Source organism: Panicum virgatum, chromosome 5K (genome assembly GCF_016808335.1).
Source record: "Panicum virgatum strain AP13 chromosome 5K, P.virgatum_v5, whole genome shotgun sequence".
Lineage (NCBI taxonomy): Eukaryota > Viridiplantae > Streptophyta > Magnoliopsida > Poales > Poaceae > Panicum > Panicum virgatum.
This window is the reverse complement of record NC_053140.1, coordinates 41718801-41999121: the sequence shown is the minus strand read 5'-3', so window position 1 is coordinate 41999121 and position 280321 is coordinate 41718801. Positions and strand designations below refer to the sequence as shown.

The 280321-nt window shown below is 47.9% G+C and overlaps 23 protein-coding genes, 4 long non-coding RNA genes and 5 pseudogenes across 36 annotated transcripts; 9 read left to right on the top strand and 23 right to left on the bottom strand.

The window, feature by feature from the left end:
* Positions 1-5327: 5327 nt before the first annotated feature.
* Positions 5328-6819, bottom strand: LOC120710019 (annotated as a pseudogene).
* Positions 6820-35002: 28183 nt separating this feature from the next.
* Positions 35003-36562, top strand: LOC120710017 (protein trichome birefringence-like 19). Its single transcript, XM_039995651.1, has 2 exons — positions 35003-35635; positions 35761-36562. The coding sequence occupies exons 1-2, from the start codon at positions 35195-35197 to the stop codon at positions 36514-36516; spliced, it is 1197 nt and encodes a 398-aa protein (XP_039851585.1). The 5' UTR covers positions 35003-35194; the 3' UTR covers positions 36517-36562.
* A 10689-nt stretch (positions 36563-47251) lies between these two features.
* LOC120710016 (protein trichome birefringence-like 19) lies at positions 47252-49039 on the top strand. Its single transcript, XM_039995650.1, has 2 exons — positions 47252-48006; positions 48116-49039. The coding sequence occupies exons 1-2, from the start codon at positions 47557-47559 to the stop codon at positions 48881-48883; spliced, it is 1218 nt and encodes a 405-aa protein (XP_039851584.1). The 5' UTR covers positions 47252-47556; the 3' UTR covers positions 48884-49039.
* A 3019-nt stretch (positions 49040-52058) lies between these two features.
* Positions 52059-52983, bottom strand: LOC120710015. The gene has a single exon (XM_039995649.1). The coding sequence runs from the start codon at positions 52693-52695 to the stop codon at positions 52285-52287; it is 411 nt and encodes a 136-aa protein (XP_039851583.1). The 5' UTR covers positions 52696-52983; the 3' UTR covers positions 52059-52284.
* Positions 52984-53373: 390 nt separating this feature from the next.
* Positions 53374-57169, bottom strand: LOC120710014 (ketol-acid reductoisomerase, chloroplastic-like). The gene is made up of 10 exons (XM_039995648.1): positions 56831-57169; positions 56623-56715; positions 56086-56151; positions 55711-55851; positions 55006-55233; positions 54752-54869; positions 54539-54678; positions 54289-54456; positions 54030-54185; positions 53374-53936 (listed from the first exon to the last, which is right to left on the bottom strand). The coding sequence occupies exons 1-10, from the start codon at positions 57101-57103 to the stop codon at positions 53571-53573; spliced, it is 1749 nt and encodes a 582-aa protein (XP_039851582.1). The 5' UTR covers positions 57104-57169; the 3' UTR covers positions 53374-53570.
* A 9115-nt stretch (positions 57170-66284) lies between these two features.
* LOC120710013 (protein trichome birefringence-like 38) lies at positions 66285-71735 on the top strand. The gene is made up of 5 exons (XM_039995647.1): positions 66285-66740; positions 66874-67045; positions 70618-70793; positions 70874-71032; positions 71149-71735. Exons 1-5 carry the CDS (start codon positions 66346-66348, stop codon positions 71438-71440), a joined length of 1194 nt encoding a protein of 397 aa, XP_039851581.1. The 5' UTR covers positions 66285-66345; the 3' UTR covers positions 71441-71735.
* Positions 71736-71816: 81 nt separating this feature from the next.
* LOC120710012 (protein CHUP1, chloroplastic-like) lies at positions 71817-76957 on the bottom strand. Its single transcript, XM_039995646.1, has 6 exons — positions 75470-76957; positions 74535-74666; positions 74252-74433; positions 73988-74102; positions 72403-72537; positions 71817-72275 (listed from the first exon to the last, which is right to left on the bottom strand). Exons 1-6 carry the CDS (start codon positions 76667-76669, stop codon positions 72144-72146), a joined length of 1896 nt encoding a protein of 631 aa, XP_039851580.1. The 5' UTR covers positions 76670-76957; the 3' UTR covers positions 71817-72143.
* A 14997-nt stretch (positions 76958-91954) lies between these two features.
* Positions 91955-95595, bottom strand: LOC120710011 (phospholipase A1-II 3-like). The gene is made up of 2 exons (XM_039995645.1): positions 94693-95595; positions 91955-92674 (listed from the first exon to the last, which is right to left on the bottom strand). The coding sequence occupies exons 1-2, from the start codon at positions 95359-95361 to the stop codon at positions 92057-92059; spliced, it is 1287 nt and encodes a 428-aa protein (XP_039851579.1). The 5' UTR covers positions 95362-95595; the 3' UTR covers positions 91955-92056.
* Positions 95596-107991: 12396 nt separating this feature from the next.
* On the bottom strand, positions 107992-109193 carry LOC120710010 (probable long-chain-alcohol O-fatty-acyltransferase 5). The gene has a single exon (XM_039995643.1). It carries the CDS (start codon positions 109172-109174, stop codon positions 108086-108088), a length of 1089 nt encoding a protein of 362 aa, XP_039851577.1. The 5' UTR covers positions 109175-109193; the 3' UTR covers positions 107992-108085.
* A 4120-nt stretch (positions 109194-113313) lies between these two features.
* LOC120710009 (GDSL esterase/lipase At1g28600-like) lies at positions 113314-118392 on the bottom strand. Of its 2 annotated transcripts, XM_039995642.1 has the most exons (4): positions 118079-118392; positions 117666-117994; positions 115337-116023; positions 113314-113859 (listed from the first exon to the last, which is right to left on the bottom strand). In XM_039995642.1, the coding sequence occupies exons 2-4, from the start codon at positions 117946-117948 to the stop codon at positions 113660-113662; spliced, it is 1170 nt and encodes a 389-aa protein (XP_039851576.1). In that variant the 5' UTR covers positions 117949-117994; positions 118079-118392; the 3' UTR covers positions 113314-113659. The 2 variants fall into 2 exon arrangements, with proteins under 2 accessions (XP_039851576.1, XP_039851575.1); XM_039995641.1 differs by having other exon boundaries at positions 117666-118392.
* Positions 118393-120797: 2405 nt separating this feature from the next.
* LOC120710007 (phospholipase A1-II 2-like) lies at positions 120798-134263 on the bottom strand. The gene is made up of 4 exons (XM_039995640.1): positions 133845-134263; positions 133113-133773; positions 128176-128449; positions 120798-121566 (listed from the first exon to the last, which is right to left on the bottom strand). Exons 1-4 carry the CDS (start codon positions 134000-134002, stop codon positions 121199-121201), a joined length of 1461 nt encoding a protein of 486 aa, XP_039851574.1. The 5' UTR covers positions 134003-134263; the 3' UTR covers positions 120798-121198.
* Positions 134264-135480: 1217 nt separating this feature from the next.
* On the bottom strand, positions 135481-138130 carry LOC120710006 (phospholipase A1-II 1). Its single transcript, XM_039995638.1, has 2 exons — positions 136939-138130; positions 135481-136062 (listed from the first exon to the last, which is right to left on the bottom strand). The coding sequence occupies exons 1-2, from the start codon at positions 137545-137547 to the stop codon at positions 135481-135483; spliced, it is 1191 nt and encodes a 396-aa protein (XP_039851572.1). The 5' UTR covers positions 137548-138130.
* On the bottom strand, positions 137617-141814 carry LOC120710005 (putative pentatricopeptide repeat-containing protein At5g52630). 7 transcript variants are annotated; one of them, XM_039995632.1, is made up of 3 exons: positions 139952-141814; positions 139672-139816; positions 138275-139395 (listed from the first exon to the last, which is right to left on the bottom strand). In XM_039995632.1, exon 1 carries the CDS (start codon positions 141793-141795, stop codon positions 140008-140010), a length of 1788 nt encoding a protein of 595 aa, XP_039851566.1. In that variant the 5' UTR covers positions 141796-141814; the 3' UTR covers positions 138275-139395; positions 139672-139816; positions 139952-140007. The 7 variants fall into 7 exon arrangements, with proteins under 7 accessions (XP_039851570.1, XP_039851569.1, XP_039851568.1 ...); XM_039995633.1 differs by having other exon boundaries at positions 139672-139809; XM_039995637.1 differs by having other exon boundaries at positions 140012-141814.
* A 728-nt stretch (positions 141815-142542) lies between these two features.
* On the bottom strand, positions 142543-144183 carry LOC120709946 (annotated as a pseudogene).
* Positions 144184-145300: 1117 nt separating this feature from the next.
* Positions 145301-146707, bottom strand: LOC120709945 (GDSL esterase/lipase At1g28600-like). The gene is made up of 3 exons (XM_039995562.1): positions 146458-146707; positions 146129-146347; positions 145301-145950 (listed from the first exon to the last, which is right to left on the bottom strand). Exons 1-3 carry the CDS (start codon positions 146705-146707, stop codon positions 145301-145303), a joined length of 1119 nt encoding a protein of 372 aa, XP_039851496.1.
* Positions 146708-162693: 15986 nt separating this feature from the next.
* Positions 162694-164440, bottom strand: LOC120709944 (annotated as a pseudogene).
* A 116-nt stretch (positions 164441-164556) lies between these two features.
* On the bottom strand, positions 164557-168524 carry LOC120710003 (GDSL esterase/lipase At1g28600-like). Its single transcript, XM_039995629.1, has 6 exons — positions 168162-168524; positions 167833-168054; positions 166868-167016; positions 166512-166788; positions 165520-165782; positions 164557-165385 (listed from the first exon to the last, which is right to left on the bottom strand). Exons 1-6 carry the CDS (start codon positions 168433-168435, stop codon positions 165251-165253), a joined length of 1320 nt encoding a protein of 439 aa, XP_039851563.1. The 5' UTR covers positions 168436-168524; the 3' UTR covers positions 164557-165250.
* On the top strand, positions 167645-168973 carry LOC120710004. The gene is made up of 2 exons (XR_005689804.1): positions 167645-168019; positions 168118-168973. It is a non-coding gene; the product is annotated as an uncharacterized LOC120710004 (long non-coding RNA).
* A 10346-nt stretch (positions 168974-179319) lies between these two features.
* LOC120710001 (zinc finger BED domain-containing protein RICESLEEPER 2-like) lies at positions 179320-182256 on the top strand. Its single transcript, XM_039995628.1, has 3 exons — positions 179320-179376; positions 180082-180154; positions 180259-182256. Exon 3 carries the CDS (start codon positions 181093-181095, stop codon positions 182239-182241), a length of 1149 nt encoding a protein of 382 aa, XP_039851562.1. The 5' UTR covers positions 179320-179376; positions 180082-180154; positions 180259-181092; the 3' UTR covers positions 182242-182256.
* A 298-nt stretch (positions 182257-182554) lies between these two features.
* Positions 182555-183616, top strand: LOC120710002. Its single transcript, XR_005689803.1, has 2 exons — positions 182555-182642; positions 182762-183616. It is a non-coding gene; the product is annotated as an uncharacterized LOC120710002 (long non-coding RNA).
* Positions 183617-187649: 4033 nt separating this feature from the next.
* LOC120709999 lies at positions 187650-188288 on the bottom strand. Its single transcript, XR_005689802.1, has 2 exons — positions 187990-188288; positions 187650-187911 (listed from the first exon to the last, which is right to left on the bottom strand). It is a non-coding gene; the product is annotated as an uncharacterized LOC120709999 (long non-coding RNA).
* A 523-nt stretch (positions 188289-188811) lies between these two features.
* Positions 188812-194180, top strand: LOC120709997 (annotated as a pseudogene).
* Positions 194181-194395: 215 nt separating this feature from the next.
* On the bottom strand, positions 194396-197676 carry LOC120709998 (annotated as a pseudogene).
* A 2880-nt stretch (positions 197677-200556) lies between these two features.
* Positions 200557-203130, bottom strand: LOC120709996 (GDSL esterase/lipase At1g28600-like). Its single transcript, XM_039995627.1, has 5 exons — positions 202634-203130; positions 202308-202526; positions 201831-201982; positions 201456-201732; positions 200557-200966 (listed from the first exon to the last, which is right to left on the bottom strand). Exons 1-5 carry the CDS (start codon positions 202905-202907, stop codon positions 200695-200697), a joined length of 1194 nt encoding a protein of 397 aa, XP_039851561.1. The 5' UTR covers positions 202908-203130; the 3' UTR covers positions 200557-200694.
* A 7090-nt stretch (positions 203131-210220) lies between these two features.
* LOC120709995 (transcription factor GTE4-like) lies at positions 210221-214216 on the top strand. The gene is made up of 2 exons (XM_039995626.1): positions 210221-211157; positions 213845-214216. Exons 1-2 carry the CDS (start codon positions 210265-210267, stop codon positions 213888-213890), a joined length of 939 nt encoding a protein of 312 aa, XP_039851560.1. The 5' UTR covers positions 210221-210264; the 3' UTR covers positions 213891-214216.
* Positions 214217-214638: 422 nt separating this feature from the next.
* Positions 214639-216168, bottom strand: LOC120709943 (probable receptor-like protein kinase At5g20050). Its single transcript, XM_039995560.1, has one exon. The coding sequence runs from the start codon at positions 216166-216168 to the stop codon at positions 214639-214641; it is 1530 nt and encodes a 509-aa protein (XP_039851494.1).
* Positions 216169-219317: 3149 nt separating this feature from the next.
* LOC120709994 (transcription initiation factor TFIID subunit 7-like) lies at positions 219318-222455 on the bottom strand. The gene is made up of 6 exons (XM_039995625.1): positions 222178-222455; positions 220784-220917; positions 220578-220697; positions 220417-220477; positions 219769-219960; positions 219318-219634 (listed from the first exon to the last, which is right to left on the bottom strand). The coding sequence occupies exons 1-5, from the start codon at positions 222308-222310 to the stop codon at positions 219812-219814; spliced, it is 597 nt and encodes a 198-aa protein (XP_039851559.1). The 5' UTR covers positions 222311-222455; the 3' UTR covers positions 219318-219634; positions 219769-219811.
* Positions 222456-223753: 1298 nt separating this feature from the next.
* Positions 223754-226786, bottom strand: LOC120709993 (GTP-binding nuclear protein Ran-2-like). The gene is made up of 8 exons (XM_039995624.1): positions 226634-226786; positions 226410-226479; positions 225546-225602; positions 225348-225465; positions 224727-224816; positions 224464-224643; positions 224278-224355; positions 223754-224049 (listed from the first exon to the last, which is right to left on the bottom strand). The coding sequence occupies exons 1-8, from the start codon at positions 226634-226636 to the stop codon at positions 223980-223982; spliced, it is 666 nt and encodes a 221-aa protein (XP_039851558.1). The 5' UTR covers positions 226637-226786; the 3' UTR covers positions 223754-223979.
* Positions 226787-235637: 8851 nt separating this feature from the next.
* LOC120709942 (U-box domain-containing protein 8-like) lies at positions 235638-237977 on the bottom strand. The gene is made up of 3 exons (XM_039995559.1): positions 237744-237977; positions 236400-236982; positions 235638-235693 (listed from the first exon to the last, which is right to left on the bottom strand). Exons 1-3 carry the CDS (start codon positions 237975-237977, stop codon positions 235638-235640), a joined length of 873 nt encoding a protein of 290 aa, XP_039851493.1.
* A 2912-nt stretch (positions 237978-240889) lies between these two features.
* Positions 240890-246666, top strand: LOC120709992 (potassium channel AKT1-like). 3 transcript variants are annotated; one of them, XM_039995620.1, is made up of 11 exons: positions 240890-241357; positions 242458-242823; positions 242952-243009; positions 243102-243419; positions 243521-243766; positions 243868-243966; positions 244116-244148; positions 244235-244420; positions 244800-244997; positions 245084-245159; positions 245389-246666. In XM_039995620.1, the coding sequence occupies exons 1-11, from the start codon at positions 241161-241163 to the stop codon at positions 246276-246278; spliced, it is 2667 nt and encodes an 888-aa protein (XP_039851554.1). In that variant the 5' UTR covers positions 240890-241160; the 3' UTR covers positions 246279-246666. The 3 variants fall into 3 exon arrangements, with proteins under 3 accessions (XP_039851554.1, XP_039851555.1, XP_039851556.1); XM_039995621.1 differs by lacking the exon at positions 240890-241357 and adding an exon at positions 241444-242249; XM_039995622.1 differs by lacking the exon at positions 240890-241357 and adding an exon at positions 242364-242385.
* Positions 246667-250099: 3433 nt separating this feature from the next.
* Positions 250100-253936, bottom strand: LOC120709991. Its single transcript, XM_039995619.1, has 7 exons — positions 253669-253936; positions 252825-253132; positions 251970-252692; positions 251398-251526; positions 251077-251280; positions 250573-250773; positions 250100-250468 (listed from the first exon to the last, which is right to left on the bottom strand). Exons 1-7 carry the CDS (start codon positions 253934-253936, stop codon positions 250343-250345), a joined length of 1959 nt encoding a protein of 652 aa, XP_039851553.1. The 3' UTR covers positions 250100-250342.
* A 5320-nt stretch (positions 253937-259256) lies between these two features.
* LOC120709989 lies at positions 259257-259952 on the bottom strand. Its single transcript, XR_005689801.1, has 2 exons — positions 259730-259952; positions 259257-259413 (listed from the first exon to the last, which is right to left on the bottom strand). It is a non-coding gene; the product is annotated as an uncharacterized LOC120709989 (long non-coding RNA).
* Between the last annotated feature and the right edge of the window lie 20369 nt (positions 259953-280321).

Genomic DNA, 280321 nt, shown 5'->3' with positions numbered 1-280321 from the left:
CTATACAGAGGGAGTATATCCTTATCCTTTTTTAATTAACGTCAGAATTTCTAAACCTTCTCCACAAACATAGTGACTTCTTTTAACACTCTCTTATTAATATAATAGATAGATGTCAATTGTTTTTCTAGTGGCGCCACTGATCACAGCAACACACCATCAATGCCCTCAGCTTCATAAGACTCTTATCCTATTGTGTAAACGGTGGGTCTTCAATCTATCAAATTATAGTTAATTTTGTTCCGCCATATTTGCCTCAAACTAAACTACATATCTAGATATTCCTATAGCTAGATAGCTAGGATAGAGTACAGTCGTATTCAGATTGTTTTGTTGAGCGTTGTTTTGTTGAGCGAGAGCGTGCCATGTAATCCTCTGCTATGGTCAGATTTAGGGCTGCAAAGCTTACTAATTAAATTTGAGATTGATAGACTGCAAAGGTCGGAGACAGTGCACGTGCGCGAATGCTACAACACATGTTCCCATCTAGAATAGCACGCTGCCTAACGAATTCTACGCCACAAAAATAATGGATACTGTTTTTTAGATTGGAAACAATAGAGTCCGAGTGTAATAAAACAATGGAGCCCGAGCCTAATAGGAAATAGGAAATACAACATTTTAATCCAATATAGTTTTTTATGTGATATAGATCTTCATAAAATTCAATGGTGCAAATTCTTCTCTTTTTCAAATTAACGTGAGAATTTCTAGACCCTCTCAGCAAACGTGGTGGCTTCTTTTAACATTATACTTGTTATTCAGTTGAGGAATTCCTGGGCCAGTTGTTTGAGAGATCTGGTTGAGAAACAATGGAGAAATTCTTTCGGCTAGGAAGAACTATGACAGACAAAATTAATTGTACCAATTGTTTTAGCGTTCTATTTTTATCCTGAGCGTGAGAATATGCGTGGTCTTGGACCTGAGGAACCAACCTTTGATGCATTTAGAAACGAACATGTTTTATGATGTGATCTTTCCTTATTTTATTAATCCTGCCTAGAAACGAAGCAAGCTATCTTTGTTTTTGATAGAGTCCTAGTACGATTCTGCCTTGATCGAGTCCTAGTATGACCCTGCCTAGAATTGAACCATGCTACCTTTCTTGGTTAATCGAGTCCTAGTTCAGGTGTCCGACTACAATAGCAAATACACAAATTTTATCGTGTGTGGATATTTTTAATATAATAAGCAAACGTGGGATAATATAGACCCTTAGATCTTCATAAAATCCAACGGTCTAGGTTCTTCTCTTTTTTTAGATTGATGTGGGAATTTCTAGACTCTTTCGGCAAACGTGGTGGCTTCTTTTAACACTATTGTATTAAGATAACTAGCAAGGTGGCTCGCGTAAATAGCGCGGGTATCTAGCTTTTCTACTAACCTTTGGTATCTTTTTAAAATTGAAAAAATAAATTTTGTTTTGTTGTTTCGAGACCAAGTAAATTCTTAGACAATTGAAGTTATATCAAGGTAAATCAAGGCTAGGGTAACCTCATATAATAATTAAGGTCATTAAATCATCATAAAATTCAGTGATATTTATTATTTTGTTTTTTCAACTAATGTGATAATTTCTCTAAATTATCTTATTATTTAAAACTTATTTGTATTTATTTGTTGTACTCAACGAAGGTCTCGTCGGCACGTCTATTTTTATCAACTATTTAAAGTCTTTCTAATTTCAAAATCTAATCAACCTAAACATTTTTCCATAGATCAATTGATTAGTTCACATAGATCGAAGTATTTATAAGCATTTTCAAAAAAAATATTAGGATTCCAATTTTTTCTCATTACTAAACCACCATTCATTTAATGTAATGTCTTTTGCAATGCCAATCTAAATAGCATAATACAGACTCGCAACCCTTGTGCTCAAAGCTTTTCCCATCCATATTCTCTTCCTACCCTTTCTACTATAGCTCATCTAGATCCCATCGCTTCAGGCCCCTTCCTCTTCTCTTCCGACGTCTCGGCGGTGGAGAAGAGGGAGGTGGGCTGGTTCCTTTCTCCTAGTGTATATGTTGGTATATTATCTATGGTCTGTTGTATTCGAACAGGTTTTCTTTGACCGTGTGCCACCGCTCCCCTACATATGTGGCCATTTCCGATGCGAATGGTGTCATCATCGTCTTCTCCATTGTGGTGGCTGCAGGATGAAACCAAATAAAATTTCCTTCTCTCCTTCTTGTTTCTTTTGCTCCGCCCGGCCACATCTCCTCACCGTTCTCTGTTTTCTCGGTCCCGCATGGTTCTGTTCCGCCAGTTCCTCCTCCTTCCTCTTCTCTCTCCTTTCTCTTGCTTCCAGGTTTCTACCTGAATATGCTTGTTTTAGTTTTTATTTTAGTTAGTCGTCACTGTAGATCTGCTTGCTCGTGTTGCGGATTTGCCCATGTTCTTCACATGAATGAATTTATGCGGTCTTTGCTTACTAATTTTTGTTGTGATTCCGGTTTGCTTAACCTCTTTCCTTGCAACTTTTTTTATTGTAGCAGCTTTGAGCCTTTTTCTCTCCAGGTTCTCATGGATCTCAACCGTTTGTTGTGTTGGAAGCCTTCCCATAGATTTAAGGACTTTGCTTTTCTTCTCGCTGGCGCTGTTTTCATCTGCATCCTTGGGTCGGAGGTATTGGTCTTCGTCAATGGGATCTGCTTCCTCTTCAAGCCTCCTGGCAAGCTTCAACGACACTGGCCCAAGCATCATTATGGGCCAGTTTGGATGTCGGTTCCTCTAGTAGCCTTCAAGGCGAGCTTCATGGTAGTGATGACAATGTTTTGCAGCTTATTTATGGATTCATCTAGGTTTGCGCTTCTGTGATGTGTGGAGGTGTTCATGTGTGTCTGGCCATTTGACCGGGTTTGTAATTGGCTCCTCTTTGAGGTGCCTTTATATAAGACCACAACTTCTATAATATATGTTATAGGTTTATTTTCTTAAAAAAGTAGCATAATACAATCAATCCTCATCTTCATCAATTTCTTTTCATTATCAGACGAGGTTGCGACTTGACACATCTGGTGTCTACAGGTTATGCTTCCCCTATCATCTAATTATACTTTGCAACAATGAAGTGTTGTCTAATGTTTAATTTTTATGGAGTTTTATTAAATGTAGATCAATAGCTCATTGCAAATTTATCTATTTACTAATCATACTTGGCGTAGACTCCTTGGTCATATCCTAATTTTCTTAATCCTTTTAGTTCTGAAATTATCTATTTATTAGTTGTATTTGATGTTCACCCTTAAGTTTTCTTCTTTTTCTAATTCCAAATTTATCTATTTATTAATCATACTCAGTATGGACTCTTTGGTCACATATCCTAATTTTTCTTAATTTAATTCCAAAATGAGCTATTTATTAATTGTATTTGATATGGACTCTTAAGTTACTCTATACCGTTAGCTAATCATATTCAATATGTACTATTTTATCACGGGCTAATTTTTCTATTCTTTTATTATGAATTTAGGTATTCCAATCATATTCATCATGTACTCTTTGATCAAGTCCTAATTGTTATTTTTTAAATACCAAATTTAGCTAGTTATCAAGGACTCTTAATTATTAATCAGATTTGATATGGACTCTATAAGTTAGTTTAGATCGTTAGATCTTCATAAAATCCAATAACATATATTTTTCTCCTTTTTAGATAATATTGAGTAATTTTAGACCCTCTCGGCAGACATGGTGACTTCTAACACTGAATCCGTTGTCGCCTTTTGCCTTGTTATTGGTCTTGAAGTTACATTAGGATTTTCATCATCTTTAATCTACAAATTTGCTAGCTACTTCCAGTAATGTCATGTCATGTCATTCCCCTTGTGCTTGCAAATGGAAAGCGTTGAAGATGGCCAGTGATATAAGGATAATAAATAGGAAGATACATGATGCTAAGTTTTTTTATGAACTTTGCCAATTTGTTAGGTTGGTTGGGTGAAGTTGTCCACTCGGTGCGAGTTTTTGACTCAGCATGGATGCTTGTATTTTCTTTAGATTTATGCTAGGCATTAGCAATGATATCTTAAGCGTGCACAGCAAGTCTTCTAAAGTAACTTTTCTTAATCTCAAGATCAATCAGATCAGTCTTTCCGAGAGTGCACATAGAGTAGTGTCAAGCCCATATTCGTAGAATTAATTAATCGTGAGCATATGTGTGCATTTGTGCTTTTACTTTGTTTTATAAAATTATTTTTTATAGCTGGAGGATAAAATCAAATAAATTAGTTTGTAAAAGAGAATCATAGGCAGCCGAATTCCATATCCATCTATTTACATAAATGCTATTGACGTGTATTACATAAGGTTTACACTAAAAAGGTAGATTACACGTTGCTAGTAGAATGAAGTTACGTAAATTAGAACCCACCCGAAGTCCGTATCTTTGCAATTTCTAAATTGGTAATTTAGCATCACATATTTCTAAATTGCTAATTTAGTATCTCATACCATAATAAGCTTCTCATACTAAACAATATGAGATACAAATTTACTTCTTTTAAAATTTCTAATTGTCTAGTCGTATTTGATATGGACTCTTTAAGTAAGCCTAGATCCATCGTATTTGGTATGGACTCTATGAGATAGTTTAGACCGTTAGATCTTTATAAAATCCAACGGTTTAAATCCTTCTCTTTTTTAGATTAACATGGGAATTTCTTGGTCCTCTCGGCGAACGTGATGGCTTCTTCTAACACTCAAATATGTATATAATAGATAGAAAGATGGTAATCACTATGCACCAAAAATATATATTATATCTAAATACATAACAAAATGTACGTATTTAAAAAATTAAAATGACTAATAATTTGGAATGCAAGGAGTACATACTTGAGGTTTTCAAAGTACTACCATTTGTGTATACTTGAAGGTCAATAGCAAGACATAGGAAGCGGAATATACTCCTACTAAGTATAGCACGTCAACATCATGTACTTTTTTCTCGCGAGTAACATCAAGTACTACTAGTTCGTATTATTGGATTAAGAATGTGTACCCCCCCAAAAATGTAGATTTCTTCATCTATGTATATTCATAAATAAATCATCTCCAAATAGTATTAATCTATATAGCTGGGATTTCAATGCAAATACAAAAGGAGAGCACCGATTTAAATAACATAAATAATATTTGTATGATTTTTAGAGAAAGTAATACAGTGAAAACACATGCACAGTAGTACTTCCTCCATTCAAATTTTTAGTCATTTTGGTCGTTATAGATACGATGCATTTAGAAAGGCTAAAACTATAAATAATTTGGGACGGAGGGAGTATGCTGCTAGTGATCGAGCAAATAAATAAATGGGGGCTAATTAGTCAATCGAACTCAGCGGGGTAGGCGCAGAAGGTCTCGTTCTTGACGCAGAGGAAGAGCCTCTCGTACGCGAGCGCCATCTTGGTGGCCGCGAACATGGACCTGGCGTACTCCCGGCACGCGCGCCCCCGCTGCGCGGCGCGGCCTGCGCCCTCCGCCACCACCGCCTCCAGGCTCTCCAGCAGCGACTCCACGTTGGGCGCGAACATGTGCCCGAACTCGCCGTCCACCACGATGCTGCCCTTGATGCTCGGGAACCGCGTCGCCACCACCGGCTTCCCGCACTGCATCGCCTCCAGCAGTGTCTGGTCCAGCCCCTGCGGCCGCAGCGTTAGGTGGACGAGCACGTCCAACGCGTTGTAGAACGCCTTGAGCTTCGCCGGCGGCACGGCGCCGAGCACCTTGGCGTTGCGGCCCAGGTCCAGGTACCGGTTTTCCCAGGGCCCCTTGCCGGCGATGAGCAGGTAGACGTTCGGGTGGCGCAGCACCAGCTTGGAGAAGGCCTCGTACAGCAGAGGGTGGCCCTTATCCTTGACCAGCCGCCCTGACACGCCGAGCACCAGGTCGGCGCCCCTGGGCACGCCAACCTCCTCCCGGAACGCGCGCCCCAGCGCGGGGTCCGGCTCGAACCGCGCCTCGTCCACGCCGTTGAGGATGACGTGCACGCGCTGGGACGGGATCTGGTACACGTCGCGCAGCATCTCCCCCGAGGAGTCGCTGGTGGCCACCTGGTGCGCGTAGCTCCGGAAGAAGCGCGCCTCGGAGAGCACGCGGAACACGGACTGGCCCAGGGTCTGGTTCACCGCCGGCGACAAGGACTCATCCTCGCCGCGGGCGAGGTCCTGGAAGATGCCCGAGAGCAGGGCCTCCAGGAAGATGCCGTGCCAGGAGACCACCAGGTTGTTCACCCCTCGCGCCCACCGGTGGAACACGGCCACGCTCTCCGAGTGGATGACGTCGAAGGGGTCGTTCTCGCCCTCGGTCTCGTACAGCTTCCACGCCTCGTCGCAGCGCCACTTCCCCGGCTCGCCGTCCAGAAAGTGGAGGTGGGGCCCGTCGGGGGACGGCTAGGGCGCCGCCTCGGTGTACGGCGGCGGGGAGGTGAACACGTGGACGCGGTGGCCCCGCGCCGCGAGCGCCGTGTGCAACGTGTGCGCGTGCCACTCCATGCCGCCGGGCGCCGAGGCCACGGGCCTCTTCCGGGTGAACACGGCGATCTTGAGCCTGGCGGGCGGCGGCCTGGACGCCGAGAACTGCAGGTGGTTCCACGAGAACTCAATGTCGCGCAGGTCCCCCGAGAAGCCTTCCGCGCTGACCCGGCGCGAGGCGGCCCCCGCCAGGTTCCACGAGCAGGATGAGCAGCCCAGGAAGGAGGAGCGGTGGAGGAGGAGGGGCGAGGAAGGGGATGAGCAGGATGGGGGCGAGGAGGGACAGCATCTGGCGGGGCGGGCACCGCTGCGTCCAGGGCCTCGGCGGCGAGGTGACCAGCGCCATCGACCACGCCGTGAGCGAGCTAGCTGGAGCTAGGCGTGCATGGTCGGCGGCGCATGCAGTCTCCAGAATGGAGCCAAGGGGATATGGGGCGAGGAAGAAAAGGGGCAGGATTTCAGGCGCGATTCGGAATTCAGCGCGGCTTTTGAATGATTTGCAAGCATTTGACCTTCACTTGGGAGCTTGCTAGTTGCATCTTGCGTATCTTCTTTCCATGTCTGAAGTTAGTTAGGGAGGCGGCGATCCATGCGACACGAGGGTTGTGATGGAGCAGCTATCAAGTTTCATGCGATGCAGCGTGCAGAAGTCCGGCACTTCTGCAATGTGCAGCGCTACTCGACCGACGCATAAGCTCATCAGTCACGGTCGTCAGTTCATCACTGCAGTGGCGCTTTGTCGACCGAAACAGAGTTTTCAGTTTTCGAGAGGTCAAAACAGAGTACAACTTGGCTATGGCCCAACCAAAATAACATCAAGGACATCAAATTTGGGCTTGAGCACGAGTGGTTCTCCATCTGGAATAATGGGCCTGCCCAGTTTAGTTTGGCTTACAAACACATCGGCTCTCCTGTTTGGTTCTTTTTTTGAAAAATTCTCCTGTTTGGTTCTACCCTCCAGGCTCTGCTGTTTCATTATATAGATTTTTTTTATCTTGCCCGATTATGATAGAATTTAATTACAAGTTGACCATTTAAAGTTTTCCCACTTGCATAGTGCATCCATGTATATCTTAGTTAAGACCTTAGCTCGAGCAATGTTTTCTCACAGAAAATAAATATATGTGTACATCGCTTCCTCTATATTTGTATACATACGCCTATGTGGATGGTGACACACAAAAACCTATTTAGACTTTGACTTGCCTTTCACTATATTACGATGCTAGAAGTGGACAACTTAGATACATACGTACAAGTACTTTGGAATATTTTTTTTTTTGTAACGATGGATGTGGGCCAAACATATTTAGAAGTTACTTTAGGTTATTTCTAAGGACTGATGTGGGCAATTTAGAGCAAATTTATTGATTATTATTGATTATTTTTTATAATAATATATGATAACTTTTTGAGTTGATCCAATAATCCAAAGTAAAAGTCCACTCTTGGCCATCCAACTCTTGCCTCGGTTTGGTTTTGAACTCCAAAACCGGGTATCTTTGACCACTCAACTACGAAAACCGTTTATTTTTTACCATCGGGCTGTTTTGGTGGCCGGTTTCGCTAACATGAACGCCACGTGGCAGTGAGGCCCACTTGTCGGCACCATCTCCCTCTCCTCTCTCTTTCTTCTGTCTCCACCACCGGCAGGCGTCGGCCCCTGAGCCGGCAGCACCTGTGCAGGCCTCCACCGCGCCCCCGTGCCTCCCCTACGCCGGGCGCCATGTCTCGTGCAGAGCCACAGCCGCCGTCCATCCCCTCGTTGATCCTCTCGCGCCTCACCTCCCCGGGTCGACCGAGCTCTTTGCGCCGCCACCCGCCGCTCATCCTCCCACGCCTCCCCGCCACCGAGCAGACACACACCCTCTCCAGCCGCTGGCGCAATGTTCCCTTCCACCGCCGTGGTCTGCCTCTCTCCCTTCCTACGTACCACCGCCGTGAGCGTCCGGCCTCCACGCTGCCGTGGAGGAGCAGGGGCGTTGTGGTGCCGCGCGACAGCCTGACGCGGGGCAATCGGCGTGAGCGGCGCCGCGAGGAAGCAGCGGTCGCGCACGGCGAGGCGTGAGGGCGAGGGAGCAGCGGGCAGTGGTCGGGCCACGGCGAGCCGTGCAAGGGCAGCACGGAGCTGGGCGGCAGTGAGCCACAGCAGGGGTGGTAGGGAGCTGGGCGGTCGGTGCAGGGGCGGCGGCGGGCTTAAGCAGCGGCCAGTGCAGGAGCGGAGCGAATCGGGCAGCGGAGACCGCGCGGAGCCGGCACGATGGCCTGGGCTGGGTGTCGTGGTGCCCGAGCGGCCGCTGGGCCCCATAGAGCCGGCGCGGCAGCTAGGGTTGGGGTGGCGCAGGCGCAGCGGCTCGGCGGATGAGCGGAGACGCGCGGCCCGCGGCGCAGTGGCTCGGCGGAGGAGCGGGGCGAGGCAGAAGTACGGGGCCTGCGGCGGAGACATGAGAGGGCGGCGGTGGTGGGCGGAGCTGCGCGGCACTGGAAGAAAAAGAAGGGAGCCTGACATGTGGGGCCATCTTAGTCAACATGCTGACATGGCTAGTAGATCCAGCGTGGCAGTGAAAACCAAGGTTAAAACCACTTAAAAGGGGGTAAATGGCCATTTGTAAATGGTTTGCAGAGTTGAGTGGTCAATAATATATGGTTTTGGAGTTGCATGGCCAAAATCAAACTCGGGCAATAGTTGGATGGTCAAAAATGGACTTTTTCCTAATCCAAAATATATATAACTTTGCATCCCTACCCGTTAGCCACTTGCCCACAAAATCTCAACATATATTACAAATCTTGCAGTGTCATAAGAATTAGCTTTAATATAACAACTTTTTTAGAATGTTTGGAGAAAAACCAACGGCTCATGTCACACGATCCGACGGCTGGGAAGGCATAGGCACCAAGAGGCACAAAAAAGAGAGGCACCCGCTATGCACCCGGTGCATACTAAATGGTGGGCCCGTATGCACCGGGTGCATACCGAATTGGTGGGACCCGCACCAGGGGAGATGAGGTGGGATAATTGTCTTCCTGAATTTTTTTTATTTGATCAAGGGTACAATAGTAAATCCATAATTGTGTGAATAACGTTTCGAGTAGTATAGTTTAGAATTGAATGGTGGATCTAATATAGTTTGAGCCGTTTATGAGTTAGATCCTACAGGCGGCGGCGATTTGGATGAACCCTAGGCGGCGGCGATTTGGATGTATCCTAGGCGGCGGCGATCCGTGATCCAGTTGAACCCTCGCAGCCACCGCAAACATTCGCGGCCTCCGACGACAGCTCCGGTGGCCGGTGCGCCGCGTCGAGGGCGCGTCCATCCATCCAAGAGGATGGTGTAGGGATCTGGTGCCAACTCTGGTGAATCGGATAATCCCTCATCGGATTCCTACAACATTACTTCATCTTGCCAATGCTGTGATCTGTATCCTTTGTTTCCCTACTGATCAGTGTCATTTTTGTTTGGTAGGGGGGAATCCAACATTTGTGAGTTCATTTCTTGGGTGGATGACCAGTGGCCACCAGAGTTCCAGCAAGTTGCATGTGGCATTTGGCATCTGTATCGTCTGGAGGCAATCCAGCTGAGGAATGATGCCGTTGAAGAGAAGGAAGCTATGCTTTCAGAATAGGATCAGCCATGAGATGTATGACAATTAGTCAAATTTATGGGTTCATCATGTGCATGTTTGGGGGGATGATGGTTGACATACTATTTGGCACATTCCTGAAGAAGTAGGTTGGTGTAGCACTGTTCATGCTCATTTTGCATGAACAATGACTTGTTCAGAGGAAGGTTGTAGTGGACGCATGGGTGTGTGAACTGAAGTAGATGCAGGTCTGGACTATGCATGGTCTAGTGGTAATGGAGCCATCTTTGTGTGAACTGAAGTAGCTGTGTCTCCCTTAGATGTGTCTCTTTTGATGTTCAATGATTGCTGTAATTGAATATGGCTATGGTAAAATATGTGATATTTTGTTGCTTGATAATCAACTTGCTAAATTTGTGATTGAGCATGAGAAGGACAGGTTACATGTTAAACAGAGGACTACAATCATTGTTCATACAAGGTCTGCAATGATAATACAACATTGCATTAATCCACCTAACTTCACAAAGCAGGCATTGTTGTTCATCAACGGAGCTCAGATCATTGGCATTCACAAGCATAGCTGGACACCACAATCACCGGACAACTTTGGAAGGAGCAACGGTCGGACTGTTGCTGCCATGTACACGCACAGCCCAACTGGCGGCCTACGAAGTGGGGCTCATCCCGAAATATTGACAAGTAATATAACGGTGACCACCGGTGCAACCGGGTGAGTGCAGTGCAATCCATGTTTACAACATTCACCGGTTAGATCTGTTGCAACACCGTGCATCATTCACCGGTTTTTGGAGTGCAATGTAACATTTCAAGTTAAATGCACTCACCGGTTAGACTACAGCCGCACCGTATGATCTTTCTGGTAGAGTAGGAGGGTCAATTTCGAATCGGTAGGCTCATAGATGCCTAAAATATGGTCCACTGCTTTAGAACGGTGAACACGGATCCAAATGGTGTTCGTAAAGATCAGCTTCATCAGCTTTTCTGATGAATCCTTTAGAAAATGTACTATTTGTCCATGAGTCCAACCGGTGAGTGCAGTAAAAGAGGATTACGTCCAAATTCATGTCTTTTGAGTACGTACTCAAAGTCTTTCACAAGTTGGCGCCACACTAAACCTTGGTCATGCAAGGTCTTAGGGGGGGGGGGGGGGTTGAAGCACATTTCACTGGAAACATGGAAGATGTTGCAGCACATTTTATCGAGGTCCTTAATGAGTCTAGGCAATATCAAATCGTAAATCGACTTCCAAGTTTTTCACTTCCATAGTTTTTGTCATCGAGCTTGGATTCGTTGAGGCAAATGATTGTGGGCGCCGGGGAGGGGAGCGGTAGCCGGGAGAACTTTTCCTTGTTGCCAAGGCCGCGTATGTTCTGAGACAGCATGATAAGCATGCTATGGAACAGTGATCACCGGTCCAAGGTGTGAGAGCAAACCATCAGGAAATCTGCCGACTAAATTAAAACATGTCCGGTGATACCAACGGTGTGACTAGTGAGTGCAATAAAAGAGGCACACGTCAAGCAGCCCAAGCAGGCCGCGAAGCAGATGGGCCGTAAGCCCGTAACACGTGAAGCAACAGAAGCAGCCCGCGAAGTAGACGGGCCGGATGGGGGCGGGCGGTTGGTATTCCAGAAGCCCATGGAGGGAGGGGTGGGAGCGTGCGCGGTGCCGATTCAGTTCCCGACGCGTCCTTTGGAGCAATAATAGTCTGTTTGCATTTCTAGTGACATAGGCAAAATTGGTCACGGACTCAACACAGCAGCACCACGAACTTATCTTGAAAATCCAACACCACTCACAAATCTGAAATGGAGGTTCACCCAAATGGAACAAAATTCATTAGTAGAACCATCGCAGTATAGCACAGCTCAACACTGCATTCGCCGGACACCTTTGGTGAGGTCACCGGTCCGAATGGTGCTGCCACGCTAAGAAAGGAGCATGAATGTGCGTAATATGGAACGTGACCACCGGTCGAATTGGTGAGTGCAAACCACCAGGAAATCTGCCGAGGGCATGAACACATGTACGGTGATACCCACGGCCTTACTGGTGAGTGCAGTAAAAGAGCAACACATGATTCATTTCACCGGAGACAATGTTGGACCGGTGCATCTGACTGGTGGACACCAGTCCCACATTTGAGTGGAAACAACAAATCCATCGGCGAAAACCACACCGCATGTTTGGATTCATACAACTGCTCGCCACGCCGCAAGTTAGGCAAAGCTCGCCACCAAAAGTTGTCGTTTGATGGATCCTTAAGCTCAACACGTCTGGCTAGGGACCATCGATTTTCTAAAAAGCAATCAGGTGATTTATTCCAGTGTCGTACCGGTTTCATCCTCAAACGAAGTCACATGCACTCCATGCTATGAATTTATATTATTGCTACGAACCCAAGGTCATGTTGTGCTGTGAGTTGTGAACTGACATTGCTAACTGCCATCCATTTGCACTCAAATTGGCAAATCAGATCAATTAGCATTGAAATAGGTTGCAAATGAGCCAACATTTACATTTGGTCAATTAGGTATGGGCCATACACACACAAACTCCACTGGCGCCCACGAAGTGGGGCTCAACCTGAAATATTGACCGGTACATGCAGTGTTGATCACCGATCCAATTTGTGAATCCGGTGATAGCAACGGTCTGACTGGTCAATGGGATTAGATTGTTGTTGCAAGGGGAAACAGGAAGTAGTCAGAACAAATTAGGAACATGCGATAAATGTCCGGTGATATCAACGGTCTTCCCGGTGACAACACGCGAACATGTGAAGCAACCAAAACAGGCAGCGAAGCAGATGTGCCGGAACACGTGAATCAACCAAAGCAGCCCACGAGATTGTTGGGCCGGATGGGGGCGGGCGCCGGACCCAGCCCGCGATCCCTGCGCTTTTTTGCTACGTGGTCGTCAAAGACCGCGAGGATCGGAAGGGTCGCGTGTCGCGGGAGTCAAGGTGCCGCGAGCGGTGGCCGGTGAGGTTCTGAGATGTGGCTATAAATGCTTAGTCGGGTTGCCCGAGAACTCCTTGCTCTGGCACAATCTGCCTACCTGTACCGCAGTACCGGAGAGGAAGAGGAGAGGGTTTTTTTCCAGCGTGTCGTCCCTTGCTCCCATGGCCGGCCGGAAGCGCTCCGCTGATGACGCGGCGGCAAGCGCGGCACCATGGGGGACGTCGTGCCTTCGTGGGATTCTTCATCGCCACGGGTGAGTTTCGCTGTTGGCCTGTTGGCTGTTGCCTAGTTCTTCCCCGCCGCGATTGCGATTGAGGTTGCGTTGTCTTCTTCTGGCAGGGCGGTCGGTATGGGCTCTTCTCTGCTCCACTCTGCAGAGGATGTTGTCAGGGTGCCTCCTGGTGTGTCCGTCACATCGGAGGACTCGTCGGAGTCCCCGCCGTGGACGGCGTCAGATCGCGCCCGACGCCAGGAGATGCGGGAGTTGATTCGGGAGGCGTCCGACGTCGGAGGCCAGTATTCCGCTGCGACGCAGGAGGAGGAGCATCAGATGTCTAGCCTCGCTGCTGTCCAAGCGACCGCCCTCCATGCCTCAGATGGGGAAATGTCGATGGTCCGTGCAGAGGCCGGGGCCGCCCACGTCCACGCAGTAGGTTGGCCGCTATACCGGATCTCCTGAGACCCTGTCTTTGTTTTGCTTCTTGCCCGACTTCGCCGAATGTGACTCTGCTCAGTTTCAGGCCTAGAGGAGGATTTGGCTGCTTCTCGCGAGGAGACGTAGGGACTACACCGTGTAACGTCCTGAAAAATTCACCAAATAAATCACACGCTAAAATTTTTCAAAACTCTTTTCTGTCGTTGAGCTCGATAACCTCCTAAAAAAAACCTGAACCCTAAATCCCGAAAATCTTTTCTCTATCCCGGACACCCGATTTCCAACATCTGATTCCATTTGTCGTGTCCGTTTTTTTTTTCACCGACCGCTCTCTTTCTCTTTTTCCTCACCGCCTGTCGCGACCGTCGCCGCGAATCTCTCTTTCCTTTTTTCTCTCTCTTTCCTTCCTCTCATCCCTGCCGCATGCACCCGAGCGCCGCCTGGCCGCTAACGCCGCGTGTGCCCACCTCCCCTGGCCTGCGCACGCGCTACCGGCACCGCGCGTGGCCGGCCGCGGCCGCAGTCGCCGCCGGGCGCACTCACTCTCCCTCTTCCCTTTTCTTTTCCTCCATTTTTACTTTTCTTTTTCCCTTCTCTATTTTTCCGCTTCTTTTCTTTTTCTCCATTTTCTTTTCCTCTTTTCCCTTTTTCTTTTCTCCCTCTCTCTCCTTCCTTTCTTCTCTGCCGCGCGCTTGACCCGGCCCGTTCTGCCCCTGTTCCACCCGGCCACGCCCTCCACCCGGACATGCCACCCTTGGACCCCGCTCCGGCCGCGCAGCACGCCTGACCCGGCCCGGTCCTCCTCCCCGCACACGCCCGCCCTACAGCTGCTCGGCGCGCACCGGCCCGCGCCCCGCGCAGCTCGCCATCGCCCTGCTCCCGGCTCCCGCGCGCGCCAGCTCAGCGCCGCTGCTGTCCCCGCTCGCGCCGCGCCGCCTCTGCGCGTCCACGCGTGCGCCCGCCTGGCCGAGCCGAGCCAAGACGACCCGAGCAGCGCACCCGCGCGCGTGCGCACACGCTCATCGCACTGCGGAGCCCCGAACCGCCGCACGCCGGCCGCCTGCACGCGAAGCCGTGACAAGCCGTGCGCGCACAGCGCCGGCGACTGCGGCACAGCGCCGCCTGTGCGCGGTCGCCGCTTGCCCAAGGCGTCACCACGCAGTCCGCCCATCGTTGACACCCGCACAGCGCCACCGGCGACCCGCCCGTCGAGTCCCATCCCGCCTCGCCGCCCACGCCGCCATTACTGCCCGTGCGTGGAGCACCGGCCGGCCATCGGCGCCCCCCCCTCTCCACCGCCTCTCCTTGCCTATAAAAGGCACCCCAAGCTGCTGTCCACGCCACCACCAAGCTCGCCAAGCCGCGCCGCTCCACCAGCTCTCAGTCTCTCCCAATTTCTCCCTCTGCTCCACGAACAGAGCTACCAACACCATCGTCGATCTCCTCCGCGAGGCCATCACAGCTCGATTGCTTCGACGGTGAGCACCCCCATACCCTCCTCTTCCTCACCCAAGCCGCGCCTAACCCTCTCGTTGCCCGAGCAGAGCTCCCCACGAGCTCGCAGGCCGCCATCCATGGCCGCCCGTGGCACCCTCCTTGTTCAGCAGCAACCCCCGTTCGGAAGCCCCAAGATCGAACCCCATCTCCCTCCTCTCTCTAACCGTGCTCTCAGTTTTGAGAATGGTGGCCGGAGCTGCCGCCGGCTCGAGCTCCAGTGCCCTGGCCATGGCGTCGTGGGCTCGTGGCCGGGAAGAAGAAGCACGACCTGCTCCGCTCTGTTATCTTGTGGGCACGAGTGGGTTTGATCCTTTGTGGATTCAAGTCATGAATGGTGGGCCGTCCAGCCCAAATGTCCACGCTCACGCACACAAACCATCCAAATACTCACGCACTCTGCTGCTGGTCATTCCAATTTTCGGAATTATTTAGACAGCCAGCCATATGTCCCACGTATCTTTTCCAATTCAACTCCGATTCCATTGATTCTTTTTCCTAAATTCCACCCAACTATTATACCATCATTTTCAGTGACCCTAGTCTCTGTCGGGCTTATTTTTAGAGTAGCACTAGCATCTTTAACAATCCCAACTAAGCCCTTCTCATTTATAAAGTAATCACCGCTTAATCCTAAAGCTCCGGATTTAATCCTTTAACTCGATGGGCTTATCATTTCATGTGCCAAAATAACTCCGATCGACCCGAAACTTTACCACGCCTCTCTTAACTTGGTTCCGGCCATGCCATTCAGAAACCACTCGAAAATATTACTATGTGCTCCACATTTTATGTGTCTCCGATTCGAGCTCAACAACAAATCTTTATTTTCTGTGTTTTGATTGTGTGCTTGTTTGTGTACGCTGTAGACCACGGAGTGAACGAAGGCGAACCCGTCAACGAGCCGTACTGTGAGCAGGAGAACGAGGACCAGTTCCGCGACCCCGAGCCCGAAGGACAGGACCTCCCCGAAGGCTACGAAGACGGCAAGTTCAATCCCATCCTTTGATGCATGTTTCTGTCCTAGTTTTTATAAACACAACCCAATGGCCTGTTTTGTAAAATTGCATATATTTTGCTTGCATGAAAACACGGTTGGATAGCCACCCCTTGATTTGTAATGACCATTCCTTGACCACCTAGATTAATGTTTGATTTTGCTTGGACATTAATCGATATTAGAACCCTTAGGACTTTACTCATAATACTATTTATTTTATAAAGAAAATGTGTGCGTGTGGGATGGGATAAATGTGGTGTTTTTGTAAAGAAAGTTTAGACGGGATGGATGGCATTTCGGTATGATTTGCCGTTTGGTGCGCTCGTGCCGGTGTGGCAGGGCAAGGAAGGGAGATATCCATCTTGTCACCCCTAAGGACCGAGTTGGTGTTACATCTCACCTAACTCCACTTTCGTGCAAACCACTCGACCGTTGAATGGGCAACGGCTTAGCATAAATCCCACTAGTTAGTCTGATAGCCATCAGGAGAGCTGAGAGCAACGTGTGACTAAGGAAAAAGGGATAAGCCCAGAGTGACTTATGCCCGGTTATACCTAAGTGAACGGTCGATGACCCCTTGGTGCATCCCGTGATGGCTAGTCAGGTTTAGCTAAGGTGGGTAATGGCTATGATGGGATCTACACCGACACGACGGTGTTCGAGTTGTGGTATCCTACTTGTGGGTAAAGTTGCACACCTCTGCAGAGTTGAAACCTATTCGAATAGTCCGTGCCCACGGAACTGGGCGAGTTACGGTGTGGTCTCACCACTAGTGTTTACTTTGGGATGGGTTAGCGTGAGTTGTTTTGGAAATGTGTCCGGCAGTTGTGCCGTGTGCTACGACGGACGGGGAGTCCGGTAGCAGTTTAAAACTTGAACTCCGGGTTACTACAAAATCTGTTTTTCAAAAAGGTTTTCTGTTAAAATAAAACCCTGTATAAAATATCGATTTTTTTGCAAATTAAACCGTAACCTTATCCTTGATTTACCTATGCATATTATTCTGTTATAACCCCCTTCGTGGGTGTGGTTGGACTTGCTGAGTACGTTTGTACTCACCCCACTCTTACTTTTTACAGAAGAAGACCCAGACTTTGTACCAGACGACGCCGAGTAGGGTTATCGTTCTACACCCAACCTTGCCTGTGGAACCGGCCCTGTCGAGATGCCTCCGCTGTCGCAGTACTCTGAGCCCGTGGTAGACCCTATGTGGTTCGCGGTCTGGTGTTATGTCGTAGCCTGGTTAATTATTATTATCATCTGTATCGAGTGTCCTCCAAGGTTTGTACGGTTTTGAACCATCTGATGTAATAAATGTGGCATCAGCCTCCTGGGATTGGTGCTTTGTATCACATTTAAGTCTTCTCTTATGAGGGGACGCTTCAGGTGGTATCAGAGCCGTAGGTTGGCCGTAGGACGTGACCCTAGGAGCGAAACCCGTTTTCAGGACCCTTCACTTTAGGACTTTTCTATCCTTAATCCTTTCCTCACACAAACACTTACCTTTGGTCCTTGCCCTGTTCCAGATGGCTGACGATGGATGGATCAGCGGAATCTGTTTCTCAGAGCCCGGCCTTCCTAAGTTGTTGATACTCAGCCTGGAACGCATTGGAGTTGTGGATCCGCCAGAATTTCTTTACCGGGAGTACGACTCCAAGGGCACTCTTCGGTGTGACCTGATGATCTTCATAGCAAGAAGCACCCGCTATCCTGATGTGGACCCTTGGTTCATCTCCACCACTGGATTCCGTTTCCCGGATACCTATCGGAAAGCCGCCCGCAAAGCCCTACGACGTCTGCGTGTGATCTACAGGCATCACCTCCAGCGGACTCCTATGGGATTTTTCCCGCCGACTGAAGGAAGAGGATGCACATGGATTGCTAGGATGAGAGGACTTGGAAGAGAAGAAGAAGACCTAGAAGACACGGTCTCTCACCTATCCATCTATCTCACCGGCCTGGATGAGCTCTATCGCGAGTAAGCAGCACAACTGAAGCAGCAAGTCCACAGAGCAGAAAAGGCAACCCAGGAGCTGGATGAACAACGGTCGAGGACCGTACATGCCGAGTATTCCCTAGCCGCCCTCCAAGTCCAAATGGATGAAAAAGAAGAAGAACTGGAAGAACAGCGGGCAAGGGCCACACGCACCGAGGACTCGCTAGCCGCTCTCCAAGCTCGGATGAGGAGGTACGAGGCCCGCTGGGGAATAGGTGGATGGATAGAGGAAGACGAAGAAGAAGAACCCGAAGAGGCTCAATGGGATGTAGGCATTCAGACCGAAGAGGAAGAGCCCATGGAAACCCATTGGGATGTTCGAACTCAAACTGAAGAAGAAGAACCCGAAGAAACCCACTGGGACAAAGGAACTCAGACCGAGGATGATATGATGGATCAGTATCTCCCACCGAAGAAGCGCTCCCTTAGGATCGAAGAAAAATCCCCATGATAGGAGTAGCACCCAAGCTAGAACTTCTGCCCTAATAATCGTGTACCCATGAAGTTGTACCCCACCATGTTGTAATAAATGTCATCCACCCCTTTTGTGTACCTCAAATATTTGTGCAAGTTTTCACCCTATCTTTGTTTTCAGATGGCTGAGGAAGGATGGACCCAGGGCGATTGCCAAGCTGCACCTGGTTTCCCCAGCCTCTTGATCAACGCCCTAGAAAGCCTTGGAGTCACGGAACGCCCAAGATACTACAACAGAGAGTACGAGCATCATGGCACTCTCCGCTGCCGGGTGATCCTAGTCGTCGCCAGAAGTGACCGCTACCCCGACATCCAGTCATGGCGAGTGACTGCTACAGGGTTTAGGCACCAGGACACCTATCCCCTAGCCGTCAAGAAAGCACTTCGTTACCTGTGCCGGATTTTCGAAGGACACCTCACCCCCACACCAATGAGGTTCTTCCCACCAGCCATCAGGACTCCAGTTTGGGAAGCTCGAATGAGAAGCCTAGAACGGCGCCGCCATGAAGAAGTCCTCCTGTACCAAGTAGCTACCTACCTAGCCTCCTTGGATCAGCTCTTTGACGAGCAAGCCAACTTGCTGAGGGAACAGACCCATCGAGCCGAGCAAGCAGAGCTCGCACTAAGACTGCAGCAGATCCGAGCAGTCCACGCCGAGGCAAGAGCCGCAGCAGCGGTCAGCAGTGAAGCAGTTGCTCAGGAGAGCCTCAGGCAAGCCCGAGACCGGCGTATGCAAGAATGGGCTAGTAGTGGAACCCCAGTCCCGGCAATAGGAGAAGACCATGTTCTGCTCGGGACGCCCGTCGTAGGATGGGGACCACTCGTTGGAAACCCACTAGCCCCACCCGAGAACCCTGGAAGGTCTACGGCCGCCGCCGCAAGAGAAGCCACGACACAACCCCGGGAAAATGGAGATCTAGAGGACGGCGAGCCAGGACCACTCATTTCCCCGGAGGACGTGAGTTCCCTTCCGAGGGAGGAACCCACTAAAACCGATGAGCCTGCCTAAAGTGCTAGCGACCGTCAAGGGGTGAAGCCGTGTGGTCCGAAGAAGATCTGTGCCCCTTTTCTTTTGAAGTTGTGTACCCGGACGTGTAGTACGCGTTTGGCCTTACCCGTGTTGTACCCTCCCTTGTAGTAATAAAGTTGCTGTGCTTGTTGTTTGGTTTTGTGTGCTTGTTAGTTGTGTGCTTTTCGGCAGTAGTTATATGCTGCCTTTCAAAAATACGATTTAAACAACTTAAACATCACCTAATCCCAATCTCACAAAGACCCTACCCCATATGCAGATGGCCTCCCGAAGCATTGCGAGGGCTTCCCACAATCGGAACCCTGCAGTCGCTGGTACGGGAGCCCCGGTCCTATTTGTCAAGAAGAAGGATGGGAGTATGAGGCTGCGTATAGACTACCGTGCCCTGAATGAGGTTACCATCAAGAATAAGTACAATCTCCCCAGAATTAACGACCTTTTTGACCAGCTAAAAGGAGCCAGGCACTTCTCCAAGATCGATCGAAGGTACGGATTTGCAGAAGTTCAATGGAGCAGACACGAAGTAGAAGAAGCTATGTGGGAACGCGAAGACGCTCTGGAAGAGTTTCCCCATCTGTTTAGGAGCCAGCCGAATCTCGAGGACGAGATTCATTTTAAGGGGGGTAGGTTTGTAACGTCCTGAAAAATTCACCAAATAAATCACACGCTAAAATTTTTCAAAACTCTTTTCTGTCGTTGAGCTCGATAACCTCCTAAAAAAAACCTGAACCCTAAATCCCGAAAATCTTTTCTCTATCCCGGACACCCGATTTCCAACATCTGATTCCATTTGTCGTGTCCGTTTTTTTTTTCACCGACCGCTCTCTTTCTCTTTTTCCTCACCGCCTGTCGCGACCGTCGCCGCGAATCTCTCTTTCCTTTTTTCTCTCTCTTTCCTTCCTCTCATCCCTGCCGCATGCACCCGAGCGCCGCCTGGCCGCTAATGCCGCGTGTGCCCACCTCCCCTGGCCTGCGCACGCGCGACCGGCACCGCGCGTGGCCGACCGCGGCCGCAGTCGCCGCCGGGCGCACTCACTCTCCCTCTTCCCTTTTCTTTTCCTCCATTTTTACTTTTCTTTTTCCCTTCTCTATTTTTCCGCTTCTTTTCTTTTTCTCCATTTTCTTTTCCTCTTTTCCCTTTTTCTTTTCTCCCTCTCTCTCCTTCCTTTCTTCTCTGCCGCGCGCTTGACACGGCCCCTTCTGCCCCTGTTCCACCCGGCCACGCCCTCCACCCGGACATGCCACCCTTGGACCCCGCTCCGGCCGTGCAGCACGCCTGACCCGGCCCGGTCCTCCTCCCCGCACACGCCCGCCCTACAGCTGCTCGGCGCGCACCGGCCCGCGCCCCGCGCAGCTCGCCATCGCCCTGCTCCCGGCTCCCGCGCGCGCCAGCTCAGCGCCGCTGCTGTCCCCGCTCGCGCCGCGCCGCCTCTGCGCGTCCACGCGCGCGCCCGCCTGGCCGAGCCGAGCCAAGACGACCCGAGCAGCGCACCCGCGCGCGTGCGCACACGCTCATCGCACTGCGGAGCCCCGAACCGCCGCACGCCGGCCGCCTGCACGCGAAGCCGTGACAAGCCGTGCGCGCACAGCGCCGGCGACTGCGGCACAGCGCCGCCTGTGCGCGGTCGCCGCTTGCCCAAGGCGTCACCACGCAGTCCACCCATCGTTGACACCCGCACAGCGCCACCGGCGACCCGCCCGTCGAGTCCCATCCCGCCTCGCCGCCCACGCCGCCATTACTGCCCGTGCGTGGAGCACCGGCCGGCCATCGGCGCCCCCCCCTCTCCACCGCCTCTCCTTGCCTATAAAAGGCACCCCAAGCTGCTGTCCACGCCACCACCAAGCTCGCCAAGCCGCGCCGCTCCACCAGCTCTCAGTCTCTCCCAATTTCTCCCTCTGCTCCACGAACAGAGCTACCAACACCATCATCGATCTCCTCCGCGAGGCCATCACAGCTCGATTGCTTCGACGGTGAGCACCCCCATACCCTCCTCTTCCTCACCCAAGCCGCGCCTAACCCTCTCGTTGCCCGAGCAGAGCTCCCCACGAGCTCGCAGGCCGCCATCCATGGCCGCCCGTGGCACCCTCCTTGTTCAGCAGCAACCCCCGTTCGGAAGCCCCAAGATCGAACCCCCTCTCCCTCCTCTCTCTAACCGTGCTCTCAGTTTTGAGAATGGTGGCCGGAGCTGCCGCCGGCTCGAGCTCCAGTGCCCTGGCCATGGCGTCGTGGGCTCGTGGCCGGGAAGAAGAAGCACGACCTGCTCCGCTCTGTTATCTTGTGGGCACGAGTGGGTTTGATCCTTTGTGGATTCAAGTCATGAATGGTGGGCCGTCCAGCCCAAATGTCCACGCTCACGCACACAAACCATCCAAATACTCACGCACTCTGCTGCTGGTCATTCCAATTTTCGGAATTATTTAGACAGCCAGCCATATGTCCCACGTATCTTTTCCAATTCAACTCCGATTCCATTGATTCTTTTTCCTAAATTCCACCCAACTATTATACCATCATTTTCAGTGACCCTAGTCTCTGTTGGGCTTATTTTTAGAGTAGCACTAGCATCTTTAACAATCCCAACTAAGCCCTTCTCATTTATAAAGTAATCACCGCTTAATCCTAAAGCTCCGGATTTAATCCTTTAACTCGATGGGCTTATCATTTCATGTGCCAAAATAACTCCGATCGACCCGAAACTTTACCACGCCTCTCTTAACTTGGTTCCGGCCATGCCATTCAGAAACCACTCGAAAATATTACTCTGTGCTCCACATTTTATGTGTCTCCGATTCGAGCTCAACGACAAATCTTTATTTTCTGTGTTTTGATTGTGTGCTTGTTTGTGTACGCTGTAGACCACGGAGTGAACGAAGGCGAACCCGTCAACGAGCCGTACTGTGAGCAGGAGAACGAGGACCAGTTCCGCGACCCCGAGCCCGAAGGACAGGACCTCCCCGAAGGCTACGAAGACGGCAAGTTCAATCCCATCCTTTGATGCATGTTTCTGTCCTAGTTTTTATAAACACAACCCAATGGCCTGTTTTGTAAAATTGCATATATTTTGCTTGCATGAAAACACGGTTGGATAGCCACCCCTTGATTTGTAATGACCATTCCTTGACCACCTAGATTAATGTCTGATTTTGCTTGGACATTAATCAATATTAGAACCCTTAGGACTTTACTCATAATACTATTTATTTTATAAAGAAAATGTGTGCGTGTGGGATGGGATAAATGTGGTGTTTTTGTAAAGAAAGTTTAGACGGGATGGATGGCATTTCGGTATGATTTGCCGTTTGGTGCGCTCGTGCCGGTGTGGCAGGGCAAGGAAGGGAGATATCCATCTTGTCACCCCTAAGGACCGAGTTGGTGTTACATCTCACCTAACTCCACTTTCGTGCAAACCACTCGACCGTTGAATGGGCAACGGCTTAGCATAAATCCCACTAGTTAGTCTGATAGCCATCAGGAGAGCTGAGAGCAACGGGTGACTAAGGAAAAAGGGATAAGCCCAGAGTGACTTATGCCCGGTTATACCTAAGTGAACGGTCGATGACCCCTTGGTGCATCCCGTGATGGCTAGTCAGGTTTAGCTAAGGTGGGTAATGGCTATGATGGGATCTACACCGACACGACGGTGTTCGAGTTGTGGTATCCTACTTGTGGGTAAAGTTGCACACCTCTGCAGAGTTGAAACCTATTCGAATAGTCTGTGCCCACGGAACTGGGCGAGTTACGGTGTGGTCTCACCACTAGTGTTTACTTTGGGATGGGTTAGCGTGAGTTGTTTTGGAAATGTGTCCGGCAGTTGTGCCGTGTGTTACGACAGACGGGGAGTCCGGTAGCAGTTTAAAACTTGAACTCCGGGTTACTACAAAATCTGTTTTTCAAAAAGGTTTTCTGTTAAAATAAAACCCTGCATAAAATATCGATTTTTTTTGCAAATTAAACCGTAACCTTATCCTTGATTTACCTATGCATATTATTCTGTTATAACCCCCTTCGTGGGTGTGGTTGGACTTGCTGAGTACGTTTGTACTCACCCCACTCTTACTTTTTACAGAAGAAGACCCAGACTTTGTACCAGACGACGCCGAGTAGGGTTATCGTTCTACACCCAACCTTGCCTGTGGAACCGGCCCTGTCGAGATGCCTCCGCTATCGCAGTACTCTGAGCCCGTGGTAGACCCTATGTGGTTCGTGGTCTGGTGTTATGTCGTAGCCTGGTTAATTATTATTATCATCTGTATCGAGTGTCCTCCAAGGTTTGTACGGTTTTGAACCATCTGATGTAATAAATGTGGCATCAGCCTCCTGGGATTGGTGCTTTGTATCACATTTAAGTCTTCTCTTATGAGGGGACGCTTCAGGTGGTATCAGAGCCGTAGGTTGGCCGTAGGACGTGACCCTAGGAGCGAAACCCGTTTTCAGGACCCTTCACTTTAGGACTTTTCTATCCTTAATCCTTTCCTCACACAAACACTTACCTTTGGTCCTTGCCCTGTTCCAGATGGCTGACGATGGATGGATCGGCGGAATCTGTTTCTCAGAGCCCGGCCTTCCTAAGTTGTTGATACTCAGCCTGGAACGCATTGGAGTTGTGGATCCGCCAGAATTTCTTTACCGGGAGTACGACTCCAAGGGCACTCTTCGGTGTGACCTGATGATCTTCATAGCAAGAAGCACCCGCTATCCTGATGTGGACCCTTGGTTCATCTCCACCACTGGATTCCGTTTCCCGGATACCTATCGGAAAGCCGCCCGCAAAGCCCTACGACGTCTGCGTGTGATCTACAGGCATCACCTCCAGCGGACTCCTATGGGATTTTTCCCGCCGACTGAAGGAAGAGGATGCACATGGATTGCTAGGATGAGAGGACTTGGAAGAGAAGAAGAAGACCTAGAAGACACGGTCTCTCACCTATCCATCTATCTCACCGGCCTGGATGAGCTCTATCGCGAGTAAGCAGCACAACTGAAGCAGCAAGTCCACAGAGCAGAAAAGGCAACCCAGGAGCTGGATGAACAACGGTCGAGGACCGTACATGCCGAGTATTCCCTAGCCGCCCTCCAAGTCCAAATGGATGAAAAAGAAGAAGAACTGGAAGAACAGCGGGCAAGGGCCACACGCACCGAGGACTCGCTAGCCGCTCTCCAAGCTCGGATGAGGAGGTACGAGGCCCGCTGGGGAATAGGTGGATGGATAGAGGAAGACGAAGAAGAAGAACCCGAAGAGGCTCAATGGGATGTAGGCATTCAGACCGAAGAGGAAGAGCCCATGGAAACCCATTGGGATGTTCGAACTCAAACTGAAGAAGAAGAACCCGAAGAAACCCACTGGGACAAAGGAACTCAGACCGAGGATGATATGATGGATCAGTATCTCCCACCGAAGAAGCGCTCCCTTAGGATCGAAGAAAAATCCCCATGATAGGAGTAGCACCCAAGCTAGAACTTCTGCCCTAATAATCGTGTACCCATGAAGTTGTACCCCACCATGTTGTAATAAATGTCATCCACCCCTTTTGTGTACCTCAAATATTTGTGCAAGTTTTCACCCTATCTTTGTTTTCAGATGGCTGAGGAAGGATGGACCCAGGGCGATTGCCAAGCTGCACCTGGTTTCCCCAGCCTCTTGATCAACGCCCTAGAAAGCCTTGGAGTCACGGAACGCCCAAGATACTACAACAGAGAGTACGAGCATCATGGCACTCTCCGCTGCCGGGTGATCCTAGTCGTCGCCAGAAGTGACCGCTACCCCGACATCCAGTCATGGCGAGTGACTGCTACAGGGTTTAGGCACCAGGACACCTATCCCCTAGCCGTCAAGAAAGCACTTCGTTACCTGTGCCGGATTTTCGAAGGACACCTCACCCCCACACCAATGAGGTTCTTCCCACCAGCCATCAGGACTCCAGTTTGGGAAGCTTGAATGAGAAGCCTAGAACGGCGCCGCCATGAAGAAGTCCTCCTGTACCAAGTAGCTACCTACCTAGCCTCCTTGGATCAGCTCTTTGACGAGCAAGCCAACTTGCTGAGGGAACAGACCCATCGAGCCGAGCAAGCAGAGCTCGCACTAAGACTGCAGCAGATCCGAGCAGTCCACGCCGAGGCAAGAGCCGCAGCAGCGGTCAGCAGTGAAGCAGTTGCTCAGGAGAGCCTCAGGCAAGCCCGAGACCGGCGTATGCAAGAATGGGCTAGTAGTGGAACCCCAGTCCCGGCAATAGGAGAAGACCATGTTCTGCTCGGGACGCCCGTCGTAGGATGGGGACCACTCGTTGGAAACCCACTAGCCCCACCCGAGAACCCTGGAAGGTCTACGGCCGCCGCCGCAAGAGAAGCCACGACACAACCCCGGGAAAATGGAGATCTAGAGGACGGCGAGCCAGGACCACTCATTTCCCCGGAGGACGTGAGTTCCCTTCCGAGGGAGGAACCCACTAAAACCGATGAGCCTGCCTAAAGTGCTAGCGACCGTCAAGGGGTGAAGCCGTGTGGTCCGAAGAAGATCTGTGCCCCTTTTCTTTTGAAGTTGTGTACCCGGACGTGTAGTACGCGTTTGGCCTTACCCGTGTTGTACCCTCCCTTGTAGTAATAAAGTTGCTGTGCTTGTTGTTTGGTTTTGTGTGCTTGTTAGTTGTGTGCTTTTCGGCAGTAGTTATATGCTGCCTTTCAAAAATACGATTTAAACAACTTAAACATCACCTAATCCCAATCTCACAAAGACCCTACCCCATATGCAGATGGCCTCCCGAAGCATTGCGAGGGCTTCCCACAATCGGAACCCTGCAGTCGCTGGTACGGGAGCCCCGGTCCTATTTGTCAAGAAGAAGGATGGGAGTATGAGGCTGCGTATAGACTACCGTGCCCTGAATGAGGTTACCATCAAGAATAAGTACAATCTCCCCAGAATTAACGACCTTTTTGACCAGCTAAAAGGAGCCAGGCACTTCTCCAAGATCGATCGAAGGTACGGATTTGCAGAAGTTCAATGGAGCAGACACGAAGTAGAAGAAGCTATGTGGGAACGCGAAGACGCTCTGGAAGAGTTTCCCCATCTGTTTAGGAGCCAGCCGAATCTCGAGGACGAGATTCATTTTAAGGGGGGTAGGTTTGTAACGTCCTGAAAAATTCACCAAATAAATCACACGCTAAAATTTTTCAAAACTCTTTTCTGTCGTTGAGCTCGATAACCTCCTAAAAAAAACCTGAACCCTAAATCCCGAAAATCTTTTCTCTATCCCGGACACCCGATTTCCAACATCTGATTCCATTTGTCGTGTCCGTTTTTTTTTTCACCGACCGCTCTCTTTCTCTTTTTCCTCACCGCCTGTCGCGACCGTCGCCGCGAATCTCTCTTTCCTTTTTTCTCTCTCTTTCCTTCCTCTCATCCCTGCCGCATGCACCCGAGCGCCGCCTGGCCGCTAACGCCGCGTGTGCCCACCTCCCCTGGCCTGCGCACGCGCGACCGGCACCGCGCGTGGCCGACCGCGGCCGCAGTCGCCGCCGGGCGCACTCACTCTCCCTCTTCCCTTTTCTTTTCCTCCATTTTTACTTTTCTTTTTCCCTTCTCTATTTTTCCGCTTCTTTTCTTTTTCTCCATTTTCTTTTCCTCTTTTCCCTTTTTCTTTTCTCCCTCTCTCTCCTTCCTTTCTTCTCTGCCGCGCGCTTGACACGGCCCCTTCTGCCCCTGTTCCACCCGGCCACGCCCTCCACCCGGACATGCCACCCTTGGACCCCGCTCCGGCCGTGCAGCACGCCTGACCCGGCCCGGTCCTCTTCCCCGCACACGCCCGCCCTACAGCTGCTCGGCGCGCACCGGCCCGCGCCCCGCGCAGCTCGCCATCGCCCTGCTCCCGGCTCCCGCGCGCGCCAGCTCAGCGCCGCTGCTGTCCCCGCTCGCGCCGCGCCGCCTCTGCGCGTCCACGCGCGCGCCCGCCTGGCCGAGCCGAGCCAAGACGACCCGAGCAGCGCACCCGCGCGCGTGCGCACACGCTCATCGCACTGCGGAGCCCCGAACCGCCGCACGCCGGCCGCCTGCACGCGAAGCCGTGACAAGCCGTGCGCGCACAGCGCCGGCGACTGCGGCACAGCGCCGCCTGTGCGCGGTCGCCGCTTGCCCAAGGCGTCACCACGCAGTCCGCCCATCGTTGACACCCGCACAGCGCCACCGGCGACCCGCCCGTCGAGTCCCATCCCGCCTCGCCGCCCACGCCGCCATTACTGCCCGTGCGTGGAGCACCGGCCGGCCATCGGCGCCCCCCCTCTCCACCGCCTCTCCTTGCCTATAAAAGGCACCCCAAGCTGCTGTCCACGCCACCACCAAGCTCGCCAAGCCGCGCCGCTCCACCAGCTCTCAGTCTCTCCCAATTTCTCCCTCTGCTCCACGAACAGAGCTACCAACACCATCGTCGATCTCCTCCGCGAGGCCATCACAGCTCGATTGCTTCGACGGTGAGCACCCCCATACCCTCCTCTTCCTCACCCAAGCCGCGCCTAACCCTCTCGTTGCCCGAGCAGAGCTCCCCACGAGCTCGCAGGCCGCCATCCATGGCCGCCCGTGGCACCCTCCTTGTTCAGCAGCAACCCCCGTTCGGAAGCCCCAAGATCGAACCCCCTCTCCCTCCTCTCTCTAACCGTGCTCTCAGTTTTGAGAATGGTGGCCGGAGCTGCCGCCGGCTCGAGCTCCAGTGCCCTGGCCATGGCGTCGTGGGCTCGTGGCCGGGAAGAAGAAGCACGACCTGCTCCGCTCTGTTATCTTGTGGGCACGAGTGGGTTTGATCCTTTGTGGATTCAAGTCATGAATGGTGGGCCGTCCAGCCCAAATGTCCACGCTCACGCACACAAACCATCCAAATACTCACGCACTCTGCTGCTGGTCATTCCAATTTTCGGAATTATTTAGACAGCCAGCCATATGTCCCACGTATCTTTTCCAATTCAACTCCGATTCCATTGATTCTTTTTCCTAAATTCCACCCAACTATTATACCATCATTTTCAGTGACCCTAGTCTCTGTCGGGCTTATTTTTAGAGTAGCACTAGCATCTTTAACAATCCCAACTAAGCCCTTCTCATTTATAAAGTAATCACCGCTTAATCCTAAAGCTCCGGATTTAATCCTTTAACTCGATGGGCTTATCATTTCATGTGCCAAAATAACTCCGATCGACCCGAAACTTTACCACGCCTCTCTTAACTTGGTTCCGGCCATGCCATTCAGAAACCACTCGAAAATATTACTCTGTGCTCCACATTTTATGTGTCTCCGATTCGAGCTCAACGACAAATCTTTATTTTCTGTGTTTTGATTGTGTGCTTGTTTGTGTACGCTGTAGACCACGGAGTGAACGAAGGCGAACCCGTCAACGAGCCGTACTGTGAGCAGGAGAACGAGGACCAGTTCCGCGACCCCGAGCCCGAAGGACAGGACCTCCCCGAAGGCTACGAAGACGGCAAGTTCAATCCCATCCTTTGATGCATGTTTCTGTCCTAGTTTTTATAAACACAACCCAATGGCCTGTTTTGTAAAATTGCATATATTTTGCTTGCATGAAAACACGGTTGGATAGCCACCCCTTGATTTGTAATGACCATTCCTTGACCACCTAGATTAATGTCTGATTTTGCTTGGATATTAATCAATATTAGAACCCTTAGGACTTTACTCATAATACTATTTATTTTATAAAGAAAATGTGTGCGTGTGGGATGGGATAAATGTGGTGTTTTTGTAAAGAAAGTTTAGACGGGATGGATGGCATTTCGGTATGATTTGCCGTTTGGTGCGCTCGTGCCGGTGTGGCAGGGCAAGGAAGGGAGATATCCATCTTGTCACCCCTAAGGACCGAGTTGGTGTTACATCTCACCTAACTCCACTTTCGTGCAAACCACTCGACCGTTGAATGGGCAACGGCTTAGCATAAATCCCACTAGTTAGTCTGATAGCCATCAGGAGAGCTGAGAGCAACGGGTGACTAAGGAAAAAGGGATAAGCCCAGAGTGACTTATGCCCGGTTATACCTAAGTGAACGGTCGATGACCCCTTGGTGCATCCCGTGATGGCTAGTCAGGTTTAGCTAAGGTGGGTAATGGCTATGATGGGATCTACACCGACACGACGGTGTTCGAGTTGTGGTATCCTACTTGTGGGTAAAGTTGCACACCTCTGCAGAGTTGAAACCTATTCGAATAGTCTGTGCCCACGGAACTGGGCGAGTTACGGTGTGGTCTCACCACTAGTGTTTACTTTGGGATGGGTTAGCGTGAGTTGTTTTGGAAATGTGTCCGGCAGTTGTGCCGTGTGTTACGACGGACGGGGAGTCCGGTAGCAGTTTAAAACTTGAACTCCGGGTTACTACAAAATCTGTTTTTCAAAAAGGTTTTCTGTTAAAATAAAACCCTGCATAAAATATCGATTTTTTTGCAAATTAAACCGTAACCTTATCCTTGATTTACCTATGCATATTATTCTGTTATAACCCCCTTCGTGGGTGTGGTTGGACTTGCTGAGTACGTTTGTACTCACCCCACTCTTACTTTTTACAGAAGAAGACCCAGACTTTGTACCAGACGACGCCGAGTAGGGTTATCGTTCTACACCCAACCTTGCCTGTGGAACCGGCCCTGTCGAGATGCCTCCGCTGTCGCAGTACTCTGAGCCCGTGGTAGACCCTATGTGGTTCGCGGTCTGGTGTTATGTCGTAGCCTGGTTAATTATTATTATCATCTGTATCGAGTGTCCTCCAAGGTTTGTACGGTTTTGAACCATCTGATGTAATAAATGTGGCATCAGCCTCCTGGGATTGGTGCTTTGTATCACATTTAAGTCTTCTCTTATGAGGGGACGCTTCACACCGGCGGCTGGACGACCTGGAGGAACGCTATGAAGCCCTATCCCGCGCCGCGCTCAACGCGGTGGGGATTCAGGGGACGGGAGGGTTGCTGTTGCTCGACCGTCTCCGGGGTATTCCCGACCAGGTGGAGCACGCGGTGGAGCTCGGCATCCGCCAGGGCGCAATGTTGGCGTTCTCCGCGGCTCAGCTTCGTTCCGGCCACGATCTGTGCCGGCTGGAGCCTAGTTTCCCAGAGGGGACGACGCTTTGGGAGCGGGAAAGGCTTGCCGATGACTTCGCCGGAGCTGCTGGCTTTATCGCCGCCGACGTCAGCATCAACAACCTCCTCGAGAAGGGGGCCAACCTGGACGAGGCCATCCCATGAAGGCTCCGGAGCGATAACGGTGATCCGTTCAAGCCCGCGGCCTTATTTTGTTGTTCCTTTTTTGTGTGGCCTTTTGGATGTCCTGCTAGTGGTTATCTGTTGAACATCAGTTTGTCTAAGGGAAGTCATGGCGGCTTCAATCGTGTGGGATGCGTGGCAAGCCATGCTAATATTACTTTGCTATCTTAATGACTTGTGACAGTTTATTATATGATGACTGTTGTTTATGAGCTTTGTGTACATACCGGATACTGGAAAATCTGTCGGCGCGTATTTGGGCTTTGCCAGGTGACAAGCTCAAGAATAATGCTCCGGTGGTAGTCACCTCTGATCACCGGTCAAACACATGCGGTTAACCATGGTGGGAGCTTCGAGTTTCAGTAAATCAATCCAGTGAACGATTCCGGAGTCGCACCGGTCCCATCATCAAATGAAGGGAGTGATTGGTTTGATTCCAAATTTTGGAACGTAACCAATCAGGGTCGAAGTCACATGCACTAAATGCTTTGAATTGATGCTTCTCGTATGAACTCAGGGTCAAGTTAGTGCTGTGAGCTGTGAACTGATATTGCTATCTGGCATCCATTTTCAATTTGCATTGAATTTTGCAAATTAGTTCAATTTGCATTGAAATAGGATGCAAGATGAGCCAACATTTACATCAAAAGATCAGGAACTAATAGAAAACTTGCACCAAAAGCTTGGGCTCTAACAGAACAAGTCGCATTGTTCAGAACTACAAACAGATCTAACAAAAGAAAAGCCACAATGCACCTGCTAAAAATACTGGAGTTGCTCCATATCCTAACGAACAATCCCGAGCCTGCGGAAGGTGTTATCGCAGAGGCTCCGGATCCTGCATTCGTCGCTGCAGAAGTAGGACCAGCGGAACGATCTATCGTGACCGGCAGGAGCGCCGCACCAGCCCAGGTGGGACGCGCACTGGTGATCGTCGTCGCGAGGCACTGGCCCAGGCACGGGGGCTGGCTGCGGGGAGTTGGGAGGCCACAAGAACATCCACAGCGTCGTGAAAGAGTACAGGCATAGATCCGAAACCCAATGGTCGCTGCAGACGACGATCGCCGGGTCGTCATCCGCCACCTCTGCCAGGAGCTGCTTCGCCCGGAGGTTGGCCTCGGCGCCACTGTTTGCTCGCCACAGGACCATGGCGAGCATGTACGCTGCAGGCTTGTGGCCGCCACGGGCAGCCTGATCGAGGTCATCCACTGGCGCTTGGAGAGCCCCGCCGTGGTGTCTGAAGAAAATAACTGTGCGGTAATGGTGATTCACTCCAACAAAAGGAACAAGGGGCAGGTTGTACCGATTTGTTTTGTAGGTGCTATCAAATACCACAACATCACCAAATACTTCATAATCAAGCAGACATTGAGTATCACACCAGAACATGCCCTGCAGGTGTCCTTCCCCATTAGTCATGTACTTGAAAAAGAAATCAGAATCTCTATTTTGACGTTCCATCAGGTGACTGATTATTGTTTGAGCATCACTAGCAGCAATTATCTCCTGCTTATAGAGATGGCAGAAATTATACAAGTCCCTTGATGTATAGCCAATCTTGTCATACCCACCGTATTGCATCTCCATAATTTCAAATATCTGGTGTTTGCGGATCCCAGCAACCCCCAACTCGACAATTTCAGCCTTCTGCGCATCGCTGATTGATCGATGTGAACGCAGTAGACAACCAAGGTCAGCTGGAGCCAGTGGATGGTTATGTTCATCGATGAAATTCTTCACATACCACTGCCCGCTGTTTCGATCTAGTGCAATCACCAATTTTGCAGGGCATCCAACACGAGTTATATCCCGTGGCCTCCGCTTCTTAATCTCCTTCTTCACATACTTCTCTTCACGGTAACCTTGACGACTGCAAACATACCGCCGAAGGGTGATCTCAGTGTGGTCACTATTCCACTCAACATAGCTTTTCCTCACACTAAACCCTTTGCTAAGAGCATATGCGTTATAAAACTGATATCCTTCATCTTCGTCTGCGAACATCTTGCTAACGATTTCACTGTACTCCATCAAATTCTCAAGATCCGCCATTTTCTACTGCACCTATCAACAACATGAAACAAATTAAATATACACATAGAAAAATCGCAGCATTTCTTTCACCTGAGAATGCATACTACAAACAAACATTTGGCTCCAATCTTCTAATACTATCTTGAGTAATTTATCATCTAATCATGAAATAAGGGACCCATCAAGAGGAGGCGGAGTTAAGTACCTGTGGATGGATGCCAAACATGGGGCAACTGGAAGAGGACGAAGCAGGCGCAGGCGGCAACCTCGCGACTCGAGGGCGTAGGGAACACAACCGGCGGCGTTCGAACCCTACCTAGCGCGCGGAGTAGGGCGACGGCCTATGGCGGCGAGGTCGAGGGCAGGGAGGTCGACACAAAGAGCGAGTGCGGGGCCGAGTGGAGAGTGTCAGCGGTCACGCCGGAGGAGGCAGAGCAGGGCGCCGGCAACGCCGGCGGCGACTGGGGCGGAGCAAGGCGGTGGCGAACTCGCGGCAATCCAGCGAGGGGCGACCGGGCGAACGCAGGCGGTAGCACTGTGCGGGCGGATAGTCCAGGGGCTTGGGGTTTGGGGGGGGAGGGGGAGGGCAAAATTACCACAGTACCCTTCCACACATCAAATTAATTAAATTAATTATTTAGGGGAGGCACCGGGAGTCACCTCCAACCATTGTAAAAGACCTCTTAATGTAAATGCTTCAAAAGTCTGATAACCCAAAACATATTTTTGTAATAACGTATGATAACCTTTTTGGGTCAATCCAATAGCCCAAAATATATATATCTTTGCACCGCAAACTCTCAGCATATATTACAAATCTTGTAGTGTCATAAGAATAGCTTTGATGTAAAGGCTTCAAAAGTAATTATGTTCCTAGGGCATCTACTAATTTGCAACCAAGATGCGCATTGAATTGTAACGAATTGTAACAAGGGCTCTAGCACGCGAAGCAGTTGCATTATATTAACGTTGGTTCCAGAGATGAGTTTAACTAAGCTCCAACTTGTTGGATGCATGGAAAACAAGTACAATAAGGATTTCGGAAACCCGCATGGGCGAGTGATTACATCGAATCTGGTAAAAAAAAGCTGTGTGTTTGGCATCGTTAACAGTACGACTGCTTGGATCCGATCGATGGGAATGCCGCATTGCCGTTCTGGATTGAGAAGAAAAAATGCACGCCCCTGACGAAACTCTGAACTTTGAACATCTAGAAACAAGTCTGGCGATGTCTAATTGTTTACTGGAATCCCTTTTGTTTCGATAACGCTATATAGAACAAGAAAAAAGAAATTGCAACTCGTGTTTGATCGTGCGGTCAGATTCCTCGAGGGGATAAAACATAGGGTTCCGGGGCGTGAGCCTCGATCATCGCCACTCACTCCTCTCCCCGCCGCAAACGCCGCGGGCTCCCCCGTCGCCAAGTTCAACTCCTCGGTAAGATTAAACAAGATCAGAAACCTTATTGGTCTCAAATCAAAGGTTGATCTCCTTGTAATTTTTCTTGCAAACCTCTAGCAAGCGTTTCGTGTGAAGAAGTACGCTTCTTGGATCGATCGACGATTGACGCCGACGATCGACATGCAGGCAAAGGCCTCTTGTAGTGTAGGATTTTTATTCTCTTTCCCGAAAGTTCTGAATTCTGACAGCACGATTATATCTGATCTAGTTTCTTTCACAAAAAGAAAAAACATCCATTGCATGATTCAGAATACTAATGCGAAGTTGCGAGTAACGACATCGTTGAACATTCGTACATAATTCAGAGTTGAGGTTAGAATAGGGACATTGGGACATTAATAGCACTGACACCAAAACGTATTGGTTGGCCTATACTAGAAAACAAAGAGGATTTAGGCGATGAGCAGATGCTGCTGTACCCTGTGGTATCGAACACCGAGAGGGGTTTACTAAAAAGAACAAGTCATGATGTTGAGCAAATATGTATAATTGTTGGCTGCCAGGCAGGCATGTGACTGATCGATCTGAAGAAATTAAGTTCACTTGCACCTCCATTAGGAAGCAGTAAGAACTGTTTGTGACCTCGACAGCTCCGATCCGGTGTTGAACGTTGAAACAGTCAAGTAGAAAGATTGGGCCTCTGATTCAGTACTAAGCAAAGGCCAGATGCATGCCACCGATCCCGACGCTCACACTCTCCAGTGCACACTGCACAGCCGCCGCAGAGTGTCTGAGTGAGCACTGGTCGAGCAGCTAGTAGCCATGGTTCTGTGCTTCAAGCTCCTGTTCGGCCCCACGGCCGCCATCTTCCTCTCGGCCGTCGTCATCCTCTCCTGCTTCACCAACGTGCCGCACCTGCAGCCGAGCTACAGCGACGACGACCTCATCGGCCGCTCGTCCTACCTCGCGGCGCCGGCGCCGCCGCCCAAGTGCGACATCTTCCGCGGCGAGTGGGTGCCGGACCCGGACGCGCCGCACTACACCAACGAGACGTGCGCCTTCATCCAGGAGCACCAGAACTGCATGTTCTACGGCCGCCCAGACCTCGACTTCCTCAAGTGGCGCTGGAAGCCGCACGGCTGCGAACTCCCGCGGTTCGACCCGCACAGGTTCCTCGCCGTCGTCGGGAACAAGACGATCGGCTTCGTCGGCGACTCGCTGGCCAGGAACCACATGCAGTCCCTCCTTTGCCTCCTCTCCAAGGTGAGTTAGTTCTTAGGACTAGCAGCTTACTGCTTACAGGCTACAGCTTTATTAGCTTCTGCTTGAACATGGACGGCGAAGTTGGAACGAAGCTGGCTCATGGCACGGATCGATTTCGCATGCAGGTGGCGTCGCCCAAGGACGTGTCGGTGACGGACAAGACGGACCCGAACAAGATCCTCTACTACGAGGGCTACAACTTCACCATCTACCTCTTCTGGTCGCCGTTCCTGGTGCGGGCGGAGGAGGTCGGCGCCGACCGCCCCGGCGTGTTCCGGCTGTACCTGGACGAGCCCGACGGCAGGTGGCTGTCCGCCTCCTCCCGGTTCGACTACCTGCTCCTCTCGGGGGCCAACTGGTTCACGCGCGAGTCCTACTTCTACGAGCGCGGGCAGCTCGTCGGCGGCATGTACGTCCCGCTCAACTTCACCAGCAGCCTCACCAACCAGTACTCCCACCGGATGGCGTTCCGGACGGCGCTCCGGGCGCTCACCTTCGCCCGGTTCCGCGGCAAGGTAATCCTCCGGACGCTGTCGCCCATGTCGCACTTCGAGGGCGGGCCGTACAACGCCGGCGGGGATTGCCGGCGCACGCGGCCGCTCCGGGCCAACGAGACGGCGCCCATGGGGGGCGTGGAGCTGGAGTTCTACGCGTCGCAGCTGGAGGAGTTCAGGGAGGCGGCGGAGGCGAAGGGCCTGGACCTGGTGCTCATGAACTCCACCGCCGCGATGCTGATGCGGCCCGACGGCCACCCCAGCCGGTACGGGCACTGGCCTGACGAGAAGCGGGCGCTGTACAACGACTGCATCCACTGGTGCCTGCCAGGGCCCGTCGACGCCTGGAACGACATGCTGCTCCACATGCTGTCAGATTCAAATTAACGCACGATTAAGATGGCTCGATTTGGATTAGTTTTGCCTCGACACATACAGTGTGTGCATCGTGCTGGATTGAACACAGGTTTACACCCCCCCCCCCCATTGGGCTACGCTAGTTTACGGTCAACCGTACGGGAGGCTCTCGTACGGTCGATTTTCCGACAGTTTTTTTTTCGTTTTTAGAAATTTTGTTGTTGTTTTCTGAGAAAAATAAATTCAGACATTTTTTTATGAATCAAAAAAAATTTCGAGTGAAATTTTAGTGGGTAGAAAAAATTTTAAGAAACAAATTGGTGCGATAAAAAAAATTACGAGAAAAATTTTGACAGAGAAAAAATTATCAAATGTAAGAAAAAAAAAAGTATCATCCAAAAAAAATTTGTATGCAAAAAAAAACCTGGATCTGGTCAGGTGCCGGCGTGGTCCCGATCTAGCGAGGCGCAGCAGCATGTGCGCCCTCTCCTTAAACATCCAAGGGCAGGTGCCCTCGATCACCAATTCACCACGAGTCACTCCCCCACCGGAACGCCGTACCATTGGTGGCACCGGGGATGCATAAGCGCCGGCCTCCGTGGAAGGGGGGAGGCGGGAGGCGGAGGCCGCAGGGATGGGCGTGGGCCGTCCGCGCACCGGCGCGGGGCGGGGCCGGCCGCCGGACGCGCTCCGTGGCACTGGGCGGTGGTGGCCTAGCCTAGAGTCGACGCGGATGGGAGCGGGGACCAGCAGCCGGGCGGCGGTGAGGGCCGGGGGCGGGGATTGGGGGCGCCGTCGAGGTGGGTGGCCGGGTGGGCGCTCGGTCCTCCGGGGTTATTCGGGGGCGGCGGGTAGGAATCGGGGATGGGGATGGAAGCGGGCGAGTGGCTCCGAGCGGTTTGGATCCGGAGAAGAAAAGAGAAGGGGAAGAGGATAAGGCGGAAAGGAAATGGATGGACAGAGCAGGTCGGGGAGAAGAGGAGATAAAATCACGTGGTGTGGGATCCACCACGTTGGTCGGTCGACCGGGACTTGAGTTGGGTGCGGTCAACCGTAGACTCAGTATTGCGCCCCCCCCCCCCCCCCCCCCCCCCCCCGCGATTTTAGCCCTCCTACGCATGAGCATTATTGGGTCAAGGCTGCTCCACACGTGTAATTGGAGCGCCAAACACCGTAATTATATATCGGATTGTATGTGAAAGGATACATACAGTACATTTTGTTCACTTTCTTCCGTATTTTTCTTGATATACTCGTGGGTTTAAGCTTCAAACAAAATATAAGATTGTGAAGCTTCACGCGAAATTGCAAGGGAACTTTTCAAGTGGAATCTAGAGCAGAGGACTGATATCCTTACAATTTCCAGAAATGAGGCCTGGGTTTAAGCCCACGGAATGAATTGATCCATGTCTCCAGTTGCCCACAAAGTAGTGGGCTAGCTCATATTGGGCCTTACGTCAACGTCATCCTCCTCCCTCCATCCAGCCAGCCATCCAGGTACCTCTCCCAACCACCGCCGTCCGCGCCAAGGGAAGCAGAAGCCCCCGCTCGCTGCCGCCATTGTCCGATCCACCGCAACGTCATCGACGGAGCTCAAACTCGACCAGCTTCCGCGCAAGTATTCCGTCCGGCCCCGCCATCCCAGCAGCTACTGCTGGAGGTGATTTCTTAGCGTGCTGTGCGTGCTACTCGTGATCATCCTAAATTCCTAATCGCATTCATGCATTTCCTGATTTTTGTGGAATAATTTCTGGCTTATTGGTATGGGAACTTCTAAACCAGAGGACACATTTGGTGACGTACAATCGCTTGAGAAATGGCAATGGCCAATCGCAGATGGTTACTCATTTATATGGCAGGGGAAAATCTGACAAGACATTTCACTAGCCGAGAAGCGCGCACAGCTGGATTACTTCCGTCACTGCTTCATCTATGGCTGCCCAACTCTTGAGTTCGTCGGCTGGACAAGTGTCGCGTTCCGCATCTACTACTGTCTCCAAGCCAGTAAGCGGTTCCCACGTCCTCAGGATCCACGGCTACTCACACTTGAAACTTGAAAGAGGCGATATCGATCCGCCATGACTGTGAACCATGCTGAGGCTTCCATAATCCATATTCCATTGCAACATTTCTACCACAACTGTGACTAAATGCAGTGACAATTTGGCGGTGTGTGTTGAGTGGTGTGATATGTTTGTTAAGAGGTTTGGTGTTGGGTTGTTTGCGTTTTTCTTTTTGCTGCTCAATTTAAATTTTTATTTTCTTTTTAATATAATCGACGGCTCTCTTACCTAATTTGTTTCAAAAAAAATGCAGTGACAATTGGGCCTTCATTTCTCAAGATCTTAAATCTGATTATGTGGGCCGTATAGGCACGGCAAGTGGCAGCCCATTCGATTACGTGGGCTGTGCATGTATAGATCCGGCAGGTTGGGCGAGCCGAATTTGACGCTAGAGTCTGTGGGCTGTTTGTGGTGGGCCTTGTCGCTGCCTGTCTGACCTGTGAGTCGTGTGCCTTCTGACTTTCTGAGCCTCTTGCTACTTTCCCTGGTCTTGTGTTCTGCCGTATGCTTGTTGTTCCTTCAATCATGCATGCTATCTTGGACTGAAACTGAAACACGCTAAACCCTGCATGCGTGGTCTGAAACTAGAATGCGTTTTGCCATCCACAATCATTAATTAACGGCTCCAGACAAAGGCCAACAACCGGCTTAGCTGACAGGGATCGTCAATCGTGTGTGCGCTCGTGGAGCTCACATCGCGCACCACGACTTCTCGCTTCTCAGGACAGTAGGCAGCAGGTAGGTGTGAACGAACCTTTATCTGCTTCGATGGCCGTTCGTTCGCAAATGTCTACTCCCACCGTCCTCAAATGTACATCATTATATGATTTGTGAGAGTAAACTCAACCATCTTAATTATGTATTATTTTTAGATTTTTTTCCAATAAAAAGATGTGCATGCAACCATGTAGAAAAAAGTAAAAAGACATGCTAGTTTTTGAAGGAACCGGGCAGGAGCTCTGCCTTTCAATTAAGAGAAAAAGAATTAACAGTACAAGGACAAAAAGGAGAAAAGGGGTCAGACACTCCTGCCGTGTGGCCTTGACAAAAGTTCTAGGTGCAACACACAAGCACAGTCGCAAGATAACAAAATGGCTCAGACTGGAATTACAAAACGTGCCCGCTTGAACTGTTCTAAGCACTCTTTTGTCCTTTCGGCTACCTGTTGTGCCGTCGAGTGGATGTTGTCGAAGATACGGTGGTTTCGCTCTTTCCACAAATTTCACACGATGTAGATAGCCATTTCGTTGAAGTCCCGCCTCCGATCGGAAAGACATGCTAGTTTAATTAGTATATTTTGACTGCTTAATAATTAGGAGTAGGGGAGTCTTTTCTATATAATCATAATCTATTCTAAAAACTCTGGAACGACATTTCAGGAGAGAGGGAGTGCTCCGTTTGATCATCGCCAGTCTCGCCGCACCACGCTCACACGAATGGAATGATTGGGATTGGATGGATCGCGCTCGTCCCAACAATCCGAACAATTAATAAATAGGAAAAGTCTATATCATCTCCTCACCTATGTGGGGTGGACTACATAACCTCCCAACTTATGAAACGGTCTATATCACCCCCACTGATTTTTTTTCAAAACCGGTCAAATTACCCCTTAAAACAATTTTGAAAAATTATAATAAATCATAAAAAATCATAAAATGAAAAATACAATTGTGTTGAACTCTAAATGAGTAGATCTACACAGTGAACATATAATATGATATACTCCCTCCTTCCCCGTTTATAAGGCTTACACGTATATCAAGATTCAAACATTCTCATCTTTGACCAATAATTTGACTATTAAATTTTTGTTTTTATAATGCAAATTTCATATGATTGGATTCATAATCAAATATAGTTTACAATGATTATAAGTTTATAATCAAAAGTGATATAATATATGATAAATAAATTGTCAAAGTGTTGTTTAGAAGACCGTGTCATGTTCCACCATGCCTTATAAATGGGGAAGGAGGGAGTACTTTAGTATATTTTTTACAGTTATGAAGAAAAGTATAGATCTAAAGCTATAATAAAAAATGTACTAAAACATACCATATTATATGTTCACTGTGTAGATCTGCTCATTTGGAGTCTAACACAATTGGATTTTCCATTTTATGATTTTTCTGTGATTTATTATGATTTTTCAAAACTGCTTCAGGGGATAATTTTACCGGTTTTGAAAAGTTCAGAAGATGATATAGACCGTTTCATAAGTTGGGGGTATGTAGTCCAACCCTCATAGGTGAAGGACTGATATAAACTTTTTCCATTAATAAATGAAATCCGGAAAAGCAGCCGGATTCGTGCCTTGACCAACGGGGGCGCGCGGGGCAGCACCCGTCGTCGTCGCCGGCCAGCTGAACCCCATTCCCGCGGCGCGCCCAGTTCAACGCGGCGCGGGCGCGGATCACCAGCTGCACGTAGCAGTACGTCCCGGTTGACTGCTGACCTGCCAGCGACCGCCGTGCTTCGTGCCCTCCACCACGCCGCGGCCGCGGACGCGGACGCCGGCGACCGCCTCGCCAGGCGCCCACGGGCCACGGTCATGGCGGTGGTCTCCCAGTGCGGCTTTGTGCCTTTGCCTCACCGTTCGTTTTTTTTTACCGCCTCCGTTTCCATCGCAGGCCTCTGTTTGCTACCGGTAAGTACTAGTCCTTCCCTGGCTCTCTACCCCCAGTCCACAGGTACTGCGAAGCCAATTACCCCTATCTTTTTTTTTTTGAGAAAACCGGGATGAAATTTTATTGATATAGAAGGTTACAAACATTGCTTACAAGAACACCCAACAGAACATAGAAATTACATCCGAGTCCTTGTAGCACACACCCGGTCGCCTTCACTGCTGGTCGCCAGAGCCGCCGTCCAACGCCGCATCCCAGGAAGGAATCACCGTTGAACTCGCGCCTTGAAGCCGAGCTCCAGCTCGACGAAGACACTTCCGAAGAAGTCACATAGCTTTTCCAACCAACCTTGGCAACATTTGGTGCACCAAGAAAATCGATGCACACTATGAACGTTGAAAGCCCAAACAAGCAATCTCTCGCCGAGAGAAAGGAGATCTGGCACCCCAAGGATTGCAGTCAACTCTGGAACAGCCAGCAGCGAAGAACTCCAACCCGATTACCGTGGTAGGAGTAGACTAACCTCTCAGAGCCATCGTCGACGCCTGCACCGACAGCAGCACCAACGCCGAAGCAGCTCCAGAGGGACAAAATCACCATCCTCCTCACAGAACCGCCGGCACAGATACTGCCAGAGTCGTCGCCGTCGTGGACGTCGACACCCTGGAGGAGGACGAATAGAAGCCGATGAAGCCACAGCATCTTCACCGGTATACTCCTATAACCCTCGCCAGAGACGCCGCCGTCAAACGCCGCCGCCACCACCAAGGAGAGGAGGAACCCTAACCCTAACCGACGATGTAGAAAACATCGGCGGGTACTACAAACCCTAAGGTCTAAAACTACTTCTATACACCTCCCGCCTAGGAGCCGGGCTCCCCTCTCAACTCCGGCGTCGGCATAGACACCGGAGGAGAAGGGGCCGGCGGATCGAGGGAGGAAGACACGAGTCGCCTCGGAAATCGCCTTTCTTCACTGTAGCAAGGGGAAGAAAGCGAGGGGCGCAGCGGAGAATTACCCCTATCTTGGCAGTGGCAGTGGCAGTGGCAGCCACTGGTCCGAATCTACCCAGCAGAGGGTGTCGGTGCACCACACTGGCCTTGTCTGGTGATGCTAGATTTCTAGCACGCACAAATTCCGAAAAAAGAATCTCGCATGCATGAAGCACTAAATGAAGTCAATTTGCAAAACCTTTTTAGGGATGGGTGTAATTTTTCACGACGAATCTAATGACGGTAATTAATTGATAATTAGCTACAGTGATGCTACAGTAACCATCTTCTAATCGCGCGGTCAAATGCCTCGTTAGATTCTTCAGGATCGCTAGTGTGGGGTTCTGAAGTTAGTTTTGTAAACTGACTTTGTTTGACACTATAATTAGTGGTCAAAATTTGTTACTCTTCACTAGCGCTAAAATTCTATACCAAACCAAACAAGGCCACTGTGCTAGGCGACAGCGCGTACGATTTCTTTTGGACGCACGCCTAGCAGGCTGTCTGGAAATATTTTTCTACTACTTTACCAACAGTAAGAGATGATCATCATGGTTAATCGATGCTCGACGCTCCTTGGATCGGAAGCTGGCACGGGGGATCATGCTGCTGGGCCACGGCTGCTCTCGCCTCTCGGAACGGGGGGGTCACCGCACCGCAAGTGGGTAGCGTTCGGGTTAAGGGTGAAAAAGCTCGCCCATGAACAATGGTACGGACGACAGCAACAAAGCTAACAAATTAATCGGTTTGGTGATTTCATTACCTTTTAACCCGTGCTTTAGGACTACTGATAGTAACTTTAGATGTGGGCAGGTCCACGTGCAGGAGCAGTTCACCGCGGCCCCCATGTGGTGGTGACCAATGACAGTACCGGCTCGGAAATTTACGCCGCTGCCCCCTGCCGGGGCGGGGCAGGTAGCTGCGATGCAACCGCGCCAACCATCGAAATTCAAACGCCCCCGCCCGGAGATGGCCCAGAGCATCATCTTTTTCTCTCCCTTTGTTTCGCTTTTCTTTTCCTTTTTTCTTTTTAATAGATGGCCGCCCTGGGATGTGAGATGAGTACGAGTAGGCAGCTGGACTTCACTGGTACTGCACCAGTGACCGATGCCTTTCCACTTTGGTGAAGAAGCATGCAAGTACTGACTGTAACACGCATGTGTTTCATGGCCCCTGAAGCTTCACCTCCCCCTCCCAAATCTAGAAGATTTTTTTACTGCAACGGAATCGGCTCGCAAGTGCGCACAACTTGACTCCACCGTTTGTGAAACTGTGAGCGGTGAGCATAAGTCCACGCCAGCAGCTTCGTACATGCTGTACGATCGCCCGTGCTCTGGGGTTGAGCCACAGATCCCGATCCATACTCTGTCTAGACAGAATTATAACGAGAAGGGGAAAGTGCACCCATCAACTATTATAAAAATTCGATTTTCAATATTCAACTACAAAATCGGGTAACAAAAGCCATTCAACTGTTCAGATCCGGCAAATTTAGTCCTTAAGTGGTTTATCAATTTGTGATAATTAAAAATATTCAATTTTATACTAAAAACATGAGTAATTTATTCTAAATAAAAAAAATACAAATTGGGTAATAAAAGTTTTCTAAAAATTTAACTTATCTATTGGCACGATACTTTTCAGTTATTCAGATCCAATTTTTTGTTTTTATAATATTTGATTGCGTAGTTATGTCTATTATTTTTGAATAACCAAGATTCAAATATAGCAATAAGAAATAGGTTACATTTTTTAAAAAATGGTACTTGTTTTAAATTTTCTAATTTAAAATAAATTAGTTTTGATTTTTTAGATCTAATTAATTTTTTATTTTTTTAAATATAAAACCACCTTGGAAACCACTCCAAGGGTCAAATTTGTTCGATTTTGATAGTTGAATGACCTATGATATCCAGTTTCTTAATTGAAAGTTAAAAATCAGACTTCTGCGATAGTTCGAAGTATAATTCAAACATTTCCCTAACAAGCAAATAAAAAGAAAAGAGCAGCAGGGTTTATCGCATCTTTTGTGGATCTGGGTTGGGTCTGCCTCACGCTGCTGCAGGATAACAAGAACGCACAGTGAGACCTCAGTCCGCGCACGTCGGTTTTTTTTTTTCTAGCTCCTCTGCTGATGCGCCTTGTTTAGTTTAGCTTTGTAGCCATGCAGGCATGTCGTCGCCGTCCGCCGGATCCAGGGCCCATGTGCCGTGTACAAACATCCCCACGAGTCGTTGATGCCGTCCGCGCGCGCAAACTGCGGACTCGCGTTCCTCCAAAAAAAAAAGAAACTTCGGACTCGCGAGGCCACCCTGCAGCAGAGCAGTGGGCGGGGAACGGTGGATTCGAGCTTTCCGCCTCGCTCGCCTTCCTGCTTCGCCGCCGCTGCTAGTTCGCTGGTCGGACCGGCCGAAACGGGAGAGGTCGACGGACGCGGCGCGGGCGCTTCGGATCCCCCTTGCCTGCCCGCCCAACCCCGCGCGCTCCCAGCTTCCCTGCCATGGGCACGCAGCCCTGCCGACGCACATGAACCAACCTGCCGCCTTGTCGCGTTACCGTCACCGCCGTCGCCGTCGCCGTGGAGCCCTGTCGCCTCACCCGCGCGCTTCCGGTGAAAAATTAGGAGGCGCAGGAACACGCGCGCGCGTGGGGCGTGTGGTCGTTGTCCGCCCCGGCCATGTGCCGGCCGGCAGCGGCAGCTCCTGCGCCCGCCGGCCCTACGGCGCGTGCAGGAACGAGCCGGACTCGCCACTGTTTACGTTTACCAAATCTACCTACCGATGCACCCTGCGCCCAGGTTCACCTTACCGACGGTAAAGCGATTTTCGCCAACTAGCGGTATCGGTAAACCGGCGGTAAATCGCCGGAAACCGCTAGAAACCGCTCGAAATGACAATTCAAATTCAAAAAACCGGTAACCGTTGTTTACCGACCGGTAATCGATGTTTACCGACCGATAACCGTCGTTTTTAACCGGTAAACACCGTATGACTTTGGAAAATTAAAAATTTTGGCAGCATTTCACCGTAATTTTGTAAATATCATTACTGATGGTATATATCAAACAATTATATAACATTTACACATACATAGAATAGAAGTTCATATCCATAAAAATAGAAATTCACATCCATAGTCCATATAGATCATCACAACAATAGTTCATGCAAATCATCACAACCATAGTCCTCACAAACAATCATCGTCAATATATATAATATATAGTAGTGGTTTCCGGTCCAAATGAACAAATGAAAATATATGTACATATTTGAAATATGAACACACATATATACATATAGCTAAAATGAACAAATTAACATCCAACTAACATGAACAAATGGATCCATATAGCTAATATGAACACATGTTTTTGAATATAGCTACACAACAAACATCTAAAAATCAATGTAAAATCAAGAAATACTCACAATGCAGTGGTTTCCGGTCCAAACGCGCCGATTTCCGCTCGGAAAACGCCGAATACCGCTCGGGATTAGAGGATACCGCTCGGGATTACCGGTCCGAAAGTTTTTTTTATTTTTTTGAGTGCCCAAACAGTCAAATATTTGAACATGTTCTATATTAGAATGATGTATGTCATCTCTACTTTCTTACCATATTTTTTTCTTTTTTATTTCAAATATTTTTGAAAATTTTAAATTCGGGCGAAATTTTTCGAAATTTACCGTCGGTATGGGTTGCCGCCTAGTAGCGGTATCGGTAAAAATCGGCGGTAACCGGCGGTTATCGATCGGTAAGGAAAACACTGCCCTGCGCATGCTCTTTTTCACGGGGAGATGAAAAAGATTTCGCGGGCGGTTTCGCCTCCTGTCACGAGCCCGGACGCCGCTGGTCTGTGGTCCCGTCCCGCCCGGTGCGACGACAGCTGTTCCGGCTGCCCACGCCACGTAGCCTTGTCTCCTTGCACGGTTCGGTTGTAAGAGCCAATTTCCCTTTCTCCGGCGCCGCTCTTTTCTTGTCTGCGGCGTTTTACTCGTATCTCTAGTAGGGGGCCGGCGCTTGGCGTCGCCTTTTCATTCCGTCTCACGGCAGATCTTTTTCCGGTGGAGTGGTTGCTCCCGTTTCACGCGATTCTCGCCATTGCGCGAGTGCACGTCTGATTCGCGCCGTTGCCCTCAGCAGCTGCTGATCGCTTGCTCCATGGCGCCATATGGTGGCACGGACAGTGCCCGCGTCGCCTCGGGGTTAACGTCCGCCGCCGCCCCGCGCCGGCTCCGATCAGGAGGCGACTCCGGACCGGACAGTGACGCCCGTCCCCGTGATGGCTACTCGGAGCTAAGCTAATCGCGTGTCGGGGTGCCCGGTGATTACTGTGTGCCTTGCCACTTCTCCCACTCTCCTGTGGACTTGGTAGGTATCCCCAGCCGAGCCGAGGCGGCGAGGCCGACCAGAAGCATCTCCCCGCACTCGCAATCTCCCTCAAACTCCACCCGGACAAACATGCTAACCAACATCCTACCTCTGAAACCGCGCGCGCGCGGCGCCCACTCCCGTAAACACAAAAACTAACCGCTGTTTGGTTTTTCTATCTATCTATCGATGGGCGAGCATCGACCGCTGTTCCTCCCTCCCACTCCTTTGTTTATCCTCCTCACAACGTCCGCTTCCCATTCGTCGATTCCTCTGCAGCACCCCAGCATCAGTACAAACAAACAAGGTATAAAAAAACCGCGTAAAAAAGAATAGTACAATAACATGGCAGGCAGGATAACACGATCGTTTTCAGATCTGCAGGCCTGGCCCTGGTGCCGTGTTGGTGCAGGGGCACGACCCGATCACTCGCCGCAGGCCAGCTCGATCTCCAGCTCGGCAAGTGGCGGGCGGGCAAGCAAGCGGCGACTCGAACGCTCAGAGCGGAGGTCACGCGGGGGAGGCTCCTCTTTAATTAATGATGGGGGCGCTTAGCGCCTCGGCCTATTACTAGGCGACGATAAATATTTGACAGGAACGGGCATGTTCCTCCCCCCCGCGAGCGCCGAGCCCCACCTGGCAGTATTATTGAAACCGGCGGCGCACCTACTCGCGTGCCCACCGGCCCGGCTCGGCTCGGCGCGGCCGGCCGCCGCTCTATTCAAGCGGGGGGGGGGGGGGGCGAAAAGGGCTTCGGTGCGGATGGGTAGCGCCCTCAGGCTCAGCTCGTAGCTATCTCTCGCGGGCGAGCGAGGGGGCCGGCCACCACACCGGCGCCGCGGCCGGCGGTCGTCTTGCATGCTCCCCGCAGAGTCGCTTGCGGGCGGACGAGAGATTGGTAGCTAGGTAAAGCCAAGCCCAAGGTAAACTACATAGCAGGAGAGGAGAGAGGGGGGGTCGATTCGGTTGGATTATTGGAGGAGGGCTCCGGCGGCGGCGGATAGCAGCGGGATGAAGCTCCACTGGGTGGTGCGGTTCCTGTTCGGGCCGGTGCCGGTCTACTTCTCGGCGCTGGCCATCCTCATCGTGCTCACCAACGCGCAGTACTTCGGGCTGGTGGGCGTCGGCGTGGCGCCGCGCGCCGCCAAGCTCGCGTCCTCCACGCCGGTGGTCAGCGTGATGAAGTACTGCGACATCTTCCGCGGGGAGTGGGTGCCCGACCCGGAGGCGCCCTACTACACCCACAAGACGTGCCACATGATCCAGGAGCACCAGAACTGCCTCAAGTACGGGCGCCCCGACCTGGGGTTCCTCAAGTGGCGGTGGCGGCCCTCCGGCTGCGAGCTCCCGCGCTTCGACCCGCTCCAGTTCCTGCAGTTCGCGCGCGGCAAGTCGCTGGCCTTCGTCGGGGACTCGCTGGCCAGGAACCACATGCAGTCGCTGCTCTGCCTCCTCTCCCAGGTGCGTATCCTATCTGAAATGAAATTCTGACTGAATTCGCAAAAGAAACCAGCTTGTGATGATTTCTGAATGTGAATTCACCTGCAAAATCAATCTACTACCGCTGCAGGTGGCTTATCCCAAGGACGTGTCGGCGAACCCGACGGACCAGAACAAGGTGTACCACTACCGGGCGTACAACTTCACCATCAGCATGTTCTGGTCGCCGTTCCTGGTGCGCGCGCGGGAGCCCGACCACGACGGCCCCGCGCACACGGGCCACTGGAGCCTCTACCTGGACGAGCCCGACGACAAGTGGGTGTCCCAGATGCCCCGCTTCGACTACGTGCTGGTGTCGGCGGCCAACTGGTTCTCGCGCCCCTCCCTCTTCTACGAGAAGCGGCGCCTGGTCGGGTGCAGCTTCTGCAGCCGCCAGTACGGCGTGCCCGACCTCACGCTCTACTACTCGCAGCGCCGCGCGTGGCGGGTGGCGCTGCGCGCCATCAACGACCTGGAGCGCCTCCGGGCGCGGGTCGTCGTGCGGATGCTCTCCCCCATGTCGCACTTCGAGAACGGGACGTGGGACCACGGCGGCGACTGCCGGCGCACGCAGCCGCTGCGGGCCAACGAGACGACCATGGAGGGGCGGGACCTGCGCTTCTACACCGCGCAGATGGAGGAGTTCCGGGCGGCGGAGAAGGCCGCGCGCGACAAGGGGCGCCGGCTCATGCTCATGGACGCCACGGCGGCCATGCTGATGCGCCCCGACGGCCACCCCAGCCGGTACGGGCACTGGCCAAACGAGAAGGTGCAGCTCTACAATGACTGCATCCACTGGTGCCTCCCGGGGCCCATCGACATCTGGAACGACATGCTCTTCCAGATGCTCCTCGCCTAGCCACCAGACGGATCGACATTTCGGGTCCCAAAACGCAATCGCCGGTAACCGTGCACAGATTCGTTTTGTTTTGCCGTTTTTTGTTCAAAAAAAAAGGGAAGGGGAAAAATTTTGACAAGCAAGGATTCGTTCATCCCGGAGGCCGCCGAGATCTCACACAATCTCTCTCTGTTTGTCGTCGATCGGCGTGACCATTCCTTTTTTTTCTTTCGCCTCTTTGGTCGGTCGGCGCCGTGCGTGAAAAGGAACAATCAAGAAAAGGCCGCTGCCCGCGGCAGCAGCTGTAGTGCTGCGCATTTGATTCTGGAGTAGTACTACTCTGGCTGGATGGCGCACGCAAAGCAGCGAGCTGTCGAAAAGGTCGTCGCCCCGGCCATTTCGAATCCGAGATCAAATTGAAACGAAAGTAGTTATGCCTGCCACGCCACGCCTGCCCCTCCCTTCACCATCGCGTCCCGTGTCGGGTTCCTGCCGCGGTTCGCAGTTCCAGATCTGGGGCGCGTACGAGACCGCGGAGTAAAAGCGCCGCGCGGCGTGACCCCGCGGGGCGGCGAGGTGGGTGGGCCGTGTACGGCGGCGTCCGTCCGGGACCGGGTGGGAGCGAGCTGGCGCGCGCGCCACCTATGGATGGACGGTGGTGGATCGCGCGCGGCACTGATGGCGCCGGGGCCGGACAGAAGAAGCGGGTGGTGCCGCGCGAGGCTGGCTGGCTGGCGTGTGGGAGCGGCGACCACCACCATGCGCGCTGCGCTGCTGAGGATAGTGGTGTGCGTGAGCCGGGCGACTCCTGACCAGTGTTTTCCTTACCGCTCGGTAACCGCCGGTTACCGCCGATTTTTACCGATACCGCTACTAGGCGGCAACCCATACCGACGGTAAATTTCGAAAAATTTCGCCTGAATTTAAAATTTTCAAAAATATTTGAAATAAAAAAGGAAAAAATATGGTATGAAAGTAGAGATGACATACATCATTCTAATATAGAACATGTTCAAATATTTGACTGTTTGGGCACTCAAAAAAATAAAAAAACTTTCAGACCGGTAATCCCAAGTGGTATCCTCTAATCCCGAGCGGTATTCGGCGTTTTCCGGGCAGAAATCGGCGCGTTTGGACCGGAAACCACTGCATTGTGAGTATTTCTTGATTTTACATTGATTTTTAGATGTTTGTTGTGTAGCTATATTCAAAAACATGTGTTCATATTAGCTATATGGATCCATTTGTTCATGGTAGTTGGATGTTAATTTGTTCATTTTAGCTATATGTATATATGTGTGTTCATATTTCAAATATGTACATATATTTGCATTTGTTCATTTGTTCATTTGGACCGGAAACCACTACTATGTATTATATATATTGACGATGATGATTTGTGAGGACTATGGTTGTGATGATTTGCATGGACTATTGTTGTGATGATCTATATGGACTATGGATGTGAATTTCTATTTTTATGGATATGAACTTCTATTCTATGTATGTGTAAATGTTATATAATTGTTTGATATATACCATCAGTAATGATATTTACAAAATTATGGTGAAATGCTGCCAAAATTTTTAATTTTCCAAAGTCATACGGTGTTTACCGGTTAAAAACGACGGTTACCGGTCGGTAAACATCGATTACCGGTCGGTAAACAACGGTTACCGTTTTTTTGAATTTGAATTGTCATTTCGAGCGGTTTCTAGCGGTTTCCGGCGATTTACCGCCGGTTTACCGATACTGCTAGTTGGCGAAAATCGCTTTAACATCGGTAAGGTGAACCCTGCTCCTGACTTCTGAACGAGCGGGTGGGTTGGTTGGCGTGCCGTGCGCGTGTGCCAGTGATGAGTGACGCCCGCACAGCCGCGCAGCACTAGGCCTCTGGTGTACAGGCGGCTTTCTAGAACCAGACCAGGCCTGGCGCTGGCGGGCGGTGATGACGAGCTGAGCGCCTGGACTAGGAGAACCCTGTCTGGCCCGATCGGTTCTCACGGCGGCGCGGGGCGCAGTGGCGTACGACCGGCTCCGATTGCCTGTCTACTCCCCCGCGGCCGACGTGGCTCCTCCGACGTACGCCTGCCGCCGCCGCTGCTGCTCCAGCAGTCCAAGCACTAGCACCAGGCTCCCTGGCTGCATAGAATTTTCTCGATTTCAAACAAACACACTCCGACATGTGGGTGGGCCCATGCTACTTGGAGATCATTGCCCATAATGGGCGGCGGGGGAGCGGGCCCACCGGCTACCGAAGTCAGACGGGCCATTTTCGTCCAATGGCTCGTGGGAGTGCAGACTACAGCAGAAACCGGGAGGGCGCAGCAGAAGATTTTAACCTGAAGCTTTCACTCCCGCGAGAATAACGCGGGCGAGGCGGCCCACCGTAAAAAAAAAAGGCCAGTTACGACCTTAACCGCAACGGGTGACCGTACGTAGTAACTAGCCTGACTGCCCGAGTCGAGATCGAGCTGCACCGAAAAGACTGGAGAAACTACGCGCTCGGCCCGTACGTCCCAGGAGTGACTTGATGGCACCGGCTCGTGGCTTGGATGCCATGGAATGGATGGATCCATCGCTTCGAGAGCAAGCGTGCCGTGTACTCATGGAGGTGGCCAGTGCCCCCCCGGTACTAGTGGCGCCGACGGGAGACGATCACGGGGACCCGTAATTACGGGGCAGCCTGCCGACCGGATGCGGATGGATGGAGCTGGTGGGAGCCGCGGCCGGGACCCATCCGGGTAGTGCTCTCGCGTCCACCCGACGTGCGGTTTTGCTGCGCACCGACGCTTTCGGCTGGCACTTTACCCAGCGCCCGGCCGTCGGCGCCGGGTCTAATGATCGCTAGATGCGGCCCGGTGCCTCGGTTAATCTGACCGGAAACGGCGACGGGCGCAAGGCAAGTCCAAGCGAGGACGAGGCGTCGGTCGTCCGCGGTCATCGCCGGCGGTGGAACACCTCGTTGCATACAGGTGGCCCACATCGGTCCAACTTATCTTAACCTCTCCAAGTCTGCAGCATAAGTTTCCAAGGCCGGGAAGGCGTAGGAGCGACTCTGCCCGGCCCAGATGAATGGGTGGACGGGGGCCTAGGAATAGGATGGTCCAATGGGTCGCTCGTCTCAAAAAAAAAAAAAAACTCCAATGGGTCAGCTGCGACAAACATAAGATGCCAGTGCTCACGTTTTTCTGAATTCTCAAACAACTGTAAGGTTCGTATTGCAAATCCATCCTCGCAAAAGCACTCGTGATTAATAAAACAGTACAAACCCATCTTCTTACTTCATCGCGCTAACAAACCTCGGCCGTCTAGCGCGTTTTTTTTCTTTAATAAAATTATGCGGCAAATCAAGCAGCAGGGGGTACGTGACGTGTGCGACCGAGCAGGGTCACCGGGCGGGGGTGCGCGCGCGGCGGGCTTACTGACCCGCGGCGAACGCCTCGACGGGGAAGGTCTTGGTGACGCCGGCGAGGCTCTTGAAGTGGATCTTGCCCGTGGGCGGGTCGTCGACGGAGATCTCGTTGACGGGCGGCCACAGCATGAGCTCCTTGGCCTTGACGCCCTTGAGCTTCTTGATGCGCTTCGCCTGGACGTACCCCGTGATCTCCACGTCGTAGCTCACCTGCTTGCTCACCAGCTTGAACTGGTGCTCCACCTTCTTGCGCTGCGCGATCCACATGTACCCCGTGGCGCGCACGAACCCGACCTCGATCACGTCCGCCAGCGGCAGCAGGCCCAGCGGGAGCCCGAACTCCTCCAGCAGCGACACCGCCATCTTCAGGCCCTCCTCGTGCCCTTTCTTCACCACGGCGCCCTCCCTCTCGGCCATGGTGGTTGATTGGTTAGCTGATCAGCAAGGTCGCTTCAGTTAGTATTACCTGCTCTCTGATGGAAACCGCTTGATCGATGATGTGATTTGCGTGTGGCTGCTGGGAGCTTATATAAGAGGGCGAATCAGGAGACGCCAAACGAACGAGAGGTGACGGACCTCGAAATAATCGTTGGGGTTTAGGAGTTTAGCGTGCGGATGTTCGGCGACGAGATGACCGAGCGATGCTACATGTCGGTAGTGCTAGTGCCCAAGACGGTGTTGTCTGCTTGTCAGTGTGGCGCAGGGTTTTGCATTGCCTAGTCCGGAGGGCCGGCAATGTCGCCGTGCAATGCTTAGCCAGTTAGCCTCGTCCATCCCAAGAAAAGTTTGCGGAGATCGCTGACAAGTAGTTGGGGCTTCCCTTCCGTCTCAACTGAAAAGCGATGAAAGAATGTGACAAGTTTTAATGATACAGTGATACTCTTGGGCAAAATTATCCTTCATTGAGACACACGACATGATAGTTCAGATCTTGATGCGCCCATATGGACCCTGGCTTCGTTAGAACTCAAATAGTTCCGCTAAGTTTAGCAAAATGAAGTAAAAAATGGTTTACAGAAATATTCAGTGCAGACAGATCACAACGATCTTCATCCATCAGCTCTACAGGATCTACATTGAAACGGGCATAGATACTCGGATCAACCACTTATTTTTATTCATGCCAAATATAAGTTCAGTACCATCGCACAACAGTTGTCCTACACTCAGAGTTTACTTTTCCGGTTCACAAACAGCAGTAATACATGGCCTAATAAGAGTTCAAACACCCACACTCATAGTACCCCTTATATAACCTAACCACTGAGGCGGACTGCAGATCGATACAAACTTTAGGAAGACTGCCGGAGCTCTGGGCGCACAAAATCGGCATCAGCAGGTACTGATATGTCGACGGTGGGCCTCAGCTGAGCACAGACTTCAATGGCACCATGGACGGGATCAGACATGAAGTTGCTAATGAGGTCTTGGTTGATTGGTGCCTTCTTATCAACAGTAACAAAAGCTTGTTGAGTCAGGATGTAGTCGAAACGCGGTGCCCACTTCCTTGATCCCAAGCGAGCAGTCGTGGAGCAGTTATCAACCATGAAGGCCACCCCACGAGCATGCATGAATGGGTTCAGCGAGTCCACAGACTCAATCAAGCTCTCATTGATGATCTCGGAGTAAGAGTGGCCCTTCTTCCTAAGGACCTCAATCTGAAAGGGCACCAAAAAAAAGTAAATTGTAACATTTCACCAACCAATGTATGATAAAATCCTATTTTCAATTTTTGTGAATCAGGATCCAACCTGAGCCATCATTAATGCAACATACACTCCAGCAGTGAAGGGATGCAATGGGCCAAGGTCACCTTGTGGCCTGGTTGAACGCACCCTTTCACCCACCTTCCACATACGTGTTTGATCAATATTGCCCATGGGGAAAGCAGGAAGCCCTTCCTTTTCCTATAAAAAGGAAGAAAATCAGATGAGTCAGATGTTTATTATTTCATTGGATATCCATGAAAGAAATATGATTTAGCATTTTTAACTGGATAAGAAAGCATACATAAAATCTCCTCCCAGCCAACACCACGCTTCTAATCTCACTTCCAGAAGAAACATCTTCATAGCACTCATACAAGATGTCCATGCATGGGTAGTATGCCGCGCTATAAGCCTCAATGAACTGCTTCTTTCCTTCTTCGGTCAAGGAGTTGTACACTTCAAGCATACCCTGGTAACATGGAAAGATACGGAATGTGTAAAGCATAAAGGATGAAAAGAGACATTAGAAAGATAAGAAAAGCTCCAAATACCTTCTTTGAAATAGTTTTAGAGATGATTCCAGTGATGCTCTCTACAGTGTTCTTATATGCTGAATCCTCGTCCATTCCTTGCTCTGTGTATCTCCTGAAAAGAGCCTCCACCATGCCATGAACAGCACCGAGCAAAATACCTGCATAATAAATAAATAATTAGTCACGCGCCCTGCTTACCTTTGTTCAGGCAAACATTAAAGTGGATCCCACCTCGCTCTCCAAAAATATCGCTCCTGTACTCCTGCTCTAGAGTAGTAGCAAATGTGAAAGGGGAACCTAGAGCAACTGACCACCCCAGAGCTACGTCTGTAGCCCTTCCATCAACATCCTAAATTCAATGAACAATACAAGGACATCAACAGAGATTCAAAAATATATATTGTAAATAAAAATGGCATGTGTTCTTTTATGAAAGCAAACTAGCTAAATAGTAAACATTCGGACAATACCCATGTGTAACATACCTGGTGAACAGCAAAGCTAGCATTGATACCAGCACCATTTATCTCTTTTCCCTGAACATAAAGCCTTCTAACTGATGGGCCCATTCCCTTGGGGCAGACAGCTATCACACCAATGTTCTTAGGGAAATCTAGGCCCAGGGATTGCAAATGTCCAAGGAGGAATCCATGTGACAAACCAAGAATACTGTTGGGTTTCATGTGTGAGAAAATTTTCTCATAGTTATCCGCCTGCACATAGTATCGAAATGCTGCAAATCAAATCTCATAGAAAAATTATGTAGGCAAAACGAACACGAGAAGCAAAATTTGCTGGAATAGTGGAATGAGAACCAAAATAATAGCAAGCATAAAATATGTACAAACTAATAAAAACATTCAATTTTTTCGAGAAACAGAAGTGCTGCTAAGATAAAACAATTGCAAACCATAGAATTAGCTAGAGAATGACCACACTGAATATAGCGAGTCATATAGGAATTTATGCCACCCGACAACTCTTTTAAGACACAAACAATATCAAAATTATCAGAGTATGACTAGCATGAATCTGCCTCATATTCAACGTTTTGATAAAATATAGTTTAAATATAGTTTGCAATTACAAACCATAAAATATAGTTTAAATCAATAGAATGACAGCACCATACCAGTGAATGATCACAGAAATGACACTGTATGAGCATACAAATCACCGAAGAAACAAACCTGAGCAGAATCGGATATCAGAAGCAATACAAGATCACTGCCTGATATAGTCTCCCATATATCACCCAGAGTCCCACTCTCTTCAGTGAATCCAGCTGCACGAGCTTCTTCGAAAGATTTAGAACCTTTCCGGAGACCAATCTGAAACCAAAACAGCAGGACCAGAGAGGTAAAAAATGTTTAAGTACTTAAGTACCAGTTAACAAACCCATAATCTCCAGCAGTTATTTTAACTACCTATGGAATGTGGAGCCAAGAAGAAATTAAGAAACATTTATTCAAGTAACAATTTAGAGCAAAGACCTGTGATAAATTTTAACCTTATCTATCAGGGCAGGATATGCTGTACGGGAAGAATGCAAAAGAAGGCCTAACCTTAACAACAATGTCTGACTTTGCCTCAACAAGTGAGTCCCTTAAGTTCTGAGCTTGTGCAGGACCCTGCAAAATTAACACTGGCTATGTTATTGCCTGCATATTGTTTTATCAATGGAAGAGATCATGCCCAAAGGTCAATAGAAAAGTTCTTGATGGGGAACAAGAACAACTATAACTTATAACAAGGAAACATCAAGCAAATATGTATTGTACAATAACATATATGCAAAACAGAGGCATTCGCTGCATCCCACGCCAAACATAGCAACACCAAAATCGCTTCCTACTAAACCAAACAATATCTAATATTAAGTAGCACTAGCACTAATCCTGTAACACTCGAGCGCAAAAAGCAGGGGCCAAATCAGATGATGTGTGCTGTGGTAGTACGCTAGCCTGGCATTAGTAGTTGGAAGCAAGTAATACTAGTCTAGTAGCATATAATTTTTTTTTCCCGCCCAAAGTCAAAATCACCATCAAGCGAAATTGGCAACAAGGACCATTCCGGGAGAACAGAGTTTGCAGAGTTTTAACCTGCGAGCCCCAGCCTATGACGCCAATCTGTTTGATCCCCTTGAACGCCTCCGGCAGCAGCGGGAACAGATCCCTCCCGCCCCTGACAATATACTGCAACATAAACCCACCAAAGTCAGCAACAGGGGGTGCGGGTTCGCACGACGGCTCGAACTAATCACCGACGGACGACGGGAGGCAAACAGCACGGGCAGGGCACAAATCAGACCTCCTCATGGCCCGCCAGGGACACCTTCTCCTTCTTGAAGACGGAGGTCTCGAAGTCGAGCGACGGCATGGCGGTGCCGACGACCGACGGCGACGCGACCCTCGCGGCCACGGCGCGGCGGCGGCCCGCGGAGGCGGCGAGGCGGCATGGGGCCTGCGCGGCGGGGAAGGAGACGGAGACGGAGCCGGCGGCGGCGCCTGGGGCTCCCGAGGGGGCGGGGTTTAGGGTTTTGCGGGCGACGGCGAGGTAGGTGGTGGAGGTGGCCGCCGCCATTTGGGAGGGGACTAGGGTGAAAGCGTGAAGCGTGACGGCGTGGGGGTGGCTGGAACCTGGAAAGAGGGGGGGATTCTTGGTGGGCCTTTTATGTGTGCGATAGTAGGGCTGCGGATGTGTTGTTGCTGAAAGGTTTTCAGTGTAACCCGGTCTGCTCGCTATGTGATCAGCAGCAGGAAACGGCTGCTCACCTCTGCTTGCATTGCCCCAGTGCCCAGGAGGTTTGGTGGCACGTACAGGAGTGGACAGAAGGACTAATTCACATCCCGGATCCAGGTCTCACGATACAGGAGTGGTGGAACTCATCCGTTCTCGCAGTCACCTCAGGACTAGAGTTGCAGCCATCTACATGTACACGGCATGGAACATCTGGAACGAAAGAAATCGCCGCACTTTCAGGGGGGTTTTGCTCCCTTCGTTATCCCTGCTGCCCTTGATCAAGGTAAAAATGGAAGTGAGGCGGCAGGCTTGTGAAGTCCGCGAGGTCGGCTAGTTATCCATGTGTTGTAGGAGTTTGAGTTTCTTTCTTTTTTATGTAATCACAAACTATGTAACAACCCGCTTTCTTCTCCTTATATGATGCGGCAGTGCTCCTGCCTTTAAGTTCAAAAAAAAAAGTAGGGCTGAAAGGTGATGTGGGGTGAGCTGAGTGGCGACAGTAGGAAAATCACATCGCTATTGCTATGGCTGCTGGTACCGGAAGAACAAGTCAGCATGGTATTATTTTTCTGGAGAAAAAAACCATCGACTCCAGTCCAAACAATAACATTCATGGATTATTATCGTAAAAAGAATGTGTGCAAAGGTGTATTGTGCTCGAGATTATTGTTTCTACACACACACATATATACTATATGCTGGCTACAGTCGAGGTAAGATCTTTTCATGGCATACCTTGTAACTTTTGATTCAAGCCGTATGTTGTTTTATGGTTTGTTGGCTCCAGAAATATTACTAGTTAGGTTGGCGCGCAATGCGCGCCCTGCAGAAAATTACAAATAGTTGTACTTTAAGCGGTATGTCGTGGTGTGAATTTGAATCTAAATATTAAGATAAAATAAAGAAATAGGTTGCGTGGAATTCATTTTTGGAAAAAAAAATAGTTATGTCGTTTTGTTCGTTGCGGAGCCGTAGAATAGGTTCTTTTCTTGCAAATTGATTACTTTTTAAGGCTTTTAGTTTATGTATTTTGTTTTATAGGAGAAATTGTTTTGTATATATTACATTGAATTGGTTTATGGATTTGATAATTTGTTGGAGTATATGTTGGAGTTTATCATTGTTTATAGGAATTTAAAATTTAGAGCGTTGTTTATATGAAGTTGGAAAATTGAATATTGTAATGAATAAACGGAGGGGGAAAAACTTGGAGGAGAAGGCTAATATTATAAGGGAAGGGCGTTGGAGAAACGGTGTGGCTTGTTGTCGATAGAGTGTAGAGTTCATTTTTTCTAGAGGAATATTGGAAGGTATAAAAAAAGATGATATTGCAAGAAAAGGAGAAGACACAAATCGGTTGGTCTGATAGGAAAGAATAGATTTATATATGTTATAGAAAAGTGATTTATGGTTTTGATAATTTTTATTTGTAGTATATGTTTGAGTTTATGTTTATTTAGAGAGGTTAAAAAAATTGAAGTGTTGTTGTATATAAAATTTAGAAATCAAATATTGGAAAGAATTAAAAATAGAAAGGGGAGCAGAAAATAACAAAGGAGGGGTCGGCTTCAGTACCGTGAGGCCTACTCTGAACTGTATTAGGATCTACAGTACTGTGGGCCCACCATGAACAGTAATGGTCCACTATAAGACAGTGTTGCGTGGGCCCGACGTGGGCCCCACCATGAACAGTATGCCCTATGAACAGTATTGCGTGGTCCCACATGGGCCAGAACGCACGGCAGGTCGCGAAATCTTGGCTCGTTAGTAGTAGTACTTAATACCTATGCGTCGGCAACATTGCACAACTGTGAAAGATACTCTATGTAGAAATGGTACGGTTGCTAGACTTTTATTTATTTTAACATCATTTTGACTGTATTAATTGTAGGATCGTCAGTGACAGCGTGCAGTACATGTTTTTGTACTCGTAGCTATAAAGCCTTTATTAGGCAAAGCCGAAAAGGACAGAGGAATTTGCATTCTTCTTCCTAGCGATTTATTATTGTTAGTACGTAAAATACGGTCCTGCTGCCGCCCGTACCCCGCTGCAACTTGCATGGTCCGGTCCCCAGAGGCAAAATGGCTCTTCTGAGCGGGTTATTAGAGCCAGCCAAACCCGCCGGGGCGCCGGGCTGATCCTCAAAGCGCGCGGACGGACGGCGGACCGCGCCTCCTATCGCGCTCGTGCTGGGAAGCCCCCACTACGGAGTACGGACAGCCGGACAGGTCACCGTTAAAAAATTCGCCCCACCCGGTGCTGTGGGCTGGTGTCCCGTACCCTCGTGGCCCAGGCCGGTGAGGGCCAGATGTATGGGCCTGCACTGCCTGCTTCTATTTGGAAGAGGCCCAGCCCATACTGAGAAACATGGCAGGTCCGGGTCGTCCGCAGGCCCACAGCCTGCCCTGGAGGCGCTGGCGCGCGACCCTCTCCCTCTCTCTCAACGTCGAATCCTTCCCAAATTCCGACGCTGCCGCCATGCTCGTTCCGCTACCGGCCGGGGCGGGTTCAGCCTCCGTTCAGGGCATCAGGCTGGAGGTGGATCGCCGGAACGTGGCACACTGGCGAGCAGGAACGTGGACGCGCGCCGTGGGAGCAGCCGCCTTAGCTCTACCTGCCCACGCGACTAGCCAATCTTCCTTCACATCCTGTCCTCATCAGTGCCGGACCGATCGACAGCAGAAATGCGGTGCATTGATCGGGGCCGGTTCCGGCCACCAATCAGGTCGTTGGTTTGTCTCTCGGTTTCAACGGATTAAAGTGGCCATGTGCGTGCGTGCATGGCATCCAATGGCACGACAGCGACCGCGCAGTGGTGCCGGGCGCTCACTGTTGGAGTAATGGTCTTGGCCCATTTATTCTAAAGCATTAAAAGAATTTAAAGCCCACTATTAATGCTAGGGAATCAATGTTTAATTCCGTACCGGGAATTGAGGAGGATCTCAACCGACTTAAAAGTTGGACTTCTTGTACACCACTTGTGAAGCCGGTAAGAGTAGGACGGTGAACCACGCGCGCGCGCGCTCGCTCGCCTCGCCGGGCCGGGCCGGGCCGTGGCCGTGGCGTGGCCGGACGGGCGCGCGGCGCGATGGCTATTTTGCCGTTGACAGTAATTAATCGTGCGATTAAATGTGCAATTAAATCTGTAATTAATGGCCATAACCGCATCACCTAAATGACTCTGATGGTGTCCAGATTCAACGATACTGAGCACCTGAGTCACTATATAAGGAGTGACATTCCCCTCATCCATCCTGCACCAGAGCACTGAGGTAACTCGGCTCCTCTCTTCTCCCTCTCCAGTTGCAACAACTGAGTTCCCCAACGCTAATTTCTGCGCGCACAGAATTAACGTGAGCAGGCCTCCGAAACCTTGCTCGCCTTGAGATCCTGCACGGGATAGGCGGGCAATCAGGTTTTTGGGTAACGCTTTAGCGTGACTGCTCAAAAATACTAAGGCTTTGCCCGATTGTACGACTACTTCCTGGTGGACGAGCCGAACGACTACGTCGACTACATTCTGGTGGCCGAACGACTACGTCGACTACATCTTGGTGACCGTTCGTGGGACTGCACTGCGAACTTCTTCCTGCACCGATTTAGTTCGACTACTTCGACTGAGGCCAACCGAGTAGATGTCTACTCCAGTTGGTAACAGCGCAGCCAATGCCTCCGGCAACGGCCCCGCTTTAGGGTACTCCCTGAAACTTTGGTTATTTATATTGTTTATGCTTATATGTGTGATAAGTATAAACATGTTCACATGTTTTATTTTACTCCTTAAAGTCATAGAAATATTGCTAGTTTATACATTTAATTTTGGAATTAAAATATACCGAAAATTGCCTAGATTGCTTAATTCCAAAGTTCACTTTTGTCAAAAATTCTAAGTGTCATGTATGTGTTGAATCAAAACAAACTCGTAAGCCTCATAAGACCGCGGAGGCAAGGAGCTTGGCACCCTTAGAATTAATTCATTCCGATTTGTGCGAAATGAATGGAGTGTTGACAAAAGGTGGTAAAAAATATTTCATGACTTTGATTGATGATAGTACTAGATTTTGTTACATCTATTTGTTGAAGTCAAAAGATGAAGCTTTACACTACTTTAAAATTTATAAAGCTGAAGTAGAAAACCAACTTGAGAGAAAGATCAAAAGAGTTAGGTCAGATCGTGGTGGCGAGTATTTCTCAAATTTATTTACTTTATTCTGCGAGGAACATGATATTATTCATGAGAGGACGCCTCCCTATTCACCTCAGTCAAATGGGGTTGCCGAAAGAAAGAACCGCACTCTAACGGATTTGGTTAACGCCATGTTAGATACAGCGGGACTTTCCAAGGAATGGTGGGGTGAGACTATATTTACTGCATGTCATGTCCTAAACCGTGTTCCTACAAAGAATAAAGAGATAACTCCTTTCGAGGAATGGGAGAAGAAAAGGCCAACACTGTCATACTTACGTACATGGGGTTGTTTGGCAAAAGTGAGTGTGCCAATAACCAAAAAAACGTAAGCTTGGATCTAAAACTGTGGATTGTATCTTTCTAGGTTATGCTATTCACAGCGTTGGATATAGATTTTTAATAGTGAAATCTGGAGTACCTAACATGCATGTTGGTACTATAATGGAGTCCAGAGATGCTACATTTTTTGAAAACATTTTTCCCATGAGAGATGAAACAAGTTCATCTAGGCAAGAGTTCATCAAGGATGATGGCTCTGCTGAGCCGATAGAACACAATGAACATACACTTGTAGAAAATCCTGAGGAGGATAACAATGATGCTCCGAGAAAGAGCAAGAGACAAAGGACTGTAAAGTCTTTTGGTGATGATTTCATTGTATACCTCATAGATGATACACCCAGAACCATTGAAGAGGCATATTCATCTCCTGATGCTGACTATTGGAAGGAAGCAGTAAGGAGTGAGATGGATTCTATTATGTCTAATGGAACCTGGGAGGTCGTTGAACGTCCTTATGGATGTAAACCGGTTGGATGCAAGTGGGTGTTCAAGAAAAAGCTTAGGCCAGATGGTACTATTGAAAAGTACAAGGCTAGGCTTGTGGCCAAGGGTTATACACAAAAAGAAGGAGAAGATTTCTTTGACACTTATTCACCAGTTGCCCGATTGACCACAATTCGAGTGTTACTTTCCTTGGCAGCCTCTTATGGTCTTCTCGTTCATCAGATGGACATTAAGACGGCTTTCCTCAATGGAGAGTTAGAAGAGGAGATCTATATGGATCAGCCGGATGGATTTGTATCAAAGGGTCAAGAAGGAATGGTTTGTAAGTTGTTAAAATCTTTATATGGTCTCAAGCAAGCGCCTAAGCAGTGGCATGAAAAGTTTGATAGAACTTTGACCTCTGCCGGTTTTGTTGTGAACGAAGCTGACAGATGTGTGTACTATCGCTATGGTGGGGCTGAAGGAGTGATTTTGTGCTTGTATGTGGATGACATACTGATCTTTGGCACTAGCCTTAATGTGATTAAGGAAGTCAAAGAGTTTTTATCTCAAAATTTTGAGATGAAGGATCTGGGAGAAGCTGATGTTATCCTTAATATAAAGCTGGTAAAAGAGATCAATGGTGGGGTGATTCTTACACAGTCTCACTATGTGGAGAAGGTGTTAAGTCGCTTTGGTTATAGTGACTATAAACCTGTCTCAACACCATATGATGCCAGTTTAATTCTTAGAAAGAACAAAAGGATAATGCGAGATCAGCTGAGATATTCTCAGATCATTGGTTCATTAATGTATTTAGCGAGCGCTACAAGACCTGACATCCCGTTTGCTGTAAGCAAACTGAGCCGGTTTGTTTCAAACCCGGGAGATGATCATTGGAAGGGTCTTGAAAGAGTAATGCGCTATCTGAAGGGGACAATGAACTATGAAATTCACTACACCGGGTACCCAAGGGTACTAGAAGGGTATAGTGATTCAAATTGGATTTCTGATGCTGATGAGATAAAGGCCACAAGTGGATATGTGTTTACACTTGGTGGTGGAGCTGTTTTCTGGAAGTCTTGCAAGCAAACCATCTTAACGAGGTCAACTATGGAAGCAGAACTCACAGCATTAGATACCGCCACTGTTGAGGCTGAGTGGCTTCGTGAGCTCCTTATGGACTTGCCGATAGTTGAAAAACCGTTACCGGCAATCCTAATGAACTGTGACAATCAAACAGTAATTGTCAAGGTGAATAGTTCAAAGGATAACATGAAGTCATCTAGACATGTGAAAAGGCGGTTGAAATCTGTCAGAAAATTGAGAAACTCCGGAGTTATAGCCCTTGACTATGTTCAGACGGCTAAAAATCTGGCAGATCAGTTTACAAAGGGTCTTTCACGAAATGTGATAGACAATGCATCTATGGAATTGGGCTTGAGACCCACGTGAGTCATTCTATAGTGGAAACCTGTCCTATGTGATCGGAGATCCCGTGAATTAGGATGGTGAAACAAACTAAAGTCTGACTGTGAGAAGAGAACCTTTGTGAAAAAGGCTCATTCCGTGTATAAGGTGCATTTCTCTTCTAATCTGTATGGCAGGTTGGTCTATACCTTAATGTGTGCCAGGTGGTTTCTTTTAAACAAATGAGTTGTTTTCTTGAAACAAAGATGTTGTCCTACAGAACATCTGAAAGGAACACACCTATATGAGTTTGACCACTGGTCATGGTCTATGAGAATTGGGTATTCTCTAGAAACTCATGAAGGGCCTGGAGTATGACTTATAAGCTCCAAACCGCGGGATGCTTTTGCAGCCTAGTACCAGTGTAGGGCTCTGGTCAAATTTGTTTGCACAAAACTGGCAATTCAAGGCATAGTCCATTGCACAGTTGTGAATAAGTGTAGCCTTTGTCCTAGATGGAAGTTCAACTTAACAGTCTCTGTCGAATACTGGTATATCAATGAGAGAATGAGGGTATTTCTAGTGTGGCTTAAATTTCTTGGTGGGGATTGTTGGAGTAATGGGCTTGGCCCATTTATTCTAAAGCATTAAAAGAATTTAAAGCCCACTATTAATGCTAGGGAATCAATGTTTAATTCCGTACCGGGAATTGAGGAGGATCTCAACCGACTTAAAAGGTGGATTTCTTGTACACCACTTGTGAAGCCGGTAAGAGGAGGACGGTGAACCACACGCGCGCGCGCGCTCGCTCGCCTCGCCGCGCCGGGCCGGGCCGGGCCGGGCCGTGGCCGTGGCCGTGGCCGTGGCCGTGGCCGAGGCCGAGGCCGAGGCGAGGCGCGGCGCGGCCGGACGGACGGGCGGTGCGGTGCGGTGCGGTGCGGCGCGGCGCGGCGCGGCGCGGCGCGGTGTGATGTGATGGCTATTTTGCCGTTGACAGTAATTAATCGTGCGATTAAACGTGCAATTAAATCTGTAATTAATGGCCATAACCGCATCACCTAAATGACTCTGATGGTGTCCAGGTTCAACGATCCTGAGCACCTGAGTCACTATATAAGGAGTGCCATTCCCCTCATCCATCCTGCACCAGAGCACTGAGGCAACTCGGCTCCTCTCTTCTCCCTCTCCAGTTGCAACAACTGAGTTCCCCAACGCTAATTTCTGCGCGCACAGAATTAGCGTGAGCAGGCCTCCGAAACCTTGCTCGCCTTGAGATCCTGCACGGGATAGGCGGGCAATCAGGTTTTTGGGTAACGCTTTAGCGTGACTGCTCAAAAATACTAAGGCTTTGCCCGATTGTACGACTATTTCCTGGTGGACGAGCCGAACGACTACGTCGACTACATTATGGTGGCCGAACGACTACGTCGACTACATCTTGGTGACCGTTCGTGGGACTGCACTACGAACTTCTTCCTGCACCGATTTAGTTCGACTACTTCGACTGAGGCCAATCGAGTAGATGTCTACTCCAGTTGGTAACAGCGCAGCCAATGCCTCCGGCAACGGCCCCGCTTTAGGGTACTCTCTGAAACTTTGGTTATTTATATTGTTTATGCTTATATGTGTGATAAGTATAAACATGTTCACATGTTTTATTTTACTCCTTAAAGTCATAGAAATATTGCTAGTTTATACATTTAATTTTGGAATTAAAATATACCGAAAATTGCCTAGATTTCTAACACTCACATCCATAGCGTTCGGCAGGCTAGAGCTGGAGGGTGGAGCTGGAGTGGTGTGAGAGAAAAACACTATTACCTGGCTGGTGGCCGGAGACTGGAGCTGGAGTGTGGTGAGAGGGAATTACTATAGGACTGGAGCCCTACCCAACAACCGAACACGATGATCGTTACCGGTTTCATGTTTCCGATCATCCTCCATGCAGCTGCACTGCAGGTGATGTAACTGGGAAACTGAAGCTGAATCCTTTCCGTCCAGCACATTTCGTCGGTCGGACCAGCGGGGGAGGAAGCAAGCGGATATTCATCGGAAGGAAACGAGCGGAGTCGTGAGTATCAAAATGGAGTACATGAGTGGCCAATGCATGGGTATCAAAATAGTCTGTTGGCATTTACACAACACAATGGAGTGAAGAAGATGCGCAAACGCACGCATGCATCCGACGCCCCGGCTCAAAATTTGGCAATCCACACAGAAGTCACCGATCAGCCAGAGACATGCACGCACGCAAGAAATCTTAGGCGGATACGTCACACACGGACGCAGTAGCACGCGTGTCGTGGGAGTTTGCGTGAACGGACCGTGCCGGTGACAGTTCGACGCCGTCGGCCGTGGACCTCGCCCCGGCCCGGCCGGCGACCCCCTTTGAAGTCTCTGACTCTTCTGCTGCCCGAACAGAGTCACCATCGCATCATCACTGATTGACAGATGACGGCCTCGGCCCCATCTCTCTGTCACCTCTCCACTCCACGGCGCAGGGCCCAGCGGCCAGCGACCGCCCGAGAATCCAACCGGAGACATACCCGGCCCGGCCAGCCCACAGAGAAAGGCCGCTGACAAGCCCAGGATAAAAAGCCGTAAAACTCGTCGCCCTCCTTATTATAAAGCTCGCCGCGCCGGCGGCTCACACGCCCCTCTCCGTCCGCCACCCCTGTTACCCACCAAGGCCCAGCCCCTCGTCACTCATTCCCCGCAATGGCGGCGCCCGAGCCGCGGCGGCTGCGCCTGCGCCTGCTGCCCCTCCTCGCCGCGGCCGTGGCGTGCTCCCTGCTGCGCGCGTGCGGCGCCGCCGGGGCGACCACCGGCACGCTCGGCCTCCGCCACAAGCCGCCGAGGCAGCAGCACAACAGCACGCGGCACGCCGGCGGCGGGCGCCCCTGGGGCCGCGCTGGCGCAGCAGGCGGGACCGGCACGGGCATGGCGTCGTGCAACCTGTTCCAGGGCAGCTGGGTTTACGACGACTCGCTGCCGATGTACGACGCGGCGGGGTGCCCCTTCGTGGAGCCGGAGTTCGACTGCCAGAGGTACGGCCGCCCCGACAAGCAGTACCTCAAGTACCGGTGGCGCCCGGCCTCCTGCGAGCTCCCGAGGTAACGTACGCACGCCCGCGCCCGTCTATCCATCCATCCATCCATCCATCCATCTATCTACCCGGAGCAGCGACTGCCGCGTGCTGAGACCAACGGCGGCGCGCCGCCATTGTCGCCGCCGGCGATGCCACAGGTTCAACGGGCAGGACCTCCTGAGCCGATGGAAGGGGAAGAAGGTGCTGTTCGTGGGGGACTCCATCAGCCTGAACCAGTGGGAGTCGCTGGCGTGCATGCTGCGCGCGGCGGCGCCGGCCTCCAAGGTCGCCTACACCAGGGGCAACCCCGTCTCCACCGTCACGTTCCAGGTGCGCACACGTACAGCACCTCCCCTGTCCCCTGCCGCCCCATGCATCCGTGCCCTACCATATACCTGTACTCCGTGCCTCCGTTGGATCAGCGCGAAATGGAAACGAAGCCACAACGGCTGGACCCAGCACAGTTCCTTTCCGTTTTTCGTTTCCCCATTCCATGTAGTGAGACTAGCACGGATGGAATGGATAGCCCCAAGGTTCCGGTAACTTTTTGGGCGAAAAGGGAATGTATGGGTCCGAAGGTTTTTGTTACTCTAGAGCTGGTGTTTAGCAAGTTTTTTAACGACGGTGCCAAATAGGCAAAGGCGCAAATGCACAAGTGTTGTGGGGATTTTTAGGGGTACCCACAGCCGGGTGGCGGAGCGCACCCGCCTATTCCCAGTGAGGGAGTACTCGGGGAAGTACTAGGCGATGGGGCTGGATCTTCGCTGAGACAAGGACTCAAGAACACTCGATTTAGAGTGGTTCGGGCCGCCGGAGCGTAATACCCTACGTCCACTGGGAGATGTATTGTCTTGGTTGTGTGAATGAACCTATCCTCTGCTGGCCTTGGCTCTTGCCCAGCCTGAGGTTTTCTAGCGGCGCTCCCCCCTTTTATAGATCAAGGGGGAGCGGATACATAGGACGTCGATGCCCCGACAGGTGGGCCCAACGTGAATGCGGCTACAGTGGTAGCGAATCTTTCCTTCGATATGCGTACTGCTGCTCTCCTGTCACAGGGGTCTTCTCTTGTTCCGTCAGCTAGGTGCCCGTTGGAGTAGCGTAGCTTGCGGCGTGGCCTGCTGAGGCTATTATGTAGCGTCATAATGGGTGAAGCCGAGCCGTCGTATCCGACTGTTACGGCAGACTGGCAGACGCGGCATGGGCGGCGCCATCGGCTCCACTGCCTTGGTAATACGCGATCAATAGTGCCCCCTGGTCAGTCAAACGCCTCGGCTTCCACTATATCAAAGTGGATGTCCACCTACTGCAATGAATGCGAAGGTAGGTGGACCTCAATATGGAGACCAAGGACTTCATACACGTGTCGGCCCCGGACCGCCCTGAGGCGGGGCGTCCAAACTTTCCCTTCGAGAGGGGTCCGGTTGCTATCCAGGACCCTATGAGGGGTCCGGGACCCCGCGGGGGTCTGGATTCCTTGGGAGGTCCGGAGCCCTGGCTGCTTGCGCTTGAGCGCCTGTTTTTCCTGGGACACGTGGCGTTCCCAGACCTTCCCCGGCCGCGGAACAGGTCCGGACCTTTGTCGGGAGGACAGGACTTCGGACTGCAGGGGTCCGGCTGTTTGGTTGTAGTCAAGGATGACTACTAAGGCTCTTGCCTAGTCACAGCAAGAGGGGGTACCCCAGTCCTGGGGTACCGACAACAAGCTTTCCAAAGGGCTTTTCTGTGCTTCATCGTGCCTGTGCCTGTGTGCTGGCCTTTCCGGAGTTCCGGCCGCAGGCTTTCGGGCGATACCGGTGGAGCGGCGCTCTTGTCTGGCGCGGATGGAGGCGGGTGCCGCCAATGGTGCCGCCAATGGCACCGCCACCAGCGGCGGCAGAGTGCTCGCACATCCGGACGCGCGCGCCTGCTCGCTCATGTGCGCGGGGGGTGGCGGCGGCGGAGGGGAGGGGGGGATTGGGCGATCATGGGCGCTCGTGGGGGGGCCGTGACGGCAGAAGACGCCATGGCCCGGGGGACCCGACAGCACCAAGCGGCGCAGCATAGCCTCGCCCCGCCTTTTCGCCTGACGTTTTGCTGATCCGTGATCCGCGAGCAAGGGTCAACCTGCTGGATGGATCCTCTGTCCTCCAGATGCAGCTAGCCCGTTTTTATATAATTATATGTGTGGATCGAGTAGAATAGCTGCACATGAGAGTTCATCGGCCGACCAGATTGGTAGAGCAGCACAGCACTCTCTGAATGTTAAGCTAGGCTTGTTAGGCAGCAGCAGACACGGCATCTGCTCTACTTTAACCGAACCATGAACCCACCAAAGCCGAGCACCAGTGCTGCAGTGGAACGCACTGCACTGCGGCCGGTGAAACACGGAGCTGCTGACAAAGCGGGATTTTATGGATGGAGATGCCTGATTGCCTGAATCGTAGTACGTCTAGGGATGGGATGCGCAGCGGTGACTTTCGCGGGGGAAGCCTGCAGTTTCTAGCTTGTGTACAGAAGCGGGCAGCCAACCCATCTACAGGACGTGGTACCGGAAGTAACTGGTGCCGACCGCCGACTCCTTGCACCGTACTGGGGAGTCATATAGCACATACGGTTCAAAACCGAACCTCGTTTTGTCTGAAAAAAAAGAATGGTCGCGAGAGTCTCAGAGCGAGCTGAAAATAGATGATAGGTTCTACTATTTATGTGCTAGGCTAGCTAGATGGCAGCCACTGTTGAAACGGACTTTTGTCTGAGTAACTAAACGTCATGCATGAAGCCTGCTGATCTTGCAGGCGTTGCTATGAACTAGAACTGCCCTAGAAGAACATTGTAGCCCGCGGCGTCTGTTCTTTATTAGAGCAGTCCCAACCCATACTCTACTATGGAGTCTGAGCCTCCTATTTATTGTGTTTTGTTGATGTGGTAGTATATTTATAGAAGAGAGAAATCAAGACTCCAAGTCTTTACGCAAATCAAGAATGAATGTGAGAGAGACAAGTGGGCCATATAAACTAAAGTAACACACTTTACATTGGAAAGTATAGTTTTTTGTGATGGAGTCTTTAAAGCTTAGACTCTATGAGTGAAGTCTCCATTGGGACTGCCCTTAGCTTGCATAGGACGTTAATGTAGCATTTTTCATGGTCAGGACAGCTCAACCACTCCTTCCTGTCGAGCGGGATTTCAGTCGCCCTCGGCAATAATCTCACCTCACCTTCGCCCCTTTTCCTATCATGCATGGCTGTTCGCGACTAGCCCTAAACGTACTGTACTCATCCGCAACAGGATTAGTCCACCTCGCCGGGACCGAGACCAATGATCACCGCCATGAATTACATGCTGCTACAGGATGCTTGCCGTTTCACGGGCCCAGTTACACTTTTCCATCCGCTCTACTACTTTGCAAGAATACGCAAATAGCTCACGGGCTGCATTAAGAAGAACCGAATAAAAGAAGATCAAAGCTAGGTACGGCCATACGGGGCTCACGCACAGTTCTGCGCCTGTCGTTTGGCCCCATCCGAGCCTTGCCGTGCTACGACAGCACTGGCATGTGGCATCGCATCCGCTCACAGGTAGCCGCAGACGCAGACAAACAGAGCACAGATATTTCCCGCCAACGACTGCAGTACTGGACTAGCGCTCGCACCTACAGGCTACGGTACTGGACTAGGCCGCGTCCGCTGCGCCGGCGCCGACACCTTTGGAGCTTTGTGCATGCCGATCGATTCGTCGGTGCGTTGCTCCGGCCTCGTACGCGGTCGGAGAAGACGGTGCGGCCCCGGCGATCGCCGATCGGCCAGCGAACTTTTGGCCGGATCCGCCGCCGCCGTGCGCGCCGCATCCGGGCGCCCACCGGAGCAGAGCGCCGCATCGAAACGCCGCACGCCAGCTAACGTGGGTGTTGTGTCTGGCCGCAGGACTACGGGGTGTCGGTGGCCTACTACCGGAGCACCTACCTCGTGGACATCGTCGAGGAGCCCGTCGGCCGGGTGCTCAAGCTCGACTCCATCACCGCCGGCGGCGCGTGGCTCGGCGCCGACGTCCTCGTCTTCAACACGTGGCACTGGTGGACGCACACCGGCAGGGACCAGCCGTATGTGCACATTTGAGTTTTCTTTTTCTTTTTTCTTTTTTGTCACGGAAGTCATCGTTCTGATGGTGATGATCATCCAGGTGGGACTACGTGCAAGACGGAGGGCAGGTGATGAAGGACATGGACCGGCTCACGGCCTTCTCCAAGGGGATGTCCACGTGGGCCAGGTGGGTCGACTCCAACGTCGACACATCCAGGACCAAGGTCTACTTCCAGGGCATCTCTCCGACCCACTACAAGTAAGGAACCCACCCCATCAAAGCCCAAAACATGAAAAGCCCAACTTAACATCGAAGCCCAAAACGTGAAATAGCCCAGCTCGACCGACACCGACGCGTTGTTTGTTTGTTTGCAGCGGAGCCGACTGGGGCGAGGGCTCGCGGAGCTGCGCGCAGCAGACGCAGCCGGTGGCCGGGTCGGCGTACCCGGCGGGCCCCGTGCCGGCGCAGGCGGCGGTGAGGGCGGCGCTCGGCGGCATGTCGAAGCCGGTGTACCTGCTCGACGTGACGCTGCTGTCGCAGCTCAGGCGGGACGGGCACCCGTCGGCCTACAGCGGCGGCCACCCGGGCAACGACTGCAGCCACTGGTGCCTCGCCGGCGTGCCCGACGCGTGGAACCAGATCCTCTACGCGTCGCTCCTCGCATAGGACCACCCCGGGGGGGAACACAGAAAGGCACATACTATACCGGCTGATCCAATTGGTGGCGCAAGCTATAGCCATTTCCCATTTTCTTTTGGTGGCATTGGTGTTTCATAGTCTTTGTTTGGGGAGTATTTAAATTGGCGATTCAGTTGCTGTTCAGCTTCAAAATGTACTACAGAAGGTGGATTTTCTTTGCTCTTCGATAGGAGAATACTACTGAATATGAGATGTCTGATGGCAGCAAGTGTGGTCACGACTTACGAACAGGCAATCCGCTGAAAGTGACGGGTTATGTTCACTTCGAACTTCGGTTATTCCTGAATCTCGATGCAGTTCGAAGGTAGTATTCAGAAAGCATTGAAAGTTCATTTCCTGAATGTGAATAGAATCCAACTAGCACCATATTTATAAGAGGCTATGACACACAAATAGCTTCAGGGTTTATAGAGCTACTAAGCACAACTTTTGACAAAAACAGGCATCAGAGAAATGAAAAGATTTCTCCTACAAAAGAACAACAAAGGCTGTTCATTAGTTACAGTACCGAAGCATTTTTACAGCCGAAGTGGCAACCGATCGACTAATCCTCGCAAAAAGGAAGGAAAGAAAAAGCAATCAACAAATCATACTATGCCGCTGTGCTGACGACGAGGTGATGGGGGCATGACAGACACATAGACCAACCATACGAGGACGCCATGCTTGTTCAGGTCCTAGCAACATGCCTGTGCTGCCGCAGATGACGGTTCTGGTTCTGCCGTTGCATCCGGCACATGGACGCCTTCTCCTTGAGCTCCTGGAAGGCTCGCATGGTGTCCACGTCGAATCCGCCCGCAAACTGCACGAAGCAAGGGCCCAGGAGTGTGAAGTGTTTTAGTGCGGTTGTAGTGATACAAACATGAATGTATGAATTCTTTTTCTGGTATACTGCAGTGTTGTGCTTAAGAACCAAGCATGCATGTTACCTGGTGTACTCTGAAGGCGAACCGTACTCCTTGCAACATCCGTTCCTCCTCTTCAGGGCCTCCCTCGATCAGCTCGAGCTCAGAGGAAACCCGTTTCAGGTACTTCATTGCGAGCTTCACTGACTGGAGTTTGATCTGTATGTATATCACAGCTCTCATCAGTACTAGTTCCGCACTCGATCTATTTGGAACAAGCGGCCACAATAAGCCCCGAGTTTTGCCCATGTGCTGCAAAAACAGCGTTTTTCAGCAGCAGCTACGAAATGAAACACTCGGCAATATTTGGCTGCCCTTCCTAAGTCTACATGTACTATGTATTAGTTTTACGTTCAGTCAAATGCAACGGCAGCATGCTGAACTTGCAGTGAGACGCAAGACAGGAGAGTACGTCCATCCACCAATTCATTTTGGCTGGGAGATGGGTCCAGAGTGGAAGGAAGCAGATGCACAACCACCCGGTGTAAGTACGGGTACGGCGCAACCAACCAAATACAGTACAGTGGGCCTGCATCACTCCGGAGTCCGGATGCAGATCCAAGGGGGCATTTTTCTAGTATTTTGCTTTGATGAATCGAAGGGTCACGGCACGACTCGGAGCACACGCAGCCCATCCAAGCGAGCAGACCCGAGCACGCGCGCCTTGGCACACCAACAGCTGACGCGGTGGCAGGGCGCGCCACCGCTCCCCCCTGCCCATGGCGCCCTGCCGAGCACGGCAGTAGCAGCTGACTGGAAACAGCAGGGCGCGCCGCAGGCTCTCCCTACTCTACCACCCGCTAGGCGGCGCTAGCGCCATTGGCTGCGCATGGCTCCTTCGCCGGCCTCGAACAGATCGGGCGTGGCCACGTTCGACGATTGCCCCCCGGTTCCCGCACCCGTGCTGTGCCGTGCCCCGCCCGTCCCAGCTCAGCCCAGCCAAACCAACCGACGCCGCGCGGGAACGGACACGGCCGGCGGATCCCGCGGCGTGGCGGGCCTTTTGTTCTCTAGCTGTTGCAGCAGCGGCAGGCGAGAGGCGAGGGCGGAGCGAGCAGAGCACGGGCGCTCGGCGGCACGCTCACGGGCATGCCGCTGCCTGCGCGCGGCTCACGTGCACCGGGGCACGCCCCCGAACAGAGGCCGAAAGCGACCACGCTTCCTCTCCTGGTCTGGCGCCCGGTCCTGACGGGCGGCCCTGGCCCTGGGCCCTGGCCGTACGCGAGGGGGGGGGGGGGGGGGGGGGGGGGGGGGAGGTGGTGAACGCCGACGCCGCGACGCATCCCAAATTCACACCTCGCAATTCCCCTCTTTTTGCGTCTACGGGCTCGATCTGCACGTGAACTAGCAGTAGCAGTCTAGCAGAGGCGCGCCGGATCACGCGCGGGCGGCGGGCTCGCTACGACGCTACTTGCGCGCGTACGTCGTGACGCCCCGACATACATGTGCGGACGGCATCCCAAAAGAAAAAAAAAAGGTTCTCTGCCGCGTACGAGCTTGTTTTGTTCTCTTGAGAACGTAGAGTTCACTCTGCTGTACTACAGTGTCTACTGCGAGCGAGGATGCCCCACGGCGAGTAAATGGGGGACGGAATCGGAAGGTTAGTTACCTGGCTGACGATGCCGGCGTCCTGCTTCATCCACTCCCACGGGATCTGGAACCGGGCGTACCGGCTCGTGGCGGCGTCCCGGGCGCGGGCGAGGTTGTACACGCCGTGCTCCAACCTGAGATTCATTCGTTCGATCGGCACGCGCGAACATTTTTAATCAGAACATTGGAAGAAGCAAAAAAAAAAAAAACGGTGGCGGCGCTGCCGCGACGCAACGAATGCAGAAGCGCCGCCGCGATCCGTAGCGAATGCTAGCTTGCTTACTTCTCGAAGAGCGCCTGCATCTTCTTGAGCGCCGCGGCGCAGGGCTGCCGGGCGTCGTCGCGGAAGGCGGCGGCCTCCCCCTCCAGCTTCTTGAGGTCGCAGTAGCCGAACGCCGCCTCCCGGAGCGCGTCCGCCTTGTGCTCCGGCCACTCGAAGTGCTTCAGCACCGCGCGCTCGTCCACCTGCACGGCCCCGACTCGAGTGCGTCAGCGAATTGACGGACCGACGTCCGACGGAGTAGATGGGTCAGCTCGATCGCCCGGGCTGGCGATAGTAAACGCACCAGGCGCGAGAGCTCGTCGTCGAGCCACTTGACGAAGGTGACGACGTCCTCGATGTCCCCGAACGCCGCGCCCTCCACCTCCTTGATTAGGAACCGGATGAAGTCGCCCTGCCTCTCCACGTCCGACTTGATCTGCCGGGCAAAGTCACAGTCACGGTCAGTTTGCCAGCATTTAGTACTGGATCGTTTTCTACGATCAGCCGAAGCGAAGCACTAATGCATGGCAACACTTGAGTACGATTAACCTAATGCAGAACAATCCTTCACTGCGCTCCAGTTGGCCCCACCTGGCAGCATGACCCGTCCACCTCAGGTTCCGTACACCTGTTCCTGCTCTACTCTACTGCTACTACAACCACCACACTTACCATTCATTCAGAATTTCAGACATTCAGAGAGCTCGCCATCGCTGCTTCATATATATCAGCATTCCAGCGGGCAACGCCACGTCGCCAACCGGGGGGCATGGGCATCAGAAGTTCAGAACAAAATCTAGGGGCTCTCGCCCTTGGAATTCTGACATGGACGTCGAGGATAGCTCGAGAGAAAACGGGTGGTCTCCGGCTCTCCGTTTCACTTGCTGCATGGATCAAGGTTTGGCAGGAATGGCCGAGCATGCACGCGCTGCGTTCGCCGCCAATAAGCAATAACTAACCGTACCCGCCCAACCAAACCGCTTGTAACCTTGCAATTAACGACGGAGAGCGACGCCTCCACTGTGCTATGACTGTGTTACCAACCAGCCTCTGCCTCTCCTCCTGCACTACCACCACGAAGCATCCTTGGAGCCGTTCCAACAGTGGTTACCCGCTGGGGAGGACGGCAACCTAATGCGTGGCCTTAATGTAGCTGCGTACCGGTGGTTGTCGCGGTTCTTATTAGAAAGCGGGGAAAAAAAATGGAAATGCAAGGGGTGATGCTTCAGCTGTACGCACCGCGAGGAGGTGGGCCGACCGGTTCTCGATCTCGCCGATCATGTCGCGCGCCGCCGCCACGCCGCCGCCGTTTGATCCGTCGCATGCGGCGGCGGCGTCCCGCTTGGACTCCCTCCGCATCATCGAGTGGTAGAACTCCACCACCTCCGGCACGCGCCTCACGCATTGCCCCGGCGACGACGCCCCGGCCGCGGGCGGGAACGCCGCGCCGAGCGGCCTCCTCGCCGGAGGGGGAGGGGGAGGCGGGGGCGGGGCGGCGGGTGGTGGAGCGGGGGGCGAGGAGCGCTTGGTCGTGCTGCCGCGCGGCGGTGGCGGTGGAGGAGGAGGGCAGGGCGGGGGAGGCGGGGGTATCGGCGGCAGCTTCGAGAGCTCCGGCGCGCGGGGTCGCGGCGCAGCTGCCGCGTCCGAGGACGAGTACGATGATGGCGAGGCCGACGTGGAGGACGACGGCGAGGGTGGCGACGAACTTGCGGGCGAGGGGGTCGACGAGGCCGAGAAGTAGGACTTGGACTTGGAAGGCGCCTGAGGCGGCGGCGGGATGCACGGCCGCTCAGCTGCAGGTTGAGCTAAACTCGCGTGACGTGGCGCGGCGCTGGAGGTCTCGAGATGCTCGTTCGTCGCCGAAGCGGACGAGGAGCAGTCATCGGCCGCCGCCGCCGCCGCCGCTTCTTCCTGCTGCCGCCTCAGCTCGGCCACCTCCTTCTCCATCTCGACGATCCTCCGCTTCCTGCTCGTGACCTCAAGAGCGGCGGCGTCGAGCTCGGCGCAGAGGCGCGCGTTCTCGGCCTCGAGCCGGTCCGCGGTCTCCCTGCACCTCTCGAGCTCGGCCCTCTTGGCCGCGAGCTCGGCCTCCAGGAACGGCACGATGGCGACGGTCTCCTTGAGGATCTTGTGCTCCAGCAGCTCGACGCGGAGGCGCGCCTCCCGCTCCTGGAGCTGCTCGATGGCGCGCAGCAGCTCGGCGACCTGCGGCGGCGCGCGGGCGGCGGCGGGGCGCACCTGCGCGGCCGAGCGCGGGAAGTAGGAGCCGAAGGACCGCGCGAGCGCCGACGCCTTGGACGGCGCCGGGCCGCAGGCGGGCGGCGGGGGCGCCCGGCCGGGCGTCCGCGACGGGGACGCCGGTTCCGGTTCCGGCGCCGGCGCCGGCGACTTGGGGCAGCGCTGGAAGCCCATGGCCGCCTTGACGCGCCCGGCCACCATGGCGGCGCGCGAACGAGGACGCGAGCGCGGCGACTGTTCAACCGTGCAGCACGAGACACGGACGTGCTGTTACACTGGTTTAGTGCTGCGGCGGCGGTGGCGGTGCCGGTGCCGGTGCTGCCGCGCTGGGTTACCGCTCGCCACGGGGTTTAAGCGGGCAGGCGCGGGGGGCGCGGCGTCCGAGGAACGGGCCTTTGGGTTGGGTTGGAAAGGGGGGTGGCGAGGGTGTGAGCGCGAACACGCAGCAGCGGCCGATGGTGTCTCTGCTATCTAATCCGCCATGGACGGGCCATGTGGAGGGGACCAGCGTGGGCGAAGCGAGTAGGGACGCCAGGAGTGAGACAACGCAGGCAGCGTGCCGCTACACGTCAAACGTCCGCGTGCCGTCGTCGTCGCTAAATGAACTAACTAAGGAACCCGCGGGCGTGCGATCGGTGCACCCGCACCAAAAGCTCTGAAAAAAGGGGAAAATTTCGGTACGAACAAGTCGACCACGCCCAGCAGGGTCCAAAAGGAAAAGGACCAGTGCACTGTGCGCTCTAGAGTTTAGAACTTGATTTTGTTTTATATATAATTACAATCACGGGAAAAAAAAGAAAATGTGGTTGCATGTCAGATGCTAGCGGATGTGGGCTGATGTGAAACTGGCTTTTCTCGTCCCTTTCCCCCCCTCTCCAGCGCTACAGTAGAGCAGGGCGAGCGGAGCGCGAAATCGACACTGGGGCCGATTCCGGCGGCTCCCCTCTTCTCCGGCGCCCTCTCCGGTGCCGGGGAAGTGGGGGAGCCGGGGAATCGACCGCCGGTTGTGCATTACTTCCTAGGTAGAGTAGATTTAGGGTAGTTTATGTTGGCCTGGCGACGGTGTCGCATGGGTCCTTTTGTTCCTCGGCGGCGGCGGCGGTCCGGCTAGCGATGTGGAGGTCCTTCCTCCGACGATGCGCTAGAGTCGACGCGTGTGCTACTGTCTGCAGGATTGTGGTGTTGGCGGTGCTCTTGGGCCGCCAAATAATCTTCCTCGAGCTCATCGTTGATGACAATGGCGGAGCCGTTCTTGGCGTCGGCATCTTCTTCAGCGGCGAGGTTGCGAGGTATGTGGTCTATCTCCTTGCGAAGGGGTTGGATCTGTGCTCCCCCTGGGGCTTGTTCCTCGTCGATGGCGTCGCCGCTGGCGGTGGATCCTCTTCTAGGCTGCCGTGCCTGCCTTGGTGCAGCAGCGCTAGACTCTCTGCTTCTCCTTCTCCGCTGGTTGGATGGCCGATTCGCGTTCAACGTCTCAAATCCGTCTTGGTTGGAGCTCCGAGACGGTGGATCTTGCGGCTTCTTCATGCGTTGAGGTCCTCTGGCGGAGGAGTGGAAGATCTCGGCTTCGGCTCCGTTCGTGCGTCACAGCCGGGCGGATCGAAGGAAAGGAGGAAGATGAACACGGCTCTCAAGGGCTTTCTTGTAATTTCAATTTCTTTTGGGGTCCTGTTTGTAAGAAGGGGATGTACTGTGCTCCTTTTTAATATATTCATCTACCCTTTCGCAAAAAAAAAGATGCTAGCGGATGTGAGAGCTGCTGGGCATTGCTAGATTACTGTGCTCGCACATATCCACGCTGAGACTCGACAGCTCTATCTGGACTACCACATCCTACGCGTCAATTCGTAGTTCATACGGATAACTGTACTGATGTAGCATGCACTCGTTCGTACAGGCACATGCTTGTACAAAATCTTAAGCATCCCAAGTGCAATCAACGATAAGAAAGTCTGCCTGGGCACTCCGTATGACAAATTTCTCTCGCGTTGTTATAGAGGGGGGGGGGGGGGGGGCGGTGTATTCATACATGATCAAGACTCAAATTGGAACACGTTACGAAGGGAGGATGTTCGGCAGTTACCAGCCTCGCGTCCTGCCGTCCTGAAGGCAAAGTGAAATATACGATTTAGCAATGTGTTGCCGTCCAGATGCTAATATAGCGTTTATGTCCATCTTGCTGCTTCACTGTGTAAGGTTCGCCAATGTGTTGGCTTTGGTGTTGTTGATATGCCCAAGAGCTCATCATCACAATACGGTTTAAAGGCCCAAGAGGATATTGATCCAAGAGGGATTAAGATTACTAATGGGCCTATGAGATAGAAGCTCATTAGTACGCCCTATACATACGAGGGAGGGGCTAGGGCGCGACACAATCCTGTGAGCCGCACCACCTCCCTAGCCGCCCCCCTCTCTCGGCCGCCGCCCTTGCCGTGCGTGCGGTGCTAGCACACCGACGCCCGGCGTTTCATTCCCGTACGTGTGGACTCCGTGGAGGCGCTGCTGCGCTGATCGGCTGCTGGGATCAAGTACGAGGAGCTCGGTTCGTGGGACATGATCGACTACTTCCTCTACATCGACGCGCGACTTCTTCCGCTGCGCTGCACGTCTAGTGGTAACGATCTATGATCTTCTACTCGCAAGTGACTTGGGTATATGCGGTAGTGATGCTAGCTTAGCCTACCAGTTTCCCTACAGTGGTATCAGAGCCATCTTGCGTAGTTTTTTGTCTGGATCATTAGCATATAGGTGATATGTTGTTGTAGTAGATTGGATCTATTACTTTTGCACGATTTGATTAGATCAATTGGTCATAAGGGGTTAAAACTGGAGCGAGTTGATTGCGCGGCATGTGACAAAAGATTAGTTCGTGTTCTTTCTCTGTTATGCATACGACATGTCCCTACCGGCTGGAATCACCATCAGGGAGTAACTGTGTGCATAGTCAGCAGATTGAACCAACAGATCAATGTCATGTGTAGATGCAGTCTTCTCAAGTGCAAAGTTTGCACGGTCAATGTGATTGACCTAGTGAAAATTGAGGCATTATGAATGGCTCGGATTTGAGGTGATGCGATCACTCTGATGAGATTTCATAGGGATTCCATAGATGCGATCTGTGTAATTCCATAGATGAGATTTCATAGGGATTTCATAGGGACCGCCGTTGCTTTCTCGCTATAGCAGCTTCCTAAGCGCTACTTTGGTAGAACACGTCGTACGCCTAACTTGTTTTTGCAGAGTGTGATGTGAATGGTATGACCTCAATGTCATGTGATGATGTATGTGATGATTTGTGCGGCCTGCGTGTCGCAAGTTAACACAACCGGGTTGAGGTTGCACCATTATTGTATAACGACCTGCGTGTCGACTTGTGATGTTTGAATCCTCGTGTAATTATTTCACTAGCTATTAGATGCCGTAGCTTAGTATCTTTTCATGGAGGCTTCAATCATGATAGCAATGATGATCACCACAAGACAGGACGGATGGTAATGGAGGTCACCTTGGAGCCATGGCGATGGAGCCCATTGTGATGCAAGAGGCCATACTATTCACAATATAATATGATTATATGCCTGTGATGTTTATTTTCCTGTCATACTATTCTTTCATGCTTTTACATATGGTGGATGTTTTAATCATGATAGAATAGCTTCCCTCAGAAAAGGTTGAGTTTTTTTATGCCTTTTAACAATAGCTGCACCTATAAATTTTGATCGTTGTGTGGTAGGTTTACCAAAGTAGAGTACCCTCAGCTATCACTTTTGTATAGGGTGGATGTCAGATATTCACAATCATAGTATTGGTTTACTCAACAAATCTATCAAAACAGTTTTGGTCTTTAAGGCATAGGGTTGGGGCCAGGGCATTGGATGCCACCCAACAAACAAGAGTCGCATAGAGATGTGATTAGTAATTTATTGCTTACCTGTATCACTACTTTTCTAACCGTGATGCTAAAGCTCACTAGGATTTTAGTGATTATGGATCTTGAACCACTATATGTCATTAGAGGGAAGATGACTTTGATATAGTATGTTGTCTTTAGTTAAATCAGTTAATGAAAATCTTTACATAAACTTAATGCTGAAATCTTGCTTTACTTTAATGTTGTAGATCATGTCTGACAGTAACAATTCCGCTTTCAATTTGCGTTCTGTTCTTGAGAAACAAAAGTTGAATGGAACAAACTTTATTGATTGGTACCGCAACCTGAGAATTGTTTTCAGGCAAGAGAAAAATGAGTATGTTCTTGAGCAGCCATATCCTGATGATCTCCCTGACAATGCAACTGCTGCTGATCGCAGAGCTTATGAGAAGCACTGCAATGACTCACTTGATGTCAGCTGTCTGATGCTCGCCACCATGTCCCCTGATCTGCAGAATCAGTATGAGCATGCGGATGCTCATACCATAATCGAGGGGCTGCGTGGGATGTTTCAGAACCAAGCCAGGACTGAGAGGTTCAATATCTCAAAGTCCTTGTTTGCGTGCAAGCTGGCAGAAGGTAGCCCGGTCAGTCCTCATGTGATCAAAATGATTGGTTACATTGAGACTTTGGACAGACTTGGTTCTGAACTTTACCAAAACTTGGCTACTGATGTTATTCTCCAGTCGCTCCCGGCGAGCTATGAGCCTTTTATCATGAACTTTCAGATGAATGGCTTGGATAAAACATTGAGTGAGTTGCATGGGATGCTAAAGACAGCAGAGGAGAGCATTAAGAAGAATCCCAATCATGTGATGATGATTCAGAAGGGGAACAAAAAGAGGAAGTGTTGGACGCCTCCTAATCCCAAAGGTAAAGGCAAGGAAAAGAGTTCCAGTGGTGAGTCCTCGGGCTCTAAGCTAAAGGCCCTACTTCTGAGGATGAATGCTTCCACTGTCATGAAAAGGGACATTGGTCTAGGAACTGCAAGAAGTACTTGGAAGAAAAGAAGAAGAAGAAGAAGGGAAGTGAGACTTCCACTTTAGGTATAAATGTTATAGAAATTAATATTGCATTATCTTCCAGTGAATCATGGGTATTTGATACTGGATCGATAATTCACACTTGCAAATCGTTGCAGGGTCTAAGTGAGACTAGAATATTTGCAAGAGGTGAGTTGGACGTTCGTGTCGGCAATGGCGCAAAGGTTGCGGTGTTGGCGGTCGGCACCTACCACTTGTCTCTACCCTCCGAATTAGTTTTGGAATTAAATAATTGTAATTGCATTCCTGCTTTGAGAAAGAATATTATTTCTTCTTCATGTTTGGAAGAAGTTGATGATTTTAAGATTGTAATAGAGAACAAACGTTGTTCTATTTTTTGTAATGATATTTTTTATGCTCATTGTCCATTGGTGAATGGATTATATGTTCTTGATCTTGAGGATAAATGTGTCTGTAACATTAATACTAAGAGGCTTAGACCAAATAATTTGAATCCCACTTTTATTTGGCATTGTCGCTTAGGTCATATAAAATGAGAAGCGCATTGAACAACTCCATAAAGATGGATTGTTAAACTCATTTGATTTTGAATCATTAGACACATGTGAGTCTTGTTTGCTTGGAAAGATGACCAAAGCGCCTTTCACTGGTCATAGTGAGAGGGCGAGTGACTTGTTGGGACCAATGAGCTCAATAGCCAGAGGTGGTTTTCAGTACTTCATTACTTTCACTGATGATTTTAGTAGATATGGCTATATCTACTTAATGAGGCACAAGTCTGGATCATTTGAAAAGTTCAAAGAATTTCAGAATGAAGTACAAAATCAATTAGGCAAGAAAATTAAATTTCTGCGATCTGATCGTGGAGGAGAATATTTGAGCCTTGAATTTGGTGACCATTTGAAGCAATGTGAAATTATTCTGCAGCTAACTCCGCCCGGAATGCCTCAATGGAATGGGGTATCCGAACGGAGGAACCGAACTTTGTTGGACATGGTTAGGTCCATGATGAGCCAAGCTGATCTTCCATTATCATTTTGGGGTTATGCTCTTGAAACTGCTGCGTTCACACTGAATAGGGTTTCAAGTAAGTCTGTTGAGAAGACACCATATGAGATATGGACTGGGAAGCGTCCCGGATTATCTTTTCTCAAAGTTTGGGGATGTGAGGCTTATGTCAAACGTTTGATGTCAGATAAGCTCACTCCAAAGTCAGACAAATGCTTCTTTGTGGGGTATCATAAGGAAACCAAAGGATATTATTTTTACAATAAGGCGGAAGGCAAAGTGTTTGTCGCTCGCAATGGTGTTTTCTTAGAGAAGGAGTTTCTCTCAAAAGGATTTAGTGGGAGCAAGGTGCAACTTGAAGAAATTCAGGAAACACCCGAAACTGTTTCAGCACCCACTGAAGATCCACGGGATGTGCAAGATGTTGCACAACCCGTAGTTGAGGCACTAGCCCCACGAAGGTCTATAAGGGCACGTCGCGCTACTGACAAACTCAACCTCCTTATTACGGAGGAGCGTCACGTATTATTGATGGAAAATGATGAGCCCTCGATCTACAAAGAAGCAATGATGGGACCCGACTCCGACAAATGGCTTGAAGCCATGGAATCCGAGTTAAAATCCATGCATGATAATCAAGTTTCGAACTTGGTCGATCAAATTGACAGTGTAAGACCTGTCGATTGTAAGTGGATTTTTAAGAAAAAAATTAGACATGGATGGAAATGTTCACATCTATAAGGCACGATTGGTGGCGAAAGGTTTCCGGCAAATTCAAGGTGTTGACTATGATGAAACCTTTTCGCCCGTCGCAATGCTAAAGTCTGTTCGGATTCTCCTAGCAATTGCCGCATATTATGACTATGAGATATGGCAAATGGATGTCAAAACCGCTTTCCTTAATGGACATCTAAGTGAGGATGTGTATATGACACAGCCTGAAGGTTTTGTCAATCCTAAAAATGCTGGGAAAATATGTAAGCTTCAGAGGTCCATCTATGAATTGAAGCAAGCATCTCGGAGTTGGAATATTCATTTTGATGAAGTAGTCAAAGGGTTTGGCTTCATCAAGAATGAAGATGAGCCTTGTGTTTACAAAAATGCTAGTGGGAGCGCACTTGTGTTTCTGGTCCTATATGTGGATGACATATTACTGATCAGAAATGATATTCCAATGCTTGAAGCCGTTAAAACCTCATTGAAAAAGAGTTTTTCGATGAAGGATTTAGGAGAGGCGGCTTACATTCTGGGTATTAGGATCTATAGAGATAGATCAAAAAGGCTAATTGGATTAAGCCAAGACACGTACATTGACAAGATATTGAATTGGTTCAATATGCAAGATTCCAAGAAAGGTTTCTTGCCAATGTCACATGGCATTACTCTAAGCAAGAGTCAGTGTGCTACGACACCTGATGAGCAAAAAAGGATGAGTACGATTCCTTATGCTTCAGCCATAGGGTCGATCGTGTATGCTATGCTTTGCACGCGCCCAGATGTTTCCTTTGCTCTAAGTGTTACGAGCAGATATCAGTCAGATTTCGGTGAAGCTCACTGGACAATTATAAAGAGTATCCTTAAGTATCTTAGAAGAACTAAGGATATGTTCCTAATATTTGGAGGCGAAGATGAGCTCATTGTAAAGGGTTACACCGATGCTAGTTTTCAAACAGACAAAGATGACTCCAAATCGCAATCCGGTTTTGTTTTCTGCCTCAATGGTGGAGCAGTGAGCTGGAAGAGTTCCAAGCAAGATACGGTGGCTGATTCGACGACAGAGGCCGAGTATATTGCAGCTTCCAAAGCTGCAAAAGAAGCTGTTTGGATCAGAAAGTTTGTTTCTGACTTGGGTGTTGTTCCTAGTGCGTCCAGTCCAGTGGACCTCTATTGTGATAATAGTGGTGCCGTTGCACTAGCAAAGGAGCCTAGAACAACTAAGAAGTCCAGACATATACTGTGGAAGTATCACCTCATCCGTAACTTTGTTGAGAGAGGTGATGTGAAGGTTTGCAAGGTGCACACGGATTCAAACGTTGCTGATCCGTTGACGAAGCCTCTCCCACAACCAAAGCATGAGGCGCACATGTGATCTATGGGTATTAGATACTTACATCAGTAATTCTAGTGTGCATGGGAGATTTTTGTGTCATGCGTATGTTTATGTAATGATGAATAATTATTATTTGTTCCATGGATGATCATTTTACATTGATTATCAAGTACGTGACTTGTTCGTGAAACTCTTTGTTGACAATGATATGATTCTAAATTATCCCTAGTTTATGCCGTTATGTGGGACAACAACGACGTTGAGACTAGCACATGCATTAATTGATGATCATGTTTCACGGATCATGGATATAGAGATATCGGATTAATGATGTGGACACATGTTGGTGAACATGGTGTTGGATTGACCCACTCCAAGACAATGTTGGGATTGCTATTTTGTATGTGCCATCAGTTGTTCTTGAGTGTTATACCTACTGGATCCTTAGACCTGAGATCGTCATTGTTTCTCACTGTGTGTAGTGGTGCATCTTGGGGCTGCTAAACGCTACTCCATAACTGGGTAGTTACAAAAGTAGCTTACAGGTGTGTCATGAAACATGGAATGGGATGTGAGCGGATCATGATGGAATTTGCCCCTCCTAGATAACGGGAGAGATATCTCTGGGCCTCTCGAGATAGTTGGATTTGAAAGTGCATGTCCATGCCAAAGTGATTAAAGAGTTAATTATTATGACTAAAGGTTAGTTATTAATAGAATCTACTATTAGATCGAGAGAATGGTCGAGCTATCACAAAGGTGGCACGCATCTCGCCTTGAGCTTGACTGGTATCGTGTGGCAAATGGATCGCTGTATGAGTATATCTAAGGTTCGGCCGATATGATCGTTATGTGTATTTATGAGTCACTATGCCCTGCTAGGTGCCGCTATTGACTTGTGATTCGGAAATGATTTACGATCACGACCACCTACACATGAACCTAACGGGTCACACACTTAGGGAGTTTGGAATATTGGAAAGCTTGCCTGTATGATTGTCTCTAGTACAAGTGGGAGATTGTTGGTGATATGCCCAAGAGACCATCATCATAATACGGTTTAAAGGCCCAAGAGGATATTGATCCAAGAGGGATTAGGGTTACTAATGGGCCTATGAGATAGAAGCCCATTAGTACACCCTATATATACGAGGGAGGGGGCTAGGGGGCGACACAACCCTGTGAGCCGCACCACCTCCCTAGCCGTCCCCCCTCTCTCGGCCGCCGCCCTTGCCGTGCGTACGGTGCTAGCACACCGACGCCCGGCATTTCATCCCCGTACGTGTGGACTCCGTGGAGGCGCTGCTGCGACTGCTGCGCTGATCGGCTGCTGGGACCAAGTACGAGGAGCTCGGTTCGTGGGACGTGATCGACTACTTCCTCTACATCGACGCGCGACTTCTTCCGCTGCGCTGCGCGTCTAGTGGTAACGATCTATGATCTTCTGCTCGCAAGTGACTTGGGTATATGCGGTAGTGATGCTAGCGTAGCCTACCCATTTCCTTACATTTGGAGCTGCATGATGGGATCATGTAAAAGTTTAGAAACTCTAGGCCTTAAGACCACCACTCTACACTAGAGGTCTTGGAAGATGGCTCAGAGACTTGAGCATGTAGATTATTGAGGTTTTTACTTGTGTACCGTTATAAAAGTTGCCTCTTATTGATGTACCATCAAAAATTTATAAAGTTCTTGAATTGTGAGTCGTCGTCGTCGAAAAACCTCTAGATTATTCCAGCAGTTGAGTCGTCGTCTAAGTCCATGCATGATGAAAGATATCTCCAATACTCTTCAATGCTCTTATCCAATTTCAGATCTCCCCTGCCTGTACCTACCAATACTCTTATACATGCTGCGTTTTTTTTTTCCCTCTAGCGCCATTCAACTTATTAATTAGATACTGGACCTGACAAAAACGACAATGAACTCACAGCAACAATGATTTTGCAAGCTTCTTGCAACCATAGGCGGAGCTTAGCTGTGGCCAAAGGGGGCCATGGCCCCCCCTGTCTTTGCAAATTTTACACTAGGTGAATAGTGATTTTGACACTGTTTATCAGATTAATAGCTTAATTACTACGTCTGACCCCTTCTGATTTAGTGTTCAAGCTCCACCACTACTTGCAACTAATGTTTGTAGCACCTGTACTTGGCTCGAATTGTTTCCACGTCCCACTTCAGTCTTCAAATTCCAGCCACCAGCTTGAATTTCCAAGCTTCAACTCTGTTTTTTTTTTAAAAGACCAAGCTTCAACTTTCGATCTGGAGGCTCCTGTCGAAACTTTGCGCAAACCTCATCACAATAAAGCAATACCATGTCGAAATTTGCTGGAGGGCGGAGGCAGTTCCATCCTGCCCCATGCCCCCACGTAATGATTGCATCATGGTCCCTGCGCCCGATAATTTGCGCGACGTCGCGCCAGGTTGAATCGAAAAATTGACACCGGCACGTTGGATCTCAACCTGTCGCTTCCTAATGGCATCTCCTTTTTTTTTTGGGAACATTGGCATCTCCTTTTTTTTTTGGGAACATTGGCATCTCCCTTTTACAGGTCTGCTGTAACCGGACCACGCGGCAGACCTCGCCGTGGAGAAACGCGAGCACTTCCACTGACACGACGACCCTGTAGAGTTCCGGGCCCGCAAATCAGCGTCAAACCTTTTCGTAGCCCGTGGACCCTGGAGGAGACACACGTTCTCTGCATGTGGGACCATGGGATCTGCACCCAGGTGCCATGGACCAGGTGAGTGACTGCTGCTCGCCTGCCTACAACGCTCGCACCGCTCGAGTAAATGACTGTTTGGCGATAAACGTGACACAAAACGCTCCCGTTCCAAACGGTCTTGTTTTTTCTTTTGCATTATTGTGCAGTTCAAAACGAAAAATGAAACAACATCGTCAAACGGTCTTGTTTTTTCTTTTGCGTTATTGTGCAGTTCAAAACGAAAAATGAAACAACATCGTCATCCTAGAGGTTCAAAAACGCCAAACGGAACATAAAACTTGAAACGTACCTCTTCCATTTGTAGCACCACTACCTTACTAGTAGTAGTTCCTGCCACACCCAACATACAGCACGGTTTAGACTCTCAAGTCGTTGTTTCGTTTTGAAGGACAATAAAACCGTTTGGAGCGCAGTCGACCGTCCCTCAAAATCATGGAGACCGCGTCGAGATATATACGATCCTCCTCGAAATCAAATTCGGTTCAGAACAGGGCCCGGCGGGGCACGGGCGCGGCCGCGCCGTACTGTCATTGGCTCATAATAATGCCCGATGATCTCCCATCGCGCTGCAGGTGCCGCTGGCGTGTACGCTTGACTTTTTGCGAGGACTGCTGTAGGTGGAGCCACGGTCGGCTCGCCCCGGCGCCGGCGGAGGCAGAGCCCGTCCTCGCGAGGCTGGATTTGGAAGCGACCCCCCGCCCCGGCCGCTCGCACCCACCAGCACGCCGTCCTCGGGGCGCCGCTGGCCGCCTGGCCGCTGCTACCGCGGGCGCGATCTGTCCCTTTCCCTGGCCGCGCCGCCGTGAATGCGTCGTGCGCCGCGGCAGCGTAAGCCCGGAGGCGAGACGGACGCGATCGGTGTCGGTCTCCCGTCGTGTCGGCACTCGGCAACCGGCCGCGGCCGGTGCGCGAGGAGCAGCAGAGGGAGATGTGGTGGCGCCCGGGGACCTTCAGCAACCGGTGACCGGGGGCCGGAGGGAGGGGTACGCATCGCCCGCCCTGCCAGGATCGCGTCGGCCAGTTCACGAGCACGGTACGCGGGAGGACGCGCGGCGGATGGGAGGAATTCATTGCGTCGCTGGGGTCGACGGAGCGGAGGGGGGAGACGAGCCGGTCAGCCGACGAGGCGACCGCGGCGCGCCCCATCAATGCGGGCGCGCATCTCGGATCCGTCAACGTGGTGGCGCCCAACCGTGGACGCGACGCAATGACGACGCACGCGGATGCATACGCACAAGCGCACAGCCGCGCCGCTCCTGGCCTTGTTGCCGCCGAGCGCGCGTAGGCCGATCTTTGCAGCGGAAAACGACACCGGATGATGGTCCGAGTCCGGTCTGGCGGGCGGGCCGCCGTAGCATGCTGCCAAGCTCGTACTGACATGTGGGCCACGCCTGACTGTCTTCGCAAACCCTCCACACCGCCCATTTTGGTCTCGCTTCCCACGCGTCCCGGGATGAACTTGTCGGTACGTACCCATTAGCCGTGGCAGCGCTCGTCGTAACAGAAGGCTTTGGCTGTCCAAGGGGACCAGTTTACGTGCGTGGCTCTGACAGGTCAGGGAGCCCGAAGACGAGGGCAGGCAGCGAAGGACGTCGTGCGGTACGCACGACGGTCGATTCCAGCTCGCGGGGAGGTGCGGACGTGGGGTCTCAGTATTCTGTAATCACTCGTAACCAACCCCCTCGCATGCTCGCTCGGGTTGCCAGCTTGTCACGGGCTCGCGAGCACGGCCGGACGACGCCGAGCTCCTTGCGGCCAGAGCAGACCGGCCGAGAGCTCTCGCTCGCCCGGGCGCGCGGTGAACAGGAAGGAGCCCCCACCCACGCGACGGTTGTCGATGAGATCTGTGCGGCGCTGCCGAACGTGCCACCACCACGAAATGGCCCCAAGATGAATAAACGCCGTGCGCCGCTCGTGCACCGGCGTGGCCTCCCCCAGGATGGCAGTACCGTTCGTGCACGCCTGCACCGTGGGCACGGCCGTCCTTGGGCCCAGGGGGCAAGATGCGCTCTCACAGCACGCCGCCAACAGACCCCAGAAAGGCGGAGGGGGGACACCGTGGGGAAGGGGACGAACAATCGCGTCCTTCATCAGCTTCGGGGCAGACACGCTGAACTTGTAGTACGTGGCAGTAACAAACTTTTGGTGTGGGGAGATGTCCGGCGACCCGCTTTGGCCGCCGAGACCGGCGAGAGCGCGTGGGCGGCTGCGCGTCCTCAAAGTCGAAACAAAGGATCTCGCGATCTCTTTCGTGCGCGTTGCGCTGCCTAGCTAGCTAGATGCATCCATCTGGGGCGCGCGGAAGTGGCTTGACGCCGAGACCGGCGGTGGAAAGGGGAGCAGAGCTTTTGCCTCTTCTTTTTTCTTTTTTTAGGAGAACGCGCGCGGGGGGGATCCCCACCTAGTTTCATTGATGGAGCTTCTTGCAAGTTTAATAAAACATAAGGTTCAGCAGTTTTACAACTAAAATTCACACAACACACGCAAGAAAGAAGATGATACAATAGACACCCAATAGCTAGGCCCAAGGCTACAAGGTTAAGGATTACTCCTTCAAAATAAAAGCACGTCGCTTATCCCCCAACAATGCTACCACCAAAACTAAATACTTCAGTGATCTCCATTCCACAGATGACCGTAAAAGCTCAGAGTCGAATTCGACGGACGACGGCCGTGACTTGCATCACCTATGGAGCATGTCCGGGATCCAATCGACGAGCCGCCAACGCCATTTGAGGGGAGGAATCCTCAAAGGGGGAGGATCGACGAGAGGAGAACGAGGAGATCCAATAGAGGGGATTATGGTCTCGCAACCCGGCAGTTGATGAGATGAAGCAATCAAGGAACATGGACGATTATGAGGTATGAAGATTCAAGGCAGACATCACCGGCAGTTGGTTTGTGCAACCGTGGAAGGAAGATGCTTGCAAAGGACCATTGTAGAGCATTTTGGTGCTGATGCTTGTGGGGGGGATCCTCCACAACGACACCTACAGCTAGGACGCGACGCCAACACGCCGCTGCCGCTGGTCTGGAACAACCAGAGCAGGGTTTTCACCCGGAGGGATCCCATGAATGCAGGAGGAGGAGAGAGCTCACATGACGCCTCAAAGGAGGTGAGCGACATCCTCGGACGCCACCGTCGTCAAGACCAGCAGAATGCCGGGCGCGGCTTTCGCCTTAAGCTCCCTGGAACCCCAGCAGGACAACCAAGCACCAAAGAAGCAGCGTGCAATTAGCAGAAGATGTAGCACCGCCGTCGCCGACGCAGCGTCTCAACCAAGTGCGCAAAGCCGGGCGCCACCGCGCCGTAAGGTCGCGCCGTGCGCCCGCGTTCGGCAGTGGATGGCCATAGCAGTGCCGAGGCACGCCTCCGGGGCGGCCGCAGACGCCGCACGCCAGGCGCGGACGCCTCCGCTGCCTGGCGCAGCCGCGCCCCGGCCGCCGGAGCCGCCGCAGGCAGGCCGCGCCGCATGGCCGACGCACGCGCGACCGAACCCACGCAGGCCGCCGCCGCCGCGAGGGGACAGCAGATCCGGTGGCATGCCGGCGGCTTGCCCACGAGAGGACGCCGTCGCCGCCGCATGCCCCAGGCACGCCGGAGGCTCCGGATTTGGCGCCCCGAGCTGTCGCCGCCGCTCCACCACCCGCCGCCGTCGCACCCAGAGTCCGCGGCGGCATGGAGGGACGGCGGCCATGGCGGCGTGGAGGGCGGCGACCGCTGCAAACCTCCCGTTGATGGCAGAGCAGGCCCTCGGGAGACCGGATCTGGCCATAGAGGACAACACGGGGGGACCGCAGCAGCAACGGACCGGAGTTCGTCGAGGCAAGGGGGATGGACGAGGGGGGATGAGGGGAAGGCGGAGAGGCCCCGCCGCCGCCGTCCTGGCACCCGCACGGACTTCCGGCGAGGTGCTCCGGCGGCGGCGAGCGGGAGGGACGGGAGGCGGGGGGTTGAGCGCCGGCGGCGTGGGTTCCGCCCGAGTGGCCCCTCGGGACGATGCGGGGGCCTGTCGCTACCAGGGTTTAACTTTTCGGCGAAATTTCGCCGAAATTTCGGTTTTTTTTCCGTTTCCGCTAGTTACCGGGATCCGAAATTTCGGTATTTTTCGATATATTTCGTTTCAAAATTCAAAATTCAACAAATTTCGTCCGAAATCCACCGAAATTCGCCGAAATTCACCCGAAATTCCGGAACGGAATTCCGTTTCCGCCGATCACCGGGATTCTACCGGAAAACGAAATGGTGAACCCTGGTCGCTACTACCCTTTTGCCTCTTCGAGATTGGAGTGGCTGGACCGGTTGGTTCTGACGTGGCCAGCGGCGCTTCTCAGGAATGCAGCTCCCTGTTTGCAGATGTGCAGGCATTTTGTGGCAAGCTGCATCGTATAGCTGCAGATGTTGCCGTTGCCGATGTACAGTCTCGCAAGTATTTTTCAGCCCAACACCATATGTATCAAAGGGGTCATCTTGGGCTCGGTAGCACAAACACTCTCACTCATTATATGGGCTTTTAGAAACCGGAAAACTCATTGGCCTTTTTACACAAACACATGAGTTGAGTCTCAAAAAAAAACACAAACACATGAGTTTGTTTGAACTTGAACGAGATGTTTTTTTTTTCGCGACCGTTGAACGAGATGGTTTTTGATAGAAATTATTACGAATTTAGATCAGCCTCAGCCAACAATTTGCCTATGGACTCTGGTCCAAACTCCAAATACTCGGGACCCCCCCCCCCCCCCCCCACCCCACGCACACCCTTCTTTGGCTGCGAAATAATTTCATTGAGAAAAATCCCATCTTACAACCATCAAAGTTACCATGCTGCATTATCTACCCGCAAGTCACCAACCAACCAAAACTCCTCACATGGCGAGGTTACCCTCCTCGTGATCCTGCAAGACCCACCGCCCGCTCGCGTCCTTGACCATGCCCTTGTTCCCCTCCACCCACCACGCTGCCGGCACGGGGTACTCGTCCGCGAGCGCGTCCACCTCCTTGTTCACCAGCGCCAGGTCGCGGTCCACCTCCAGGCGGAACCCGGCGCTGTCGCCGGCGCCCTGCGTGCCCGCGACGCCGTGCAGGTAGCACTCGAGGTTGTGCCACGCGGCGGGTCCCGGCCCGGGCCTTTTGAGGTACGGCGACTTGCGCGTGTCCAGCAGCAGCTCCACGCCGACGTCCTTGTAGAAGGCGGCCGGCAGGACGGTGGGCACGACGTCGGGTGCGTTCCGGACGCGGAGCAGCCGGGCGCCGGGCGTCGAGTCGAACGCCTTCTTGAACTGGTCGTCGCCCACGCGGGGGCTGCCGAAGACGATGGCCGTCACGGGCACCGTGTCGCTGGCGCCGCGGACGTTGAGGCCGTTGCCGACGATGTCGATGGCGGCGAGCGTCGAGAGCGCCGCGCCCAGGCTGTGGCCGGTCAGCGTGATGCTGCAGTTCTCGCCCCTGTACTCATCCAGCAGCCTCCTAATCTCGGCCAGCGCCTGCGTGGATGGACATAGCTTGCTTGAGACTACCGTTAACCGTTGCAATTGAGCAAACTAGCTGAAACAGATTTTTTTTCAGGAAAAAATAAACAAGAAAGCTCTAAAGTTGGGCTGACAGGAAGCGGACAGAGCAAAGAGTGATTGGGCTGTTCGGCCTTAACCCAAGTTCACGTCTCCTTCCATTCCAATCAATGGCCGGCTTGTCTTTTCGTCCAACCCCAATCATCATTAATTAAAAAAAATCATCAATCCCACGCGGTTAAAGAGTATCGTGTGCAGTGCACAGTGTGCTTCCTCTGAAAATTCCTGTGAACACCAGATGCTCCAAAAAGTCCAAATCATACGGACTCTATACTAGCTATCCTAACTAGCCTAAGCGCGTCCCCAACGGTCGACGGTTTGGCCGGGGATTTCATTATTTTAATCGATAAACAGTGGCAGCATAGTGGTCGCTAGCGACGAGTTCGTCGCTAGCTCGCACGCTGAGAGCTTGCTGTCACGCGCGCACTTCCCAAGCGCTGCTGCCCTCCTCTCTCTCCTCCAAATCGCTGACTTCAAATCGCCATACCGATGCGGGTGGCCTAAACAACAACACAAAATTCCCTATCAACGTAGCCACCGACAATGCAGCGTAAGCCGCCAAATCATTCGCCAATCGCTACAGTGTGTGAAACACGGAAGCGTGTCGCTACGTCGTAGCACACTGCAGTTCCGGGACCCTCTTTAAATGTGCTCTTGTCGGTATCTTCAGGAACATACTCCCTCCGTCGCAAAAAGAATGAAAATCTCGTTTCTCGAGGAGTCAAAAAATTTCAAGTTTGACCAAATTTATACAAAATAATATTACTATTTGTGTTACAATACAAATATCTTTAGATTAATCATGTAATATACGTCTATACTATATCTATTTGGAGACACAAATGTTAATAATTTTTTTGAATAAATTTGGTCAAAATTGAAATAGTTTGACTCCTCAAGAAATAAGATTTATATTCTTTTTAGATGGAGGGAGTAGCAGCGAGTACAAGCTAACTGTCTGTGCCGTCGCAGTCTACTCAATTTATTGTCAAGGGCTGTGTTTGGTTGGTGGTGAAAAAGTTTTCATGAAAACTCTTCGGCTCTTTGACCATTAATTAGGGGTATGAAATAAAGTCTAATTACAAAACCATATCCACAATTATGGTACTGCAGCAGTACTGTAGCTAATGAGGACTTTGACCGTATGATTAGTGGACGGTGAGGCGTGGTTACTGTAGCATCACTGTAGTCGATCATAGTGGAACTTGGCTCATTAGATTCGTCTCGAAAAGTTACACTCATATGTGAAAAAGGTTTCGCAAATAAACTTTGTTTAGTACTCCATGCTTATATTCGTTTTTTTGTGAAAAAATTTCATGAACTCATCCAAACACGGCGAAGGACGCAAAAGGTCCAACATTTGACGTATCCTCATGCAAATGTGTGAAACGGGTCGCGCCAGAGTGGCACACACACGCAGCAGCATATTGCCATGGAAACACACAGTGTGACCGCCTACCTATTGGATATTATTGTGATCTGCAACAAATATTCAGTGTCCTATTGTACGCCGGAAAAACAATACTAATAATAATGCAAGATTACGGGTCAGATATCAGTGTGACTGCCTACCTATTGGCTATTGCCATGGAAGCACATGGAAGCAATGCGGATTAATATAATAAGTCAGGAAATGAATCAAATGATGTGAGATCACCGCGGGGGGGGGGGGGGGGTCAAAGCTAGATTACCTGCTCCCAGGGTTCACCATTTCGTTTTTCGGTAGAATCCCGGTGATCGGCGGAAACGGAATTCCGTTCCGGAATTTCGGTGAATTTTGGCGAATTTCGGTGGATTTTGGACGAAATTTGTTGAATTTTGAATTTTGAAACGAAATATATCGAAAAATACCGAAATTTCGGATCCCGGTAACTAGCGGAAACGGAAAAAAAACCGAAATTTCGGCGAAATTTCGCCGAAAAGTTAAACCCTGCCTGCTCCCTGGTGCTCTGTTTGTTGAACCGCGACGTGGAATTCCTGGACGTGTAGACGGAGAGGAAGCCCCGGTGCACCGCCGGCTGCGACCACCCGGGGCCCGGGCCGACGACGCCCTCCGCCGGCACCAGCGTGATGTCCAGGTCGTTGGCCCACTCCACGGCGCGCTTCGTCCCGCGCCACGCCACCACGATGTCCCGCCTCCCGAGCGCCGCCGCGCCGGCGTCCGTGGCCACGGCCACGTACCCCATCCAGTTGGACTCGGCGCTCCACGCCCCCGGCGGCGCCGGCCGCGTGAGGAGGCCGTCGGGGAGGCGCGCCCCCGACGTCGCGTACAGGAACCTCGTGACGCGGTACGCGCCCGGGTCGGGCCCCGCCTGCGCCTGCGCGCGGCGGAGGAACGCCCCCGGCGCGTACCGCGACGCGCCCGCGTACGGCGACGCCGGGTCGGCGATGAACGCGTCCGAGGTCGCCTGCGCCAGCTCGCCGTACCGGATGACGGCGCGGCGGAGGTCGGCGTCGAGCGGGTCCAGGAGGCCGTCCCAGTTGTCCCGCCCGCTGAGGTCGGCCCATGACCTCCGGCTCTGGGCAATGGCGGTGTCGGCGGGGAGTGAGGTGGCTGCGGCTGCGAGCGCGCAGACGAGGAGGAGGAGGAAGGAGCGGTGCATTTTGGAGACTTGTGCTTGCAACTGCTGATTGGACTGGGTGTCGCCGATTTATGGAGCTGTGTGGAGTGTGGACATGTGAATCCCGCAGCGCGTGCTACAGGGTAGACTGCATGCAGCGGCCTGCAGGCCAGGAGGTGGATGTAAAAGCTACAGGTGGAGGAAAGCAATAACTTCTCGAGGGCAAAGGTGAGAGAGAATCAAGGAAGGAATATGTAACGTGAGACTAAGCTGTCCAGATAAAAAAAATTTTTGATAAAGAAACAAGAAATCAGTTCTCACGAACCCAAGTGATGACCTAGCACATCTCTCTTACGGTGTGCATACCGAGCACTGCAAATAAATGTTGAGCATACTGAGGGCTGCTGCTGTAATAAACCTCGAAGTGAGAGTCACTGTGGTAGTGTGGTGCCACGCAACCACAGGCTCTCTGTCTGCTTGAGAGCTCGAATTCGTGAAAGATGGATTTTGTAAGCAACGGGGCAAAAAAAAACCATTATCATATAAGAAGGTTGTGCTATATTCACCGTCAAATGTTTGAATAACATGGTCCTATGCATGTTTCTTGTTTCACCATCTGCGGCATAGGAGTATGCACCATGCTAGCAACATCTCGGTCGACCAGATGCCGAGTAGCAGAGCTTGTTAGACTCTCTCCGGCGACTAGATAAATTGAAACGACCCGGATTTTCGAATGAAGAACCCGAATCCCTGTATCGTTGTGATAGTCCCTGGATCAGTAGATATCACATACAGAACTCATTTCAGGCAGTAAATCAGTTCATATTCACTTAAAACAGGTTCAAACATGGATTTAATTATTACAATATCCAGAGGATTTGCAGTACGAAACTTTTCTTACAAGCCCATTGGGCTAAACTGGAACAAACAGAAAACGGTAGCGGTAGCTGGTCTTCAGGCCATCATTCAACTCGAACTTCATCTCCACAGTCAGCACTTGAGCGTAGCACGGGCTTCTAAGCTTCAATCGTACCATCCGTCGTTGTTGGCGTCGAACTCCTGATCGGATCCTGCATCTTGCCAAACTATCCCCAAGGACGGGATAGGTTCACGTCACCATCCGTATGCAAGCTTTAAGTGGATGCAAAGGTATAAAAAGTAGCCAAAGGATAGGCTAGGGTTTCCTATGCAAGCATATACATATATATCCATAATCATGTCTCTCACCCATCCCAGGTCGGTGCAGGAAACTCCCTCTCCCTGCAGCTCATCTAACTCCACAGGGGGAAGTGGACTAGAGGGAGGTAGAATACTGTGGTTCACTACTCTATGAAAGTGCGGCCGGATCAAGAGTTGTACATGACCGAGTACGCGGCTATACGTATAGTTTTCACCCTGCAGGGGTTGTACACCTGTACCCACTCGGGCTGCAAGCCGGGGATCAACCGACTGAGACACAGCCCACAACCATGACAGTATCATCCTGCATTCCCGGGATGGGATACATTCGCCGCAACGAATGTTCCGGGGTTGTGGATCTCTAGCCTGGCCATGGCTTCGAGAATCTCGGAGACTGGGGTCGGAGAACCCGACCAGGCCCACGCACCCCGAATTGGGCGTGCGCGGTCTACCCTCTCCTGGAGACTAGGGTCGGAACACCCGACCGGGCCCGACGCACCCCGAATTCCCATGGGCGTGCTCGGCCTACCCTCTCCTTAAACACAGCCACAGTCTGGTACCGCACAGCTAGAAATGGCTGGAACCCCCGCCCATACAAGGGTAAGTGGTGTGCACGTTTGACATAGTTCCGTCACCAGGGGCACGATCTCGAACTATATTGCCGGGGCAAGCGCGCAATCCTCCGTAAAGGTCCGCCAAAGGCACCCATAACAGGTATTGCCTCTCCTTGGGCAACCACACAGGTACACCCCTCCTCATCCTACACCCGCCACAGGTGCTCCTCAGGATGTGCCCACCACACATCCCCGGCAATTCGCTTGGCCCCGCTAAAAGCCCTATCTCTGGCTCCTCACAAAGTGGATCTCATGCATGCCAAGACTATCATATCATGGAATCCCATACCCAATCACTCTCATAGTAGCCAAAGCATCCAAGAATCAATCAAGGTATAGGGATGCAAGGAATACAGTATAAATAGGCCATGCAGACTTATCTCACACACACAAGTAAAGCAATAGCAATTCTAGCAAGCAATGTCTAATAGGAATTCAAGTCGTAGATGGGCGTGAACCTGGCAGTTCTTTGTTGTCTTCCGGGGTCCTCGGGGTCTTCTCGTAGTCCGGGATGTCCTCCTGGGTCTTCTGGGCGTCCGGAGCGTCGATCTTCTCTTCAGCAGCAGGACCTATCCGTAACTACGAATTACTATAGGGGCCAAAGTGCAAGAATGCACAAAACTACTCAAATAAGATCCAACTCACAACAAAACCTACTCTAACATGTAGATCATGATTTTAGAAGAATTATGAAACTGGTTTCATAATTTTCGGAGCTCCGGTTGATTTATTATGAATTTTTGAAGCTTAAAATAATTTCTAGAATTAAATAAAGGTTTTCGGAACAAGAAAAAAACACAGTCAGCCACGTGACAGCCTCTGGGCGTGCCACGTGTCATGCTTGACGTCAGCACGTGGTCAGGCTCTGCTGTCGTCATTATCACGTCATTGTTGGCTCGGTCAACATTGACCAAGTCAACGGTCAACGGGTCCACGTCCAGGTCAGCGGGTCCACGGTCAGTGGGGCCCACCAGTCAGTCTCACAGGAAACACTGACATGCGGGTCCCGCGTGTCAGCAGGGTTTAAAGAAAAAGAAAAGGGAAAAAGAAAAGGGTTTCTGGGCTCAAAGGACGATCAGGCCGGCTTGGCGGCCCACTAACTCGGCTTGGCCCACGACTCAAAAGAATGGCCGGCTCGGTTCACGGCTAAGAAGGCTGGCTTCGGAACTTGGCTCAGCAGGCCGGCTTGGGGGATCAGCCCGGCCCATGTCTTGCAGCTCGGCTCGGGGAATTGGGCCGGTGGAGAGCGGCGGCCCATCTTCTTCTTCTCTTCTTCTTTTCTTTCCTTTTATTCTTCTTCTCCTCTTCTTTTCTTTCCTTTTCTTCTCCTTCCTTTCACTGGCGAGCCGGGCCTGCTTGGCAGCGCGTCCGCCTCATCTCTGCTTCACTCATCTCCTCCGATGGACCTTGGCAGGGGCGCGCGGTCAGGGACGGCATGGCGAGAGCTCCTTGGCGGCGGCGGCGACGGAGGGCTGGTGGTCTGGTCTGACACCATGGCGGGGCGAGGGCGAGGCGGTGACGGAAATAGAGACAGCACGAGGGCGAGGTCGCGGGTTATCGGCGAGCTAGATCCGCGGCGGCGTGCCGGAGCGAAGGTGAGGCCGGGCTGGACGGCTTTGGGCTCGGCGGACTTGGCAGGCGACGGCGACGTGGTTAAAGCTCAAGCCTTGAAGGCTCGGCAGACAGGGTGCTCGCGCACGCGCAGGGCATCGGTGCTCCGAGCCCAAGGCGGAGACACGGCTGCGGGTCTGCGACGAGGCAGGACAAGGCGAGGGCTACGACGGCGGCATAGCAGGGCTGGACGCGGGGGTGCGCGCAGGTGCCAGGGGCAAGGTGGTGGCCCACTGCACGGCGAGGCGGGATCGGTGCAAGGCACAACAGAGCAAGGCTGCGCTGCACCGCGGCGGGTTCACGCACGCTCGGCATGGCCGAGGTGAAGCGCGGCGGTTTGATGGAAAGGGTTGAGCAGAACAAGGCAGAGCAGGTTCACGGCGGGGTGGAACCAAGGGCGACACGACGTGGCAAGACGGGTCCAGGCAAGGCTCAGGTGGATGCCGGTCCGGGTGTGTACGCCCGCGGCGTGGTCTTGGTGTGTGCGCAGCTGGACGCACGCAGTGCGCTCGGCAAAATGCCGTAGAGGCGCTTCCGTGCACCACACCACGACGCCGCGCGACTACCGTGGCAACGGTGGCATGGCGAGAGCAGGGGCATGACTCGAGCGTGCCACGGCTTGTCCCTGGACTCGGCCAACGACAGCTCGCGCATGTGCGCGTGAGCGCCCGGGAAACCGGGGCTGCGGCACGGCGAGCAAAGGCAAGGGTCAGGCACGGTGAAGGCGCAACCGGCGTGCGCGTGCGTGTGTGGGAAGCGCCTCACCACGACATCGCTCGGTGTTCGCGGCTCAAGCTCGCGGCGGTACGCGCAACGCGTGTAGTGAAGCAGAGCTGTGAGTTCGGCTCGGCCTTGCCATGGGCATGGCCCTTGACTTGGCCGGCCACGGGTTGGCCGTGCGCGTGCAGGCACTTGGATAGCCAAGGCTATGGCGGCGGTTAACGGGGTGACAGGATTGGGCGACGGCGGCTGCGGGTTCACGGCGCACATGCCGGCAGCAAAAGGGCGGCGGAAGGAGGTGGCGGCACCTACCTGGTGGGCTCAGAGAAGGACAAGGCGGAGCAGGGTCGAGTCGCGGCCGTGGAGTGTTGGTGCGGTGCCGTGCAGCTCACAAGCGTCGAGGTCGTCGTACAGGGCGCTGAACCGCGGTGGTGTTCTTGTCCTTGGCTCGGCGAAGGTCCGTGGCGGCGACGTGTTCCAGGCGGCTGCCCCCTTCCTCGGCTCCTCCTCACGACGTGGCGACGGCTCCTCCCTGGCGGGCTCCGGGTGCAGCGGCGTCGTCCTCTTCTAGCCTCCCACCGCGGCTCCTCCTCTTCTCCTTCTTTCCCCCTTCTTTCTTCTCTGTTTCTCCTCTCCCTTGGCCTCTCTTCTGCGTGGTGGTGGCGGCGGCAAGGAAAAGGGGCTTGAAGGGTGTAGGGTTTCAAGCGGCGGCCGATTGGGGTTTTATAGGAGCTCGGCTAGGACTTGGAGGCGCGGCCGGGCACGGACGCCAACGGCGTTGATGGGACGCGTGAGCGAGGCTTGGACGCGTGGCGGCATCGCGGCTTCTCCTCCTCGCGCTCGGAGTCGCGGGCGCAGGCGGTCAAGGGCAGGGCGCGGCGCTGGTGGTCAAGGCGAGGGGAAAAGGGAGCGCGGGGCGCGGCCATGGCTGGGGAACTTTGGCATCCGGGCCAAGGTACGACGCAGGCGGGAGTGCGCGTGCGGAGCATTCCGTGGCCGACAAGGAGAGCAGGCAGCAGCGGGGCAGACGGGGCAGGTGCTGCCGGCGCGAGTCGCGGGCGGTTAGGCCCCTCGTCGCGACGCGCGGCCAAACGGCGTCGGCGCCCACGCGATGGGGAAGAAAAACAGGGGAGGTGAGGGGAAAGCTGACAAGTGGGGCCCACTTGTCAGTGTCCCGGGCGGCGAACAGGTGAACGGGCCAGAGCTGGGCCGTCTGCGTGAGGTACTGGGCTGGTTGCAGGCTTCGGGTCGGGCCGGCGGTAACGAGCTGGCTGGGTTGGCTTGCTGGGCTAGGGGGTTAGCAGGCCGGTGGGTTTGGTTAGGTCTTGTTAGATGGGTTGGGTTAGATGTTAGTTGGGTTTTGTTCCAAGGCCAAGTTAGAGGTTAGCATTTGATTTCAAATTTGAATGGCTCATTTCAAATTTGTAATCCACACAATTCTCAAACAAGAGAAATAAATTCCAATCAAACTTCAAATAAACAAGGTAGATTTGAGAAGAGCCAAATAACTCCAATTATTTCACACTAGCGATATAGTCCTTATCTTAATTTGGTTTTAAATTCTAGGAATTTTGAGATAGAAGAGAAGACATCCTTAAATTATTCTAGCTATTAACACAATCACACAATTTTTTTTTTTGAAAACTCGCATTTTTGGAATTTATAACATTCAATCCCATATCCGTATCTCAATTTTGGCTATTTACTCCTTAAGATCTCATATCCATATTTATACACGCTACTCCAGCAGACTAGCCAAATCTTTCACTCTCCATATCCCATTCATCAATATTTTGTTGATACGCGATATTATGTTTATAACAGGATTTTGTCACATGTACAACAGCACCGGCCAACTTGATTCAAATCAAAATAATCCACACGATAAATCCATGTATATACAATACTATATTTAAATAGAGATAACACAATGGCTGCGTCCCGTTTTCTTCTTTTGGCCATGTGTGGCTTTCTGTTCTCGTTAAGCTCTCTTTTGGCAAGGTGGTAACCCCATCGAACTCAGATGTTACAAACGTTATTTGCTTTCTATAAAAGCCGGCTAACTGTTTTTAAAAAATAGAGAAAACACAAATCTACACTATAAAGAACCAAAACAATTGAAAACACTTCTCACCTAAGAAACATCCATGTACCCCTCACAAGAGCCCCACCTGACAGTACCAAACTGGGAGAAAGTTTTGTGGGAGAAGAAAAAACAGTATGCTGCAAAATGTTTCTGCCTTTCTGCCGCTACTTTTCTCACTGTGCAAATTTCTTACCCGCTCGCGTACCCAACTCCGATCCCGCCAGCGAGGACCGCGCCTGTGCCGCCAATCAAGCGTCACTTTCCTTCCCCTTCCATGCGCCACAGCATCCACATCCCTTTTCCCTGCACAACTATCTCCATCCGCTGCTTCCTCCTCCTCGTCCGCGAGATTCCGCCGCCTCCCCTCCATCCACTTCCATCTGCGTCGTGCTCCCCCACCTTCCCATTCACATCAAAGCGGCGACTCCGGGGCCGGGCCGCGCAGTTAAGCGAGCTGCGGCCATCGCTCGGCTGCGGGGGTAGGCCAGACTTCCCCGGCGGCGGCTACGGGGCCGCGCCGCGCAGGCCAGGCGAGCTGCGTCGCCGAGCATGGCCGTGAAGCCGGGGGAACCGCGCTGGCGATAATGAGCATGTCAAGTGCTCGTCCACATCTCGATTTCACTGCGCCTCTGCTCACCTGCCTGTTGTACCCGCGTTCAATCCCGCTCACCAAGTACGCTTTGCTTGATCACCTTCACCCATTTGCATCACGCCGCCGGCCGCCCTCCCCATCCCGTTGCTCTCCACGTATTGTTCCTTGCCGTTGCCCATTTGTCGAAGTGTGAGCACGTACGCGGAGCCGGAAGCGGAGCAGCAGAGGTGGCGTCTGCGAGGGGGCTGGTCCTCCTATCCTTCCACTCACATCGCTTCGGTGGTGGCTATGGCCACTGGATGAGGCGGTCGGGCCGGCTTCCCCAAAGGCAGAGAATGACGGCGGCTCCGGTGAACGCAGCGCCATCATCGATGGAAAGCGAATGCGGGGATGGCGGCGACCGGTGCTATTTGCTTTTGGATGGTGAGCCAGCCTGGGCGGCTGTCAGGCTTCCCCTGCTGCTCCCTCCCTCGGCGAAGGAACGAAGCCTCCTCCTTTGTGCATCCAATGCCACGGCCCTGATGCTGAACCACCGGAATGGCCTTGAGGTGCTCCGGCTAAAGCACTGGTTCTCCTCCTCTTCTTCGCTGGAGTGACTTTTGGTGGAGACGCCTGAAGCCCTGAACGCCTCCCAATTTGTGGATAAGCTGCAGCTAGCTGTATTCAATTCGTTCCATCCCTGCCACCGCCTACTGCATTCATGTTCACCACATGCTTGATAAAATGCCTGCAATGATTATCTTACATGTTGTCTTGATAATTTTTGCCATCAGACAGGATTTTGTAACTAAATGCATGCGGATTTTTGGAGTAACAAGGTAGGAGCTAAAAAACAGCCAAGGCTCAGGTGGGTATGATCATGGGTAAGAAGCCTTTAGTTATGAAACGAACTAGCTGAAAGATTTAGCTCAAAAAATAAGAAAAATTACACACAGTTATTTGCATTCTATATTTGTGGAACATGTCTTTATTGCCTTCTACTGAGGATGTAAGTGCCATCAGAGGTGAAGAAGTAATCCTTCTTATTTTTAAAAAGAAAGTGTAGAGTATTATTTAGAGCAGTACATCATATCCTAATTTACCAGTCATTTATTTCTTTTCTTTCTAGCAACCGTATTGGATCATATTGTGCAACAATATATCCCCTTCTGATTAATTTAATGGTTTCTTATTTCCTTTGCAGGTGTACAAACTGAACCAGGAATTTGGTATTTTTCATCCAGAAACTGAATTTCAAAATATTTTATTAAGGATATGTTTGGCCAGAATAATAAAACCATGTGTCTGAGCAACTAAATCTCCAGCTCTTCTGAAAGATTGCTACTGCTCAGTAAGTATAAGCTATAATTTTTACATTTTTCCTAAAGCATTTCAATAGCTTTTCTAGAGGAAATTAAAAAGACCTTGTTTTCTTGCAAAAAGATAATCATTATTTTTTTCTCATTTTAATTCTTCTTACAAAGGAATGGTATGTACATCTCCACAATTAGAATTGCTAACAGACTTCAAAAGAGGAAACATGCTACTGCTTTCTCATCATGTATCCTTTCAGTAAGTTCTTTAAGCTAAATAGCTCTTGCAATGTTTGAACAAATAATATATGTTGTGAATGCAACACGTGCTCTCAGTTTATTCATACAATGCTAGGTTTTAAGGAAATAAAAGATAAATTACTCAATCGAAATGCTTGTGCTACCAGGACCTTGTGCATCCTGAATGCAAGTAATCATATTGGAAAAGGTGAAGCTGTAGGTAACTACATCTTCCCAGTGCTGAGATGTGCCTTCTACTGTGGTTGTCTTGAAGCAGGGGGCGCAAGAGATCTAATGAAGAAAGAGGAGCTTCCATACGTGTTCGTGCTCATCATGATCAAGACTTGGAAGCTTGCATCAATGGCACGATGTAATATACATTCAGCATTCACTGTTTTGCCATGTTTTATTGTTTAGCATTTTAATAGTTCTTTATTTCAATTGTTGATCTGTTGCCTCAAGATATAAGGGTTGTAATATTTTTATTAATAATGAATTATGTGAACTGCTATTGAAAGATTGATTATAGCCAGCCCATATTTTTGATTGCTGCAATTTCCCTTAATACGACATGCTTGTATGAGTCGAACAATTTAATCTATTTAATAATATAAACAATATAATATTTATATTACTATATATTGTGGTTTACTACCATATTGACCGAGATTCTTCATTTTTTTTGTTTTCATTGGCCACACAATTAAAACATCATAGCAAACTAGCAGGCCATTAATAAATTAAGATGGTGTGTGATCTGAATACAGAGGGTGGAGAACTGTTAGTAGGTTATGTGACCTGAGAAGCTTGGGTTCAATGGAATATGTGCAACTGTAAATGTACTTGTGAACGCTCATATTGAATTGTTTATAGAATTTTGCTCCTGGCATATCATTTTTTAAGTACATCCTTGTTGCATGTACATGAATATATCTTTGATATAAATATAAAAGTATTGTCTATTATATTTTTTATAAATATAAATAATTTATTTGGTAACACGTGTGTGTCGCACGTGCACCCTACTAGTGTTGAAAAAAATAGAAAAAATTGATATGGTGTTCCATATATTGGGCCATTGGCCCACTCAGCTGCTGACCAGTGAAATGGGTAACCCATACCGTACCAGCCTTGTCTCTCTAATGACCTTTTCGATGCGAACCATCTATTATATTAATAAGGGAGTGTTAAAAGAAGCTATCACGTTCGCCGAGAGGATCTAGAAATTCCAACGTTAATCTACCGTTGGATTTTATGAAGATCTAACGATCCAAACTAACTCAAGGGTCCATATCAAATACGACTAATAAATAGCTATTTTTGGATTTAAAAAATAAGGAAAATTTGTACATGACCAACAAGTCCATGCCGAATATGATTACTAATTAGCTAAATTCAGAATTAAAAAAATAGAACTTGACCAAAAAGTTCATGATGAATACGAGTCCATATCGAATATGACTAATAAATTGATAAATTCAAATAATAAAAAATAGTAGTTGATTTGTATAGTGATTAAGAAGCAAGATTTGAAATATCTTTGCTTCAACACGTCATTCCTCACCCCGCGAGCTGCCACCCAGCCACCATGGCATTTGTTACCAGGAAGGGATTTGGTGCGGCAAAGTAGCAGTGAGCGAATGCTTTTGGAGCATCTTACTCTATTCGGCTGCAACCAACATCGACCCTACCTATGTATTTTTTATAAAGTGCAGTATCTCTTCTTAGTCGGATGAGCCAACAGTATTTTTCTCTTACACTAAATTAGCACCAGTCACCATCCACAGCCAGCCAGCAGTACTTTTTCTCACAACAAATCAGCACCAGCCACCAGCCACAGCCAGCCGAATAGAGTGAACTCTAAAGAGGAGATCAAGTGGGTCAAACACTTTTAGACTTGCATGTTGCTTGGCACCTTCTAGACTACCGAGCAAGCGGGGCCAGAACCTAGATATGGCGCTTGAGGCCATCGCAAGGAAGATTTGCATCAGGCCATGTATCTCCGTATCTTTGACATCTTCCTTGCCTTAATGGCACTAGCATCCAATTAAAGTGCTTAGCAGCTTGCTTGAGTTGGTTCGCATACATTACATTGAGATAAGTGACAACAGTCACGTACAGACATCATGATATTATCTACTGTATTTGTTAAAGATATTTGTATATTGGGAACTTTAATCAAATTAGATGCTACCCTTATTAGTTGTATATTATATTCCTCTGCATAAACCATGATACATTTACCAAAGTGATATTTACTCTATGTATATTAATCACTATACCACATGTAGGTCGAACTGTGGTTATAATGTGTTTGTTTGACTAGCTAGATTTATTATAAATAATGATGTCTTCACAGATAACTTGATGGAAGTTGCGGGGATATCTGAAAAATTTAAAGATGAATATTATCACTATTAAAGCTTTTGGGTTGCAACTGTATAGGTCAAATACAAATAATAAATAACCAAATTCAAATTAAAAAAAGAAATTACAAGTTCACAAATGATTGATAAATAGCTAATTCTAGAATTAAAATTAATACAATTAGTTGTTAATTTGTAGATGAATTATGAAAAATAGCAAAATTAAAATTTGTCGAATACAATTGAGAAAGAATTGAATTTTAAAACAAAATAAAATTTATTTAAGCTACATTTAGAAGTATAGTTTGAAATCACCATGCTAATAGTAAAAATATATACATCATTAATTTTATAATAATATGATGTTTTAAGTTAATCCAAATATTTTGTTGAATATGTTTAGCATATACTTTAACTTAACAATAAAATAATAAGTATTCTACATGAATTTGGAAGGAAATAAAATAAAGGACATGTAAATGATGAATAGATAAATAAATAAATTACAAGGAAAATAATGAAAAATGGTATTCCAGTCTCAATTGATATTTGGAAGCAAATTACATATATAAAGAGCACATGTGGCTAAAATTTTTATGGTATTATCACTACTGATACAACTTCTTTTGTTGACTTCGTGATGAGTTAACTATTGCCTCGATTACGCTGGTGTTTGGTTTACTAGGGCTTATTTTAATCCATGTCCCATCAATTTTTTATGCCAATTAGAAAGATTAAATACAAGCTAATTATAAAACTAACTGCATAAGCCTAGGGCTTATTCACGAATCTATTAAGCCTAATTAATCTATAATTAGCGCATATTTACTATTGCATCACATGGGCTAATTATGGACTAATTAGGCTTAATAGATTCGTCTCGCGAAAAAGTCTAGGGGTTACGAAATTTGTTTTGTCATTAGTCTATGTTTAGTACTCCTAATTAGCATCAAACATACGATGTGACGGAGCTTAAAATAAATTCCAGGGGAACCAAACACCCCCTGTCTACGACTTGCTTGATCAGTTGTCTAGCATAGTAGAGTACAACAACTATATCACGACAATTTCCACCATCTAACATTCAGTTTTAGTGTAGTATTGGTTTGGAAAATGTTAGAAAGATGCATGTTTCTCCTTTCAGTCGAGAAACAAACAAATAATAAATATTAAATGTTAGAAATCAATCATCATGAATTAGTAGCTAAGTAGTGGCATAACTATGGTATTTGTTGAGCCTTGATATGCTCTTCATCATATATTATCAATATATGAAACACTAGCTAGCACCTTTGACAATACCATATTACCCCCTGACAATTACGGTGTGTTTGTTGGTGGCTTCTTCAATAATTTCTCCAACAGTTTGTGGTAAATATAGGTAAAAATAAAACGGCTTCACCCAAAACTATCATATTCTAATTAAAAAGTTGTTTTGCCAAATATTCTTTTGAAATAGTTCCGGCTCAGAAGCCCAAACTAAATCAATTTTAGAAAGAGATGAAGCCCTACCAAATTGGTCATATGTTGTTTAGGGAGCATGAGAACAACCCTAAAAAAATTATCGAAATGGCTACGGAGAAGCACAATTTAATAGCATTAGTTTACAAGAAACAACTATAATTGAAAGAATAAAGAGAAAAAATTGACACGAGTCATATTGATGATAAAGGAAAAGATTGTACCTTGCCAACTAAAATAGAAAATTTGTAGACCTGTATACGGCACATAAAGGTAAAAGGTCCATCTGCCGTAGTATAATATAGGTGGAGAATAATAAAAAAGCTAACTATCCGTGCTATTTACGCGGGCCACCTTGCTAGTTTTTCTGTAAGCATGGGATGGTTTGCCAAATTTCCGACCCAGCGGACTTGCCTAATTTCAAGTACTTGTATTTTAACCACTGGTCGCATACTCGCATGAATCACTTGATCTGTGTCATATTAGTAAAAAACAAGCAGGCCATGAATCACTTAATCTTCCTTATTATTACCGTGTAACACAAGGATACACCACCCATAAGGCCCTAAATCGATCCGACGGCACAAAAGAAATCCGGCCTGCGCCTACGGCCTACCAGCCTCTAGCTTGAAACTTCCCCAGATTGGGCGGATCGGATGCTTGGCGGCGCTCCAAACCATGGCCACCAGCGCCGTGGTCTCCTCCGTGAGGCGCACGTCCGTGCCGGCTCTCACGAACGGCCCGAAGAACATCTCCGAGATGGTGACCACCACGAACACGGTGGCGAGGAGGTACGCCGCCGCCTTGGGCGGCCGCCACAGCCCGGCCGCCCTGGCCCAGCGCTCGGCGATCTGGGACGCGGCCTGGAACATGAAGAAGAGCAGCATCTCGCCCGTGGGCCGCCGCAGCGTCAGGTACCAGTAGAGGAGCTCGTGGAGCAGGCCCGACATGAGGAACGCGGCCAGCACGCCGGCGTCCCGGCCCCAGTGCGCGCGCACGGGCTCGTACGCCGACGCGCGGAGGAGGTCCACGGCCATCAGGTTCCACTGCCGGCCCCAGAAGTCGCCGAGCGACGTGACGGCGAGCGGCGCGCTGAAGTGGCGCTCCATGCTGGCGCCGAGCACCGCCGCGGAGGCGAGCGCGACGGAGGAGAGCACGAGGTCGAGCGTGAGGAAGATCTGGATGCAGTAGAGGTAGTGGAGCGCGTAGAGCGGGAGCCACCCCGTGTAGGGGTACGCCGCGGCGAGGCAGCCAAGGAGCAGCGCGCTGCGGGCGCAGGGCCTGAGGAACTCGGCGACGGGCGGCGGCGGTGGCTGCTGGTTGCCGGCGGGCGGGCGGCTCTGCTGCACGAGGCGGACCTTGATGGGGAGGCCGGCGCAGAGGACGAACGGCAGCAGCGGGAGGCCGGGGTGGAGCGGGCCGTGGTCGAGCGCAAGGAGCACGAGCTTGTTGACGGCGAGCCAGGTGTGGAAGAAGGTGGAGAAGAGGCGCAGGTGGAGGGAGGCGAACGTGCACGGCAGGTACGCGAGCACCGGGAACGTCGGGGAGAGCGCGGCCAGGCGCGGCAGGCCCGGGCGGAGGCGGCGGGCGGCGAACCGCGCGTACGCCGCGCACGCCGGGGTGAGCAGCGCCGCCCACGCGAGCGCCCGCAGCTCCGACTCCATCGTGGGAGCGGGGAGGGCTTGCGTGGCCATGGCTGGCGCGCGCGATCGAGCAGCAGCCGGCCAGCAGCCAGCTCCCTCCAGAGCGCGACGAGCACACGTGTATATATATATATATATATATATATATATATATATATATATATATATATATATATATATATATATATATATATATATATATATATATATATATATATATATATATATATATATATATACACGCGCGCGCGCGCGCGCGCCGCGCGCAAGAGGGCAAGAGGCAGAGGATGTTTGCGCGGCGCGGTGTGCGGGGTCATGTGGATCGCGGCAGCAGAGCAGGGAACAGAGCAGGTTGGAAGGGGATCGCGGGGATACGCCACGCCACACGCGCCTGGATCCTGGAGGGCGCAATCGCTCACGGAAATGCCGTGATCGAAGCCCAGAGGCACGCCAGCAGGGTCTCCTGGTGTCCAACTCCCAACAGGCATCAAGCACTAACTTCACTTGCAGAAAACACAAGCATTTTCTTTCAAAAAAAAAAGAAAAAGAAAACACAAGCACTACCTCCACTCTGAACGTCTGTAGTATTAGCATGATGTTTCTGGGGTATCGTATTCGTATCGATCTTTTTGCCCCTCCAAAACGGGGGAGTCTATGCGTCGCATTCTGCGACTTGAAAATGAATCATCGCAGAACCAACCTGCCGCGCGCCAGGTTGGCGGGTGGACGCGACGCGCGCGCGCCGACGCAGCGAATGAACCGGAGGCCGGCCCATTAACCTTATGCGCAAACATTTTAGGGAACCAACGGGCTGGAACGTTTCATTTTTTTCCTTTGACTTATTCTTGTTCAAAATTGTTCTATAACATTTTTTCCATTTCATTCATGCGCTTTTCTCTCACAGGCTTTCATTCCATGGGATTTAATTTTCCAAACGTTAATTTGTTTGTAAACATTGGAAGAAAGTGTTCTGGAACATTTCCAAAAGTATTCCGAAACATTTCAAAAATGTTCAGAAATAATTCCCAAAAAGTGTTCCGGAACATTTCAAAAGTATTTTGGAATAATCAAAAAGTGTTCAGGAACAATTTAAAAAAGTTTTCCCTAACATTTCAAAAGTTCCGGAACATTTCAAAAGTTTTCCAGGAACATCTCAAAAGTGTTCTGTAACGTTTTCAAAAGTGTTCAGGAACATTTTCAAAAGTGTTCTGGAACAATTAAAAAAAGTGTTCCGAAACATTTTCAAAAGTGCTTTGGAATATTCAAAAATGTGTTCCGGAATATTTGAAAAGTATTCCGAAACATTTCAAAAGTGTTTCGGAACATTTTGAAAAGTGTTGATGAACAATTTTAAAATAGTGTTCCCTAACATTTCAAAAGTGTTTCGGAATATTTTCAAAAGTGTTCCGGAATATTTCAAAAGTTTTCCGGGAACATCTCAAAAGTGATCTAGAACGTTTTTTAAAAGTGTTCCGGAACATTTTCAAAAGTATTCAGGAACATTTTCAAAAGTGGTCAGGAACAATTCAAAAAAGTGTTGCGGAACATTTCAAAAGTGCACTGGAATAATCAAAAAGTGTTCGGGAACAATTTTAAAAAGTGTTCACTAACATTTCAAAAATGTTTCGAAATATTTTCAAAAGTGTTCAGGAGTTCCGTAATGTTTTTCAAAAGTATTTCGGAACATTTCAAAAAAAGGGTTCCTAAACATTTCAAAAGCATTCCAGAACATTTCAAATGTGTTCGTAAATGTTCTCAAACAAGTTTGAGAACTTTTGATAAATGTCCCTTAGTGTTTTGGAATATTTTTTGGAAAAATTTCAAGATTGTTCCAAAAACATTCAGATTTTTGTTGTTTTTAGAATATTTTAAAAGTGTTTCGAAACAAACACGGTTCTTAAAAAAAGTATTCCGGAGCATTAAGATGTTTTTAGAAAGTGTTCTAGAACTTTTAGTTTATCCCAAAACTGTATGTTTTTTAAACTTTTAAAATTGTTCATGACTAAATTTGTTTCGGGAACATTTCAGAATGTTCCGTTGGAATATTTCAAAAGTGTTTCGGAATATTTTCAAAAGTGTATCAGAACATTTATATAGTGTTCTGGAACATTGTGAAAAATATTCTGGAACACTTTTTTTTAAGAACTGTGTTTGTTCCGGAACATTAAGACGGTCCACAAAAGTGTTCCTTCTCATTTCAAAAGTGTTCCGGAATGTTTTTGAAAAAGTGTTCCGGAACATTTCAAAAAAGTGTTCCGGTGTTCCGGGATATTTTCAAAAGTGTTTAGGAACAATTTAAAAAAGTGTTCCAAAACATTTCAAAAATGTTTCGGAATATTTTCACAAGTGTTCCAGAACATTTATATAGTGTTCCGGAACATTGTGAAAAGTGTTCCGGAACATTAAGACGGTTTTCAAATGTGTTCCCGACCATTCCAAAAGTGTTCCGAAATATTTTTCAAAAGTGTTCCGGGACGTTTTCAAAAGTGTTCCGGAATAATTTAAAAAAGTGTTCCGGAACATTTCAAAAGTGTTTCGGAACATTTATATAGTTTTCCGAAACATCGTGAAAAGTATTCCTGAATATTGTTTCAGAATGTTTTTTCAAAAGGTCCGGAACATTTCAAAAGTGTTTGGAAATGTTCCCGAACAAGTTTGACAACTTTTGATAATGTCCCATAGTGTTATCGTATATTTTCTGGAAAAATTTCAAGATTGTTTCGAAAACATTCAGATTTTATTTGTTTTCGGAATATTTCAAAAGTGTTCCGAAACAAACAAAGTTCTTAAAAAATGTTTTGGAACATTAAGATATTTTCAGAAAGTGTTCTAGAACTCATAATTTATTCCGAAACTGTCTATTTTCCAAAATGTTCTAGAACATTTTAAAACTTTTAAAATTGTTCATGACTAAATTTGTTTGGGGAACATTTCAGAATGTTACGTTGGAACATTTCAGTTCATGAACACTCAGAAAAGTTCCGAAATATTCAATTGGAACTTTTTGAAATGTTCTTGAACATTGAAAAAGTTCCGAAACATATTTGTAAATAATTCAAATCAAAAACTTTTTTGAAAAAATGTTCCCGAACAAGCGATTAGTTACGTGCACCATGTCTTATCAAAATCGAAAATATCACAATTTAACAGGCCGGCCAATCGGAACTCTCTACTTTATAAAACAAGTGATCAGCTGGCTCGGCCAACGCAGAATGAGGCCGGCTTCCACCTGCGCGGGTGCGCCTCCCACATACAGAAGGGAAGAGAAATACTTCAATGGTATCGATGAGAAGATAAAACAAACCATTGGCACAAGCAATCTACACTAACAAAATTAATAACCCATAAAAATGGATTATTATATAACTGAACTCAAACTGTATCATTATATTTATTATGATGATATCTTTAAAATAAGATCACACATGAGTTTATTTCAATATTTGTTCAGTTGGAATAATTTGATGGTAAACAGAAACAATTTTAGTTCTAAGAGAAATAAATTCTGCACATTCAAAAAAAGAAATTGTTCTGGAACTAATTAAAATGTTCAGAAAAACTATTCTCTAAACGAACTAGAAAATATGATAAGAACAAAATAAAATGTTCTTAGAAAAAATATTGACAGGAAGAAATTGTTTCAAAACAAATATTCTAGAACAAAATATATATTTCGGAAGTCGGAACAAATATGATCCATACATAGTAAAATTAGGTCTAGATTTCAAAGTTTTATTTTAGATAACATAATAGTTCGATTCGAAAGAAGAAATTGTTCTGGAACAAATTAAAAAAACCAACGAAAATATATTGTTTCAAATGATAAAAAATGAGTAAAATTTAAAATAGAAGTTGTCCTAAGAACAGAACAAAATGTTATACCGGAAAATTTATTCTTGAATAATTAAAAATATTTTAGAAAAATATCATCTAAATATAGTCAAATGTAGTCTAATTTTAAAGATCTTATTGTAACTAACACAAAAATGTGAACAGAAAATTGATTTGGACAATCACATTTTGAATTACGGATCTTTTAGATTCAAATCGTATTTGCACAATAATCTATGAGATGTCAAGTGCCTTTTCTGCCAAACCGCCTTGGTTGACGTGGAATAGAAAATGAAGAAAAAAAAGGAAACGGGCTAATGAAAGAATAGTTGAACTGGGCCGGACCCATGCTATGGTAGTTCCGCGCATGCTGTTGTTTTCTGCGACAGCTCGCGTTGCAGTAGCATATGCTATGAATAGAATTGCCGCTCCAAAACACACAGATTACAGACGCAAACACTCACAAATCGGAATCAGTCTTTGTACTACAAACCCAATTTCTCACTGTACCACTTCTGTTCTAGTGAAATCTGTCAACCTTACTGTACCTGAGACGAAGTTGTCTGTAAACGTCATTGCAGCTACACACGTAACTCTGATGTGTTACCATTCTACTACAGCTTAACCATATTTATGTAACAATGGATCTTGCAAGGATGAGAGGACCATCCGGAGCCGGAGACAGAGAGAAGTCTGCTTCGATTCTCAGCAGGTCCCGGCGAGAGGGACCGGGGACGCGTACGGCCCGTGCAGCACCCCGTCGGCGATCACCTTGTAGACCGCCTCCGTCGGGTGCGTGCCGTCCCAGGACCCGTACGTCGACGGGTCGTCGCAGACGCGGCACCCGGGCTTGCCGCACGGCACCGTCTGGTTGCCGCAGCAACTCGTCAGGGCGTTGGTGAAACCTGCAGGCGCGTTCATTCATTCAGCAGCAGTCACAGCATCAGTCAAGATGATAGCTTCCTGGCATGTGGTTTTCCGTTTCCAGTTCGTTTTGTCTGGGTTTGAAATCATGACAGTTATATATGGTGGGCCTTAAAGATGAGAGCTGCTAGTATGTTGGTTGTCCACCTGGGCTAATACTTGGATTAGGACCCAATTAAGATCAGTTCCAGGCCCAAAACACCATGGATTAGCTAGTCTGCCAGCTCTTGGGGCTTACTGCTAGCTGCTGCTGCACGTGAACCCATCCACATGGCCTAGACGCTCCTCTAATTTTGTTGGCTCGTGCAGCAGCTGGGGTCCACAACTGGGCCCGGGCCCTATAAGCGCGGAGCCTTTTTGCCATAACTGCCTAACTTGCCCCAGTAAGGACAACCCAGTCGCTGTGCTCGCCCTGCCTGGCAGTGCTCGCCCAGTCGCTGGAGCAGGGCCCTACTGTACGTGCCAGCAAGCAATCCGACAGGAGGTGTCCCGCCCAGGGTTTGACCTTACCGTTTGCACTGTAGATTTTATTGTTTTTACTGTAGTGGTAACTGTTTTTTTGACTTTTGTATTTTTAAATTTTGAATCGGAAAACATCAGTTACCGCTACCGGTAAGTGTTGCCGCCAAGTAGCGATAACGGTAAAAATCACCGGTAATCGGCGATTTACCGCCGGTAAGGTGAACCCTGGTCCCGCCTCGCTCGCCTACCCCGGTGCGCCGTCGCCGTCGCAGCGAACGGAGGCTCGGATGAGTAATGAGGACCAGTTCGCACCTCATAAATCCCGTAAACACAAAAAGAATTGTCACATTGAATATTTCGACACATATATGAAATACTAAATGAAGTCTATTTACAAAACTTTTTATATAGATGGACTGTAAATCGCGAGACGAATCTAATAAACCAACTTAATCCATGATTTGCAACAGCGATGCTACAGTAACCATCCGCTAATTATGGATTAATTAGCATCACTAGATTCGTCTCGCGATTTACAACCCATCTGTACAAAAAGTTTTGTAAATAGACTTCATTTAGGGGCCGTTTAGTTCCCAAAATTTTTTGTCTCCTCTTTAAACACATACATGAAATATTAAATATAGTTAAATAACAAAACTAATTACACAGTTTGAATGTACACGATGAGACGAATATTTTGAGCCTAATTAGTGCGTGATTAGCCATAAGTGCTACAGTAACCATATGTGCTAATGATGCGTCAAATGCCTCAAAAAATTCGTCTCGCAGTTTCCAAGCGAGTTCTGAAAATTAGTTTTTTAATTAGTGTCCGAAAAGCCCTCCCGATATTTGGTCAAACAATCGATGTGACTTTTAAAAAAAAAATTTCACTAACTAAACACCCTCTTAATACTTCAAATTAGTAAGATTCAAACGCAAAAAAAATTTGCGCTTGGGCCTGAGTTTGTTACGCGGGGGGGGCGGCGCGGCACGTACCTAGGTCCCGGGGGGCGCGGAAGATGCTCATCATGGCGCCGTACCAGTCGGCGTAGACGATGGTGACGCCCGGGTGGCGGCGGCGGAGCCTGTCCAGCCGCGCGGTGAGCACCCGGTTGTGGTACTCGGCGAAGCGGTTGAACCAGGCGAGGCACCCCGTCGAGGCGTCGTAGTCCCAGTAGGCGGCGTCGCCGCCGAACCGGCGCAGGTAGAGCGGCGCGCAGCCGAAGGGCAGGTTCCCGGGCACCACGAACGCGCGCGCGCCCATGGCGACGAGCTCCTCGACGGCCGCCGCCAGCTTGTCCACCACGGCCGGCACGAAGCGGCGCACCGTGTCCCGCGGCACGCCCCCCGCGAAGGCCAGGTTGTAGTCGTTCCCGCCGATCTCGCCCAGCGCCACCAGCGCGCCGCCCAGCACCGCGCCGGCGCTGGCGTTGGCCAGCTGCTGCTGCTGCCCCGGCCCCGCCGCCGCCCCCGCCGCGGCCTGCGCGAGCTGGCGGAGGTGGGTCCGGAACCAGAGCATCTGCGTGTCGAGCGAGAAGGGGTTGATGTTCATGCCGTTGCCCGCGAAGAAGGTGCCGTTGTTGGCGGTGGCCGAGATGATGGCGAAGTTGGCGCCGTCCCGGAAGTCCGCCGGCGCCGTGCCCGTCTGGATCGCCGTCACGTTCGCCAGCCCGAACTCCTCCGCTGCGGCGGCGGCGGCGGCACGAGGCAACAACACGAGAGCGCCCGGTTAGTAAAGTTCGTTCGTTGCATTGGCTACAGTGCGGCGTCGGTAGATAGAAATAAGAATAGAGAATGGAATGGACTGCACGCAGTTCGCGGCGGCGCCACGGCGATCGATTCCATGCATGGCTTGGTTTGCACGGGAGCCGCCTTCGCTTTCGGCGACTACTATGTGCTTCAAAATGCGCGCGCGGCGCGGACTATTAGAAAGGAGCAATAAAGGCAGGTAAACTGCTGCACCCTTCGCGTTCACCTGGTGCTGGTGCTGGTGCTGCTGCTGCTGCCATTTTGGGGATGTCTAGAGGAAGGCACGGGTCAAATGGCTTGCAGGTTTGCGGTGGGTTCATGGCAGAATGTTGCACGCACGTACAGGGCACCGATTTTTCTCCCGACTCCTGTGGAGGAAGACCGAGTACCTGGCGACTTTCTAGTGCCTCTTTAAGCGATGAGAGGACTAACCTCTGGATTCATTGTGCGGGAATCGACTCTCATAAACACTCACAGTTTGAGGGACCCTAGTCGTAATGCCTCCTTCGTAATCCAACTCGTCTCTTACTCATTCTGAGCTCGAAATTATATAGAAAATCAGTCTAGTATTTTTTGAACTCGTTTAGTAAAATTTTTAGAAATAAGGTTTCCGCTTTATTTCAAAAGAAACCCGTTTCTTAAAATTTCAAGACTAAATTTGTGGGCTCTTTACCACCTACCACCGGTGCAAGCGCACACGTAATACAGCTACAACTCAATCTTGTACTCAGATCGCGTAGAAGGTGAGATAAGCGCCAGGGCGCCACCTACTGGCCCCAGAAAAAGCGAACTAGACTGGCACGTACTCAGATCATAAAACCATGTTGTTCCCAGGTTCAGGTTCACAAGTATTAGATGGAGAATCAAATCAAGAGCATGCTTACCATCAAATTTGACATCTACTCTTCCATTACCGGTACATGCATGAGTGCTTAGATAACCAGGTAAAATTAGATGGAGGGTGGTAAAGGGCCCAACATTTTGAATTAGGCCGGGTTCTAAAAGAGCCGAGCTCTAATCTTATGTAATTTTGAACTAAAAATTTTAAGAGTCTTATTAGGCTGTGAAGAGACCACTAGAGCCATGACCCATTACCACCCCTCATGGAGAATCAAATCGAGAGCGCGTTTGCCATCGAATTTGCTTTCTACACTTGCAGACACGCACCCAGCGCACTGCATGAGTTACTTGTATTATGGCTTTTTCTAACGGTTGTGCTCCCAAAAGAGGGCATTTACCATGTTCATTTGGGCGCGGCAGGGCAGCAACGAGTTCAGAGGACATCCGTTCCCTTTCTTGTATTAGCTAGAAAGTAGGAGCCCTGCGGGCATTTCGGCAACCCGGAAAGGTCGCCCATCACGCTGCTCTACTGAAGAACAACAGGATGGCAATTTGAGGTCGACACTGACGTTTCTTTCCAACGGATAATGAGGCAGAGAAACGAACGCTGCACACTAGTACTGTTCAGAGTAGGCGCGCGAGTGGAGGCACACAACGAAGACATGCCGAGTAGAGGGGAGACGACGCCGGTAGCTAGGAAAAATGCTCGGACCGAGCGCAGGCAGAGTGTGCTCACCGATGAAGTCGATGACGAGGCGGCCGTCGCTGGCGCGGCCGGTGGGGCGGCCGAAGAACGTCCGCCCGTACGGCGGCGCGCCGTAGGGGCTGTGGGTCGTGGCCGTCAGGCGGACGTAGTTGCCCGTGTCCGTCAGCGAGTCGCCGAAGCTGAAGATGCGCGTGTAGCAGCCGAGCGCCGCCGGCGGGCCGCCGCCCCCGAAGACGGCGGCCAGGAGCGCGAGGGACCACCGCGCCGCCAACGCCGCCGGCGAGGGGGAGCAACGGTCCCCCGGAAGCCTCATGGCCGTGCGAGCGAGGCACCAATGCAAGCTTGTGGCCGTCGAGTGTCTGATGAAGGAGCAGCAGAAGCAGAGTGGGACTGTGGGAGAGAGCTGATGGATACAATTATACAAGAGAAGAGAGGGAGCTCACGTAGCTAGGTCTCTTAAACGGGCGAATGGAGCCGGCGGTGCGCGAGACACCGGCCGCTCACTGAGCTCAGCTCTGTGGTGCGCGATGGGCTAACGGAGTGAGCACTGAACAGCCAGCCGGCCACTGTGCAGCAGGTATTTCTTGTTGAGCGTCTGTGGATTGGAGCTCCACGCCCCCATAAATTCAGTCAGGCATGGGTAGCCGTCCAAGAATTTTGCGAGGACACCGGGCAGCAAAGGTAACAGACACAGGCAGGCAGGCACGCAGCACTGTGCGCGCGCGCGTGCCGTTCACACAAACTGCAGCCATGCCTGTGAAACCCTGTACTTGCCTGGTAATGGCATGGTAGCAATCTTGCTTCTCAACGTCCCTGTGTAACAGTGCAGTACCAGACCAGGCATAGCCACCTCGTTTTCACCTCACTTTTTTCTTCCTTTTTACCAGCACGAGATGTTCGTGAGCCAATATAGATCAACGTAGCAGGCTGCAACAGCAAGCACATGCAGGCTCCGAGAACTTCCAGGCATGTCGCTCGCGCGAAAGGACCCCGCGCGTTGTGCGTACTTGGGAGCCGCCGGGCCCTGCCAGAACAACGTGAGAAACCGGCCAGAAGGGCGCGAACGCTCGAAGCAGATTTGGTGCCGTCCCTGAGATCGGTAGCTCGTGGACTCTAGCCCTTCGCCCGGGCGTTCTATCTTTGTTCCTGCCCGCGCGAGGAGGTTGCCGCCGATGTGGCGCGGCCACGGACCACATGATCTGCCCCGGAATGCCAATGGGGCCGCCAGCATTTTCAGTTGTCAGTTTGCTAGTCCCCGGCGCAAAACGGCATGAGCGGGGTCGTTTTCGGCGGAAATGTGCTTAGATTCTCTGCACCGAGGGACTTTACTTGTTTCTTGTGGGGAATGGGGAAATGCAGCACTCAGGAATTCAAAGGATCATTTGTGTATGATCGAGGGTTGGAAGAAAGTGCCCCGAACACACAGCCGAGTGAACACATCGACCTGCATAACTCATGAGCTATTATATGAAACGATTATATTTTTTCAAAGCAAAATCTCTCCCTCGTCAATTGATGGAGCAGGGCTAACTTTTCCTGTGGAAAATTTAGGTTTATGCATAGTTTCAATTACACTTTTGTCATTTGCTATTGCTTTACACAAAACTAGGTTCGTGACAGTATACATGATGCAACAATGCCGTCATCATTAAATTCTTCTGAGCAACACTGGCGTGATTAAGGTTAATTCAGTCATAAATGCCCAATTCATCGGTCAATGGGCTACCACAAGGTGCCATGGTCTCGCCGGCGACTTCGCTTTTGAAGGTTAATAGTGGTGGCAGCGTGGAGAGAGAAAGTAGGTTGGCGGCAAATCTCAGACTACGCCTAATAGCCAGGTACAGGTGATTTGAGGGTATTGTTTTATTTTAGTTTTATTGTAAATAAATTTTCTCTAAATTTGATCAAGTTTATAGAAAAATATATCAACACGATTTACATTTATAACATGCACCGTGAATTTTTCTTGAGGTACATTCGTTTGGTATTGTAGATGTTAATGTATTTTTTTTCTATAAGCTTGTAAAATTCTCATACAAATATAGTAAGTTTTAAATATTCAATTTGAAATTTATAGGCCAGCAAATTTAGTATGTTTATAAACATATTATAACAAAAATAGTGGTAAAAGTAGACCATAAAAATCATAAGTAAAGTGTTTTTGCTTTTTTTTTGGGGGGGGGGGGGGGGAAGATATGTGACCTAAACATGAGCAACCAAGAAAATGTATTGGAGATATTTCTCAAGAACTCAAGTCTTTAAGTACAACGGGGCTCTCTTATAGGAGTGATGATGACACATCCTTGATAGTAAACATCGCTCATGCCCTAAATCATTCTTACTCTGACCCCTGTTTGTGTTTAAATGGCTTCATAAAATGTATTAATCGACTCTCAATCATGGGAACACTATGTTTTTAGAATAACAGGCAAGATTGCCCGGCTCCATTCTTTCAGCACCCTTACATTCTGAGACAGACACACAGCAACACTATATACTACCCAACGACAGGCGCCGATACAGAGTTTTAAAGAAGAGTACAATACAAAACAGGACACGCACCCAAAAACAGCCAAAGCTCCTAGGGCATGTCTTCAGTACATCTTCCAGTCATCATCCAACTTCTTCATGATCACCTTCCTTGCCGTCAGGCAATTGCCAAGGGGGCCACTAGCTGACCCTCCAAGAAGCTGCACCATTGGGTAACTTGTCCTGCCAGGTCCTGCTTGAAGATTGGCATCCAGGTTTTCATGCTGGACCAAACTCTTCTCACCACCATGTTGATATCCTGCCACTGAAGATTTCGGAACACAAAATCATTTCTCATTAACCATAAGCCCCACAAAACTCCTGCACGGAGCCAGAGATACTATTGATCATCTCAAACTTTTTCTCATCAAGCCATCTACTAGGTAGACTAAGATAATCATCAGTTACCAAACCAGAGAAATGATAAACTAGGTTCCACATATATGTAGCCACCACACAATAAAAAAAGAGATGCTGCACAAATTCATGTTCAGTACAGAATTGACATTCTGGTGGCTCAGTTATCCCTCTCTTCAAGAGGTTATCGATTGTCATGATCTTGTTTTTGGCCAGCAGCCAAAGGAACTTGAATACGAGGGGGGACAACAACTTTCCAAACAGCCGGAACATACATAGGCTGAACCCCTCTGAACTTTATTACGACATAAAGTGAATTGGACTAATACCCCCCCCCCCTCTTACTCTCATAGACCCAAATTAATGAATTTCCATCTGAATTATATACTATGCTAGTAACTACTTCAGATAATTCAAACCATCTTTCCATCATTCTGGGGCAAAAAGTTCCTCCAAAAGTTAACTTCACCTCTCGTCCATCCCAAACCTCAGCTATGGTCTTACCAATCTGATCGCAAATGCAGTACAGATCCCAAAACTGAACTGCCAAAGGAGATGTTTATTTACCAGAACAGTATGCAAAAGGCATTTTTCGAGGGCAAGATGCGCAACAACACAAAGCATAATTCGCTGGCATGGCTTGGCGGGACTGGACGGCGTCCAAATCATTTTTGTTCCTACAAGCTGATGTTGCCATCCTCCTCCTCGTCGTCGTAGTCAGGCTCATGGTCCTCCAAGACCCACCTCCCGTCGGGCCCCTTCACCATGTTCTTGTTGTGGTGCACCTTCCAGCCCACGGGCACGGGGTACTCGTCGGCGAGGCAGTCGTCGAACTTGTTCACCAGCGCGACGTCCCGGGCCACCGCCAGCTCGAAGCCGCCGCGGTCGCCCTGCCACCCGGCGACGCCGTGCAGGTGGACCTCGAGGTCGTGCGACTGCGACTCGTCGCCGTGGAGCCTGAGGAACGGCGACCGGCGCGTGTCGATGAGCAGCTCGACGCTCACGTCGGCGTAGCCCACGGGCGGTAGTGCGGGATGCGGTCGGGCTTGTGTTGGTGATATGCCCAAAATCTCATCATCACAATACGGTTTAAAGGCCCAAAAAGATATTAATCCAAGAGCGATTAGGATTACTAATGGGCCTATAAGATAGAAGCCCATTAGTACGCTCTATATATACGAGGGAGGGGCTAGGGGGCAAAACCCAGAGCTGCGCCACCTCCCTAGTCGCCGCCCCTCCCTCTCTCTCTCGGCCGCCGCCCTTGCCGTGCGTGCGGTGCTAGCACACCGACGCCCGGCGTTTCATCCCCGTACGTGTGGACTCCGTGGAGGCGCTGCTGCGACTGCTGCGCTGATCGGCTGCTGGGATCAAGTACGAGGAGCTCGGTTCGTGGGACGTGATCGACTACTTCCTCTACATCGACGCGCGACTTCTTCCGCTGCGCGTCTAGTGGTAACGATCTATGATCTTCTACTCGCAAGCGTCTTGGATATATGCGGTAGCGGTGCTAGCGTAGCCTACCCGTTAACCTTCAGTGGTACCAGAGCCATCTTGCGTAGTTTTTGGTCTGAATCTTTTGCATATAGGTGATATGTTGTTGTAGTAGATTGGATCTATTACTTTTGCACGGTTTGATTAGATCAATTGGTCATAAGGGGTTAAAACTGGAGCGAGTTGATTGCGCGGTATGTGACAAAAGATTAGTTTGTGTTCTTTCTCTGTTATGCATACGACATGTCCCTACCGGCTGGAATCACCATCGGGACTAACTGTGTGCATAGTCAGCAGATTGAACCAACAGATCGAGGTCATGTGTAGATGCAGTCTTCTCAAGTGCAAAGTTTGCACGGTCAAGGTGATTGACCTAGTGAAAATTGAGGCATTATGAATGGCTCGGATTTGAGGCGATGCGATCACTCTGATGAGATTTTCATATGGATTCCATAGATGCGATCTGTGTAATTCCGGTAGGTTTTCAGGGCGCTGCCCTGAGACCCGGGACCGCCGTTGCTTTCTCGATGTAGCGGCTTCCCAAGCGCTACTTTGGTAGAACACGTCGTACGCCTAACTTGTTTTTGCAGGGTGTGATGTGAATGGTATGGCCTCAATATCATGTGATGATGTATGTGATGATTTGTGCGGCCTGCGTGTCGCAAGTTAACACAACCGGGTTGAGGTTGCACCATTAATCAGTTAATGAAAGTCTTTACGTAAACTTAGTGCTGAAATCTTGCTTTACTTTAATATTGTAGATCATGTCTGTCAGTAACAATTCCGCTTTTAATTTGCGTTCTGTTCTTGAGAAAGAAAAGTTGAATGGAACAAACTTTATTGATTGGTACCACAACCTGAGAATTGTTCTCAGGCAAGAGAAAAAGTAGTATGTTCTTGAGCAACCATATCCTGATGATCTCCCTGACAATGCAACTGCTGCTGATCGCAGAGCTTATGAGAAGCACTGCAATGACTCACTTGATGTCAGCTGTCTGATGCTCGCCACCATGTCCCATGATCTGCAGAAGCAATATGAGCATGCGGATGCTCATACCATGATCGAGGGGCTGCGTGGGATGTTTCAGAACCAAGCCAGGACTGAGAGGTTCAATATCTCAAAGTCTTTGTTTGCGTGCAAGCTGGCAGAAGGTAGCCCGGTCAGTCCTCATGTGATCAAAATGATTGGTTACATTGAGACTTTGGACAGACTTGGTTCTGAACTTCACCAAAACTTGGCTACTGATATTATTCTCCAGTCGCTCCCGGCGAGCTATGAGCCTTTTATCATGAACTTTCAGATGAATGGCTTGAATAAAACATTGAGTGAGTTGCATGGGATGCTAAAGACAGCAGATGAGAGCATTAAAAAGAATCCCAATCATGTGATGATGATTCAGAAGGGGAACAAAAAGAGGAAGTGTTGGACGCCTCCTAATCCCAAAAGTAAAGGCAAGGAAAAGAGTTCCAGTGGTGAGTCCTCGGGCTCTAAGCTAAAGGCCCTACTTCTGAGGATGAATGCTTCCACTGTCATGAAAAGGGACATTGGTCTAGGAACTGCAAGAAGTACTTGGAAGAAAAGAAGAAGAAGAAGGGAAGTGAGACTTCCACTTCAAGTATAAATGTTATAGAAATAAATATTGCATTATCTTCTAGTGAATCATGGGTATTTGATACTGGATCGATGATTCACACTTGCAAATCGTTGCAGGGTCTAAGTGAGACTAGAAGATTTGCAAAAGGTGAGTTGGACGTTCGTGTCGGCAATGGCGCAAAGGTTGCGGTGTTGGCGGTCGGCACTTACCACTTGTCTCTACCCTCCGGATTAGTTTTGGAATTAAATAATTGTTATTGCATTCCTACTTTGAGGAAGAACATTATTTCTTCTTCATGTTTGGAAGAAGTTGGTGATTTTAAGATTGTAATAGAGAACAAACGTTGTTCTATTTTTTGCAATGGTATTTTTTATGCTCATTGTCCATTAGTGAATGGATTATATGTTTTTGATCTTGAGGATAAATCTGTCTGTAACATTAATACTAAGAGGCTTAGACCAAATGATTTGAATCCCATTTTTATTTGGCATTGTCGCTTAGGTCATATAAATGAGAAGCGCATTGAACAACTCTATAAAGATGGATTGTTAAGTTCATTTGATTTTGAATCATTTGACACATGTGAGTCTTGTTTGCTTGGAAAGATGACCAAAGCGCCTTTCACTGGTCAGAGTGAGAGGGCGAGTGACTTGTTGGGACTTGTACATACCGATGTATGTGGACCAATGAGCTCAATAGCTAGATGTGGTTTTCAGTACTTTATTACTTTCACTGATGACTTTAGTAGATATGGCTATATCTACTTAATGAGGCACAAGTCTGAATCGTTTGAAAAGTTCAAAGAATTTCAGAATGAAGTACAAAATCAATTAGGCAAGACAATTAAATTTCTGCGATCTGATTGTGGAGGAGAATATTTGAGCCTTGAATTTGGTGATCATTTGAAGCAATGTGGAATTATTCCGCAGCTAACTCCGCCCGGAACGCCTCAATGGAATGGGGTATCCGAACGGAGGAACCGAACCTTGTTGGACATGGTTAGATCCATGATGAGCCAAGCTGATCTTCCATTATCATTTTGGGGTTATGCTCTTGAAACTGCTGCGTTCACACTGAATAGGGTTCCAAGTAAGTCTGTTGAGAAGACACCATATGAGATATGGACTGGGAAGCGTCCCGGATTATCTTTTCTCAAAGTTTGGGGGTGTGAGGCTTATGTCAAACGTTTGATGTCAGATAAGCTCACTCCAAAGTCAGACAAATGCTTCTTTGTGGGGTATCCTAAGAAAACCAAAGGATATTATTTTTACAATAAGGCGTAAGGCAAAGTGTTTGTCGCTCGCAATGGTGTTTTCTTAGAAAAGGAGTTTCTCTCAAAAGGATTTAGTGGGAGCAAGGTGCAGCTTGAAGAAATTCAGGAAACACCCGAAACTGTTTCAGCACCCACTGAAGATCCACGGGATGTGCAAGATGTTGCACAACCCGTAGTTGAGGCACCAGCCCCACGAAGGTCTATAAGGGCACGTCGCGCTACTGACAAGCTCAACCTCCTGATTACGGAGGAGCGCCACGTATTATTGATGGAAAATGATGAGCCCTTGACCTACAAAGAATCAATGATGGGACCAGACTCCGACAAATGGCTTGAAGCCATGGAATCCGAGTTAAAATCCATGCATGATAATCAAGTTTGGAACTTGGTCGATCAAATTGACAATGTGAGACCTGTCGACTGTAAGTGGATTTTAAAAAAAAATTAGACATGAATGGAAATGTTCACATCTATAAGGCACGATTGGTGGCGAAAGGTTTCCGACAAATTCAAGGTGTTGACTATGAGGAAACCTTTTCGCCCGTCGCAATGCTAAAGTCTGTTCGGATTGTCCTAGCAATTGCCGCATATTACGACTATGAGATATGGTAAATGGATGTCAAAACCGCTTTCCTTAATGCACATCTAAGTGAGGATGTGTATATGACACAGCCTGAAGGTTTTGTCGATCCTAAAAATGCCGGGAAAATATGTAAGCTTCAGAGGTCCATCTATGGATTGAAGCAAGCATCTCGGAGTTGGAATATTCGTTTTGATGAAGTAGTCAAAGGGTTTGGTTTCATCAAGAATGAAGATGAGCCTTGTGTTTACAAAAAGGCTAGTGGGAGCGCACTTGTGTTTCTTGTCCTATATGTGGATGACATATTATTGATTGGAAATGATATTCCAATACTTGAAGCCGTTAAAATCTCATTGAAAAAGAGTTTTTCGATAAAGGAATTAGGAGAGGCGGCTTACATTCTGGGTATTAGGATCTATAGAGATAGATCAAAAAGGCTAATTGGATTATGCCAAGACACGTACATTGACAAGATATTGAATCGGTTCAATATGCAAGATTCCAAGAAAGGTTTCTTGCCAATGTCACATGGCATTACTCTAAGCAAGAGTCAGTGTGCTACGACACCTGATGAGCAAAAGAGGATGAGTACGATTCCTTATGCTTCAGCCATAGGGTCGATCATGTATGCTATGCTTTGCACGCGCCCAGATGTTTGGTTTGCTCTAAGTGTTACGAGCAGGTATCAGTCAGATTTCGGTGAAGCTCACTGGACAACTGTAAAGAGTATCCTTAAGTACTTGAGAAGAACTAAGGATATGTTCCTAATATTTGGAGGCGAAGATGAGCTCCTTGTAAAGGGTTACACCGATGCTAGTTTTTAAACAGACAAAGATGACTCCAAATCGCAATCCGGTTTTGTTTTCTGCCTCAATGGTGGGGCAGTGAGCTGTAAGAGTTCCAAGCAAGATACGGTGGCTGATTCGACGACAGAGGCCGAGTATATTGCAGCTTCCGAAGCTGCAAAAGAAACTGTTTGGATCAGAAAGTTTGTTTCTGACTTGGGTGTTATTCCTACTGCGTCCAGTCCAGTGGACCTCTATTGTGATAATAGTGGTGCCGTTGCACTAGCAAAGGAGCCTAGAACAACTAAGAAGTCCAGACATATACTGCGGAAGTATCACCTCATCCGTAACTTTGTTGAGAGAGGTGATGTGAAGGTTTGCAAGGTGCACACGGATTCAAACGTTGCTGATCTGTTGACGAAACCTCTCCCACAAACAAAGCATGAGGCGCACATGAGATCTATGGGTATTAGATACTTACATCAGTGATTCTAGTGTGCGTGGGAGATTTTGTGTCATGAGTATGTTTATGTAATGATAAATAATTGTTATTTGTTCCATGGATGATTATTTTTACATTAATTATCAAGTATGTGACTTGTTCGTGAAACTCTTTGTTGACAATGATATGATTCTAAATTATCCCTAGTTTATGTCGTTGTGTGGGACAACAACGACGTTGAGACTAGCACATGCATTAATTGATGATCATGTTTCACGGATCATGGATATGGAGATATCGGATTAATGATGTGGACACATGTTGGTGAACATGGTGTTGGATTGACCCACTCCAAGACAATGTTGGGATTGTTATTTTGTATGTGCCATCAGTTGTTCTTGAGTGTTATACCTACCGGATCCTTAGACCTGAGATCGCCAGTGTTTCTCACTGTATGTAGTGGTGCATCTTGGGGCTACTAAACGCTACTCTGTGACTGGGTAGTTACAAAAGTAGCTTACAGGTGTGTCATGAAACATGGAATGGGATGTGAGCGGATCAAGATGGAATTTGCCCCTCCTAGATAACGGGAGAGATATCTCTGGGCCCCTCGAGATAGTTGGATTTGAAAGTGCATGGCCATGCCAAAGTGATTAAAGAGTTAATCATGATGACTAAAGGTTAGTTATGAATAGAATCCACTATTAGATCGAGAGAATGGTCGAGCTATCACAAAGGTGGCACGCATCTCGCTTTGAGCTTGACTGGTATCGTGTGGCAAAGGGATCGGTGTATGAGTATATCTAAGGTTCGGCCGATATGATCTTTATGTGTATTTGTGAGTCACTATGCCCTGCTAGGTGCCGCTATTGACTTGTGATTCGGAAATGATTTCCGATCACGACCACCTACACATGAACCTAACGGGTCACACACTTAAGGGGTTTGGAATGTTGGAAAGCTTGCATGTATGATTGTCTCTAGTGCAAGTGGGAGATTGTTGGTGATATGCCCAAGAGCCCATCATCACAATACGGTTTAAAGGCCCAAAAGGATATTGATCCAAGAGGGATTAGGATTACTAATGGGCCTATGAGATAGAAGACCATTAGTACGCCCTATATATACGAGAGAGGGGCTAGGGGGCGAAACCCTGAGCTGCGCCACCTCCCTAGTCGCCGCCCCTCCCTCTCTCTCTCGGCCGCCGCCCTTGCCGTGCGTGCGGTGCTAGCACACCGACGCCCGGCGTTTCATCCCCGTACGTGTGGACTCCATGGAGGCGCTGCTGCGACTGCTGCGCTGATCGGCTGCTGGGATCAAGTACGAGGAGCTCGGTTCGTGGGACGTGATCGACTACTTCCTCTACATCGACGCGCGACTTCTTCCGCTGCGCTGCGCGTCTAGTGGTAACGATTTATGATCTTCTACTCGCAAGCGTCTTGGGTATATGCGGTAGCGGTGCTAGCGTAGCCTACCCGTTAACCTTCAGCTTGTTCCGGACGCGGAGCATCCGGAGGCCCGGGAGGCGGTGGAAGACGTCCCGGAAGTCGCGGTCCCCCGTGCGCGGGCTGCCGAACACCACGGCAGTGACCGGGGCGCGGCGGCGGTCGTCGAAGCCGCCCGGGGACTTGTTGTAGGCGTTGGCGACGATGTCGGCGGCGTTGAGCGTGGCCAGGGTCACGCCCAGGCTGTGGCCGACGACGGTGATGCTCGTCTCCTCGTCCTTGTATTTGTCCATCAGCCTTGCGATCTCTGTCAGAACCTGCTCGATCGCACACAAACTTGCTGAGTAGTATACTACTCCTATTCAGTAAAAAAAAAGTAGCTATCTATATAGGAAATATCATCCAACTCTAATCTAGTCTGATACTTTGATAACTCGATAATTACTAACAGAGTAAATCTAAATCGATGTTCACTGACACTGAGTAGTAAAACACAGGTATTCTGACAACTATCACATATCAATGCACATCCATCCAGAGCTTCCATCTCCTTTTACCTGACCTCGCCGCAACCTTCCTCAATCACCAATCGCTTTTAACATTATTAATCATAGTGCGGCTGCTAATCTTGCCCCTTCCTTTGGGCACCCACTACAACAATCTCCTGTAAGACGGACATGCATTGTCCTCCTCTGGTCGGCTGGTCGCTGTGTTATCAACCACACTATATATCCGCCTTAACACGCCATGCCTGTCTTGACACTACCCCAAAGTACTACTAATCAAGAGGGCCTATTTTTTTTGGTTCAGAACCTTTTGGATTCTGTACAGTGTTCACAAAGGACGGGAATCCCATGCCGTTTCTATTGTAGTTGAGCATTGCCGTTTCTTTAGGATTTTGTAGAGTTATTAGGAAATATGAATCTTCAAGAGTTACAGTTGAATTTGAAATTTTAGGGCTCATCTGCGATTTGGAGCCCAAATCCAGGCAAGAACACGGCCGCAATCCCTGCCAGCTTGTGTGTGTGTGTGTGTGTTATAAAGAGTAAAAAAACTGTATGTCCGAGATTAGTATTTTAGTGATCAGCAATCTAAGAGGACGACTGTATATGGAGTACTTAGAATCACAACCGATGTTGCGTTTTATGGAAGAAAGCAAGTTTCAATATATGAAAAATAATATTTTCCAAGAAGTCTACAGATATATTTTAAATAATTTTGCCAATTGTTCGCTGCCATCAGATTGCTTTGCCTAGATACCTGATGCGTTAGAACTCGGGCAGTATTTGATTGATGTTGTCATCAGTTAGCTTGCTCAAAGAACTTGTACTTAAAGGAAAAGCATCACATTTCATACTCAACTAAAGAGTCTATGTCACAACCCCGGAGAAAAAAAAGAGAAAAGAAAATAAAAAACCCGCGGGCCCCACCTGTCAGCCACCCTTTCCCCTTCCCCTGCTCTGTTCGGCGCCGCGCGCTGCACACGTCGCCGTCGCCGGCGTCCAACCTCGTGCATCGCGCCACGTGCCGTTCATCTTCGTGTTCCGTGCCGCCGCTTCATTCTTCTCTTCGCCCTTCCTTATCCGCGCACGACCGGTCACGATCCCCGCAAACCCTAGCCCCGTTCCCCACCTCCATTGCCGCCGCCGCCCCCGAGCTCCCGTCGCCGCCCGCCGCCGCGATTCGTCGCCGCCGGTGAGGTTCTCCCCGATCTAGCGCGCGCACCACGTAGCTCTCCTCCTCCTCCTCCGATTTTGGCCCTCACCCGGCCTCATTCGCCTCCCGGCAGGGCTGTCGCCGCGCCGGTTCGCCGCGCCGCCGCCCCTGCTCGTCGTGTCGCTCCTCCGCCGCCGCTCCTCGCCCGCATCCCCGCCGGTGAGGCTCGCTGCCATCCCGTCCACCTCGTGCGCGCCTCCCCTGCCTCGCTTCGGCTCCACTTCGCTGCGCCGCCTCGCGCCGCCGTCGCTGCGCGCGATGCGTGCGCGCGCACCGCGCGTCGCCCGCGACGCCGTGGCCGCGCCCACGCCGCGGTCAGGGCGCGTGCCCTGCCTTGACCCGGCTGGGTGGGCCGCTGGCCAACGGGCCCCACCCGTCAGTGCTGTGGGCGTGGAAGCCGGGTGTTCCTAGCGTTTTTCTAGGGTTTTATTTTCCTGCAAGCTTGCAAAATCCATAGAAAATCATGTATAGCTCCAAAAATTGTGAAACTTATTTTGCTGGATTCCTCTAGCTGAGATCTACTTAAGAAAAATATTGTTGTGCATGTTACTTTGTTGTAGATTTATCTATAGATTTATCTTTAAAAAGTGAGTTTATTGATTAGTTATTTGTGTACTGCTCGAAAAATGTCAAACCAAATTTTGTTAGACTCCTTATAAGGTGTAGTTTCCAGTAGTGCAACTTATGCATGTGTTTCCTTGCTGTTAGTTAGGGTTTCATTTCGTTTACGTGCTTGCTGTCCAAAATATGGTTATTTCTAGAACTTTGTGCAGGAAAGTGATAAAATGGAAAAACCAGTTTTGTTAGCCTTATATTCCTGCCTAGTTTCCATGATAATTTTCTTGGATTTGTTTAGTTTAGTTTGCATTCCTTTTCTGATTTATCTTGCTTAGAGTAGCTGAAAATTAATCTATTTATGGTTATTTATAGGAAAACGCTTTTGCTGCAAAACCAGTTTTCTTGAGTTCTTTGCATTGTCCTCTGCATGCTCAAATTATTTCATGGTTTATGCTGGTTGTTTGGTTCATTCTTTAATTCGTGCATCGCATTCATGCATTTTAGTGACCAAGTCGTCGGAGAACGAACCCGTGGAACCCGCCGAGTCCGTGGAGCCTGAACCCGGAGTCCCGTTCGTGGTCGAGTCGGAAGTTAACCCAGGCAAGCAGCTAAGTATTTTTCTTGCACCTATTTAATCTGATTTAGTTAGCTATCTCACCGGGTACTGTTGGGTTATATATTATCTATGTATTGCATTCTTGTACCTACTTTGATGCACTAGCCTTCCTTGAATTGTTTAACCATGTCCTTGCCACATGTTAGTCAGCTATTAACTTAAATTGACTAGATGCTTAGCTCTGCTTAGAATACTTATATTGCTTGCTAGAAAGGAACGGTTTGGAGTATCACACTTACCTGTTCATCCTTGATCGCACTGGTTTGGTTCGGTGGCCAGTAAAGTTTTAGTACCGAGGTTCGAGCGGAATGGTAGGGCCTAGGGAATGAAGTCACATGGGCATAGTCCGCTTGGATCGATTAAGGACCGAGTGGATGCCATCGGCCTTGAGCACCTTTCCGTGCTACTACATATCCAATATAATGGAACGGATGAGCCAATTACCTTCTTTGACTTGGTCATTGAGGCCCGGTCCCAGATGCGTGGCCAACGGGCTATGCAGGGAGGCTTAGCAGGTCCCCGAGTGGAATTATGTGTAGAAAAATTTAGAGATGTCCTCAGTGGAACTAAGTCTCCACGCGCAAGCTGGGCGTACCCTCAACGGTTGAGCCTTGTTGGGAACGGTTGACGTGAGTACCCCCTTGCCCGGCGTGATCGGTTGGGTGAGTCGTATGGTCCTCGCATTGTGTGGGTAAAGTAGTACACCCTTGCAAGGTTATAATCAATTCGAATTGCCGCGCTCTCGGATATGAGCAAGCTCTTGGTTCGCCGAATTCCTCTTAGAGAGTTTCGGTATTGTTGGTTTTGGAATCATGTCTTGTCAATGATCTTCTGGCTGTTATGTTACTCTCTTAATCAACTAAAAGTGTTTGGGTTGGGCAACATTAATCAATTCTGATAGGTGTTAGGGTAGAGAGCTAATGCTTATGCAATAATTACTTAACCTTAAAGCTTTTAATTGAGCCAATGCATGATTCTTGCTTATTTAATCGCGTAAGTCTTGCGGAGTACCTTTTGTACTCAGGATGCTTTCTAAACCTAGTTGCAGGTGAGCCGGAAGTGGTGTTCGGCCACTTCTACCCCGCTGACCCGAACGCGGGGGAAGAGTAGGTCGTGGTGGCTGTAGTGATGTCCTTGAGCAAGGCGTCATTACTTTAGTAAGTCTTTATCTTAATCGAGCTTCGTGAGAGCATGTATTTTCAATAAGCTCTAAGTCTCTGTTTAATATGACTCGCGTGAGCCCAAGGCTTGTAAGATGAAGCTGGAAACCCACCTATATTGAACTTGTAATATTACTCTGTGAACTCTGATTGTATAAAACTACTCTTTGTGGTTTATTTGGCAATGTATTCGATTGTAAACGGTATGTGCATATGCTGAATTCTGGGCGTATGTTGGAGCACATACCGGGACTACCGGATTTGATATTATTTTGGATGAATGACGTGTCGGTTATTCGTGTCTCTAGATGTGGGATAACATGTGGCACGTGCTCCGGCAAGCACGTGTTAACTCTCATCTGGATGATAATGACCGGCGGTTCGTTTAAAATAGTATCAAATTGGGCGGTTCTCACAGTCTAAGATACATATGACGTAACCACTACCAACACCAATCCACTGGGCAAGCACATCTTCTAGGATGCAAGCTTATCTGGATGCAAGCTTCTTAAGGCAAGCAAAACCCCTGTCATGCTGAAGATAACTTCCAGTGCATATAAGGGCCATGAGTTGTTGAGATCACAAGGCATTATATTTTAAGGCCATGTAGTACATATGGCCACCTAGACATGTTTTGCTTCCCAGCTTGGTCAACTGTAAATCATGACCAATCGGATTAAGGTTTAAGAGAGTAACTATATGTATGTTGAAATTTTTCACTGTTTTTCTTGAAAAAAAAGGCAGATGGGATCATTCTAAGTGGAGATGAACTGAACAAAATCAAGTGCAGAAAACTATAAACCCTCCTTAAGATACAGTCGGAATGAATGGATATGAACCACAATAAAACAAAATGGAACAATACAAGCGATGAGCCTGACTGGACTGCAACAGAGAAAAGAAGAAGAAGCAGAGCACACACGCACACACCTGCATCCTGGCGCTCTGCTTGCTCAGCCTGCATCCCTCGTCCGCCGACGTGTACAGCGACAGGTACCCGCGGTGCACCGACGGGTCGGAGCCGTCGGCGCCCTCGGGCCCGAGGATCCCCGCGGCGGAGGCGAGCGCGAGCTTGAGGTCGGCGACCCACTCGAGCGCGCGCTGCGTGCCGCGCCACGCCACGACGATGTCCCTGCGGCCGAGCGCGGCGGCGCCCTCGTCCGTGGCCACGGCCACGTACCCCATCCAGTTGCACTCCCTGGCGCGGCCCCGGCGGCAGAGCGGGCGGAGCAGCACCTTGCCGCGCACCTCGGCGCTGGCCGTGGCGTAGACGTACCGCGTCGCCGCGTACCACCCCGGGTGGGACACGTCCACGCGCCGGAACAGGTCGGCACGGCGGTACCGGCACATCCCGGCGTTCGGGGACCGGCCCTCGCCGATGAATGCCTCGTACGTGGCCGTGATCATCTCGCCGCAGGCGATGAGGCGGTGCCGGAGGCCGACGTCCAGCGGCTCCAGCAGGCCCTCCCAGTGCCCGCTGCCGTGCAGCTCCCTCCACCGCCCGGCCATGTCGCCGGCGGACATTGCCGCTGCAGCGTGGCTGTCGATCTGAACTCCGGAAGCTGCGGTCCTCTGCCTCCCTTTGGCCAGCCTGTGTGGCAATGCAGAGGTTAGGGACCTCAGAGGGAGCTAGGTGTACAAGTGGAGCATTCTTTGGCTCACATGGCGCATGGCAGTGGCCAGTGGGATTGGAAAGAATTCAAGGATCTAGAGCGAGCTGTGACCGTCTGAATCTGCCTGTATACGCTAATGCATTGCCAGCTTGCGGAAGTGATTACCTGACATTGATATTCAGACAGAATCGTTGAGTGATATCGCATAACCTCAGTTTCTGTAGGAAGTTTCTTTTTTTTTTTAAGGAAAAGTTTCTGGAGTAAGTTGCAGTCCACGATTCAAGGAACATGACGCGGCGTATTCAAGATAACAGCCTTTCAGAAAGCGAGGATTGAAATGCAGGTCCTAGATCTGTCGTACCAACAGCCGCAGCAACGGGAAGACGAAAGGAAATGAGACCAGAGGGCTACTGGGGCTCAATTTTATCGCAAAACGATGCATGTGGAAGGCCTAATGCCCTAATCCAATCCAACCCTGGGAAGAAGGTGATCACCTCCGGTTTGTAAGAAGCTGTTGGGGCCTTGGGGGGAGAATTGGCAGCCTGCCAGCCTGTCAAATCCACCTCACCGGAGCCAGCGCCTGGCCAGAGGAAGGTGTCGATCGCCGGTGATGCTGATCCATCAGTACTTCATGGCAGAAGCCAACATGAGATCAAGAAAAGGAGAGAGATCAGAGATGGGCGGATCCGGGAGGCCGGCGGACAACGAGAAGGTTTTATTGGTCGGTAATGAATTTGAGTAGAGTTGGCATGGCCATTTCCCCCATCTTTTTATGTAATAAATCTGACTTAGATTTGACGTTTTCCCCTTTATGGAGTTTCCATCTTAGCTTTTTCCACAGAATCAATGCATTAAAAATGTATATAAAAATACATCACACCGTTATATTAACTACATTACTACTCCCTCCGTTCGGAAATGATATACATATTTTGACTAGAGAAAGTCATTCGAAGTAAAGTTTGACTTATTAATCACTCTTAGAATATAATGTCAATTACGAATAACTCAATGTCATCTCAAAACCTCTTTGAATACATATGTATTGACATAAATTTTATAAACTAATTATACATATAATTTAACTAATTATTAGTCAAAGTTTATAAAGTTTGACTTTCTCTAGTCAAAATATGTAGATCATTTCCGAACGGAGGGAGTAAAAGGGTAAATAAGTTTAGCCTTAAAAAAACTTTTCAGATCTAGCAAGCCTTACTTTGCCTCTCGCTCATATAAAATGGAGAAGCTGTCTAATAAAAATATTCCAAGCATTACATAAAGTAAATAAAGAAAAAAGAATGGGGTAGGTTGCCTCTCATAAAGCATTACAGCGAGCCTTACTTATCCATGAGAATATTTTTTTATTCGCAACGGAATCCAGACACAGATCAACGTTTCAACACTGTATTTCTTCTCAATGGTTCGCTGCTCAACAAATTTACAATCAATAAAGTCAATAAAACTCATGATTTTGAATACAGAAATTTGTCAAATACAATTTCAAACATAATAAGACACATTCCTTAAGCCTTAAACAGTAATGGACACATAAAGTAGTTTTTATTAGTTTGCCTTTTGAGCTCGTGAATTGCAACTTTTTGTCTTAATGAGATAATTAATCCGTCAAAACATACAAGCACAGCTGACCCTGTAACAAACTGGTAAATGATGAATGCCAGGCTACATCAGTCATCATCCTCATGGTCGGCCAGATGCCACCGGCCATCCTTGCCTTTCACCATACCTTTGTTCTGTACCACCCACCATGATGATGGAATTGAATATTCATTCTTCAGTGCATCTTCATGTTTGTTGACCAAGGCAATATCTCGATCAACCAACAACTTGAACCCTCCACTGCTCCCCTGCGTCCCTGCAACACCATGCATGTAGCATTCCATGTCATGCCATGTTAAGGGGTTTCCAGGGGCCTTCAGGTAGGGTGATTCCCCTGTGTCGATCATTAGCTCTGGACCGACATCATTGTATCCTAGCTTTGGCCATTTTGGGACCACATCAGGAGAGTTTTTAACTCGGAGCAATCTCAGATCCGTTACGCTGTCAAATGCTTTCTGAAAGTCGGGGTTGCCAACTCTAGGGCTTCCAAAGACAAATGCGGACACAGGGCAGCTCTTGTTGTAGCCATTGGAGACGATGTCAATGGCGTTGATTGTGGCAAGTGCTGCCCCAAGGCTGTGACCTGTTATGGTGATGCTAGTCTCCTCGTTCTTGTACAAATCCTGTATCCTTTTGACCTCATTCAACACCTGCTATTTTTTTGTTAGTTTGCTCAACACAGGTTTATTCCATATTTTTAACAAACAATAAGCAAAATGAAGGAGCTATATCAGATGTGCACAATCAAGGAGACATTGATGCAGACAGGGATGACATTATTCTAGGTCTAGTTTGTAAAAACTAATTCAAACATTTTTGTTGTCTATCTTAAGAGCGCACTAGTTGTGCCATACTTGTCTTTTGGCGGGCTAAGCTTTGGATGGCTCACAAGTGGGACCTTCTCCCACCTGAGATCATCATGTGGAGAATTGGAAGTTTTCTTAGATGGACAGACCAATCTTCAACCCTCCCTGTCAAGGTACATCAACTGATTTTCAACCATCATACATTGAACCAAACTACCTCTAAACTAAAAGGTGCATTTTTAAAACAGGGATTTATTCATTGTCACCATGGTAAGTTCCCAGTGCTGAAGGGGTGGGGTGGGCCGGGCAACTACACCACCCAGGTCCAATCACCGAGGTGACAGAGTGGGTGGATTAATTGAAAAAGAAAAATAATCCTTCTGCTGATTTCTGAGTAACCTGAATGACTGAATGTAACGTCTCACATACTCTGCTCAACTAGAGTCTAGAGAACAGCTACCTAGTTCAAAAGGCAAAGCAGTACTTCAAAAGTGCACCCAAATCAGATTTTAATTGATACTCTTTACAGACAATGTTTTGTTCTTTCCTTTGCTTGAACTCTAATCAAAGAACACCTGCACTTCAAGCATATACATGATTAAAAATCACATTCCATCCTACACCTTTCTGTTAAACTGCCATAGATTGGTATTGCTTTCCTTAGAAAAAATAGAAATTTTATATTGGTTTCTCAATAGTCTAAAAGCTTGAATGAGTTACCTGATATCGTGCACTCTCTTGATTGTATTGCGACCCTGGATCAGCACTTGTGTAGACAGAAAGCCACCCTCCATGCACGCAGGGATTAGTTGCTCTGCCTGGAAGAACTATCTCTGAAGCAGGCACTAAGGAAATATCAAGATCATCCATCCACTCTACCATCCGTATTGTCCCACGCCACGCCACCACCACATCCCGCCTCCCAAGTAATTCCTTACCCACGTCTGTGGCTACTGCAACAAACCCCATCCAATTTGACTGCCTGCTCCATGCAGCCCTTGACAGAGACTTGATCATGAATCCATCAGGCAAGCTGACTGTACACATTGCATATATGAACTTTGTAATCTCATACAATTCTGGGTTTGATACATCCACCCTGCTGAGGAAGTCCCTGCGGTTGAAGAGGCAAGACCCGGCATACCTTGATCTTTTCTCTCTGTTTAACCCAGTATAGGCTGCCTGGGAGAGCTCACCGTAGTTGATGATAGTCCTCCGAAGGTCAACGTCGAGGGGATCAAGTAGCCCCTTCCAATAATTCATGCCATGGAGTTCCCTCCATCTATTGGCAATGCTTCCAATCCCTCTTATCAGGCTCATGTTTGCCATGTGTGCTTCTACTTCTCTTTCTTGGTGTGCTACAACCTACAAGCAGCAAGATGCCAGAACTTCATGTTCCCTTTCATATATTTATATAGGAAAGATGATAGGTGCTGCATTGTCCATCAGATATGCAGTTCAATATGCATGAAGAATTGGAGCTCCCCTGTCATTCTCACTGTATGAGTCTGCTGGCCAACTTGGGCAATATTGATCCTGGATTTCAAAGCATAGAGAAGCTTGCACGGATCAAATAAGGCCTTAAAGAGAAATCCACCACTCTCTTCATGCCAACTGGCAGCAACCAGACAAAGTAGGGAAGGCAAATAATGTGCAGCCATCATATCTTTGTGTGCTTCTCAAGATAGGCATCCATCTTCAAGGACCAGCAGGCAGCAGTTGGTCCATATGTCTAATTTGCACAAATTTACTCCGGTCAAAGTGGCTAGTGTACATTTAAATACAATCTGCAGCGATTGGACCAGTTTCCAAACTAGATACATACATCAAATCATGCAGATAACAAAAGCATTTGACAGTAAAAATCTTTACTAATTATGCTCCTTAAGTATATTTGTAAAAACAAAATTTGGACAGGTTACTGCAGGCGTTCAAGGATGAACACCACTTGTGGTGTCTGGCAGGGGCTCGAAGCCTCAGCTCCTTGAGTGCTGGTCAAGTGTTCGGACTAGGCTAGTTCCTAGTCCTTGTTAGTGGTCTCGGGTCAAGCTTTTGTTTTTTGTTTTTTTCTTAGGCTACAACATCATAGTGTATCACAGCCCCTCACAGCTCGGCTCGGAGTGAGGTGTGCTAGTTTGTAAGGGGCCGGTTTATTCTCTCTATTAATACAAAGATACGCAGCTCTCCTGCGTATTCGAGAAAAAAAAAAATAACTATGTCTTCACTAGAAGGAAACACAAACAATGATCACATAATAATGAAAGTTCTTTTCAGAAAGGCAGGATTCAGCCACCAACCCACAAGCCACTTTTATTGACAACATACATACAACAGTACATATACAGGAAGTTCCTGTGCATTCCAATGTACTGACCGCACTAATCACAATTATTTGGTAAGGACAAGCATGATTAGCTTATGATTCACTCCATCCCACACAAGATTTGGTCCATTTTAGGTTAAGATAGGCCTAGCTGGTTTCAATGTTTTTAATTTTCTCTCTTTCCTTTCTGGAGAACCTTACTGTACAAACATAATATTCACATAAATACAGCTCATCAGTCTACCTGCCACCTCCAAAGTATATTTCATTGAGATATTAGCATCACCTATTAAGTCTTGATCCAATAATAACGAACATAATGTAGTTCCTCAAGAGCAACTAACTCAATTCAAAACAACTATAAAAATAAAAGAACCATCGTACATTTCAAAAAGAAAAGTATTGTTTTCATGGTTTTTAAAGCGTTAAGGGGAGGCGAGGCGAGCCACCACCGCCTTATCGCCTAGGCGGGGCTAAGGCGGGATAAGGCGTCACCTTAGGTGAGGTGAGCCACCACCGCCTTGTTGCCTAGGCGACACCTTAAGGACACCTTAAAAACACTGATTTTCCCTATTTTTCTTCAAAAAAATTAAGCCCTGCTATTGCGGAAGAAAATAATCGAGGATAACAACATAAATAAATAGTACTCAGTGCAGAGAAATTTGCAAGTTTACTTGCCAGATACATCCAATGTTTGATGAAATACAAGTAAACCTTTCTTGCACAAGAAAACGACAGATCAGTCTCAAGTATCATAGGATGCTCATTCTTCACCATTCAGATCATCAAACTAAGCTTGAGAATAAATGTATAGTATCCTGCTTGACACTGGTATTACATGTCCTATCTGATCCCTGCAGTTATACATTAAAGGTGCAGACCCTCAATTCGAAGGGATGAATAATTTTGTACTTTTTTAACTTAAACTGCCAAAGTGATTGCTCCTATTTTTGGTTCAGTTTATGGATTTTTAATCTGATTTGACCTTGTCATTGAACAGAATACGATCATCATGACACACTAACAAGTAAATTGAGAAACATGTGAGCCTATGAGCATGTGAATCTAGACACAATTAATTGGTCCATAAGACAATACCATAAGTCATAGCTTTTCAGGTAGCTACATACCTTGTTCGGCAGAACATGCTACTTGTACTGTCCAAATGCGTGCTCCAGAATATTGAGCAAATGCCTTGGCGCCATGTGGACCCTCCGAGTACAAGATTGCATGCCATGTCCAAGTATCATGTTTTTTTCCAAAATACTCTGAACTCTTGTGATCCCCAAAGAAATAGAAAATTGGACTATCATTATTCAATTATGTGAAACTCATATATCAAGATCCACTTTATTATCATATCGGACATTGAACTCAGACATATCATTTACTAAGGAAACATATGTTTACCTTCTAGATGAATCCACATAGAGCAAAATTTCCAAGAACATATGAAAGATAAGATATTACCAGAAATCCCCACAAGAACAAACCCCATCTTCAAATCGGTGAAACCGGCGATTATCCCTGAGAACCACAACCCTTCCTGTGCACTTAGTTAGATACTTAATTGCATTGTGGCAATCATCACACACACGCAGATTCTTCATAACTCGGATCGGTACACCTTCTGGAACAATCAAAAGACCTAACCCAATTGCTAGTCTTTCGCTGTGATACCTCACTGTTGCTTCCTTCTCATCTCCATCCACATCCTTAACCACTGCACTAGTATCTGCCACATAACCAGCTGCCTCCATCTTCTCACTAACTTTCTCAAGCACCCTGTAAATTTCCTCACTTCTTTGGTGTCTCCTGCAGTTCGACACAAAGGAATGCACCTTCCCTGCAGCCTCCAGCCAGCTAAGTCCAGTTTCTTTCTGTATACCTGCATCGCGCATAGCTTTCCTAGCAAGTGCTGCATCAGCATGCCTTCCTGCAGCTGCGTATGTACTTGACAAGAGCATATGTGCGCCAGAGCTGCGAGACCCAGTTTGAAACAGCCTCTGTGCTGCAATTGCTGCAGTATCAGCATCCTTAAACATACGGCATGCCATAAGGAGTGCACCCCAAACAGACTCAGGTGGCTCCATAGGCATGGAATCAATAAGGTCAAATGCTTCTTCTATACGTCCTACACGACCAAGTAGGTCAACCATTGCCGCATAGTGTTCAGACTGCGGTTCAATGCCGTACTCTTTCATAAGGGCGAAATATCTCTTCCCTTCATCAACAAAACCAGCATGGCTACAAGCAGTGAGCAAGCACAGGAAGGTAATATGGTTGGGCCGGAACCCAGAGCTCTGCATCTCCATAAACCTCTCAAATGCGGCCGATGTATGCCCATGCTGAGCAGACGCAATTAGTACTGCATTCCAAATTCCAAGGTTCTTCTCGGGCGCTTCACTAAACACCCGGTAAGCACAATCCACGAGCCCACACTTTGAGTAAAGCGAAACGAGCGAGCTACCCACAAAGGGTGACACATCAAGCCATGCCTTTATAGCCCTGGCATGCACCTGGGCTCCAAGCTCAAAGAGTGTCGCTGCAGCACATACACGGATGATGCACGAAACTGTGAAGTCATTCACTGCAACAGCCTCCTCGAGTGCCAAGCGGAAGATTCCCAACGCTTCAGGGTGCATCCCAGCATCAGCGTACCCACATATGAGTGCGGACCAAGAGACAACATTCCGCTCCGGCATTTCATCGAATAGCCGGCGGGCGTCCGCAAGGTGCCCGCACTTAGCATACATGTCGAGAACCGCCGATCCAACGAACACGTCGCCTGCGAACGGCGTCTTGGCGGAGAGACCGTGGAGCGCGTGAGGGGCGAGCGGCGGGCGCGACAAGGTCTTGGCGGCGGCGATGGCCTTCGCGGCCGAGGGGATGGAGCGGTCGGTGGCGGGGACGCCCGCCGCGAGCATGCGGCGGAACGCGTCGAAGGCTGACGCGGGGAGGCCGTTCTGGGAGAAGGAGGAGATGAGGGATGACCACGCCGCGGGGGAGGGCGGCGACGGGAGGTCGAGGAAGGCGCGGTGGGAGAGGTCCGGGAGCGCGCAGCGCGCGTACAAGGTGATGAGGTGGTGCGCGAGCAGCGTGTGGGTGGAAGCGGTGGCGGGGAGGTGGCCGGCCTTGAGGAGGTGGCCGTGGAGCTGCTGCCCCTTGGGGAGCGCGCGGGTGGCGGAGAGCGCGACGAGGAGGTCGGCCAGCGCGCGCGCGAAGGCTGGCAGCGGCGCGCCGGGCGGCGGCATCGGCGTGGTCGTCGCGGGCTGCAGCGGCACCGGGAACGAAGTCGCGGCGGGGGAATATAAATATTTCGGCCTTTGGGCTGGGCCAACCGCCATAGTAGTGTAGGGTTTCTTCTTTGGGGTGGCCCGTGGCCTGGCCCAGTGTGATGTTACTGGACTAGTCGGCCTGGTTCGCCGGTGCTTCATGGGCTGAGATAGAGTTTGCAACCCAACAAACCTTTATCTTTTTAGAGATAGAAGAAAGAACAGAGCCCAAGGGAAAAATAAAAGAACAAGTCTCAGCTAGTTAGCTGCAACAATGAACTAACTAAATCCCCGCGCAATATGCCGGGCCATATCGTTAGTTGTTTGCTGCAGCCCGGACTCGGTCAAGGACTGGCGGCACATGATGGGGAGCCTTCGAGGCGTCCCACCAAGCGCGCTCAAATCCCTCCTTTTGCTGGTCAACTGGGAGATCTGAAAAGAGATAAATGCAAAAAAATTCAACCGTCGAGAATGCTCGATGGCACTACTCCTCAGCAAAATCAAGGAGGAGGCGCGGGCGTTGGAATTGTGGGAGCTCGGCACCTGGCTGATCTCATCGAAGTCTAGTAGTTGGCGGGTACCCACACCTTGTATAGTTTTTTGACTGCCATTTTTTTCCCCTTTTTGTCACTTTAGAGAGTCTTCGTAGCTCTGGTTTGTTTCTCCTTCTCTATTAACAGAAATGTGCACAAATTGTGCCCGTTCGTTCAAAAAAAAAAAAAGATTCTAGCAAGTTCTCAGCGATGGCGGGTTGGCGAACGGCCCGTGGAGCACCCCCTGGGCGATGACCTCGTACGCCTTCTCCGTCATGTGGACGCCGTCCCAGCTGGCGAAGCCGCGCGGGTCGCCCCAGATCCTGGCCCTCTTGTCGCACCCCTTGTTGGTGTGGTACGTCTGCTGGTCGCCGCCGCAGCACGCGGTGAGGGGGTCGCCGACGCCGAAGCTGCGCGGGTCCGTGACCAACTCCATGGCGACGCCGAAGTAGCCGGCGAAGATGAGCTTCGCGCCGGGGTTCCGCGCGCCGAGCCGGGCGACCACGCCGCGGAGCTCCTCGTGCCGCTGCGAGAAATCGTTGAACCACCGGAGGCAGCTAGGCACCCGTGCTCGTCGTAGTCCGCGCGGTTGCCGCTCCTGTACCTGCTCAGGTAATCCGGAACGCACCCGATGGGGAAGTTGTTCGGGACCAGGATCGTCTTCGCGCCCATACGGATGAGCTCCTGCAAAATGCGAGCAAGCAGATCCGTTAAATACTTAAATTCCGATCAGGATTTGTACGACGACGAGGAGTTGCAAGCAGCAGGCACCACCTGGATGGAAGAACTAACCTATGGTTGTCACTTGTCATGATGTCCGGGATGAACTGGCCGGCCGGCTACCTCGCGAGGTCGAACGCCGTCGAACCAGAAGTTGTAGTCGTTGCCGCCGATCTCACCCAGCACGATGAGAGACTCGCTCAGGATCCGCCTCTTGGCATCTGAAAGAATAATCCGTGCAACGGATGATCAACCGAGACTTGACACAGCACATGCGTGGCCGCGGTGTTTTGGGGGGCATAGAGAAACAATTAAATTGTTTCAGAACAATACTATCCTTAAGTATATTCGCCAGCAGGATTTATTGATGAAAACCAGAGCACCTGTCCACAGAATAAAGCATTTGATGCAAAGAAATCTAATTGAAATAAAAGTAACTAACTAGAGTTTGAATGCAAGCAATGCTACTTTCTACTTGATGAATTTTTCCTTTCAGAGTGGAAACAAGAAAATTTCTGCATAAAACTCTCTATACGAAAATTAACCGAATATGATTCTTGCCACAAACAAAACTGAACTTTGGACTCACAGTGGAAACTTCCCTCCAGTACAAAGTTAGGTTTCTAGCTAATAAATTGCAACTTTCAACCTATATGTATTGCTTCCAACATATATAAAAGAAGTCCAAAAAAATAAATCCAAATACGTATTTGTAAGAAGCAAGACTATTAAATTTGGATTTTTTTCACTTTTGCAATTTTTGACCAATGATTATTCAAATTATATACATATGTACTATTTAGAAGTTGCATCAACGTATTTGTATTCGAAGGAACTTTAACAGGCATTGATTTGATAGCAATAATAATGCTAATATATTGCAAGAGGAAAGTAAAGGTCAAATATAGATTCGGAAGGTTTTCACAGCAAGTTCACAAAGAAAGAAAAAACTTCGAAGACTCTCTTCCAAATATTACTGCGCTCTTGCTCATTCATAAGTTTTGTCACTGTTGGATCCCAAACCTGCTTTTGCGGTCGACCGTGCGCAGCATTTGCCGCGGACGATGTGCAGGTCGCACGTGGGTGGGCCCTGTAGGCCCCGGCACCTATCCATCGCCTCCCTCCCCCGCTTCTCTCTCTCTTTTCCTGATCCGGTCTGCCCTTTCTCCTTCTCTTTCCTCCCTTCCTTTTTCTCTCCGGTAGATCTAGCGACTGCTCTCTTGGCGAAGCACCGTGAGGTGGAGCGGACCAGAGCGGTGCGCGCGCCAGAATTCCTAGGGGCGAGCTCCGCACTCGACTGGGCGGGGCGCCGGCGGCGGAGAGGGAGGAGGCGGCGCGGCGGGCTTCGCGAGGCCGCGCGCTGCGATGCAGCGAGGTCGCACGGCGACGTGCTTCCTGGGGCTAAGGTGGTGCGGCGAGGACCTCCCCCGGAGCTTGCCCTCGACGGCGGCGGCGAGCTCTCGGGGGTAGCGGTGTTTTTTTTATTTTTTTTCCTTTTTTCTATTTTTTGGATGCAAAAGTTTTCTACAATTTTTTTCCCAAACTTTTCTTTTCCGATTTTGGATGCAAAATTTTTTTCTTCAAAAATTTTTACAACTTTTTCTGATTTTGGATGCAAAAGTTTTTTCTTCAATTTTTTTTAAAATTTTCTGTTTCAAACTTTTCTCATCAAATTTTTTTCTATTTTTCTCCAAAATTTTCTCTCGATTTTTTTTGAAAAAGTTTTATAAAAAAACAAAAAAAAAGTTACTGAAAAGAAAAAAACAGTCGAAAGATAGTTCGACCCTGCCAGTGGTTGTCGGAGAATCAACCGTATGATCCCATCTTAACGGGCAACCGTAAACTAGGCAGCCCCCTGTTGGACAGGGGAGTTGAACCTAGGGTACGTGACTGATGAGCCAACTCGACTCGTTTCATAACGATCTTGGTCGACCTCGGCTTGGCTTAATGAGCTGAAAAACACCATGAACCTAACAACGTATCCCTGACATCTGCCAACATATTTGGACAATATAAAGGCAAGGCAACATGACGTTATGAATGTTATGCTTTTGGTCACTGGGGGTATTTAACAAAGTTGTTACCCTCTCTCGAGACAGCCTTCTTTTGTTTTTTGAAATGATACAAGTTTTGATTTGGCTAAATATCATAGAGCAGAGTGACAAGGCTGACATTATTTCTGCGAATTCACTGGTGAACAATTCTCCCTGAGGTGCACCAAGAATTACCCCCTAGCAACTCAGCAATGGCGGGTCGGCGAACGGGCCGTTGAGCACTCCCTGGGCGATGACCTCGTACGCCTTCTCCGTCATGTGCAGGCCATCCCAGCTGGCGAAGCCGCTAGGGTCGCCCCAGACCTTGGCAGCCCTGTCGCACGCCGCGCCCGTGTGGTACGGCCCGCCGCCGCCGCAGCACGCGACCAGGGGGTTGCCGATCCCGAACCTGCCCGGGTCCCTGACGAACTCCATGGCGGCGCCGTAATAGTCGGCGTAGATGAGCTTCGCGCCGGGGTTCCGCGCCTGGAGCCGGCGGACCTCGCCGCGCAGCGCCTGGTTGTGGCGCGCGGAGAAGTCGTTGAACCACCGGAGGCACCGGCGGCCGTCCAAGCCCGCGGGGTCGCTGCTGGGGAACATGCTCAGGTACGACGGCACGCAGCCGATGGGGAAGTTGCCCGGGATCAAAATCGACGTCGCCCCCAGGTTGATGAGCTCCTGGACGGAGGAGCCTATGCGCGCGACGATGTCCGGGATGAACTGGTTCGCTTGCTCGCGAGGCTTGGCGGCGTCGCCGTACCAGAACCAGTAGTTGTAGTCGTTGCCACCGATCTCGCCCAGCACGATCAGAGACTCGTTCAGAAGCTGCTGCCTGATCTTATTAGCACCTGGCACAATGAATGAATCATATGATGAGCATCATCGATCGACGACCGACCAAGAACACGCACCTGTAAGCACAATGAATGAATCATATGATGAGCATCATCGATCGACGACCGACCAAGAACACGCACCTGTTACAGCCTTACAGGGGATGAGGGGAATGTGGTATGTGTGGATTACCGTCGTCGTCCCCGGGAGCTAGGCGTCGCAGCATTTGCTTGAACCAGCCGATCTGGACGCCCAGGCTGTGCGGCATCGGCACGCTGTGGTTCCACCTGCGGTAGTAGGCCGGGGGCATCGCCGTGGCGCCGGCCACGGCGAAGTTGGCGCCGTTCGGGAAGCGCCCCGAGTCCTGCTCCGGCAGGTTCGGCGGTATCATCGGCAGCTGGAACGCTTGCGCTGAAATTTCGTTGGCGGCGAACAGAAATGGAATGCCCGATCTGGCATGGTTTAGGCCGGAGAAGAGATCATTAGACTAATATCCGTGCAGATGCGGACGCAGTGCTCACCGTAGAAATCAACGAGGACGCGCCCGTCGCAGATGCGGCCGGTGGCGTTCTTGAAGAACGTCATGCCGTAGGGGAGCTCCTTGTACCGGGACGAGCCGTTGCCGGACATGTGGACGAAGTTGCCGGTGTCGATGATGGAGTCGCCGAAGCTGAAGATGCGCTTGTAGCAGCCGCACAAACCTGGGGGGAGGTTGAGCAGGAGGACGCCGGAGACGAGCAAGCAGGCGGACAGGCACTTGAAGATCCCCATCTCGATCTCAACAGCGAACGCCAGCACTTACCCTGCTGAGAGCAATTTCTCTTGTAGGTTGTAGCTTAATTTCGGCACCTTAATTTATACTAGCATTTTTGTGCTGCAACTTAACAAGAAACATCAGTGTAGTGCTTTCTGAAGGACCGATTTGAATGCTAGCTCGTCTTGACTAACGTTACTGGAACATTCATTTCCTGCCCATACTCTGAAGAACTAATTTGGAAGTATACACATATGCATGGCAACATATGAATATTTGCCAACTGAAGTACTGAAAACATAGACCGTTACCCTTGAATTAGGCACTGAATATTTGGCAACATACTAAGCTAAGGTTCAGTTTCCACTGTACGAACTGCAAGAACTAGAAAAAGTTTACGTTCACTCGAGTGGTGGCTTAAAAGCTTTTCACAGATTTCGGTAAATATCTATAGTGAATTAGTGATCAACATCTTTCGTTTAGACCGGACAAGGAATTAGACTAATCTAATTAATTTTGTTTTTTTTCGGGTAATTAATTAATTTTGTTCATCACCTTGAATCAGTGTTTCGACACATAAGAAATGAGTATTTTTTTTTGAAGAAACAGGAGGGGAAAGCCCCTATTGATTATATATAAATAAATAAAAACGAGAGAGTTTACAAACGAGCTTCAAGAAACAAAGAAAGAAAGAAAAAAAATAAGAAAGATTACAAGAAGGCTTCTAGCCATTCCGACATTGAAGATTTAAATCTCTCTTTTGCCCTTAGAATAACTAAGGCAAATTCTTTCTTGAAGTGGTCAAGACAGTTGTTTGGATGTGGTTGGATTCCCTTAAAAATCAGGTCATTACGTTGCATCCTTGCACCAACTGAGCAAAATTATGATTTCCATAAAGAAGGGGCAATCCAATTGGTTTTTGACTTGTTCAAAAGCCTGGAGTGGCTCTGAGATATTCCCAAAGTAAACCTGAATGGTTGCCCAGCAATCTTGTGCAAAAGGGCAAGTGATGAATAGGTTCTTCAAACTTTCTTCCACATTTTGGTTGCAGCAGACACAGTTGTATGATGGTAAGAACATGTTTCTTCTTCTGAGAAGCTCTCTGGTGCTCAGCCTATCCTTGAGTAGGAGCCAAAAAAACACCTTGTGTTTATTTTGGCAAGCTGATTTCCACAACCATTTAAAGGCTGGGTGAATTATCCTGTGACCAGTCAAATGGATATAAGCTTTGGAGGATGAAAAGAATGGTGATCCCCAGATATATGTCCACACATCATTTTCTGTTGAAACAGGTAGCCCAGAGAGGCAATTGGCAACTACTAAAAGTTGTTGGTAAGCAATGTTTGATAGTGGCAGATGAAGAAGAGATTCAGGTCCTTGTGCATCTATAGCAGTTTTGAGTGAAATTCCAGTATTTCTGGCAAATGAATATAATTCAGGCATATGGTGAAGGAGGACTCTGTCACACCAAAGACCTTCCCAAAAGAGACAACTAGCACCATCAAAAACATTAACCATTGCCATTCCTTTATAGGAAACAAGAAGCTTCAGGTTATCACGCCACCAGAAGGACCCTGCTCTTTGTTGAGATGGTAGCGAACCTGAACTATAGTAGCTTTCCCAAATCAAATGCACCCAAGGAATGTCCATCCTATTAAAGAATTTGTGCAAATTTTTTAGGAGCAATGCTTCATTCTGAGTTTTTAAGTTGAGAACACCCAAACCTCCTCCTTTTTTTGGAAGGCAGACCATTTCCCACGCTGCTTTTGGAGGTTTCTTGTCATTGATGTTAGATGATCTCCATAGACAATGTTTTCTATACTTGTCGATTTGCTTGATCACAATTTTATGTAACTGAAACATACACATAGTAAACATTGGGAGGGCTGAGAAAATAGCATTTGTAACCTCCAGTCTGCCAGCTTGAGAGAGGAGTGCTGAGGTGCAAGCCAATCTACTTTCACATCTTTTTACCATTGGAAGGAAGTCAATTACTTTTGGCTTTGTCAAACCAAGGGGAAGACCAAGATACATAAATGGAAGAGTGCTCACTGCACAACCAAAAGAATGATCTAAAGAATTTGTGACCTGCTCATCCATATTTATAGGCACAAGTATGTATTTGATGAAGTTAACTTTTAAACCCGTTGAGACATAAAAAGTCTGGAGTAAATCTTTCAAGTAGGTTAACTGAGTCTCACATCCCTCCATTATGATTAGTGTATCATCAGCATATTGAAGTATAGGGAAGTCTTGAGAATGCATTAAATTGATTGGTAGTTGCAGGTGTCCCTCTAATCTAGCCTGATTTAACAGACTTTGCAAAAGATCTGCTGCAAGCACAAATAGAAGTGGGGACAGTGGGTCACCCTGCCTGACTCCTCTTCTACAGTGGAATGTTTTGCCTGGGACTCCATTTAGAAGTACTGTAGATGTTCCTGTGGAAAAGATGAGTTGCATCCATTGCAACCACTTGGGACCAAATCCTTTATGTTTATAATTTGCAGCATGGCTTGATGTTCAACTTTATCAAATGCTTTTTCAAAATCCAATTTTAGAATGACAAGTGTTTTCCTGGATTTGTGACAGAGAAAGATGTATTCAAGTGCCCATGCCACACAATCTTGAATTGTTCTGGATTGAATGAAACCATACTGATTTTTGTGAATTAAAGCCTGTATGACCTTCTGCAGTCTATTTGCCAAAAGCTTTGTAAGAAGTTTCATGGAAGTATTCAACAGTGAGATAGGCCTAAAGTCATTTGCTTTGATTGCCCCTTCAAATTTGGGAATCAGGGTGATATGAGAGCCATTTATACTCTGAAGACAAATTTCCCCATCAAAAAAAGCCTGACAGAGATTGTAGAAATCTTGTTTAATAATAGGCCAGCATTTTTTAATAAAATCCGTGTTGAAGCCATCTGGCCCTGGAGATTTGTCTGTTGGTAAATTCTTGACAATATCATCTATTTCCTCTGTTGTAAAAGGTTCTTCCAGACAACCAAGGTCTATAGATGCAAGAAGGAGATTATCAAGATCTATTTGCATTTCCTGGAATTCAGACTGACCTAATCTATCTTTGTAAGCCTCCCAAATGATTGAAGCTTTTTGCTGATGTGAGGACTGAAGTACCCCATTTTGATCCTCTAGGAAGGTGATTAGCTTCTTTTTGTGCCTGATAGTAGTATTTGCATGAAAAAATTTAGTTCCAGCATCACCATCAGTCACCCATCTGATTGTTCCCCTCTGCTTCCAATAGATTTTTTGCAGGTGGAGTAAAGATGTTAACTTGTCTTCAAGGAGTTTCCTGAAATTCCATTCTGCAAGTGAAAGGTCTCTAAATTCCTCTATCAAGCTGAGGAAAGACAAAGTTAACTTCACATTTGCAATATTAGCTTTGAGGCTAGAGAGATGCTTTTGCCAGGATCTAAGCACTCTTCTTAAGTTTTTAAACTTCCTTGAAATAATTTTAGCCGCATCTGAATGAGGTGTAGGTAGGTCCCAACCATGCTATACTACCTCAAAGAAGTGTTCATGCTCCATGAGATAGTTATCAAATCTGTAGGTGTTACCTTTGGGAAGATCTGTTTTCACTGAAATAAGACAGGGCACATGATCAGAAGTTTCCATTACCATGGAGGTAACAACAGTCCCAAGATAGGTAGTTGTCCATGAATTTGAAGTGAAAAACCAATCCAGGCGTTCTAAAAGGGGAGAAGCTTGTTTATTGGTCCATGTGAATTTCCTACCCATAAGGGGCAATTCCACTATCCCTAGAGCACTGATGGCTTCATTGAACAAAAGCATTTCATTAATATCTCCCCCAGGTCTGTTTCTATCCTCTGAATTTCTCATTAGGTTAAAGTCCCCAAGGATCAGCCAATCAATGTCATCAGGCATTTAAATGTTTTTCAACCAATTAATAAACTGTAGTTTACCAGTTGCAGTACAAGGACCATAAACATTTGTTAGAACCCAGTCTGAGGCATTGTGATTTGAAGAGAATTCTACTGAAATGCCAAATTCATTACTAAATACAAGATGGCTAGTGAACATGCGAGATTTCCAAATAGTAATCACTCCCCCAGAAGCTCCCAGAGATGGGAGGAATTCAAAAGAATCAAAGTCTGGAGGACAGAATTGTCGGATAAATTGCAGGTCCCAAGCATCTTTTTTGGTTTCTTGTAAACAGACAATGTCACAATTGGCTTCTGCAATTCTATCTCGAATGGCATTCCATTTTGCATTTGAGTTAATACCACGGATATTCCAACAAAGTATATTCCAAGTTTTAACATGATGATAAATATCCATAAATACCCAATAAGATAAGCCAGGCTCCATGGATTAGCAATAATCCATGATGGTAGATCCAAAGAGAGAAAACCCAGAAAACCGCCACATAATGTGAGAAAAGGTAGCCTCCCAACAAAAAGGCAAAACAATTTAGTAACAAAAGAGAGTTCCACATCCAGAAGACGCAACAAAATCCCTGTATTAAATTACAATTCAAAGTGCCAAAATCCCACAAGTAATTTATTTTCCAAAGTGCTGACAGTAAACAAACAAGTAGACTACTGCTTTTTTGGCTTCTTCTTGGCTTTCTTGGGATCTGCTTCATCTTTGTTGCTTGTTGTTGGTTTGTTCTTCAAGGTCATTTTGCCACCAGGTGGAGACTGTGGTAGAACCGCCAAAATTAATCCGACTAAAGTGCGTTAAACATAACTATTGTAGAAGAAACAACTAATACGCACTTCAAACGGAGTAATATGACAGTCTGTCAGGTAAAATCCCGATAAAACCACTGTATTTCGGATCGAAACAACATACCTCACTCGAAGGTGAGCCCAGAGATTACAATAACCATAAATTTTATAACACAAACTTTAATAGTAAATGTTATTACAAACTAAGTTTGAGACTTCAAACAAGGTACCTTAGAAATTTGAAGTAGATAAGTTCTTCAGAGTTTATAAACAGCAGAAAGAAAACGATATCTAGCGACGATATATGACATCATGATAAAGCCCGTACATGACGTCAATCTCACCTAGCATTCCAAGAGTTACCTGAAAACAAAGTCACAAGCAAGACTGAGTATACTAATACTCAGCAAGGCTGACCCGATTAAGGTATATAATATCCCTTTAACTAGGCAAGCAAGGCTTGTGAAGGCTCTGGAGCTTATTTTACTGAAAAGCATCAAAGAGTAGGTCCTTAATTTCAAATTTTAGCTTTCAGATTCTAGTTGGATTAACCAGTCTAGATTTGCACCTATCTATACAAGCATGGTATAGAGATTATTTGCATCCAACAAGATTGAGTATCATCTTTGTTTCACTTCTTACTCTATGTGGCAAAGAGATTAAACAGTCTCAATATCCGTGAGAGGCGGAACAGTTCGAACCAAATTTCAATCTTTGCAAGATAAACCTAACACACACACACGCTTGGAGCACTGTTGAGTCACTCCCAAGCAACCGTTTGCTGGTCATTCCGGTTCATGGACAGCGCCACTCTCCCCGACTACAGTAAGCCCGATCCTCTCTGCAGCCATACTTGTTGCAACATAAATTTAAAAAAAAATTCCTATCTGTAGAAGTCTGTGGAATATGAGGTGAGGTCGGTTCCAGACAGACCGAACTCTCATCCCCTTCTCTCTTTTATTAGCATTTATGCATTTGGGTCCTTACAAAGTTTTCTAATAACACACACACACCAACACTCCCCCTCAAGATGGGTGATGAATGTCTATCATCCCCATCTTGCTACATGCTAATAAACATGCCTTAACACCTAAACCTTTCGTTAAACAATCAGCTACTTGTTCATTAGAGGTTACAAAAACTAGCTTGAGTGTCCCATCATCCAGTCGTTCTTTAATAAAGAAGCGGTCGATCTCTACATGTTTAGTTCGATCATGCTGAACAGGATTGTTAGCAATATTAATTGCTGACTTGTTATCACACCGAAGCTTCAGAGTACCTTTCATAAGCTTTAATTCTGATAACAAGTTCTTTTCCCACAACAATTCACTAAGGCATACCGACATAGCTCTGAATTCTGCTTCTGCAGTTGAGCGGGATACCACTGATTGTTTTTTTGCTTCTCCATGATACTAGATTTCCACCAACAAAAACACAGTAACCCGAGGTAGATCTCCTGTCATCCAGACAACTTGCCCAGTCTGCATCACAGTAACCCTCCACATCTAAATGACCATTTCTTTTGAACCACAGTCCTTTCCCTGGACAGCTCTTCAAATATCTCAAAATTCTATAGACTGCATCTAAATGTCCACTCCTTGGATCATGCATATACCTACTCACAATACTTACTGCATAACTTATATCCGGCCTTGTGTGACATAAATAAATTAACCATCCCACAAGCCTTTGATATCTTTCTTTGTCAACAGGATCTCCATTTTGTGCACATATTTTATGATTTTGCTCAATAGGACTAGAGGCTGGACGACATCCAAGCATACCTGTCTCATGTAGTAGATCTAATACATACTTGCGCTGTGAGAGGACAATTCCCTTAGGAGATCTTGCTATCTCAATGCCCAGGAAATACCATAGTTGGCCTAGGTCTTTAACTTCTAATTCCTTGCTTAAATTCTTCTTCAGTTGGGAGATATTCAAAGGATCATTCCCTGTGATGATCATGTCATCCACATACACTGCCAGAATAGTGACACGGCTTCCAGAATGATAATAAAACACAGTGTGATCACTATTGCACTGTTTATATCCCATATTACACATAGCCCGTCGTAATCGATCAAACCAAGCTCTTGGTGATTGCTTTAAACCATATAACGATTTTTTCAGTTTCAGTACTTTACCTTTGGTCTGATCAGTAGCAAATCCAGGTGGAATCTCCAGGTAGACTTCTTCTTGAAGATCCCCATGTAAAAAGGCATTCTTAACATCCAACTGATATAGCGGCCAATCATAATTAGCTGCACAAGAGATTAATGTCCTTACAGTGCTCATTTTTGCAACCGGGGCAAATGTTTCATCATAGTCAATTCCATAGGTCTGACTATAACCTTTTGCAACTAATCTAGCTTTGTATCTTTCTATTTTTCCATCGAGATTTTGTTTTACTGTATATACCCATGTGCAACCAACTATTTTCTTGCCCAATGGATAAGGCACAAGATCCCAAGTTTTATTTTTTTCTAGAGCAGTTAGTTCTTCAAGCATGACCTTTTTCCATTTTGGGTCCAATTTTGCTTCCCTCCAATCTTTTGGAATAGTCACAGATTGTAAGGATGCCAGAAAAGCATTATACTCAGAAGATAGTGAGGTATAAGACACATAATTGCTTATGTCATGATCAAATCCATACCTCTGAGGGGGGACTCCTGCACCAGTTCTTGGTTCCTTTCGTAACGCAATGGGCATATCATCTGATGGCAGATCCTCAACCTCAATCTCTGGAGCTGGAGCTTCTTCAATTCCTTCCTGGCCACTTTCTTGTACAGGAGTTGATTGAGCCATGTCTTCCGTGTTTGTTTGAGCTCTGAACTTCCGTCTTGTATACACTTTTGAGAATACTCTGTCATGTATACCTTCTCCTCTAGAATTCCGGGCTTGAGATAAAATTGATTCATCACTTACCTTCCTTCTTTCCTGAGGAACTGGACTGCTTATTACTCCTTCATACTTTGTTTGTCTCTTATCTACATCATCTTGTTCATTCTCATTCACCCCCTCAGGAGTAACTCCATCTTCACTAGGAGTATCAAGGGTAGCAAATAGATCACTCAGATCTGATCTTTCTCCATAAAAAGGAATAGCTTCCCGAAAATTGACATCTAAACTCACGAACATCCGTCGTTCAGATGGATTCCAACATCTATACCCCTTTTGCCCACAGGAGTACCCAACAAAGATACATTTAACAGCTCGAGGGTCTAACTTTCCCACTGAAGGTCTGTGATCTCTAACAAAACAAGTACATCCAAAAACCTTTGGTGGGACAATGAATTCATTCTTTCCATAGAGCAATTCACATGGAGTTTTCATGCCAAGTATCCTTGATGGCATACGATTAATTAAATGAGTAGCAGTCATCACTGCCTCACTCCATAGAAACTTAGGCACATTCATTGTATACATAAGTGAGCGAGCCACCTCTAGTAGATGTCGATTCTTCCTCTCAGCTACTCCGTTCTGTGGGGGTGTATCAGGGCATGACGTCTGATGTAATATCCCTTCTTTAGAGGGAAAAGATCTAAATTCCGTGTTTACATACTCTGTTCCATTATCACTTCTGATAATCTTCACATGAGTATTAAACTGGTTCTTTACGTATGCGCAGAAATCCTTAAAGCAGTCTAACACTTCATTTTTATGCTTCATAAGGTATAACCAGGTCATACGAGAATAACAATCAATAAAAGAAACAAAGTATTTTACCCCGCTCACTGAGACAACAGGGGATGTCCATACATCTGAATGAACAAGCATGAAAGGACTTTCACTTCGTAAACCTCAAGTCACATAGGAGGTTCTAGTATGTTTCCCAAATTCACATGCATCACAGACTAATCTCTGTTTGTTCACTTTACTCATTTCATAAGGAAACATTTTACTCATAACATCAAAAGATATATGCCCCAGCCGGCAGTGTAGGAGCATTACCTTTGCTTCTTCTTCACCGGCCACTACAGATAGTGCAAGACATACTGCTTCATCAGTTCTTCTCCGATCAAGATACCAGAGTCCATTATGACAAACCCCAGTTCCAAGTTTTTTTCCAGTCTTCCTTTCCTGAATTATACAATTTTCACGATCAAGAAATATTTGACAGTCCAATTGATCAACCAAAGAGCTTATTGAAACTAAATTGACTCCAAAGGAAGGAACATATAATACTGATGATAAGGTTATAGATGGTGTGCATTTTACTATGCCAACTCCTTTAATGGGTTGAGATGTCCCGTCAGCAGTTTGAATTTTTTCCCTATATGAGCTCGGATATAACTTATATGATGCAAATTCACTTGACCTACCCGTGACATGTTTTGATGCCCCAGAATCTAATATCCATCTTGAATTGCATTTTTCCATGGAAATTAAAGCATTATTATTTTTTATACCTGGGTCCAAATCGTCAGTTGAAGTTGACACTGCACCTTGATCATCAGATGTTGAGTCATTCTTATTCTCCTTCAACTTTCTCAACTCTCTTATTTCTGAGGCTGAAATTGTGATTTGATCTTCATCTCCCTCAGGTATAGCAACATTAGCTCTATAACCTCCTCTCCTTCCTCCACGGCTTCCACTTCCCCTCACAACACGTCTATCACTGCTTATTCCTCTCCCACGATAAGGCCTTCGTTGTTGAGGGCAATCTCAACTCAGATGACCTTGCTCTCCACAATTATAGCATGTTCTAGTTTCTTGTGTCCTTGTCATCACAAAAGCTGGAGTAGGTGGAGATGAAGTATCACCTTTTATCAACTTCAGTCTAGTCTCTTCTTGTGCCATTGCAGCTACGGCTTCTTCAAGACTTGGAAGACTGGATTGATGAAACATACTAGCACGCCTTGCCTCAAAATCTGGATTCAGACCTCTCAAGAATTGAAGAACCCTTCTTTTTTCTATCCATTTCTTTATCCACACTACACATTCAGTGTGCGGTAACTCAATAGGGTCAAAATGATCCACATCAGCCCACAGCCGCTTCAAAGCTGCAACATAATCCATCAAGGAAAGCTCCCCCTGCTTCATAGTACTAATTCTGTCCTCAGTCTCAGCTAATAGCATCACATTACCAGCTCCTGAATACATCTTCGACAAGGCCTCCCATATTCCAGCTGCACTCGTGATAGTATCCACGGTACCTGCTATGGTAGGAGATAAAGAGCTCAACAACCATGCAGCCACCAGGGAGTTTATAGCCTCCCATGTTTTCCAGTCATTGCTCGACTTGTCTCTTGGCTCAATCGATTCTCCGGTGACAAAACCTTCAAGTCTCTTTGCCTTTAGTAATAACATTGCCCTTCTTGACCAAGGCAAGTAGTTCCTGACACCTTCCAATTTAATGTCATTTGGCATTAGCTCAATTTTCTGGACAGGTTCCATATATGATACAACTTCCTTGCTTGAAGATGGAGCCTCATCTTTCTTCGCTGTAAGCAGTTCCACCAGCTTTCCAAGAACTTGCTCAATGCCTTGTTGTTCCCCCATTCCGCTCAATCAGCACAAGCTCCAGCCACTTCTATGCTGCCTGAGCTGTCCCTCTGCTTCGTTGCCTCTTCTGGTGCTTCCACACTTGCCTACAGCTGCAGCCAAGGCCCAAGATCTTCTGGTCCTTCTCGAGCGTGTGGAGCTCAACCTCAAGCTGAATCCTCTTCCTTCTCCTTCTCGACTCTTCCGCTGGGCACAGCACCGCCGCCTGCCTCCCTGCGGCCTCCTCCTCGCTCCTTCCTCCAGGCCACCGCGTCCTCTCCGCCTTGCTGCGCCCTCTCCACCGGCCGATGCGTGCGCCTCCGCCGGCTCCCGCGCCTCCTCCGCGCGCAGGCCGCCCTTGCGCCACCTCTCTCTTCACGCGCTCCGCCGCCGGCCCCGTGCCCAGGCCGTGCCACCTCCAATTCACCACTCGCTGCCGCTGCCGCCGCCGCACCTGGTCCACTTCCTCCGGCGCTGCCTCCTCGAGAAGCCCGCTCGGCCGCCTCAAGATCCACCACGACCCGCACGAGCTCCCGCACTGCTCCCCCTGCGCCGCGACCCCCTGCTGCCGCGCCGCCGACCTCCTGCGCAGATCTGTCGGCCGTCTTCCCCGCGGGCACCTTCCTTCTCAGCTGCACCGCGTGCGCCGACTCGTCGCCGCCACCATCGCCTCCTCGAACCTTGGCTCTGATACCATGTAGAAGTATGTGGAATATGAGGTGAGGTCGGTTCCAGACAGACCGAACTCTCCTCCCCCTCTCTCTTTTATTAGCATTTATGCATTTGGGTCCTTACAAAGTTTTCTAATAACACACACACACACCAACACTATCTCTACAAGAGAGTGGGGTGTATGTCCATTAGCCGGGCCGATCAGTTACTAGGCTTGCCGCGTACCATATTTACCGCATGTGGCTAGTACTTTCAAATGCTTAATCAACACTACCACACACTGCGGTCTTAGCAAAATTTTATCAACACAGACGGATTTCCACCATGAAACTTGTATCCCAATCAGTCCATGGTCCTTATAGTGATTGAAAGAAAGTAAACAATCAATTCCTATAGAGCTCGCGAGTGACAGACAATCACTTGACTTTTACCGGTCATATTAGCATAGCAGCTATTCGGACTCAGAACTAGTGTTCAATCAATAGGTGCCTAGAATTATGCATCTAAGGTTTTCATTCAACTTCAATAACTTGAATGCACAAGTAAATAAATTGCATAATTTAAAATACTGGGATTATACACCGGGGCTTGCCTTTAGTGGTGTCAGTTTGAGTCAATAGGCTTTAGTTCTTCCGAATCGAAGTTCGGAGTTTCAGTTAATTCAACAATGTTGGTCTGAGCTTCAGAGCAATCCCCGTCTGGCTCCTGGATGAGCTCGTACGTTCCGTCAGCTAACGATGTTTTTTCTATATGTAATGCAATAATTTGAAATTAGTGAAGTGCTTGAGTATAGTTTTCCTTCACTAAAGAGTTGAAAACCAATAAAGTAAATATTTAAGATTAAACTTAAAAGTTTTACTTTACTGAGCAATTATTTATAGAGTAAAGGAAACATAAAGAATTCCATGAAATAACATGAAAAAGAGGTTTTTGTTTTAAAGAAAAATAAACCACATAAAGGTTTTTAAATAAATCTTTTAAGATATAAGCAAAACATTGAGAAGAAAATTTTAAAAGCATGAGTTAAAGTCTACTAATAGTTTTGAAAAATTTTTTATAAAATTTTGACATGTTTCAAAGAACACATGGTTCAAAGTTGGTCCAAAGCACAACTTTAGAACACAAGGTATAAAAGAAAAGAGCTATAACTAATCTTATTTTTAGAATTAAAAAGATTTAGGTCAAACCCACAACATCAAACTTGTAGAGCTAATTACAAGGAAAATAACAAAATTTGTTTGGCATTTTTTTGATTTTTCTACATTTTTCTAGGAATTGTTAAAGTTCACTGAAAAAGAATAAAAGGGAAAGAGCTTTTTACAGAAAGGACCCTGCAAATAAGCCCTTGGTCGGATTTGGAAGGGAAGCAAGGAGTGGCCGGCCGATTCCGGCCACGGTGATCGCTGGCGGCGAGGGCCAAGGGTCCAAAGAGGTAGAGGGAGTTGAGGCGAAACTCTGGGTACCGGCGGCGTGGTGGAAGGTGGCCGGAGGAGGCAGGTCGGCGATGGCGCAGAGCGTGGCGGCGAAGGTGAGCGGCGGCGCAGGTGTTTCGGCGAGGGATTGGTGGGGATGAGGGGCCGGTGAGCTTTATGGGGTCACAGTGAAGCTTGCTAGGGGGTTAGGGTGGCCAGGGAAGTGCAGTGGCGGCGGATCGACGGCGGGCAGGAGGACGCCGGAGTAGAAGAAGAGGAGCGGCGGGGTTGGCCGGTGATGGGGCTCGGCCAGGTGTTTTATAGGCAAAGGAGGGAGGAATGAGCACGAGGGGAGGCCTGTGGATGATTTCAACATGAGGAAAGGCGAAATTGGCGACGACGCTGTCTCCTCTGCGGCGGCCGGCGAGGTGGCGCGAGCAGAGGCTCGGGGATGGCGTGGCGCGGGGAACGCAGGCCAAGTAGAGGTGGTTCGGGTGCGGCGGAGCTGCGTGCGCGACGCGTGGAGGCGACGAGGCAGCTCGGGGAGGCGAATCCGGCGGCGGGGAGCTCGCCGGAGTGGGGAAACAGGGGCGGCAAATGGCGGCGCGGCGTCGCAAGCTCGCGCGGGGCCAACAGAGGGGGAAAGTTGGTCCAGGAGATGCTAGAGAGGCCGGGTGGCAGGCTAGAGGCGGTGCGGGCGGCCGGTGGCCGGGGGAAACCCGCGGCGGCGGCGGCGGTGCAGAGACTCCGGTGAAGCTGGAGGTTGAAGACGAGTTCCAGGGACTAGTTTGCAAAAACAGAAAAGTTCAGGGGCTCCTCTATAAACTAAAATTTTCCACTGATCTTGGGCTCAAATGAAAAAGTGTCCAAAATGAAAGTTGTTCAGTTTTTCAAGACCTACAACTTTCATGTTGTGCAAATTTTCACTAGATCAAAAGATTTTGAAATATTTTCAAAAGTTCAAAAGAACTCTATTTAATTAAAGAAAAACACTTTTTGGTTGCAAATTTCAACAAGTTTGGGACTTATTTGCAATAAAGCTGTCAAGTAATGATTACTAGCATATTTGCAAGAAAGCACTCCACAAATTTGAAAATACTCTCTAAATTAAACCTTTTTGCTAAAAGGGGCTAGTAATTTTGCATAATTACACATATGCCCCTAATTTTGCACATTTAAACTTCACACAAAAACAAACATAAATTTCACACATTATCATATGTTCTAGTACGATAGACACCTGGGGTGTAACAGAGACCCTTTCAATTTCTGCAATAAAGCAGTTTCTGTGAAAGTAGCCTCTTCCATCTTGTAGAAAGTTGAACCCAAATTTCTAATCACAGATGGAGACAGAGCAGGAGGTGAGACTGTACAGCCAAGACAGTTCTTAGAAGTGCACTTAGGATTTTTAAAACCATTCTTTTGCAAAATCACTCTTTTACTTCTTCTCTTGGCTGGGTCTTCAAGGACTGTAGCTTGCTTCACTGCTTCTGCCTTATCCAGGAAACTTTTTGACCATGGCCCTGTTGAAGGAGAGATTTTCTGTTTGATGAGCTCCACAGGGGTTCCAGGTGATGGCATTTGTGAGTTTATCTCAACTGAAGATGTTTCAAAGATCATCTTTCCTTTGCCCTTATCTGAATGCACAGAGGAATTCTTTTTCCTTCAGATTATCCATGTGACTCTGCTCAGGAGAGTCCTCTAAAGCGGATGAAAGGACTGGAACATGAAGGTTCTATAAGCAAGGTACTACATTTTTGCTTGGACAACTGTTTGGCAAAGAAAAAGAAATTCCAGGTTTATTAGCTGCAAGAATATTCTAAGCTTGAGATGAAGGAATTGCTTTGCCCACATAAAGCAAGCAGGGTTGAGTAAAAGAGCTGTGAAGAAGTCAGTCCAAATGTGTGGGACATGGACATTTGACTGAGAATTGTCAGGAGCAAGGAACTTGGCCCAAAGCCTCACAGCTTCAGCATTGGGCTTAAACTGATTGTGGTAATAGGAGGAGAAAACAGGATCTGCTATTGGTTCCTGTAATTCCACAAAGCCCAACTGAATATTTTCCTGGGGTATCTCACCATCAGAATCATGATCCATCAGATCATCTTCATTAATGTCATATGGGTTAAACTGATCCTGAGGGATGAAAACCTCTACCTGTTTATTCAAATCTTGTTCAATTACAGGAGGATTTTGCTCTTCAATAAAGATCCCTGCATCAATAATTTGTTCTGGATGCTGCAGATCTTGCTGTGCATTCCAGTTGTCTGCTGCTTGGATTAGCTCTTCAATTCCTCCCAAATCTTCTTCTAAAGGTTCATTTAGATCAAAAGCATTTTCCTGCTGTTGTGCCAAATCATTCATTTCCAAAAAAGGTTCACCAGGTTGGGGACCAATTGCAGGCCCATCCAACTGTTGTTCTGGCCATAGACCCCATCCCTCGGCCTCCATTGGCTGATTATCTTGATTATTTTCTTGCTCATTCTCATTGACAGCTACATTATTATCAGCTACTTGGTTGCCACTGTCAACAGGATTGGCATGAGGACCATGACCAGGTTGCCTAATACCAAAGAACTCAAACAACTGTGGCTGCACATCATCAGGACCATTTGGGGGGATCTTCTTCATCAGATGGACCACCCCCCAACAGGGTTGCCTGTAGTATTTCACACTGTGTTGTCCATGATTTCTCCTCAAAATTTTCACCCTCAGAGCAGACAATAAACCATGGAATTTCAGTTAAATCAACTACCCGTGCTTTTACAATAATTCTTGAGAGGTAATTAGGATCTTCCCAGGCAATCAACTTGCCAAAATCAGAGATAGCCTTTTCAACATCTTTTTGTTCCCAGTAATCCACATTGAATCCCAAAAGCATGAGCCAAGCATCATGAGTCATCGAGGTAGATTTATTATTCCAACCTTTATTGCGAGCTTTGAAAGTAATGTTGTAGTTTCCATACTGATGTGGACTATTCTGAATCAAGATGTCTCTATCATGAAAATAGTTGAGCCTAACAAAAGCTTGGCCATGGGGGCAAGGTTGGATGGATCTGAACCCCACTTGTCTATGATTACAAAGAAAATCATTTAACAACTCCCTGATGGAGGTAAATGATACCTGCAGTGCCGGCAAAGGATGGATGATAGCAATCGCCAAGTCACTGTTGCTTCTTCTGGCTTTGCCCAGGACTGCCCTATTCATAGGCTTGCGTCCTTCCACATGGACTCGATTACATCCGCGAGGGAGGAATGTCGTGGGATCAACAAAGTGGTACGCCATGAACAACCTTGGAGATTCCGCCGCCTCAGGGAATTTGGGATTTACTGTAGTAGTATCAGCAGGAGTTGCTGGTTAAGAGGAAGGTGAAGGTGTAGTAGAATGCAGCGGTAAACAAGCTGATCGCGTGCAAGGTGGAGCGGAAGAGGGTAACTGCGTGATTGGAGCAATCAGAGTTGAATCCCAGGCAATGGATATGGAAGCAGGAAGGGCAAACTCTGGCTTTCCAAGAAGCTCATAAACAAGCAACGAGAAGGAAGCACTCTGCAATGGGGTCCCAGAAGGCAAAATTTGAGGACTGGAAAACCACGTGTGTAAGGAAGGAAATCCATCAGCCTTAATGCCAAGGAAGGAAGGTAAATTATCTGACCACTCGAGACCCGGAAATCGGGGCGGGAACCTGCAGTGGATGGAAATATGTCCCAAACGGAAACAAGAAGTGCAGCGTACTCGGGATTAGCACATGGGCCGATTATGTTTATTGGAGAGGCAGCGAGTACAATGAGGGCGGCCCATGGGCCGCGAGCTGTAAGATTCTATCAGTTCCTCTCAGGACCTGTAAGAATTTTTCGGTGTCCATTTTTTTTTCCTTGACGGAAAGATACAACCTACAAGAATGCAATGCATGGATACCTGTCCTCCCATCCCGTATATACATGCATGGAGGAAAAAGAGAGCAGATTCACAACACTGAGAGCTCGATCTGGCCCCGCCGGAGACGATGATTTGTTCAACACCGACGCCTTACCGTATTTCCGGGGGTTCTGGACGACCTGCATGCAATGGCGACGCCGAAGTAGTCGGCAAAGATGATCTTGGCGCTGGGGTTCTGCGACCGGAGCAGGCCGACCTCCTGCTGCTGCAGCAGCCGGTTGTTCCTCCTGGAGAAGTCGTTGAACCACGCGAGGCAACCGTGCTGGTCGTAGTCCGAGGCGGCGTCGCTCCGGAACATGCCCAGGTACTGCGGCGCGCACCCGATCGGAAAGTTCCCCGGGACGACGAGCACGATCTGGCGCCGAGGCCGATCACCTCCTGCGCGGTGGCGCCGATGCGGCCGACGACGTCCGGAATGTACTGGCCCGGCGTGTCGCGGCCCGGAGAACCAGAAGTTGTAGTCGTTCCCGCCGATCTCGCCCAGCAGGCCAGCACCACCAGGGACTCGCCAAGGAGCCTTCTTCGCGGCATCTGCCGAATGTCACCGGAAATTTCTTTACTTCGCAGATGTTGATTTGGTACGCAGCATGGACGAGGAGGCGCTTACCGTCTCCCGGAGCGATCCGCGCGAGCACCTTCTTCTTCTTGAAGGACTGGAGCTGCAGGTCCAGGCAGGACGGTGACGGGCTGACGGCATTCTGAAGTTGTACTCGGCCCTGTAGTAGTCCGGCGACAGCCCCGTGGCCACCAGCATGGCGAAGCTGGCGCCGGCCGGGAACGGGGACGTTCCCTCCTCCAGTGTGCTCGGCGGGCTCAGCGGCAGGCCGAGCGCTTGCGCTGAGACGACGACGCACACACACTGACACACATGTACACGGTGAATACACGGAGACAACGACTCACTTCCTCTGTTTTGCACACATGTGCAGGATTGGGCTTGAATGTATATTTTGAGTACTGAACCTTTGCCTTGTCCGTTGCAGGCGAGCGCAAAGTATCGCGTAACCTTTTCATCATGACTAGTTCAGGATATTCTTCTTGTCAGTACTGAAACCCTTCCTTTTAGCATATCTCTTGTAGAAGGTAAAAGCATCACCTATAGTGTAAAAAACCATTCCCTTCTTTGGCTCAGCGGGTAACCAAGTCTGCCTCTGCAACTTGGTCGTCACAATCATCTTCAATCTTCTCAGTAGCACATTCATTGTCCTCAATGTTTTCTTCTTGTACTTCATTGGATGTTACATTACTAGACATTGCCTATGAGCAACAAGAGATTTATATCAATAGCTATAACCTAACAAAAAAAATAGACAACACTTGGTTGCAGCAGTAGTGTCATCGACTTACAATGGAAGTAGATATAGGCATATAGCAAAGATATTGGATTGGTTGAGAAGCATTCCAATAGAATCAGAGTATCACTACTGTCGGATAATTGCAGTGTATAGCTACAAGTGTCAGATTGGATAAGAAAATAGAAGGAGTATGTAGTATAGTTTCAAACTAAGAAAAGCAAAAATTATGAGATGCATACCTTCATGTGTTCATCACCAAACAAATTAGTACCTGAGAATAGATAGAGACAAATATTTGTTTTTGGAGTCCAGATTATGCGAATGAGATGATAGAAGGAAATCCAGGTTTTTTTTTGGGGTGGGGTGGGGGGGGGGGACTTTGGATGGGATTGGAATAGTGCAAAACAAGCATGCTTTTATTAGTGATGGGTCTGATTATGAACATAACTAATAACCGATTAGGAGAGAAAGGAGGACGCCCCGGCATTGTCAGGTGCTGAACTTTCTTCGTAGCTGCCTCGCAAAAAATCATTAGCTTGCAACTGTGCGTAGATTTTTCCTTGTCACTTACAAGAAAATAAGAAACAGAAACGAATGCAACGTCATACTTCGATACAAGTACTTCTTTCTGATTCTAACCTAAGTCGAACTATCCTAGGTTTGATCCGTTAAATAAAGAACAGTACTGGCATCTACTGCATCAAAGAAGTAAACTACAAAAAATAGATTTAATAATATATTTAGGATAGTTTGTTGTTAATATTATTGTTATATAAATTTGGTCACACATAGGATAGTTTGACCTGCAACAAACTCACAAATTTAGGGACGGAGGAAATAGATAACATCTCCATTGAACCAGCCAAGATGATCAAAGAATCTGTACCCTTTCCTTATAATAATGGGTTATGTGAATAACTGACAGTGGCAAATTGTTCACCACTCATCCAATCAGGATAGCAAGCTGTTAAATACTCCCCTCATAACGGCGAGCTCTAGCTCTAGCTCTATACAGAAGAGAGGACGCTTCTCTAGTAGTACTATATATATAAAATCTAAAACGACAAAGAAGACACAACTTGAGCAGCAGTAGAGGAACAATGGTAATCTGTGACTAAAAAAAGAAGGTAAAACAAAACCCAACCAATTACTTGGGCAACAGCCGTGAAGTGCAGTACAGTACCGCGGCTCTGTAATCAGGCAAAAATATCAAAATCATTACATCTTTAACCATACTGTCTGAGTCCCAAAAAATATTTAAACACATGTATTTCTGTAACAGTCAAAACTGAATGTAGCTACAAAACTATAAATCGTAGAGAACCTTGTATTCAACAGAGGAGGCTAGCTCAGTAAGCTTTGGACACGAACTGGTGGTGGAAGCAATTGACGGTTGTGTGTATGTTCCTCGAAGGAGGCCCATTGCAATGGCCTTGTATGCAGCTTCCGATGGATGGAAACCATCCCATGAACCATATTTATCTGGGTTATCACACACCTTGTATTCCCCATATCCACAGGCTACAGCTGGAGACACACCGTGGCTTCCTTCTCCACCGCAGCAAGCCACCAAAGGTTCCTCGATACCTAAACCCCAGTCATGGCAACGTTAACCAAGGCATCACCAAGAACTCAAATTGTTTTTCAAAATGGTACTACATGTTTTTAATGATACTATGCCCCTTTTATCTTGGATTTTCTAAGGCATATACCTTAAACAGTTTATTTAGTGAAACCAAACTTGTGAAATCTGAAACTCAATTTAAATTTATGTTTATAGGTATTGCACATACAGTATTTGAACCATTATAACAATGCAGATACTGAATAAAAGTAGAAGAGAATGCTAAATGATGTTAACTGATATAATCCACTTGTGTTAGCTGACTAATTCAAGTTGTACATGATAATACATGATGGAAATTCAGGTATTTCACTAGAAACCTTGTTGGCCATCAAATTGCATTTTCCCCATGGCTAGATTTTTGTATTTCTGTTTAGTCAGGAGATATTAATATACAGCTCCACTTAGGATTCTTTTCTGAATATATTGATGCGCAGTTCTCCTGCGCGTTCGATTTTTTTAGGATTCTTTTCTGAAAAGCATAAGCAGGAACCAAAAGGTCTACCATCAACTTTCCACACAATTCCAATCTGAAAAGGACGTTTTGTTTTTTTATGAACATAGAATAGAAAATGCATTGCATTCTTAAGATGCATCAGTAAGTGTGCATTAGTTCCTTGTCTAAAAACCGCTTCCTAGTATACAAAAACAGATTTAGTAGTAGGGAGTACAAGACGAATATATTAACTCACCAAATCGTTCAGGGGAAAGGAAAATTTCCATTGCAGCTCCATAATAGTCAGCGTAGATGATGGATACACCAGGATGAAGTTTGCGCAGCTTCTCCAGCTCCTCTACTAGAAGCTTGTTGTGGTACTCTGAGAACTCGTTCATCCACCTGAGACAACCACTCTCTGGCTCATAATCTTCTTTGTTATCGCTCCTGAAAATCGAGAGATATCTTGGGACACAGCCAATTGGGAGGTTCCCTGGAACAACCAGAGTCTTCGCTCCTAGCCCAATCAATTCCTGCAAACTCCACTCATTTGCATAACTATCTATAGACAATGCCAGAAGGAACAGAATCTACAGTAACATAGATGCTCACGGTGATTGTAGAAGAAATTTTGGCAACAACACTTGGTGTGAAGGAGCGGATCTTCTCAATTGGTACTCTGGAGAGAAGAGGTAGGTTGTAATCATTGCCCCCAATTTCTCCAACCAAGAAAAGGGATTGGCTCATCATGTCTAAGCAACCTGTGCAGTAAACAGGTTTAAGAATTATTAGCATGTAAAAATCACACCTAAGGGAGAGATAGAACTAAAGCATTCTGTAGTAGTTGAGCATTGACATGGTTGCAGCAATTTACTATTCTACTGAATTTTGGTAGCATTACTAGTCAGATTTATCGAAGTAGTTGCACCTGTTAGCAGATCAATCGATTGCTTGTTCTAGCAGGTTATGTCACGTGACAGTAGACGTATTTTGCTGAATGGAGTTGATAACTGTGATTTTATTCAAAAACAAGTACTTGTCATTGGGGAACTGTAACGCGACGATTATTTGAGGTGCCAAAAGAAAATGAAGCAATAGAATGTTTGCTCACGTCTCTGCTGATAGTAGTACTACTTTTAGGCTCCAATTTCAGTTCAGATTTTCGACAATGATTGGTATGGATAGCCTAGTTAGTATTGAACTGATACCATCCAACTAATCTTCTGTTTGTTGTTGGTGGCATCAGTGATGAATTATTTAGCCTATATCCCATTCACTGGTCTATTTCTTCTTTTTGGATTTGAAAGCATAGTTTTGTTTTTCATAAATCAAGATGCCGCAAAATGACATATTCCTAGTGTTTCCTGTCCAACACCTTTGCATCGCACGCGCACCTTTCAAGCGCACCATCGCCAAACCACTTTGCACCGCACCTTCTAGATTTGTTACTCAAATTTTGTTAATTTGCTACATGCTACTTTCCCCATTTACCATTAGGATTTGGTAGCAGCGGAACTGAAAAGGTCAGGTCAAAGAGAGGGGATGGAGTTGGAGAAGGTAAAAGGGAACAGCCATACCGGAGCGGCCGCCGGGGCAGAGGAGGTCGAGCAGGTTGCGGAACCACTTCATCTCCAAATCGAGGTGCACCCTCCCGTCGCCGATGTTGAAACCCCTGTCGCGGAAGAAGTCCGGGCCGAGCGCCGTGGCGCCGCCCACCGCGAAGTTGGCCCCGCACGCGAAGTCCTCCGCGCGCCGCCCGCTCAGGTACGGCCGCACGAACGGGAGCCCCATCGTGTCCGCTGCAATCGCACGCGAAATCCCGAGCTCCCAAATTTCAAATCGGCACTGCTACTACTACGCAGGATAAATTGATGGAACGATCCATCGATCGGCATGTGTAGCGTACCGATGAAGTCGAGGATGAGGCGGCCGTTGGAGAAGCGCCCGGTGGCGCGGCGGAAGAATGTCTCGCCGTAGGGCGGCCGGAGCGCGGGCTCGCCGGAGTTGTTGCCGTAGTAGAAGGGGAAGTTGCCCGTGTCGGCCAGCGAGTCCCCGAAGCTGAACAAGCGCGGGTAGCACGCCGCCGCCGGCTCCGCCCCAGCAAGTACCATTAGCAAAACAGCCGCCGCCGCAGGTGAGGTCACCCTTCTTCCTGCTCTCCCCGGGGCAGAGGAAGCCATGGCCTCTCTTTCCCGGGGGGTCTCCTCGGTCCGCGCTGTTCGAGGTGGAGGCGGCCGTAGAAGAAATTGAACCCAATTTTCGAGAAGTTTGATTTGGGGAAGGAAAGAAGAAGGCTACCCCCTCTGCTTTTATAAATGCAAAATAGGCAAAATTATCTCGGAACTTTTGACAAAGGGTCAAATTCGTCATTGTACTTTTATTTGGGCAAATTTAATCCTCCAACTATCGAGTTCGTCCGTGTACTTTTGTTTGGGCCAATTTAGTCCTCTAACTGTCAAATTTGGGTTCAGTTAGGTTCCTTCTCCAAACTGCCGTCAATAACACTGTTAAATCAGCAAACGTGACATGTAAAATGACTCATTTGCCCTTCTTCCAGTATCCTTTCCCCACCGAAAAAAAAAGACGGCGCACCGCTTCCCTTCACCCTAATGTATCTGCAAAATCAGCATGTCTTTTTGTGTAGTCTGCTTTTCAGCAAATTCTTCATGTACCTTGTACCTGTATGCCGTGCACAAGAAAGAGTGTCTTAATTTTTAATGGTTGTGGTCCTATGTACGGATTATTATTACAGGAAGAAAAAGAAAAAATATGCTACTAACATGTACCTTGTACCTGTATGCGTCCGTGCGTGACTGAACCTGAGCAGATAAGAGGCCTACGAACTGCGTGAAGGGTAGGGGTGGGCATTCGGTTCTTCGGTTGGTTCGGTTCGGTTCTTCGGTTTTCGAAGAAATTCGGTTCCTAGAAAATAGGAACCGATCGGTTCCAAGAAATTTCAGGAACCGAGTATTTCGGTTCTCGGTTCTTTCGGTTCGGTTTCGGTTCTAACCGAACTAACCGAATTTTTTTACCGAAAGCTAAGATAACAAGAAAAATATACATGTTCTATAGCAAATTTAGACAATACTTCCTCTACTTTAGAGAATAATAATTGAGAAGAGAACAATAACAATATAGTAAGAGAAATACATGGCAATTGAAGTATGATACATCACATGTAAACTAAATATACTCTTACAAAATGCAAAGTTTATGTAATTCGGTTCTTTCGGTTAATTCGGTTACCCGAGGGTAGGAACCGAATTTTTTTCGGTTATTTCGGTTCTTCAATATCTGGAACCGAACAAGGAACCGAATTTTTCGGTTCCGGTTATTTCGGTTTCGGTTCCGGTTCTTTCGGTTCGGTTCTTCGGTTTCGGTTAAATTTGCCCACCCCTAGTGAAGGGAAGCGGTGCGCCGTTTTTTTTCGGTGGGGGAAAGGGTACTGGAAGGAGGGCAAATGGGTCATTTCACATGCCACATTTGCTGATTTAACAGTGTTATTGATGGCAGTTTGGAGGAGGGACCTAACTAAACCCAAATTTGATAGTTGGATGACTAACTTGGTCCAAACGAAAGTACATGGACGAACTTAACTTTTTCCCGAGAGTTCAGTGATGATTTTGCTTATTTTGCCTTTTATAAACGTCGTGAGTGGAAGCTAACGGATGGACGCGTGGCGCCAATTCCATTAACCGCTTTGTGGGCCCGAGTTGATCTGTGGCCCGCAAGACAGTGAGGGTGGGGCCGTCTCTCGACTCTCAAGTGCCGTGCCGTGCGTGCTCATTCGAACTGGCCGGCAGCACAGCACACCACAAGCACAGTTCTGAGATGAGTAGCAATAAATTAAAATAATCGATTAAATTAGTGATTGCGGGTTAATGGTACTTTAGGCACCGTTTGGATCTGATTCTACACTTTAAAATAGCTAGATTTTAATGGATTGTGGAAATCTGGATTTGAGACAAAGCCCGTGTTTGGTTGGCTAAGGAAATTTTTTTCACAAAAAGACGAATATATGTATAGAGTACTAAACGGAGTTTACTTGCGAAACTTTTTTACCGATAGGTGCAACTTTGCGAGCTGAATCTAATGAGCATAATTAATCTATAATTTGCAACAATAATACTACAGTAACTTTTCTCTAATCATCCTCTAATCGTACGGTCAAAGGCTTTATTAGCTTCAGCAACTGCTACAGTACCATAACTGTGGAGGTGATTTTGTAATTAGATTTTATATAATGTCTCTAATTAGTGGTCAAAAAGACAAAAAGTTTTCGCAAAAAATGTTTCACAGCCAACCAAACACGGCCAAAATCTGAATCATGCCGTTAGGATAATAACTAGATAATACTAATTAATTTTATGGATATTTAGTGCATCTATTACCTTGCTAATACTTTTTTTTTTTGGCCATCTGCCCTGCTCGCCTAGACACCGGACGGGGATGGCCGCGTCTGGCCGTGGACCGAGCGGCTCCCGGCAGCCGTCCACGGCTCCATGCCAGGGCGAGCCGGTCGGCGCCCTGCTAGGCATCTGGCCTTGTAGCATTCTGTATTTTTATAATATATTATTTTTAACAATTTTTAAAAAAAATTATGTGCAACTGATATTAGATAGAAGAATTCAAAGCTAATTCTATCCCTCTCAAATTTCTAGAAAATAAAACCTATTATAAACTAAGGTCTATAATTTTAGTATGAGTCATCTGGATTTTATTTAGATTTATTGTTTTGCCTTGTTTCAAATTTATTTGAATAGTCTTTGTTTGAAATTGTGTGAATTTCAAAGTTGAATTGAGCCAATCAAATTTGAAATCAAATACTACCTTGGACCAAACCCCACCTAAACCCAACCCACTGAACCCTCTCACCCAGCCCAGCCTAGCTGCGCAAGCAGGCCAAAAGGCCGAGCTCGATCCGTCCGGCTAGCTAACCCCAGTATAGCGAAAATGACCTCTCATGCCTTATTTCAATATAATGTTTTGGCGATTGCTGACACACACAACACTTGGACTAATATATGTGTTAAGATGATCATTATCAGGTTTATAAGTCCAAGGGATGAAAAGATACAAAACCCCGAAGAAATCAGGTCGAAAGAACCAAGACAGAGGTAATTTGCACTCACCGGTTAAACCGACGCGAGGCAAATTACACTCACCGGTGCAATGGGCTCAGTAGAGACCAAGTCAACAGAGTGCACAGGATGAACCGACGATGGGAAAAGATGTATAATCGGTGCAACGGATCCAGAAACTAAAGCTAGGGTTCAGCACCGGTTAGACCGGCGATGCTCCAAATTGAGCGTTGGTGCAGTTGTCCAGAGACTCTATTTTTTTGGGGGTTTCTGAGCGTGCACTCACCGGTTAAACCGACGATGATTTCAAGAGCGTCGGTACAATTGATCAAGTAGCCGTTGGAGCAGTAACGGCTAGTAGCTGGGAAAAAACATTCACCGGTTGAACCGGTGATGACAAAAATGGAGCGTCGGATCAACCGGCGTTAAGGAATTCTGTTAGCCTTTCCCAATGGCTCTTTTGGGGTGTGTGGGCTATATATACCCACAAGGCCAGTTGCTGCATATGGTTGGACGCCAAAAAGGTTGAAGGAAGTGTTGCCCAAGCAAATCATCATCTCCAACCATCCTAGCAAAGCTTAGTGTCATATCTAGCTTGTGAGAAACTTTGAGAGAGTGCTTTGTGCACTTGTATAGACTTAGTTCTTGAGAGAGGTAGCTTAAGAGAAGTCTTGCCGAGGCAAGCAAAGCATTCCCGTCGACGACCCTCCGACTTGGTGTGGAGCGGTGCCGACACTTTGTACGGGGGAAGAGGAGACCCCCTTCTTGGTGGAGAAGCTCCGTAGTGGATTTCGGCCGGGTGACCGAGAGAGACGGTGGCGGTGCACGAGACTCGGTGTCTTGTGGGTACTTGCCTTTGCTTGCCGGTGCGCCTTGGTGGCCTAGTGCAAGACGGTGATCGGAAGAGCCTCGGTGTCCCGTGGACGTAGGCGTTCGAGCCGAACCACGTTACATGACCGTGTCTACTCGGGAGTTTGCATCCCGTTTGCCCTTAACTCTTTACTTACCGTATTATGTTTCCGCATTTACTCTATCTTGCATGCCTTCACTTTCCTAGTTAGTTTGATTAGGATTGGCTATATGTTGCAAGTCTTTTGGGGTAAGTAGAGAGTAGTATAGATAAACCTTAGTCATAACTAGCATGTGTAGGACGTGTTAGGTTTATCTTATGCAAGTAGTTTAAGCCCTAGGTTAGAAAGCGAATTAACGACCCTATTCACCCCTCCCCCTCTAGGGTCGGACACCCCGGTGTTCCTTACAATTGGTATCAGAGCATGGTCTCACACCTCTTACGAGGATTAGCCAATTCCATTGGTAAATTTGTGAGAAAGCTCGTAGGAGACCCGTCGACTTCACCGTCGAGTGAGTATCATGTTCGGGGAAGGGATGAGTACCGATAGGGCTCCGTTTTTCGATGGCACGGGTTTTCCACGATGAAAAGTGCTTATGCAAGCACACCTTCAAGCCCGGGGCATGATGTTTGGCGTGTCACCGAATTAGGCAAGAAAAATGAGACTAAGGCCGAGATACAATATGACGCCATTGCAAAATCAATTCTATTGTCTTCTCTATGTGATAGTGTGTTTAATCGTGTATTTGCTAATGAAAATACTCATAAGCTATGGAAGCAAATTGTCGAGAATCATGAGGGCACAAAGGATGTTGCCAATCAAAAATATCATATTCTCGGCGAGGAGCTAAGTAGCTTTAAGCAATTTCCCAATGAAAATGCTCATGACATGTATTCACGATTAAATACTCTTGTCAATGAAATCAATGCCTTAGGTCTCAATCAACTTAAAGATGAAGAAATTAACCACAAGATCCTCCGAAGCCTTCGCAAGCCCGATTATGACATCATCAACGCTCTCTTACAAAAAGAAGACTTGGTCAAGATTACACCAAACCAATTCATCAATCAAATCATCGCCCATGAGTATAGTATGGGGATGACAAAGAAGAAGGAGCAAGAGTCCACCTCTTCTTCAAGCCACAAGAGTCTCGCCGCCAAGCACTCATACAAGCACCAACCGAGGCGACAAGACTCGTCAAGCTCAAGTGAACAAGAAGAAGAGGATGATGAAGATAGTGATGATGAATCAAGTTCAAGTGATGAAGAATATCCAAGGGCCGTGCTATACCACCACCGCAAGATTGCCGAGCATGTTCATGAGCTCTATGAGCTTGGGTACAAAACACTCATTAGAGGGAGTGCGGTTGGGATGGAGAAGATGGCGAAGAAAAAGAACAAGTCAAGACCCCAAGCTCTCTCCGCCATCTACAAGCCCAAAAAAGGTGGTGAAAGCTCAAGTAAAAAGAACAACAAAAATTCCAAGAGCTCCACCACTCATCGCCCTCGGAGGACATCACCACCACCCATGTGTCTTATGGCACTAGGTAATAACGATGTAAGTGATAACTCCTCCTCCAATAATGAATCCGATGTTGAAACTGATGAAACTAGTGAGATGATGACACTTCTTTATAATCAACAAAAACATCTCACTAAACAAAATAAAGAAATTAAAGCTCTCAAGGCTAAAGAAAAACTTCATGCTTCATTTGTCTCAAAATATGAGAACTTGCTAAACAAATTCAATTTGTTAGACAATGAGCATAAAGAACTTCAAATAAAATATGAGAGCTTTGAATCTAAAAGTGAATCATCATCGGATAAATCATTTCCTTGCAATATTTCTTGTGCTATTCTCATTGTCAAGGTAGATGCATCTACCTCTTGTGATCTAACCCCTTGCAATGAAAATGTGATTGTAGAAACATGTGATGATCTCATTGCTAAGGAAAATGATAAGCTCAAACAAGAGGTAGAAAGGCTAATGGCGGACTTGAGGCGGCTCAAAGGAAAGTGCACTCAAGAGCAAGCCTAACGTTCTCAAGATAACCCTCTCATGGGCGTGAAGAAGCTTGGGAAGGGAGAAACCGTGACTTGCTTCAAGTGTTGCAAAGAAGGCCACAAGTCCTACCAATGCAAGGAGAAAGAGGGCGAAGCAAAGGGCAAAAAAAAAATGGCAAGCCCAAGAACTTGAACAAGAGCAAGAAGGGACACAAGAAGCCTAAGGAGATCAAGAAAAACACATCTCCAAACTTGAAGGCGTCATACATGTACACCAAGCCCACCCACAAGAACAAGCAAAAGAGCAACCACTACATACTTGAAAAGAAGAAGAATGGCAAGGTGGTAGCTCATGTCATGGGGTGGAGAACATATGGATGGAACCAGCCTATTTGGGTGCCCAAGGATATTATTTATACCATGGATGGCTCTCAAAAGGTTTGGATCCCTAAAACTTAGGCGCCAAACAAGCACAACGGGGAATTTGGAGGCTTGGCAAGGTTTGGGATGCATGAGTAGGGATGCATCATGCAAAGTTGAATTAAAGCCAAGTTATGGATTAAAGATTAGTGACTCAAATTCCCCTCCCCTACATATGAGGTAATGAGTAAGGTAAAAGGATGATCTCAATTCATTTGATATTCTTCATGCATCACTGTAGCTCAATGCCTCTCTAAGATTGCATGATCTTATCTTTACTATTATATCTTTCATTTGATATGCCTTCCTAGAAATTTGACATGGTAGGTTATCCATGCCTTATTCATATCTTGGTGTAACCTACATGAGCTTAATTGATTCTCTCACATGGCATATGTCTTTCATAGCATATCTTGCAATTTGATATCTCTCATATTCGTGGTAAAAATGCTTTTGATATCAATTGCTTGCTTATGATGCCTTGATTAGCAAGTTATGAAGTTAAATCCCCCATTATGTGAATTACAAGTGCATACATTTGTTTTAAAGTGATTCAAACACTAATGCACACATTTAGGGGGAGCTAACTCTATAACTTACGTTTGTGTGACTAATATGCTTTACAAGTGTTATTTGTTGTAGTCACCTAGAGCTATCTCCATGAGTTTAAATTTCTTTTGAACACTACCCCTACAAGTCACAATTGGCATCACAATTGGTGTTAAGATAAGAAGTGACACAAGCTTTGAAAAAGGGGGAGCTTGTTCAAACAAAGGGAGATATGCCAAATTTAGTGGGTATAACACTCTATCACTAGTAAATTCCTTTTGCTACTAATGCTCCTTGCTGTTAGTGGTTATGAAGCTTTTATGTGTTTGATGACAAAGGGGGAGAAATGTAAGCTAAAAGCAAGCAAATAGATTGGAGTAAATGATGCCATTAGCAAGGGGGAGGAATGGAAAATGCAATGCAAAAGGATGCATGGTGATAGGGGGAGGTACTTAGTCAATATGGGGGAGAAGTGCAATATGATGATCCCATGAACTAAAGGTACAAAAATTTTCATTGCTCATATGGTTCAAACCACACAATTGTCTTACATTGGCCACAAGCCATTGTTTCACAATTGCTATCAAGCCAGAAGCATTTCGTCCTATGGACTAATCAAATGCCGGTGGCTTTTAAAATGAGCATTGAAATGTCATCCGAGCAAGCTAAGTAGTTTCTAACTTTTCAATTTGGTACCAATTTCTTATTCTTGCAATTCATCTTGCTTGCTTTGGTTGTGTTGTCATCAATCACCAAAAAGGGGGAGATTGTAGCGAAAATGGCCTCTCAAGCAACATTTCAATATAATGTTTTGGCGATTGATGACACACACAACACTTGGACTAATATATGTGTTAAGATGATCATTATCAGGCTTATAGGTCCAAGGGATGAAAAGATACAAAACCCCGAAGAAATTAGGTCGAAAGGACCAAGATAGAGGTAATTTGCACTCACCGGTTAAACCGACGTGAGGCAAATTACACTCACCGGTGCATGGGCTCAGTAGAGACCAAGTCAACAGAGTGCACCGGAAGAACCGACGATGGGAAAAGATGTATCATCGGTGCAACGGATCCAGAAGCTAAGGCTAGGGTTCAGCACCGGTTAGACCGGCGATGCTCAAAATTGAGCGTCGGTGCAGTTGTCCAGAGACTCTATTTTTCGGGGGTTTTTGAGCGTGCACTCACCGGTTAAACCGACGATGATTTCAAGAGCGTCGGTACAATTGATCAAGTAGCCGTTGGAGCAGTAACGGCTAGTAGCTGGGAAAAAGCATTCACCGGTTGAACCGGTGATGACAAAACTAGAGCGTCGGATCAACCGGCGTTCAGGAATTCTGTCAGCCTTTCCCAACGGCTCTTTTGGGGTGTGTGGGCTATATATACCCCCCAAGGCCGGTTGCTGCATATGGTTGGACGCCAAAAAGGTTGAAGGAAGTGTTGCCCAAGCAAATCATCATCTCCAACCATCCTAGCAAAGCTTAGTGTCATATCTAGCTTGTGAGAAGCTTTGAGAGAGTGCTTTGTGCACTTGTATAGGCTTAGTTCTTGAGAGAGCTAGCTTAAGAGAAGTCTTGCCGAGGCAAGCAAAGCATTCCCGTCGACGACCCTCCGACTTGGTGTGGAGCGGTGCCGACACTTTGTATGGGGGAAGAGGAGACCCCCTCCTTGATGGAGAAGCTCCGTAGTGGATTTCGGCCGGGTGACCGAGAGAGACGGTGGCGGTGCACGAGACTCGGTGTCTTGTGGGCACTTGCCTTTGCTTGCCGGTGCGCCTTGGTGGCCTAGTGCAAGACGGTGATCGGAAGAGCCTCGGTGTCCCGTGGACGTTGGTGTTTGAGCCGAACCACGTTACATGACCGTGTCTACTCGGGAGTTTGCATCCCTCTTGCCCTTACCTCTTTACTTACCGTATTACGTTTCCGCATTTACTCTATCTTGCGTGTCTTCACTTTCCTAGTTAGTTTGATTAGAATTGGCTATAGGTTGCAAGTCTTTTGGGGTAAGTAGAGAGTAATATAGATACACCTTAGTCATAACTAGCATGTGTAGGACGTGTAAGGTTTATCTTATGCAAGTAGTTTGAGCCCTAGGTTAGAAAGCGAATTAACGACCCTATTCACCCCCTCCCCCTCTAGGGTCGGACACCCCGGTGTTCCTTACACCCAACCCACGCGCCCTGCCTTTCGTCCAACCGGCCGGTCGCCGCCACCCCACTGGCTCCCCACCCTCACCTGACCCGCTAACGAGTCAGCCCCACACATCAGTTGTACCCTTCCCTTCCCTGTTCCCCTTTCTTCCTTCGCCCACTAACTGTCCAACGACCGGAGGCCGTCGCGCCCTCACCCACTCCACGACAAGCCGCGCTAACTACCGGTCGCCCCCCTCTTCGCCCTTGACTGCCCGCTCTGCACCCCCAAAACCCTATCCCGCTCCTTCAGCCGTGCGATGCTCGCCACGTACCCCGCACCCCCTCCGAGCCACCTCGACTGTCCCTCAGCATTCATGCCGCCCGAGCCCCTACGTCGCGCTAAGAGCCCCCAATCGGCCATTGCCAAAGCTCTAGCGCCCTATTAGGGTTTCCCCTAGCCCCGTCGCCACTACTAAGAAGTGGGGAGAAGAGGAGGAGGCAAAGAGAAAGAAAAACCGCTGCCAAGGAGGAGGGTCGCTGCACCTGAGCCTGATCGGCAACCTCATCGTTGCTGCTCAACACGGCACCGCCTCGATCCGCTTTCTCCGACCCGCCACTGCATCAAGCCTATCTTCTCCAGCCCCGACGGGTGAGCACCGCATAGCCCTGCTAGCGGGGCGGGCTCAGATGGGGATTTTGGAGCGGGTTTTTGAATGGGGATCTTTTTGTGTGGGTAGTAATGGGTTTAGAGGCCAACAGGTTGGGGCGGGGTGGGCTGCATTTGCGAGTTGGGGCGGGACGGGTTGGAGTGGGGTGGGTGGGTGGGTGGGAAGAAAACAGATCGGCCCCGTCCTGCTCCCGCAAGAAGGCGACACCGCCGCCGTCGCCGTCGCCGCCGCACCTCCCCTCCTCCGACGTCCACAGATCGAGGTACTCCTCTTCCACCTTGCATCTCCATCTCCTCCGCATCACCCCTTCATCTTCCTCAACGGCTCACTGGCTCCCTTCCTCCTCTTCTTGCAAGATGCCAAGATCTGTGGGGGAGGTGTTGTAGGCACGACGGGATCTCAGAGGCTCAGATCGACCTGGGCTTGGATCCGGCGACAAGCATCCACCAGGTACTAGTTGCATGACGGCACCTTCAATTCATCATATCAACCTTTTTGATTCCTTGTTTGGTGGGGGGATGTGGTCGTTCGGTACCATGTTGTGGCGTGCAACCATGCGGCACCTAGTAATTCCAGGCAGGCACTTTGCACGATTGTGTATTTCATCTTTAGTCCACGAACGATTTATGATGGCCAGTTGCTCTCAAAGTGTTGCTGCTATACCAGATCCGCTAGGAATTTGGACACCCCATCTAAATGATGCTATTAATTCCAACGGATTAGAAAATGACATCTATTTTCCATTTTTTTTCCTCCTCTGTCCTGCTTTTGTTTCTGTTCTGCTGCTCTAAGCAGGTGAGGGGGAGGAGGGATGGACTTTGGATACCCGTTACGGCTAAGTGTTTATGGAGTTGGTCTAGCAACGTTGGCGACAGGCCTATAAATGGACTTTCCAAAAAGAAGTTTAATAATTTGGCTTTCATCCTTTATGGATTTCTTAGCTTCTGTTTATTTATGGAGGATTATATCAGGAATTGCTTGTGAGACTATTGAGATTTAACTTGCATATTTAATAATTATGCATGTATTATTTTCAATGTCATACTGGCATCGAATAAATCTGTGGTACTGTTATGTCAACAGATAAAATCTGACAATGAAAATTTGTTAATTCTGTATAGTCCATTTATGATCTCTAAAAACCTTGACTTGATGCTCTTCCTGTGCTTAAGCCTTTAAGCTGGATTGTCTTGTCTACAATTGTTCGCCGCAACTATGACTATCCATTTATGTGTTTGTTGTCCATTACATACCACAAAGCGAAACTAGACTTTGCTCCTTATGTGCATGTATTATTTTGCTTTGCTTTTGCTGCAGAGAAGAGGAGAGGAGGCAGGGCGGGGTGGCGGGCATGTGCTAGGAGGAGGAATTTTAAAGGCACGGCAGTGGAGTTCGTTCGATCGATCCTACGGCCCGGTGCGTGCAATCATGCTCAGAATCGCTTCCTCGCTTGCAGCTTCCCTTCTTGCCTTGAGTAGTGCCAGCGATTTGGATCGCTTCTTTTCTTTGACAGTTCAGTTCAGACACATCTGAATCTGATAGAGTCCCAGAGGAGAGAATGAGATGCATACTTTGTTTGTCATGCATCACTTTCTTTCTTTCTTGCCAAAATCAAAGGGGATGGTTCCTTTTCTTTCGGTTGCTGATTCAGCTTTTCCTGCAGCTAAAATTCTGGTCAAATCAACATTGCTGCTCACAGGAATTAGATCAACTAACTATAGCTCTGAATATTGGAGGGTGTTGCATTACATGTCCATACTGTCAATTGGAGGGTGTTATGTATATGGTTTCAGTGCTCACAAACTTATGCCATTTCAATTGGAAGGCATCTAATTGAACCATCTCTTAAGTGTTTTTTGTTCTGAAGGTTAATAACTTGATCTAAGCTGCTCCATGCATCTTGAAAGTGTACTGTTAATTTGTGTTTAGCTCCTGTTGCATTTTGGAAACTGTACACTGCAAATCCCTTTGCCTGCAACCAAGTTTTTTGTTGCACAGCCAAGTTCATTCATGAATTAGTCATCACTTTGATTTCTAATCATCACTGGTCAGCTCTATTCTGATAGTGGGCTTGTTGCCATTACTTTATGTTTTGAACCATTTATTTTTTTCATTTCTCAGGCTGCTAATCTAGTGCAGTCTGCTCAAAACTCTGCTGCGACTCGGATTGAACTCATCACCCGACAATTTTCTGGTAAATATTGTACCCAACATTTGATTTTCCTGATACTGTGGACATTGAAGAGAACAATGCATTGGTTATTAAGTTATTTAACATAAGCTATACTCCAAATGCAGGGATTGCCGGTGCTTTGCATTTGGAGACACTCTATTGGCTGCTGCAACTGCAGGACTGCTGGGGCTTCTTCTTTTGTTCCAGGTCAGCATACCATAAGCATTCAGCATACCATAAGCATTCAGCAAATGTCTTCTCTTCAGTTAGAGGCCTCTGGCACAAGTGAGAGCACTGATAATAGTTCGTCACAAACACCAAATAGAAGGGCACCAATCTGGGAGTATTATGAGCCGGAATTAGTCAGGATAGATGGTGCACTAAAAGCAATTTGCAAGTACTGTGGAACAAAATTGATTGCAAACAGGAAATCAGGTACAAACAGCCTTAGAACTCACATTGCAGAGTACTGCCCCAAAGTCCCTAGTGATGATAGGAACAGATTTGTCGCTACAATGAAGAAAAAGCCAGATGGTCCATTCACCTTTAATAAGCAGAGAAGTCGCGACCTGATGATTGCATGGATTGTTAGAGCTGATGTAGCATTCAACAAGTTTGATGATGAAGGTTTTGAGCCTTGGATGGAGTCACTGCAACCCACTTTTAGCGGCATAGGGAGACAAACGATTCGTAATGATTGTGTTGCTAAGTTTGAGAGAGCAAAGATAGAATTATGAAGTGAACTTCAGAGTCTTAGCTCTCGCATATGCTTCACTTCGGATCTTTGGACATCAAACCAAAAGTTGGGATATCTTTGTGTTACAGCCCACTATATTGGCCCTGATTTTGTTTTGAAGAAAAAGATAATTGCATTTAAGGATGTGAAGTATCCACATACAGGTGTTGCTATTGAGGAAGCCATTACAACTGTTCTGACAGACTATGGAATCAAATAGAAGATGTTCACAATAACACTGGACAATGCAGCAAACAACAAGACAGCTTGTGATCTTCTGCAAGAAAGCGGAAAGCAAGACATGTTATTTGGTGGTGAGCATCTTCTTGTTAGATGTTGTGCTCATATACTCAACATTCTTGTGCAAGACGGTATGAATGTTGCTAGTGCTGTGATAGAATTGATAAGAGACCTAATTAGGAACATTAACTCATCACCAGCGCGTATCCAGAATTTCAATGAGATAGCTCAAAGAGAAGGTCTTACTGCAAAGGCTGGTTTAGTCCTTGATGTTCCAAATCGTTGGAACTCAACATATGCCATGATTATGGAGGCAGCAAAGTACAAGACCGTCTTGAAACGATATGCCACAGTAAACCAGCAACCATTTCCAACCAAATCTGAGTTTAGTAAAGTTGAGTCCATTGGTGAATTCCTTGGAGTTTATGAAGAAACTACCAGGACGTTCTCAGCTGATAGATATCCAACATCCCACATGTTCCTGGATAATGTGCTTTGCATCCATCAAACTCTGAGAAGTCCAGAATGGCACAAGGATCAGTTTATCACTGATTTGGCAAATACAATGGATAAGAAATTTGATAAGTATTGGAATGGAAATTACAATATGCTCCTTCCTATTTGCAGCATACTTGATCCAAGAAAGAAACTTGACCTCCTTGATTTCTTCTATGAGAAGGTGTGCAGCAACTTTATTGACATTGAAATTAGCACAAATATGATTAAAGAGTGGCTTCGCAAGTATTTTAGGAAGTATGAAGAGGTTATAAGAAGAAATAAAACAAATGTGGTGTCACAAACTGCACAGTCCACAAGCATGGTGAACCGTTCTCCAGTGCTAGTGCTAGGAAAAAGAAGACTGGAACAAGAATTTGCTGAATACAGGAATCGGAGGAGAGGGACTAGGATTGAAAAATCAGAACTTGATGCATATCTAGAAGAGCCACCAGTGAGACCAGATGAAAGATTTGAAATTCTGACTTGGTGGAAAACAAACTCCAACAAGTATCCTGTGCTGTCAGCAATGGCACGTGATTTTTTAGCAATTCCACTCAGCACTGTTTTGTCTGAATCTGCATTCAGCTTGAGCGGTCGGATTCTTAGTGACAATCAAAGCTCAATGAAACCATAAACTCTTCAAGCTTTGGTCTGTTGCCAAGATTGGTTGTACACATATCCCACCAATGAAGTGAGTTAGGGAATTCTGAGAAGCTTATCCTTTGCACGGTCCGACTTCTTATCCCTGCTCTTAGTTCTTTTCAGTTAACCGAAATGAAGCAGAAAATGTTTTAAACCTACATAATCATCTTATATTTATCCATCTTTTGTCCATAATTTTTAGCAAACTAACTCAGTAAATATAACTGATACAATTGCATTCGCATAATTTTTAGCATTGCAAGTAATCTTTAACATAATCATCTTATATTTATCCATCTTTTGTCCTGTGACAAGTATTCAGATGCCGCTGCTTTCTTTCTAAGACTTGGTTTTGCTGCCAATAAGTGCAATGCCATGAACAGCCAATGCAAGGTAATCTTCTTTTCTTTTTGAACTATAATGTCTGTAGTCTATACTTAATGCCAAAACGATTTCAGATTTTTGGTTTGAGACCACTGAGGTCATAACAGATTCATCATCTAAATGGGTAGGTGCACTGCTTGCATTGTGAGTTGTGGCTGACTGCATGCAGCATGTGCTACATGCAACTGCAAGTAATTTCCTGATGAAGAAGCAAGTAATAAGCAGGCATGTACTTGTCCCAGAAGTAAATAATCTTTCTTCCATGTAATTTCAGTGTACAATGTTCCATCATATAATTTCAGTATGCATTCTATTAAGGTTTAGAACACTCGTAGTAAAATCGTAATAGTCAACAGAAAAAAACAACTGAGTAACCTGCATTCTTCTGTAGTTCTCTGAAATTATGCCCCAAGCATAAGCTTCTATAAGCATTTAACTGATTGCCCGACAAATGACTTCTATAGTTCTGAAACTATGTCCCATGCATATGCTCTGGCAAGCATGAACTATGTCCCATGCATATGTACAGTTCCTCTAACAATCAACCAATCATGGCTTGCATTCTATACTTTATTGTTGCCCTGTTGTCAAATGCCCCTTTTGACATGCTTTTGTTCTGAACTTACAATTTTTTGGCATGCCAACTCTCATGTTTCTTCATTTTGGTTAGAGGTCACTTCAAATTTCAAGTACTCTTCTTTCAGTGATGATTCTGTCTGCAAAATGGATGATGCTTTGGTTATATTTTGTTGCAGGATTGAATCTTTGGAGATGAGTTGCGGAGCCCATTGGATATCATACATCTTGTGCTTTCCATTTGATAAAAGATAAAATATTGTAGCTTTCCTTTCCTATTAGAACAGAAGGGCCATGTACTGTGATTATTTGTGTTTGTATGTGTCTAAATGTTGATGATTTAAATCGATGACCAAGTTCCTGTAAACTGTGAGAATTTCATGGAAATATACTGGCATATTTCAAGTCACTTATTTTGGAAGCCATCGCGGGGTGGGCTGCGGGGTGCAGGCAGCCTGCAGGCGCGCCTGCCTGCAACTTGATGTTTAACCCACAACTGCGATTTTGGAAGCCATCGCGGGGTGGGTTGCGGGTTTTAAAATATTTGGGCGGGGGTGGGGTGGGTGACAAAATATTTGCTCTGACAATGGGTAGGGGCGGGAGTGGGGTGGGTGAACACCCATTAGCAGGTGTAGCACCACAGCCACCTCCCCTTCACCCCTCTTGTTGCCAGCCACAGCACTGATGACCCATCCAGTAGGGTAGCCATAAGAACCCCCATCCCACATTTATGCAAGAACCCGATGCACTACCTCGCCACCCGGAGCCGCTGGCACCGCCACGCCCTGGACTATCAGGTGCTCGTGAATGCGCCCAACCCCAAACCAAGGACGCTTTGTGGCATCCAGTGTGACGCTGACACGCGAGCCCCCACCGTCAGTGGGAGAGGGGGGGGGGAGAGAGAGAGAGAGAGAGAGAGAGAGAGAGGGCTGATTGGGCTGAACCCAATCCAATCCGTTGAGTCGGCCCGTTAAGTCTGCCAATGAGCCAGCCTGCTAACGTAAGCCCTCAACCAAGCCGACACATGGAGCCGTGAACCCGTGCCACCGGCCTAGTTAGACGAATCAGCTTAACAGGCCCCAGCTGCGCCTAGCCTAACCCTAAGCTGGCCCGCTTTCTTTAGCCAAGACTTGGCCTAGTAGCCAGGGGCGAATCCAGGAATGAGGAACAGAGGGGGCTGGTGACCTTCTTCTACCTTGAGCTCCTCCCTTCCTTCATCAATGGTGCTAAAATTTTTAGGGGGGGCTGGGGGGTCCACGGTTTGCAAGGCAGTAGGGGGGCTCCAGCCCCCCTGTAAATCCGCCACTGCTAGTAGCCGTAGCCGGCCTACAGACCGTTCCGCCTAGAGCCAAGCCTGTTGGGCCGTAGAGCCGGCTGGTTCCGCTTTTAGCCCTCGACTCTAGCTGTTGTTTTCTTTTCTTTTCTTTTTATTTCAAACCCTGTACTGACATGTGAACCCACATGTCAGTGACACCCTGAGACTGTCCCATGGACCCTTAACTTTTGACCTGCCGACGCAACCAAGATCCATGCCGACCTCAGCAAAACCGATCCCCAGGCTGAAGTCATGATGATGTTAGCATGCCACGTGGCACCCTTTGGTGCTACCATACGTCACCCCTTGTGTTTTTCTTTTTCCAGTAACTATTTATAAATATTAGAAATTGATTTAATCTGAGAAAACTTATAATAAATTAACCACATCTCTGAAAATTATGAAATCAGTTTCATAATTCTTCTAAAATCATGCTCTACCCATTAGAATAAGTTTTGTTGTGATGTGAATCTTATTTGGATACTTTTGTGCAATTTTTCACTTTGACCCCTATACTTATTCATAATTACAAATAGGACCCGTCACAGAGGAGTTGACCGATGACCAGGAGTATAGGTAGACCCAGAGTACTACGAGGAGATGCTAGGTTCACGCCCATCTATGTGTAGGCGCTACGTTTTCGCCGGGCTGATGACTACAGCATTGTTTTAGCTAAACTTAAAAATGGTCCACAAAATTGTGACTCGTCCTCTGATTAATCTTTGAATTGTATTTCCTCCGTTCCTAATTATAGCTTGTTTAACTTCTTTGACCTCAAATTTGACAACTCGTCTTATTCAAAAAAATTATGCAAACATAGTCAAATTAAGTTATTTTGAAGAATTTGAATTGATAAAGTAAGTCACAACAAAAAAAGTGATATTTTGCACAAATTTTTGAATAATATGAGTGATCAAATTTAGGATAAAAAACTCAAACGAACTATAATTTGAAATGGGTGAGCAGTATATTCATAATAACAGAGCCACTTACAATTGATTCCCCGCTAAACAAAAAGGCTCCACAGTTTGTTCAGTTGTAATGTAATTTGAATTTTTGCTGAGAGGTTGTAATTTGTTTCCTAATTCATGAAATTTGCTATCCTTTTTTCGAGCTGAATGTTCCTTAGAGAGTTCATTGGCTTCTTTTGTAAGCTTTGTACATTGCTCTGAATCTGACAACATTTCCTAACCCGATTGAAAGTGTATTTGGCCCCCTATGTTGGTTTTAGTGTTAATGACATGCACAATTAAGGAGCTAATGCGTTTATCAAGTGATGAGCAGGTTCAAAAATCATTGAAATGCAAAAAAGCAATGAACGACATCATATTTGCTATTAAGACGGTGTTTAGATCTACATTGAAGATCCTTTATAAATTTCTATTTTGAATTTGAGTATAGGAAACACCGTACTATTAAGAGGGATGCGAAAAGTTAGGTTGAAGATGCCAAAGTGCCCTTGAGATGCTGACATAACCTTGAGAGACACAAAGCACTCACAAGAGCACTTAAACTTGCAGTTTTTGTATAGGTCGGAAGTCCCCTCATGGGGTCGGAAGTTCCGACCTCCACCGGAAGTTCGCTGTTATCTCCGTCCCAGGGTCCTCGGCCTGGGGATTTAATTTTGCCAGAAGTTCCGACCTGGGTTCGGAAGTTCCGACCCCCCTCAGAAGTTTCACGCTACCTCCGACCGAGGGTGCTCGGCCAATGGGTTTTATTTTCGTTAGGAGTTCCGATATGGTGTCGGAAGTTCCAACAAACACATTAACGGCACAACAACGGCTAGTTTTTGGGCCACGGGTATATATACCCCTTCGGCCCCCTTACTCATTTGCTGCTGCCTCTGCGAACTAAACACACTCTAGAGCTTCTAAAACTTCTCCCCAATCCTTCCAAGAGCTAAACTTTGTGAGGATTTGAGCTAGGGCTTGGGTGAGAGCAAGATTTGAGTGTGAGCTTGAGCATTTGACTTGTGTGAGCAGCCACCCCCATCTCAAGAGCACTAGAAGCATCTTCTCCTGTCGATTCGCGTTTGTTACTCTTGAAGCTTGCTTCTAGACGGTTCGGCGTCGCACGTGGAGCGTCGTGTGTATGCACCACAGGAAGTTTGTACAACAACATCGCATAGTAAGTGACCTCGGGCTTGAGAGGTGATCTCGCCCAGTCGCCCTTGGGTGAGGAGCATAGGGGTTCTTGAGCGTCGTCTCTTGAATCCTCCCTCAACGGAGACGTAGCACCTTTGGGTGTGAACTTCGGGAAACAAATCGAGTGTCTCGAGTTCTTATTGTTCATATCTCGTTCTTGTTGACTTTGAACTCGTTTTGTCCCGATCTACTTTTGTGGAGTGTTCCTTTGTGCTAGACCACTTGCAGGTTACTCTAGAAACTACCGGTGAACTTTTGATTCAAACACTTTTCTCAGGTTCTCCTTGAAACTTGTAATTCATTCAAATTCTTACTCTTTCAAAGTGTCGGAAGTTCCGTACATCGGAACTCTCCTCACAGGGTTGGAAATTCCGACAGACTAATCCGCTGCGAAGAAATTTTCAGATTTTTCACAAATTCGCCTATTCACCCCCTCTAGGCATCACCAAGATTCTTTCACCGATCAAGCAAACTTTGCAAAGCTAGTTCAAACGTTGGATCAAAATTTGACCAAAAATAGCAAACGTTGGCTCGATGCAAATATCAAGTACCATACTTGCACTTGTGCTAGGCTGCTAGCAGAGAGTAATTTGAAGCCTTTGTCCGTGCAGCTAAAGAAAAATTCGTCTTTGGCGGGGGGCTAAACCCTGGGGTTACCACCTAATCAACCCGCCGCACAAAGGCTCTTTGTTTCTGCTTTTTTGGACCACTGTTTCTGAGAATCAGAATTCTGAGATAAACCAACTGTCTTGAGAATCGACTGTCTAAATAAGTTGGGTGTTTGGCAATCATGATTATTTTGAGTCAATTTTCTGAGTTGAGTGGTAAAATATCTAAAACACCCTTGAGACTGATGATATCTCATTTGTTTGCTGAATACGAACAAAACTAAAAAAATCATATATTTTTTGAGTATCTTGACTACGTAATTATATTACTATTAGATCAAATAGATTAGTATCGTAAATATATCATCAACACTAGACTCATCAACAACCATGATATTTTCAGACTCAGAAGTGCCTCCAGATTCACTAGAACAGCTAGGGGAACTCATAGAATGAAAGCCTGTCAAAAAGTAATAATTATCAAGCTAAATTTTTTATTGGTAGAATATAACTTTTTCTGATTTTTTCATCTAGAAATACAAGGTCTATTGTTTCAAAAACCAGTGCCTACCAACTAATTCATATGCACATCCAACTCGACCAGGGCAGAGACGCGAATCGGGCCGGTGGCAGTTCTGCTCGACGATGTAGAGAGTCTGGGCATCAGTTAGGGGCCGGCGGCTTCAGAGGGAAAAAAAGGGTGGTGGGCGCACCTTGACTCATTGGCATCAGCGGCGTGATTCCCCGGGCGGCGGCGCAAATTCGGGCGGCGGCGGGCCAACGAGGAGCGGTGCAAGGCCCGAGCTGCACCAGTGGGGCGAGCACGACGCGCGGGATGCAAGGACATGCATGCAGAGCTCCGGTCGCTCGGCTCCCCACGCGGGAGGCGGAGCGTCTCCGAGACAGCGGCGGCAGCGCCAAGAGGGGGGCGCCAAGAGGGGGCACCGGCGGTAGAGGGGCAGCGGCGAGATATCTAGGGAGGAGGGGGTCTTGGGGGAGAAGGCGTATGGGGGTCGGGGGAGGGGGCAGGGGAGACGGGGCAAGAGGGTATAGGGGAAAATCTGCTCGCTTCTCCGAGTCTCGCAATGCGGCGGGAAGAATCACCTTTCACGTTGTATCGGGGATTCTTTACGAAGCGACGAACTAGATAATCAAAAAATAAACGAGGTATTTGAGTGGGGTTCTCACTTATTTCCATCCGCTTATAATACTACCTCCATTTCAAATTGCAGATCGTTTGATTTTTTATCCTAAGTTTGACTGTTTTATTCAAAAAAATTATACAAACATTGCTACATTTAAGTTATTTTTAAATATCTTTATTGATAAAGCAATCTACAACAAAAGAAGTAATATTTGTATAAATTTTTAAATAAGACGACCTGTTAAATTTGAAGTCAAAAAAATCAAAAAAAAAGTCAAACGGAGTGAGGAAGTATAGAAAACAAACAGGAAAAAAACCCCAACCTGCCCACCCTCCCCACCCCACTCTAGACACTCCCGCCCCCGCCCCCGCCGCCGCCGCCTCCCCCCACTCCCGCAGCGCCGCCATGGCCACCTCGCTCTCCACCCCGTCCCAGCTCCGGCCCTCCCCCTCCCGGGACGGCCGCCGCGGCCACCTCCTCGCCCCCTACCCGCGCGCCTCCGTCGCGCGCCGCGCCGCCCCGCGCCTCTCCGTGCGCGCCGCCGCCGCGCCCGCCGACGTTACCGTGCGCCGCTTCCCGGCCGCGCCGAGCAAGGCCGGCCGCCTGGAGGGCGTCAGAAAGATCATGATCCTCGGCGCGGGGCCCATCGTGATCGGGCAGGCGTGCGAGTTCGACTACTCGAGCACGCAGGCGTGCAAGGCGCTCGCCGAGGAAGGCTACGAGGTGGTGCTCATCAACTCCAACCCGGCCACCATCATGACCGACCCCGGCCTCGCCCACCGCACCTACATCGGGCCCATGACGCCGCCGCTTGTCGAGCGCATCATCGCCGCCGAGCGCCCCGACGCGCTGCTCCCCACAATCGGGGGCCAGACCGCGCTCAACCTCGCCGTCTCGCTCGCCGAGTCGGGCGCGCTCGACCGCCTCGGCGTGCGCCTCATCGGGGCCTCCCTCCCCGCCATCCGCGCCGCCGAGGACCGACAGCTCTTCAAGCAGGCCATGGACCGCATCGGCCTCAGGACGCCACCCTCCGGCATCGGCACCACGCTCGAGGAGTGCCTCGCCATCGCCGAGGGCATCGGGGAGTTCCCGCTCATCGTGCGACCGGCCTTCACGCTCGGCGGCACGGGCGGGGGCATCGCCTACAACAGGGCCGAGTTCGAGGACATCTGCAGGGCGGGGCTCGCCGCGTCGCACACGCAGCAGGTGCTCATCGAGAAGTCCCTCATCGGGCGGAAGGAGTACGAGCTGGAGGTCATGCGCGACATGGCCGACAATGTCGTCATCATCTGCTCCATCGAGAACATCGACCCCATGGGTGTGCACACGGGAGACTCCATCACGGTGGCACCTGCGCAGACGCTTACTGACAAGGAGTACCAGAGGCTCAGGGACTACTCTGTGGCCATCATCAGGGAGATTGGTGTGGAATGTGGTGGCTCCAATGTGCAATTTGCCGTGAATCCTGCGGATGGGGAGGTGATGGTCATCGAGATGAATCCAAGGGTGTCCAGGTCGTCAGCGCTTGCCTCAAAGGCCACAGGGTTTCCCATAGCCAAGATGGCTGCTAAGCTCTCGGTAGGTTACACCCTGGACCAGATTCCCAATGACATTACTAAGAAGACTCCTGCTAGCTTCGAACCTTCCATTGATTATGTGGTCACCAAGGTATGGTTTCTGTCTCCATTTCTCAGCTTTTTTAGAGTTGTGCAAATGAATTTTCGCTGCAAATATGCATCTGCAGTACAAATTTGACTTTTCTGTATCTTCTTTGCTCACTCATCCTTGTCAGTTGTCACCTATCAACTTGTAATGATTAATATTTCAAGCGTCTAGTTGCTTATCAAGCGTCTAGTTGCTTATCCTGTTCGTCATGCATTATTTGACCGTTGAATATGTTGGTAGACTTAATGAATTGTGGTATATGCTTTTGCATCTACCTACTACTTAATAGTACACCAGTATTTGTTTATACCATTTAAAAGGCCGGGCAGTAGCTTTTTGCAGGCATATACTTGTCCAGTCATCATTTTGTTTTATTTATGTTTGCATGCTTGCTCAATGTTGCTTCATTGCCATCTTAGTCTGGCAACAGTACTATTTTCTTGTTCACATGTTTGTCAAATAAGGATGAAAACATCACAATCAATAGTTTTTTTTATGATATGTCCATATCTTGGAGATTTGTATTTTGACCGAACCTTTCCCTGATCAATCTTTACAGTATAACCTGATATCAGTCACATTGTCTTTACCTGTGAATTTCTACGTCTCATGGTTATATTCTCTGATATTATGTCGTATTATTCAAAGCATATTACGCTGCTATTTGAGCTGCATATTAGTAATTACAGTTTCAGAATATGCTCTAGGATAATCAAATGATATTCTAATCACTTAATAAACTTATTTATGGTTTTGTTACAAGCCCATATTTATACCTGATATGTTCATCATACAGGATTTGTACTTGTAGTTCTAATTCAACTTGCATGTTCTACTTTTCTGATCCACCTAGCATTTACTATGCAGATACCACGATTTGCATTTGAGAAATTCCCTGGCTCTGAGCCAATATTAACCACACAGATGAAGTCTGTTGGTGAGGCAATGGCACTGGGGCGTACCTTCCAAGAGTCTTTCCAGAAAGCTGTACGTTCACTGGAGACTGGCTTTGCAGGATGGGGTTGTGGACCTATCAAAGAACTTGACTGGGATTGGGAGAAGATAAAATATAGCTTGCGGGTACCTAACCCAGTTCGTATCCATGCTATTTACGCAGCTTTCAAGAAAGGCATGAGGGTTGAAGATATTCATGAAATTAGCTTTATTGACAAATGGTTCCTTACAGAGCTCAAGGAGCTAGTGGATGTTGAGCAGTTCCTTGTATCAAGGAGCCTTGATCAGTTGTCAAAGGATGACTTATATCAGGTGAAGAGGAGGGGTTTTAGTGACAAGCAGATTGCATTTGCGACATCTTCATCAGAAAGTGATGTTAGATCAAGGCGTTTGGCATTAGGTGTCACTCCAACATATAAGCGTGTTGACACTTGTGCTGCTGAGTTTGAAGCAAACACCCTTTACATGTACTCTTCCTATGAATATGAATGTGAGTCAGCTCCAACCAATAGAAAGAAGGTGCTGATATTGGGTGGTGGGCCTAATCGCATAGGCCAGGGCATTGAGTTTGATTACTGCTGTTGTCACGCTTCATTTGCACTCCGAGAGGTTTGTTTCTGCATAATTTATATCCATTTTCTTTGACTAATCTCTTTCATTAGGTGTGTTGTCTATATCTGTATAAATGGATTCTTATAGTGAGTAAAACCATATTGCATGTTTTCTTAGCCAACTACATATCATATTCACTGGCAGAGCCACATTGTATCCATACTGGGATGAATTTTCGAAGAACTTGTTTACTGCATGTGCATTGGCATGGCTGCATGCATAGCATTTTCAAATGACCCTATGTTTAAGGCATGTGCACTACTGCACATCTGCATGGCTGCAAGCAGTGTTGGGTCACACTCATCGATTTATTCTGTTCTTGTCAACTTAGCTGGTTACTGGATCTGATTTTTTATTGACTTAGTTTGCTAGTTTAGCCGATGTAAGGGGTATATTGATTCATATAGATATTGTATGCATACATGTTTAATAATTTATTTCTGATCTGATTTTTTTATCTGTGGTTGTTTGATAGGAAGAATATAGTTGTTGATTGGTTTGTGACCAATTTTCCCCATTAGTGTCTGTTGTTTTTCTATCGCTGAAATTTGTATCACTCCTTGTTGCTGCCTTTCACCGATAGCGCTAATTCCATCAGCACCGGTTGGTTAACCAATTCTCAAACCCATGTTCCAATATCTGTTGTGAAGCCAACTGCAAAAATGCTAATCGTCCTACTGCCTGTTCATTTTACTTCTTTCTTATATATGTGTAATTAATTCAATAGTTTAGCTTTGCAAAATAGCACTTTGAATTGTAAGTCAGTTTATACATTACTGCATTAATTTGAGTTTTGACCATGCTCCACCACTGATTATATGACCCTCTGTTTTTTCTTTATCAGTTTTGATGATACTAATGTTTTGTTCCATTTTCATCTCTTTACAGGCTGGATTTGAGACTATTATGATGAACTCCAATCCTGAGACAGTCTCCACCGACTACGATACCAGTGACCGTTTGTACTTTGAGCCATTGACAGTTGAGGATGTATCAAATGTCCTTGATTTGGAGCGCCCAGATGGTATAATTGTGCAATTTGGAGGGCAAACACCTCTAAAGCTTGCACTTCCTATACAACGGTATATAGAGGAGAACAAAATGGTTTCTGCTTCAGGCACTGGGAATGTGAAGATATGGGGAACATCACCAGATTCAATTGATGCTGCTGAGGACCGAAAAAGATTTAATGCAATTCTTGAAGAGCTTGGGATTGAACAACCAAAGGGAGGGATTGCAAGAAGTGAGTCTGATGCCTTGGCAATTGCTTCAGAAATAGGTTATCCTGTTGTGGTCCGTCCGTCATATGTTCTTGGTGGACGAGCAATGGAGATTGTGTACAACGATAAAAAACTGATTAAGTACCTTGCAACTGCGGTGCAAGTAGATCCAGGACAGCCTGTTTTGGTGGACAAGTATCTAATTGATGCAGTTGAAATTGATGTTGATGCATTAGCTGACTCAGCTGGGAATGTTGTGATTGGTGGAATTATGGAGCACATTGAGCAGGCTGGTATTCATTCTGGTGACTCAGCATGTTCCCTGCCCACTAGAACAGTCTCAGGCCAGGGCCTAGAAGTTATCCGTTCATGGACTACCAAATTAGCAAAGTGTCTGAATGTTTGTGGACTGATGAACTGCCAGTATGCTATCTCTACTTTTGGTGAGGTGTTCCTGCTTGAGGCAAATCCAAGGGCTTCACGTACTTTCCCTTTTGTGTCAAAGGCAATTGGTCATCCGTTGGCTAAGTATGCATCATTGGTCATGTCTGGTGTGACTTTGGCTGAACTTGGCTTCACTCAAGAAGTGGTTCCTAAGCACATATCTGTTAAGGAAGCTGTTCTTCCATTTGAGAAATTCCAAGGTTGTGACATTCTTCTCGGACCAGAGATGCGCAGCACTGGAGAGGTGATGGGTATTGACTACGAGTTCTCTGGTGCCTTTGCCAAGGCACAGATTTCTGCTGGACAGAAGCTCACCTCAAGTGGCACTGTGTTCCTTAGTCAAGCTCACCTCAAATGACCTGACAAAACGGCACCTCGCTGAAATTGGACGTGGATTTCGGGACCTTGGCTTCAACATCATCGTCACTTCTGGAACAGCAAAAGTGCTCCAGCTCGAGGGCATCCCGGTGGAGCCAGTTCTGAAAATACATGAGGGGCGACCAAACTGAAGAATGGTCAGATTCAGGTGATGGTGATAACAAGCTCTGGTGAAGCACTAGACTTAAAAGATGGCCTTCAACTCCGCAGGCTAGCCCTCGCCTACAAGATCCCACTAATCACAACTGTGGATGGTGCACGAGCAACTATGGATGCTATCAAGAGCCTGAAGAACAAGTCGATTGAGACCCTCGCCTTGCAAGATTACTTTCAGACTGCTGATGCATCAGCTGAGTTGCAAGCAGCGGCACAAACCACTCCTTAGAGGCATGTCCCTTAAGCTCCCCTTAATTCATGTAATGTGAGCCTAGTGCGAACTAAAATACATCTTATGCGATATTATATTTAATTGTTAGCATTGGTGCACCTGCTGCATGCATAATTGCTAAAAGATAGGGATGACTAGCTGAGTACCAGTTACCATTTTTTGAGAACACTTATTTAGCATGAATTACTTCATTTAGAAGGAAGAAGTACATGATAGTATAATAAGCGCTACTGATGGCATGCTAATGTTTGATTGTTAATGGAAAAAGATTTCGCCAGAGCAAACTGAATACTTTGTTATTTCCGAACACAAATTGTTCAAAAGTATGTATTGGCCATTCACTTATCTTAGAAAATATTGTAATTTTCCACCAAATCAATGTAATATTAGGAACACTTCGAAACATGAACTATTGACATAATTTTTACATTAAACATGCATAGAATTTGACTAATCATTACTCCAAACTAATGATATTTGACCTTTTCAAGTAGTACAAATAAGTGTAATTACAGAATCATTAAAAGTCATAGAGGCGCTTGGGCTCAACAGAAGATCCCAGCTCCGCAAGCTGTGGACATGAACAGGTGATGGAAGCAATTGACGGCTGTGTGTATGCACCTCGTAGAAGGCCCATTGCAATTGCCCTGTACGCAGCTTCGGATGGATGGAAGCCATCCCATGATCCATACTTTTCTGGGTTATTGCACACCGTATATTCTCCTGATCCACAGTTTGTAGTTGGGGAGACACCGTAGGGTCCACCTCCACCACAGCAAGCCACGAGTGGATCTTCGATCCCTGAGTCATAGTCATGACCATGTTAATTAGGGTACGTATCGCCTGCCAAGAAAGGGGAGTTTTTTTTTCTTATGCTACTCGCTGGTATTCATGAAGTTCTAAGCCTCTAGGCAGTTTACCGAATGGAACAAATAGCATGATAAGTCTGAAGCTCAACTTAATTGACGTGATGCTCGTACTACAAATAATAGACTTACTACTGCAGCAATAGGAATATCCAGCTAATATAAGTGGGGAAATAAATAACAAGGCTGTGTGATGTAAGCTGATATCTGTTAGTTCATTACCAAACAAACTCCATTGTGAATGATAAATGAGTGATGGCCAACTTGACCGAGCTACTGTAGTTGTACAAGTGCTATCCTAAAACACTAGAATTATGGTAAAAGTATAACAAAGAAGGAATGCTTATTGTGCACGTGGATAAAAAGGTACTGATGTTAGATTAGTTATGCAGATAAAGTGCTCTAAGAAAATAATCTAAATACAAGCTAAACATCATAAAATCTGAAATCTAGTTTATTTAAAGCGCATTCTGAAATCTGAACCACCAAACTAACCATGTAACTTTAATCTACAGAAATATAAGTAACTTTTGAAAGTTTGATTGTAGAGATTCTAGTTTGTCAAAAAAAAAATATTTAGATAAGTACATACTAAAATTCTTAGTAAAAGGAAAAGGCAAATATCCAAGCTCTCACCATATTGTTCAGGGGAAAGGAAAATCTCCATAGCAGCTCCATAGTTATCAGCATAGATGATGGTTACTCCAGGATGGAGCTTGCGAAGCTTTTTAAGCTCCTTCATCAGAAGTTGGTTGTGGTACCGTGAGAACTTGGTTCATAATCTTCTTCCTTATCGCTCTTAAATATCGTCAGATATCTTGGGAATTGGGATACACCCAATTGGGAGGTTCCCGGGAACCACAAAGAGTCTTGGCTCCTAGCCTAATCAATTCCTGCAAAACTTAACTCATTGTACATTGCTATCTATATAATGTCAGCAGCTACAACAGATACAGCAAAACTGATGCTCACAGTGATCGTGGATGAGATTTTGGCAACAACGCTCGGAACGAAAGTGCGGATCTTCTTGAAGGGCACTCTAGAAAGAAGAGGGATGTTGTAGTCATTGCCCCCGATTTCCCCAACCAAGAAGAGAGATTGGTTCATCATATCTGAGCAGCCTGTGCAACAAACAGGATTGTCTAAATTGTAGAGATCACATCATCATACAAAATAGAGTGATGAAGTTCCTGCCTTCCATGCATGTTCTGCTCTTATACAAGTCAGATTTATCCTAGTTACCTGTTCCCCAACACAGCAACTGATTTCTCGGGTACATCAGGCGAATGAGCTGAAGTAAAAGCAATGGATGAATGGAATTTAATTTTCTTCGTTCTCATTGATTTCGTAAAGGAGGATGATTGTGACTCCATTCCGAATGAATTATGAGCACAAGTAGTTATAAAAAGAATGATTTCTGGTCCATTTCTGACCGTGAAGTTGCCTCTTCCTGGAAGGCAGTAATATCTTGTTGTGCCAAAACTCAGTACAAAAATGAAGAATCAAAATATTCTCTCAATTCTTCTGCTGAAAATTTAGTTCCCAAAAATATACGGTGAATGTTTAGTTCCCAAAAATTTTCTAAAATACCCATCCCATCGAATATTCGGACATAGTATGCATAGAGCATCAAATGCAGTTGGAAAAAATAACTAATTACACAGTTTAATGTAAATGACGAGACCAATCTTTTAAGTTTAATTATTATATGATTGAATATTAATTATCAAATAACAACAAAAGTACTCCACTATCAAACCCAAAAAATTTAGTGAACTAAACAAGCCCTCACTAGTTGCATTAAACTGTTCATCATTCTTATAACTACGGTCAACGTCAACGAACCGTCCAAGCACCTCTGTTTCTCTGCTTTTCCGTGCACAACACTAGCATCGCACTCCACTACTAACTACTACCACCTACCACTGTCCCCTACCAGCTTACCAGTACGACTTTTTCCCCAAGAATGGGAAAAGGTCAAAAGGAGGTCAGGTCAAACGAGGATGGAATCGAAGGAGGTAAAAAATGGAAGACACATACCGGCGAGGTTGCCGGGGCAGAGGAGGTCGAGCAGCTCGCGGAACCACTTCATCTCCATGTCGAGGTGCACTTGGTCGCCCATGTCGTCGATACCCCTGTCCCGGAAGAAGTCCGGGCTGAGCGCCGTGGCGCCGCCGACGGCGAAGTTGGCCCCGCAGGCGAAGTCCTCCGCGCTCCGCCCGCTCAGGTACGGCGGCACGAACGGGAGACCCAGCGTCTCCGCTGCGACCACGCGAACCCCCAAATCAGCGCCGCCCCCGCCGACGCTGGCAATATTGATCGATCGATCGTTGATTGGTAGCGCGAGCGGTAGCTGCTTACCGATGAAGTCGAGGACGATGCGGCCATTGGAGAAGCGCCCGGTGGCGCGGTGGAAGAAGGTCTCGCCGTAGGGCAGCCGGAGCGCGGGCTCGCTGGAGTCGTTGCCGTAGACGAAGGCGTAGTTCCCCGTGTCGGCCAGCGAGTCCCCGAAGCTGAACACGCGCGGGTAGCAACCCGCCGCCGGGGCCGCTCCAGCTAGTATTAGCAGCACCACGGCCGCCGCCGCCGCCGCAGGCGAGGGGAGCCCTCCTCGTCCTGCCCTCCCGGAGGCAGAGGAAGCCATGGCGCCGTGCTTGGAAGCGTTGGAAACCAGCAAGGATCAGGCCGTCGAAGAAGGCCGGGAAAGACGGCCGACCTACCATACTTACTTGAGGAGGCTTTTACCTGTGTGCCATTATAAATGGTTGAAATGACCTATATGCCATCTAAATTTCAAAAAGTTCCTCTGTGCCCTTCATCGAAGTTTCTTTTACATGTGTGCCACTACCGTCGACATCCGTTAATTCTTGCCGTTTGCCCCCCCCCCCATACTGACATGTGGGCTCGGTCCATGAGTCTTTCTCAACTCCCCTCGCAACACTCCCATGGAGGCTGCCGGAGCCCCAAGCGCGGCCCGCGATGTGCCCCGACGCGGCCGGCGGAGCTCCTCGCTGCGGCAGCTCCCTGCGCGTGGCCGACGGAGCTCCCGTGGTGACGAGCGGAGCTCCTTCCCTGCGCGGCAGCCGGCGGACCTCCCCGAGCGCAGCCGGCGGACCTCCCTGCGCGACCTGCGGAGCTCGCCGGCTTGCGGCAGATGGAGCTCCCCCTTGGGGCGGCGGACCTCCCCGAGCCCAGCGGGGCCGCTGCTAGCGGCGGCGGAGGCAAGAAGCCCGCCCGGTGTGGCGTGGCAGGTGGAGCTCCCTCGTGGGGCGGCGGACCTCCCCTAGCCCGGCGAAGCTGCTGCTAGCGGCGGCGGAGGCGTGGAGCACGCCCGGCGTGGCGCGCGGTAGGTGGAGCTCCCCCACGACAGGGCGGCGGACCACCTCCGCGCGGCCGGCAGACCTCCCATGGTGGCGGGCGGAGCTCCATACCTGTGTGGCCGGCGGAGCTTGCCGGCGCGCGGCTGCGGGGCTAGCGGGGGGAGGCTCGCCGGCGGCGGGGCTAGCTCGCGGGCGCTCGGATTCGCAGCTTGGCGCCGGAATGGAGCCGCGCGCGCGGGGTCGAGCTCCGCCCCGGCCGCCACGGGCACGCGCGGGGTCGAGCTCCGCCCCGGCGAGCGCATGGCGGTCCTGCAGCGGCAGGCGCGGGCAGTAGGCGAACGCGACGGCGGGCGCGGGCAACAGGCCGACGCGACGGCGGCCGCGCGGCCGCGCGTGGGGCAACACGTGAGCGGCGCAGGCTCGTGGACCAGACGCTGCAGGGGCTCGCACGCCGGAGGGGGCGGCACGCAGGATGCGGCGGAGGAGCAGAGCACCTGCCGGCGGCTTGGGGACGCACGGCGCAGCGGCCGGGGCACTGCCGGTAGCAGCTGCAGCACCAGACACGAAGGAGGGGCGGCGCTGCGGATCGGGCCCACATGTCAGGACAGGCAAACGGACGGAAGGTCAACGGAATGGCACGTAGGGAAAGAAAAAAAATTTGGATGGTGCCGAAGAACTTTAGAAATTTTTGATGGTGTATAGGTAATTTGTAACTTTTGCAATGATACGTAGGTAAAAACCTCTTACTTGAGCTACATGATGAGAGCCACCAACCAAATGGCGAAATGGACATGGCAGCCACAGCCAGCTTCTGCTGCTGACTTGCGGGCCAGCTGTAGGTGTCGCTCTCATGCCACATACGTGTCCAGCTCGGTGCAACGTGCAAGCAGTCCTACAAGAAGCCGCCGACCTGGGCCAATGATCTGTGGATCACGATTACACATTTGCTCGCAGCAAGGTTCTGCGCAAGAGAGAGAGCGCTTGCTGATGTCAAGCTAGTGACCACGTGATCAGTCGCCTTCCTATTCAAGGGAAAAAAAAGAAATATATCCATTGCTTGTGAAAAAATTGAACTCCGTTGCAAAAAGATGGCGCACGTATTACATCTTTTTCTTTGGGAAGGACACCATCATTCATCTTTTAACCACACTTAATTATTTTTTGGTAAGCACAAGGAGGTGTTTGGATCCAAGTGCTGATACCTCCAAATGCTAAAATTTAGCACTTCAAATAGGAGTACTTATTAATAGGGTGTGCTAAACTTTAGTCATGACTAAAAATGTTAGTAAAGCGAACGAGCCAGTGGCTCAGTGGTAGCACTCGCGGTGGCGAGGCTGCCCGTCGGTATTCTCCCCTGTATGTGATCGCAACGCTGCTATCGCACCAGGTGCTGACGTAGGCGGCGTGCGTCGGTGTGGGTGGAGGTGTGGGTGGCTCAGTATGGCGTGTTCCGAGACGTCTGTGTTGAGTCCGGTCAGCATGAGCGCCTAAAATCCTTACATGACTCCCCAGTGCTCTGGGTTTTTTAAAAGAACATTAGTAAAAATATGAGAGATGGTAAGTGCTAAAGTTTAGCACTCAAATATAGCTCATCTAAATAGGCCCTAAATATAAGCATGTAACTAAATAATTACATTCGGTAATGCTATAGCTAGTATTGGGCCGTTCAACGTCCAGAAAAAATCAGATGCCCCGGCAACCCAATGTGCTGATGTTGTGGTGGGAAGTTTTTGGGCATAATTTTATTACGACAGGTATGAGCTGACGTTGCAGTAGGAAAGATACTCCAACCTCAACAACAGATATTATGGTGGACTTATCATGCATAAATTTTGTTGCGGTAGAAATACCATGATGTTGCAGCAGGAATTTAAGTTGATTAGTAATGTTTCAAATATTGATGTTGTATAGTTATTTTAATATTGTTCGATGGGTCGATATGTGATCATTGCAGTGATAATTTTCAGTATATTTGTGGTATGAGGTGATATTACAAAAACTATTTTAGAATGTTGCATAAATTTGTTCTAAATATTTTAATAATTAATTTTCCATTTTACACATTTTTTATCTAATCGACTAATTCTATTTATTTTATTATTTTAAAAACCTATTTTTTGGAGTGGTGCAATTGTAGTTCAACAATATTGTAATTATATTTTCAAAATGTTGCAAATAGTAAGCGTCGATATTATATAACTATATTTCTACATATTTGTTCTCATTGGATGTTGCATGTAACATAGTGTCATTTTGCAGCTGTAATTTTCTATCATTGAATCGGATGATAGAGTTAATCTTATATATGTTTTCGTAATGTTGCTAGTATTGAATGTTACAGTAGTTATGTTTAATATTGCGACGGAACGTTAGATGAAAAATTTCTCATCGAACGTCTGAGCGCCAGCAGCTCCGAGTTACATTTCCTACAGTGGTTTGTGTTCGACAGTTGAGCCGAGCTCAGTAAGATGTGTACATGAATTGGCGGTGATAGGAATTGGAGGCTGCGTGTATGAGCCTCGTAACAGGCCCGTTGCAATTGCCCTGTACAAAGTTTCTGAAGGATGCAAGCCGTCCCATGATCCATACTTTTCTGGATTATGACACAAACCGTATTTTCCTCGTCCACATCTTGCACTTGCACCCACGCCGTAGGGATGCCCTCCACCACAGCAAGCCACCAGGGGATGCTCAATTCCTGAACCGCAGTCATGGCAATAATGTTAACCAAGGCATTAGCAAGAAGTTCTTGTGAAGGTAACATGTGCTTTTACCTTCCCTGTTTCTAGATAGTCTATCTATTGAATCCAAGTAATTTGTTAAATCTGGAGCTTAATCTACCATACATAACAATACAGCATAGTATTGCTACTTTTGTTGCTTAATTCGATCCACATTTCTTTGTTCGCCGGAGCTACTGCTACTTTTGTTAAGTCGCTTTCGCTTCCTACTTTCGCATGAATAGGCAAACAACCTACCATCAGCGGACTTGCTATCAGTGCGCTGCCACGTTGTGAGGTGGACATGTTTCTAATTGATTTCTCTCCGTGACAGGATGAAAAATAGGTTAATTATTCAATCGATATCCAAGGACACGATGAGATCATCCTGTCATTGTCCTTCGAAATCGTTTCCTACCAAAAAATTGTAGCAGAGATCAAAACGCCGCATCTGTATACAAACTCACCGTATCGTTGCGGGGAAATGAAAACCTCCCTGGCGGCTCCGTAGTAGTCAGCATAGATGATGGTCACGCCAGGATGGAGCTGGCGCAACCTCTCCAGCTCCTCGATCAGGAGCTCGTTGTGGTAGCGTGCGAACTCGTTCAACCACCCAATGCAACCTGTCTCCGCCTCATAGTCTCCTTTGTTGTCGCTCCGGAATACGAACAGGTAGTTGGGGATGCACCCAATGGGCAGATTTCCTGGAACCACCAGAGTCTTGGCTCCTAGCCCAATCAGCTCCTGAAAACTCAACACTCATTTGGGTAATACTTTCTAGCGCTATCCGTGTAAAGATGCCAGCGAAAACGACGGGCACAGCAAGTAAAACTGGTGCTCACGGTGATTGTCGAGGAGATTTTGGCAATAACGACCGGTGCGAAAGGGATGACGTCGTCTAGGGGCACTCCTGCGAGGAGAGGCACGTTGTAGTCGTTGCCTCCGATTTCTCCAACCAAGAAGAGGGACTGGTTCATCACGTCCTCCGAGCATCCTGCAATGAACGAACATGGCTCTGTCTTCTGAATCGGAGCAGCGTTTAATGATGCCTCGTCTGCTGTGTGGTTAATTAATTACTGAGATTTTCCTAGGTCAACATCGTCAGTACTTGTTGCACGCCGTATTCTACAGCAGCCTGCCGTTGATACGCTCACGGCACGACGGTAACTTCAGGGTTGACTTCCCATCGCGTTGAAGCCGGAGATTATCATAGTATCATACTAGTAAAGTTGTGATTTTGCAGCACAGTTATGGCAGGATCTCATGAACAGAAGGTAGCAGGCCAGAGATCTAAGGAGAAGTGAAAGTAGCATACGCACCGGCGATGCCGCCGGGGCAGAGGAGCCCGATCATGTCCCGGAACCACTTCATCTCCACGTCGAGGTCCACCGTGTTGCTCGTGTTTATGCCCCTGTCCCGGAAGAATTCCGGGGCGAGCGCGGTGGCGCCGCCCACCGCGAAGTTGGCCCCGCGCGCGAAGTCCTCGGCGCGCCGCCCGCTCAGGTAGGGCCGCACGAACGGGAGGCCCAGCGCGTCCGCTGCAGGGTACTCTCCAAATCAGCTAGCTGATGCTCTGCTCGTCGTCAACTGCTGAATGGATATGCAGTGGGGGAAGCTAGCATTTGTTGTGGCTGGTCAGGCCTACCGACGAAGTCGAGGGCGATGCGGCCGTCACTGAAGCGGCCGGTGGCGCGGTGGAAGAAGTTCTCGCCGTAGGGGAGCCGGAGCACGGGGTCGGAGCCGTTGGGGTAGACGAAGCGGCGGTTGCCCGTGTCCGCTAGCGAGTCCCCGAAGCTGAACACGCGCGCGTAGCACGCGGACGCCGGCGCCGCCGCCCCAGCCAGCGCGGCCGCCGCTGCCACCACCACCATCGGGAACAACAGCCGTGCTCCACCCCCGCCGGAAGGAGAGGAACCCATGGCCCTGCCCTCCTCTGGACTCGTCGTCGGTCTCTCCCGGCGCGGCTGGAGACGGGCGCCTGGAGAAAGAAACAGAACAAGCAATGCCCTTTCCTCTTGTCGCGTTTAAAAGTCGGGATCGCTAATTAACAGTGGAAAGGCCAATTACTGTTTCAGGGGCTCGCCGACCCCTTCAACCGTCAATTTGGCCATCCACCTTTGGAATGGAAGCTGTAGACTGTAGTGATGCTGGCTAGGTGGTTAGGGACAAGATCTAGTACTCTCTCACAATTTAAGTTGGCTGTTATACATTTTCAGTTTAAAATAATATAACAGTGGCCGGTCGTTCGTGTCGTGCCTGCTGCTGGCACTGGGTCCATAGAGACATTAGGTCTTCTCCAATGGTTAGAGCTGAACACTAGTTCATATCAATAAAAAATAACATAAGAGATAATTTTTTAATGGTCTATCTCTTAGCGCAAACTCTATATATATATAAACCCGCATATCATCCTCATATAGTTACGGACTACGTGCATAAGACTATCTCTTCATCAAAAGATGTCAATTCTCTTTCCCCTCTTTTCACTCTTCTACCTAGATAAAATATTATATTTTAATTTTATAAGCTAGTTTTGTTTAGGCCAATTTTTATAGGCAACGTATCAGGTGTAAACCAACATCTCCATGCAAACTATGAAAACTAAAATCTAAGTCATTGGATCAACATCCAAGGAGTATGGGGGATTGTGTAATTTTACAATCTGGATCTGCCCTTGAATTGGGTAATCACATTTTTGCAAATTCCCCCTCCCACCTCCCTGCGCCCTTCTCCTTGGATGTTGATCTGATGGTTCAGGTTGAAGTTTCCATAGTTTGTACGGAGAGATTAGTTTACACCTGATATGTTGATTTGGCGCCACTGGAGGCCTATTAGATGATCGGCCTCCGTCTGAGCGAACACGTCTCCCACCTCTGAAGACTCGTGTGCGTTGTTATTTCCTTCTCCAGGTAATGAGGAGTAGGTGTGTGATGTGCTAATCTAATTTTGATGTGGCGTGGTTCCTTTTATATATGCACTAGCTAGTCATTCGCAAATCACGGAAGTAATGACGTTTACAAGTTATCTTGAGCCAAGCCGGTAGTTGTTATCGTTGGTTCGAGAGCCCATTTCTATAGTTCTATAGTTTGCAATCTTTTTTGCTATTTACAATATTTTGTAGGAAAATTACACTACAAAGTTCTAGAGATCGCGTTGGTGTCCAAAACATCACTTTTTTTTGAAACGGAACCGACGGGAGAGCAGCCTGTTGTATTAAAAAGGAGGGGGCAAAATCTATAATAAAAAACTGAAACAAGCAACAAAACAAACATCACTTTTTTTATGCTATCTAATGAATAGGATATTAAGATACATGTTGCTTATGACGTCGATATGATACGGAGCTTTGAGCGCTGTTTATAGTGAACGTGGCACTGACAGGACGCAAAAAGCAAATTTGCAAAAACCTGGATCAAAGCCACCCCTCGGGGTCAGAGTTGTCCTGTTTCAATAGCTTTGGTATTCAAGTGGGCCGTAAGCACTCTCGGGTGTTAGTTGAGAGGGCAAAAATAGCTTCTTCTTCACCCAACACAACTCGCAACAACAAAACCAGACGCGGAACCGTAAATATGTTACTGACGCTAACTACCTGTGTCTACATGGTTCTTTTGTTAAAACTTGTGGGAAACAAACTAATACAATGTTTAAGGAAATAATACGCAGACGGAAGAGCATGAAAATAGCTGACCAGAATAATGCCCGTTTACTAGTTACCGGGCAAAACCGGTAAATTTGAGTAATCAGGGATTTTTTTTTTGTCCCTTGTCCCAATCCAATTCTTAAGCTATCAGTTACCGGGCAGAATCCATCGCTTCCGTTCAAAACTTCACACAGGCCATATGCCGCCGGAATAAATCTCTCATAAAAGTTTTGTTCTGTTTGGCAATAAAGCTGCCGGGTTCTTATTGTAAGTAAGCTTAAATTCTCCCACACCCAAACAAAGGGCAGAAAAGCATAAGAATCAAAACACGGGATTCATCAATTAACTTCAGGTCCCAATTGCTGCAATATAATCTGCAAAATGACCTATCTAGTTTGCATTTGCAAAGTTGATACCCTTTTCAATCGAAGACTTGAGCTCGCCCTTGAGATTCTCAAGCCCTTCCTTCTCAAAGTCCGCCAGCTCAGCCAACCCAAGCACTTCCTCGACTCCGTTCCTCCCAAGCCTCACCTGTAACATCAAAAGAAAAAAAAAAAGTGAATTGCTGTACAATGGAGCCGGTCGCTTGCATCTCCCGCCAGCCAGAGCGGCTCCAGGCGAGCACGAAATGCACGGGGCCACGAACGAGGTGAAACTTTTGTTAGACTCTGCTAATGGTCTCCGTGTGCTTCAAAGTAGCTCGCAAGGAAGCATGGATGCAAAAAAAAATGCAGCATCTTGTGGGTCTACTAATGGGTTATGCTGTACGATTTTTATATCATGTACTAATTGATCTAAGAGATATATGAATTTTTTCTTAGGCTGTTCCTTTTGGTTGGGTGTCAAGATTCGGGAAAGAGAAAGAAACAGAAGGAAGGGTATAGGACGAGGAGTGGGTGGCCAACGGCTTGAGAAGGAAGTAAGCAAATACGAGCCCAACGATTAACTTTCTTTGGTGCCAATCTGCTTCTGCGACGAATTACTTGATCACAGTAATATGGGACCCGAGACAGATCAAGACGTGCGGGCACCGGGCCTGCGGAGCCCTGGCCCCTGGAGCGTTCATACGTGACACGCGGCACGTAACAGGAGGGGCGGGTTGGGTGGGTGGGTGGGGAGTATTCCTCGTGAGCAATGAGCGTTCCCGCCTCCACGACTCCGGCGCCGGCCCACCATTCTTGACCGCTGCTGACGCTAATTAAATTTGCCGCCGTGCCGCTCTCTACCGCTGCAAACACTAACCAAGCTAGCCGCCTCCTGCTCCTTGACTCCTGCCAGTGCCATCGGCCACCACCCACCGCCCACCGGATATCTAGCCCCACCCGACCGGCAGCACTCACGGCGCCGCCTCGTCCTCCGCCAGCCAACCTGCCACCACCATCGGCGGCCCCAGCCCCTCCTCTGAAGTCGCCGGCCATGGAAGTCCCGGCAACCACGAAACACTAAAATCTCCACCACCTCCACCCCTCCACGTCCATCCCCTCCCGCTTCCCTAGCTCGGCGACGGTCGCTCTCCCTTTCTCTGGCTCTGGGAAGAAGATGAATAGAGACGGGAGGCACTTCTGCGACGCGTTGGCTGGCTCCTGGCTGCCAGCCGCGGACGCGGTGTATAGATTTCACCGGTTCTCGGACGAGATGGCGAACGGCGTGAGGCGGTGCACGAACGATGCCAGGTAGCTGCCGCGCGCACAGCCCTAGCAGCCCGCGGCTGCGGCTACGGACGTGCGGAGGTCGATGGAGACCTACCAGAAGCTTCTGACGTAATCGTTTGAATATCCAACATATCATTCCAATCCATAATAAACAGGTCGTTGATGGTTGGAATATATGTACGGATATCTTTTTCTTGAGACGCTTAAAACTCACAACAATATATAAACAACCAATTACTGTTTTTATCCACCATTTATTATCAATGGTATGATTCTCCTCTAAGGCCGGTCTCAGTGGGAGTTTCATGGGGATTTCATAGCATTAATTAGATGGACACCTCAGCAAAAATGCTGACGTGGCAACCAAATTAATAGGAGAGAGGAGGAAAGCGTTTCTTCCCCACGAAATGACTTCGGCGGCGTTTCCAAGCCAATGAAACGCACGTGAAACGCGACGACTCCGGCGGCGTTTCCAATGAAACGCACGTGAAACGCGCACTGAGAGCTCCCAACGTTTCATGGCGGATCCGGTGTGACTCTCGTTCTCCCGCTTCCCGCGATCTTCCTCTGCACGCCAAATCCTCCCGTCTGCTCCCGCTAAAGCCAATCGGCCTCCCCACAAATCCGCCTCCCTCTTGTGCTTCCGCCGCCGCCCCTGCCCTTCCTCCCACCGCCTCGTAGCTCTGCCGGGTGTCGTGCATCTGGGCGGGTGAGATGTCCTGCCGGGGGGAAGGTCTTCCCCAGCCCGGCGGTGGCCCGACAAGACGTGGCGGCGACCCCAAGAAATGCCGTGGCGGCGGCTTGGTGAAGGGCCGCGGCGCCGGCGACAACACTTGTCCTCCGGCGGCCTCCCCCAGATGGCCTGGGCGCGTCTCGCCTCCCACTGCCATCTCCGCCGGGCTACCGCCTTCGCCGTCGGCTAAGGCCCACGCGCCCCGCCGCCTGCTCCACCACCGCAGGTCCGGCGGATCCTCCACCCCCAACTCAACTCCGTTGCCGCTACGTCCTCGGGGTATCACACGCGGCTGCTGGGTTACGTAAGTCCTCGGGGTCTGTGTGAAAGCTTGATGTATATGTGTGTCAAAGCGTGTATCTGTTGGGTGTGTTTGTCATCTCTCTAAAATTTCAAGTGTGAATGCAACCTAAAAGACCTTTGAATATTCATTTTTGTTTCTATTATGATCATGTTCTAGTAAGCAAAAGAAAATAAAAAAATATAGACCAAATGGTGCAGCAACTGACGAGAAGTTTAGATTTGCCTACATAGTTTGTATGGCACAAGTGATCACAATACCATGCAACAATTAAATATTAAGACTAGCCTATGAAACTGTGTTATGAAACTATGCATTGAGAGAGGGTGTTGCATCCCGCAAACCAAGACTTTGAAGATGATGTGTCATTCTTAGAAACACTCCCATGAAACTCCCATTGAGACTGGTCTAACGTACTCCATATGTCTTTTGTCCAAAATTTATTTCTTCAACTACCGTTTGTTCGCCTTCAACTTCTCTCCCTGCTAAACAGTGGTAAAATATATATTGACGGGCTAACTTTTTTATTATAACTTAGTGTAGCTCAGCCGGTTTTGCATATCTAGTTTGCACGTGTGTTTGTATTTTTCTGGATTTATTTTAGAATTTAACCAGTGCTATTCTTTCAATGTAGACGATGACAATGCTTCTGTGATGACTTCTTAAATCTCGAGAATCTGCTAGCTCAGTCTTTCAAAAATGTTTAGGCGTCCTCCAAAGATTATCGCCGGTTGCTGGCTTTTACAATTACATGTCATTTCCACGTCACCGCAATCCTGATTCCGATTATCTTTTTCACACTTCCCAAAATTCATGGGGCCCACTGTTTGGCATTTTGGCTCGAGGAGTGGCCGGAAGGGAGCATCTCCACCTCGATTCCTACGTGGTCCCACTAGTGGCTCGGGTGCCGCGCCATCAGCTAGTGATGGAACACTTGTTAGCTTGGATGTTTTTTCCTTCTCTTTCCTCTAGCTCACCTAAAATCTAAGTCAGCAGGCAATATCGCCTCCCTTTGGAGGAGGTCTTATAGGGATAGAGTTGCATACATGTATTCATAATAATGAGTGTAAGTACGAATTTGTGAACGTTTATGTCTGTAATGTATATTTTAATATATTTTTAAATTATATGTTGTTCTTTCTAATAAACTATTTCTTCCTTCCTCCCTCTGTCTTCGTAGCTCCGCATAACATTTTTTTCTCCTCATCTGCCACAAAGCTGTTTTTGTGCTCCCATCCCTCGGGGCAGACCCTACGTAGGGGTGGGGGAGGAGAGGAGAGGCACGGATTGTCAGTAAAAATTTTGATGCTAGAAGAGCCAATAAACTTTCAGTATGTTTAAAATTTGATAATCTACTTTCTCATAAGGTGTGCCGCCACTCAAGATTTATTCAGGTCCGCCCGAGCGAGCATATTAGAAAATACACCATCAGCACCGGTACTATGAAACCGAGACTAAAATCATCGGTATACAAATACCCTGTACCCAAGGCTCTCTTCAGTACCGGATGAAGGTTCCATCCGAGACCAATGCAGTTTTGGACAAAAAATATATTAAATCTAGGATGAGGGCACACAAGTCACACTATTTTTCATGCAAAATACGCTCGCATTCAGTGGCTATGATTCGAACTTGAGATCTCTTACCTCGTGTGTACTTTTCTTACCATCTCACCTATATGTCACTAATCATTTATGATGAAAAGAGAGATATTTCTCTTTTGAAGGAACCTATGGATGAGCCTTTAGTGTCGGATAGTAATTAACATTACCACCCGGTAACTAAGGTTATTCATAGACCAGATGGTGTTGCCACCCGCTTACGAATAGCGGTGCCAAGCGGTGTTACCACCCGGTACCAAAGGTATACAGAGGTTTTCGTCTACTTCAAAAGTACGGCACAATGAATCCTCTAGCTATGCCCAAAAAATTTAGCTAATAAGCACTAAAATTTAACATAGATCATCCCAACAGGCGCATCGTTTTCACACAGTGAACTTGACAATTTGAAATTTTGTGTCTTTGTGGAAATGATCACAGATGTAGAGTCTGTTTGGCAGGGCTCCACGAGCAGCTCCAAAACCGACTTCGAGCGGAGCCCTGCCAAACGGGTGGTTCGCTCTTGGCTCCAGCTCCGGAGCCACAAAAAAGGTAGCTCCGTCCAGCTCCGTGGAGCTTCTCCATGTCTCCTGCCCCCTTTGCCCCCGCGCGCAGCACCTCCTCGCGCCATCTCATGGCAGCAGGTGCGGGGCCAGCGGGAGCTCACGGTGGCAGCCGGCGAGAGCTCACGGTGGCAGCTGACGGTCGGAGGTGCATGCGGCAGGCCGAGGAGGCATGGGCGGATACCGACGGAGGCCGGCGGAGCCGCGGGTGCAGGGTCCGGCTTGCGGGGCTGGGGAGGAGGGGGCCGGCGGCGGCCGCGGGTAGGGGCCGTGGGAAGAAGGGTGCCGACGGTGGACGCGAGGAGGAGGAGGCGGCGCGGGCCGCCGTGCTGGAAGGAGGAGGAGACGCGGGCCGCCGCGCTGGAAGGAGGAGGAGGCACGGGCCGCCGTTGCTTGAAGGGAGGAGGAGGCGACAGGGCTGGGCGAAGTCCGGAGGAAGGAGATGGGCGAATGGATAAGAGGAGAGGAAGAAAAAAGAAAAGAAAAAGAAAAAGAAAAGAAAGAAAAGAAAAGAGGGTCATTTAGACATTTTACGATTTTCAATCCAACAGGTGAATCTGTTTTGCTAAATATTTTTTTTAAAACAGCTTCAGCTTTATTAGAGAAGCCGATTCACCAAAAGAGTCGGAACTAAGCTATTTTTGGAAGCTCTGCCAAAAAGACCCGTAGACCATAGCTACCATCCTCAGTACGCGTCTTCATAGTGTGGGAGGTGCTCCGGTAGGGGTTATTAGTAGAGTCGGCCGAGGAATTCTCCCTCCCCCAAACTTGAAACCCCAAATCGCACCTATGCCGCGCTCAAAACGCCCGCCGCCTGGCTTTTTCAACGAGTCCGGGCCCCCGCGGCGGCGGAAGGACGCGGACGCTCCGTCTTCCGGGGGCGGCGCGGGAGGTTCTCCGGTAGGGTTAGAGTTGGGAGTCGGCGGAGAAATTCCCCTCCGCCCAAACTTGAAACCGCAGAACCCAGCGATGCCGCGCCCAAAGCGCCCGCCGCCTGGCTTTTTCGATGAGTCCCGGCACAAGCGGCGGGAGACGGCGGCGGACGCGGACGCGGACGCTCCGCCTTCCGGTGGCGGCGCGGGAGGATCGGGCCGCCGCTGCGATCTCGGCCGCGCGTTCGGGCGCTGCCGCGCGCTCCTGGACGACCTGCTGCGGCACGACGACGGGTGGGTATTCGAGGCCCCCGTGGACGCGCGCGCCCTCGGCCTCCGCGACTACTACACCGTCATCGCCGACCCCATGGACCTCGGCACCGTGCTCCGCCGCCTCGAGCGCCGCCGCTACGCCGACCCGTCCGCGTTCGCCGCCGACGTCCGCCTGACGTTCCGCAACGCCATGTCCTACAACAACCAGGGCGACCCCGTGTACGAAAGCGCCGCCGAGCTCTCCGGGATCTTCGAGGACGGCTGGGCCTCCATCCAAGCAGAGCTCCCACCCCCGCCGCCGACGGACGCCGGGCGCAGGGTGAAGTTCAGCGACGATCTGAAGGAGCTGCCGGTGGCCGCGCAGCGGACCGTGGCCGGAGTCCTGAAAAGCCGGGGTGCGTGCCTGGTGGAGAAGAATGGGAAAGTGGAGGTCGATCTGGGCAAGGCGGATGCCGCGACGCTGGATGAGCTCGCTCGACTGGTCGCAAAGCATCGCGCCGCTGACACTGACGTGGATGCCCGGAGCCCCCGATCCAGGTAATGCTCGTGGCTATGCTGGTCTAGTTTGAGATTATGAATTGCGTTAATGCTTCAGCAATTAATCTTAGCAAATCACCCCCCCCCCCCCCCCCCCCCCCCCCCCAAACTGCAGTCTTTTCTCAGTGCCAGTCTACGATGATGGCAATGTCTGCGATGTACTTCCAGGGTAGAATGTTGCATGAACGATTGGTGCGATTTCGGTGATGTAGGCATGCAGCTATACGAAAAATTATCCTCTTTTTTTTTTAAAAAAAAATGACACGAAAGATTATCCTCCATTCTGAAGAATTTTGGATTTGCAATAGGAAGTTGAGGGACTTGGGAATTTTAGTACTGTAAATGTGTTGATCTACGCACAATGCTGTCTAGGATTTCATCAATTGAATTCTGGTTGATGGTCAGTGATTAGCTGCTAGCTGTCCATCTAAATTACTTGGACACGAGCTGGGAATTTTTGGATTGTGTGGTTCAAGACAACCCTCACTGCGGTTGGGTTGGGATTGTAGCATATTGTCCATTGTACTGCTTACGAAAAATGGACCCTGTTTTACATGTTCCTCCAACCATGCTTATGTGTTGTCTGAGATATCGAATAGAAAGTCCTCTGGTGTATGCAGTTTTCTTTAATGCGTAATGTTGGATACAACTGGCTCCAAACAAGCCATAGATGAGACAAGTGACTGGGCAGGAGTCAAGTAGTTAACACTTACTTAGAGGTACATTGCAGAATATGATGACCTGAGTGTTTTTAGTGTCACCCAAAGCACTTGTGTTGTTATGATGCATTCTTTTTGTTCACTATCCTTGTCATGCTTCTGTGAATATACACAGGATGAACTTTGAGCATCCTCCTAAAGTATGTAAAAAAAATGAATTTGCTCAGGCTAGATTGTAGCATGCTTAATCGGCATTGGCTGGCTGATTTGATGCTATCGCGAGCAATGATGTCTTGAAACTAGTTGGTCATTTTAGTTGTTGCATAAACTAGCCTAAATGCCATGCAATAGTGCGACTAGAGTAAAATTTCTGCACAATTAGGTGCCAACACAAATCTGAAACTATTAATAAAATGTAGAACAATATTGACCTCTATGCTTATCTGTGATAGTAACCTTTCACTGGTTGCCAGACCTGTACGTTCACTTTTCACCCTAGTTTTTGTGCTTCTAGTAAATTTAGTATTTACCCATATATATTTGCATGGTTTGGTGTCTTAGTTAGCTCATTTTGTCCCCATTTGCATTTATTAGCCATCGTCATTATTCTATATAATTGGAACAGAATGGATTTTTAATCATTTTAGGGTAAAAGCAGTTATAGCATAAGATTTGGATGGCTGTCACTTTATATCAATCCTGAAATGAATAAATAGAGGGCACTGATTGGCTAATACATGTATACTCCTGTGTTATTGTGCTGTTCAAATCTAACAACGAGCATATCTGAATGAAAGAACTGCATACATTTTAGAGTTGTTGTTGGTTGTTTAGGACCTAGTCATCTTTTATTTTTCAGAAAATTTATAATATTTAATGGTTGCGTATAATATCAATGCCAATTTGAAGGTGCTGTGCCTTATGTCTTATGAAAACTCTTATTGAAGTTTTTATTTTCTTTCTCTTTTCTCTTCTTGTACGTGGGAAAAGGGACTCCAGTTCCTTTCCAAGTTGGCTGGTCTATCGATGCACGGTATTTTATGTTTTGCTTTTGTATTATCTGATCCTTAAAAATATTTGTCGGTTACTGTTTAAAGAAGCTGTGATCAGGGACCACCAAATTGAGCAACATATGTAATTTCTTTTCCTTTTTCCAAGAATGCATAGCATGTTACCAATTTATATTTTTTGAGCAATTGGAAGTTTCCTTTGCCAAATGTTCTATCACAGTTTATGCTAATACTACCGAATGTTTTCTGAACCTTTTGTTCCAAAGTTGTATTGGTGTAGCAGTGTCCTTGCGCATTATATGATGCATCATCGTTTCTCCAATTAGCCAAGGGCACTATTTGTACTATCTGTTATGTACTTAACTACTTATTACATGGCTGAGGTGCCGATTCGGTCTCATGTCTCAGATTCAGTTTCCATAGACATTCTCGAGAAATGCAGTTTGTTCGTTCTCATGTTTATGTCTTGGTCCTTTCGATAATAACTGGTCCAATAAAGATGTTCTATGGATGAAATCTGGAGTGCAGTTGTTGCAATTCTTATACCATTTAAGTTTTTGGAGCGAAGGAATGCTAGGCTTTTAAGTCTAACTCTCATATTTTCTGCTCAGAACTTTTGACATTGTGTTATATGCTTCCTGACTTGAGTAGATGAAACAGATGCTAATATGTACGTCATACGTACAGACAAAGTTAGGGCGTATAATGCATTGGAGTATATGAAGCACAACCTTTTTAAAGAGCATCAAAATTTATATCTTCTATTCCTCTCCTTGAGTTGCTCAAACTTGCTGGATCATGATATTTGGGTACTGACCTGAGAGAGCTGACCTGGTTAATATAGTTAAATTGGTTTTTAATGTTCGAATTGGATTTTCATTGAGTTGATTAAAAGGGCGTAGTGAATAAGAAACACAAGTTTATGGTCTTTAAAATATAATATGGGGCATAGGCTGGCATCAAAAGATTTTGGTTCAGCTTCATCTTAAAACTTAATGTTTATCCTCTTCGATTGCAGGATCCATGAGCGCCGCCGATCTGAAGAACCAACCCCCAATAGGTGATGCATGGTTTTACCTGAGTAGCCTATTGTATTGATCTTAGCTGCTTCCATTATAGCATTGGTCTTGCCGTCATGCCGTAGTCCCAAATTCTGGTGGCTTGGACTCGACTTGAAGGCACCTTGTCATAGTTAGTACTGATCGTTCATTTTGGGCGGGTTCATTGGATTACCCTGTGGTAAAAATGTTGCCTTTTGTATTGATGGAGGTGCCTAATAGCTGTTGTATGTGCAGAATTGAGTGTTCTGATCCTAAAATACTTTGGGGATCAGGCGTAGGAATGGAAAGGAAAATCAAAGATTTCTTAATTATAAGATGTTTTTGAAGTAGATCTTGTTTTATGTGTAATTTATATCGTGTATGAGGTATTTGTAGTTTGTCCATTGTGGTCTATAGACCGGTAGTTAGTAGAGCTGAAAGTAATTCTTTCATATAAATGATATGATAGTATACATCTTTGACCAAAGGATGTGCCACTGAAATCAGTCTTGGTCCAATGAAGCAGTGCTATAACAGAAATGCTTATCTATGGGAAACGTCAACACTCGCCATCGAGTGAGTTTGTTGTATTGAGCTTTTGTCAATTAGCACAACTTGTTAACGAGTGTTCGGGTAGCACTCAATTTTAGCCCATCCAAACGGGATATAAACTTGCAGCTACTTGCATGTTAGCAACTTACTAGTAATGTTCGCAGCTGAAACAAGAATAAAACGGTAACGAGGCATTTGCAGCGAAACTTTCAAATACAAACTAGTACTGAAATGAAGAAACATTATTTTTGTCAGTGCCACCGTTGGGCGTGACTGGCGCGGAAAGAGGCACCGTAAAATTCACGATGGGCGACGCACGGCTCTCCGGCGGCAGATCGGCGGCGACACGCCCTTCCAGCATGTCCACAACCGTTGCCATGCTGGGCCTCAGCTCCCGCTGGTGCTGGACGCAGCAGAGCCCCACCTTCACCACCGCCTCCACCTCCCCCTCGTCCACGGCCGCCATGGCCGCGTCCACCACGTCCTTGAGCTCGCCTCGCGCCATCTTCTCCCGCACGACGCGCGCCAACAAGTCCGGCGTCTCAGACGACGAGTCCCTGCTGGTCTGGTAGCCCCTGCGCCCGCCGACGAGCTCGAGGAGCGTCATGCCGTAGCTGTACACGTCGGACTTGGTGGACAGCGAGCTGAACCATATCTCCGGCGCCATGTACCCGGGCGTTCCCCTCCCGCGGGTGTCGACGCTGGTCAGGTCCTGGGCGATGGACATGGAGATGCCGAAGTCCGACACGTGCGCCCGGAAGCCGCCGTCGAGGAGGATGTTGGCCGGCTTGATGTCCAGGTGCAGGATCTGCCGGCGGCACTCGTGGTGGAGGTACGCGAGCGCCCTGGCGACGTCGACGGCGATGCGGCGCCGTGCCGGCCACGGCAGGAGGCGCCGGCGCTCCTCGCCGTGGAACAGCCACCAGTCCAGCGACCCGTTCTCCAAGAACGGGTAGACCAGGTACTGCCCCCCTTGCAGGAGGCAGTACCCCAGGAGGCGCACCAGGCTGCGCTGGTGCACGTTCGCCACGATGGAGATCTCCCTCAGGAAGTCTTCCTCGCCGACGGGCTTGTAGCTGGTGATCCGCTTGACGGCGACCGCCGTGCCGTCGTCGAGGAGGCCCCGGAAGACCTCGGCGGAGCCGCCGCGCCCCACCACTGTCCCAAAGTCCCTGGTCACGGCGCGGATCTCGTCGTACGAGAACTTCCGCGGCAGGTCATCGATGTGGAACGTGGTCTGCCGCTCGGGAGCAGTGCAGGCCGCTTCCGGTTTCTGCAGCTGCGCCTTCACGAGTGGCGCCTCCGGATCAGCAGCCGGAGCTTTGCCACGAACACGGAGGCGCCGGAGACAAGCCTGCACCAGTTTACAAATCTTCCAGGTGCAGTACACGAGCAGAGCCACGAGGTTGCAGGCGAACATGACAGTTACGGGAGCTCTCTTGCCCTTCGCGCTGGGAGCTGCCGCGACGATCACGGCAGCAAGGACCCCAAGAAACACGCCGCAAATGATCTTCTCTGCCCGATCAGACGAGGTGCCAATGTATAGGCAAGCAAGGACAGCGTAGGACACTGATTGAAGAGCGATCCGTGCACCGAAGCCTTGAGCAATACCAGGAAGGATCAGAACGAATACGGTGAGCAGAGTCGCTACATGTAAAATGACCTTCACTATCTTCCACAGCACAGAGGCACAGGCGCAGCAGCATCCTTGAGGAGGAGGAGCTGCGGCAGAGTCATCCGGACCTGACATGGCTGGGCACTCGCAAAAGGAAAATGGAAGAAAGAGTGAGCGCTAGCTGCAACGACGGGAATACAATGGCAGAGCTCTTAAGCTGATCGCTCTGGTTCGAGAAGAACGTCAACTGTGCTGACGTAGACGGGAGCAGTGGTTCTGCTCTTATTAGGCTTCGATCTGACCAGGTAGCCTCGACCAGTCGACACATCTTGCAAACGATTGGGGTGGAAAGACGAATGCAGCAGCATTTCCCAACCGTGTGAACTGAAGGGGTCAAAGGAACAATCTGCTTTAGCTTAAGCTGAGGTCAAAAGAAACCACCCTTCAAGAAGGAATGTCTTAGCTTTGCACAGGACAAAGAGCACACAAATTGACGCAATGAAAGCATGGATAGACAACCATTTGTAACCTCGCTTATTTTTTTTTCATCTCCTTTTTTGTTTCTTGAACTTGCTGTAAAGTTTGCTTTAACTTTTTCTAATTTATAATATATAGCAAATATGCCCGTGCGTCTTATTAATCTTCAATCTGACCAGGTAGCCTCGATCAGTCGAGACATCTTGCAAACGATTGGGCTGGAAAGACGAATGCAGCAGCATTTCCCACCGTGTGAGCTGAAGGGGTCAAAGGAACAACCTGCTTGAGCTTAAACTGAGGTCAAAAATTAAAGAAAGCACCCTTCATTAAAAAAAAGAAAAAAAAAGCGCCCAAGAGAGCGATCTCTAATATTTAGTGGCGCCCGACATATAATAGGCAAATATCCTTTTCTTTCGCAAATAAAGTGTGAAGAAGTCGAAGGCTTCCTGGTATACTTATAGCAGATAAATTAAAGAATGTAAAATGAGACGAAACATATTGCTAGGGGCCCTGGCACCCTGAAGACTTTCAAACTGCTAGCACAGTATTTTTGCTACACTACAAAATAAAATAATTATTTTGCTGCGCCATTTTACTGCAGGCTATTGCCTAAGATGTAACCTACTGTTCCCCTATGTAGCAGTGCAGGCAATCATGGCCCATCATCATCTTAAAATTATTCCTAAAAAAAACAACCTATAATAATGGACTGGGATGCAAAACCTCCAATTCAAGTGCATAACAAGCGTTGAAGTTCTAGCTCCAAAAACATTTCTACGAAACCACTATATCTTGAAAGATAAACAGCATTAGCTTTTGTCGAAAGAGGGAGGGAACAGAACACCATATAAAACCATCGGCCACGGAAACGATTAGGTGGCATTGAGCAATCAGTCATCTCAATGTCAAACTTTGCAAACACACATTTTTCCATGTGGCGTGTACTCCCTTCATTTCAAATTATAATTCGTTTGACTTTTTTAGTCCAAAGTTTGATCACTTGTCTTATTCAAAAAAAAATACAAACACAGTCATTTAAATCATTCTTAAAAAAATTATTAATAAAACAAGCCACAATAAAAAAAGTGATATTTTATATAAATTTTTTAATAAGACGGGTTGTCAAATTTGAGGCTAAAAAAATCAAAAGGATTATAATTTAAAATGGAGAGAGTATGTTTTAGTTTGAAAGTTATTTTAGAGGACGTAAACAACTGAGTTAAAACATTCAAAAATATTAATTTAGAAACGAAGAGGCCTGTCACCGGTCATATGCCCGGCTGGCGAGGAAAGTGGCTCCATGAAATCCACGACTGACAGTCTGCTCTCCGTGGCACATCGGCTACAACACGGCCTTCGAACATGTCGATAATAGTTAGAGCAACTCCAACAGATTGATCTTCACCTTTCCTCTTTCTACTTTTTCTCAATATAGAAGATTGATGTTGAAAAATCTACTCTAACAGATTGATTTTCCATCTTCTTTTTCTCTTTATTTTTTCTCAATCCTCAATAATTTTTCTCCAATCCCCAATAGAAAGGGAGAGACATCGCATCTCACTTTCCTCGTCGCGCCTCCCTGCCCGCCGTCGCCAAGAACCCGCCGGGCGCGCTGCCGTCCGACGGATGGCCGGGCGGGTGCGTCGCCGAGGGGAGGTGGTGGCCGGACGCCGAAGGCTCTGGCGGGGACAGATGAACGGACGCTGATGGCAGGGGGAAGGAAGGGAAGACAATGACAGGTTGACCCCACAAGACAGGAGGGGGAAAGGGAAAAGAGAAAAATCAATCTGCTGGAATACTTTTTCCATATATGTTAAAATTGAGAAAAGAAATTTCTCTATATAGTGAGAAAGGGGAAAAGAAAGATCAATCTGCTGGAATTGCTCCTAGCAGACTGCTGGACGCAGAGCTCGTCCACCACCACAGCTTGCCTCGCTCCCTCTTCTCCCGCACGACAACGCGCCCGCTGACGACCTCGAGAAAGCGTCATGCCGCAGCTGTACACGTCGGGACAGCTTGCTGAGGACATCTCTGGCAAGTGGCAGCCATTCTGATTCCTCGCAACGGGGTGCGTGCGATGTGAAAACTAGCGTCTAATCTAATGGCGTCTAATCCGACTACCAAGTACCAACCATGTCGAAAAATGATGTTGCTTCGTGCAGTAATAGAGGCTTAATCTGACGAGGTAGTCTCGGTTAGTATACTGCCAAGTGGGAAGAGCAATGTGCCTAAATTTCTCACTACATGAGGTGTATATGGTCGTCGCGGGAAAGCTGTTCCCTAGTTACATAAGCAAACATGAGTTGGCTCCTCAGCAATAACCAAGGCTTCTGAGCCTTATAGACATCCAGGATGAAACAACAATACGCCATTCCATACCTCTGGCATCTACACTATGCCACTGGATAGGGGCGATAATGACATGCGGGGCCTGGGGCTACATGTTAGCTTCACATTAGTTGCACGTTGTGAGACCATGAAGAATCTCCTATATAGACAAAACAAGTGTCCGACGGGATAATCACAAACTTTGTCTATACTAAAACTGAATCTTATTCATATACTACTTCATAACTTTTAGAAATATTCGCATATTTGTTTCCAATGTAGACCCACTCAGTGGCACAGGTATTATTCTATACTTTTACCAATAAGCTTAAGTCAATCAAAATGAGTAATATACTATATACGTATATGTACGTAAAGGACTGTGTCACAAGATACTAATCAACTGGAAGATTTTTAAGTAGAGTTGAGCAATAATCTGACTTCTCAATCTTGACCAAGTCCAGATGAAGGTAATCACAGAAAATATAAACTGAAACTGGCCATCACGTTCCGACGAATGTGATTGAACAAAGGACATTTTTGCTACATCACAGAAAACTAAATTGAACAAAGGACATTAATGCAGTCCTAAGGTTTTCTTTCAACTCTCATGGTATTTATACATGCTACATCATATAGCCTTCTGTATAAGGGGTGAAGGGGGTTCCTGTCACCAAGTAATAATCTCATGATAAACATTGGGCAAAACTGCTGCTAGATGGCCTTAGTAGGAACAGTACGTCCTGTGTGCAAACTGCAGACTGAGGCCACTCACACTCAGCAGCAGCATCCGGCACTACAATAGAGCAGTAAACCAACTCTATCACATGCTTAAGTCTAATAATAATTTTATGATAATAGTTAACATCATGCATGAGACAACAGCCATCATCATTATAGACATACACTGATTTAAAGTGCAAGTTTAACCTGGGTCGCTTGGGCCATTGAGGCTGCACTATTCAGGTCCACTTCAGTTCTCAGACTCTTCCGAGTCACTCCTCTCAGGTTCCTCACCATTCGCAGTTGGCTCTTGAACATCAGGCTGCTTGGGTGCACGAGCCACTGGAGGTTTCTTACGATCACCACCTTCCTCGCCTCCGATCACACTGGCATTCTGGTCTATTGACAAGTCAAGGAACAATGCATACTGACTCAGAAATAGAACAGTGGTGTAAATTCCTTTGATGTATATGACAAAGTCCTTCAACCAACAAATCAACAAACCAATGCAGTCATGACAACGAGTAGGCAATACAGCTATTACATATTTTTATTACAAATGCAATATTCATGATGGACCTCAATGTTAACATCCAATTCAGAGTGTTGAAGCATGGCCTTCACACACCTGTATGGAACCACAATAATGGAAAGTTTTGAAGAATGACCTCGTTATCCACTTGTCCTTGTCAAAGAGGGAGGGAAATCAATGTAGAAGAACCATTGTCAACTATCATTAGTCCCCAAAAAATAGTGAGAAAACCTAAGAACCAAAAAAATCAATATGGGCCATTTTATTAGCAGCTAGAATACAACATGCTAGCATTTAGCGAATCAAACCAACCAAAAGGATACTGACAGATACTCCATGCATAATATTGATGAGATGCTTCTCAACTTGGTTAACCAGCTTCGCCTGCAAAATTCAGTAAGAAAGAATTAGGGTTCTGCCTAAAAAGGTCCATGAACATGAACTGGCATAATGAACAGAACTAAAGGGCAATTGATTATAATACATTCAAATCTGGTTCTCTGCGGAAACGGCGTCTGCGTGCATCCCTCATTGGAGGAGTAAGGCCATGCTTGTATTCAACTCCCTCTGGAGCAGGGTCATTTTCTTCTCTTACCATAATCATCTGTATCAATTTGTGTTTCATCAGATGCTTTTTAAGAATAAGGAATTAATAAAAATAGGTGGCATACAGTTAGATTGCACTTTTACCTGACCAATATCAGCAGTTTTAATTAGTACAGAATCATCATATGTCTTGTACGACTCCACCACCGCAGGTAGATCCAAGAGAGATGCAGGAAAGCTCTCATTACCTATCATAAATGTACCATTTCTTCCATCCTCTGCATGAAGAAATATCTAATCAATCCATAATAAGGTGAAAAAAGTTCCAAATTTCAGTTTTTGAAGAAATGTCCAGTATAACCTAGTTCAAGTTGCATGCTCTGAAATAAGAGGGACCATAGTGTTGTGCTGTCACTAGAAGAGACAAACGTACAAAATGAGGAACAATGCACATAGTTAATGTCATATCAAATGAATCATATTATATAAATCCAAATTAAAAGCTCTTCCATGAGAGTTTAGCATGCCCACTATGAAAAAGGTTCAACCTGTTGGAGTCGAACATTTATAAATATAGAGTTACTTTTAGCAATCGATGTTACTTCAAGATTTGATCTAGATCAGAGATTGTGCTACATGGAGCATATGTGCCAAATGATGCTCCCGAACATTGAAAAGAAAAACAAAGGTGAGTAAAAATGAAAACATGATTTGGAAAAGTACAGCTAACATATGCATGAACAACTGCATCTACATTCCTAAATCATGCATCTTGAATCGCATTTGCTGCTAAATGATGACCATCTCATCTGACAGTAGATTGATATTTCCTTGCAAAATTAGATGCAAGGCTTATCCAAAAGTAAAGTAATTAGATTGCAGAATAGCTGGCTCAGATCAGACTGATAAACTTTGAATGCTTTGCTTCGCTAAATTGTATTTAAGCTCTTTGGGAAATTTCCAAATGAACAATCTCTTAAAAGCATGTGTGAGCTGATCCATGGAAGTCAATAAACCCAACAGCAATTGAATAATTCACTGACATCACAATTTAACCTATCACCACAGAATCTGGAGCAAGAACAATAAGCCACATTGCGGCACAGGCACGTGGTATTATCATGCGATCTCCGTCTTCTAATTGTGCACCACGGCGTCAGTTTCAACAATTGCGAAGAACCGAACAGTTAGTGGTGCTAAGCATTCTCAGGGCAGCACCACAGCATGCTCAGCAAGACACCCAGCATGCTATGGCAGTCTGGAACAAGAGCTATCAGCCTACCACCAATTTGCAGCGCCACGCCTTCCCCGCACGGTACAATAGAAGCCCCTACCGCACCTGACCTGGGTAGGCCTGACTTCGGCATTCCGTCAAACTGCCTACGGGCATGTAATTCTACGAGAGAATCCACGAGCCACGTTTTTTTTCTTTTAATAAGGAAACCACGGCTTCACCGAAGCTGCTAGCCTAATGCACGGTAGGTTTTCGCACAGAATAGAGCAGGATTCGAGGGAGAGAGACGAGGGGCGCCGCTGACCTGAGAAGGAGAGGTCGAGGGAGGTGTCGTCAGGGTTGGAGGAGGAGGAGGACGCGGCGGCGGATTCATTCATGAGGCGCTCGATCCGCTCCGCCACGGACGGCGGCACGCGGAGGATGAACTGCTCCTCCATCGCAGCTCCAATTCCACCGGGACAGGGGGGATCGATGAGACCGTCTCCGACGCAGGCGAGCCTTCGCCGCCGGGCTGAATCGCGCAGAGGACAGGGCCTATTCCCCCTAGCTGCGTTTTATCGTTTGGGGCGAAACTGGAGAGTTCCGCACGCGTCCGCCATACTTGCCGACCCATTGGCCCCTGATGACACTGGCTGGTGGGTCCGGCCGACTGACAACCCTTTCCTGCTTATCAACGTGACATCGTATGTAAATATTTTTTTTAATATCTCACCTCTTACAACACCATTTATTTTTTCATTCGTCTGATTATTTATCTTTTTCCGTAAATATTGTTTAAAAATATGTCTACAAGTTAAATCTAAAGTACTTTTGATAATAGGTGATTAGCGGTAGTACCTAATTTACTTTATTTAACTACTTCATTAAATAAATAAATAGATATTGTTGGTCAAAGTTTGGTTTAGTAGCTCTAGATATTGTAGCTAATTTTGATCATTAATTACAGATATTTAATAAAGGCAGTTTACAAAACTAACCCCACAACTCCTGCTTTACTTCGTGAGATAAATCTAATGAGATCTTTGACCGTACGATTAGATGATGATTACTGTAGCATTAATGTAGTCAATAATGAATTAATTAAGTTCATTAGATTTGTCGCGCAAAGTTATACTCTTCTGTTAAAAAGTTTTGCAAATAAACTCTGTTTAATACTCCATGCATATTATTTGGAAGTGAGGCTAACTTGTTTTGATTTGACGGGGACTTGCTCTGTGCGCCATGCAATCATGGCAGGACAAAGGAGATGGCCGAAGAAAAGAAAGGGAAATTATCGGGCGATACGCTTAATATGATCAAAAAGTTCAAATTTCAGGTGAAGGGCTAAAATATTTACAGCATCCATGACTTATTATTTTCTCATTTCTTATTTACACGGCGTATAAGGTTTGTTTTAAGTCAAACTTTATTAACTTTGTCTAAATTTATAGAAAGATATAACAACTATACATCCAATATACGCACTATCAATATATACTTTATAGTAAATTCAATAAAATAAATTTGGTATTGTAAAGATTATTATTTTTTTCATAAATTCAAAATTTGACTACAATACATTTTAAATTTTTTGTTTAAATTTTTTGCGCGGTTACGAAACATGCATAACCGGTGTTAACGAGTCCACCGCACGCCAATCTTTTTGTAACATAGGGAGTAGAATTGTTGAATTTAATTACAATACATTCAATTTTTTTGCACGGTTACGAAACATGCGTAACCGGTGTTTACGAGTCCACCGCACGCCAATGCCATTTTCACTCCGCCAAACACGCCATTTTACTTTAGTCATCCATTTTGCGTTTTCTGCTAGTCTTCTAGGTAGCACAGCTCAGAAGAGCAAGTAAACTATTATCATAGTATAAACAGAAAGGCACAAATCACGCGCAAGCATATGACAAGCACTGTATTGCTCGAAAGGAGCTGGGTTCAGTCACCAACAAATCCAGAAATCGTTTCAAAAAAAAAACAAATCCAGAAATGTCATAACTCGTTCTCAACTCATCAGACACATAACAAGAAAACATCCAGGTTCCTAAGGATGAGCCACTACGGCCTTTTATAGTTTAGTCCTTCCTCTCGCATCAACAAGGGCCATGATATTATCTACTCGATCAAGTCATCATCGTCGTCAGGCAGGGGTTGTGCCGCAGCAGCCGCAAGCTCAGCTTCATGCCTGTGATGATCATGGAAGAAAAAAAAAGGTTGTCAGAAATGATGAGTAACAGAGCTATTGCAAAAAAATTCTCTGCTACGGAAGTTGTGTTTTTTTGTTCACATAAAACTATGTCAACCTCAAGCTAAATCCCATTGAGTATCAAACAAATTTCATGGCAACACTAGAAATACTAGTTTCAAATTTCCGCTGTTGCTGAGTATCAAACAAAGAGATCAAAGTGCTCACTGTTGCTGCATGGCCATATCAAGCTGCACTTCCGGTGGTTTCAGAGCAACAGCCTCGACAAAGTGAAGGTTCTGGTCCCTAAATGTACATGCACCAGTAACAAGTTAGCACAGCGAAAGAGTTGGTCATTGCATATGAGTAAAGACAAACAAAATATAAGCAGATGGAGAGGCGGCCCAAGTATACCCTGCCAGCTTCCTTGCAAGGTAAAGGAAGGGCTTCTCGAAATTGTAATTGCTCTTTGCAGAAATTTCATAGTACTGCAGGTTCTTCTTCCTGTGGAATGTAACTTGCTTGGCTTTGACCTGCCTGTTCTTCACATCAACCTTGTTACCACAGAGGACGATGGGAATGTTCTCACAAACCCTGCAATCAAATAAATGGATATTTAGCAAGGCTCTGACATAATCAATGCATAACCTTTTACTAAATTGTACTGATGAACTAACCTGCACAAGTCCCTGTGCCATGTTGGTACATTCTTGTATGTCAGTCTTGAAGTGACATCAAACATGATGATGGCACACTGACCATGGATACTGCAGAACATTTGGAATTTCATGAATGTTAGTGAGGCCAGTAAAAAGTTTACTCAGCAGGCTTCACACCAAAAACAGAAGATTGGTTAAGACTTGAAAAGCATCAACAGGAAAAAAAAAAGAAAATACACCAGTAAAGACACAAGTTCAGAAATGTTATATCATCCAAGAAATCAGCACATGATATTGGTTAAATCAATCCTAACCATGGGCTATGGATTCCAACATGTTGAATGCTAATGTGCAAACTGTACACACAGAAACATGCAAACTAGAAAAGCATCCATAAATCAAGACTCGAGCTTGCCATATTTGCAGATGAATATGAGAATGCTTTATGAGATACCAACAATAGGATTATTCAGGATGCATGTGGTGTGATACTTTTAATAATGAGTATTTGCAAGGTGGAACAATTAGAAAATATACTGTGCAAGAATACTTTAACAAAACAAGGAACAAAGTCACACCAAGCTTCACATGCTTCATATGCACGAACCACTAGCTACGAAATATGTAGCTATCACTTACTAGTAGCCATCTCTGAGACCACCAAACTTTTCTTGCCCAGCGGTGTCCCAGCAATAGAAGCGGATTTTGCCACAGTTGGTGCTAAAATCTAGAGGGTGAACTTCAACACCAATGGTGGCTGTAATGGAAGAATCAAATTGTTATAAAAGCAAGTCCGATCTTCTGCAAGCAAATAAGAAACTACAGCAAGACACTTACGTTCATATTTCTTCTCAAACTCGCCAGTAAGATGCCTTTTGACAAATGTGGTTTTACCTGCAGGAAATATAAGGCAATCAGATGTTGAGTTATCGACAACAATCGCTAAAGAGCATTTAAATAACCTAAAACATATATACATGTTTGCAGCATTACATATAAATACAGCAGTGGAATGCAACAAAACAAGGAATGTAGGCAACATTTATAAATTGTAACCATTGAAACGAGGGCCATCCAATACTAGGATGAAAAACGCCCAGCACTGTGCCAGGTCCCAACAGCACCTGATCACTGTAGACTGCACCATAGGCCTAACACATACAGCAAGATGGCATCTCACCACAAAAACTTGGCTCGCCATCCATTTTTTTCAGGATCAGAAAATAAACACCTTACTTGCATCATGCCTTGTCACACAAAATACTCCAAAACTAATTGACAGCTTTTAGGAGGCAAACAGATCCACCGAGCCTTGTTTATTAACATAAACAATATGTGTCATGGGCAATACCTTAGCTAAGTACTAGGGAAATAATTGCCATGGGAGAAATTCATAGCATCAATGCCTCACAGTAACAGGGACAAAACAAATCTCCACAGGTCCTGCAGTCTAACGATTCCCCATCTAAAACCTAAATACGCTTGAACCCCAAATCACCCTACGACCCATTCGCATACGTCTCCAGCAGAACAAAATAAATCCCTACAGGTCCCTACCGCTTGCCACCAACGAGCCGTCACCCGGCCCATCAGATCTCGCGGAGACCAGGCGCGCGCATCAGAGGCCACATCTCCCGATATCCCGGGTCGAGCAATAAAAAAACTCATGGAAGGCGAAGAAAAAAGGACGGAGAAATTCACCAGTTCCACCGTCGCCGACGATGACGAGCTTGAAGCTTGGGTAATCCACGACCTGCTGATTCGGCAACGCCTGCGAGAGGGGAGGGGGAAAAAAAACCAACGAATCAGAAGCATACACGGATCGATGAGGCGGCTTGACTCCTGCCTCAGGATCTCCGTCGCCGTCGGAAACACCGATCGGAAACCCTAGATGTATTCTTCGAATGGTGGTCGGGCGTGCTCACCATTTCCGCGGCTCGCGAGGGGGGACCGAGAAGGAGGGCCTAGAGAGTTCGGGATGGACTTGTGGAGAAGTCGTGGTGGGGAGCCGGGAGCGTCTTGCACGGTTGCACCTGGCTGGATGAGGGGGGCCGAGGCGGAGGCTTTTATAAGGGGGAAATCGCGTTCCTCGTTTTGCTTTTCGGGTGCGGCCCGTGTGTGGAGTAGCTTTGGATGGACGCAGGGATCGGGTGCCGTTGGATTCCCGTCGGCGGCGCGGATCATTCCGGGGGGCGTCTAGCTTTCCGCCCACGCGAGGTATCCGGGGCGGGCGGGCTGGGCTGGGCTGGGCCCCCGCTTTCGGCCTGCGCGCGAACGGACGCCTCCGTGCCTGTCGCTACGCCAACGGACACCTGCAAGGCGCGGGGCGCAGATGCCTCTGTCGCGTGTTTACCGTTGCGTGCCGTGTGGCCGGCCTCGGGATCTTTCTAGAACGGCTGGCTGCTGGTCCGCCTAGAATGGGGGATGTTCTTGTGGGGATTTTTCACACAGGCTGCATCTGTTTGGTTAGGGGCATAGAAGGTCTTGAAAGAATTTTAACAGCTAACTAGGGGTGTCAAATAATGGTAATTTACAAAACTAATTTCAGAATTTCTGTGTTAGGACCTCTGTCGAATCTAATGAGGTCTTTGACCACGTAATTAGAGAATAATTATTGTAGCATAGCATCACTGTAGCCAATTATCAATTAATTATCGGCCTTAGATTCGCCGCGGAAAGTTATATTCATCTATGAAGAGATTTTAAAAATAAATTTCATTTAATACTCCATACATATAAGATTTCTTCTCGATTTATACTGTATTATGGAATCGCTAGAATGAAACTAAACGGGGCAGTAGTCTGTTCTGCCCCTTGCGTTGGCCCACAGGCTGGTCCGCCTCTCTTTCTCCCTCGCAATCATGAACAGCCCGCTGCGCTAGCTCGGCTTATCTAGTAGGCCTTGTTTAGTTCTCTCTAAAATTTCAAAATTTTATAAGATTTTTCATCACATCGAATTTTTTAATATATACATAAAATATTAAATATAATTAAATACAATAAATAATTATATAATTTGTTTATAATTTGCGAGACGAATAAACAAGACCGCGGAGTTTACGGGTGGGAGGCCTAGTGCCTTTCACAGCTCGGCGCTACGGCCAGGGGCAATCATGATTCATGACTGCCGGCCTGCCGCGGGGCTGGCCGCATTTGTGTGGGTGGAAAGGACGCCGCGGTCCGCGGATCTAGAGCAATCGCCGCCGCGAGCAAAGCAATCTCTTTTTGTTTTTTTTTTCCTTTTTTGAGCTGTTCTGGAGAGAGCTTGACTCGGTCCAGCGCGCGCAACCAGGCCGTTTCGTGCTGCGAAGTTCTCGGCCTGTCACCACCCCGGGCCGAAATGGGCTTGCGTTGGCCCAAAACACGCGTTTCTCTCGGAGCGTTTCTCTTGGAGCGTTTGCACGTGTTGTAGCCACGCTGATGGACACTGTTGGCATAGAGTGCTAGCTGACGTTACGTTACGTTACGTTTGACGCAGATGGGAGCACTAGCACCATACACAAAAATTCAAACCGACCCGTGCCGTGCATTTCCCTTGTACAGCCAATAATAATAGGCAACTTGCTCTCGGTACTACTCGGTACAATTTTTTGAAGAAATACTATTCGGTACAATTTCTGTTGCGGTAGCTCCGTAGCTGACTATTGATGGCCACTTGGCAAGTGGGATACCCTAAATACACACCCATGCCAAATCGGCGCAGTAACCTCTTGTTCAGCTTCTAGTACGATTCTATCCCAGCAATGCAATAAGCTCCTGTTTTTGGAAGAGAATATCCCAACAGTGCAAGCTCATCATCACTCCTCGTGGCCCCACTCCTCTACTCTCCCAAGCTTTCACAGCCATCACCAAATTAAAATGGCAAGCCTACCTCTCGTAGCTAAGAGTACGTACCTCGCTTGTCCCAACAGGACGTGACGGTGACACGGGAACATATCATCACTCTGTTCGCTTCATCTTCGCTGTATTCAGCCAATAGTATTTCTCTCTCACACAAAATCAACACCAGCCAACTAGCAGTACTTTTCTCTCACAAAAAATCAATACCAACCACCAGCACCAGCCAGCCGAACACAATGTAATTTAGGCCAAAGCCACTACCTCTCGAGCGTGGTGGTTAGCTAGCTAGCGGGTCGGCGGGGGCCTGTGAGTGAGCGCAAAAGTCAAGTTCTCCACACCACCAGAGTGTCAGAGTCATCATATAGTACATGGACCCGAAAGCTCGGTTTGGAGCTGCCTAGTACTACATACATCTACAACAGAAGCGAGGCCCTCACCACGCTAAGCTAGCATTCGCCGATCCGTCCGATCCATGTGCGGCTCTGCTCTGCATTGCATGCACACTCACTCACTCTGCCTGACCACTCTCTGCGGCGTCGGTATCGCGAGCTTGCCGCCGCCCATCCATCACCCCGTACGTGCAGACACAATTCGATCGGGGCATCGGTGCGTGGCGCCAGCGCGGACCATGTCGATCGTCGATCGCATTGCATTGAACCGCAGCTGGCGGGACCCTGGTGTTGCATCCATCTGGGGCAGAACCGCAGAAGGGCGGCAATGATAGAGCCGTGTGCGTACATGGCCCTGGTGGCAAGCGAGACAAGCTAGCCCGTGTGTGTGCTGGCTGTGTGTGACGATGCGCTGCTACGCCAACGCACGGTCGCCTGCTGGGGCCTTCTGCAAGTGTGTGCTGCGTTGCGTGCGTCCCTGTCCCGGCCCGGTCACGCAGCCTCCCGGCTCTTCCTTATCCCTGACCTCGCGCGCGGCCGGCAGAGGCGACGAACGAGATCGTGCGGAAGAGTATGGGGGCGGATCGGAGGGAGGGCCCTGCGCATCGACGACGACGGCGGCGCACGTGCGCCGAACGATCGGGCCTCGCCTCTCGCGGGCCCTCCCCTCCCGTCTTGGATGCCGACTGGGTTGAATCGCGGGAGCGTCGGAGGGCGCCGTGTTGGAGGAACGACGACCAACCAACCTTCGTATCCACCCGGTCTGGAAAAATCGGGCTCCTCGGAACGTGCTGCGTAGCCCTCTCGGCATCGCAATCAACGTGTTACACTGCTGCAACTGCTGCTACGACGACCGGCAGTCTATCGGGGCGACTCGCCTTGTCAGCTCGATGGAATACGTGGAAGGTGGCTGCTTTTCTACCGGCACACTGCTGCTTCCAAACGTAACGGGCACCACAAATGGCTAGTAATTGGTAGTAGGTAAAATAGGTTCGGCGCAGCTTTTTTCCGGGAAAAAAAGAAGAAAGGCTCGGCGGCGGCCCGTATGCTGCCGATTTGCGGGAGATGGTCGTCGGAGCCTCGTAGATCTCTAGCTAGCTAGCTAGGCGCACTCTTTTTTTTTACCTGTTATAGCAAGTATTATGATGAGGTATAAGCAGACTAAATGATGAGGTGGAGGAAAGAGAAGAGGAGAGAGAAAGTGAGTTGTAAGCTTAGAGCAAGCTTTGATAGAAGACTAAGAAATTTTGTGAAATAGACAAGTGGATCATATATTAGCGGTGAGGAGCTAAACCACTGTACAAGTGAGGCAACGCAATGTAAGTAGGCGGCGGGACTGAGCTTGACGGCATGCCGCGCGCGCGAGTGCTCGGTGCAGCCTGCAGGGCTAGCTCATGGATCGTTGACAACTTCACCATCCATCCTCCTCCAGTCCTCCGCGCAAACGACCTGCGCGAATCAACGGCCGGTTCCCACGCGTCATGGCGCCACGCCCATGCCTTGCCACCCCACCCCCAACGATCTCAGTCACGCACCGTCCTCATCCGCGCGCGACGCCACGCGTGGCCGCGCAATTCGTCAACGGGAGTTGGTTAGCTGCACAGTGTTTGCGCTCGTCGGCAAGACCGTCGTCATCTGTGCACATCACCGGACTTGGCCGCCTGATTCATTCGTTCGTCAACAAGCAAGAGGCAAGAGCACCACGTCCGCCATGCTTCTTCCTAAGCGAAACCCTTCATTGCGTACACGTATAGCGGTATGACGCACGGACGTGCCTTGGAGCTGCTGCTTATAGTTTTCCTGTGCTTTGTCCCACACTCCCACTCTGTGATTGGAATAACCACCTGGGCAAAGACTATTAGTTTATTACTAATTCAATCATTCAAGCTTGGTCAGAGGCCCTATCATCCTGTTGTCCAAATGTTTTAACAAACACTATATATCGCACAAGAGGCAAGGGTGACCACGCGATCCGAATGGGCCTGCATACAAAAAGAAAAAACGACCGGTAAGGTATGACGGTCCCAACCGTATTTTATTAAGAAAAAGCAACCGGCTTCCCGGTCGAGAAAACCCGCCAAATCGGAGTGCATCAACCAGTTGATCTAGCATCCTACAATACTTTATAATCATCTTTGAATGGCAACAATGCAATATCTTAATGTAAGAGACCAAGAGCAGGGGCGGACCGTAGTGGAGGCGAAACTAGGCATTGGCTCTTGCTTCCTCCACGCGCTGCCCGGCCCACTGCAAGTCTACATCTGTGCTTATATATTCGGCTGATTCCACAAGCACAAATCCACCAGAGTGAGCTCAACTAGCCCCCGCTTGGTTTGGCTCCATATTCCGCTATTAACCAAGAGGATCTCTCTCTCTCTCTCTCTCTCTCTCTCTCTCTCTCTCTCTCTCTCTCTCTCTCTCTCTCTCTCTCTCTCTCTCTCTCTCTCTCTCTCTCTCTCTCTCTCTCCCTCTCCCCATACAGGCCTACGAACCAGCAAGTTCACATGATGCCTTTCCATCCTCTTGGCGATGATTGGGCAGCTGCTAGCCATTATTCGCTTGATCCATGCCAGCCCCCATCGGTGTGCACATCTCGTTTGACCAACTTCACGAACTACGCCAGCGCAAAGCGTTGGCGCCACTAGCTTTATTTCGTTTTCCACGACTCGCCTAGTGCTGAAGAGATCGCCCTCGCTCCATTGAGTGATTCACTTTCTTCTTTTTTTATAAACGTTTGAGTGATTCCTTTGGTTGTGTACATTGTTCTCGGCTATCCTCCGGACACTTCAGACGCTAATGTGTGCGATAAGCAAGGAGCTAGCGTATAATCCGCAAAGACTACTGATACATCTGAAGATCAAATGGAATAACTACTTTTGGAAGCTGTAAACTACGGCGCCGTGGCCTTCCGAATACCATGCAAATGCTCCCAAGTCTTTGCGGATTGTTATTCGACTATGATAAGATAAGCGAGAACGCGCCCGTCATCTTCACACACAGTGTGTGTGTGTGTCTAATTTAGCCGCGGACAGGATGTGCAGATTTGTCGCATCTTTGATCTGTCCTTGACGAACTATGAAGCAGCAGCAGCCTGATTTTCACCGTGTGGCCCCCACAAGACGACCAAGGCGAGCGCTTTCGGGAACAAGTACAGTGAAAATTTAAACGACTGCGCGATTGGAAAAGAGACGCGAAAATATATCGTGCGAGTTGCACGGGTTAAGACGATGCCGTACGTGCTCAGCACATAGAAAACGCAATAAAATAATAATTATTTGATCGGTCAGATCGATCGAGAGGGAGAGCGCAATTTGGAGAGGGGAAAGCAGCCAAGCAGGGCAATCCAGACAGGCGCTCGATCTAATTGCGGTGCGTGCGTGGCTGCTCCTTTGCATACGAAAGAGGGCGATGGGACAGCCAGAGAGCCAAATCAAATCAAGATGAGAGAGAGAGAGAGAGAGAGAGAGAGAGAGAGAGAGAGAGAGAGACTGGAGGAAATTTACATAAATACTATGCCATACGAAAAATAGCTTAATATGTATAGCGAACATAAAAACTATTACAATGCCCTATAAGGAATGCTATAAGGATGCACAGAAGGCCATAAACTTATCATGGAGTGTCATTTACGTCAAGTTTTGTAAAAGCATTTTTGGTTACAAACTTATCAAAATATATCATTAGTTCAAAGTGTCAAAAATAACCCTATGTTTTTAACCTTTCAATGTATGCCGCGTCAGCAATAGTAGGGGCATTTTGGGAACTTTGGACCTATAGATGATGCATTCGACAAGTTTAAGGATCCGAATATGCATTTTTTTAAGTTCCTGGATTGAATCACATACCATGACAAGTTCAAAGATCTCTGGTGTATTTCACTCCTAAATGATGTGCCACAGCTATACAAAATTGTAGGAATCGCTGTCGTCTCACGATTTTTGGGTGTTTCGATCCCATGTGTCCTTTTAACAGCAGTATGATTTTTATATGACGATGTACTTATCCATTATTCCTTTGTTCTCCCTTACATTTTTTGCCTTCCTTTTTTAAATTCCGAGTATGAATGGTTGGTGTTGATAGATCATATTCTTGCTATATGGTTGAATACTGTTGCTCATTATGCGTAGTAGCGTACTCGACACACCACTCTACCACATTAGGATGACAACGACCTGACCTTGGAAGTTTATGGTTAGTTTCGGGTAAAAGGAGAGGGTGTGGAGGGACAATTGTGGCCACGCGTGGTTAATTAATTGGACACGGCTAACTTACGGCCGGTCGTAAATTGGTCAGGTGGTACAACCGTCAGGTTAGTAGTGTGTGCATGTATGTGAGGGGCAAGAAGAAAATGAAAAGCGCATGCATGCATATAATTTCAAAATAAAAAAGATTATATTTTCAAAATCAAGCATCAAAATCAAAATCCGATTGCACATGTGTGTTTGTTTCAATAAAAACTTTAAAATAAGATCTCACACCACTATGTTTTAGTGATATAATTTTTTGAGAGAAAAATACTTTTTCGCGTATTCTAATTTGCTTACGATATTTGCAAAAGTTGCTTATGGGATTACATAATGTTGCTTTTGCATACCTGAGTTTAGTTAAGTGGATATTGGTGTTCATATTGTGAAGATAGACTGTTTAGTATCCATAGCGGATAAGGGTAAATAATTTTGTTAGGTAGGTGAATGTTGATTGCATGATCAATAGTGGGCAAAAGCATATTGGTTGAGCATTTTAACTAATTTATTTTGGTATTTTTTCTTGTACAATAAAGCAATTTATGGGTATTGAAAAATATTATCGAAATATATTCAAGTGGGATCTTGTTTTGAAGATCTCCTCAAAAAAAGTACAATTGTGCAGTCGGAATTTGAATTTGATGGATCGTTTAAGAACTACAATTTTTTTAGTTTTAAAATTGCTTGCATGTGGCGCTATACCATGGTAGTAGAGGGTGAATTTAGTCTGCCGTACAATAGCGTTAACGTGCGGTTGGCCGTAATAAAGTCATTACCTAATTAATTAACCAGATTTAGCAACAGGACCGTGGCGGAGTTGTGTTGGGTGGACCCGAGTGGTGGTCGTTGGGGGAGTGTTGGTGACGGGTGAGGCACACTATGTAGCCCGGACGAGAAGTAATGGATAGATAACGCTATTAATTAGCAACAAAAGGGTAAACTTCTATAGTGATGAGATTACAATAAGGCCTGTTTAGTTGAAATGCAAATTTTTTTTGCGAAAGAATCTCGCTAATTTAAAGTACTAAATGAAGTCTATTTACAAAATTTTTGCACAGATGGGTTGTAAACCGCGAGACGAATCTAATGATGCTAATTAATCCATGATTAATCCATAATTAGCGGATGGTTACTGTAGCATCACTGTTACAAATCATAGATTAAGTAGGCTCATTAGATTCGTCTCGCGATTTACAGCCCATCCATACAAAAAGTTTTGTAAATAGACTTCATTTAGTACTCCATGCATGTATCGAAACATTCGATGTGACGTTTTTTTCGTGTTTACGGGATTTATGGGGTTAGAACTAAACGGGGCCTAATAATCCTATAACGCAACAAGTTAAGGGGTGTTTTAAAAGAAACGGGCTAAAGTTGGAATGCCTTGCATGCCCAACAAATTACGGCATCACCTCAGGAGCACCGAGCATCAAAAATGTAAGGGGGAATTAAGACGCAACCACCTCCAAAGCCAAACGGACCACACTAGAAGTCAAAACCGAAGCATGCATCTGGGATGCTCCGGAGAAAGTGAGCGAGAGAGCCCCCCCCCCCCCCCCCCCCCACTGCACCGCACGGATCACGTTCGGTCGTCGCGTTTCACACATGTGTCGGCCTTCGCCTGGCTGCCCGTCAAAATAAACGATTAGCCAACCGGCCCGGCAGGGAGAAAAAGAGTGGGACGACGGGCAACGCCACCTGCCCACTGAGCGAACCCCCCGGTGGAAATTAAGTGGCAGCATGCCCCGGCAATCAGAACAGATCGATCGATCTTGTGGTTGACGGTGATACGACCGTCCAAAGATCTGCCTGGTCGGGGCGGCGGAGCGCATGACATGCTGCGGGCGCCTCTTCAGTCATTCAGTCTCCGGGGTGTCTGTCTATCCATCGGCAGATCGGCTAGTGCTCGTGTACGCTCTACGCTGCATTATTGGGCGCCGTTGCCGGTAGCTAGATCGGTATGGGTTGCTTGCTCCTGGCCGGCTGGCCCGGCACCGATTTTGATCGATCAGCAGGCACACCTGACTCCCAAGTCCCAAGGGCTTAGACCTTTTTGTTTCATCAGCTGATATTTTTTCCTGTATTGAACACAGCACATGGATTAGTGTGGCATGCATGTCCCAGTAGTATAGCTGGGTGCTGCACCTTTGCACTACTCTGCTGGTGGGTACGAGGTCGGACCCTGGCCGGTTGATGCACGTCGTCGTTGGTTGATTCAATTCCGATCCACAAGAAGTCAACTTGGGCGACCGAGTTCAAAGACAGTGCTCATGAAGCTTCCACCGGGGCAGGCAAATGCGTGCAGCGTAGTTCCCACTTTCCAAATCTCGCGCAACGTCCTGCCCATGTGCCCTGCGTGCGAGTGCTCGCAATTTTTTCAGTTAATCAACCATCAGGCGCGCATCGGTCGAATCTTCTGGAAGCCACCTTGAGAGTACGCCAATGCGATTGTGAGCTCACATGAAACCTCGCTTGCAATTTGAATTTTTAGCTTGGAGGCCGGCAACAAGATCTGCAACCATCATACAGTTGATTTTTGTTTAAAATTGTTTGTGTGTCTAAATAGTTTGCCAAAAATCTATACAAGAGCCAAAAAGAATGAAATTGTGTGTTGGGATGTCGGGAGAGGGGAGTTTGCGCAACGGATGACAAACGTCCGTGTCCATGCGCCGCCGTTGTTCCTAACTGCTAGTTTCTGTACTAGTAATAAAGGGCTATATCTTTTAAAAAAGAATGGACTATTTTTTCTCTACTGTTATCCTCAGTCTATTCAAAGTAAAGGGGTAGCACTTTATTGTGTTTGTAGCTTAAAGGCAGAAATAGTGGTCAAACACCCTGGGTTCACTTGTCAAGTTTGTCATCTATCTGGGTCCCCAAACTGTGTTAAGTGTTTCATCCAAGATCCCAAACGTGCCACGCCAGTTTCCAACGCCGACATGGCATGCCACGTGGTGCCACGCTAGCAACAATTTGCAAAAAAAAAACCCCATTTATAGTCTTATCTTCTAAGATTTGCTCCTTCCTCCCCCCCTCTCTTTCCAATTTCTCTCTGTATGCTCGGGCTGCCGAGCTCCCTCCGGCCTCAGCCCCCATGCCGCACAAGCCCCTCGTCTCTTAGATCCCAGCTTTTATCGTTTCCAATGCCAATTCGTTGCACTTTCAAAAAAAAATGCCAATTCGTTGCTCTCCGAGCAAATCCAGTTGAGGACGAGCACAACCTGCTCGATTGCTGGGGATCTTGCACAGTTGCTGGCGCCCCTCGCGGCACTTGGCGAGGAGGCCGAGCACCTCGACGGTGCGGGCGGAGCCGACGGCGGCGAAGTCGGCGAGCGCGGGCGCCGCGCCCTCGCGCACAGCGTGGCGGCGGTTCTCCGCCAGCTCGTAGAGGGCCGTGGCCGCCTCGCGGCGCTCTCGCGGGCCGCCGCGGCGGACGAGCCCCACCAACTCCGAGATGGCCGAGGGGTGCGCCCCGATGCTGCATTTGTTAACGTCAATGCTGTCAAGGCTGGTGAGCGCAGTGGCCGCGAGCGTGTCGATGGCGCCATCCGCCACGAGACCGACGCGCACGTCGTTGCCGTCCAGGGTGAGGAGCAGGAGCGCCCAGGCCTCCGCCGCGTGCCGCAGCAGCACCGCCGTGTCACCGGACTCCAGCACCTCCCTCCGCTCGGCGGCGACGGACTTGGCCAGCCTCAGCAGCGCCGGCACGGACGACGAGGGCTGAACCACTGCCGCTTCTTGCCTCCCCTGCGCAGGCCCCTCAGAGGGGACGGGGCGGCCGCCGCTGAGGGCGCGGCATGGGGGCTGAGGGAGCTCGGCAGCTCGAGCTTAGAGAGAGAGAGATTGGAGGGAGAGGGAGGGAGGAGCAAATCTTAGAAGATAAGACTACGAAGGTTTTTTTTTTCAAATTGTTGCCAGCGTGACACCACGTGGCATGTCACGTCGGTGTTGGAAACTGGCGTGGCACGTTTCGGACTTCAGATGAAATACTTAACATAGTTTAGGGACTCAGATAGATGATTTGAGAGTTTAGAGACTTAGGTGAAACTTCAGTACAAGTTTGGGGACCCGTGGTGCAATTTACTCTTTATTTTTTTAAGAAAAAGTCCGGTTTACACCATCAAACTATCACAAAAAATCTAATTTTCAATCTTCAACTACGAAACCGGATAACAGACCATCCAACAGTTGAAACCAGACAAATTTAGCCTCTTAGTTAGTTTTGAAGGTGGTTTTCTATTTTGTGAGAATTAAAATATTCAATTTTAAACTAAAAAATTCATAAGTAATTCGTTTTAAGTCAAAAAAATTACGAAATGGGATATTGTATATTCTTTGGCACATGGCACTAAACATGACTATACCAACATGTTCTTTATGTTTCCGAATTTTTACTTGGAAAGCTTTTGACTGTCAAAGTTTTTTATAGAACTTTGATCAGATAAGCATCTCCAAGAGTTTGCTAAATGAGGTTGGCTTCCTAGAAAATTTGGCAAAACAAGAAAAAATAGCCTCCAAGAGTTTGGCAACCAACTTAGTATTTTTGGGAACTTGGCAAATTCTACCCCTTCGACGCGCATATATGCGCGCGCGCGGAAACGCTTTGGCATCGCGGTCTCCGTCGTCTCCGCGACTCTCGGACGGAGGCGGAACGTATAGACATGGCTGTTGCTTCCTCTTCTACCTCGTGCTCTCTCTTGCTGCAGTTGATCGTCGACGACGCTGGCCGGCGCCGGCCGCGCCGCGCACCTGACTGCCGGCTTCACCCGCGTGAGGCTGACGGGGTCGCAGTCCGCCATTGCCGCCGCCGTCCTCCAGCTCGCCGTGGAGCTCCCCTTTCCAACCCTCCTCCTCACAAGCTAGACCCCAAAATCGGTTCCCCTAGCCTCCGTGAAGCCCTTCCCCCAGTCCTCCCTCGCCGCCGGCTTCACCCGCGTGAGGCTGACGGAGTCGCAGTCCGCCATTGCCGCCGCCGTCCTCCAGCTCGCCGTGGAGCTCCCCTTTCCGACCCTCCTTCTCTCAAGCTAGACCCCAAAATCGGTTCCCCTAGCCTCCGTGAAGCCCTTCCCCCTGTCCTCCCTCGCCGCCGGGGCCCCTCGCCGCCGGGTTTCGGCCGGCCATGTTCGCCCCTCCCCTGAACTCCGGCCAGGGACCCATTTGCAATCGTCCAAAAAGATCCAGGGGCCGAACTACAAAGGTTGTGTTCTTATGAGCCTTCTTTTCTCATTTTGCCAAGTCCAAAATAGCAAACTCTTGGAGATAGTCTTTTTTTTAACTTGGCATATATTTTAGCAAAAGACACATTTTTTACCACAGGGGATAATTTGACAATTGCTAAGTTGTACTTTTTACAGAAGTGGGCAGAGGGATTGCCTTTTTTACTAGCGTTGAAGGTTACAATTGAATTTGTGAATCAGAGATAGCTTGAGCTTGCGTAGCCAGAGAGCCAAACCACAACGGCATAGAAGCCCCTAATCTCCTCCCATCAGCCCCATCTCTATTCGTTCTTCTCCACTCCACCACCTCTCTTGATGGAAATTAGTACACGACATGTCGTCCATGTCAACCTGCCCGCACTGCTCACTGACAGCATGTTTGCCTGGCTCTTATGCACGAAAAATTTCGTTAGTTAGGTAAGAATTTTGACTTTCTATCTATGCTCATACATCTCATATATATTGGTATCATTTTCCAGCTACATTACTAAAATTGAAAGGAATAATCCAACTCTATCTGTACTCTACCACCTCTTGATGTAAATTGGTACACCACAGGTCGCCCATATCAACCTGCCCGCACTGCTCACTGACAACATGTTTGCCGGGCTCTTATGCACGAAAAACTTCATTAGTTAGGTAAGAATTTTGACTTCCTATCTATGCTTATACATCATATATATTGCTACCATTTTCCAGCTACATTACTAAAATTGAACTCAAACTTTCTCGTCAACTCTTCCCGTGCTTTTGTTATTTCTTAGTGTGTACATCACATTGTCTTAATTTCAGGCCAGTACCTCAATTTGACATACCAAATTTTGGTTTAGCCGCCATGACTAGAGATGCTGGCTTAGAAGAGTGTTATTAGCAAAAACAGAATGCTAGGAGAGCATTTGAAGTGAATCAGTGAACAATAATATAAGCTTAGTACACAAGATGGTGGTACACAAAACATTCTCCAATATCCCAATGTGTGCTTCAAATGGAATGCGTACTTATCATGCCAGATGCGGCTTTAGCCCTCAAGGAACCCAAGAGGGCCTCATGCACAGCATGCAAAGGCGCCGCATAGTTCCACCGACATATAGTGGAGGAAGGGATAGATACACCTTTCTGAGATACTCCACACCGAGCCTCGTCATAGTTTTTGTCTCGTAGATCACATCATGTGTACCTTCTACCATGGAGTTTTATAAGACGTGTATACAAGGTGACGGTGGCGTTAAGCTACTACATGCATGCGGCGTCAGGAACTTCCTCCATCATCCCGCAGACGATAGTAATTTTGGTTGATTATGTATTTATGTCGTCAAAACATCTTTTATCGTGATATACCGGAGGCATTAAATTTAGGGAAAAGTCCGGTTTACACCCTCCAACTATCGTAAAAGTCCAATTTTCAACCTTCAACTACAAACCGGACAACATGGGCCATCCAACTGTCAAAATCGGGCAAATTTCGCCCCTGGGGTTGTTTTGAAGGTGTTTTTCTATTTTGTAAGAATTAAAAATATTCAATTTTACACTAAAAAATTTATAAGTAATTCATTTGAAGTCAAAAAATTATGAAATAGGTATCAAACGTTTTTTAAAAATGTAACATATCTATTGTCATATGACTTGTGAGCTATTCAGATCTAATTTTTTTATATTCATAATATTTGGTTGCTTGCAGTTATGCCTATTATTTTTAATAACTAAGATTCAAATGGAGCAATAATAGTTAAGTTACATTTTTAGAAAAAAATTTGTACTAGTTTCATATTTTTCTGATTTAAAGTGAATTAGTGTTGATTTTTTAGATCTAATTAGATTTATTTAATTAAAAAAATACAAAACCACCTCAAGAGCCAAATTTATCCGATTTTTACAGTTGGATGGCCTATGTTGTCCGATTTTATAGTTGAATGTTAAAAATCAGATTTTTGCGATAGTTCGAGAGTGGAAATTGGACTTTTCTCTTCAATTTATAAAGACGCGTATAGTGTATGAATAGGCGACGTGATTTATATTTTGGACCAAAGGCATTGCTGCCGGTTTATTGCAATATAGATATCGCGTTCGCGTCTGCTGATTTACCCAAGGTTCCAAACCGGTGTCCTCACGTGACTCGTCGGACCCAGGGTCTTTTTTTTCCCTCTCCTTTTGACGAGAAGGTTGGACCGTTGCTCGCCAAACGGCCGGCGCGCACAGCCGAAACCACCGGTGGAAACTGGTTGTATCCCTGCCCCGCCCTGCCCCGGCCCTCCTGCCGCTGCCAGACGCCCAGGCCCAGCGCCCAGGTCCCGGAACAATCCATCGAGCCGCGCCGCTCCCACGGAAACGCCGCGTTCCCCCAAATTCCCCCCTGCGCGGCTGCGCCAGGCGGCCGACAGGGGGCCAGGGCCAAATCCCGTGTCCCGGAAAGCCCTCCCTCCCCGTCGTGGCGAGCCAACCCGCGCGCCCCCAAACCGCTCTCCATAAAACGGCGCCGAGCGCGCGCTTGGTCTCGCACCCCAGCTGCCAAGCCCAACCGACTCCAACTCTCCTCCCCTCCCTGTCCCCCATCGTCTCCATCGACGGCGCCACCGCCACCGCCCGGGGGCCGAGAACAAGCAGTACACGAGGGAAGAAAAAAAAAAGGTCTGGCCAGGGGACCCGATCCGCGATCGAATCGCGCGAATTGGGGGCGGGAGCAGGCGCGCCTCCCCTCCTCCCAAAGTCCCGCTACCGTAAAACCCAGGGGAGGGTTTATCGCGCCGCCGCTGGGGGCTCCGGCTGCCAATGGCGGGGTGGGGGGCCTCCAGGGTGGCGGCGGCGTGCGCGCCCTGGGGCGCGGGCGCGGCCATGGAGCGGGAGCTGTCGCGGGACGGCAGCCACTACAGCATCTCCAGCGGCATCCTGCCGTCGCTCGGCGCGCGGAGCAACCGCCGCGTCAAGCTCAGGCCCTTCATCGTCTCGCCCTACGACCGCCGATACAGGTCCGCCGCCGCCGCCGCCTCCCGCCTCTTCATTCGTTGCCGGTTCCGAATTTACAGCTAGCTCGGCGCCGCGTGTCAGTCCTGCGCTTTGTCATCGCGCGTCGCCCCTTCTTCCCTCGGCGGCGGTCTGCGGCCGCGCTGGGTTTGGCTTTTTGTCGCGCATTGTTTGCTTCTGCCTCGCCGACGGCTTGCTCTGGCAGGTGGCAGCTTCGATATTGGTCATGGTGGGGTGAGCGAAGAGAGTGGCTTGTCTTGTAATTCTGTCTGGTTGGGCAAAGCCGACTGGTTTTCTCTTCGTACGCAGAATTCCAAGCGGTTTATATACGGAGAAGGGTGCCTTCCCAATTTTTGCCACTCTTTTCTTCTTTATTCCTCGAAGTTATTTATATATGTTCCTTTTTTCTCGCCAATTCTCTTGGGTGCTTAATTTTGCTGAATAGAAACTGTTTTTTATTTTTAAACTGATTTCTGGTTTGACTTCGACCGAATAATTGCTTTTGTTTTACCAAGTCAATAATTGATTAGTTTATGTTTTGCTTTTTATGGTACTCGCACTCTTGCTCTGATTTTGTTTACTCTGGGCTGCTTAAGGTCGTTGGTTGCTGCTTTAATTTTCTTTTTACTTCACAACACACACACAAGAAAGGCATGATATCGATGGTGACGTCTCTGCATTTCTTGTACTCACGTTTTGCGCCTCTTTAGTTGTCAAAAAGTGCTCAGTCACGGGATTCGGGTGGAAAACCTTTTTGAATCGTTTGGGAACCAGCGAGTTCTTTAGTTACGGCTGGTGGTATGCATGTGTCTTCCTAGGGTAGCTTTTGATTTGCCTATGGTGGTATGATTGATCAGTTTTTCTTCAGAGCTCCTTTTCGAAAGATAATGATCTACTGTAAGTAGCAGTAGTAATTATAGTCATTGTAGCACCAACTCTAACTGGCAGAAACAGTAGGAACTTATATAAATTCTGCAATAATGTTAAACAAATCTATTACACTGCTTTGCCTGTGACAAGGATAATTTCGCTGGTAAAAACTAAATCAGATTACTTACAACAAAGGAAGAAGCAATTCTGATATGCAGTTGCTAATTCTATGCAGATCCTGGGAGACTTTTCTCATAATTCTCGTTGTCTACTCTGCATGGGTTTCCCCATTTGAGTTTGGATTCATTCGGAAGCCAACAGGCGGCCTAGCTATAGTGGACAATGTTGTGAATGCGTTCTTTGCAGTGGACATCATTCTTACCTTCTTTGTAGCTTATTTGGATAGAATGACATACTTGCTTGAAGATGATCCAAAGAGGATAGCTTGGCGGTATACTACTAGTTGGTTTGTTCTTGATGTCGCCTCCACCATCCCAACAGAATTTGCTCGGAAGATACTACCTCCGAACCTCAGGTCGTATGGATTTTTCAACATGCTTCGTCTATGGCGTCTCCGTAGGGTCAGCTCTCTCTTTGCTAGGTATGTTAATGATGGTGTGCTTGTTTTTCTTTTGTTTCTAATTATCAGTGCGGATAGTGTCATTATACCCATGTGTTTTGTCTTGTTAGTGAGAAAAAAAAGGTTTCATCTATTTTCTTACTTGCTAGATTGGAGAAGGATAGACACTTCAATTACTTCTGGGTTCGATGTGCAAAGCTCATATGTGTAAGTAATCAGAACATTTGAGAATCTCCTGTAAAAATCCTACTACTGTTGACGAACTTACATCCTATATCTACTTATCTTTGGTCTTGCAGGTCACACTTTTTGCAGTCCACTGTTCGGCATGCTTCTACTATCTTCTTGCTGATAGGTATCCTGACCCAAGTGACACGTGGATTGGCAATTCAATGCCAGATTTTCATCATCGTAGCTTGTGGATTCGCTATGTAACATCAATGTATTGGTCAATCACTACTCTCACCACTGTGGGTTATGGTGATTTGCATGCGGAGAACACAAGGGAAATGATATTCAACATTTTCTACATGCTATTCAACCTTGGATTGACTGCCTATTTGATCGGAAATATGACCAATCTGGTTGTCCATGGCACCAGCCGTACTCGAAAATATGTGAGTTCTTTTTTGTCTAGTATCAGTTGATATCGACATCTAACAGTCATATTAAAGCTGGGTCTAATAGAGATCTTTTTCTCTCATGTTTTGGTCTAAAGAGAGATACAATTCAAGCAGCAACCAGCTTTGCACTAAGGAATCAGCTACCACCCCGACTGCAAGATCAGATGATCTCACATCTTAGCTTGAAGTTCAGAACAGATTCAGAAGGCCTTCAACAACAAGAGACCCTTGATGCGCTTCCTAAGGCTATCAGATCCAGCATTTCTCAGTATCTGTTTTTTAATCTTGTCCAAAAGGTTTACTTGTTTGAAGGGGTGTCAAACGACCTTATTTTTCAACTGGTGAGGCTACTGGAATTCCGTGCTATTTTATCCTTTTAAAATATTTTGATACTGCTTGAGCATGCACTAATCTTGTTGTTCTATGTGATTCCGTGGAAAAGGTTTCTGAGATGAAAGCTGAATATTTTCCACCTAGGGAAGATGTGATTCTGCAGAATGAAGCGCCCACTGACTTCTACATTCTAGTTTCTGGTAGTGCGGTAAGAATACTGTTTTGACAACTCTTATTTCCTAATTCATTTAGTTACATATCAGTAGAGTACATCTGGAAAAAAAGTAGTAGTTGTGATTTCACTAGGACTGAGACCACGAGCACATGATCATTCTGACATGCTTGTCACTTTTGCAGGAGTTAATAGAGTCACAAAATGGTGCAGAACAGGCAAGTCTTATGCTGCTTTGATGTTCAAGTGGAAGTGAATTTATGTATCAAATTTTTTCTCAAAGTTAGTATGCTGGTAATTGCAGGTGGCTGGAGTGGCTAAGTCAGGAGATGTCGTTGGAGAAATTGGGCTTCTTTGCTACAGGCCTCAACTATTCACAGTTCGAACAAAATCCTTATGCCAGCTCCTCCGTATGAATCGCACTGCCTTTCTCAGCATTGTGCAATCCAATGTTGGAGATGGAACAGTAATAATGAACAACCTTATTCAGGTACAGGAACCACATTATTCTTGGAATTTTCTTTGTTATTGCATATTATAGCTATTAGCTATATTAGATTTTCTTTTTACTTGTAGAATTTGGTGATAAAAAAGACTCAGGAAATCAACACTGAGACCAATGCCAATTAGTGAGCGTGTATTATCTTGCTTAACAATATGTGGAATTGAATATCAGACATTCGCTATACCATGTATGAGCTTGTTGACTATTGTGGCTTGATTTTCCCTTTCATACTCCAGAGAGTAATCAAAACAACAGTAATGGGGATGTACTTTGAGAAGTATTGTGATGCTATTATACCTTGAGAGGTTTTGAATCTGATCTAACGAGATTCACTGTTCCTTGTTTTCCCTTGTTTTGTGTACAGTTACTAAAACAGCAGAAAGACAGCAGTGTAATGGTGGGCGTTCTGAAGGAGATTGAGAACATGCTAGCACGGGGTCGTTTGGATTTGCCAATCACCCTCTGCTTTGCGGTAACAAGAGGGGATGACCTTTTGTTGCATCAACTTCTGAAACGTGGTTTAGATCCAAATGAATCAGATAATAATGGGCACACTGCACTGGTTTGTATATTCACCAACGAGTAGGTGTTTATCTACAGATTTTTATTAAGCAAGGAATTTAACAATGTTCATTTCATTGTTTACAGCATATAGCTGCTTCCAAAGGAAATGAGCAATGTGTCAAGCTTCTTCTAGAGTATGGAGCTGATCCAAATGCTAGGGGTATGTGTAAAACTATAATTTTCCATCTTCTACAGATAGACCACGACATAGCAAATATACAACTTAAAAAGTTTCCTCTGAAATTGTTATCAGTCTGCCACCTATAGAAAACTAAATTTACTAGTATGAGAATTATTGTTTCTTTCGCAATATTTTCCGTGAGTCTTGAAGTTCATGTAGATTGGACATTTCCTCTCACTGACATGCCTATAACCCTTGTATTACACAGACTATGAAGGAAAAGTGCCGTTATGGGAGGCTTTGTGTGAAAAGCATGATGCAGTAGTAGAGTTGCTAGTTGAGAGCGGGGCAGATCTATCTTCTGGAGACACGGCCTTGTATGCTTGTGTCGCTGTCGAGGACAATAACACTGAGCTTCTTAAGGATATTATCCGTTATGGTGGCGACATAAACAGATCAACGAGAGATGGAACCACTCCACTGCACCGTGCTGTCTGCGACGGAAATGTTCAGATGGTTGAACTTTTGCTGGAACATGGAGCTGACATTGATAAGCAGGACAACAATGGCTGGAGTCCAAGAGATCTAGCTGAACAACAAGGCCACGACGATATACAGGTCCTATTTAAGAGTAAATCACGGCTAGCACCAAGTCGCTGTGTCTCGAATAGCAGGGTGGCACCTCTGCTGATTGGGAGGTTCAACAGTGAGCCCTCGATGCTAAACATGGACCATGAAAATGCCGAAGTACGCAGAAAAGTTGTTCCACAGAAGCTCCTCAGAAAGAGGGTCAGTTTCCAGAACTCCCTTTTCGGTGTCATTTCTGCATCCCACGCCCATCAGGACACTGGTCTGCTGTCGAGAGACATTGCAGCGACAGGTAGTCCTAGCAGTTGTCGTCACGAGTCCCTCATCAGGGTGACAATTAGCTGCCCCGAGAAGGGGAACGCTGCCGGGAAGCTCGTGCTCCTACCACGGTCGATGAAGGAGCTCCTCGAACTAGGGGCAAAGAAGTTCGGCTTCATGCCTAGCAAGGTCCTGACGATTGAGGGTGCTGAGATTGATGAGGTGGAGCTTATCAGAGATGGTGATCATATTTTTCTCGTCAGTGATGACTGGGTGCCAAATGTTGCGCAAGTAAGACCTGACAACAAGTGAGCAAGGCAGCAAGCTGTGCTCTACTTGCAAATTCACGGTAGAGGAAAATATGACCTTGTTTCACAAGCTGGGCGATTGGAAAATAATGTTTAAAGGCGTCAATGAAGTTCTTCCAACTGAAGAACTGGCGAGGATGTGGCGGTATGCCCACCTTGTAAAGTTTAACCATGATAGTTTTGGTCCAGCTTGGAAAAGAAATTGTAGTCAGCTGGTCCGGTAGTCTGTAGTTCTCTCATTTGAAGAGTAGGGGTCGAGAAAATGTAAGTAGTGTTGACCTGTTTCAGATTATTATTCAGTTTTACATGATTCTTTTTTTTTCTTTTTGTTCTTGAGATCAAGCTTTCCCTGAAACCGACAAATATAAGTGAGTTGTGAATTTATGAGATAATCCGACTATCAAAACCCCCAAACTTTGTAAACTCAGACTCAGCATTACCTACAAAGAATTTTTGATCCCCTTAGAGCAACTCCAGCCGGGCCCTTAAATGGGACTCTATCTCTTGTTTTAGTCTCTCAGTAGAAAAAACATCTCCAACCGGGCCTCTATACGAGCCCCCATTTTGGGGAGGCCACTAAATTTTGGTCCAGAGTCCCTAGAACTGGAGGCCCTCTAAATTTAGTCACCCTGCTGGAGTTTGAAGCTCCTAAATTTTTATAGGCTGGCTCCTAAAAGCAATATAGGGGCTCAAATTTAGTCTCTCCGCTGGAGTTGCTCTTACCTGTCAAATCAACGCGCTCCTTGCTATTTCAGTTTTTTGATTGGTCTCTCATGCACGGTATATTTCAGAATTTCATTCTTTGGTTGGCCATTAGCCCACTATCGTCCTGGATGGGCTAGAGAAGTTGCCGGCAAACGCATTTTTGTTTTTTAATACCTCAACCAGTGTTTTAAATCTCCGGAGATACAGTTTAGCGGCACCCTCTCCGATTCGCAATAGCCGCTAATCTCCCGTTATATCGCCGCTAAGACAGAGTACACGGACACCACCCAGGCCACCTCTTCATACTTGATCCTCAACTAGTCAACTCTGCTCCACATGTTATCTCTGTCCGCCTCGACTCCTGCCTGCAGCCCCCCACTCTCTCTCACTAGTCACTGCTGCAACGCAGCCTCTGCTCTGCATTGCCGACGGCACCGGGGAAGGTCTGGGCCAGCACTTGCAGCCCTTCGGTGGATGGCCGATAAGCGGCGCTAAATTACACCTTGTTTAGCGGATTTCGCCCGCTATATCGGGCTATTAGCGTCTTAGGTCACTTAGCGCTAAAAGTGAAATCTCTTAGCTGCAGCTCCGTCCAGCGGAGATCTCCGGCTATAGCGGCCGCTATAGCCGGAGATTTAAAACCTTGACCTCAACCTAGGGTTAGTATCTGGGAAACGTATTAGGTGCAAACCAATTTTTTCGTGCAAACTATGAAAACTTCAATCAAAGCCATCGGATCAACATCCAAGGGGCATTGGGGATTGGGTAATTTTCCAATCTGGACCCACCCTTGGATTGAGTAATCACACTTGGATGTTGATCCGATGGCCCAGATTAAAGTTTCTATAATTTGCATGGAGAGATTAGTTTGCACCTAATATATTCCCTAGTATCTGTCCTTCCACCACATACCACACACTTTCTACCTAATCAAAGACTACAACATGTACACACACCTCTTGATATTTAAAGTGACGGGTGTGTCGTCCCATTATGGTCCATGGGCACTGGAGGCTCTCTCCTTGAAATATTTGGGGGCAAGCCCCCGTGTCTCACAGGGTGTCAATGCTGGGCATCGAACCCAGGTCGCCCTGGGCACGAAAAACCGAGTACCGAGAATCAAAGACCGAACTGAAAAAACCGGAACCGGAGCCGAACCGAACTGAACCAAAACTGAGAATTTCGATTCAATTTCAGTTCCTAGTTCTCAAGAACCGAAGTACTCGGTTCGGTTTCGGTTCCTAAGCCAGTTAACCGAAGAACCGACCACGTCATCCATTCAGCCCACGAAGGAATGAATCTGGCCCAAGGCCCAAACAAAACCATAACAGGAAGCTACCACCGGAGCGTCCCGTACCCATCACCCCAAGACGGCGAGGCGGCAAGCCCCCGACGCCCCGTCCCGCGGTTCTGGCGCCGGCGCCCCGACCTCCAATCCCGTCCGCACGGACCGCATCCCTGCGATCTGCGGCCGCCGTAGCCTCTTACAGCTGCCCGCCGCCTCCCAATGCCCGCCCGGCCGGCCACCGGCGCAGAGCGCACTGCGCCAGCCCGCCCTCCGCCCTTGTCAGCGGCCCAGCGCTCGCCGCGGCCCCTTCTCGGTCGCTACCCCGCCTTGCGCCCTTACTGGACGCCGCCGCGTCCCCTCCCCGGCCATCGCCCCGCCCTCCCCAGCGGCCTCCGGCGGAGCACGCGGCCGGGCGGCGCGCAGGGGCGTTGGTCCGCACCTCCAGGCGCACGGCGGCGATGGGGGTGGGGGCGGCCCTCCTCCCTGCTTCCTCCCTGCTTCGTGGGGGTAGCGGTGGCACGCGGCGTGGGCGGCAGTGAGCGGCCGCGTGGGGCAATGGTGGTGCTCAGCATGATGAGGCGGCGGGCAATAACGGCGTGTAGGAGGCGCCGGCACATGCGGCGGCGGTCCTCGGCAGGCAAGGCGAGATTTTTTTTCCCTCATTCATTCTGAATGAAGTTTGGTTCCATCGGTTATAACCGAAACCGAACCGAAAGAACCGAATTTGAAATTGCTCGGTTCTTAGTTCTAAAAGGAACCGAACGTTCCTGTTTTTTAGAAACCGAAGTCCTCCAAAAACCAAAGAACCAAACCGATCGGTTCGGTTATAACCGAACGACTAGGGCTAAACCCAGGTGGGGGGCTGCCCAACCGTTATGCGCCTAGTCTCCCAAATGCATTTTTGTTGAATGGACAAGGATTATATTTTTGCCAGCAACATGGGCTCACGAGGAGGCCCATGACGAGTTCATCCCCGCCACCGGCCACCTCCTTCATCTCTGGCGGCTCCCACCACCGCCCGCCACCACCACGCCTACGCCCCCGCCCTAGTCTTGACCTCACGCTGCCTCGCCGCGCCGCCCCCTCAACCCCCCGCCACCGTCGGGCTTCCAGGCCCCCTCCCCTCTTCTTCTAAGACCAGAGGCCATAGGACCCCCCCCCCTCCCACCCCACCCCACACCCAACTCTGGCCACGAGCTCGCCGAGGAAGATAATTAGGACCTCTCAGGCCCACTTGCAGCGACTGAGCTCAGCCTTCTGTGACGTTTTGGCTCGCACCCACACGCGTGACTGCAAGTATTTGCGGGTAACATGAGTACATGACCATGCTACATGAACTTGATGTCCACAATACTGTTAACTGAGCTGATAACGTCCCGTGCTTACAAATTCTGACGAACAGGAAATTGATCCCTCGAGTGTAAACAGCCAACTCCCAATCTGAAGCATCTCAACGCACCACGGGGAATCGCTCGTGAAGTTTCATTAACAATCTTACAACTTCCAATCACCAGGTGGGTGGCACAATCACAGAGCATTTGGGCTCCCTGTGGATCCCAGCACAGGCCATGCGAGGCTGGGGCGCCTGAGATTTTTATGATCTTCAAATTTATTTGCAGCTGCACCTCTGACCTTCCACCACTTGTGCTCATGCTCATTCAAAAGAACTGTATGGCATCCATTCCCTGCTGGATCAGGTAGTGGCACTGGCACATGATTGAAGCCACAAAAACAATGAGGGCATGTGCTGTGCAGTTTAATTTTGCTACCCTGAAAAAGGCTTCAATTATCTCATCCATTTCAAGCAGACAAGGACAGGAACACAGCAAGCATGTGCTGTACAGATTCAACTTGCTCGATTGAAATCATTCAGGCAAATCATTACATGTGACAAAAAAAAATCAGGGGAGCTCTAGGAACCCTTGAGATTTTGGGTCAGGCTCCGCTACTACTTCGCACTACATTGGCTCACACAAACTCACCAACTAGAGGGGGGCTACTCAGTGTGGAGGACAGAAGCACAGGGAAGAAATGAAAGGGGGATGGAAGGGGGGAGTGAATGAATCAAGTATACATTAGAGTCTTTGCAACGAATCTTCTGATGGTACCAATCTAGAAATGAAAGGAGAAAGCGCCGAGAGTAATGCCTTGGGGCACTCCTCATGTGGCAAATGTCCACATCCCGATATTGTTACTATCCTCTGCGCAAGTAGAACGAAGTAAATTGTTAGGAATACCAAATAGGTAAGACCATAGCAAAATCTTGTGCACGACTAATAGGCAAGTCAGGGAGTGGATAACTTACAGAATTTACAAGTTTTGAAGCCATAGCTTGCGCGGACTTCACAGAAACAAGAGCATCCTCAGAGCCTGTTACCACCAAAACAGGGAGGTCTTCCACTGATCTTAGTAAATCTGCCGCCCTTTTAGATGATAGGACCGTAGAAAACGAAAGCCGACCCACTTCATGTAGTGCTTCATCCCAGCCCTCAACAAATAGCGGAGCCTAAATGCACAAGCAATCGAAGTCAGTCAACAGTTCAAAGTTCAAAGAATGACAGAGCATGTGCATTTACAATAGTACTTCATTCACATGGACAGAACAGGAGGACCATTGATCATTGATACAGAACAGTTGTTTGAATAGTAAGATGTAAAGAGACTTGTTTTTTTTTCTTTCCCAGGGCAAATAAAGGTAGTCCAATAAACAGAAATTATCTGTATCAGATCTGTAAACAAACTTCCGAAAACTAAGCATGAATGAACATCAATGGTCTGACAAGATTAAAAGGTGTGCTTATATGCTTACCTTGTACAGGTTAAGAACTTCCGTTGTCAACTTTGTGGCATCATACCATGCCCGTCGATTGATCACCTGAGTTATTTCAGTACGCAGAAGAGGACGGACCATGTGCTTTTTCCTCAGAGGTGTATGCAGGAGTATACGAGCAAATGCAGGAATGACTTCTCTTGATAAGCTTACACCTACAAGAACAACTCCCTTCACCTCAACCTGCAATTGCAAAAGCAAACAAGTAACATTCAGTACAATCTTACATGATGTACTAGCTTCCATCCAAAATAAATGAGACAACAAGCTAATTTTCTCAAAGGAAGTTATTTAAGTTACCTTTATATGATCCCCATAAGTGCGCAGCTTCTCTGCAGCTTTCAAGGCAAGCAAGCCCCCATCATCATGACCAACTAAAACCACAGAGCGCAATCCCATTTCTGAGCAAAATGAAATAAGAAGATCAACCTGCACATAATCATACAAAAATGTTCTTTGTAAGCATGATCCCCATGTTCAAAATACATTGGGAATTTATTTAGCTCTCACAATTAAATCTACGGTAGTTTTTTAATAAAGAAGCGTCCCCTTACAAGCTGTTAGTACAAGAACAAATCCTAACAAAATAGATATCACTGTGAGGTTGAAAACTATAAATGACATTCAGATGATAATACTCATAACAGTAAAATAGTTTTAGCAGAGAAATATGATATATCATATAGCAAAGGTAGATGCTACTCTTAATAAAGTAAGTGGCTCAGAAACATTTTACTAGGGAGTCAAAAAAATATAGATGACAAAATTGAACTATAGGGGCAAACACCAGCTGCAGTTACTAGACTTGCATTAAGGTTCTTCTCTCCTAAAAAATGGGAAACATAATATTTTGAGTAGATGAGAAGGATCACCTGAGACTCTAACTCATATGGATTTGGTAACTTCTTATCTTCCCAGTCCTTTCTGCGAGGTCGAGATGTTAATCCCCATCCTGGGCGATCAAAGGCCAAAACATTGCAACCCACTTGTCGAGCTAGCAGATTAGAAACATGTCTCCATGAGAATATCCCTCCTCCAAATCCATGCACTAAAACTACAGCAAATTTACCCTGCTCTCCACCCTCAAGGTCAAAGCCCACAGGATTCAAATATATGTCACCACCGCCATCGTCAAGACTCATAAGAGGGATCTCATCTGACAAAGTTGGAGATGTCACTGGTTCCACCAATAGTGGCGCATATAGAGAAGTATGATGATATTGATGGCTAAAGCTCCTATTCAGAAGGCGGCGGGTATTAGAGGAAGCAGATGGTGGGCTTTCATGTCTCTGTCTTCTAGGAGAAATGCTTGATGAAATTACATCGTGATGAGTATCCCTTTCTGAAAAGGGGTCAGGGGACGAAGATATGCAGGTTGATGGATCAGAAATTTTGTAGTGTACAGTGATCCCCTGGCAAGCAATGAACATGCTATCACTGTCTGCAAGAAAACTGATTGGCAAATCACGGTCATCATTGACAAGTGTTTTCCTCTTTGTCTCACTCTCACTCCTTGAGAAAAGCTTTGAACTATATGGTGTAGGAGACCGTGGAACCTTGTAGCATCCAGAAAAGCCATTCTTGTATGCTAAAATCTGAAAAGAGCGGAAAACAATAAACTCATAAATTACCCAATCAGGCATCAAAGTGCAAAACCATTATCCCTGATTAGTTTGTACAATTCATGAAAACCGAGATCTATAAGAATAAGTGCATGACAACCATACCGATTCAGGGTCAATGCGGTGAATGAGAAGCTTCCGTCGAGCCCTGCAGCTTGTTCTGTAAGCAACGATAACATGGCCAAGTGCAAACACCAAGGAAGACAGAAAAAGCACTGGCATTCCCCATAGCTTCTTGAGATTGAGCTTATGATCCGGCAATGACGGTGAGAGCTCAGGCCCAATGTCATGCCCCGGACTATAAACTGAGGCCTTAATTAACAAGATGAGCAGAGAAGCCAGGGAACAGAAAGTTGTTGTTCCAAGGTAAGGACCATGAGAGAGTCCAGAAGTATCGGACATAAGGTATACACCTGCAGAATCAGCAGAACACATGGTTAGTCTTTTACTCTCAAACTCTCAAATGAGAATAGAACAACTTTGTAGAAAAGCGCGCTTCAAACTGTTCTCGGAGCTTCCCATTCTCTTATAACTAACTAGTCCAGCTAAACAACTGACATAGTTTAACTACATTCCAAGAAAAGCAAGCAAGCAACAGCTATACTCTGTGATTAATAACTGCAGATTTCGCCGAAAGCTCCGTCCAAGCAAAAGAAGACAAGCACAGACGTAGCAAGACTGTAGCTTTCAGATCACCAAATCCTCATAGGAGAATGCAAAGGATCTTAAGCCAAGACCTCAACCCCCCCCCCCTAATTTTTTTATAACTCTAAAAATCTTGAACAGACTCTACAACATCAGAGCAAATAATCCCAATGGGGAGGAGGAGGAGAACAAAAAAGGAAATCCCACTCAAACGAGCAATAGGTTCCCATAGATTCTTGTCACTTGCCCGTTTTGAAGCATGCGTGAGGGCCTAAAAGGAAGCGCACGGGCTTATACAACTTACAAGTAATGATGAGGGATCGAAGGACGGAGACGAGTGGTATGTCCGCGAGCGAGCTCCGGAAGCGGTACTGCTGGAGGTGGCCCCGCAGACCGTGGCCGCGGAGGCATCCGAGGCGCACTTCGATCCAGAGCGCGACGGCCACGTCGCCCGAGGCCACGAGCGCCGGCGCCGACGCCACGAGCAGCGACGCCACCATGGCCACCATGAACCATGCGGTCCTCACCCCGCGCCGCACCCGCTCCGCCCACCCCTTCCCCGCCGCCGCCATCTCCCGCCGCTCCGCTCCGCACGGGCGCCGTCTCCGTCGCTCGTAACGGCCGCCGCGCTGGCCCCGCGAATTCCGGCGATCGCCGGCGGCCGAGGCTAGGCTACGAGCCGCCGCCGCCGCGCATGCGTCGGCGGCAACCCCCGCAAGTGAGGCGGGTTTAGGGTTCCGTGTGCCGCCGTGCGGGTCGGGCCTCCGGGACGGCGGCCGCGGAGCAGCGAGGCGGGCCGAGAGAAGGGGGAGCACACTGCGAACAATGGAAGCGGCGGAGGGGAGACGAGAAGAAGAGGGGGAGAGGCGGAACGGGAGGGGGAGAGGGTACTTATGGAACAGTGCTTTTAAGATTTGTTTTTATGTCATTTTTTTTATTTTATTCTGTTGCAGCCTTGCAGGGCCTGTTAATTGTTGTGCTAATGCTGGCTGTGACTGTGACTGGGTCATTAAAATTTTTTGTTAGTGTGGTGAAGTGAGCATGAACGGCAGGAGACGAGGAGCCAGCTGCTGCCTTTTTTTTTTGTTGTTGTCTGTATCCCAAGGGTTTTCATTGTGTTTGTTTTTGTTCATTTCCTTGTTGCTAGTTTGCTACTGTTGGCAGTAGCATGTTTCTGCGTATGGCGACAGATGGAGTTCTTCAGTTACAAGAGGCCTAGCTGTTGCTTATGCGAGAAGAAATTGCGTTTTTCTCTTCCTTTTTTTTTTTGTCTTTTAGTTGCGATGACTAGATCAAAAGACACGCATAGGACTCCCTGATAACTATGTTGTGTTACTGTTTTTTGTATGACACATATGGTGCATCAAGAGTTTAATTTTTCGCTAATTTGGGTTTTGGTCACATCAAGTTTAGCTAAGTCTATCAAGCTAGCTCAAGCCATTCTCACAATTCCTTTTCATCTCAAAAAAAAATTTGGTATCTGTTTACAAGTATGTTTTCAGAAATATTCAGTCTTAGTCCAATGTCTTAAACTACAATTCACCATGACTGCTCTTGTCTACTGGAACAGTTCGATTTCAATTGTGATCCACAATAGTCGGGAAAAAAAACTTAAAATATCCAAACTTCAATCGCTATCTTCCATCCTATGCTTTTAGCTACGTGATTGCACTAAAATGGTGTAACCAATCAAATGCTAAAAATCCATTGATTCAATAGTATGCAGCGTCCATTCGAATAATGCAAATATTATGGAGTACGATTACCCGTCCGCCAGTTCTTCTGAATATTGACTCTGGGTCCTGGCGTGTAATGCTAATAAATTGTTAATTACTCCTCCGTCCCAAAATACAAGTCACCATAGAAAATTTAGGACAGATTATTCCGAAGAGAAAATGATCATGTTTGCTCATAGTTATTACCCATATTTGGCAGCAACTAATTCTTATATGCACATATACTTTCTAAATAGAATAAAATGACTTTTTTTGACAAATTTTGAATCTTATAATTTTTTTTTTTGAGATGGAGGGAGTAGTAATTACCCTACTGCTCTGCAGTGTTTTTCTTGTGAAAATAAAGAAGTCACGCGTCGGCTCCTTTTTCTCTTTTCGACAAAGGCTGTGTTTAGTTCGCGAAAAAATTTGGATTTTGGTACTGTAGCACATTTCGTTGTTACTTGACAAACAATGTTCAATCATGGACTAATTAGGTTTAAAAGATTTATCTCGTGCTAATCAGCTAGACTGTATACTTAGTTATTTTTTCCAACTACATTTAATACTTCATACATGTGTCAAACAATTCGATGTGACGAGTACTGTAGAAATTTTTTTGAGAACTAAACAGAGCCTCAGGCTTCTTCGATATTCCTCTCGGCAAATCGGTGCAAATGCTTCAGCTTTCCATAGAACCCTGTCAAAAAGGAAAGTCATCCGTCTGAGCCAGCAAAAGGGTGTTGATCCCATGGCGACCCAAGACTGCCAAATACTACCACGGCAGCAGCACAAGCACCGGCCCGGCCCCAAACGGTCGGCTCCCCACGGGAACGAACGGCGGGCGGGGCGGGGCGGGGCACGCGCGCGCGATCGCAGCCGTTCGCTGCTCCCCTGCCCCTGCCCGTGCCTGCCCCCCGTCCCCACTCCCCAGCACCCCCGATCCTTTTCCCTGCAGATACGGCGCGGGCCCGCAACAGAGTAGCCCCAGCCCAGCACATACGCCTCGGAGGCCCCACTTCCAGCGTGGTGTGATTCACGCGTGGGCCCCGGCTCAACCCCCTGGACCCTGGAGCATGGCTGCTGCCTGCTGCAGTGCTGCTGCTAGTGGGGTGGGTTTTTTTCCCCTTTGGAGTATTAGTATAATGTTGGCGATCAGAGGCGTTTGGATTAGACGGGACCCGTTTTAATTTCTCTTCCGGTTTTCACTTTTCACCCTTGTTTTTTTGGAAACAGGTGAGCTCGGTGCTCTCCGTTCATGTAGTTTAATAATTAATTAATCCCGGTTCGCGTGCAACCTTGACGGCCTGGCTTTGCATCAGAATAATGTTTTCATGCGTAACCACTGTGCCACGGCGGTTGCTGAATGCATGATCATCAATAATTTGTATCCGTTGTTTTTTTATAGCGCTATTTTGTGTTTAGTAGGGATTGGTTGGGGACGTGGAAAAATTCTTGATTTGCATGGCTACATTAGTGCTTATTCATGCCAAAGAATGTCAATGGACAGCTTGTGCAGGAAATGGTTGATTGGTATAAAAGTACTATTATTCTTAAGCGAGGAGCTCGTTTTTTTATATGTGGAACAGATTCACAGCTTAGTGTTTTAGATCATTTCAGCATGCCCTTTTAGAGACATAAGGCCATGATTCCATGAACTTCAGTAAGTACTTGAAGTTCCTTTCATGATTGCGTTATCCAACCAAGCTCAAGGTAGCATTGGCGAACAAAAAAGCTTGGGATAAACACGGAATTAAGCTAGTAAAATTTAGAAGCTAGCATCTAGAGCAGGAACCAACATCCTTATCACGAATCCTAATACAGTGTTGCCTACGTCGATGTCAATGTTGTGTTTGATGACTTGTTAAAATGAATGCATCCTCACCGTTAGTTTATATGTAGTTACATCACTAAAAACTCCAAGGTACCATGTCACTTGAGCACGAAAGATCGAAGAGTCTTTGAGACTTTGACAGCAACATTTGTTTCAAAACTTTGACAGCAACATTTGGGCATAGACAAGCACTAGTGGATGGCTTATAACATGGACCTAGAGCCTTGGTTGACGCAGAGGAACACTGTGGATCTTCTTCTTCTTCTTTTTTTGAAGAAGAAATAATCATTTTAGTCCTACCGTGGTTATATTCATGGTTTAAGAAAAAAAAGGATGCTCATGCTTTCGAAGCATATCTTATGCTCCTGCACCAGCGTGTTCAATATCTCAAGTTCCTACGCGAGTACTCATACGAGTACCGTGAATCGAACTGCGGATCTTGTGTCATGCTGGCACCTCGTATGTTTATGTTTATTGTTCGTCCCCTGTCCTCTCTGAAGGTTAAAGTGAAGGGCATATCCGGTAGTTGGAAGGAACAAGACGTTGAGTCGACCAATCGGCCGGTGGGTCAGCGCTCAGGCGGGGCCGAATCGCGGTCGGACCCGAACCCAAGGAGGCCGCAGCTTTTCACGCGCCGCTAGGCACAGGAGGCTTGCCCCTTCTTCCATGTGGGGCCCAAGAAAGGAGCCCACATGTCAGAGAGCGAAATATTAAGGGGAGTCCCAATGCAGATTCCACTCGTAGAGTCTAAATCTCCTATTTATTGTGTTTTGCTGATGTAGCAGTATATTTATTGAAGAGAGAGGAAGAGAAACCAAGACTCCAAGTCTTATTTAGACTTCAAGCTTTCACACAGATCAAGAATAAATGTGAGAGAGACAATTAGGCCATATAAACCAAAATAACATATTTTATATTGAGAAATATAATTTTTTGTAATGGAGTCTTTAAGACTTAACCTTTACAAATGGAGTCTGCATCGGGACTGCTTAAGGAAAAAAAACTTCCCTCGCGCTTGCCCCCCGGCCGCGGCACCCGTAGCCGTAGGGCGACGCGGCCGAAACCCCGAAAGGCGTCTGCCTCGGGAGGCGCCAAGGATCTCACGGTAACGGCCAAAAGGGGCGGTGGCGGGGCCCCCACCGCCGCAGCGACACCGAGGCCGTGGCTCGCGTCGCCGCTGACGCGTGGGTCCCACGCACCGATTCCTCCACGCAAGTCGCGTCGTGTCACCTGCGGTTAAACTGCTCGCCACCGTTCGTGCGCCTGCGCGCCGTCCCGTCCGTCCCGTTGCACATGGGACGGGGAAAAGCGACTCGGCTCCGGTCTTTTTTACTGCCTCGGAGGCCCCGCGTGAACTGACCTCTCGTACTGGGCAGCCGCTGATATGTAGGTCCACCTGCGCCGGGCCGGGTTGTCATCGATCACCGGTGCAGCACCAGCAGGAGTGTACGCCGTACGCGCACCACACCGGCGCCAGAACGGTGGTGGTGGTGGTGGTAATTCACGCCGCGGCCCCCGCGCGTGGGGGAAGAGCGAGATGCCCTGACCTGACAGTGTGATCAGTGCCGTGCGAGTTTTCTGTCCCGTCGGGATCCTCACCGGAGGAAAGAAAGGAATTACACCTACCGTGCCCATTTGCTTTCACCTTGATTGAGTGCAGGACAATCACAGTCAGCTTGATCACCTCAGTAAAAGAAACCGTCACATTCCCATAATAACAACTAACAAGTTAAACCAGGTGACGCTCGCATTATCTGTGAAACACAGGGACCAGAAAAAGCGCGGCGGCCCCGTGCCATGTGCGCGGCTGTCAGCTCGCGAGGTTCGTGTGAGCGCGCGCACATCCACCAGCTTCAGGTAAACAGCGTTTTCCTCTCACACCACTCTAGCACTAGCCTCCAGCAACTAGACGGACAACAGTATTTTTCTCTCACACCACTCCAACACCACCTCCAGCCCAGCAAACAGTGACAATGTCCTTTTTATTCTCGCATCGAATAATAATAACACACCCAACACATATTCGTGGCCGATCCCAGCACGTTCATTTCAATCAAACGGGCGGCGGGGCAACGGCACACGCCACCGGCGGAGAAAGGACCGTTCGGAAGGGTAAAAAATGGAAGGGAGATGTGTCAATACAAAAATCACCTGGAGTGAAAGAGGAATCATATCCAACCACTTGTAAAAGAAATTCAGGTATGCACAACGATCCATACATAACTATATCCTGTGAGAAAAAAAAATAAAAAGTTGCTGTGCTTCGTTAGTTTGCTTGTGTTTTTTTAACTTTAGCTTCATTGACAAAGCATTTAGGTTCACAGCAGGAGCATAGTTTCTTGAGCAACTCCCCTGGTTTTGGCATTGCACAATTGTGGGCTAAAGAGCGTACAATGGCAAGTGGAAGCAGTAAAAAGAGTTGATGAGCTTGATATTGTCACTCTTCCTGTTGGTGTAAAACTTCGTGAGTTTCAGTCTGATCAGTCTCCAAATACGCACCCTGAAGTGCAGAAATTTTTTCCTCTATTAAATTCAAAGATGGCTCTTTTTGTTTCTTATTAGTCTGATTTCAGATTCCATATAGGTTGAACAAACTGGCAACCAGGTTTATTACAACTGCAGACCTCAAACAAAAAACGAATAGCATCAAAACTAAACTGATAAATTTACAATTTTATATCAAACTGATATTCTAGCACAAGCAACAGAGCAAGCACGAGTGGCGAAGCATAGGGGAGGGGAGACTACAGATGCCGCGCGGCAATAGTGATAACAATTGAGAGCAACATTGAGGAAAATCGAGGATGAATCAGTACCATGTAGGATCGGAATGTTGCATCCATGGTTCAGGCATCGGGCTACTGCTGAAGAAGATGCCGGCACCGTCGAAGAAGCGGCTTCCGTTGGTTAGATTTGGGCATGAGCTGTCCGACCCGACGGACCCGACCCAACCCGTCCGAAAATAGCCCGACCCGACCCGACCCGAAGAGTTTTATGGGCGGGCTCGGGTCAAAATTTTTGACCCGGTATGACTGACGGGCCGGGCACGGGCTAAAAATTTTGACCCGAAACCTGAAAAACCCGAAGGAACCCGACATTTTACATAGGCCCGACCCGAACCCGACCCGATTGGCTGTCGGGTCGGGTGCGGGCTCAATTTTACGGCCCGGCCACCGGGTCGGGTCAGGCACGGGCCGCTAGAAAAAACACCGGGCTTTTTTTGGCCCGACCCGAACCCGACCCGACCCGACCCGGAGAATGCCCAGGTCTACCGTTGGTGAAGGAAATCAGAGTAGCTTCCGGCACATGGGCGGCGCGGCCGGAACTCACCTGCTCTGGCATCGCTGCAGCTCCCCCCTGGCCTTCCCCTTCTGCACCCCCGCCGATTTCCTCGCCGACCATGTCGAGGACCCTTTCCTGGACTGCGCCGCAAAAGCTTTCTGCTCCCGCAACGCCTCCCCCTTGAGCAGCTCCCGGCCGCCGCCGCAGCCTGCTTCTCTTCCTGCCGCATGGCGGCCGCCGCCGCTTGTAGATAGGGTTGGATGTCTTTGGATTTTGGGAGTATCTCAATGGCTCTTGGAGGGGGATTTCGGGGGAGAAGAATGGCGCGAGGATTTGCCGAGCAAAGGGAAAACCCCGCGCGGGTGCCAGCGCGCATCAGATCCCCGCAGCCGTCGCTGACCGCCAGCAAAGCGTACAACAGGCGCGAGGAGTCGTCGACTTCTCTCGGAGCACGCGCTCCTCCCGTAGACGAAGGAGACGACGGCCGCGCCGTCTATCGTCTCCGCCCCGGCTTTTTGCAAAAAGGGGCTGCATGTCGACGGGAGTCGACGCCCCGTTGTACCTGCCCGTAGTTTCTAGCTCGCACTTGCATCTGCTTTTTTTTTTCTTTGCTATACAAGTAAATTACATCAGACTAGCAACTATAGGACTGACGCATACACGCAGGTAGTAACAATCAAGGAAGTGATCAATATTCCTTCTTCTTATTAATACAACAGGCAGCTCCCCTGCAAGTTCTATTTCAAAAAAAAAGGAAGTGATCAATAGACCGAACATATCGAATCAACGAACTGAGAAATTAATCATGAGGTTATTAAGTGTTCGAACACATCACAGTCACAGAGATCCTGAGCTGTACTGTCACGTAGCATTAGACTACTCAAACTCGTACAACGTCAAATCATTGCACTACGCATAATACGCAGTTAACTCGTACAACGTCAAATCATTGCACTACGCATAATACGCAGCTAGACTAATACTCCATCCCTTCCAAAATATAGGTCGTTTGACTTTTCTAGATTCATATATTTTGTTATGTATCTAAACATATGTTATATCTAAATGCATAGCAAACATTATGAATCTAACAAAACCAAAATGACTTACATTTTGGAACGGGGGAGTAGCTAACTAGTATAGTATATCACTACATATCTATGCGTCCAGCTGATGAGTGATGCGTTTTAGGTCGTCACGTCAAATTATTTGGCGCCTAAACTTATCAGGGGTTGTTGTTAGGTGCTTCACCGATCGAATCACCGCCAGCTGATGACCGATCGAGCACTAGCCTGGCCGGTCAGACAGCATATATAAACCCTCACAAATTAAAGTTTTCTCTATCCTAATCTACGATTATTCTTCGGTGTCATCATACACAGGAACTGGATAGGGTGACAGCCTAGAGAAAGATCGCGTCCGAATCATCGCCCTGTCATGCCCACTAGAACCTGTTGGTGGTGCGCGAGCGCGAGGGGCCGGGAGCCCGGGGCCCATATGATCGATCCTTCATCTTTACGATGACAGTGAAGTTTTAACCGGATTATCGAATTGTTTAATTAGAGGGTATCGATCTTTTGGTTTCGTCTTATTGGTCCTCCCCACTGGGAGATCCGATCCGATCCGATCCTATCCATTGAGTCGGATCATAGCTAGTCTGGTAACGCAATTTGTCTTGGGGAAAAAGAAAGAAAGATGATCAGTGGATGTATGACTAGGGCAGAGTTGAGTCTTGGGGTACCTTTTTTCTTTGGCAGCAGTTTTGGGTTCCTTTTATTGAGTCCACACAAACTGGTACCAATAGGGTGCATGGGACATGCATGCCACGGATTCAGAACGATGAATATAATTGGTAGGAAATGATGTTGACATACGTATCATTTTGAATGCCGGCAGCCCCGTAAAAGCTAGCAGTACCGCAGTAGCCAGTAGCAATTGAGCCAATCACCACATCTCATTTTTTAAATAAAAGAACGATAAGGCCATGTACAAGAGGGGTCAAGACTCAAGAGTCACCCGCATGCATGGACCAGTTTATCATCGACGACAGAACAACAACGAGCACATCCGCCCAGCTAGATGTTTCGCACAAGTAGAAAACACAAGCAACCGGCCAATTGGGGCTACATCTGATTGTGTTTCCCAGCATAATCATGGGTTCAGAGAACGGATCACAGGCACGGTCGCGGTCCGGTGGAACGCGCACTGCTAGCGACGGCCGTTGCACCCCCATTTTCATATTAAGCTTGTTCTGCCAAAGCTGCTGGCCTCAATTTGCAAACAGCCACAGCTCAGTGACGACATCAACTGCTAGCGATGGGCAACAGCACATGTGTCGTCCAGTCCTGGCATCTTTAGCTGAAAAGATTATTACCATGGCGCGACGACATCATCATCACATAATTCTGATTTCTCCGTCCCCCATCATAACGTTAACAAGCTGTCTCTTCACTCGCAGCATCTGCTAAGGCTCCTAGGGTTGAGCTGAATAGTACTGTTACACGCATGCAGCATCCTGTTAGTTTGACCACCGGCTAAATTATGCAGCATGTGCTTACGGCGCCGTGTCGCGGGCATGATGAATTCTCTAGCCAGGTGTCCACAGCACAAAGCGCGAATTGAAGCTATGCTTGCTTAGACTCTCCGCCAATCACGATCGACATCATCGCATAGACGCCATAGTTAATGCTCCCAGATTAGCTGCTAGCTCCAGGTTAATCAACTGAATGCGTCCAGCCAGTATCTCCAAACATCCGTCCTTGGAATCCCCTTGTCGTGTTGGGGATTCAAGAGCCCGGCTCCAAGAGCATGAACGTAACCGATCGAGAGCGCTGGGAGTGGGCGGCAGGTTAAGATTTTGTTATCACGATGGGGGGGGGGGGGGGGGGGGGGCTAAACTACCTACCACCTTCCACATGGCCGTCCATGGCGTTGGGGGATAATCTACATACCTGCGCAGGAGCAAAGCAGCATCACAATCTTTATGCCGATCGACCGGGTTTTATTTTGGACGCATCCGTCGTTCCACCGCGGCACATGCGGACGCGCCGCGGGAGATTTCCCAGGAAAGCGCCTGGGGTTGTTGGTTTATTAGCTCCAAGCCCATGATGACCTGATCGTCGACGATGGAAAAGAGGGGCCGGGGGAGCATGGCATTGTTTATTTGCCTGCAAATCAGGGGGGGGGGGGGGGTTCTCATGGGCCAAGCGTATGCATGTGCTTGGAACCCGGACTAGTGCCCTGCGCTAATCAAGGTTTGACCGACCGAGCAGAAGGAAGGAATTGTTTGCTGCAAGACCTCTTGCATGCAGAAAGTTTTACTAGGAGGGTCAGTCAAAGAGTGGAGTAGTGGAAAATGTCAACCACTGAAGTACTCCTACTTATTTTATAGGCACTGCTAAATGATCCAGGTAGCTAAACATCTGTGGGAAAAGGTAATGCGAGTACTTATTTGAAATTCTGCCGTTGGGCGTTGGCTGCACTCTGTCGTCGTACTAACAAGTAACAACCACACCAGTGGACAGGACAGCGAGTGCATCAGTGATCATGGGCTGAACTGAACGGAGGTGGGCTCTGTTTTGAGCATTCAGTTCAGGATAATCGTGATGGGCCAAGGCCTAAGCCCACCTCAGAGCACATATAGTCTTGTTCGCCTAGGCAAAAATTTGTACTCGTGTCCGGCTTGGCTATGATGCTATGATCCATGAACGCGACTCTACTACAGGCTAAATCACGCCATCACGGGTGGGTAATTCCCAGGGACTAAAGTTTAATCCTTATCATATCAAATAGAATTTTGTTATTTAAGAGTATTAAAAAAATAGTTTACAAAATTTTTTGCACAGATAAGTGCTAATTCGCGAGACAAATATAACGAGTCTAATTAATCCATGATTTGCAATAGTAATGCTACAGTAATAATCAGTTAATTATGAATTAATCTACCTTATTAGATTCGTATTGTAGTTTAGCCTCAGCGTTCTACAATTAGTTTTGTAATAAAACTTTTTCCAATACTTTTTGAAAAATTTGGATCTGTATCATTAAAAGTCCCAAATATATATATATATATATATATATATATATATATATATATATATATATATATATATATGTGTGTGTGTGTGTGTGTGTGTGTGTGGGTCACGATGGTATATATCTAACTTTGAAATCTTATAGTGGTACATATCTAGTTTTTCTAATATTTATAAATAACAATATTCTTTTTATATGACAGGTACTAAAATTTAACATCCGAGTCCGAACATCACCTCAAGCTCTGTCGAAGGGGAGAAGTCTGGGAGGTTTGCAAGCCCTCCCTCCCTACTCGACCTGTACATGGTCCGGTTCTAACCCACCAAACCTGTGGAACAGGCCCGTATCAAACCGTTTCTACATACACTCTACGGGTTCGGTTTGGTCTGAGTTCTACCACTTAAACCGATGACAAATAATGTTGTCTTCAACCTCTGTCCCTGTCGGCGTCCGTCTCGGCGAGGGACGTCTTCATCTACATGATAGTCTCCATCAAGGTGATGAGGGAGACCTTGAACAGACGGCGCTTCAGCTCGACCCTTGCCACGGCGGACCGGCACATCCTCCGTGCCTTCGCGCGCAACCTCGCCGGAGATGATGGGGAGCATGCTGCTCACGCAGTGCGTGGACAGGAGCTGCACCTTGGCCATAGCGCAGGCAGCGGAGGACACCACCACGGCCTCCGCGGCACCACCATGGCAGCCCCAGGCGGCGTGCCTGCCTCCTCCTCCTGGACGACGCCCATAGCTGGCCCCGATTGGAGGAGGGAGAAGGCAACTAGGCAAGATAGAGTGCGTGTGTGGAAGTGGGAGGGAGGAATGTTAGTGATGCTTGGGAAGAAGGGAAGGGATGGCGCTGCAACTGTAGGTGCGCTTCACGGGAAGCAGTAACCCAGAGGTCCGCCATGGCCGCCGCCATAGCCGCGCTCGAGATCGACGTCGGGAGGAGATGCGCGGTCGCGTTGGAGGTCCACGTGAGCTGCTCATGGTGGGTTGGTAGTGCGGCGCCTTCGCTATGCCTGCGGCGGCCGCCGCCGAGCCCGACGTGTCTGCAAGCAGTAACCCGGAGGTCCGCTATGTCCGCGCCGGGAGGAGCTGCACGACCACGCCGGAGGTCCGTGCCGGAGATCCGCGCGGGCTGCTCATGGCGTGCGACGCTTCCGCTCCGCTCGCGGCGGCCGCCGCCGAGCCCGACGTTGGCGTGTTTGCGCCGCTCGCCGGCGCTCCCGCCCATCCGCTCGTCACCTCCATTCCGCCCGCGGTGGTGGTGGCCGTCGAACTTCACGACGCCTCGGGAGTGCTGTCAACTATGCACGCCAATCCATCGAAACCCGTCTAACCCGTGGGTCTCAAACCGCTCAACTAGTCTCCATTACGGGCTGGGCGGGTTGGTTTAGAAAACCCGCTAAATCCGGACCATGAACAGGGCGACTCCCTGCCAAGTGCTAAACCTACCGGAGTTCAAAAAAGAATAAAACGAGTGCCAACCTACCGTGTCCTCCCGCAGGGAACAGAATCACACCATCAAACACGGCACGAGCGGCCAAGGAGAAGACGCCAAGCTCGCGAGTTACGGCGGCGCGTATCCCGTCCGTATCGTATCACCCCGTCGCCGTCGGTTCCACGGCGGGCGGGTGGAGGCAGCAACCACCAGCGACCGTGGCGATCGCCTAGCCCCCGCAGCTCCGGGCCGCGGGAGGCAAACTCAGGGAATGGGCGCGCTGGAGCCACGGACGGGTAGCCAGGTACCGAGGCACGGTTGGGTGGTAACGTGTACTGCAGCGGCGGTCATGGATGGTGCGGGGTAGGTAGGAGTTGTAATGTTATGGTCCTAGTGGTTTTTTCACAGTCTAATAAGATTTTTAAAAATTTTAGTTCAAAATTATATAAAATTATCGTCCGATTTTTTTAAAGTCTGGTCTTTAGATTTTTTAATTTAAAATATTAGTGCATCCATCAGCTTGACCGCTCCGCAGTGGCGCGCCGTGCGTGCCGTGCCGACGCCCCCGGCCGGGTGGCCTGTTTGGCCCGGCTCGCCATGGACGCCCCGCCAAGCTAGAGCGCGAGCCACGTATGAAAACGGCAACGGGCGTACGGGGGCTGGTTGGTGGTTGCATTGCATTGCAGCACCGCCGGCCGGACTGTCGGGGGACAGGGCAGAGGGCACAGCGAGTCGCCGGCGGCGACATCGTACTTTGGGACGGAATGCTGGGCCGCGGTTGTCCTGTCAGCCCAACCAATCTGCTCGTGGCTGTGTGAAGTTAGTTGAGGCCCAACCCAAAGCCCGTTGTCTCAATTAGGCCCGGCCCATTATTTGGGCAACCAGCTGAGCTGATCATTCGTTAATCGTTATCAATCCTACTAGTATACAATTTCTCAAAAAAAAAAAAAACTCAATCCTAGTATAAGTCATAACCCGCACTGTCTAAGATAAGAAATAATGGTGGCGTCTGCTTTCTTTGCCGACTGGACGCCAAACCGGCAAATATTGATCGCCACATACAGCTCTACTCATTTTTGTACGCACGCACGAGCGGACTAGCCGTGCCAGTCAGGGCAGAGAGCAGGTGCACGGATAGTGTCAAGACGTCAAGTGCATGGAATGGCTTGGGCGACGGGAATTTGACTGAGCAGTGCGAGTGCAGTGGTATCTTCGAGCTAGCTGTTGTCATCGTAAATTCTACACGAGAGTCGACAATAAGATTTATACGCAATGCAACGTAACTGCTCGGCTGTTTGAATTGGCTTGAATACATTCTGCACTACCGTAGCTTCTTCCACATCGCATGAATCAACTCAGCTATAATCCTACAAGAGGAGAACTGCTAATTTGTAAGTCATAGTCCATAGATGGGATAACAACCCATGCATCTACCGTTTATGTTGTGCATATAGCTTTCGATGGTAGCTACATACGGTTTACATATTATTATCAATGTTTACACATGGGGCACCAATACTCGTATAGTCGTATGGTTTATTTCTTACATTCTTTTACAACTTTATATGAATAATATACGGTTTATAAGTGCAATGTATTTATTGCATACATTTTTGGTTTGCATGATGTTTGTCTTGTGCCCAACCACACTTTAGTTTAGGTCGGAGTATGGTTTACGAAATGTACCTCAAAATAATGTATGGTACAACTGAACATGGTATCCTGGCAAGTATAGTGAAACGGCTGATATTTGAAGTAAAACCATATGCATAGGGGGGCGCGGAATCTGCATCCAGCTGATTCATTTAAACTCTTGTCTTTGCAGTTGCTTGTGCCTCTGTTTCTTCCAATGGAACCTTTATTAGTTGTTCATCATCCAAAAGAACGAACCAAATTTTTGTCCAAGGTTGTGCTATCGTTTGCCAAATGCACAAACCAGCAACTATGGTCACGTATGTTAAGTTAGATATAGGCATTGCTTTCTCGCAAAAAAAAAAGATATAGGCATTGCTTAATTCTATCTAATATTGTAAATATCTTTAAATAGGGGATCGAAACTAAACTTTTCAACAAAAACTCTTGTTTTTTAACCATATTCCATACAATGCGACTTAGACCTTTTTTTCCTCAAGTCTTTTTTTAATAACAAACCACAACAATTTTCTATTTAAGCTTTATTAATTTTTATAATGACTAAGAGTTTTTTTTAATTATATGAGTATCCAAAGCTAAAGGCGTGAAAAAGTGAATGAGACATAAGAAACCCTAACACTATCTTTAGAAGAAAAAAACTCGAACTGTCGGGGAAAGACTGCTCCGAAGGTATTGTGACTAATAAGGTAGAAGACAACCTCAACCACGGATCGAGAAAACTCCGAACCCCAGCTTTTGCCGGGGAGAGGATTCGAACCCACCTGCTGGGTTCTACTTGGATACTCTAACCGCTAGGTTATGTCTCGACACCGTCTTTTACAGGCCAAATCCTAGCACAACTATAAAAGCATATCAATAATTATAAAACTGACTTACGCTATATATAGGCGAAAAAACCGTTTGTGTCTACGTATAGTTAAGATTCCTCTGCCCAATTGCCTTTGTGACGATTATAAAAAGGTTGCCTTTGTGGCTTTGTTAACCCATGCCAGCGTTGTTCTGTGGCGCATGTGGCCTCTGCTCTGCTTGGCCCAGATAATCGCCGCGTCCCCGAATCCCACTTTTGCCGCCGGGACGCAGGAATAAATCCCAAGAAAATCGCCAGATATCTTCTTCCTCGTCTAGATGCCGCGGAAAGTGAGTGCCCGGCTGGGCCGCTCGCGCACGACCACCCTGCTTTCCTGGCTGCATCAGCGTCGCTCGCGCCCCGCTCCGGCTGGGCTGGTGGTCCTCACCTCCCGAGTCCCCACCGCGGCGAGCGCGCGCCGAGGCCCGGCTGGATTTCCGCATCTCCACGTCGCGCGCGCGCGCTCGGCGCCACAGGAGCGCGAGGCCAGGCCGCTGCGCCCACTGCCGCGGGGCCCCGGCGCCCACCCGTCAGCGGCGCGAGGCCGGGGCCAGCGGGCGCCGCGCGGCCGCCGAGTGCTGACTGTGCCCGCCCGGAGCCCGTGCCGCGGGGGCGCCGTGCACGCAGCGGCGCAGCCGTTCCACGCTTCCCGCCGGCAACCCCACGCTCCCGGCCTCGCCGCGCCGCGTGCCACCACACTGCCCTCCGCGGCCGCGCCGCTATAAATCCCACGCCACGCGCGGCCACTCCCTTGTTAGAACAATTGAATCGTCTAGGAGTAGATCGAGTGGTTAAAGTGTTCTCTGTTGGTGAAATTACCTTGCACGTAGCACCTCCATGGCGTGTCCCCGTCGAGATGCGCTCAGGGGTAGAGAGAGGCGTGACGCAGTGGCGACGGACGACGAAGGAGCGGTGCAGCGACGGCGGGCCGGTGGCACTTCCCGTCGCTTCAGCACAACCCCGATCGGCTAGGGTTACGATTGGTGGGGCAATGGGCGGCGATCTTTTGGCTACCTCCCACTGACCCCCACCTCTTCCTTTTATATGTGTGCTGCGCGACGGGGGCCCACCAGCCTTCCACGGGCTGGGCACCCCCGATCAGGGCGCGAGTCAAGGCCCGTTTGGTCCGTTGGGCCCAAACGGTGGAGATCAACACTAACATTCTCCCCCTTGATCTCATCTCGTATTTTAACTTATCTCAATCTTTTACTTTCTTCATTCTTGATTCTTTATCTACCTACTCCATCACGGATTAGTGCATATGAGCATGCCTCATCGTCACGGTCAATAGCCGATGGACTTAACAGCTACAATACACCTCTCGGTTCTGAAATAGATACTTTAACTTTGGGCCCTTTATCATCCGGAAAACATAGGCTATACCATAAACCCATGTCGACTGTGTGTTCTCTGTACACACTGGGCGGCAAGCCTTTAGTAAGCGGATCCGCAAATACTTTCTGTCATTTAAACTCACAATCCATTCCAATCATGATTCCGGACTTTCTCCTTTACAACGTATAACTTTGTGTCAACGTGTTTGGCACCACAGTTGACTTGTTGTCACAGGAGCAAACTACTTTAATGGTTATTGCTGCTGTCAACCATTATCAATTCCGGGTAAAGGTTCCCTTAATTATTTTGCCTGTCCCTCGGCCTCGTATCATGCTATACTATATCTTTGCATCACATTGATCATAATTGCTTTGTTTTGGAGCTTTTCCACACAAAACCTCCAAATGTGAAAGTCAGCGACAATTGTGGATTTCGCTACACATTTCACAAGTTCTACTTTTGTACTCACAACCTTTTGAGAGTACTTGATCTTTCCAACTTAGCATGAGGCCGATATTCTCAATTTCATTCCAGTGATCTATATCTGGATTGAACTTTTGCCAAAATAACCCGGATACACAAAATATGTCAGGGTAAGTTCTTTTCTTGCGCGCATATAATACTTTCAGCAGCTGAAGTATTTAGAACTATTTCCATTTCACATTGGTTCTTGGAACACTAAGGTTCCCAAAACTATTACCCTTAACGATAGGAACAGGCGTAGGCTTACTCCTTTGCATACTTCATTTCTTTAGAATCTTTTCTGAGTATGCCTTTGTGATAATCATAATACCCCTTTCTTTTATCTCGATGAGTCTCAATCCATAGAATGAAAAACTCATCACCGAGATCAAAATTTGAGGACAAGAATTCTTTATCTATAACAGTATATTAACACCACCACTAGTGGGTAGGGTGTTATCTTTAAGTTGTGGAAATAAAATTTCCCATTCTTTAACTTTCTTTAAAACTTTCCTTAAAAACTATTATCCTCCTTTATCTCTTTAAACCTAAATTTTTCTTACTATTTCTATGAACTTTAGATACCACCATCTCAAGACTTTAAATGGGTTTCTTTCTTGTGGTATCTCATATATTCTTTCTTTCCATGACAAAACGTCAAGTAGTGTCATGTAAATATTTCTTCTCTTTGTGTGAAACTTTTACCACAAGCCTTGCGTTATATCTTTCACCATTCCCTCCAGAGTCACATTTCTCTTTGTAGGTCCATTACAACCTACTGTGGTGACTCTTTTAGAAATTATTTTCCTTTTTCATGGACTTAGCCCATAGAATTCTTGTGACTTCTTCAAATGAGGTGAACAGCCTCCATTTGATTTTCTTTACTTTGTATAGGGCTGCTGTTGCTCCTTTTGCCAAATGGCAATGGATTGACAAGGTCCTGCATAACTATTGGAATTTCGCCATTTCTTTACATAGGGGTATCAGTATAGTGACCGTTGTACTCCCCCTGACGGTCACATTCAATTTTAATAGATCATCTCTTGCTTTTCAATGCACATTACAGAGGAGTATCTTTCTAACTATCTCACATTTCTCCACCTCGAAATGTGGCATGAACTTTTCTGCCACAATTTTGAAAACTATTCTCAACTTTCGTGAATGAGGAAACTTTTATTTATTATTTCATCCACATGATTACGACATGCAAAATCAAGTAATTTGTTACTTTGTATGGGAGTACTTTTTATTCATTTTACTTTGAAAACTCAATAGAGTCCTTTATTCGATATGGCAGTACTTTTTCCTCGATTCACTTTACGAACTTAATAGAGTCCTTCATTACTAGTACTTTAGCAAGTCACGCTCGCATATCTTTCTTATCTTGAGGTTCGCATGTTGCTTAATCACTGTGACACAATAGAAGTGCCCGATCAATTCTAGAATAGCAAAACTACTCCAAACTTTTCTCCTAGTGTGGGATAAACCAGTACATGAGTCATCACAACTTTCTCCCACCATGCAGGATTAGCACTATGCCAACTTTATCCCGTCATGCGGGTCATTTCATACTTTTCCAAACAAAAATGTCAGGATCGGTTCATATCAAATTCAGAAATAAATCTGAATATTCCATGACACACATGCTTAATCCGACGTTGGTCAAATTAAACATGTATTGACTTATCACAACTTTGAATGAACTCAAAATGAATTCTTCTTGATAGAGAGTACATAAGTGACATTTCTCAAAATGAACTCTTATTGCTTTATCTACTCTTCTTGGATAAATATCCTGAGTACTTTTCCTGTCAAGCCGTTCTTTACAGAGAATATATTCTCTTATGTAATGACCTTCTTTCTTTCTGAGTCACAAATACCCAGTTCAATGTCTTTGGTCCTTCAAGGACAACATAGAACTCTTTGTATGAAAAGTCAATAATCAATACTTTAAGTTCTATTCTATATCACCGTTGGGCAGAAATAGAATAATCTTTTACATTAATTCTGTATCACCGTTGGGCAGAAATGAAATTAATGTATGGAAAAACTCAATAAACTTTAAAACCATATATCTGCTGCTCAAAATTAAATTCTCCCATTGGTTCGAATTTAATTAGAGGATAATCAATTTTATTGCAGCGCAAACTAGAAAATACATTTCTTTAGTTTGAGAGCAGTTCTTTAGCTATTCTCTGAAATGGTCACTTTGATACAACATTTACCAGAGACCTTAAACTTCAAGATATGATTCATGAAAAAATTATAATAATGTTATCATCAACGTTGGTCAGAAAATAACAATACCATAATTAACTTTAAATTTCTCTTCCATGAGAAATATCTTTGTGATTCCAGTAATGCTCAACTTTGAAACTTCAAATGGCAGAAAAATGCCAAAACTCAGCTTTGACTTTAAACAGCGGAAGCTTTTCTATCTTTTACCCACAGGGAAAAAACTTATTTAAGACTTTGAGACTATTCTTCCAATTAAATCTTCTCGTTGGTTCCGACTTAATTGAAAGATAGCAACAGTATAACACCGGAAAACTTTTTCTTTCTTTATGGTAGCGAAAAACTTTTCTTTCTTTTCAGAAATAGTACATTGTACTCATTTTCTCTCTAAACAATTTATCTCGTTGGTTCAAAATTGAATAGAGATAAAATTGTACAAAACTTACTCAAAGTAAGTTCTTTAATCATGCTTTTAAAATCAAGAGCATCAACTCTAAAAACTTTGCAGCTGACACATATAAAATTCTATATTCAAAAGCATTCTTTTGACTTTACTTTTCTCTGATCAATTTTCCGTTGGTTCAAATTGATCAGAGGATGAAACTATTGAAAATTTCATCAAAATCTGCCGCTGAAATTGAGAAATTTACCTTTTTCTTTTACTGTGCACGCGGCCCAGCTCGGGGATTCGGCCCGTGGCCTGCTCAGCTCTGTGCTCGCCCTGGGCCAGCAGCCCATACGGCCCGACGCGCAGCGCCAGTGCTCGGTCGGCCCGGCGGCTTGGCAGCCCAGCAGACGGCTCACTTCGGCACCCGCCTGGGCCGGCCACGGCCCGATTAGCGGCGGAGCGGCGCTGGCCGTCGGATCAAATCCTACGGTCGCCCGTCCATTTCGCCCGAACAAAAATGGGTTGGTCGCCCTTCCCCTTGAAACCCTAGATCATTCTTTCTTTTCAGCTCTTCCGGTCCGGGTTCGGTGGCGCCGCCGCCGCCGGTGGCCTCTCGCCGCCGTGCCGCTCGACCCGGCCACCGAGCCACCATGGCCGGCGATCCCGAGCTCAACTCTTTCTCCTCTCCCCTCCCCCCTTGTCCGTCTGCAGCACACACAGAGACGAGCACGGAGCGGCGGCGGCCATGGCGGCCGGAGGAGGAGTGGCGGCGCCGCCGCCGGCCCCCTCGCCCTTTTTTCTTTTTCTTCCCTTCTTTCTACTCGAGCAGCGGCGGCCACTGAATTGCGGTCGTGGCCAAGACAGCACGCCGGAGTGGAGGCTCAGCGCCGCCTCAGGCCCCCAGGCCGGCGTGCGCGCTCGCCCGAGCGTGAGCGCGCCGCCGTCTTGAGGCTCTGCGGCGGAGTTCATGGCCCGAGCTCGCGAGTCAAGGCGGCTCGCTTTGTCCCGCGCGCAGGCGGTCATGTGCCGGTGATTCGGCGCCGCAGGAGCCTGCCCGTGCGGCAGTGGCCGGCGGAGATGCCAGCGGCGAGACCCAAACAAGCCCCGCCACCTCTTTTCTAGGGTTAGGGTTTGGCAATTCTCTGTCTTTTTCGATTCAAGATCGAATTGCTTTTATCTCTGTTTCTTTCTCGATCCAATATCGAGATCTTTCTGTTGTCTTTCGATTCGCGAACGAATCCTCTTTTTCCCATCTCGATCTACATCGCTAGATCGGCTTTGATACCATTGTTAGAACAATTGAATCGTCTAGGAGTAGATCGAGTGGTTAAAGTGTTCTCTGTTGGTGAAATTACCTTGCACGTAGCACCTCCATGGCGTGTCCCCGTCGAGATGCGCTCAGGGGTAGAGAGAGGCGTGACGCAGTGGCGACGGACGACGAAGGAGCGGTGCAGCGACGGCGGGCCGGTGGCACTTCCCGTCGCTTCAGCACAACCCCGATCGGCTAGGGTTACGATTGGTGGGGCAATGGGCGGCGATCTTTTGGCTACCTCCCACTGACCCCCACCTCTTCCTTTTATATGTGTGCTGCGCGACGGGGGCCCACCAGCCTTCCACGGGCTGGGCACCCCCGATCAGGGCGCGAGTCAAGGCCCGTTTGGTCCGTTGGGCCCAAACGGTGGAGATCAACACTAACATCCCTCTCCGTGCAAAATCCCAGACACCAGCAGCACCACAGCTAGCCAGCACTCACTAGCACGCCGCCACATCCACAGCTCCCATCAGCCACAGTACTAGCAGCTTCTCCTACCTCGAGCAGGCAGCAAGAGCTGGCTGCGCGGCGTGAACTAATTTGACACTAGCAGCTTGCAATTCGCTTGCACCGACACGCACACCGTACCCAACGCTGCCATGGCACCAGTACTGTCGGCGGAGGCGGCCAGCTACCTCGTGCTAGGCGGCAGCATTGCGTCCTCCTGGGGCGCCGTTTACGCCGCGCCTTGCAGCGCGCGAGGAAGGATGGCGGAGACGGACAGCGACGACGACGACGACGACTATGACTGCGCTCCGGCTGCCTGATGAGGAGCCACCGTTCTGATGAAACTGGTGTGTGACATGACATACTGCGCGCTGTGGCCAAGAACTTCTAGGCTTCCATTGTACGACTACTACTGCCCGAATAGAGCGCCATCGCCGCTGCATGCTAATAATAATCCGATCGGTTTAGGTGTTTACGGCTTCTTACATATGTATTCTCGTCTAGCTTACGATCGAGGCAGTTAAATGCGGTTTTTGTCCCAGGACTAAGCTAGAGTTCATGCAGGCTAGCTGGTGCAATAATCAATAACACTACTACAAAACAGGTTTTTGTTCCAGCCCATTTGTCCCGGCAGCCTTTGGGCCCGGGACAATAGGTGGCTTTTGTCCCGGGTCCAACGGCTAGCCGGGCCAGCGGGGGGATAGGGGCCTTTTGTCCCGGTTGGAGACACCAACCGGGACAAAAGGACCCCCTTTTGTCCCGGTTGGTGTCTCCAACCGGGACAAAAGGCCTTGGCCCCCTTATCCCCTTCCCTCTCCCCCCGCCCGAGCCATTCAGCTCACTTGTTTTCTTGCTGTTCTTGGCTCGGGATAGAGGAGTTCTTGCTCATTTCTTCACCATATTTGTGAAGATCTTTGATTCCCCATCCATCTATCGGCGCTAAAGGTTTGGGGCTTGTTTTTCTCTTCTTCCTTGGATTGTATAGCTCATTTCATGCTTTAGAAATAGAGAAAATGTGTAGTTAGCTCATTTCTTGGACATTTAGCTAGATTGCATATATATGTAGGTGTGATTTTCTTTTAGATTTAGATGAGTATGTGGATAGTAGAAATTTTTAGAATGATTGTAGACACTTCATGTGATGTACTTGTATATATGACCATATTGTGGATAGTTGATTTTTTTATTCATGAATGAATTAATGAAATGAGTATATTAGAATTTTTTGTATTATGAATGGATTATTTTGACACTCTAGTGATGTATTTAATCAGGCTCACATTGAAACCATCTAGAAGTTAAAAAAATCTTTGCTTTGTAATGGTAAGAATTTATAATTTTGTGGAAAATAAAGGTATTTTTCAGTAAAATATGGCTTCAGCAGCTGGAGGGAGTGGCGCCGGTGGGGGTGATCGTTGTCCTTCTGGAGAGAAGGGCACAACTCGAGTAGGTCGTCGGTCCAAAAAACCTAGTGCTTTTCATAGGGTAGCGGTCCGTTATTTGGAAAAAGAATATAGAGAATGCATGGCAAGGGGCGAGGAACCTCCGTTTGATCTTGAGGATTTATTGCGGCGTTACGGTTCGTCACCACCAAACTCGGAGGTTTCAGCTCCGCCATCTTTTTCTGCGCCAGTAAGAAATCCGTTAGAACATTCTGCGTTCCAACGCAAGGATGGTTGAAAACCTATGAGTTGTTGACCGAATTTTTAAATTTCATATATAGTACTCCTTTGTTAAGTTCTGTAATGGATTAAGTACTCCTTTTAATTAATCAAGATGTATGATGGATATTGCATATCTTTTAATTATTCATGTTATGTTACATTTAGTTTAATTTAGGTTTGATATATTTTATTTATTCGATACGTGTAAAGAATTCAAATCGATTTATTTAAAATGCAGATGGACCGGCAATGGATGTACAATGCTGATCGACGTTCGAAAGAATTCATTGATGACCTGCATTATTTTTTGTCTGTGGCTGAGGCAAACAAGCATAATGGTTTTATGTGCTGCCCGTGTGTTCATTGCAACAATAACAAGGATTACTCATCTTCAAGAATCCTACACAACCACATTTTCGCAAATGGTTTCATGAAAAAGTATGTTTGTTGGACGAAGCACGGAGAACAGGGGGTTACCATGGAAGACAATGAAGAAGAAGATTTTGACGACCACTTTCCCGGGAATGCTGGAATCGGTGCATTCGATGACGATATTCCCATGGAAGAGCCTGAAGTAGATGTAGCAGAAAATGATCCCAGCGACGATCTGGGGCAGGCATTGCACAATGTGCAGGCAGACTGTGAGAGTGAAACGGAGAGGTTGAAGTTCCAGAAGTTGTTAGAGGACCACCATAAGTTGTTATACCCAGATTGTCAAAATGGATTTATGAAACTTGGCACCACCTTGGAGTTGCTGCAATGGAAGGCGACAAATGGTGTATCCGACAAGGGATTTGGTGAATTACTCAAACTTGTTAAAAAAATGCTTCCTAAGGACAATGAATTGCCTGCCACAACGTATGAAGCCAAATAACTTGTTTGCCCTTTGGGACTGGAAGTGCAAAAGATACATGCATGCCCCAATGACTGCATCCTCTACCGAGGCGAGTACAAGAATTTGGATGCATGTCCCGTATGCAGTGCATTGCGTTACAAGATTAGAAAAGATGATCCTGGAGATGTCGAGGGGGAGCCTCCCCGGAAGAGAGTTCCTGCGAAGGTCATGTGGTATTCGCCTATAATACCACGTTTGAAGCGTCTGTTTAGAAATAAAGATAATACTAAGTTGATGCGATGGCACAAAGAGGAACGCAAGAAAGACTCGATGTTGAGACACCCCGCTGATGGGTCGCAGTGGAGAAAAATAGATAGAACGTACCCTAAATTTGATTTGGATGCGAGAAACATAAGGTTCGGTTTGAGTACGGATGGCATGAATCCTTTTGGTGAGATGAGCAGTGGTCATAGCACTTGGCCCGTGACTCTTTGTCTGTACAATCTTCCACCATGGCTCTGCATGAAACGAAAGTTCATCATGATGCCAGTGCTTATCCCGGGTCCAAAGCAGTCCGGAAATGACATTGATGTGTACCTAAGACCATTGGTCGAAGAACTCTTATTGCTCTGGGGCGATGAAGGTGTACGGATGTGGGATGAATACAAACAGGAAAACTTCAACCTACGAGCATTGCTGTTCGTAACGATCAATGACTGGCCTGCTCTTAGTAACTTGTCAGGACATTCGAACAAGGGATACAAAGCATGCACACACTGTTTAGATGATACCGATAATATATGGTTGACTCACTGTAAGAAGGTTGTATACATGGGTCATCGTCGGTTTCTTCCCATCAGGCATGCGGTACGAAAGAAGGGCAAGCATTTCAAAGGCCAAGCGGACCACCGAACAAAACCGATGCACCGTAGTGGTAAAGACCTCTTCAACATGGTAAAAGATCTAGAAGTTATTTTTGGAAAGGGGTCTGGTAGCCAACCTGTTCCGAACGAAAACGGAATGGCGCCCATATGGAAAAAGAAATCTATATTTTGGGAGCTAACATATTGGGAAGTCTTAGATGTTCGTCATGCAATTGATGTGATGCACCTCACGAAGAATTTTTGCGTCAACCTGATAGCATTCTTGGGAGTGTACGGAAAGACAAAAGATACAGTAGAAGCACGTCAAGAATTGCAACGTATGGAAGAACGAGATGCCTTACATCCACAACAGCGAGATAATGGACGACAATACTTAAGTCCTGCCAGCTATACTCTTAGCAAGGAAGAGAAAGAAACCATGTTTGACTGCTTGAGCAGTATAAAGGTTCCATCTGGATACTCATCCAATATAAAAGGAATCTTAAATTTGGCAGAGAAGAAATTTACAAATCTCAAGTCCCATGACTGCCATGTGCTTATGACCGAACTTCTTCCGGTTGTGCTGCGGGGGATTCTGCCTGATAACGTCCGATTAACCATCGTGAAGATATGTGCCTTCCTCAACGCAGTTTCTCAGAAGATAATTGACCCGGAGAATTTGATAAAGCTGCAAAACGATGTGGTGCAATGTCTTGTTGGCTTTGAGCTGATATTTCCACCATCTTTCTTCAACATCATGACACATCTTCTAGTGCACCTTGTCAAAGAGATTGATATCCTCGGACCAGTATTTCTACACAACATGTTTCCATTCGAAAGGTTCATGGGGGTACTCAAGAAATGTGTTCGTAATAGAGCTCGTCCAGAAGGAAGCATCGCCAGTGCCTACGGAATTGAGGAGGTCATTGACTTTTGTGTTGACTATTGATGACCTTAAACCGATTGGAGTCCCTGAATCGCGATATGAGGGGAGACTAACTGGAAAGGATACATTAGGAAAGAAATCTTATGTCTGCACAGATGATTTCTCATTCAAGAAAGCGCATTATACGGTTCTTCAACAATCATCCTTGGTTGACCCATATATAGAGGAACACAAGAAAATTCTGCTCTCCAATTTCCCGGAAAAGTCTGAGGCATGGATTACACGTGAGCACATGAACACTTTCTGCAGCTGGTTGCGGAAGCATCTAATGCATAACATGGATATAAGTGAACAACTGTTCTTATTGGGTAGGGGACCATCTTGGAATATCTTAACATACCAAGGGTACGAGATAAATGGAAACACATTTTATACGATAGACCAAGATAAAAAGAGTACCAACCAAAACAGCGGTGTTCGTATGGATGCCACGGACAATAATGGAAAAAAGGACACATATTACGGCTACATTGAAGAGATATGGGAGCTGGATTACGGTCCCAATTTCAAGGTGCCTCTATTTCGTTGCCAATGGGTTAAGCTATCTGGAGGAGGGGTAACAAAAGATGAGTATGGGATGACAATAGTTGATCTCAACAATCTTGGGTATAGAGACGAGCCATTTGTCCTAGCCCAGGATGTTGCTCAGGTTTTCTACATTAAGGACATGTCCAGCAAGCCAAAGAAGGGGATAAACAAGCAAAAGGATGAGCCTAAGCGACACATAGTTCTATCAGGAAAGAGAAACATCGTTGGAGTGGAGGACAAGACAGACTTTTCAGAAGAATATAATAATTTTGTTGCCATTCCACCTTTCGAAGTAAATGCAGATCCATGCATCCTGCTAGCCAATGATGATGCTCCATACTTGCGCCGTGATCATAATCAAGGGACATTTGTGAAGAGAAAGTCTGTTACCGCTAATCCTTCATGTACTTGAATCATTTTATATTATTGTATAAAAACATAATCGCAATTCGAATACTTTTATTATATATGTACTGTACAATTATACTTTATGTGTTATATATATTATTTTATATATTTTTCACTTAATTACTAGACTCAATTATAATTTTCATTCAATAATGGATTACTCAACAAATTTTATTTATTTCATGAAATTACATTCACATTAACACACTATACTCTCTCACTAACACACACAATCTCACTAACACACACAATCTCTCAAACTCACACACTACTCATTAATATCATGAAATTACTTAATTTTATCTAAAATTCACTTTTTAAACGTTAATATCGTGATAGAATCCACTTTCTGTCGAAAAGCAACAGTTTGAAAAAAAAATTCACCTAATATATTTTTGCATGGTCAAAATAACAAATATGATTTCAAAAAAGTTAGATATTTAATTGACCCAATCACTTGAATGAAAATTAATTATTTTTGTTGCGTGTATCAAGTTTATATAGAGATAAGAAATTTTGTTCCATAATTTTTGGAATCATAATTTTATTAACTGAATTAACAAATGAAAGCCAATTTTAAAAGAGAAGTAAAAAGAAACAAAAACAAACATAAGATTAGGCGGGAACGAGGGAAAACGGGCCTCTTTTGTCCCGGGTGGTAGATCCACCCGGGACTAAAGGTGGGCCGCGGGCTGGGAATTTTCCCGGCCCGCCAAAAAACACCTTTT

Bases quoted from the DNA above. Each gene is read 5' to 3' on its own strand.
- LOC120710017 (XM_039995651.1), top strand. From the start codon at position 35,195: ATGGTTCTGTGCTTCAAGCTCCTGTTCGGCCCCACGGCCGCCATCTTC. The intron at 35,636-35,760 runs GTGAGTTAGTTC...TTTCGCATGCAG, and splicing joins TCCTTTGCCTCCTCTCCAAG to GTGGCGTCGCCCAAGGACGT.
- LOC120710016 (XM_039995650.1), top strand. From the start codon at position 47,557: ATGAAGCTCCACTGGGTGGTGCGGTTCCTGTTCGGGCCGGTGCCGGTC. The intron at 48,007-48,115 runs GTGCGTATCCTA...CTACCGCTGCAG, and splicing joins TGCTCTGCCTCCTCTCCCAG to GTGGCTTATCCCAAGGACGT.
- LOC120710015 (XM_039995649.1), bottom strand. From the start codon at position 52,695: ATGGCCGAGAGGGAGGGCGCCGTGGTGAAGAAAGGGCACGAGGAGGGC.
- LOC120710014 (XM_039995648.1), bottom strand. From the start codon at position 57,103: ATGGCGGCGGCCACCTCCACCACCTACCTCGCCGTCGCCCGCAAAACC. The intron at 55,852-56,085 runs GTTAGGCCTTCT...TTTTGGTTTCAG, and splicing joins AGTCAGACATTGTTGTTAAG to ATTGGTCTCCGGAAAGGTTC. The intron at 54,186-54,288 runs GTATGCTTTCTT...TCCTTTTTATAG, and splicing joins TGGCTGGGAGGAGATTTTAT to GAAAAGGAAGGGCTTCCTGC.
- LOC120710013 (XM_039995647.1), top strand. From the start codon at position 66,346: ATGGCGGCGCCCGAGCCGCGGCGGCTGCGCCTGCGCCTGCTGCCCCTC. The intron at 67,046-70,617 runs GTGCGCACACGT...GTCTGGCCGCAG, and splicing joins TCTCCACCGTCACGTTCCAG to GACTACGGGGTGTCGGTGGC. The intron at 71,033-71,148 runs GTAAGGAACCCA...GTTTGTTTGCAG, and splicing joins ATCTCTCCGACCCACTACAA to CGGAGCCGACTGGGGCGAGG.
- LOC120710012 (XM_039995646.1), bottom strand. From the start codon at position 76,669: ATGGTGGCCGGGCGCGTCAAGGCGGCCATGGGCTTCCAGCGCTGCCCC. The intron at 74,103-74,251 runs GTAAGCAAGCTA...AATGAATCTCAG, and splicing joins ATGCAGGCGCTCTTCGAGAA to GTTGGAGCACGGCGTGTACA. The intron at 72,538-73,987 runs GTAACTAACCTT...ATATACATACAG, and splicing joins ACGCCGGCATCGTCAGCCAG to ATCAAACTCCAGTCAGTGAA.
- LOC120710011 (XM_039995645.1), bottom strand. From the start codon at position 95,361: ATGCACCGCTCCTTCCTCCTCCTCCTCGTCTGCGCGCTCGCAGCCGCA. The intron at 92,675-94,692 runs GCAGGGTTTAAC...CCATCCACGCAG, and splicing joins AACAGAGCACCAGGGAGCAG to GCGCTGGCCGAGATTAGGAG.
- LOC120710010 (XM_039995643.1), bottom strand. From the start codon at position 109,174: ATGGCCACGCAAGCCCTCCCCGCTCCCACGATGGAGTCGGAGCTGCGG.
- LOC120710009 (XM_039995641.1), bottom strand. From the start codon at position 117,948: ATGAGGCTTCCGGGGGACCGTTGCTCCCCCTCGCCGGCGGCGTTGGCG. The intron at 116,024-117,665 runs GTGAGCACACTC...CCGCCGCCGCAG, and splicing joins CCTCGTCATCGACTTCATCG to CGGAGGAGTTCGGGCTGGCG. The intron at 113,860-115,336 runs GTACGTGCCGCG...ACGCGCCTGCAG, and splicing joins CCGCGCCCCCCGGGACCTAG to GTTTCACCAACGCCCTGACG.
- LOC120710007 (XM_039995640.1), bottom strand. From the start codon at position 134,002: ATGCGATATCACTCAACGATTCTGTCTGAATATCAATGTCAGGTAATC. The intron at 128,450-133,112 runs GTGTGTGCGTGT...GCGATCGAGCAG, and splicing joins AGCAGAGCGCCAGGATGCAG to GTTCTGACAGAGATCGCAAG. The intron at 121,567-128,175 runs TGAAGGTTAACG...CACCAACACAAG, and splicing joins GCTCCGCGTCCGGAACAAGC to CCCGACCGCATCCCGCACTA.
- LOC120710006 (XM_039995638.1), bottom strand. From the start codon at position 137,547: ATGGCAAACATGAGCCTGATAAGAGGGATTGGAAGCATTGCCAATAGA. The intron at 136,063-136,938 runs GTAACTCATTCA...AAAAAATAGCAG, and splicing joins AAGAGAGTGCACGATATCAG to GTGTTGAATGAGGTCAAAAG.
- LOC120710005 (XM_039995636.1), bottom strand. From the start codon at position 141,795: ATGCCGCCGCCCGGCGCGCCGCTGCCAGCCTTCGCGCGCGCGCTGGCC.
- LOC120709945 (XM_039995562.1), bottom strand. From the start codon at position 146,707: ATGGGGATCTTCAAGTGCCTGTCCGCCTGCTTGCTCGTCTCCGGCGTC. The intron at 146,348-146,457 runs GTGAGCACTGCG...ACGAAATTTCAG, and splicing joins CGTCCTCGTTGATTTCTACG to CGCAAGCGTTCCAGCTGCCG. The intron at 145,951-146,128 runs GTAATCCACACA...TCATTGTGCCAG, and splicing joins AGCTCCCGGGGACGACGACG to GTGCTAATAAGATCAGGCAG.
- LOC120710003 (XM_039995629.1), bottom strand. From the start codon at position 168,435: ATGGCTTCCTCTGCCCCGGGGAGAGCAGGAAGAAGGGTGACCTCACCT. The intron at 167,017-167,832 runs GTATGGCTGTTC...TTTACTGCACAG, and splicing joins CTGCCCCGGCGGCCGCTCCG to GTTGCTTAGACATGATGAGC. The intron at 165,783-166,511 runs GTGAGTTAATAT...ACTGGGGTTTAG, and splicing joins CCTTTCCCCTGAACGATTTG to GTATCGAGGAACCTTTGGTG.
- LOC120710001 (XM_039995628.1), top strand. From the start codon at position 181,093: ATGTTCACAATAACACTGGACAATGCAGCAAACAACAAGACAGCTTGT.
- LOC120709996 (XM_039995627.1), bottom strand. From the start codon at position 202,907: ATGGGTTCCTCTCCTTCCGGCGGGGGTGGAGCACGGCTGTTGTTCCCG. The intron at 201,733-201,830 runs GTGAGCACCAGT...TTGAGTTTTCAG, and splicing joins AAATCTCCTCGACAATCACC to GAGCTGATTGGGCTAGGAGC. The intron at 200,967-201,455 runs GTGAGTTTGTAT...ACTGCGGTTCAG, and splicing joins CATTTCCCCGCAACGATACG to GAATTGAGCATCCCCTGGTG.
- LOC120709995 (XM_039995626.1), top strand. From the start codon at position 210,265: ATGCCGCGCTCAAAACGCCCGCCGCCTGGCTTTTTCAACGAGTCCGGG. The intron at 211,158-213,844 runs GTAATGCTCGTG...CTTCGATTGCAG, and splicing joins GCCCGGAGCCCCCGATCCAG to GATCCATGAGCGCCGCCGAT.
- LOC120709943 (XM_039995560.1), bottom strand. From the start codon at position 216,168: ATGTCAGGTCCGGATGACTCTGCCGCAGCTCCTCCTCCTCAAGGATGC.
- LOC120709994 (XM_039995625.1), bottom strand. From the start codon at position 222,310: ATGGAGGAGCAGTTCATCCTCCGCGTGCCGCCGTCCGTGGCGGAGCGG. The intron at 220,918-222,177 runs GTCAGCGGCGCC...TTCTTCATGCAG, and splicing joins CCTCGACCTCTCCTTCTCAG to AGGATGGAAGAAATGGTACA. The intron at 220,698-220,783 runs GTAAAAGTGCAA...AAATTGATACAG, and splicing joins AAACTGCTGATATTGGTCAG to ATGATTATGGTAAGAGAAGA.
- LOC120709993 (XM_039995624.1), bottom strand. The intron at 225,466-225,545 runs GTAAGTGTCTTG...CTTCCATTACAG, and splicing joins GTTTGAGAAGAAATATGAAC to CCACCATTGGTGTTGAAGTT. The intron at 224,050-224,277 runs GTGAGCACTTTG...TGATCATCACAG, and splicing joins GATATGGCCATGCAGCAACA to GCATGAAGCTGAGCTTGCGG.
- LOC120709942 (XM_039995559.1), bottom strand. From the start codon at position 237,977: ATGGCGGACTGCGACCCCGTCAGCCTCACGCGGGTGAAGCCGGCAGTC. The intron at 236,983-237,743 runs GTAGAATTTGCC...GAGCTCCCTCAG, and splicing joins CATATATGCGCGTCGAAGGG to CCCCCATGCCGCGCCCTCAG. The intron at 235,694-236,399 runs GTTGTGCTCGTC...TGATGGTTGCAG, and splicing joins GATCCCCAGCAATCGAGCAG to ATCTTGTTGCCGGCCTCCAA.
- LOC120709992 (XM_039995620.1), top strand. From the start codon at position 241,161: ATGGCGGGGTGGGGGGCCTCCAGGGTGGCGGCGGCGTGCGCGCCCTGG. The intron at 243,010-243,101 runs GTAAGTAATCAG...TTGGTCTTGCAG, and splicing joins GATGTGCAAAGCTCATATGT to GTCACACTTTTTGCAGTCCA. The intron at 243,420-243,520 runs GTGAGTTCTTTT...TTTGGTCTAAAG, and splicing joins CCAGCCGTACTCGAAAATAT to AGAGATACAATTCAAGCAGC.
- LOC120709991 (XM_039995619.1), bottom strand. From the start codon at position 253,936: ATGGCGGCGGCGGGGAAGGGGTGGGCGGAGCGGGTGCGGCGCGGGGTG. The intron at 253,133-253,668 runs GTAAGTTGTATA...CTGATTCTGCAG, and splicing joins TCGATCCCTCATCATTACTT to GTGTATACCTTATGTCCGAT. The intron at 250,469-250,572 runs GTAAGTTATCCA...CTACTTGCGCAG, and splicing joins CTTCAAAACTTGTAAATTCT to AGGATAGTAACAATATCGGG.